Source organism: Anabrus simplex, chromosome 6 (genome assembly GCF_040414725.1).
Source record: "Anabrus simplex isolate iqAnaSimp1 chromosome 6, ASM4041472v1, whole genome shotgun sequence".
Classification (NCBI taxonomy): Eukaryota; Metazoa; Arthropoda; class Insecta; order Orthoptera; family Tettigoniidae; genus Anabrus; species Anabrus simplex.
In genome coordinates, this window is record NC_090270.1 from 322,828,891 (window position 1) to 323,117,248 (window position 288,358).

The following is a 288,358-nucleotide window of genomic DNA, read 5'->3' on the forward strand; positions in this document are numbered from 1 at the left end:
ATTCCGCTACTATAATTCCCTGTCAGTCAGTGGCACCCAGGCCAACTCAGCCGTAGACACTGCCAGACAGCATCGGTAGTTATAATGGTCCAGAGAGTCTCAACGGACTGTTCGTTAGTTTTAAATACACAGTAGCCGAGTGTACCAGTGACTGAGTTCTCATTTCTGGTGATCGCCACTTTTTTATTTCTTGTGGAACTGAGAGTCGAGGCATAGCCTGATTCTGATGTGCAGGTCTGGCGCCTTCTGTGACGAGACCAAAGCCATGTCATATGAGTAGCCAATGCGTGGAGAGGATTATATGAGATGTGCGGTTCTAGAAAGATGTATTACCGAAAAATAGGTCATGACATTCCCAGTTATGGGTCTGTAGCCATGACCATAGTAGCGAACATATCTATCCAGTTTGGAGCCAGCATGGTTGTTGAGATCGCCGCCAAGCAGCAGGTAGCTCTTGCTCGCTTCTCATGCTGTTCGGATAAATATGTTACTTATCAGGGGCACCGTGGCATTAGACCGAAGTAGATTCGGCGATCTCGTATATTACACGAAAATCTGAAGTGTTATGCTAGACGGCTTGTAGTTTTGCATGTCGCTTGAATGTTTTTTCATTGTGTTAGTCAGGAAGAGACATATTGGCAGGTTGTATTCTGTAGACAGTTGTCTATAATGATCAGTTCGTACGTATAGTGAATGCATTCTATGTTGAGGAATTCATCGTGATTGTATCACCCTGTGGAGCACATACATAAAATACATATCTCAAGTTAATTTCTCACATAGATTATCAGAGTACGTTGGTAATATGAAGGAAATTCATAGTATATTAGTTCCTTGGTAGTATGTCTATATAAGTTCCTAGTTGACAGGGTGTTCTACAACGTGGTTCTGCATCTGAAATAAATTATTTCTTGTGCGTAGACTGTTGTGGTAAACGACGCTGGGTGAATTCTTATCCTGATAGTGGCCACATTTTCAGCTCTTTTGCATTAACAAGTAAAAATAGCGACCGTAATTTAAAATACCTTTACGAATTTCCTTACTCCAAAAGAAAGCTGATAATACTATAAAAATCATTTGACACGGGATCATTTGGTTTTACTTTATATGGAAGTTATGTTAATCCAGGCATGAAATAATAAACATCTAATCCAAAGTCTAATGCTGAAACGCCGAAACCACTCAAACAAGAAATTAACTAATGCTAATGAAGATGACGGTGACGAGTTATAAAATAAGAAATATTCGACTAAAATGTACATATCGAAAATATTTAAATTCTGAGACTGTATAGTTAAACTGTGCTAATTTTGAGAAAAGCATGCAACAATTAGAGTTGATTCAAGTCGTCCGGTGAAATGAAATGGCGTATGGCTTTAAGTGCCGGGAGTGTCCGAGGACAAGTTCGGCTCGCCAGATGCAGGTCTTTTCACTTGACACCCTTAGGCGACCTGCGCGTCGTGATGAGGATGAAATGATTATGAAGACGACACATACACCCAGCCCCGTGTCGGTGAAATTAACCAATTATGGTTAAAATTGCCGACCCTGCCGGGAATCGAACCCGGGACCCCTGTAACCAAAGGCCAGCACGCTAACCATTTAGCCATGGAGCCGGACAAGTCGTCCGGTGAACAGTACCATCCAATATTCGTATGCAGAACAATGCTCACTTTTAGTGATGCTATGTTCCACTCTTGATGATGAGTACATTATTGGATTATTTTCTTCTCACGAAGTCTAACCACATTCCTCCTTTATTATCAAACAAGGAAGTGAATGGATCCTTCGTAATCGTGGCTGCAGTCCTCGGCGTTCTGAATACCTCGAAATGTGAAATGATAGTCACTAGTCCAGCCTTCATTTCAGCGTCTGCGAACTTCATCCCTAAAAAAAAAAAAAAAAAAATCAGAACGTTAATTTATCAAATTCTTAAGTATGGTAATATTGCATGCATATTCATATCTTAACCAACCATCAATTATAATGGAAAACTAGTGCTTTTTCGTAGAATAATTGGTCCAACAATTGTCGGTACGGTAAATTGAACATCTTTTTGCTAGCTTGGCACGGGTTCCATTCCTGTTGCAGGAACTGACGATGAAATGAAACGGGATTCTCTCATATTTAGGTAACAAAATTGAGAGGAGGGTAAATTGAAATTCTACCGTTGGCTGTCATGCAAGTTTATTGCTGTGCAAAATTTAAGGACGAAACTAAGTTTCGCATGTTGTGGCACTGTCAAGTAACACATTTCGATGAAAATTGAGCCACACATAAGAAGAACCGATACATTATTGTACGATAGGCAAATGAAAGGAATATGCGATGAGATAAACAGAAATGACACCTTTATACAGAGGCAATAAATTACACGTAAGTCACTGCGACTCATGGTAGTCCTCTGGACATCACATAAGAAGGGACATGGTTGTTGAAAGTGTGTGTGATCACCACGGACAGCGATGCATGGTCTGCAACGTGTTCCCATGCTGGCCACAAGTTTGGTAAGGAGTTCTTGTGGTAGGGCGTTCCATTCCTCTAGCAGCGCGGTTGACAACTGCTGGATGGTCGTTAGTGCATGATGGCGTGCTACAATACGTCTGCCCAATATGTCTCACACGTTATCGATGGGATTTAAGTCGGGGGAACGGGCAGCCAGTCCTTTCGCCGGATATTCTCTCGTTCCAAGAGCTCCTTCAACTGCGCTATTCGATGCGGTTGTGCATTGCCATCCATAAAAATGAAGTCAGGGCCGGATGCACCGCTGAAAAGACGCATATGGGGAAGGAGTACACTGTCAAAATAAAGTTGACCGGTGAGTGTACCCCGTTCAAATATTTTGAGGTCGGTATGCCTATGCAACATTATGCCTCCCTACACAATAACACTTGGGCCACCAAAGTGATCATGTTCGACCATGTTCCTTGGTGAATTACGTTTCCCCACCTCCGTCCAGATGAGGGTACGTCTGGAATCACTACTCAGACTGAATCTGCTCTCATCTGAGAAGAGCACGCGACCCCACTTTTCCTCGGTGCCGCCGATGTGCGGGTGTCAACGGAACACAACGTAATGGTCATCGGGAAAACAAGACCACCCCCATGCAGTTGCTGTGCCACTGTGGAACGTGAGCTTGGGTGCCTTGCAGTCCTGTTAAATGTGGTTGCAATTGCACCCACTGTATGACGTGAGTCTCTTATTGCCAGTTGCACAATGTAGCAGTCATCTGCTGCTGTAGTTGACCGTGGTCGACCCTCTCCTCTCCTCCGGGCAGCAGTGCCTGTGGTTTGGAATGCTCTTCATGCACGTAAAACAATGCTGTGAGCAATACGAAACTCCTGGGCTACACTCGTCACGCTTCATCGTTCTTCCAGTTTCCCGATGATTCTTCCCCGTGTGAAGTCATCCAGATGTTGTCTCCGGGCCATGTTGTAATGAATAACACCACCAGAGTGCACCGTAACAGCTCGCTGATTGACTCACACTCTCTTATCCCGTTCCTTCAACTGTTCGTTTTGTGGGGCCAGACCCATTTGGCACTATAGTCGCGTTGATCTCACGCCAGGTTTATATGCATGCGTGGGAAACCTCAGACAACATGTCACCGCACTTTCATTCATTCTCACCGTGTAGTTGATATGTTCTGTTGCTTTATCTATCTCGTCCTTAAGTTTTGAACAGCAGTGTAGTTTCCGTAGGCTTCCTAATTCAATTACCACCGCTTGTCCAATATTAAACCTACAGTAAATTAGAAAATTACCAATACATGGACTACAACCACAGATATTAAAGGGTAGACTTCAGATGCTATAGGTACTCTTGGATATACATGCATTCCTTTAAGGACGTTTTGTTACACTTATGGATATAACGGTATTCTGAATACTGAATGCAGAAGCAGCATTGGTCTACGTAATTATACGCATTTCTTTGCATACTTTTACATGAAACTTGAGAACCAATATTATCCTATTTCAATTTACACACGAGAGATTATCAGGAAGAAGGGCACACTCAGACAAATTGTCAATTGAAATAGACAAGTCCACCTCAATAACCAGACAAACTTTTAAAAGGTGTGCAAGAGTAAGTACGAAGGTTGTATTTCGAAATGATCGTTAAAATATAATAACTGACATCCTGACTATTGGTCTACTGATGGCAGGACTCTGTGCGATCCAACTAATTATTAACGTCATGTAAATTTGATCTTAACCAGCTATAAACTCATTCCTCCAACTGCTGATCTTTGCAGGTGATTTTAAAATAAAGTGGCAATCCTCCTGAGAATCATAACGATCCCCTTGACTCTCGTGTTATTTACTTTTTCTTTCTCTTTATACTGTGTAAGAAACGTGCTAAGCGGTTTCGCGAGTTTTTGAAGACAGATTGTTGAAATGATTGATGGACGAAATTATTTTGTAGAGTAAAGGTACAGTTCGTGGTTCTTAATCTGCTATCTCTGGTGTCGTATAAAGAACATATTTCACATAAGCTGTTAGGAATACTTTTGAAAATGTGAAATAAAATTATAAATGAATATTATTTTCATGCACGTTACCTTTGCTTCATATGCATCAATGGGGACACTTCTGTCATACCTGCTTCACCAGAGAACTTGGAAGGACGTCATAAATTAAGATTGAAGTGAAAATTAGTTGACTAATTAAGAACGTTTAAGATACCGAGTAGTGCTGGATTTAGAGATGTCCTGATAAAGGAATGAGTGCTGAAGAAAAACATAATAAGTACCACATCTCATACGTACATCACTTCTAGTTCTGCATCTGGATCGAAAACTCTCCAATCAGGAGAAAAAACCTACTAAAAGTAAAGAAACTGACTCATACCTATGAAAATTTTCTAATCTGAAAATCTACGAGGAAGGTATACTTCCACACGCGCTTTCATTAGAAGAGCTTAAAACTTGTGATGCGAATGTCATTGACAATTTCATTTAGTATCCTCCAATTGCAATAATATTTTTCATGCTCAGAACATATTTGTAATGAAAACAACGGAGTGTACCTTTAGTGCTGTTTATATGTGTGCTCATTTACGACTGTTTTCCTTTCAGTCCACTGTGTTCGTTGATGCCTGTTTCAAACAATAAACAAGAAAACACAATTTTCAACTAAATTCAATGACTGGATGAATGGTAATGAATTGATTAAAGAGAAAGATCTGTCAGCTGATCACTGACAAGGAAAGGCAATGCAAGTTTATTCTATGCTAACAAAAAAATACATAGAAGAAGTTAATGCTGGTGAGGTGTTCTATCAAGAATCGTAATCGTGGTCAGGTTTCATTTAGAAGTTAACATTTTTATGTCGATGTGAACAGGTAGGATCTACTTCTAGTTGTCTTTTCGTTGACTGTTTTTAACAAATTAATGAACATGAATTCCTCCTTGCAAAACGCATTACAATGGTTACTAAATACAGCGACCATGAATCTTGCATATCCGATCAAATTCATGATGAGTTTATTCAAATAGTGGGGAACTGTGCTATAAAATGAATTCCAGAAGAGAGCAGACATGCTCGGTATTACTCCTGTATTGTTACTGTTCCCGCAAGAAATAATTGGCTAAAGTGCCTAGTATATCTCTTTAGACTGAAGCAATTCCAAATGAACATGTGTTCCAGATTCTCTCTGGAGTTACACTTTCACATAGCTCTTTAGAAGAGGCTACGATACATTTATTTAACATAAAATTTATACCGGGTTAGAGCTATGAACACGCATTTGATACGTTGGACCATTACTCAGTACTCCAATGTAAAATTAAAAACCACAGTTCACTAGCTGAATATGATCTTTGTACTCCTGTCCCATTGAATCTTGTGGGAACTGCTGCTGTTGGATGTTGTACTTAGGGAGTAGTGCTATTCAGCTTTGTTCGGGAGCTGTATGTTTCTTCTTAGCATCAACCCTTCTTCAAATGCTGACCCATTGTCGGACGTCGGTGGTCCACATGACAGCCGAAAATCTATTAAGCAAAAAATGCCATATGTACCTGTGTCATATATTTACAGTGTGGCGTTACAAAGTAGCCACATCTTTTCTTTTCTTTTTCTAGTTGATTGGACTTGGAAATCAGCGAATTTTTAGTAATTATTCACTATACAAGGGAGTTATTATTTTCATTAAATTATAAAAAGTCAGTTTATAATTTTTTAATATTTTAAAAAAATAAAACGACAACCTCCTTTTCCTAGAACCTGTATGTTATGCTGTCTAAGTAAGCTTATTACCTCACACCCTAGGGATATTCAAGACTCTCATTCTCTTATTGCTGCACTGAATTGTAGCTGGCGCCCATCAAATATTGTGTGTGTAAGCAATCAGGTAAGAAATAAGTGTGAGTACATAGTCCGAAGATTGAGTATTTTATTTCATGAATGTGTTAATATTTTACATTTTAAATCAATTTAATAATTTTTAGTCAGTGAGTGATAGTCGCACAGTATAAAGGAATTAGATAACCCCGAGAACAAAAAAAAACCTGGCATAAGCAGAATTTAAGAAAGTTATGTTTTTTTTGCTATTTGCTTTACGTCGCGAGTAGTAAAATACAGGGATTCTGGCGCCACCACCGCCACCGGCTCCCAGAGGCCACCTCCACCACCACCACAGCCAGAGGCCTCCCAGATGCCTCCTCCACCACCACCACAGCCAGAGGCCTCCCAGAGGTCTCCTCCACCACCCGCGGGATATTTGAATTTGTAAACAAAGCCACGTGCTTTTTGACAGCTGTCATCGACAACAACGCATCGCTAACCTCAGTACTGCCATCTTGACGGGCCTACACCTCAGTAGTGCCAACTTAACCTAACTAGCGCGAGGTAAACAAAGCCACGTGTTTTTTGACAGCCACGTGCTTTTTGACAGCTGTCATCCGCCATCCTTAAACTACTGAGCACTGTGCTGCCCTCTTTATCGTAGTAGATGTAAAATTCGTCACCTGTCATCGGCAGTGCTGCCATCTTGGCGGGCCTAAACCTTAGTGCTACCAACTTAACCTCACTAGCGTGAGATAAACAAATCCACGTGTTTTTTGACAGCCACATGCTTTTTTGACAGCTGTCATCCGCCATCTTTAATCCAGAGAGCACCGTGCTGCCCTCTTTATCATAGTAGATGTAATTTAATCACCTGTCATCAGCAGTGCTGCCATCTTGGCGGGCCTAAACCTTGGTGCTACCAACTTAACCTCACTAGGGCGAGATAAACAAATCCACGTGCAGCTGTCATCCGCCATCTTTAATCTATAGAGCGCAGTGCTGCCCTCTTTAGCTACTTACCTTTGAAATGTGGTGGCGGATAATTTTAAAAAATTCTTTTCTGACAGCTGTCATCCGCCATCTTTAATCCAGAGAGAACAGTGCTGTAATCTTTAGTTGAAATGTGGTGGCGGCAAATTCTACGTGCTGTTGTTTGGAAACAAATTCACGTGCTATTTTCTGACAGCTGTCATCCGCCATCTTGCATCACAAACCTCAGTGCTACACTCTTTAGCTAGATACCTTTGAAATGTGGTGGCGGCAAATTCTACATGCTCTTGTTTGGAAACAAACCTATGCGCTTTTCTTTGACAGCTATCATCCGCCATCTTTAACCCAGAGAGCACCGTGCTGCCCTCTTTAGCTACTTACCTTTGAAATGTGGTGGCGGTAAATTCCACGTGCTTTACAAACCTATATGCTTTTCTGACAGCTGTCATCCGCCATCTTTAATCCATAGAGCACTGTGCTGCCCTCTTTGTGGTGGCGGATAATTTGAAAAATGCTTTTTGACAGCAGCCATCTTTGAGCACCGTGCTGCCCTCTTTAGCTACTTACCTTTGAAATGTGGTGGCGGTAAATTCCACGTGCTTTACAAACCAATATGCTTTTCTGACAGCTGTCATCCGCCATCTTTAATCCAGAGAGAACAGTGCTGCCCTCTATGTGGTGGCGGCAAATTCCACATGCTCTTGTTTGGAAAGAAATCAACATGCTATTTTTTGACAGCTGTCAACCGCCATCTTTAATCACCGCGCTGCCTTCTTTAGCTACTTAACTTTGAAATGTCGTGGCGGTAAATTCCACGTGCTTTACAAACCTATATGCTTTTCTGACAGCTGTCATCCGCCATCTTTAAGCTGTAAATCCCCGATTCTCATGTTAAAAGAGCATCTAGTTGTAAAACAGATTCTTAATCCGAGTTCTTTGACGCCAGGAAGGGCAACCGGTCGAAATAATAGTGTATGATGTAAGAGGCTAGATACTGCCAGTTTTGCGTCAGAAAGGGCAACTAGTCTTAAAACAAATTCTTCTGATTTAAAATCTTAGTTTTGCGTCAGGAAGGGCATCCGGCTGTAAAACAATAGTTCGTGATACAGCGATTTAAAATCTAAGAAGAGCATCTACCCGATTATCATGTTAAAAGATCATCTAGTTGTAAAACAGATTCTTAATCCGAGTTCTTTGACGTCAGGAAGGGCAACCGGTCGAAAACAATAGTGTATGATGTAAGAGGCTAGATACTACCAGTTTTGCGTCAGGAAGGGCAACTTAAACAAATTCTTCTGATTTAAAATCTTAGTTTTGCGTCAGGAAGGGCATCCGGCTGTAAAACAATAGCTCGTGATACAGCGATTTAAAATCTAAGAAGAGCATCTACCCGATTCTCATGTTAAAAGATCATCTAGTTGTAAAACAGATTCTTAATCCGAGTTCTTTGACGTCAGGAAGGGCAACCGGTCGAAAACAATAGTGTATGATGTAAGAGGCTAGATACTACCAGTTTTGCGTCAGGAAGGGCAACTTAAACAAATTCTTCTGATTTAAAATCTTAGTTTTGCGTCAGGAAGGGCATCCGGCTGTAAAACAATAGTTCGTGATACAGCGATTTAAAATCTTAGTTCTTGCACTAAGAAGAGCATCTAGCTGTAAATCCCCGATTCTCGTGTTAAAAAGAGCATCTAGTTGTAAAACAGATTCTTAATCCGAGTTCTTTGACGTCAGGAAGGGCAACCGGTCGAAAACAATAGTGTATGATGTAAGAGGCTAGATACTACTAGTTTTGCGTTAGGAAGGGCAACTAGTCTTAAAACAAATTCTTTAGATTTAAAATCTTAGTTTTGCGTCAGGAAGGGCATCCGGCTGTAAAACAATAGTTCGTGATACAGCGATTTAAAATCTAAGAAGAGCATCTAGCTGTAAATCCCCGATTCTCGTGTTAAAAAGAGCATCTAGTTGTAAAACAGATTCTTAATCCGAGTTCTTTGACGTCAGGAAGGGCAACCGGTCGAAAACAATAGTGTATGATGTAAGAGGCTAGATACTCCCAGTTTTGCATCAGGAAGGGCAATCGATCGTAAATCGGATTCTTGCGATTTAAACTCTGTAAGACATATTTTTAATCCCAAGAGAATCGAACCCGAGACTGCCGGGTGAGAGGCAAGCACACTAAACCAAACTGTAGGAGCCGGTAATTCTCTTTCTATATAATAATTTCGTGTGGCTATTTCTAGCTAAGTGCAGTCTGAAAGAAATAAATCCTAGTCTTGTTACATCAGGAAGGGTAACTAGCTAAACACCGGATTTAGAATAAGCAGACTCTAGAACGAGAAAAAATATCTGGAATATGTTTTGAAGCATGCCTACACACACGCGCGCATGCAAGCTGCATCCAGCTAGCCAGCTCCTACCTGGAATGCGTTTGCCTCAGCAGGTACGAAGTCCGCTACACGCGTACAGTTCGCATTAAAATTATTAGCAGCTTCTCGAGCTGAGCTCAAACCTTCCCGTTTAATCATAGTACAAATACGTCAGCTTGTAGAACTTATATATTTCGATACCTCAGCGTTTCGTGTTGTTGCTAACAGGTAGGGCGTACTGTGGATGTAGACTTAGCTTAGTAAAACTCACGACAATGTCCGACCTCAGTAGGTTGAAACTTAGTTTCTTCCGAACATTGCAACTTTAGTCTATTGATAAATAGTTGTTCTCTTCAATCCTCATGCTATAGAAGAGGTCAATCTTATAATTTCAAACTTACAACTATGACTGATCTCTATATGTTGAAACTTAGTTTTTTTCCCTAAAATTGCGATCGCGCGCTAATTTTCCAAGGCTCGATCCGCTGCAGAACTCTTGAATTCTAACACCTCGGCATCAACAGCAGGTTCGACCCCGGCTTAAATATGTCAGCCTGCGGGACTCAGTGTAAGACCTTCAGGAGAGCTCTTGTTGCATAAACATTTCGTTCCGACTGTACAGCAAACGTCTGCAATTATTGATATCCGCTTGGTGATATAGAGCATATTTACTCGCTACAGTCTGCGTGAAGTGCTCCTCACAGTTCTCAGTATGCGTTTATCACATGCACAACCTCATCTAAGTACTGTCTGCTGCGAATATTATTCTTCAGCCTACAGCTTAAGGTAAGCCCGAACTGTTAGTTACTGTTTGCTAAGCAACTTCTACGCTAGGTAATAAACATCTACATTCATATATGTTTATTCTTTTCTTTTTTAGGTACCGTTCGAGTAACAAGCTTGAAAGTATGCATTTTATTCACCTGAGTAACAGTTTGCTGCGCGTGCATTTTAAGGTATGTTTCGAACTTTTTCTATCGATCTTATATGTTTACGTTCTTTTTAGCATTATAAGATAGGGGGATTAGAAGGTGCAGACAAGGAGGTAGTTAATCTTGTAATTTGAAACTTACTACAATGTCTGACCTTAATAGACTGAAACTTGGTTTCTTCTGCACGTTCCAACTCTAGGCTAGCTGACTTGTCCTTTCGATATCCTATTATCACATTTGCTTTTACGTTAGGCAGTAAAGGTCTTTAAGTTAAGGATAGCTGGGTTACCTGTTAACAAACCAAGTATCTTTTGTAACCTTCATTGTTTTTAGCATTTTACGATTAGAGGATTAGAAGGTGTAGACAAGGAGGTAGTTATTCTTGTAACTTCAAACTCACGACTATGTCTGACCTTAATAGGCTGAAACTCGGTTTCTTCCGAGCATCGCGAATTTAGTCTAATCTCTATTGATGAATAGCTGCTCTCTTTAATCTCACATGTTGGTTAATCGTTAGTAATTAAATTTTCGTTTTTTCTTTGCGACTAGAGGAAAGGATATTGAGTTACTATATTTTTTATCAACAAGAGTGCTTCGACTTTGTTAGGTATAGAACATTTATCTCTTTCTGTTTGCTTTTAAAAACTCACGACTATGTCTGACCCTAATAGGCTGAAACTTGGTTTCTTCTGCACGTTGCAACTCTAGGTTAGCTGACTTATCCTTTCGATATCCTATTATCACATTTGCTTTTACGCTAGGCAGTAAAGGTCTTTAAGTTAAAGATAGCTAGGTTACCTGCTAACAAACCAAGTATATTTTGTAACCTTCATTGTTTTTAGCATTTTACGATTAGAGGATTAGAAGGTGTAGACAAGGAGGTAGTTATTCTTGTAACTTCAAACTCACGACCATGTCTGACCTTAATAGGCTGAAACTTGGTTTCTTCCGAGCATTGCGAATTTAGTCTAATCTCTATTGATGAATAGTTGCTCTCTTTAACCTTACATGCTGGTTAATCGATAGTAATTAAATTTTCGTTTCTTTCTTTGTGACTAGAGGAAAGGATATTGAGTTACTATATTTTTTAACAACAAGAGTGCTTCAAATTTGTTACGTATAGAACATTTATCTCTTTCTGCTTGCTTTTAAAAACTCACGACTATGTCTGTTCTTGTAACTTCAAACTCACGACCATGTCTGACCTTAATAGGCTGAAACTCGGTTTCTTCCGAGCATTGCGAATTTAGTCTAATCTCTATTGATGAATAGTTGCTCTCTTTAACCTTACATGCTGGTTAATCGATAGTAATTAAATTTTCGTTTTTTTTTCTTTGTGACTAGAGGAAAGGATATTGAGTTACTATATTTTTTAACAACAAGAGTGCTTCGACTTTGTTAGGTATAGAACATTTATCTCTTTCTGTTTGCTTTTAAAAACTCACGACTATATCTGTTCTTGTAACTTCAAACTCACGACTATGTCTGACCTTAATAGGCTGAAACTCGGTTTCTACCGAGCATCGCGAATTTAGTCTAATCTCTATTGATGAATAGCTGCTCTCTTTAATCTCACATGTTGGTTAATCGTTAGTAATTAAATTTTCGTTTTTTCTTTGCGACTAGAGGAAAGGATATTGAATTACTATATTTTTTATCAACTAGAGTGCTTCGACTTTGTTAGGTATAGAACATTTATCTCTTTCTGTTTGCTTTTAAAAACTCACGACTCTGTCTAACCTTAATAGGCTGAAACTTGGTTTCTTCTGCACGTTGCAACTCTAGGTTAGCTGACTTATCCTTTCGATATCCTATTATCACATTTGCTTTTACGCTATGCAGTAAAGGTCTTTAAGTTAAGGATAGCTGGGTTACCTGCTAACAAACCAAGTATCTTTTGTAACCTTCATTGTTTTTAGCATTTTACTATTAGAGGATTAGAAGGTGTAGACAGAGGTAGTTATTCTTGTAACTTCAAACTCACGACCATGTCTGACCTTAATAGGCTGAAACTTGGTTTCTTCCCAGCATCGCAAATTTAGTCTAATGTCTATTGATGAATAGTTGCTTTCTTTAATATTACATGCTGGTTAATCGGTAGTAATTAAATTTTCGTTTTTTTCTTTGTGACTAGAGGAAAGGATATTGAGTTACTATATTTTTTAACAACAAGAGTGCTTCGACTTTGTTAGGTATAGAACATTTATCTCTTTCTGTTTGCTTTTAAAAACTCACGACTATGTCTGTTCTTGTAACTTCAAACTCACGACCATGTCTGACCTTAATAGGCTGAAACTCGGTTTCTTCCTAGCATCGCGAATTTAGTCTAATCTCTATTGATGAATAGCTGCTGTCTTTAATCTTACATGTTGGTCAATCGATAGTAATTAATTTTCGTTTTTTTCTTTGTGACTAGAGGAAAGGATATTGAGTTACTATATTTTTTATCAACAAGAGTGCTTCGACTTTGTTAGGTATAGAACATTTATCTCTTTCTGTTTGCTTTTAAAAACGACTATGTCTAACCTTAATAGGCTGAAACTTGGTTTCTTCTGCACGTTGCAACTCTAGGTTAGCTGACTTATCCTTTCGATATCCTATTATCACATTTGCTTTTACGCTAGGCAGTAAAGGTCTTTAAGTTAAAGATAGCTAGGTTACCTGCTAACAAACCAAGTATCTTTTGTAACCTTCATTGTTTTTAGTATTTTACGATTAGAGGATTAGAAGGTGTAGACAAGGAGGTAGTTATTCTTGTAACTTCAAACTCACGACCATGTCTGACCTTAATAGGCTGAAACTTGGTTTCTTCCCAGCATCGCAAATTTAGTCTAATCTCTATTGATGAATAGTTGCTCTCTTTAATCTTACATGCTGGTTAATCGGTAGTAATTAAATTTTCGTTTTTTTCTTTGTGGCTAGAGGAAAGGATATTGAGTTACTATATTTTTTAACAACAAGACTGCTTCGACTTTGTTAGGTATAGACCATTTATCTCTTTCTGTTTGCTTTTAAAAACTCACGACTATGTCTGTTCTTGTAACTTCAAACTCACGACCATGTCTGACCTTAATAGGCTGAAACTCGGTTTTTTCCGAGCATCGCGAATTTAGTCTAATCTCTATTGATGAATAGCTGCTCTCTTTAATCTCACATGTTGGTTAATCGTTAGTAATTAAATTTTCGTTTTTTCCTTGCGTCTAGAGGAAAGGATATTGAGTTACTATATTTTTTATCAACAAGAGTGCTTCGACTTTGTTAGGTATAGAACATTTATCTCTTTCTGTTTGCTTTTAAAAACTCACGACTATGTCTAACCTTAATAGGCTGAAACTTGGTTTCTTCTGCACGTTGCAACTCTAGGTTAGCTGACTTATCCTTTCGATATCCTATTATCACATTTGCTTATACGCTAGGATCAGGGATGGCGAACCTATGCCACGCGTGTCACCAAGTGACACGAGAACACGATTTCGGTGACACGCCACATGAACATAATATATAGGTATCTAATTTATTAAATAATTTGCTTTACGTCGCACCGACACAGATAGGTCTTATGGCGGCGATGGGACAGGAAAGGCTTAGACTGTGAAGGAAACCGCTGTGGCCTTAATTGCGGTTTGGCCTCAGAATTTACCTGATGTGAAAATGGGAAACCACGGGAAACCATCTTCAGGGCTGCCGACAGTGGGGTTGGAACCCACTAACTCACAGCCGCGCACACCTGACAGCGCGGTCAACTCGCCCGGTGATAATATTTAATGACGAAGTGTGTTACAGTGGGAGCTTATTATCTTTTTACAAAATAATAATATTAGGTATTCTCGAAACTTAGTACGTAAATTTTTTTTTTCAGTATTTGCAAGATACGACTACGGAACATGCAATCAAATGCGTTTACAAGATATCTATCTAATAAATGAATTAATCAGTAAATAAATAACATACGACTATTATGAAACATAATGGGAAATTTAGAAGGGAAGTCGGGGGGGGGGTTTCAGGCTGTAGACATTCCTTAATGGAAAATAAGTGGCACAGTCAACAGTTGAGAATAATAAACCAGACTTAAAATGGCACACTTGTTGGAAAAGGTTCGCCTTCCCTGCGCTAGGTAGTAAAGGTCTTTAAGTTAAAGATAGCTATGTTACCTGCTAACAAACCAAGTATATTTTGTAACCTTCATTGTTTTTAGCATTTTACGATTAGAGGATTAGAAGGTGTAGACAAGGAGGTAGTTATTCTTGTAACTTCAAACTCACGACCATGTCTGACCTTAATAGGCTGAAACTTGGTTTCTTCCCAGCATCGCAAATTTAGTCTAATTTCTATTGATGAATAGTTCCTCTCTTTAATCTTACATGCTGGTTAATCGATAGTAATTAAATTTTCGTTTTTTTTCTTTGTGACTAGAGGAAAGGATATTGAGTTACTATATTTTTTAACAACAAGAGTGCTTCGACTTTGTTAGGTATAGACCATTTATCTCTTTCTGTTTGCTTTTAAAAACTCACGACTATGTCTGTTCTTGTAACTTCAAACTCACGACCATGTCTGACCTTAATAGGCTGAAACTCGGTTTCTTCCGAGCATTGCGAATTTAGTCTAATCTCTATTGATGAATAGCTGCTCTCTTTAATCTCACATGTTGGTTAATCGTTAGTAATTAAATTTTCGTTTTTTTCTTTGCGACTAGAGGAAAGGATATTGAGTTACTATATTTTTTATCAACTAGAGTGCTTCGACTTTGTTAGGTATAGAACATTTATCTCTTTCTGTTTGCTTTTAAAAACTCACGACTATGTCTAACCTTAATAGGCTGAAACTTGGTTTCTTCTGCACGTTGCAACTCTAGGTTAGCTGACTTATCCTTTCGATATCCTATTATCACATTTGCTTTTACGCTAGGCAGTAAAGGTCTTTAAGTTAAAGATAGCTAGGTTACCTGTTAGCAAACTAACTTACCTTTCTATATCCTATCATCACAAGTACTTCCACGCTACATCTATATATTTGCGTTCTTTTTTAGGCACATCGACATCTCAAGAAGTATTATACTGTTGCAATGTCCGATATGAAGATCAAGAAGATCTAAGAAGGACTGTAAAATTAGTTGTAGTAAATAATATAAAATAAATGATGTAGAATTAACATATTCTTTTATTTCAGTTTAGGTATTACATTCTCCTCCTCCTACTCCTTCCTCTCGAAGAAGAAATAAGAGTAGGTGTTGATTAAATTCGTAAGTATGTTATTGTCTAGCTTATGTTCAGAAGAGAATGTTTTTTTCTAAACAGTGTTTGATTGCAATGCAGTGTTCTACAACATCGCACTATGAACAGTAGTATGTATTCAAGTCTAAAACTAATTTTTTTCTTAGAACAAAGGTATACCCCAGACATGTTGTAAACACATCCACCGATGTTCTGATCATATGTAGTATCGAGTACAGTGTTTGAATCTAGTTTAGGTATCACATTCTCCTCCTCCTACTCCTTCCTCTCGAAGAAGAAATAAGAGTAGGTGTTGATTAAATTTGAAAGTATGTTATCATCTAGTTCGGTAAGTATGTTGAGAACAGAATTTTTTTTTCCAAAAGTGTTTGATTGCAACGCGGTGTTCTACAACATCGTACTATAAACAGTAGTATGTATTCAAGTCTAAACCTAATTTTTTTCTTAGAGCAAAGGTATACCCCAGACATGTTGTAAACACATCCACCGATGTTCTGATCATATGTAGTATCGAGTACAGTGTTCGAATCTAGTTTAGGTATCACATTCTCCTCCTCCTACTCCTTCCTCTCGAAGAAGAAATAAGAGTAGGTGTTGATTAAATTTGAATGTATGTTATCATCTAGTTCGGTAAGTATGTTGAGAACAGAATTTTTTTTCCTAAAAGTGTTTGATTGCAATGCAGTGTTCTACAACATCGTACTATAAACAGTAGTATGTATTCAAGTCTAAACCTAATTTTTTTCTTAGAACAAAGGTATACCCCAGACATGTTGTAAACACATCTACCGATGTTCTGATCATATGTAGTATCGAGTACAGTGTTCGAATCTAGTTTAGGTATCACATTCTCCTCCTCCTACTCCTTCCTCTCGAAGAAGAAATAAGAGTAGGTGTTGATTAAATTCGTAAGTATGTTATTGTCTAGCTCATGTTCAGAAGAGATTTTTTCTTTTTCTAAACAGTGTTTGATTGCAATGCAGTGTGCAACAACATCGTACTATAAACAGTAGTATGTATTCAAGTCTAAACCTAATTTTTTCTTAGAACAAAGGTATACCCCAGACATGTTGTAAACACATCTACCGATGTTCTGATCATATGTAGTATCGGGTACAGTGTTCGAATCTAGTCTTGATCACTTATCTAGTGTTTGAACACATCAATTAATATATTTTAAATCGCTGTATCACGAACTATTGTTTTACAGCCGGATGCCCTTCCTGATGCAAAACTAAGATTTTAAAACAGAAGAATTTGTTTTAAGACTATTTGCCCTTCCTAACGCAAAACTAGTAGTATCTAGCCTCTTACATCATACACTATTGTTTTCGACCGGTTGCTCTTCCTGACGTCAAAGAACTCGGATTAAGAAACTGTTTTACAACTAGATGCTCTTTTTAACACGAGAATCGGGGATTTACAGCTAGATGCTCTTCTTAGATTTTAAATCGCTGTATCACGAGCTATTGTTTTACAGCCGGATGCCCTTCCTGACGCAAAACTAAGATTTTAAATCAGAAGAATTTGTTTAATTTGCCCTTCCTGACGCAAAACTGGGAGTATCTAGCCTCTTACATCATACACTATTGTTTTCGACCGGTTGCCCTTCCTGACGTCAAAGAACTCGGATTAAGAATCTGTTTTACAACTAGATGCTCTTTTTAACACGAGAATCGGGGATTTACAGCTAGATGCTCTTCTTAGATTTTAAATCGCTGTATCACGAACTATTGTTTTATAGCCGGATGCCCTTCCTGACGCAAAACTAAGATTTTAAATCAGAAGAATTTGTTTTAAGACTAGTTGCCCTTCCTAACGCAAAACTAGTAGTATCTAGCCTCTTACATCATACACTATTGTTTTCGACCGGTTGCCCTTCCTGACGTTAAAGAACTCGGATTAAGAATCTGTTTTACAACTAGATGCTCTTTTTAACACGAGAATCGGGGATTTACAGCTAGATGCTCTTCTTAGTGCAAGAACTAAGATTTTAAATCGCTGTATCACGAACTATTGTTTTACAGCCGGATGCCCTTCCTGACGCAAAACTAAGATTTTAAATCAGAAGAATTTGTTTAAGTTGCCCTTCCTGACGCAAAACTGGTAGTATCTAGCCTCTTACATCATACACTATTGTTTTCGACCGGTTGCCCTTCCTGACGTCAAAGAACTCGGATTAAGAATCTGTTTTACAACTAGATGATCTTTTAACATGAGAATCGGGTAGATGCTCTTCTTAGATTTTAAATCGCTGTATCACGAACTGTTGTTTTACAGCCGGATGCCCTTCCTGACGCAAAACTAAGATTTTAAATCAGAAGAATTTGTTTTAAGACTAGTTGCCCTTCCTGACGCAAAACTGGCAGTATCTAGCCTCTTACATCATACACTATTGTTTCGACCGGTTGCCCTTCCTGACGTCAAAGAACTCGGATTAAGAACCTGTTTTACAACTAGATGCTCTTTTAACATGAGAATCGGGGATTTACAGCTTAAAGATGGCGGATGACAGCTGTCAGAAAAGCATATAGGTTTGTAAAGCACGTGGAATTTACCGCCACGACATTTCAAAGTTAAGTAGCTAAAGAGGGCAGCACGGTGATTAAAGATGGCGGTTGACAGCTGTCAAAAAAGCATGTTGATTTGTTTCCAAACAAGAGCACGTGGAATTTGCCGCCACCACATAGAGGGCAGCACTGTTCTCTCTGGATTAAAGATGGCGGATGACAGCTGTCAGAAAAGCATATAGGTTTGTAAAGCACGTGGAATTTACCGCCACCACATTTCAAAGGTAAGTAGCTAAAGAGGGCAGCACGGTGCTCTCTGGATTAAAGATGGCCGATGATAGCTTTCAAAAAAAGCGCATAGGTTTGTTTCCAAACAAGAGCATGTAGAATTTGCCGCCACCACATTTCAAAGGTATCTAGCTAAAGAGTGTAGCACTGAGGTGTGTGATGCAAGATGGCGGATGACAGCTGTCAGAAAATAGCACGTGAATTTGTTTCCAAACAACAGCACGTAGAATTTGCCGCCACCACATTTCAACTAAAGATTACAGCACTGTTCTCTCTGGATTAAAGATGGCGGATGACAGCTGTCAGAAAAGAATTTTTTAAAATTATCCGCCACCACATTTCAAAGGTAAGTAGCTAAAGAGGGCAGCACTGCGCTCTATAGATTAAAGATGGCGGCTGACAGCTGCACGTGGATTTGTTTATCTCGCCCTAGTGAGGTTAAGTTGGTAGCACTAAGGTTTAGGCCCGCCAAGATGGCAGCACTGCTGATGACAGGTGATGAATTTACATCTACTACGATAAAGAGGGCAGCACGATGCTCTCTGGATTAAAGATGGCGGATGACAGCTGTCAAAAAAGCATGTGGCTGTCAAAAAACACGTGGATTTGTTTATCTCACGCTAGTGAGGTTAAGTTGGTAGCACTAAGGTTTAGGCCCGCCAAGATGGCAGCACTGCCGATGACAGGTGACGAATTTTACATCTACTACGATAAAGAGGGCAGCGCAGTGCTCAGTAGTTTAAGGATGGCGGATGACAGCTGTCAAAAAGCACGTGGCTTTGTTTACCACACGCTAGTTAGGTTAAGTTGGTACTACTGAGGTTTAGGCCCGTCAAGATGGCAGTACTGAGGTTAGCGATGCGTTGTTGTCTGTCAAAAAGCACGTGGCTGTCAAAAAACACGTGGCTTTGTTTACCTCGCGCTAGTTAGGTTAAGTTGGCACTACTGAGGTTTAGGCCCGTCAAGATGGCAGTACTGAGGTTAGCGATGCGTTGTTGTCGATGACAGCTGTCAAAAAGCACGTGGCTTTGTTTACAAATTCAAATTTCCCGCGTGTGGTGGAGGAGACCTCTGGGAGGCCTCTGGCTGTGGTGGTGGTGGAGGAGGCATCTGGGAGGCCTCTGGCTGTGGTGGTGGTGGAGGTGGCCTCTGGGAGCCGGTGGCGGTGGTGGCGCCAGAATCCCTGTATTATACTACTGTCGCACCGACACAGATAGGTCTTATGGCGACGATGGGATAAGAAAGGCCTAGGAAGTGGAAGGAAACCACGGAAAACCATCTTCAGGGCTGCCGACAGTGGGGCTCGAACCTACTATCTCCCGATTACTGGATACTGGCCGCACTTAAGCGACTGCAGCTATCGAGCTCGGTTGTTTTATTTTTAAGAAATGTTAAGAAACTATTCATGTGGCTACCACGGAATTTTGTATTCTTGGCGATATAAAAGTTGATGAACTCGCAAACGAGGCAGCGATGGGTGCCGGATTAGACTATTACGTTGGAGTACCACACACTCATTTATGGGAACATTGTCAAAGGATCATCAAAGAATAGTGAAATGGGGACTGGCGTCGATCACCAGACAAGAAAGCTAAACACCTATTAAATATGTTGTACAAGATCCGTAACAAACCATGGTTTGCATTTGGAAAGTACACACGTTGTCATATTTCTACAATTATACGGATCCGTTTAAACCATGCATGCACGCCGGAACATCTTTCTCGCCTAAATATGATAGAAAGTAATGTACGTGTGGAAAGGAAGTTGGTAGTATAAATCATATCCTCTTCCAACGCACGACATATGAGCAACAGCTTCGTAAGTTCATAACCAAACTACTCGACTTAGTCCACCAGCTTCCGTTAAATGTTTCATGTTTAATGTACCATCCGACAGTTAATACTGCGGAAGTAATAACCAACTTTTTCAGTGAATGTAATATCAGAGTGTAACATTTCCAGTTAAAACGAGTGATGTAAAGTAAAATCCTATTCCTTTTTTTTTGTGATCCGGTCTAATTCGTTAATAGTAAGTCACCGTGACGGATCACACAGGCATGAAGACTTAGAACCTTGTGTCCGTAAAAATTTATCCTTTCGTTTATACCATTCACATCATATATAAGTTGATACTTACAGTAGTGTAATAACTAACCCGAAAACCAGTGACTGGACGTTACGTCTAACAACGACGTCCAAGAACTAACCAAGAAGAAGAAGAAGAAGAAGAAGAAGAAGAAGAAGAAGAAAATGCCAGAGTCACCAGGCTGTCGATCTAGCCCCTTCGTTATCTACTTTCGTCTAAAACAATGTGAGGAAGTAGCGAGGATCTCAGCGGACTAGACTAATAGTTTATTTTGGTGTGCGTGTGCCTATGCCGAGAACATGTGCTGGTGCAGGTCTTTTGATTTGACTCCCGTAGGCGACCTGCGCGTCGTGGTGATGATGATGATGATGATGATACTGATGAAATGATGATGAACACATAACAACACATACACTCAGCCCCCGTGCCAGCGAAATTAACCAACGATGGTTAAAATTTCCGACTGTGCCGGGAATCGAACCGGGGACCCCTGTAACCAAAGCCCAGCATGCTAACCATTTAGCCATGGAGCCGTACTCTCGCCTGTGATATGTAGGTAACTGTTTTTAAACCTTGCATTAGAGCAAGAAATCTGTGTGTTGTGAGCTATGGTTTATTCTACAGCGTTTCAACAGGCAAGACTACTTCAAGATGTATCTAAGGCTCCACGCCGTTTCAAATTTTTATAATGGCCTTGGTAGTAGCCTGTAACCGCTCGCCTCATTCTAGATTATACTTATACTTCTTCTAGTGCATTATCCGGTCCGGATGTTGGTGACCATCAGGCTTATTGCAGTTTTGTTCGTAGATCTTAGGAACAGCTCGGAAGATGACTGTTCAAACCACTGACGGAATATTTTGGGCCAGAAGATCCGACGGTGTCTGAGACATCTTTTCGGGAATATCTTGCCGTACATGATGAATTAGAATATTCCGTTCTCCTCCTCGATGTGCATGGCATGTCAGAAATATTCTAATTTCCGTTCCTTCGCTTTTTTTCATCAGCTCTTTACCTTGGCTGATCCGCTACAGGATTACGAATTTCTTTTGCATTTCTCATTCATCCACTCCTCCTTGGTAGCTCTTACTTTCTTTTCGATTCTTTTATCCGACTCATCGTTGCACTATTTATATTAATTACGTTTGGGAAGTATGTTTAAACCAGTGGGATGCGGTGAACAAGTTCGTTACTCCAACTCAAAAAAAAAGCTGTTTCACTAGGGTAGCTCTCTTTCACGCCGGCAAAGAAATCCAGGTCACGGCAAACTTAAGAACCCTTTGTATCGCTTTCCGTAGCTGTACAAGGCTATCTTTCGTTTCCGCTTCAGAACATGAGACAGTTAAATCAAGGATTATTTGTGAGGCATTCATTTAATATTTTACCCTTCAGACGGCAGGAACTAAATCAAACGTGTTTCATAAACAACTTACAAATTGTTCTAATTCCGAAAGTGTTGAGAATAGGACACATGTCCTTATGAAATGTTTTGCTCAAGAGTCTTCGGCATTCAATTCCGTACGTGGCGGTAACCCCTCATGGATTACCCTGTGTTGTGGGATGTGCGGTAGAGACCTGCTTATAGGGCATAAAGGGGCCGGCGGGACGTAAAATATCGTGAATGATTGTAGATGTCTTAATATTGATAAAGCTGATATTTACTATCACTGTACCGTACAATTAAAATTTTGAGCTTAAGGGGATGAAGATACTGATTTGTCCGGCCCCGCGGTGTTGGGGGCGACGTGTCTGCCTGTCACCCGACGGCCCCGTGTTCAATTCCCGGTCGAGTCAGGGGTTTTAATTGTAAATGATAAATATCCCTGGCTTGGGGACTGGGTGTTTGTGTCGTCCTTCACGTTCCTTTACTCACATCCAACACTTTACACTTCCGCAATTACACTTACACGTAGGTTCCTCTCATATGGCGAAAGTAGTGGCAAAGGATCTTCGGAGGTCGACGCCACGAAAAAATATCATTTATAAATAAAACAAAAATATACTGATTTAAAGTGTTAAAAATGTAATGGACTTCTGCCTGCCTATCGAGTGTTTCTTCTCGCCACCATGTCATGCATTCTCTGTAGAAGTGACACATAAGTGCTGGAGGTTTCTTCTTGATAATCCACGTATTTCAAGGCTACTTCACTGGCTTAGAATCCTTCATTGTGTGTTATTTTGGAACCAACTTCATTAGTTATGTTTTTTAACCGATTTCCCTTTTGGGAACATGTTGGATAAAACGGAATGTAGGATAAGCGAAGGCCATTTAAGAGGGACTCTACCGTAGTGCATTTTTCTCTTACAGGAATAGTCCTGTGCTAACTATTTTTTAAAACAGAAAATCCATCATTTTCCCAATTAATTCGACTTCAGGACCCCTGACCATCATGAAGACATGCCTCGTATGATATTTACTCACCAAAACATTGCCGTGGTCCCACACCATACGGTATGTAACTGAAAGGCTTTATGGTTGCTCTCCGCTCTTCGGAGAAGCGTTCTGGGTCAAACTGCTCCGGATTAGGAAAGTGTTCAGGGTCCATCTGTAATCCTTCCAATGGAATAAGAACAGCTGTCCCTTTCTCTAAAATAAACGATTCTCCGTTGCGAAGTGGCAACTGGCAGGATCTCGTACATACCCTAGTCAGGAACTGAAAGGGCGGATACTTTCTTAGAGTTTCTGTAAATAAAAATGAGGACATTTATTTAGCAGCATAAACAATATAAAAGTTACTGATACTGATACCACTACAGATTGAATTATCAATGAATTAGGGGTTGGGTTGAATGTAAGAGAAAATCCGGGATGATATACGCATATGGGTATAATAAAGTGGATCAGAATCTGTGGATGGACAGGTTAAACTGGAAGGGAGATGTTTGATTAATGTATTATTATAATTCATTAGTTAATTCATTCCTTCATACATACATGTTATGTAAGTCAATTCACAAAATAATGATTATACAATCAAGTTCTCATGAACTTTAAATGATTGTTGTAATAAAAACAAACTGACTCTACGGCACGTGTCTAAATACACTGCTCTCTGCACTCCTGTAATTAGATCCTTCATACTTCGTTCTTCCAGAACTGTCATCAGTACTTTTGGGACTATAAGTGTCGCTGAGAGCATAAGGGGTACCACCCTTGTGCGGTTTAGTCTCCACACTTTTTCATCTCCTCCCTCAGTGCTGTGTGCTTATTCATTTTCTCCCGCTGAGTCGTTTGAATGCTGTGGTTCAGTGAGACAGCAATGCCTATCAAGAAGGGCACTTTAGTACCTTCACTGAGAAGGACAATATCAGAATGATTTGCCAAGATCGTCTATTCATTTAAAATAGATCTGTCCTACTACTAGTGGTGGTGCGTTCTATAGGTTCAGTGGTTCAGTGAACCCCCTAGAAATAGACAAGTCTATGTAAAATGGTGTATTACAACCTATTCCTTTAATAAGCTCTGTATATCCACGCGCGTAGCGGCATTTCTGACATCAACACACTGTTGCTCTTTGGAACCAGCGAAGAGGTTCCATTTCAGGACTTCGGTAGCGGGGCCGTGAGACGTAAGGAGGGTGCACAAGGCGAGGAGCAGGGAAAACATAGCCCAGGAATCGCTGGCGACTGGACCAGCGATAGACACGAGTTACATCGAGCAGTTCCGAAATTAGCCGAAGCACTGTCAGAGCGCGCGGTTGAAGTTGGCCGTATGTGGTTGATTTTTACCTGCTCGTTGTTATCCTCTGTGACGCGTGTGTCTTTGACTGCTATGTGGTAAGTTTTGGAGGGCTTTCAATTTGACGAGTTTGCAATTCTAATAATTAACCGCAATGAGCCAGAATATTTTTGCAACTACGTTTTGTATAGCATCAATAGGCGTGCGTAGCGTAAGTTTATGTACCGGTAATTAATGAAACGTTTCGTTGCTAAGTGGTGATGGTGATCATTGTTTTAAGAGGAAGTACAACTAGGCAACCATCCTCTATATTATAACACTAATCATAGAGAAAAAAATGGAAGGTATCGTACACTTCGAAAATGAAGGTGTCGGCCAAAGAAAGACAAAGGCCACGAAGGGCGTGAAAATAAAACACTCCCTGGGCCTCGAGTGCTCTAATACCGTCGGGGTCGGAAAAGAACAAGACTTGATCAAGGGCGGTCGGATAGGATAAATGAAAGTGAGGAGTGACCTATGTTTAAATGGCATGTTCACGCATGTGATGTTTCTCATATGCAAATGGCTTCTTACGGCCTCTATTCCAATGACTTATGTATTTCTGGTAATGTACTAGAAAGGGCAGTACCCTCAGTTTTAAACCCTGAAGATCGTTCATTTTACGAGAGGAGTTCTATTATATCTTTGAAGCGACTCTTTGCCTTGTTTATGTGAGAGGTAATAACAATGGAGGCCGCGCTGATCGAAGTAGCCATTCTATGTTTTAAATGGGTTTTTAATATATTCAAACTTAGCCCATACATGCATGTTACCTTTTATTTTGACCATTTATATTACAGGTATGTTGATCTTTGTTTTCGTTTTTGGTATTGTGATGATTCATAGCTTTCCATTCATAGCAGATTGACACGCATATTTTCTGCTCCGCAGCATGGAAGTGCCGTGTGTGTGTGGTTGTTACTGTGATCATGAAATATTGGTAACTGGGTCTCAGATTGATTCCATTTGTGTGCACTGCGTTCTATGGTACTTTACCATCAGATGTGTTTGTGCCCTCCGTCTCGACATAAAGTTACATTCTTGTCGTACGAAGCGCGTGACCTGATGGATTTGAGCGCGGGTGACTTGCAATCCCGTTGTAAAATTGTTTGCGTGGTGCACGCTGCTGCTTGGTATATGCGAGACCTGTTGTGTGTGGCCATGTGAGTGACACTATACAAATTTATTTTGACATTAGTAACTGGAACGTTCATATTGCTTCCCGATACCTTCATATGTGTGAATGCTTGGATGTGTGTTGCTGAGCGAGGGGAGAGGAAAGATGCTATGTCGATCGGTCACATTTGCATTTTGTAGTCTGGTGTCTGTACCTTATGTTTGTTCTCGGTACAGTTTTATTTATTCTTGCCATGTCTCTGTCTTGGGCGATTGCTAGCCCGGGAGGCCGCCATGTTTTCTTCTTATATTTAGGCTATGCGCTGCCTGTGATACTCTTTGATTTTATTATTGTTCGCTTGGTGCAGAGATGTTTCTTTCTGTCCCATCCCTATTTCCGCTTTTGATTTTTACCTGCTCATTTTTATCCTCTGTGACGCGTGGGTCTTTGATTGCTATGGGTATTGTTATGTGGATAATGGAGTGAGAAGAGTCGTGCTATGAATGAGACGTATCTCGTAAAATGGGACGACCTAAATTGGGCCGTGTTAATGATAATAAAATTGGCATATGATGTAATGAAGGTATTTATGAGACGGTGAGCTTGTAATTATATCTGTTTGAAACTTGAAATAATAGTAATGCTGCGCTCACGCATTCATCCGGGAAGGTACTTTTATGTAAATATCCACTTGGTATTTCTTTTCCTTTCCATCGTTTAATGTTTTTTAAAATTATATCTTATCAATAAACCCTCATTTAATTTATTCTGCATTTCATTGATAGTAGTATTTGATTCATATCCTTGTTCATCAACAATGAGGGTCATTTCCAGCTCAAGGCTGTGTTCTCTTGGCCTTTCCTAGTCGCGGTTCACGCCTCATTTTCCCTCTGTGTGTGTGTGTGTGTGTGACGTTTGGTGTTATATTTATATACATTATCCGTGAGGGAGTTAGGGTTTGGCTCAGGATCCTTGTGCAAGTTAGTGGAAGCAATGCCAGGACTCAGCTAAGGCCCTGTGGTCGCCAATCCACGCTCCCAAGTTGAGAGCCCCTGAGCTTTTCATTAGTAATACGTGTTTTATGAAAAGTACGCAGCAAAATGCGTCAATACATAAACAACAGTAGTCTGCCTAACACGTTCTTGAAGAAGTTATTTGTACGCAAGCAGCGTCTCCAAAATCAGAGGAAATCGGATCAGCTTTAAGTAATTACACCTGATATTCTCTGTCTTTCATCTTCATTATTTTGGTAACTTCTTCTAGCTGCAGCCGTGTCCCTTCAAAGGAAAGTGGCGTTTCTAATCAAACCATGTCACTATTTTACATCTATGTAAACATCAGGTAACAATAAATCTCAACACGTTATTTTCGCCAGCAGTGAACCCCCAGACACTTTATCCACGTGCCGCCACTGCCTACTACATATTTCAAGTATGCTGGATGCCTGATAGCTGTGGTACGCCACGCTCGATCCTAGGAGTTCACATGCCATTGCAAGTTCTTGATGCGGAATCTTGGCTACATCATTGTGCCTCTGAGTGTATTCAACATCATCCAGTTACGTGACAGCCACCAATTATATCGTCAATGGTTTCTAGTGCCGATGTGCATCTGCGCCGTCGTTCATCTGACACATTCTCTCCCTTTTGCTTCTCCTTATTATTATTATTATTATTATTATTATTATTATTATTATTATTATTATTATTATTATTATTACCTTTGTTGAAAACCAACAATGCCAACATTCTTCTGCACATAAGAAAATGTTAGAGGTAGACATTCCTTGATTTTGACATAGTTACTCTCTACAAATATTCATGTGAAAAATTAATTAATTCACTTAATATATTTACGAAGCTATGCGCTGTACTGAAATAATTTCCTTGCCCCAAATACATAATATTAATGAATATCCATCTACTACAAAGTACATATAATCAACTCCCCTTCTTAAAATTAAGCACTACTGCATACATACTGCTGCCGTCCTACCCATATTGGTCTACGGCGATATATCTACAGGGTCGTAAACTGGGATTTAATCTATTCGGCATATATAACTTAGCGGCATAAATGGCAGAAGAATACGCCTCATCTAACTAAAACGAATAAGAACATTATTTAAAATTGGAAAATAAAAAGTTTTTTATACTCTTGATGATTATGAAACGTGATGTAGGATAAACATGTTGAATACACATGAATAATTACAAATGACGCAGCTAACATGTTGAGAATTGTTTAAATACGTTGAGGTCAAGATTAAGTACAACTGCTATAAAATGTCTTTATCATGATCTCGCATACACGGAATAATAAACAAATAAACTCACTCAAACTATCCCCATGTACACTGGGGTACCATTACACAGATTACAAACAAGTCTGAGTGAATTATAACCTAGATCTAACCCGTTACCCTACGAAATAACACACATCGTCCTAAATAAACAAACATTATCATAAAAAATGCCACGGGTCAAAAATAAACCCATGAGTCTCAACACATAACATAAATTGACCGTTGGGTCAAAACCAACGTCATTCCAGAACACGATCAACATATTGTGACCGTTCACGATACTGTAAACAGCATATCGTGACACCCTCTGACAATGATATGCCATTTTCCGCGTCATTCTATGATGATTAGTCCCATAAATAGTATATTGTAGCACTATACGGAGCACGAACGACTCGCCGCTGTTTCAAGTGACGAAAGCCTCATTGCGCGTAATGACTAAAACAAGGCATGCGCTAGCCAGCAAATATATATTTTCTCTCTCTTGTGGGAGTGAGTAAGACGAGGCAAATACCACGTGCCAGCCAGTGGGCTGTACTTAATTAAGTCGGGTTAACCCAGGGAAACGTAATTCCCTCAGTACTTGTTAGTGTATTCAGTGATGCCAGCCAAAATCCTTCACTTGTTTAGAAAATCACAACGATGAGAAAAATAATATTAATGACGTGGATCCTGACATACGCGACGAATATTTATGAGTAAGAACTCGTCATAATCAGATAATTTTCTAGTTAATTATGGCAGCAAAACATATTCCACTTACTTAACAAATCACCACTTACGCGATATGTATGTGTGCGGTGTATTACGAAAAGACGTCATGAGTCTGGCCACGTGAGCTAAGGCTGGATTTTTCCAAGGCGTAGTGTCAACTACCAGAAAAGTGCTGGGTGACGCTTTGATGATTATGATTAAACCCATGGTCCGACAAGGATGAGATCCGATCAGTGGAATATAGAAGGTCAGAGCTACCTTTTCATATGCTAATCAATTTCGAGAAATGGTTAATGGCGGAACGATGTTTGAGAAGTGGGCGTGTTTATCGCCACCCTCGATTCTAACCCTCTTCAGCATAAAATAAATTGAACTGAGGACTATCCATCCATTATCTACAGTGTTCTTGGACCATTCAGACGTGCAGTTGTTCGTACGGTCAGTGCAGTTGTGCAACATGTTCATTTGTGGTTCAATGTTACGCGTGTACCATATGAGTGGTGAAATACAGTGTAAGTTGTTGGTTTGAGTATATTAATCACTCATATGCCACAGATTGTGAATAGTTTATCTACTGTGATATTCCGTACACTGTTATAATCACCGAAGAGAGTGGAGCAGGAATAATCTGCCTATAGTGAGCCCTGTGCCATCTCGGCAACGTTTACGTATCTATAGTAATATTATAAAGAGGAAAAATTTGTATATTTGTTTGTAAGGGATACACTCAAAAACTACTGAACCAATTTTAAAAATGACTTCCCCTATAGAAATGTACATTGCCAGTGAGTAACATGGGCTGTATTTTATTTTCAAAACAATTCGAAATGGGTGGGGGGGGGGCACGGGTAGAGAGATACAAAAATAATAGTCTAACATAGGCAAAATATCGAATTTGTCGTACAAGGACAAGGCAAATCTCAATTTAATCCGCTTGATGCAAAGAACAAAACTCGGTAAGCCCTACAGGCCCGAAAACCATGTCTTAAAGCCCTAAAACCAACCGTTACAGAGATATGGGCATCACACTACACCTGCTCTAGGAATCGGATAAGGTGATGTACTGCCGTAACCATGGCAACGTCAGCTTCAAGATTCTACAGCAGCGAAATTATCTACAATGTATCACAAAACTTAACATGTTACAGATATGAAAATTGGTATTTGGAATCCCCTTTAAAAATAAAAGAACGGGGGAGGTTTAAATTAAGTGAGGAAGTAGTTGAATTATTTATATGAGGTTACATATATCTCAGAAACTGAAGATGTTACAGACGTTAAATTTGGTACTTGGAATCTTCTTTTAAAATGAACACTTTATTTGGAAAATCCATTTAAGGGGGTGAAAAGAAAAAAATCGGGCGATTTTTTTAAATGAGTATCTTCTCCTACCGTTTCACTTATCTCTGGGTTTGCGGGTGCGAACTGTGTCACACATATGTGGATTTGACCCTGTTTTACGACTGGATGTTCTTCCTGACGGCAACCCTATGTGTAGGGATGTAATTACTGTTGCGTGTTGCGGTTGGTAATGTGGTGTGTTGAGTGAATGTGAAGAGAAGAATGTTGGGACAAACACAAACAACCTGTCCCCGAGCCAGACGAATTAATTTCACGCAATTAAAAACCCAGACATAGCCCGGAATCGAAACCGGAACCCTGTGAACCGAAGACCTCAACGCTGACTACTCAGATAAGGAGTGAGACAGTTTTTATAATGATTATATCTACATTATATCTCTTAAACGTAACGTTTTACAGGCGTGAAAATTGGTATTTGTAGTCTCCTTTAAAAATAAAGAAATACGTACTTTTGTTTTCGGAAAATCAACTTAAGCTGAAGATCGACAATAAGCGAAGAAAGAGTTGGTTGAATTCTCTTTATGAGGATACTTAAGTTATATCTCAAAAACTAAGATGTTTCGGACGTGAAATATGGTATTTGGAATCTCCTTTAGAAATAAAGAAAACTTTCTTTTCGACATAAAAGTGGACTGTTTCTCACATACAGAGTTTCATGTGGCGTGTTCCAGATTTAGGTCTGTCAGTGGCCTGGTCATCTTAGCCCCAAAAGGCAATGCCACAAACGTGGTTTACAAAGAGGTTCTGAGGTAAATGAAATGCAATTTTTCGGTGAGTTTTTATACTTTAGGGATATAGAGATACTGTCTTAGTGCAGTACCGAGGAAGAAGTAATTTTTATCAAATTACAAAATCCTCGCTAGCGAAGCCGTGGGTAACAGCTGGTGTGTAAATAAATGTGTACACGATGTAATTAAAGTACAATTGATCAAATGAATTGAAGTGCAGTGAAAACGTAGTCAACATTACGACTATAGAGTTGAAAGGAGAATTTAATAAGAAAAATAGTGGTTTACCTATAATAATAATAATAATAATAATAATAATAATAATAATAATAATAATAATAATAATAATAATAATAAACGGGTACGTCTGCCGAATATATAAATTTGCCTTAGATGTAGAGGTGTTGGAAACTAGGCAAAATTCAGATCATTAACATCAAATTACGTTGCTAGTGTGTACGCGATACTGCAATGACATTTTGAATGTTAATAACTGTATATGCAAATGAGAGGATCAGGGTAACGAAACTGCAGAACATTATCGTTACCAGGTTGGCATACTCAAGTGCACGAGTAATTCTAACCGTATCCGACTGTAGTACGTATCCCATATTTAACGTAGCTATAATGAAATTGTTTCCTCATTGCGTATGTGAACGAGTGATCGTCGATCCGAATAAAGAGTCTACGAGTTGTCTGCCTATCCTTCGTCCTAGTGCATCAGATGTTTCCAAGACCGTCCAACCCCTGGTCAAAATCTACAACATGGAGGTCATCATAGAGAGGAACCCAAGACTCCACGTCATTGAAGACGTCGTGATGACAGTTTAAGTCCATATGGATGTGCCTATCCCTAAGAAGAATGATCACAATCGATAAGTAGATTTCAAAACTTCTTATGTTTGAAAGTCGTTATTTCCTACCTGCAAATAAATAAATTTTGCATGTTAATTAGGTAAAACGTAAATAATTATCGCAAGCTATTTAAAAGGGATTATAGTTTCTTAGTTTAATATAGTAGGTATTTATTTACTGGTATTGAAACCAGCATTTTGTTTACCTCCTTGGGAAGATTAATACATGATAATTATAAGATCTTACTATTGATGTTTTTGTGTGGAGTGTTGTAATGAATGGGAGTAGTGTTCATTTAAATAATTCCAATTATTATCATGTGATCAGTCGTTATGTATCATCAGAAGGTTCTTAGACTACTTCATACTTCACACGTAAGACAGAGTATTTTAGAAGTTAAAGATACAACACCGGGTGCAAATATGATTTTTTAGTCGCGAATATAAAATGAAAATTTTTAAAATATCTCAACGAATAGATTCTTCTGCAAATATGTGGGTGTTTGGAATGTCGAAATGAGAACGATGGTCAGACAATACGTCACCATTTGATAGTTTGAAGCGAAATGAAGATGTGAATGTTCAGAGACAATTTTTGTATAGTGTGAGGAATTATGCCACACTTCTTCTTCTTTCGGTGCCTATCCGTTTCGGATGTTGGCGATCATGATGGCTATTTTCGTCTTGTTTGTGGCAGAGCGGAACAGTTCAACTGATGACATATTGCACCAGCCTCTAAGATTGTCAAACCAAGATATTCTTCTTCTTCCAGGACCTCCTTTGCTGTTGATTTTCCCCTGGAGTATTTTTTGGAGTAGGTTGTATCTATCTGTGTTGCGCATTATATGTCCCAGATACTGCAGCTTTCGGCATTTCACTATCTTGATCAACTGAGGTGTTGTGTTCATCCTTCTCATTACTTCCACGTTTGTAATTCTCTGGGTCCAAGATATTCTCAGGATCCGCCTATAAAGCCATGTTTCAAAGGCCTCCAGCTTCTTCTCTGTGCTTTTATTTAAGGTCCATGTCTCTACACCATATAAAAGAACAGAAAATACATAACAGTGCAGAAGTCTGATTTTAGTCCCTAAAGTTAGATTGTGGCTTTTAAACACATTACTCATTTTCTGGAACACACTTCTTGCTTTTCCAATGCGTACCTTGACTTCTTGTGAGCAATCCCAGTCTTCATTTATTATGTTTCCAAGGTATGTGTATTGTTTTACCCTTTCTATACTCTTTTGATTTATAACCAAGTTTATTCCGGAAATATTTTCCTTACTTATAACCTTGAGTTTTGTCTTTGCGGTGTTTATTTCAAGCCCGTATTGGCTGCTGACTCTTACAATTCTATCCATTAGTGATTGTAGCACTTGGATAGTATCAGCAAATACAATTGTATCATCAGCATACCGGATGTTGTTTAATCTCACTCCATTTATCAAAATTCCTTCTTCTATATCTTCCAAGGCTTCTCTAAATATGTATTCCGAATACAAATTAAATAGTATAGGTGACAAGATACATCCTTGCCTCACTCCTCTCAGGATTTTTACTGCTTCGGTGTGTTCTCCTTCAACACGCAACACCGCTGTTTGATTCCAGTACAGCGTCTTGATGACTCGCTGATCTCTTCCCTCCATTCCAATATTTCTCAAAATATCCATCAATTTTTCATGTTTTACACAGTCAAAGGCTTTCTGGTAGTCTATTAAACAAGCAAATACATTCTTATTTACATCTCTACATCTCTGAAAGAGGACCTGCACACTGAACAAGGCTTCTCTCGTACCTACTGCTTTAATAAACCCAAATTGATTAGAGGCTATCTGATCTTCACACAGTCTGTATATTCTTCTGTGTATCACTCTCAAGAACACTTTCAAGAGATGACTCATCAAGCTTATTGTGCGGTAATCTCCACATTGGTTTGCGTTTTGCTTTTTTGGCAAGGTGATGAACTCTGATTTGAGCCATTCCGATGGAATATTCCCGGATACATAAATTCGATTGAAAATTTTGGTCAACCATTTTACATGATGTTCATCCATCAGTTTTAAGAACTCTGCTTCTACTTTATCTGGTCCCACTGCCTTTCCGTCCTTCATCTGATTGATGGCTGTTTGAACTTCTTCTTCTAATATATCTGTGCCACTTATTTCATTTGTATTTTGTGTAAAAGCACATCTAGTGTCATAAAATAAATCTTCTATATATTTTTTCCAGATCTTTTTCTTGTCTTCTAAATCCACCATCAAGTTCCCGGCTTCATCTATTAACTTTCCACCAGTGCCATTCCTGTATTTCCCTGTTACTTCTCTTACTTTCCTGTGTACATTGAAGCTGTCATACCTACTTTGATATAACTCAATCTCCTCACATTGCTCCACTTTTTCTTTTTCTTTTGCCTCCCTGATCTTTCTTCTGATGTCTGCATTTATCTTTCTGTATTCTGCAGGTTTTCCTTTATTGACTCTTCTTTTCTCCATTAGGTTCAGTATTTCATCTGTCATCCATGACTTTCTCTTTTTCTCCTCTGGTTTCATGTACTTCTCTTTTATTTGCTGAACGGCGTTTTGTACTTTAGTTAATTCTAATTTGACATTATTGCTGGTGATGTTTTCCTCTGTGATAATCTTCAAGTTAAGTTCTACTTGCATGTTCTCTTTCATTATTGGGTCTTTGATTTTCCTCAAATTGTAGTTTTGCCTGTTCTTCCTCTTCACTAATGGCAATGAAATGAGGCTGAATAAAACCATATGGAAATAAAGTATGTTAAAGTTGTACTATAAGAGGCTGCATTAAGCCGAATTTAATGTCGAGGTTGCTGAGGAAAGAGTTATATCATTCCTTAAGAGAGTTAAAAAGGGGCAGTATGGATTACCGTTATATTTAGAGAAAGTGCCAGCTGAATACGCCTCGAAGATTTACGGTCGTGTGTCTGAGGGGAACGATCGCTCCGCAAGGCTTCACAATTCTTGGGACATTGGCTGAATACAACATAACACTCACGCATGAAGTAATAAATTATCACCGTTGTAACAGAGTCAACATATTATGAGACGGAAATATTCCTGCCCACCTTTCTTTTACTTATTTAATTTGATTTAGGAACTTCAGCATGCACCCAATCGTAAGAAGACTATGGGTTCGACCCCATTCGATGGCAATGAACACCTTCACTATCATTTTGATGATGGAGGAACCACACCTTACATATACACTTAAGAAAATGGAAATTGCAACACCATGAAGGCATTGGCCGTTTATGTTAAGGCATGTAATGATGTCATGTAGGTATGTAAACGATCGAAGTTTCAGACCCAGTGCATTGTTGCTACAGGTGTTCCCACGTGGAATCAACTCCAGTATAAGGACTCTGGTGTAGCGTAGTTGATTTGCAGTCTATGCAGTGAAGTATTCCCCGTCAAACACTCCTCGACGACAGAGAAGAGCACGCTATCAACAACTGTCGCCGTTTGAGAGGGCTCGGATAATTGGGCTGTGTGAGGCTGGATTATCGCTAAGGACTGTCGCTGCACGTATTGGCCGACAGGCATCTACGGTACAACGTGTATGGCAGCAGTGGTCAAATGAAGGTACCCACACACGTAGACCTGTCACAGGCCCAGCGCGACAGACAACTGTGAGAGAGGATCGCCGCATCATTCGGATGACCCGGATGGAACCCCATGCAACAGCAGCGCAAATTCGAGCAGCTGTGGCACCCCACGTTACACAACAAACAGTTGGTAATCGCCTGCGTGCAGCTGGTTTATGAGCCCGTGTCCCTGCAGAAGGTGTTCCATTGACCCCATAACAGCAACGTGTAAGGCTGGCCTGGTGTCGAGAAAGATCGACGTGTGTCGACGAATGGCATAGGGTCGTCTTTAGTGATGAATCGCGCTTCTGTCTTGCCCGCAGTGATCGCCGGAATCGTGTGCGCCGACGTACCGGGGAGAGGGGCCGCCCAGATCTTATTGTCGAGAGGCACACATGGCCAACACCAAGCATTATGGTCTGGGGAGCTATTGGCTTTAATGTGAAATCACAATTAGTGCTTGTTGAGGGCACTATGACTGCTCGACAGTACGTTGATAGGGTACTCAATCCAGTGGTTGTCCCTATGATGGCGAACATTGCTAATGGGATGTTTCAGCAGGGCAATGCCCGCGTTCACACTGCAAGCATCTCCAGAGAAGCTCTCCACGACATCACAACCTTAGAATGGCCCGCCAGATCCCAGGACCTCAGTCCTATTGAGCATGTGTGGGACATGATGGGTCGACAACTGGCGAACCGTCCTCAGCCACCCACAACTCTGGAACAACTGACCCGTGCAGTACAGCAAGCATGGGCCACAATTTCTCAGGAAGCGATCCAAGGCCTTACTGACTCCATGCCTCGAAGAATTCATCAATGTATTGCAGCTCGTGGTGGGCACATCCTGTTTTGATTGTTGTCCAATCTTGCGGTCAGAGGGGCCTGAAAGTGTAATCATCGAATCACAACCGAACACTCGTCCTGCATGTTCGATTGCAGCAAAGTAGTACCACTCGTTATGGGTGTTGCAATTTCCATTTTCTTCAGTGTACCTGTGTATACATCAAAAGTGTTATATGTGTTTATTTTTAAAATAAGTGTCTTATTGTATGTGGAATCATGGTATTGTTGCCAATATGTTGTCCATAGGCAGAGCGTTGTCTTTGTATTGTCTTATTTTATGGTATTATTCATATCCCGGCGAAATATGCTCGTTTGATTGTTTACATCATTGTAAATAATATACCAATAAGGTTAATTAGTAGGAATTATAATATCACTTTCAAATATTAGTGGTTCATGTTTGTGGGTTACTGTAGTCACGTCCTTGTTCGTGAACCATGGGCAACGGCTGAGTGGCCTAGTAAGTGGTCCTGAGAGTCGGGATACCAGTTGCTATGGAATGGGAGTGGGCATCTCGGACATATTCTGAGTCGTGGCCCTCCTTGTGCTCAGGCGGCTAGGACTATACAATTCACCGGTGGTCCATAACCCGTTAGAAGAGAGATCCTCACTTGGACTATGTGCAAGTAGGGCAGCATCCTGCTTCATGAATTTACCGAGCTCAGAACACTTTAAGCAAGCCTCGGACCTATGGGAGTAATGGAGTCCCACTCCCATTTGACAGGCGAGGGACTCCTTGGAAACAACTTGGCGAACGAAATGGAATTCGATGGGGAGCTATCAATATTAATGGGGCTTATGGAAGAAAGAAGGTAGAACTGGCTGAGTCAGCAAAGAGGATGCATCTGGATGTGCTGGGAGTAAGTGATATTCGGGTAAGGGGAGATAAGGAGGAAGAGATAGGAGATTATAAAGTGTACTTGACGGGTGTTAGAAAGGGAAGAGCAGAGTCTGGGGTAGGGCTCTTTATCAGGAATACCATTGCGCGCAACATAGTTTCGGTTAGACACGTAAATGAGCGAATGATGTGGGTAGATTTGTCAGTGGGAGGAATTAGGACAAGAACTGTGTCTGTGTATTCACCATGTGAGGGTGCAGATGAGGATGAAGTTGACAAGTTTTATGAAGCATTGAGTGACATCGTGGTCAGGGTCAACAGCAAGGATTAGAATAGTGCTAATGGGCGATTTCAATGCGAGAGTTGGGAATAGAACTGAAGGATACGAAAGGGTGATTGGTAAATGTGGGGAAGATATGGAAGCTAATGGGAATGGGAAGCGTTTGCTGGACTTCTGTGCTAGTATGGGTTTAGCTGTTACAAATACATTCTTCAAGCATAAAGCTATTCACCGCTACACATGGGAGGCTAGGGGTACCAGATCCATAATAGACTATATCTTAACAGACTTTGAATTCAGGAAATCTTTTAGGAATGTACGAGTTTTTCGGGGATTTTTCGATGATACAGACCACTATCTGATCTGTAGTGAACTAAGTATCTCTAGGCCTAGGGTAGAGAAAGTGAAATCTGTCTGCAAACGAATAAGGGTAGAAAATCTCCAGGACGAGGAAATTAGACAGAAGTACATGGATATGATTAGTGAGAAGTTTCGAACAGTAGACAGTAAGCAGGTTCAGGATGTAGAAAGTAAATGGGTGGCGAATAGGGATGCTGTAGTAGAAACAGCAAGGGAATGCCTAGGAACAACTGTGTGTAAAGATGGGAAAAGGCGAACATCTTGGTGGAATGATGAAGTGAGAGCAGCCTGTAAACGTAAAAAGAAGGCTTATCAGAAATGGCTCCAAACAAGGGCCGAGGCAGACAGGGATTTGTACGTAGATGAAAGAAACAGAGCGAAACAAATAGTTGTTGAATCCAAAAAGAAGTCATGGGAAGATTTTGGTAATAACCTGGAAAGGCTAGGTCAAGCAGCAGGGAAACCTTTCTGGACAGTAATAAAGAATCTTAGGAAGGGAGGGAAAACGGAAATGAACAGTGTTTTGAGTAATTCAGGTGAACTCATAATAGATCCTAGGGAATCACTGGAGAGGTGGAGGGAATATTTTGAACATCTTCTCAATGTAAAAGGAAATCATCATGGTGGTGTTGCAAACAGCCAAGCTCAAGGGGAGGAGGAAAATGATGTTTGTGAAATTATGCTTGAGGAAGTGGAAAGGTTAGTAAATAAACTCCATTGTCATAAGGCAGCAGGAATAGATGAAATTAGACCTGTAATGGTGAAGTATAGTGGGAAGGTAGGGATGAAATGGCTTCATAGAGTAGTAAAATTAGCGTGGAGTGTTGGTAAAGTACCTTCAGAGTGGACAAAATCAGTAATTGCACCTATCTATAAGCAAGGGAACAGGAAGGATTGCAATAACAATCGAGGTATCTCATTGATTAGTATACCAGGCAAAGTATTCACTGGCATCTTGGAAGGGAGGGTGCGGTCAGTCGTTGAGAGGAAGTTGGATGAAAACCAGTGTGGTTTCAGACCACAGAGAGGCTGTCAGGATCAGATTTTCAGTATGCGCCAGGTAATTGAAAAATGCTACGAGAGGAATAGGCAGTTGTGTTTATGTTTCGTAGATCTAGAGAAAGCATATGACAGGGTACCGAGGGAAAAGATGTTCGCTATACTGGGGGACTATGGAATTAAAGGTAGATCAAAGGCATTTATGTTGACAATTGGGCTTCAGTGAGAATTGATGGTAGAATGAGTTCTTGGTTCAGGGTACTTACAAGAGTTAGACAAGGCTGTAATCTTTCACCTTTGCTGTTTGTAGTTTACATGGATCATATGCTGAAAGGTATAAAATGGCAGGGAGGGATTCAGTTAGGTGGAAATGTAGTAAGCAGTTTGGCCTATGCTGACGACTTGGTCTTAATGGCAGACTGTTCCGAAAGCCTGCAGTCTAACATATTGGAGCTTGAAAATAGGTGCAATTAGTATGGTATGAAAATTAGCCCCTCGAAGACTAAATTGGTGTCAGTAGGTAAGAAATTCAACAGAATTGAATGTCAGATTGGTGATACAAAGCTAGAACAGGTCGATAATTTCAAGTATTTAGGTTGTGTGTTTTTCCAGGATGGTAATATAGTAAGTGAGATTGAATCAAGGTGTAGTAAAGCTAATGCAGTGAGCTCGCAGTTGCGATCAGCAGTATTCTGTAAGAAGGAAGTCAGCTCCCAGACGAAACTATCTTTACATCGGTCTGTTTTCAGACCAACTTTGCTTTACGGGAGCGAAAGCTGGGTGGACTCAGGATATCTTATTCATAAGTTAGAAGTAACAGACATGAAAGTAGCAAGAATGATTGCTGGTACAAACAGGTGGGAACAATGGCAGGAGGGTACTCGGAATGAGGAGATAAAGGCTAATTTAGGAATGAATTCGATGGATGAAGCTGTACGCATAAACCGGCTTCGGTGGTGGGGTCATGTGAGGCGAATGGAGGAGGATAGGTTACCTAGGAGAATAATGGACTCTGTTATGGAGGGTAAGAGAAGTAGAGGGAGACCAAGACGACGATGGTTAGACTCGATTTCTAACGATTTAAAGATAAGAGGTATAGAACTAAATGAGGCCACAACACTAGTTGCAAATCGAGGATTGTGGCGACGTTTAGTAAATTCTCAGAGGCTTGCAGACTGAACGCTGAAAGGCATAACAGTCTATAATGATAATGTATGTATGTATGTATGTTTCAAATATTATGGAATGTACTTATCATATTTAAAGCATTGCTTCAACCACGTGATCATATAATTAATTGATACTACGAACTTCAACTTATGACAACGAAGTCATGATAATTACACAACGTGTAATTACAAATGTGCCTTTTATTGTGTGTAATTAATCAATCAATTAATTAATGAGTGCTTTTAACAATGTGTGTGAACTGTTGAAATGATAATAATTGGAATGCCTCTCAAGTATTATGGGATTATTTGGTGCAGAATGCAAATTCTTAAAAGACAGATGAACACTAATTTCCCCGTTTTAAATCCATCATATATTTGATTAATGTTATATTTCATGACACATTCTATATTAGTACTTAATGTGTGCTCTTTTCTCTGTTCAATAAAATTTATAGTTGTAAAAGCTTAGGATATCATTCTTCTAATTTGGTAGTGACGTTGTATTCCTCTTATATTTAGAAACTCCTACTTATAAATGTTTCATAAAATGTCCATTGATAAGGACTTTCCATCGGCCCGTTTGCTCTAAAGTCTTGTCGCGGTTAATAGGAAGTAGGGGTGATGGGACTTCGACTCTAGGGTTGTTCTTCTAAGTTCTCATCATGTACATTCCATTCAGCTTTTGCACCTACGTGTTATTTTTATTATTATTATTATTATTATTATCATTATTATTATTATTATTATTATTATGCACTGAAGCCCTGGACAGGTTCCATTTTTTAACACAGAACACAACCAATAGGCAAAGAAAAAGAATACACTGAATACATCTGGTTACGATGGAAAACAACCCGCTATTTGCGGCTGTCACCGAGATCGGAACTCATTTCGTGCGACAATTGAAGATGGGGCTGAAATCCCTACTACTACTACTACTACTACTACTACTGCGAATGTATTTCTAAAAGGGTTTACTGGCCTCTGTCGGTAATTAACTTGATCTGAGGGAGATGGGTTGTTTATATTCCATAAAGAAACAATTCTAAAACTTCGCCGTGTTACTCAATAAATGAGGCTCTATGTCCTCGCCATGAGGGGCGACACAAAAACAACATTCATCCCTCCTAAAGGAACAAAAATATATACGCGGGTCTCTTTGCAGCCTTCAGGGGCGTCTCCAGATACATAGTTCACTGTTTATTGTGGAGTCTCTCCACTACTTTCTTAACACGTCGTCTCTTTAAATCCCAAATGACACTTTCTAGACTTTCATTCACGTAACTTAAACCGGTCACACATTTCGATGTGGCAATACGTAATTCATCAATCACTTTATCCATTTAATAAGGCCCTGCATATCTCGACCCACCACATGGCTTTCATATTTTCCACCGGAAGTCCCGGTTTCAATAGTTTCTGTCATCATGGACTAACTCATTTCTCAGCTGACTACATGGTTCTTTCTCTTCAGCTCTCACATAACAAGGCGACCAGGTAACCCAAAAATATACGTTAGCAAAATACCATCATGTTGTTTGTTATTTTAAAGTGGCCTAAAATCTAGGTCATCGGCCAGCATGATGCCACTCCTACGTGATAATCCGTCTTTACAACGAATTCTTGACAAATACGGAATCAAATATTACTCGTACTATACAAACAAACACAAATGTGTGGTCACCTCTAACATCCAAAGAAACAGGGGCCTAGCAATTATTCAATGGAGGACGTTGGTTCGGATCTCCGAAGACTCACTACATCACTCCTTTCATACGGGATGACTAATCTACATTAAATATAACTCGCATGCATGATGATACAACTGGTTGAGTACCAATCCTCTTAAATGAACATTTCCATGGAAACTAATGGCACTCACCATTTTACACAAAGTCAAACTAGGAAAAACAGATCTGAGAAAAGTCCCGAGAATAAAATAAAAGAATAAATACGTAAACATCTCTTCCCGTATTTACAAAAATCTAATTCACTCATACTTGATGCTAACTGAATACTGTGCCTTTAAATTAGCACATTCGCATTTTAAACTAAAGAAACCCTATCAGTTATTATTCACAAATTCAATGAACTTTAAATAAATGGAAATCCCTTTACTATACAAGTCATGCTGATAAAATGGACGTACCCAGCCTCACTCCCTGTGACACCTTGGCTCACTTCGGGTCGGTTTACTATTCCATCGTCTCCAGCTAGACCGCTATGATGATCAGGTGCGAACTAGAACTACCAGGATGAAACTCCATAATTCTTGACACTAGAATCTCCATCGGTAACTACGGTACACAACACACACACACAATTAATCCCGTTACGCACGTTTGATTCAAACACGCACTTTACGGCCAGAATTTTGATCCAATGTCCCGGGATCAGAAATAGTAATACAGGGTTATTAATTAAACACCCACTTTTAGTTTAGTAGCGACACGTCTTGGAGTCAACCCCTGTATTTCTGATCACTATATTAATTACTGTGCTGGTTCCAATCGTCCCCTCTTTGTTTCGGGTGACAAAGGTAATGATAATAATAATATCATTTCAAATGCGTGCTCTAAATGAAAGTCAAAATAATCCGAACGCACTCTCTATTATTTCACCAATATTAGTTCTACTCACACATCACTTGAATTAAATCATTTCGACTATTCCCTGCATTAAAAGTTCGTACACAAAGGAAACTGTTGCCCGAGAGTGACACACGTCTGTCCCTTGCTAGATGGTATGGAAGAATACTCCAGGGTAACGCTTCCCGCTTCTTATATCAATAGGAAGATTCCCCTTCTCAAAATTTGCCCACGCCCTATTCACGGGTTATAACAGGCACAATAGTGCGATAATAAGGTGATCAGTGATTTTTTGGATGGTTAAGAATCTCCTGGACGAAATCTGTTCGCATAATCCAGAGTAATAAATAAATAACTGTCCTCATTTTCAACTAAGTCACGGGAATTCCCTGATGTCAAGTGGTTGTCGACAGAATAAACACAGGGCCTCTGTAACTTTCCACTCTTACATAAACACTTATTCCTTTCTTTGTAGGAAATTGCCGTTATAAAATACGTTACAAACTCTAATAAAATTCAGTGATGACGAATAGCTCTTTTGGATCTCTGTACAAAGCAATATTATTAAAATTATTAATTTCCTTGATATTAAAAATGAAGTTGCCATGCTGTTTTTAAAGTGGGTTCGAGATTACGATTGGGAAAACATTTTACTCTCTCTTTCACAGACGACGTGTGGTCAGGATAACCCCACTCATCTTGTCATTCTGGGATTCCCTTGCTCAGCTTGGTGGAGACACCCTACCTTCATGCTTTGCGTTCCACGCTTCGAGTTCCCGCGTACTTGCTTCCAGACAATAAAATGCGTGATTTCTTGATCCCAGTCCTCTCTTCATGTCCCTGTCGAGTAAAATACATACATCCATACATACATACGTATAGGGCCTAAGTTTAACCTCAAAATGTATATAGTCGAAAGCGGGAGGTTGTGGGTTCGGGTCCCACTGGTGTCTGGTTGGCCATTTTTGTTCTGTACTTAACATCTCTTCAACACGTACTGAATGTACGTAACACGACCTAATAGGTTGAAGGTTGGTTTCGAAAACTCTATAATGTTCTACATTAGATTTATTCTACTATAATTTGGTATATATGAAGGGTTCTGGAAACTTATTGTAAGGTTTATTATCCAGATACATGTAGAGACATCTGGAACATAGCAGAGATGTTCATGTGTATTGGTAAACAGTAATGAAAGTTCTAGCTGGATCCATTCGACTACCTGGTCGATCGATGTTTCGAGTGTCTTCCATTAGATTGTTGTAAGATCCCTCCCAGAAATCGATAATTCTAGACGGTTGATCGAACAGTATACACATCGAACCGTCAGTTAGTGAGGCGCTGAGTTCAAGAGAGCGTATGTTATAGTGCGCGAGTCAGTGTTGTTGATATCTGTTCTTGTCAGAATCGACTTCAGGATACTCCGCTATTAAGTGTTGTAGTGTCACTTGCTAGTGTGTATAATTGTGTGTTGTGACTTACAGTGACGATAAAGTAATTTACACAAGGAAGTGAACGTGTTCTAATGTGATATTTATTTCTGTCACATGAAATCGCATTTGACAACGATAAAATTCGTCATATACACGGTGTGATTACAGAAGTGCAGTAGATAATATGCCAAAGTTCAAAGACAAAATATAGGCCTAAAATCAAGCCGGAAAATATGTGCTTCATGACGTGGCAAAACTATGACGTGAAGCGTTTGTAATGTAGCGTACGGAGTATTTGTCTGTATTTCGCTGTGTGTTCTAATGTCAACTACGCACACACTTCGTTAAATATCGCCTGTATCCCTTTCGCATATTGCGAAATGACAGCGTCAGAGCTTGCCAGTTCACTGATGCCGGTTGACTAATTTCTTCCGACGCTGAGGTGGAGTACCGGTATGTTGCTGATATTAGAACACACGACGAAATGCATACAGGTCGTCCCTGCTTCATGAGAACAAACTGACCTTAATACCAACAGAGGAAAACTGAAATTACTTCGAGATGATATACTTACAGATGTCTTATTCAATTAGTTTTAATTAGCCTCCAAATTGAAAATTCCGAATTTTATTACTCTCCATTTTGGAAACGACTTTCGAACAGCTATTTAAGTGAAATTATTTTCTTAACTCACCATTTAGCACCATGTCTAGGTAGCTCATCTCTTGTACAGCTTCGTAGGTCAGTCCTCCACTGTACCTCATTAGGACTACATCAATTTCTGCACGAAGCCGAGTCTGAATTTCAGGATTAGATGCCAGTTCATAGAGAGCGAGGGTGAGAATGAAGGAGGGAAGTTCACAACCAAAGTGCAACAAATTGAGAGCGTGTGATGCGATGTCTTCATCGTTGTAGTCTGAAAATTTGAGGGTCTTTATCAGAAATAGTTATTTACTTATATGGACAGTAGCTAGGAACACCATAATGCACAATGCAGTATTAAAATTAACTTATTTTTACAGTGTCAAAAATTCGAAATACAGGATTATATAGAAACAACTACTAGACACGAAAACCATTAGTTAAGGAATGTAAGTAAAATCACTATAAAATCTGGCTAAGAATTATTTTTGTTTGAGATCTATTTGATGCAACTTTTCCTTCCACAGTATCCAGTCCTGGCCCTTTCTTTTCGACGATATACTAAAAGCTTTCATTCCCCGCCTATTTGGTTACGCTGTCTCCATCGTCAGTGTATTTCTACATAATTGTATCAAACTACATATACTCTAATCTTTTGTTATGTTCACAGCTTGGTCTTCTATTATTTACATATTCCATAATTACCTTTAGAGTTGTACAAACGAAACAAGTTGTGGATGTGTCAAAATGTATACCATCTATGCAGCGTGTCAGTATATTCCTTCTTCAGCACAACGCACACCAAGGGAACGTGAACGAGAACCCAAACGTGAACTACCTGACCAGCGCCCATCTGGCACATGGATTTAAAAGCTGTGGCACGCACTAGCTGGCGGGCAAGCTGATGTGGGCATGTACGCTGCGCGGGCAGGGTACATGATCAAGCGTACAGATCGCGCATGTCGGGTTGATTGTTCAGTTCGCAGGCGTGCAGTGGATATCTCGATTAGTTGTTAACTACGTACGTTGTCGTTTTCACTTCCTTAATTCATTTGCGTCAGTATCATGGATCCAGGAACGATAGGATGTTAAAATTAGGGTTTCCATACGTCCGCTTTTATGCGGACATGTTCGTATTTTCGATGTACGTTTTTACTATTTCTGCCAATGTCCATGTTTTTTTTTTATTTTTGATAAGTAAGATTTTTATTTTTTCATCTCGTACCGCCAACAAGTTATATATAAATTTTTAAATCGATTATTGAATTATTGAATTGTTATTCGATCACAATCGATCTCTTATGCTAGTAAACCGAAAATATCGATTTACATTGCTTACAATTCATGTATCGATCTTTTTAGCTAGCTAAGAGCCAAGCCAGAAGAAATGGCGCAAGTTCATTGAGTCATGTAATAATGAAGAACAATTGAGTGAATTACTTAAAGTCCGACTCGTTGGCTGAATGGTCAGCGTACTGGCCTCCGGTACACAGAGTCCCGAGTTCGATTCCAGGCCGGGTCGGGGATTTTAACCGCTTCTGATTAATTCTTCTGGCTCGGAGACCGGGTGTATGTGTCCGTCCCAACACTCTCCTCATCATATTCATATTACCAACCAGTACAGAAACACGCAATAGTGCTTACATCCTTCCACATAGGGTTGGCGCCAGGAAGGGCATCCTTCCGTAAAATAGAGCCAAATCCACATGTGCGACTCAGTCCGCACCCGCGACCCCACAGCTGTGGGAGAAAGCGGTTGCAAAAAGAGGAAGAATTGAGTGAATTACTTAAAATTACGCAGTTCTTCTTTGCAGTGCCAGTTCATCGTAACGCTTGTGTTGATATAGGAACAGTGGATAAAGGAGAGAACTGTTTCTGTAAAAGCGATTGCAATGATAACATTTAATTTTAGATATGTGAACTGCAAAAACTATCTTAAATATTTGTGTCATCCAAATGAACTGTTAAAAGAAAAGATTCAGTTCTGTGAGAAATACCCATGGGACACGGGTTCTGAAGTGTAGATATGTGCGATGTGTATTTTTTTTGTTTGTTTCTTATGTAAATATAGGTATTTGACAACGTAAAATTGAAGTAATAATGTTACATTCGGGATTCGGCAGTCGTAAGAGTGTGTTTATGGGTCCCGTTGAGAGTGTCCTCATTTTGGGGTTTCAGGATATGGTAACCTAGTTAAAACGAAGGAGATGCTTTATGATGTGGGTATGGATGTCTGCAAGAAGAACATTAAAAATAACCGTTTTCGCTATGTCATACTGTGAATTTTTGCTAATCTACTTATTTCTTTGTCATCGTCCAAGGCTTCTGCGAGGAGAAGGAATCCTTCTTCAAACGGAAGAGCGTTCATCATTCCACCAACGCTGAGCATATGCTTAATAAAACAAATAAAGTCCAGGCCGCGTAAAATACCTGTGCGCTAACAAGTTCACTGACGGTTCGCGTTTGCATTCGTGTTCCTGTTCACGTTCGTTCGCCTTGGTGTGTGTGTGTGGTGCTTTTTTTTAATAAAATTTTGCCAAATTGTTCTCCTCTTTGTTTCTTTTCATCTTACGTCGCACAATAATTTTAGTTCACAGATGGGAATAACACGTTACTAAAGGAAATTTACATAAACAAATACATCCTAGTCCAGCCCTGCTAGATAAGGTACTGTAGAAAGGCTCAAAAAAGGCCAAATAAACAAACCGTTCTTTGGAAACAAGTAGGGATGAGGCTTTGTCACATTAAACGTAATAGGCTTAACAAGAAAGAAACAACAGTACCGACAGTGTCGGTTCGTGACAATATTTTCTGGGAGTTCACAACAACATTTTTGTTCACCACCCTAGAACGCAAATCAGTAAAAAATGACATACTTAAATAATTTCACTAAAAGTTTCTTGCTTTTCTGCTCATAATATGATAGAACCCCAACAAGCAAGGATGCATTTTATTCGAGAATATTCTGTGAGTGTACAACAAAAACTTTTTTTTTTTGCTAGGGGCTTTACGTCGCACCGACACAGATAGGTCTTATGGCGACAATGGGATGGGAAAGGCCTAGGAGTTGGAAGGAAGCGGCCGTGGCCTTAATTAAGGTACAGCCCCAGCATTTGCCTGGTGTGAAAATGGGAAACCACGGAAAACCATCTTCAGGGCTGCCGATAGTAGGATTCGAACCTACTATCTCCCGGATGCAAGCTCACAGCCGCGCGCCTCTACGCGCACGGCCAACTCGCCCGGTTACAACAAAAACAAAACTAAAATTACTACTACTACAATGTTTCCATTCCGTAACTTAATGGAGTACGGCGGGACTCCTAGAGCATTAAAAGTAACGAAGTATAAGAGAACGAAACTGTATGCATGGCGTTTAAATTATCGCGTCGCTATTTTGCCTTGGCACCACCCAGAGCGCTGTAGCAGACATGTTAGCCACATGTTAGTCTTCTTTCTCTCCTCTTATGGGTATATCTGTGCATAAATCACAACGTCATCTGCATGCGCATGCGTATAGTCTTCAGGCTTGTAGCACAAGGGCCAGTGTGCTCCCTGCACTATCAGTCGAAACGAACGGCTGTCAGTGTAACGGAGCTTCGATATAAGTCAAATGCTTTCAATCGATTGAAAAAATCAGGTCGCAACAAAAGGAACAATTTTGAATTATCCATGAATGCGTGAATATGTATTACAACCGAGTGTTCACGTGCTAATGTGCTCTTGAGAGCCCACCGCCAGCGAGTACGGGATCAGAATTCGAACCTGCCTTTTTTCCACCGTATCCTGCTTCTCAGTCATCATGGAGCGTGCTGATTCTAACTGAGCTATTGCAAGAATCGGCATACAAATGGCAATTGACAGCCTATTCGGTATCTGTTCGTAGTCTTCATGTTCACAACGTAGGTCTTATTTAGTACGTTTACATGGTGATTGAGATCGATTTGAGTACACTTACCGTATTGAATACGATCCCCGTTTACATGTAGTATTTGAGTATCGTATTGAATCCGCCAGGCAACATCGACGTATACAGGCGATGCAGAATTGTAGTAAAATCGATATCACCTCTTAGAATTTAAAAACGCCAAATGAAGTAGAAGCCTAGGAAATAACTTTCAGTTTTGAAAGTATGTGTGGTATTCCAAATGTAATTGGTGCAGTAGATAGAACGCACATTCCAATTTTACCCCCCAACAGAAGGTTATCATGATTTTCTTAATCGCCAGGGCTGGCCGTCTTATAACATGATTGCAGTTGCTGATCATTTATACGGGTAAATATATTTACTGGCTTATTATATTTGTTATTTCGACAGAACTTTAATGATGATGATTTTGTCAGAACAAACATGGAGTGTGTGCGAAGTAGTTTTCAATACGATCTCAGTACGATCCGCGTTTACATGGAACTCAATTCGAACTGAGTACGATACGATCCCAGATTTTACCGTATCGACCTTGAGACTCAGTCCGAATTGAGTCCCCGTTTACATGGCCTTTTCAATACGGAAAGTGTACTCAGATCGATCTGAATCCTTATGAGGTCGTTTCGAGTTTGAAGTTTCAAATATTGAATCAAGGACTACTGATGTATGGAAGCAAGGGAAACACTGCTTCCAGCATCTTTCCAGCCAAAAAAGGAAAGAAGTATTAAAGAATATTTCACATCAAACGTAGTGAATTCATATGTTCATTTCATTTTCCCGCGCGAACTGTAATCACTGGATCAAGACGTTAGCCCTTTCGCGCCAGATGTCAGAGCTTTGCAAACGCTCCTACAGTGACTGCATATACATAGTGTGGCTAAAGAGTCCTTAATTCTGATTGGTTCCGCCATGTTTTAGCCAAATGTCACGTCAGCTGATTCAAACGTATGTTTTCCGCACAGGGTAGGATCACTCTTTATGCAATTTCAGCGAAGTACAGGCTACCTGTTTTAACCTTAATCATCATCATCATCTGTTTACCCTCCAGGTTCGGTTTTTCCCTCGGACTCAGCGAGGGATCCCACCTCTACCGCCTCAAGGGCAGTGTCCTGAAGCTTCAGACTCTTGGTCGGGGATTCAACTGGGGAGTATGACCAGTACCTCGCCCAGGCGGCCTCACCTGCTATGGTGAACAGGGGCCTAGTAGGGGGATGGGAAGATTGGAAGGGATAGACAAGGAAGATGGAAGGAAGCGGCCGTGGCCTTAAGTTAGGTACCATCCAGGCATTCGCCTGGAGGAGAAGTGGGAAACCACAGAAAACCACTTCGAGGATGGCTGAGGTGGGAATCGAACCCACCTCTACTCAGTTGACCTCCCGAGGCTGAGTGGACCACGTTCCAGCCCTCGTACCACTTTTCAAATTTCGTGGCAGAGCCGGGAATCGAACCCGAACCTCCGGGGGTGGCAGCTTATCACGCTAACCACTACACCACAGAGGCGGCTTTTAACCTTAATACAACCGAAAATATGTTTTTATTAAGCATGGAAGATTATTTAGTATTATTAGTTTCGAAATGTGTGTGAATTTACGAATTTCTGAGGTCTGCGTTTTGAAGAAAATTACGCTAGGCTGTTGTGCTTATGGATGCAGAAACAGATCCGGAAAGGTTTTTAAAATGAAACTGGACAACTGCTTGTTTTCAGCTCTAAAAGTAGCACGTTATAAGACGCTGCCAGTAACGAGTATAGTTGTCTCATGCATTATAATGGCAACAATAATAACAAAATAGGTTAGTAATTGTATGGAGGCCAAAGGAGTAAATGTCAGATTTCTCCATTAATATTCGCCGTATCGAAAACTTGTACACAAGGAAAATTGTTTAGAGTATAATTTCTGATCTTTTACGTTTCGTGTGATTTTACCGTGTAAGGAAACGTAACAAAGATTTTCACGATTATATTATTTTTCACAAATTTCCAAATATCTCCGAAAATACCTGTCGTATCTAAAACCTGTACATAACAAAAGTTACAGGAAAGGTCACTCCCGATCATTTACTGTAAGTTTCATTCATTTTCGCTGTATGAGATATTATGATTGATATATTCTCGAATTCTAACTTTTGTGGCTATTCATCTCTTAAAGGACGTGGTTATAAGTGCCGCCTAGCATTAAGTTGGGTTTTGGCACACATTATAATGATAATAATAGTCCGAATCCGTTCCTGAATGGTCAGCGTACTGCTCTTCGGTTCAGAGTCCCCCGGAGTCGATTCCCGCCCGGTGGGGTATTTTAATAGCTCGGGTTTGGGGACTGGATGCTGGGGTGTGCCCCAGCACTCTCCTCTTTATATGACAACATACCACACTACAAATCACCACAGAAACTGGCAATAGTGATTACATCCCTCCATATAAGATTGGAGTCAGGAAGGGCATCTGGCCGTTAAACATGGCCGAATCCACATATGTGTGACGCAGTTCTCACCCACAACCCCACAGTGGTGAGAGCGGTAGAAAAAGAAGAAGTACTGATAACAATAATAACAATTTCATTAGCAAAACCGATAGTAGCAAATAGAATGTTTAAAATACAGTGGATATATACCAGTTCTAACCGAACCGGGGCACAGAATAAGTCGCACATCATGGAGATAGAAACGCGGGTGGTCGGTAATTGAGTCCTGAATACAAGTAGGCCTACTCCGGGAATAGGTTAACTGCTTGTTTTCACCGAGTAACAAGTAATATTTTCTCAAACGATAGGCCTATAGTGATACCGGTACTAATATTTAATTTCACATAGCGGGGATCAAACCGTAGCCATAAATAAAGGAGTGCTATACACAACAACCCGGGGGCCATGGCAGTTGCTTTTTTTCACCACTAAGAGTAGAATGCTATAGTGTTAACTTATATTATGGTAACCTAAATATGGAGCTAGGTAATACAATTTTGTCTACCCATCGGTTAACTCATCTTCTGCGTGTGTTGAGATTATGTACGCACCGATACGTCATATATAAAAAAGTAAATTTCTATGTACAGTTCGATGATTCTGTGTTGCATATTCTGATATGTAAAACCATGTAAACTGGAATATAGTAATTAAAAATATAAAAAATTAACTGTAGGCCAACATCACCGTCATCACATACATTAAACCAGACAGTGACTATACTATGTCATGCCACATGTATTATAAAATAGTTGTTATTATAGGCCTAGATACCTACACAGAATTTCTAACCTCTTCAATAATTGTGACTTGTAGACCTATACCACGTATACATCTAAATTTTGAAGTTTTACGTCAGGTAGTCAGACTCTGAATATAACAAACACTGATAGGCCTTTATTCACACAGCATAAGCAAAATAAATAACATCTTAAAAATTGAACTAGTCTATTCTTAATTGAAACAATAATAATATCACTTTCCTTCATCTAACAGCGGATTGAGTACTTGGCTAAAACATGGCGGCTGGAATGGACTTGGCCACACTGTACATATAACGCTCGGCTCAGATGACAGCATATAGCCGAGGCTTGGAGTTAATACGTGTTAGTGCCGGTAGTGTAACGTGTCATGCGATGTTGTATTTTTCACAACTGTGATGGAAATGAAAATCCACAGCCTGTTTCCAAATTTCGTGGCAGAGCCGGGAATCGAACCTGAGCCTCCATGGTGGCAGCTAATCACTGTAACCACTACACCACAGGGGTGGACAAACTGAATGTTTATTTAATTTACTATCCGTTTGTTTATTCCATTTTTGTAAAATTTCCATGAGGGAGTTCTAGCCCCCAGTAACACCCCCAACACCCTCGGCTACTCCCCTGGCTCGCATGCCGGTAATAGGTACCACTTAGTGTTTTGATGTCCGGCTCCATGGCTAAATGGTTAGCGTGCTGGCCTTTGGTCACGGGGGTCCCGGGTTCTATTCCTGGCAGGTTCGGATATTTTAACCTTAATTGGTTAATTTCGCTGCATGGGGTTTTGTCGTCTTCATCACCATTTTATCCCCATCACGACGCGCAGGTCGCCTACGGACGTCAAACCTGGCGAGCTGAACTTGTCCTTGGACACTCCCGGTACTAAAAGCCATACGCCATTTCATTTTTACCTGTTTTGGTCTACAAATAATGGTTCAAACATTCAGCTGCGGCATAAGGAATGACAGAGTAATTTATTAGTGTGTGTCTTCGTGTTTGAGTACTTCTGTATCAACATGGTTGAGTATTTAGTATTATTCTGCTTCATAATTGTTCATAGCAAAATTATGCTATGATAAGCTCCTAGAAACAAATGTCTTTATTTTGTACTTTATTGCTCATGGCAACCTTTAAAGTAATTATTAGGGCAAGGCATTTAATGACCAAAAAATAGCAAGAAAATCCAAAATAAAAATGCATTTATGACCTAAAAATGGTTAAAAATGACACAAAATTTGAAAAAAATGACAAATAAATTAATCGTAAGTCACTTATTTATTAATCCTTTAAGAAACAATTAGCAGATTTGAGAGATAATTTTAATGGATGACAATGCATTAAGTTTAAATTATTTTTGTTTCTAACAAAGTAAATACCACTTTGCACCCCTGGTAAAAAAAAATATTTTAGAACTGGCATATTCTTCAAATACTCTCCTAGCAAATAGGTGTCATTTAATTAACAAGGAATATTTAAGAAAACAAACTTCAGTGGCTGTTTACAATCAATTCCAATTGAAATACACAATAAAAAGTTTGCGTAGGTTCTCAAATGAAAACGATTGCCTATTGTTTGCAAGTAACGATTTGTACATGGAAAAGCTTCTCTCTACCACAACTGAAACAATTAGTGCATACTGAAAACAAGCAATATCTCCCGGATTCAATTCACAGTCGGTAAGAGAAAAATTTTCACTCGACAATGCTTTGGCAATAGAACACAAAGTTTTATACCCACTGTTCTTTTGCAACACCTTATTCAATTTCATGGATACAACTTCACCCACTTTACCACACACATGATTCAGATCATTCACAACTTTATACACAATTTGCAGCTGCTCCACTAGTGGCACTTGGGATTTTTCTAGAGCACTTATTGCATTAGAAAGGGATCCGAAATTTGTTTGTATGTAGGAAAGTTTACCTGCAGTTTCTTTGTCAGCCAAATCCAGCCTCAGTTTTGTCGAAGGAATCGACCACTTTCTTTACAACTTCAAAGTTCTTGCAGTAATAACAACAAGTCTCAATCCACGTTCCCTATCTAGTCAAAACAGGTGAAAAGGGCAAGGGAATTTCAAGAGCTTCTGTTTTGAATGCTAGATGGGGCTTTTAAAAACACTTTCTTTATGCACCCAATTAACTTGTCAACTTCAGGAAAATTATGTCGTACCTCTTCCGCGGTCCGATGTAACGCATGGGCTAGGCATGTGACATGCACCATTTTCGAGAAGAGCGCTTGTAACGAATTTGCAGCCTTTACCATGTAGGGTGCTGCATCTGTTATCAAAAGCAGCACATTGTCATTCCGAATGCCATAGGGCCACAATAGCCTCAAAGACTGGTCAAACAGTTTGCTAATTGTTGACCTGTTAGCTTTGTCCAATTGCTCACAATGTAGTAGAAATGGTTCTCCAGCATTCCCTGCTTCCAGGACGCCTACAATAACGTTGGCTATATATCGTCCCATACTGTCTGTTGTTTCATCTATGCATACCCATATGTTTCCGTCTCCTACCCTTATCCTTATTTCTTGTAACGTTTTGTCATAGCATCTTCCAACGTAGGTTCTTCTTAATGTTCTGGGATCTGGTACAGATTTTCCAGTCTCCTCTTCTAAGAATGTACGCAGCTTTGGATGGTTCGATTTGTTCAGTGGAATATCGGCGCATAAAAATGCTGTACACAGTTTCTCACAAAATGGAGAAAATGTTGAAGATTCACCCAGTAGTGTCTGGTGTAAGCCACGGTTTCTTTTATCTTCAAGTCGCTGCACACCACGTTTATGTTTTCCTCGCGACACATGTTGTTCAACTGTAAACTTCTTTTCTGCTGAAACTCGCACATCATACACTTTGCAAAATAATATTTTCCCATCAGTGGAAAATATATTTTCTCCATATTGTGTAACAAATTGTTTTAATTTAACAATTGTACTTCCTTTAACTTTGGGCATCTTACAGTACTTGTCAACAAAGAATTCACTAGACTCTCAGCACGCGGGCGACTCCGCGACTGACTTCCTTCTTATCTAGCTGAAGATAAGGAGCAATGCCCGGCTTGGGTGAGTTCATTATGCGTCTTACATATAGGGGAAGCAGGTACTGCTTATAGTATGTTTTCTTGGAAGTGCAATCGAGTTGAAAATACTCTTTCCTTGAAAACTAGTGGCAGCAGGGTATGTTGCAAGTCTACGTTCTTTCTTGAGCAAGTTATTTGTCTAAGTTAAACATAATAGACAAGTATTGTAAACATAAATAATATAAATTAAATATCCAAATATAACGAAATATAACACTTCCCAGAAAACAATTAAAAATGCCAAAAATGAGCTTAAATTGCTCCAAAAATGACCTATCTCTTGTAAACTGCAAAAAATGAAAAAATGCCCTAAAAATTGCCTTTATTTAATCAGTCAATTCATGAAACATATCTACATATACTCAAGCTATATTTTGGCCTTCAAAAAAAAAAGATGCAAAATCATCAAATGCCTTGCCCTAGTAATTATTTATTTTCCTGATACACGGTGTTTTCAAAGATGTTGTTCCGCCTATTTTATACAAGCGTGCCGGGTTGAACACATTTAATTATGTATGTCCTTATATGGAGAACTAGCAAGATAACCGTGCTTCGCTACGGCTTAAAACTGAAAGTTATTATTCAAAGTTTTATATTTTGGAGAGTCCACTGCTAGCTGAAACTGTAAAATACGCGCTTACATCAACAGGATTTTGAGGAATTATTATTTTCTGATCTACCACTCATTTGAACCCCATACAGAACATCTAGAATGTTTGATTGTACGTCGAAGAGTATGGAGGAATGGATACTTTTTTAAAGGGTGAACGTTTTAAAATATTTGTTAGCATCTAGGACAGGGCCTCTCAGGTGCATGCACTGTGCACGGTGCGAAAGACGACTTCCCTTGGTTGACCAGAGTGCAGACCCCCACTCCTCGATTTGGAGCAATAGCGCTTACTCTCTCTTTCCTCACGCCTGTCTCGCTCGCTCCCCCTGTCTCCCTCTACCAAACTTGCTCCGTAGCGCTCTAAATCCGAGCTGACTTGGGCCGAGTAGAGCCGAGTTTAGCCGAGTTTGGCCGATTAGCCTAGAGGCGAAGCGTTGGTCCGAGCTGAACCGAGCGGGACCGATACACAGTGCACGGAGCTCTTGCGCCTCGATTTGCACGCGTGAGATTTTGGGCGTTTGAGAGGCCCTGATCTAGGATACAGAAAACCACCCTTCATAAAAAATAATAATTTCGTGCCTGAAACTGTTTCGGATGAATGGATATTGTGTTTTTGAGAGTCAACCACCACCCTTAGGGGAGATATATTTTGAAATACCGTATACATTTTATACATAGTACATAAAAGAAGACTTATCGTAAAATTACAACTTTATACGTCAAACGGTTTCTGAGGGTTGAATAATTTCACTTCCGGAGCTAACCTCATTTAACACTTTAGGGGTGTAACGTTAAAAAAAAAATTCTTGTTCCACGCCTAGGATTTAAAATATATACTGCTATTTGGAATTTGGTCTTCGTACGTTAAGCCGTTTGGGAGGAAGGAATTAATATATTTCTTTTCGGATCATAACCTCCATTTAACTCCCTGAGCGGTTAAATTTGTTTCAAACCTTCTGTTATTTAACACCTAGGATATCATTTGAAATTTCAACTTCACAATTCAAACGGTTTCATTTAAATGCGTATTTTTGTCATCATTACTCACCCCCTAGTCAACACACCTTTTGGAGTGCATTGTTTTAAGTCCACTTCTTATTTTTATCATCGTAAAAGGAATACAACTCCCTTTACAACCTCCTTAAGTTGATTCCACGTCCCACCTCGCCCGCCATATAATGCGTGTGCCTTTATTTTTAAAAGGGTTGAAAATACCAATTTTATCGTCCGTAACATCCTTCGTTTTCGAGATATATTTATCTTTAAACAAAAAATTGAACTCATTTTTCAATTCATTTATCCCTCCTTACTTGGATTTTTCAAAAACAAAAGAATAAGTTACTTGTTTCTTTATTTCTAAAGGAGATTCCAAATACAAATTTTCATGTCTGTAACATCTTCAGTTTTTGAGATATAAGTGTCCTCATAAAAAGAATTGAACCTCTTTTTCAGTCCGTTTTACAACCCCCACCCATTAAGTGTTTTTCCGAAACAAAAAATACGTGATACTTTATTAAAAAAGAAGATATTAAAATACCAATGTTCACACCTGTAATATGATAAGTTTTTGAAATGTACTGTAGATATGTTCACTTCAAAATTCACCCCCTTTAACACTTCCCCTTAAGTGGATATTCGGAAAACAAATTGTGCGTGTTCTTTTACTTTTAGAGGAGATTCCAAATACCAATTTTTACCTCTGTAACATGTTACGTTTTTGAGATATATTGTAAATATACTCATTTTAAAATTCATCCCGTTTGTCACTCCTATTTACCCCCTATTAAGTAGATTTTTTTTAAAAAAAGTGTTTCTTTATTTTAAAATCAGATTCCAAAAACAAATTTTCATGACTCTAACATCGTAAGTTTTTGAGGTATAAGTATCCTTATAAAAGGTATTCAACCCCTTTTTCAACATTTTTTCAACCCTTTCAGAGGTTTTTACGAAAACAAAAAAGAAACGTGTTTCCTTATTTTTAAAGGAGATTCTAAATACCAAGTTTCACGTCTTCTAACCATTACGTTTTGAGAAATAGACACACTCATTTTTAAAAATTCTTCTCTTTTTCACCCCGTCGGCGACGGAATACCAAAAATCCTTCCTTGGTAAGCCCCTACATACATATACCGGTATATAAAATAAGAGTTTTGTCTGTACATTACTTAGAATTTAAAAAGGATGATATTTCTGTATCGGTCGTGTCCACAGTAACAAGGAAATAGACTTTTTAATTTTCCACAATTTCTGAATGTCTGTCTGTCTGTAAATCTGTATGTACGTATGTAGACGCATCACGAGAAAACGGCTGAAGAGAATTTAACGAAAGTCGGTTTGCAAAGTCGGGGAATAAGTCGCTACAATCTAGCCATAAATAATTTTATTCACGCTGAGAAAAATGGTAGTTTAGGGGAAGGTCCAAAATTTAATTTTCAGATATTTAAGTTATTAGTGGTCCTATCTTAATCAAAATAGGTATTGTACCGTACCCAGGGGTAAACCCTCTAGGACGATGCCTCCATTCCTGTATGAACATCCGACTAACTCAGGGTTGGGCAGAGTGTGGGTTGGTTGTCGATTGGGTCAGGAAAAATGTCGAAGTTCTACACTACAATAGCAATCAATGACAGGAAATGGAGGTATAACACGAATGAGAAACAATCATAGGGGGTAAGATGGATTTATTAATAAATATCCCCGATCAAATCACACGAAAATAATTGAATCAGGAAAAAAAATAATAACTTGTAAAAAAATGAACTCAAAGTATAGAAATAATTTGAAATCAGAAACGTTAATTGAATGATTGTACAAATTTGACATTAAAGAAAAACAAGTTCAACAAAGAACATTAATATAAATCAAGATTGAGTTTCTTCTAATAGTCCAATGTTTATGTTGTATGGCAACAAGTGTACGCAAACACTGCCATGTGGTATTTCCGTATGGAGTTTCACACTATCGCATCACAACGATACGGTTTCAAAATTAAATTACTCCCGAGAGTCGTCAAACTATTTCCGTAAAATAAAAGTTACATAATAAGAAAAATTACGACGGAAAGAAAAATAATTAAGACGCACTGGACGCTATGTAAGGTATGCAAAATACTAGGGGCAAATCCTACACTATATTTACAGCAATTCAAATAATCAAACTAAACATATATATACATCGGATATCGAGTAAAGTCTTAAATGCTACACTGCTTCTAATGTGAATCCCGGTTCACTACAAAAGATCTAGACAGAACTAGATAAACCAACAATACTTCAGCACTCGGGCTGTTCCCTTTAAAAACAACGAGACAAGGTATACAATCATAAATAATAATGTAGAAACATCATCCTGTAAGAGGAAAACATATAAATAACCCTTAATATCATGAAGAAAGCAATGGGCAACATTGCCTCCTTCTGCTGCGTCTGAGCGCTCAACAGCGCGGTCATCCGTCATGTACTTCCGGGTAGATTACGAGCTGTAAAGAAATATTGAACTCCACTACGCTAAAGATTGGATTTTGTCTCCCGAGGCCGCCACAAGGAAATACTGTCTCTTTCGCACATGCCGATAACACAGGCCAGGAATCAGCTTGCCATGAGATAACGCCCATCATCAGCTATACGGAAACTCACGTATATTCATTGCTTCTTAGCATGCTTGCGCCATTTAACAACATCAGACTCAATAGTCTGGAATTAACACCGTCCATTCTGATCATAATATACTCAGAAGACACTAGGCAGGCACACACATCTGCATAATACTCTATCTTGTCAGGCTTACCATCAGCCTGCACCAATACATTATAATTCAGCATGCAATTATTATCTCATTATTCCTCATGAATCCCACTGGCCTTTCCACATAATAAGACGCAGTTCGAGTCCTTGGCAGACCATCAGGCAAACAGAATCCAACTTAACTTCAAAGATCTTAATTTAACAACGACGTTCTGCAGCTCCTTCTGGCAGCTTCTGTAAAACCATGCATCATGCAAAATAGCTATACCTGTCTCTCTGAATAACCAAAATAAAATAAATTGATACGTGTTTGACGTAATATAAAATGAACCTGTCGATCTAGCCCTTCTAGCCTACATATAAGGAAAACTCGGAATATCCTACGCTAAATGCTATATTTACAACAATAACTGATCCTATCAATCCCTCATTTTCCCAAACATCTACTCATATAGCAAAATGAAAATAAAATAAACATGCATTAATCTCGTATCCGAATCTACCATAGTAACAAAATTAAACAAATACATGCCGTCAGGCTTACTTTATATGAAAATTAAAATTCTATCTACACTGCCCTAGTACCTTAACATAAATTACATATCATGCCGTAAATAATACATGCGTCTTACTTTACATTCTACATGACTCTCGGGAAACCAGGATAGCAGCTTACATCCCCACTGCTTTTGGGATCTATTCCATGTTAATCACATTCTTAACATGTGTGAATGCACTTCCTTCCTCTGCAGGTGTATCCATCCTCTTGCTGGAAAACAATTCACTGGAACACAGAAGACTACTATTGATAACCTCTTCACTGCTTAATGCTGCGAGCCGAGATACCCTTTCTTTTACCAGATCAGCCAACACACTGATTCACATATATATAACACACTTCACTTAAAGGGTAAAAACACAGTTTTCAAAGCAGCCCACGGTTCGGTACGGAAGTTCCACGCGAATACGCGCCCGTCGCGAAATAGTGAAACAATAGCACGTTTCCACTACACTTGTTACTCTGCGGTCACTAAACACCGTCTTTATCAATTGAAAGTAAACTCTGCCAAAATTATACTATTTCATTTGCTCAAGCACAGTAAATATTGCGACTGCACAATTTGAAGTATCAATGAAACTCAGTTACTGTTACAGGAATGATACCACGTTAATCACGATCACCAACCACAGAGTTAATACATCCGCACTGTACAAATCTTTACCACGGAGATACAAAGTTGGTGCATCCGCACTGCTCAAATTTCAACTACGGAATACAGAGTTAGTACAACCGTACTGCTCAAATCTTTGCTACGGACTGACGCTCTCCAGAGCTAAGGGTTACTGAGGAGGCTTCGGTGACGCCAATAATGTTGGGGTTCCCGGGTGTCTGAACCAACCACCAATCAGAGAGTTCGTCATGTATGATGACATAATACTTATTGTATTATATTTACAAAACACAGCTCAAACACTAGCAAATCTCTTCCACCAATTTTTATAATACATTTCCAAGTATATCTGACTTCAGAAACTGTGGAAAAACCGATCTCTTACAGAAACTGACTTTATCCACAGAGCACGTTGGTCATCCTGGAATTTAGATTTGGCGCGGTGTAGCCTCCAGGTTTGCCAAATTCTTAAGTTCCCATTGGCTGAAATATCTTGCTTGGTCAGCATCTAATACACGTGTCGATCCTTGCCAGCGCTTGGGTACGCTATCCTTTCTCACGGTCATACGGAAATATGAAGCAACATCCAGCGAACCACAGTCTTGCTCAACATCCGGTATCAACTACCTTAGGGTACGATGCTTTCACATATTAGACTGTAACTTTTCTGAATAAATTTCACATATTGGTCAAATAATATTCCAATTATTATTATGGGCCGGTAGGATACGGCTCAGTATGAGAAGTCGCGAAGTCGCTACAGTCTAGGTCATAAACAATTTTAGTCACGCTGAGTGAAATGGTAATTAAGGGGAAGGCCTAATGGTCACTGAGATATTCATGAATGAGGTTTTTTAAGTACAGTCTACGCTATAAATAATTTTATAAGACGCCCTAATATCGCAGAGTCGAAAGAAAACCAAATGTAAAGGCCTACAATAGGCCTATAGAAATCTCATAAAATTGATCAACAATAACATTACATTGAATATTGTTTGTTGCGATGTGCTTTGTGACTTCTGTTGCCACTCATCTCCGATAGATAGGATTACTGCTGCATACCGTTTTTTCTCAAATTTGCTTTACGTCGCACCGACACAGATAGGTCTTATGGCGACGAAGGGATAGGAAAGGGCTAGGAGTTTGAAGGAAACGACCTTTGCCTTAATTAAGGTACAACCCCAGCATTTGCCTGGTGTGAAAATAGGAAACCACGGAATACCATCTTCAGGGCTGCCGACAGTGGAGTTCGAATCCTCTATCTCACGGATGCAAGCTCACAGCTGCCCGACTCTAACCACACGACCAACTCGCCCGGTCGTGCCGAGTGTAACGGCCTGCCTGAATATTGGCGGGAAGTAGGTGGGGAGTTAGATAACTTTCTTCTTTAGCAAGCCATTCCTCTGGTTCATAAATTTTCTGATACTACTGGTACATAAAACACTGGTTCTTCATAGCATTCGAGCTATTAATTCCTTACTCTGAGGCACTGATCGGAATGAGCAGTGTGTGTATTTAAAGGAATAATAGCAGAGGAGTGTTCAAGGCTGTCTGCGGGCTGATCATTCCAGCTCTGGATCTTTGGGCTGTTAGACCGGCATTGTAGTACTCTTCGTTAAAAGTGAGAAATTGTACAGTTTTTCATTTGATGGAGTATTTTATATGATAATATTGCTTTTAATTGCTACATTCCTACTGATGTTTCGGTAATGACCTATGTTGAATTCAGTTAAGAAAACAACAAAGACAGTCTTTCTGAGAATCCCGTAGTGAAGCACGGGTACATCAGATAGTTGTAATTAAAATGTATTTTCAAAATTGCATTCCTGTATGTCCAGTAGTTTTGGCTCGGCGATGATGAATCAGTCAGTCAGTCAGTCAGTCAGTCAGTCAGTCAGTCAGTCAGTCAGTCAGTCAGTCAGTCAGTCAGTCAGTCAGTCAGTCAGTCAGTCAGTCAGTCAGTCAGTCAGTCAGTCAGTCAGTCAGTCAGTCAGCCAGGACATGTTATTTTATATATATACAGATATATTCGGAGTACCGTAGTTGTGAACATGTAATGTACACCCCTCCAGGCTTGCGCTATCTCATAACGTCCTGGGATAGCGCTCGTAACCGCTGTTTCTCGTGCACGCAGAGTTGTCAGTCAGCTCGTGACATTGACATGCCTGGCATAGAGTGTGTAGTATAGAACAGGGCTTCCAAAATTGTGGTAGGCGTACTGGTACGCGAGCTTTCGGATACTGGCATGGACGATAGAAAAATATTTCATAATCTTCTGTATTTACACAGAGTCCGCCTCTGTGGTGTAGTGATTCGTGTGATTAGCTGCCACCCCCAGAGACCCGGGTTTGATTCCAGGCTCTGCCATGAAATTTGAAAAGTGGTACGAGGGCTGGAACGGGGTCCACTCAGCCTCGGGAGGTCAACTGAGTAGACGGGGATTCGATTCCCTCCTCAGCCATCCTGGAAGTGGTTTTCCGTGGTTTCCCACTTCTTCTCCACGCAAATTGCGGGACAGTACCTAACTAAAGGCCACGGCCGCTTCCTTTCCCTCTTCCTTGTTTATCCCTTCCAAACTTCCCATTTCCCCCACAAGGTCCCTGTTCAGCATAGCAGGTGAGGCCGCCTGGGCGAGGTACTGGTCATCCTTCCCAGTTTCATCCCCCAACCCAGAGTCTGAAGCTCCAGGACACTGCCCTTGAGGCGGTAGTGGTGGGATCCCTCGCTGAGTCCGAGGGAAAAACCGACCCTGGAGGGTAAACAGATTACGAACGATTTACACAGAACTATATTTCTGTATTTTCCTTTGTTACTTCAAAATTCACAGCCACATTATTATTGTTAAATTCTTACTTATAACACCAAGTGAGTATGTGGTTAATGTTTCAAACATTGAGGCTGTAATAATATAAGTATCAATTTTAAATAAATTCAGTCCTGGCACACTGAAATCACTGAAATACTACCTCACTATGAAGGCAGAGAGAAAAATTCACTCACCTAAATTAACGCCAGCGATGCGAATAGTGTTTTTTCCTTTTACGATATTTCCCATGCACTTGATGTGCATCAGCATCTGTAGATAGTCATTCCGGAATACCCTTTTGGTTTCTCGATATAGGATGAGCTCTTTGATAAGAAGCTGGAAGAAGCTCTGATCTTCTAACTCCATATATCTGTAACAAAACACCGCACAATGTAGGTACAGAAATTGGATACAGAGAATATAATTAACAACTAGACGCAATGGCGTAGCCTGCATGCCAGCATTTTAGACGGGGGTTGCAATCTGGCTAATACTCTAAAATATCTCGTGGATGTTACCTAAACAGAAAAGGACATTGCTAATTTCCGTAGCCTATAAAGCATAGTCCATGAGACACTGGAAATAATGTACATTTACAATAACTTAGTTTTTGAATCTTTCATTAATGCTGTCCGCCTGCGGAAATTATAGTTAGAACCCTTCAAAGTAATTATATAAAACATATCAATAACACACATTTGCAGCAAATATAAACAAAACTTTTACCCAAACTATACCACTTTAGTACAGTACAGTATGTGCAAAGGACTAACTACTAAAATAATTCATGGATATTATTTAAAAAAAACAGCGGTCGCTTGGTAGGCCAAGGCCCTTCAAGGACTGTAGTGCCATGGGGGATTCAAATGATTTTTTACTGTACTCTCATCAAAGACTAAGGAAATTGGGCATGCAACATGCTTTATGGAACGCAAAGGCATTGATGATTTCACTTACATCACATCCGATAATGACGAGGCTGATTTCAGTGAGTCTGTGTTGTGTCATATCATTTCATAGTAAATTATTTATAAGTTCTAGTTCGAAAATGATCGTTCGATGGAACAAACAGTAACAGGAAGCGTTAGAAACTAGTAAAACGCCGTGCCTAAGTCTGGGATGCTTGCAGCTATGACTGAGTTATCTACTATTAATACAGAGCTTATCTTGGCGATTTAATTTTTCACTGCGTTATGTGAGAAAGCGTACCGCTCGTGATACAAGCGACGATTATGCTAGACTCGACACAACAACAGCAACAACAACAACAACAACAATAATAATAATAATAATAATAATAATAATAATAATAATAATAATAATAATTGCAGCTAGGTGCATTCATCTGATATCTACTTACGAATTGTAAAAATATTGTTTCATCCCGTCCTAAAAAGCATCACTTCCTGTTCAGTATGGCACTCCAGTAAAAATATTTATTTATTTATTTATTTATTTATTTATTTATTTATTTATTTACAGAGCTCGATACCTGCAGTCTCTTAAGTGCGGCTGGTATCCAATATTCAAGAGATATAGTGGGTTTGAACCCCACTGTCGGCAGCCCTGAAGATAGTTTTCCGTGGCTTCCGATTTTCACACCAAGCAAATGCTGGGACTGTACCATAATTAAGGCCATGGCCGCTTCCTTCCCACTCCTAACCCTTTTTTCCCATCGTCACAAAAAGACTTATATGTGTCAGTGTGACGTAAAGCAACTTGCAAAATAAAAATCTCGGTGAAGTCTGAGGGCCCCCTTGAGCCGTAGGTCTTCAAGGCACTAACGTTACGCCACTGATCAATGCATCTACGTTATCCAGTTCACCAGAGCTATAAATATTAGGGGCATAGGGCAGTAGCTTAGATAGTTAAGATCATGCAGATGATATAAATACCATTATTTTAGCAACTCACATTTAGCCCACTTCTTGTAAATTTGCTGGATTGTCCGTTTCTTCTATGCAAAGACATTAACAACATCGTCTTTATATGAAGGGTTGGAGCGTAGATTATGCAGAAGTTTTTCTACAGTGTTCAATCAGGTCTGAGAGTTTTCCTTCATACTGGGCATTGCGAAGATATTTCTTTATTCTTCTCAAGCAGGAGAAAGATCTTTCTACTGCAGCGCTAATTGCCGTTATGACCATTATTAATGTTGTCCCTTGGTAAATCACTGCTCTTTTTAGTCGGTTTATGGGTGAATTGAGAAGAGCGTACACTTCTTCCGTACGCTATGGTATTGGAGTTACTGTAGTCTACTATGGGTTGTGATAGTAATTAAAGTCACTCTTATTAATAATTTGTTTGAAGCTTCAGTATAATATTAAATTACCTCAGAATATCTGGCCATATGCGTTCAAAATAAGGGCGTTCAATGATGTTAAAAATAGGTCTGACTTTTATTTTCATTTTCCAAGAGACGCATACTTTACACAATTAAGCACATGTTTTATTTATTGCTGACTGACTGATACTTTGCTGTATTTACTTATATTTTATCCACTTATTTGTTTCTTCCGCCAGGCCAGCGGTCTAGAGGTACCGTGCCTGCCTCACACCCAGAGGCTCTGGGTTCGATTCCCGATCAGGTCAGGGAATTTTACCTGAACCTCAGGGTTGGTTCGAGATCCACTCAGCCTACGTGATTTCAGTTGAGGAGATATCTGATGGTGAGATGTCTCCTGCCGTTCTTATGAAATGCAGTGCTATGTCGTCGGATTCAGCAGAGACTACTGTACTCACTTGGAGATTAGATACTGTTACACTATGCCAAAATTATTTCGTTTTCAAATAAGTTACTTTCAGTCTGAGGATTCTCTTCGCATGGAATATTTGCTTTCAGGTGAGTATCATTTCTACAGAAGCTAACACTTTCTTCACACCAACCCTTATTCGTGAGTTTGTCTGATTTTCAAAGTTTCACTTTATACACTGACTGACAGAGCAAATGCAACACCAAGAAGGAGTGGTCAGAACTTTATGCCAATTGCAGGGTAGACTGACGTCACTGAGGTATGCTCATGATGTGAAATGCGCCGCTGTGCTGCGCACGTAGCGAACGATAAATGGGACACGGCGTTGGCGAATGGCCCACTTCGTACCGTGATTTCTCAGCCGACAGTCATTGTAGAACGTGTTGTCGTGTGCCACAGGACACGTGTATAGCTAACAATGCCAGGCCGCCGTCAACGGAGGCATTTCCAGCAGACAGACGACTTTACGAGGGCTATGGTGATCGGGCTGAGAAGGGCAGGTTGGTCGCTTCCTCAAATCGCAGCCGATACCCATAGGGATGTGTCCACGGTGCAGCGCCTGTGGCGAAGATGGTTGGCGCAGGGACATGTGGCACGTGCGAGGGGTCCAGGCGCAGCCCGAGTGACGTCAGCACGCGAGGATCGGCGCATCCGCCGCCAAGCGGTGGTAGCCCCGCACGCCACGTCAACCGCCATTCTTCAGCATGTGCAAGACACCCTGGCTGTTCCAATATCGACCAGAACAATTTCCCGTCGATTGGTTGAAGGAGGCCTGCACTCCCGGCGTCCGCTCAGAAGACTACCATTGACTCCACAGCATAGACGTGCACGCCTGGCATGGTGCCGGGCTAGAGCGACTTGGATGAGGGAATGGCGGAACGTCGTGTTCTCCGATGAGTCACGCTTCTGTTCTGTCAGTGATAGTCACCGCAGACGAGTGTGGCGTCGGCGTGGAGAAAGGTCAAATCCGGCAGTAACTGTGGAGCGCCCTACCGCTAGACAACGCGGCATCATGGTTTGGGACGCTATTGCGTATGATTCCACGTCACCTCTAGTGCGTATTCAAGGCACGTTAAATGCCCACCGCTACGTGCAGCATGTGCTGTGGCCGGTGGCACTCCCGTACCTTCAGGGGCTGCCCAATGCTCTGTTTCAGCAGGATAATGCCCGCCCACACACTGCTCGCATCTCCCAACAGGCTCTACGAGGTGTACAGTTGCTTCCGTGGCCAGCGTACTCTCCGGATCTCTCACCAATCGAACACGTGTGGGATCTCATTGGACGCCGTTTGCAAACTCTACCCCAGCCTCGTACGGACGACCAACTGTGGCAAATGGTTGACAGAGAATGGAGAACCATCCCTCAGGACACCATCCGCACTCTTATTGACTCTGTACCTCGACGTGTTTCTGCGTGCATCGCCGCTCGTGGTGGTCCTACATCCTACTGAGTCGATGCCGTGCGCATTGTGTAACCTGCATATCGGTTTGAAATAAACATCAATTATTCTTCCGTGCCGACTCTGTTTTTTCCCCAACTTTCATCCCTTTCGAACCACTCCTCCTTGGTGTTGCATTTGCTCTGTCAGTCAGTGTATTTTGCACAGTGAAACATTTCATCTACATTCACCGCCATCTTGAATAAGACCTGTTGGCCAGAAGATATGTAGGATTCAAAGTATTATCTGTATTTTCAGATAATAATTCTGTTAATATAAGGGGAATAAGATCATTTTTAAATCCCCCAGATGCACGTTTTGAATAATATGATCATCCTACAGATTTTTATGAGGCCTCCATTTTTTTGTAACTGACTCAGTGCACTTTATGAAGTGAGTCTGGGATAAATGGTTAAACAGGAAAGAAAATTCCTATACGATTTATACAGAATTTCAGAACTATTCTTGCACTCCTTATGCTTGTTTTGGTAGGTTTCTAAGTACGTTTCTTGAACATGAAAATTTGACAAAATATTGCTCTGATCTGACTTCGAAAGCATTGCAAATAAATAAATTTGAAAAACAAAATGCAAAATGTAGCTTTTCAGGTTTTCAGCAATGTCATAGTTAATGCCCTTCAAATATTACTCACAAAACACTCATTACCCCACTGTACGAGAACAGAAAATTACATTAATTTGTTTGTAAAATAGTTTTTGCTATTTTGCTTTACGTCGCACCGACACAGGGACGGGAAAGGCCTAGGAATGGAAAGGCCTGTATAAAGTACTGTGAAAGAAATATATATTTCAAAGGAACAGACTAAACGATGAATTAATGTGCCCTTTAAACAATAATAGCCAGGCTGAGTGGCGCTGGCTTTATGAACCCAACTTGGCAGGTTCGATCCTGGCTCAGTTCGGTGGTATTTGAAGGTGCTAAAATACGCCAGCCTCGTGTCGGTAGATTTATTGACACGTGAAAGAACTCATGCGGGATTAAATTCCGGCACCTCTGTGTCTCAGAAAATTGTAAAAGTAGTCAATGGGTCGTAAAGCCAATAACATTAAAATTATTAAAACAATTCTCAGAAGCAGAACAACAGAATAGCTAAACAGCGGAAAACAATGAACATCCGATATCTTAAAGGCTCACTGAGAAAAGAAACTCATTCACCATTAAACGCAAACAACACAGGCTTTTATAAATTGTCTGAATAATGTTGCAGATTTCTTATTTTACCGAACACATTTCAAACCGTAACGTATGCTAGAGAAGTGGAGACACTTATATGGAGGTCATTACAATGTTCGTACCAGACTGGTGTATGATATGGAAAAGAAACAACGCTTTCAGTCTGTAACTAGGCTAAATTTAAAATGGAAGTTACGAAAATTAACCTATTAATAAAGTTCGACCAGTGATCATGTTTAAGGTTTCCAATGTGGCCCTCGAGCCCTTATAAGTTGGAAATGCCTGGTCTACCCTATCAAAAGCCTTGGATAGATCAATTGCGACACTGCACATTTGACCTCATGAATCTAAAATTTTGCTGGAATCCTACAAGTTCAGCTTCACTAGAATAACCTTTCCTACACCCGAACTGCCTTCTATCGAACCACTTAATAAGTGCGCAAACGTATCTAATACAATAAGAAATAATGATTTCCCAGATCTTACAAACAACACATGCCAAACTGACTGGCCTGTAAATATCCGCTTTAGTTTGTCACCCTGCCCTTGTACACTGGGGCTATTATGGCAAATCTCCATTCATGTGGTATCGCTCCTTCATGCAAACAGAAATGAACGGTGTCCATCAGGGTGACCCTTTGAGCCCCCTGCTCTTCATCATAGCCACTGCAGTAGTACCAGAAGAATTAGCAACAGAAAATGTCAAAGTATACACCTACGCGGACGACATGGTACTCGTATCCCAAGAACTTCAAAATGCCCACGAAGCCTTCAACAAACTCATAGCGTGGGCCGAAAAAACGAATTGAACCTAAATGATAAGAAAACAGTGAAAATTACATTTAGAATGAGCAGAAGACTGGCAGGGAACGACTGCATCCTGTATAAAGGAAATCCACTGCGAAACGTCTCAAACTTCAAATACCTAAAGCCGAGGGGCACATACGAACTACACATCAGAGAACGCGTCTCAGCAGCCAGGAGGACAGCAAATAGTATAAAAACTCTGATGAAACTATCCCTACAAAAGGCGATGACCATATTCCGCCTGAAGATCGCACGAATTATGACATACGGATTAGAGGTGTTATAGAACCTAAACAAATCAAGAAGACAGAAAAATACACAGCTCACTTCCTGAAAAGAGTTTTAAATCTATCAAAGTACACACCCTCACGCCTCACCTACGTGCTAACAAAGGAATAGTTCTTCATAGAAGTACTTCACCTAGACCTGCTCCTGCCAGCCACCGAAGCCTACAAATATCTGCCAAGAGAATTCATCAAGAAGAGACAAGAAATATGGCTGAGTTCTTCTCGACGGTCGGTGTGACCTAGAGGGACTGGACTGAAGCCAGATACTACCTACGACACATCATGACGAGAGTAGCAGCCCATAGGTTTCACCATCGACTATGCACAACAGAGAAATACCATAACCCAGATGACAAGTACAAGTGCAAGCTATGTGGTTTAAATTGCGACCGATACCAGGTATTGTGGTGACAAATCAGAGGAACCTCACTCACACGTTTCTGTAAGACATAAAACGAACTAAATATACAAACGCAATTTACTCCATATTACGACTTGTAAAATGCTCTTCCACCTGTATACCCATTGGCTGCAATAAAATCTATTATTAAAATGTATACCAACCTTACTCTGAGAAATTCTGGTAGCTTCGGAATGAGGCTATGCAGCGTAAATCTGATAGCTTTCCACACCCCAACTGTTGGCGCTGCCAGTTTTCTCAGTGTGGCATCTGCTTCGGTAAAGGAGTTGCCATATACTCCAAATCCACATCGCACAACCACATCAGTTGTGAACTTACACGTCAGATCTCTCACTTCTAAGCCGCCTGTAATAAACATGGGTACCAACAGACCAGAAGCAACAACAAACAGAAAATTACTACATCAAAACAGAAAAATGTAAGCACTCAGATAAAGAATTGTAAAATGAATTGGAATAATAAATGCCGTACTATAATCGCAGGCCGTGAGAAAGGGGATCATGATGGTTGAAAAGAGGATAGCATCCAATCATCTAACTCGTAATTTCAATCGAGAGTCAACTAGGGAACGTATCATAATTACAATTAATTCTAATATATTGCCGTAAATATCCCTTGAAATGGCTCAAAAGATTTTTCAATGGCGGTTTTAACCACCTTTCTTAAAAAGACTTCTTCTTTGGTGTCTAGAAGCCCTGCGAAACATCCCAGCAGAGATGTGTACACAAATACAATAGTTCACTCCTTCGGTCGATAAAATTAAAAAAAGAAACGAATCAGAAGACGGAGACTCTCGTCGATAAATTAAAGTTCCAAATCATTGTATTACTCACCCCCCAGTTGACTCCGGACAAAAGTTGTGAGTTATGAGTTTGGCTACTATCATTTTTTTGATTCCTTTAATCACAGACTGTGATAATTGGACAGCACCATTCATACATCATTGGTTATCAAGTCAATTTTAACCTTCGAGAAATGTTAACGGCCCCTAGGGTGACTTCGGTTTATAATGCCGCGACAAATATCGTTAGTACAACTGCCACTGTACCCTGCATATGATACATAGTATTCGCAACAAGTGACCAAGGTATGGTGACTAGTTACTTACATACAGCAATGGGAGTGAATACCAGCAGGTAGTTTGAGAAACTATTTACTTTACTTTTGCAGGCGTTTCCACTTTTCATCAGTTGCCTTTTACTCAGGTGCTACATGTTCCTATCCTCCTAATCTTCTTCATACAGACCTCTCCTTTCCATGGCTTTAGCTACTGTTCCCCTCCAGGTTGCTTTTTGTCTCCCTCGAGCTCTTCTTCCTGGTGGAGACCAGTTGAGCAAACACTGTATCCATTGCTCTTCTTCCGTCCGTCGGTTATGTCCATACCATCCGAGTGCTTGAGCACCAATCCTATCTGTAACCGCTTCTCCCGCGCACATATCTATTCTTACAGATTAAATAACTAGTGTTAAAATTCATTGTGGAAATACATGATGTGACCAGCGATCATATTAGTGTGATTTGCCAGTGAAGTCCCCCGTTTGCCCAAAACACGTCTTCTCAAGCAGATGATAATTATACACTACTGTCAATTGAATGATGGACAATGAATTCTGGGAGGACAGACAAAAGTGATACATGAAGATATAAAGACTAGTATGAAGAAATGCCAAATTATTGACTTCAGCAACTGGGAGGATATTGCGTCTGAAATGCCGATGTGGCGTTATATTGTCCACGGGGTCTCACTACATTTTAAAAACAGCGACGGAGGCACGAGCCCGAAAAATGTGACCGTAGAAATGAAGGAGGACATCACAGAAGAAATGACGGTCAGGTTCCACAACAACAAGGAGATTTGGTAGTTTTGGTGTGGCAGAGTAATTGGTCTCTTAACTCATCTAGGATCTCATAATCAGCAATACTGATGGCCTAGGAAGACAATTGTGTACAGTATATCGATGATATAACGATGGTTTACAGTGGTTTCTGTAAACACAAAACGCTTCTTGAGTGCAGTGCACGAACGAGTCAGAAGGAATGTTCATTCTCTATATTTCCCGCTGCACTATTTGTGGTCTTTTCATAAATATCAACTCTGAGGGCCTTTCTTTATCTGAATCGTAAGTACCTTGAAGTCATGCACTAACACCAGCTTTAACTCTCTTCTTACTGACATATAGTACGAATTACCTACACAAGACTACCAATAATTATTAAAAATCAACATATATGGTATGTCCATTGCTTTTTCAGGTTTAGATCCGTTATTGGATGTTGGCGATCCACGTAACAATCTTGTCTTTGTTAACCGCAGTTCGGAACAATTCAGCGGATGAAGTCTGAAACGAAGTTCTTAAATTTCTAGCTATGAAATCCGTCTTTTCCCAGTTCCACGTATACCGACTATTTACCCGTGAAATACTAGTTTAAGAAGCCCGTACCAGGCGGCTTGCGTGCTCCGTACTTTCTACTTATAAATGTCCGGCATGCAAAAATGTTAAATGGGATGTCTATTAACTAATTTTCATAGGGGCACTACTGCCAGCAGGCAGGTTACGTCAGAATAGGTAGAAATAACAACCGGACGGTCGGTCGCAGCTTGTTTTTCCGCGCTACCTGTCTAATGCAACCCCTTGGATTAATAAACCTTGTTTACGACCGCATAGTACTAAGCTGGTGTATGTACTAGTATACAGCAGAACTACATTTGCTGTCTGCATATCGGCAATGGCTAGTGTGTTCAGCAACGACGAATACACAGCATTTTAATCTGTGGAGAATCTGGTGAATCTGGCTCCAAACACACGTCTGCCTTCTTCTTTTCCTTCTTCTTCTTCTCCATCTTCTACCGCTTTTCCCACACCTGTGTAGTCTTGGGTGCGAACTGTGTCGCACATGTGGATTTAGCACTATTTTACGGCCGGATACCCTTCCTGACACCAACCCTATATGGAGGGATGTTATTAGGCCTACTATTGCGTGTTTCTGTGGTGGTTGGCAGTGTAGTGTATTGTATGAATATGAAGAGGAAAGTGTTGGGACAAACACGATCACCCAGTCCCCGAGCCAGAACAATTAATCAGACGCAATTGAAATCCCCGACCCAGCCGGGAATCGAACCCGGGACTCTGAAGGCCTCAACGCTGACCATTCAGCTAAGGAGTCGGACAGGCGTCTGCCTCCTACACCCGTATTTCGCCGAACAGTATTACTTTCTGTTTCATACAAACAACTCTTTTGCCGAGTGGAATGTCTGCATGTGTATAAATTAATAAATTATTAAATTTTCTTTTCTGCACCTTTGGCGTATTTACAAATGCACCCTGTTAAGGGACGTGACTGCTATTTGTTTCACAACATCCACAATACAGCACGTTGTAGGACGCCTTCGAAAACAAGTGACCAGGCATCCCATGCAACACTAGTGTATGCGGGACAATTGTAAGTAGGAAGTACGGCGCTCGCGAGCCGCGAGGTATATCTCAGGATGTCCCATCACTTGGCCCAAGTATTCGGATTTTCTTACTTCTTTTTGTTTGTTTCCGAATTTGGACATCTATGTACCGCATAGAACTTAAGGCATATTGGCCTTTCTCCTCCTCTCTTCGCAGAATCTGTTCATTATTTCGCTACTCATCTTTCTCTGCTCTTCGGAAATTATCTGACTGGGTCTCTTTTAAATTATTTTAGGCTGTCGACTCTTCTCCGGAATCTCTTCTATTGTGGATTATCTTTGGTGTAAATCCAAATTCTTCCGCATTCCTCTTGACCTCTTGTACCCACCTGGAGGTGGCCTTTAATTCCATGATAGTCCGGCTCCATGGCTAAATCGTTAGCGTGCTGGCCTTTAGTCACAGGGGCCCCGGGTTCGATTCCCGGCTGGGTAGGTAATTTTAACCATAATTGGTTAATTTCGCTGGCACGGGGACTGGGTATATGTGTCGTCTTCATAATCATTTCATCCTCATCACGACACGCAGGTCGCCTACTGGCGTCAAATCGAAAGACCTGCATCTGGTGAGCCGAACTTGTCCTCGTACACTCCCCGCACTAAAAGCCATACGCCATTTCATTTCATTTTTCATCCCATGTTATATCAGAAAATCCTTTTCGACAGATGTATCTTGAACGGCTTAGTCGGCGTAAACTACAAAGGCGCACGAATGGCCGTTTGTTGTTCAACTTGCTTCACTGAAATCGCTATTGCTCGGCTTTCCTTGATCAGATATGAATGTTTCTATATACCAGTAGACTATAAACCTTTCTCGAGAAATGCGTAATGGAATGGTGAAAACGGCATGAAAATCCATCCCGTATTTCTTGAGATTGACCATCACAGACAGACGGCGGTAAAGGCGTGCGCGGTTCATCCGGAAGGACGTAGGTTCGATTCCCCGTCAGGAAGTCGAAAAAGTTAAGAAATGAGATTTCCACTTCCAGAGGTGTACATGGCTCTGCGGTTCTCAGCCTATACCAAAAACAGAGAGGTTAATTCCTGGGGGCAAAGGTGACCGAGCATAGAACTAACCCTCATCAAATTCCGAGTTTATGGATAGTGAAAGCATTTACTTTTCACCGCTTCAAGGGCCTATATAGCCTCTACCGGGATGACTTTGAATGTTGTTCATACTTTCTTTTTTAACATAAAAATGTTACGGAGTCTATCTAGTCATAACATGAATATTGCTTACAATATTTTAAGCGTAAACATTTGAAGTAACACTAAATATATTAACCTGGTCTATGTTTAGGCGCCTCAGTCTCCAAATACTTTATAATTTCTCTGGATTCTAGAGCCATTGTTGGGAAGTGCGTCACGACTCTCCCAAGGGTGAAAGCTGGTGCTTCCAGCGATCTGACACCTCTCCATCTGTAACAAGTTAAACGAGAGTTATGATGATTAATCGCACACTAACAGCGCTTCTAGCAGTCTACATCTACGTCACCTACTGGGTTCCTAAGATTACGTTATTGTCATAGTGTGTACCATGACGTTTAAAGTAGGATCTTCGAAATGTATTGGAAATCGAAATAGGTGTTCACATTTTAATCACGAACGCACAATGGCCTTTAAATTTAGGAACATTCCTTCCACTTTAAGCAGACATGTTGCATCACTGCTATTGGAGAATGAGACACATGAATGCATCTTATTGTGAGATTGCCTTGCTTTGCTAACATTGGCACTTGCTGTTGACAAAGTGTGTATCTCAGATCACTTCACACCCAGACAATTATACTTGTAAATTAAGTTTAGAAGATGTGTTTTAACTGAAAGATATTTTACATCAGATTTAATTTTCATTGTGCGTTCGTGATTAAAATGTGAACACCTATTTCGATTTCCAATACATTTCGAAGATCCTACTTTAAACGTCATGGTACACACTATAAGTTATAACTGAATATCGTTTATAGGGCTGAAGAGAGCAGTGATAACTTATTTCATTTTACACTGTTGCGGTAGTTAAATATCTAGGGTCAACTAACAGAAAACGGATCAATCTATATATAAAAAATAATGGTTTTGTCTGTACATTGCTCAGAATTTAAAAAGAATGGTATTTATTTATCGGTCGTGTCCACAGTAACAAGGAATATTTATCTGTTTATCTGTCTGTCTGTCTATCTGTATGTATACACGCGCATCACGAGAAAACGGCTGAAAGGAATTTAATGAAAATCAGTATGTAAAGTCGAGGAATAAGTCGCTACAATCTAGGCTACAAATAATTTTATTCTCGATGAGTAAAATGGTAGTTTAGGGGAAGGCCTAAAATTTAGTTCTCAATTATTTATGTTATTAGTGTTACGATCGATAAATACTACATAACTAAAGTTATCCAGTATTACATTTCCGACCATTTATGTCTTATACATTTTTACCGTATAATGGAATGAATAAACATTCACATAAACCACACTTCTGTATTTTAGGAAAAGAGAAAACAAATCCATGATATAATAAGTATATCTCTAAACTATATACATAACACATACAATTTTTAGAAATGAATATGAGAGCCAATAACAAATAATATTTTGTGGTCATAAAGGAATACTATTGAATGAATAGCAAATCATATTATATTCCAGTATACTCTCTGATGAGGATACACATGACTGACATTTTGGTGTCATACGAATATTCAGGAATAAACTCATTTGATAATACAGTACCAGCGTAAGTTCTACTTAAGAATATTTAAGAAAAGGTATCTAAACACAATTATGAACCAGATACAGTAATAAGATTGCGATACAGCAAGGTGAGACTATATGTCAATTTTATTTGTGATTAACATGAGTTATTACAATACTGTTTATTTGATATATGAGGTAATATTTGTTGAAACAATACAAAATGATAACATGTCATAACTAATAGGTAATTGATTTTCGTTCGGCAGATATGGTAGTTTTATGAGATAAGTATTGATTCTTTTGTTAAATGCTGAATATTGGTACTCGTATACTAGTTTGGATCTCAGCATTACCATAACTACACTCATGAATGATATAGATTACTTGGTCACTGAGGTGGAACATTTTATATTTTATACAAGATTTGAATGGGTTCGTTTTCTCAAGTTGCATGTCAATTTAATAGAATCAGCAGTTTTTTTTGTTAGTGACTCTATTGCTAATGTTACTGTTCGCCGACGGTATTGTTCGACCTGTGTTAGCAAATGCCATTATTACGATTTCATTTACCCTGCATATCTCCATTGAATGGAATAAATGGGGAAACCTTACTCTCAGTAACTTTAAATAGGACTTGTTGTTTCTTAGTTTGATGTCCTGTCACCCGTTTGTCAATGTTACATGTAGATGTCAGCACTTTTTAGAGCGTTGTATTGGGACGGTTGCGCTCATGATTGTATTATTGTTGTGCCTTAATCGTCATCATCATCATCATCATCAATGTCCCACTCCAGTCGCCTGAGCAGAGGAGGGGTGGCTGCTGCTCTGCCGTGGCTCTACGCCTCTGTATTCGGGAGACGGAGAGGGACTGGTCCCCACTGCCGGCTGTCCTGAGAATGGTTTTCCGTGGTTTTCCATTCTCCTGCACTAAGGCGAATGCCGGGACAGTTCCTAGTATAGGCCACGGCCGACAATCCTCTCAGCTTCTCCGTACATCTCCTTCTCCGATACAAATCTCCCGGCCTGAGAGACGGTGTCATCGTCTAAGAGGCCCACCTCCCCGTTCAGGGGAGGAAAGAAAACATTTAGTAGTAGTTATGATAACCTACGAACTTTTGTATCCTTTGAGTAGACGAGGGCTATGCTAATATATGTATATTTGGGTACGGACGCTTGGGCTCTGTCTCCACTATTATCACATTTGTATCGACTGCCTCTGTGGATCCGTGGTAGAGTGTCGGCTTCCGAATCCCAAGATAGCGGGTTCAAACCCGGCAGAGGTAGTTGGATTTTTAAAGGGCGGAAAAAAGTCCATTCGACACTCCATGTCGTACGATGTCGGCATGTAAAAGATCTCTGGTGATACATTTGGTATTTACCCGACAAAATTAATTAAATCTCAGCCATAGACGCCCAAGAGAGATCCGGTTTACTCTGTCTGCCATCTAGCGGACCTAGAGTAAAACGGAACATCGAAATTGACGAGCAGACAGCCAGATGGCGTCAAATCGAAATGTCTGCACACGGTAGCTGAGGCCATACGATTATTATTTACATTTGTATCTGGTCGAGTATTTACAGATCACGTAACCAGGTGTGCACCCATGACTTCTTATTCTTCTTCTTCTGGTTACATTTGCCATTCATCCACTGGGACATACGGTTAGGTTACAATATCTTGTGAAACCCCTCGGCAAAGGACCAAGTGTTAAACCTAATTCTATGTGATGTGATCAAGTACTCGAAAATCTGTAGGGACTGGGGGTCAGAAACTGGGGGAAGATAACCAATTCAAGGATCAGATCGCGAAGATTGTTGTAAAATTCACACGGTCCAGTCGGCCTGTTTGCTTGATAATAATAAAAACAGGATTATTCACTTGATTCATGACGCAAATCTGAATAATCAGCTATATACGAGGCGTGTTTTTTTTAAAGTAAGGGCCGTTTTGTTGTAGACACTAGTAGTTCCCGCGTGCGTCGTGTGTCGGCATGCTTCAAGAACAACGGTGCGCAGTTGCAGCTCTGTTGCTAATCTGTACGGTTCTATTCTGTGCTTGCTCAAATGTTCAAGATTATCGACTCACCCGCCCCGTGCGATGTTCGTAAGGAACCTGTGTGCTGCAGACATTCACCGACAGATTTGCCAAGTGTATGGTGCTAATGCTATGAGTGAAGGGAAAGTGAGTAAGTGGGTACAAGACTTCAAAGATGGCCGTGAAAACGTCCTTGATGAGGCCCGCTCCGGTCGCCTATCTCTGATCACAGACGATTTGGTGGCTTAAGATGAAGATTCGTGACGACAGACGCTTCATAATAACAGCTCTCTCAAATGCCTATCCTGACGTGTCTAGGCCGGGAACTCTTGGTTATCGGAGCAGGCGGCAATTTTCTGTAAAGAGGTTATTCTAAACTTAGTTGTAAGGTATGATAAGTGTTTCAACAAACTTGGCGGATATGTTGAAAAATAGAGTAAAGTATGTAGAATCTGCAAATAAATGTGGTGTTTGAAAATCGTCTTTCCTTGTGTAGTTATTTTCAAACGGATCTTACTTATAAAACACGCCTCGTAGTTATTCTTCCGGTTAGTCATCGCTATAATTATATTTAGGAATACACAAGGAATCTTTCCTTTATACTTACACATCTCCACTTAGCATCAAAGGGCACCGAGCTACTAAAGGATCCAAGTTCTTATCCACCACATAATATGTCTCTTGAAAGGAATCGAAATTGGTAACGAGCACTTTCTTGATTATTTCTGGATCTCGAACCAAAAGAATTGGAGTTCTGATCTGATAGTAGCCGAGAATAGGCTGTCCTGCTCCAGCCCTGAAAAGATATTCAGTGTAATAAGTTGTCATAAGAGCTGCTAGGTGGAATGAGTGTAAACGTATATATCCGTAACCAGTTGCAAGTAAGAAAAACAATCTATTGACCTTACAGTATAATCAAATTAGATGGATCACTTCTTTAGATTCAATCAATCAATCAATCAATCAATCAATCAATCAATCAATCAATCAATCAATCAATCAATCAATCAATCAATCAATCAATCAATCAATCAATCAATCAATCAATCAATCAATCAATCAATCAATCAATCAATCAATCAATCAATCAATCAATCAATCAATCAATCAATCAATCAATCAATCAATCAATCAATCAATCAATCAATCAATCAATCAATCAATCAATCAATCAATCAATCAATCAATCAATCAATCAATCAATCAATCAATCAATCAATCAATCAATCAATCAATCAATCAATCAATCAATCAATCAATCAATCAATGCTGATCTGCATTTAGGGCAGTCGCTAGGTGGCAGATTCCCCATCCGTTGTATTCCCAGCGTTTTCTTAAATAATTGCAAAGAAATTGGTAATTTATTGAACATCTCCCTTAGCAGGTTATTCAGATTCGTAACTCCCTTTCCTATGAACAAATATTTGTCCCAATTTGTCGTCTTGAATTCCTATTTTATCTTCATATTGTGATCTTTCCTACTTTTAAAGACACCACTCAAACTTATTCGTCTACTAATGTCTTTCCACGCCATCTCTCCAATGACAGCTCGGAACAGACCGCTTAGTCAAGCAGCTCGTCTCCTTTCTCTAAAATCTTCCCAGCCCAAATTTTGCAACATTTTGTAACGCTATTCCCTTGTCGGAAATAAGCCAGAACAAATCAAGCTCATTTGGATTGTTTCCAGTTCCCGAATCAAGTAATCCTTGTGAGGGGTCCATACACTGCAACCATTTCTAGATGGGGCTCTCTTACCAGAGACTTATATGATCTCTCTTTTATATCCTTACTACAACCCATAAATACCATCATAACCATGTGAAGATATCTGTACCCTTTATTTACAATTCAATTTATGTGATTACCCCAATGGGGATCTTTCCTTGTATTAACACCTAGGTACTTACAATCATTCCCATAAGGAATTTCCACCCCATCAACTCAGTAATTAAAACTGTGAGGACTTTTCCTATTTATGAAGCTCACATCCCGACTTTTAATCACGTTTATCATCATGCCATTGTCTACCGTCCATCTTACAACATTATCGAGATCATTTTGCAGTTGCTCACAATCTTGTAATTTATTTATTACTCTATTCAGTCTCCACAGTCTCTGACGATGGCGACTTACTGATGAGATCAACGTAAGGATATAAGTGACGAATTTCAACGGGCGTCACTTGCGACCGCCGGATGAAGAACTATCTGAAATTTAAGATATATCGTAATGTTATCTGTCCGATCGCTCTCTACGCCATTGAATGTTGGCCAGCTACAAACGACGCCGACCAAGCGTCATAAAAACGAAGATTCATAGATGGACAGCTGATACCACTAGACTGGATCACATTTTAAATTATGTTATTAGGAAACGTGTTGGCTTTGCACCGATCCAGAAGAAAATACAGGAAAGACGTCTGCGCTGGTTTGGGCATGTGTTGCGTGCAGAGGACAATACATTGGAAGTCACTGAAAAGAAGCACACGGGATGACCAAGACAGCGATGGATTGATACAGTGCACAACGACCTGAGATGTGTAATACTACATCCAGACATGGCATGTGACCCAAGACAACGAATCCCTGCCACCAAGTGGGACAAATGCTAAAGAAGGAAAATAAGAATATGAAACAGAAGAAGAAGAAGAAGAAGAAGATTACCACGTGTGTGTGAGCCTCGGAGTGCATGTGAAAAATGTAGTTGAACCCCAGTACCTACTCTACACGAGTTAACACTGCAGTCGAATACCCTTCAGAGTGCTTAAATTTTCATATACGACAGTGGGTCTACTGTTGCGTAGAAGGTATAAAATGCTTGCTATCTCCACCTATACCACCTTGATGGAGGGCTTTATACCCCTTAGGAAGATAAATTCCCTTTCTTTTAATTTTCTGGATATATGGCTCCGGAACAGATGCACTTATGTCCTTCAAATTTTATACGCTGATGATTTAATTATTTCTCTCATCCATAGATTAAATAAAATTTTCGAATACGAGAAGTTCTTACTATAACTTGCAAATTCAAAACTCACTGACTTCGTGAAATGGAAGAAAATCTTGGATCATCCGTCATTTGAAGGTACAACATCTCGTTGTACACTCTACGATTTACACGGTATTAAAACGCAAATGTAATACATTATAATTATTAATGAAAGGATAAAGGATTCAACTTAAGTACTTCTTCATTCAAATCAAAGTTATACTTGAAATGATTAACCCATTTATTAAAACGATTGCTCCCATGCACTACACAAATTTATACAGAAGAGCTGATTGTTATTCTCACCTGTATATGTCCAGTATGACATCTGGAAATGCCTTTCTAAATAACACAATATCCAGGACGCTCCCGAAGAGTGGCTGAGGCTTTAAGTACGGTACACCTCTTGACTTCCAGTAATCATAAGTCGAAATGGAGTATAGATAAAATACTACGACGAGAAGAACGGCCAATGGCAACACAATCAAATGCATTGGATCTGTAAGTAAAACAAGACTAGAGAGTTGTTGTTTAGGTCTTCAGTCCATGGGACGATTTATTATTGGTATTATTTATTTATTTACGAGCATTCTGACAACAGAAATATTAGAAGCATAGTGAAAATGGTGAGCCCTACGTGCATGATATATGCTTCCTAGACCAATGCTTAAAATTAAATATTACTTACAATATTCTTATTGTATAATAAACGAATAAGAAAAAATAAGGAATTCATAACATATATATGCATATATAATGTCTCAGTGTTCATTCATTCTGTCAATCAACAACTTCATTAACAATTTAAATCACCCGTTTATTGACTAATTCGTTTACTCACATTCTATCTTTCACTCTACTAGTCTGAGATTCGTTCATCTCTCACATACATATGTATTATATACGGGACATCTCTTTACTTCCAGTAATCGTAAGTCCGGATGGATTATAGAAACATGAAGCATATTTATGTCAAAATATATTCTTTGGCTGATAATTTTAATACGCCATGCTCTATTCTAGGGAGTCCACGTAACATTGCAGCTTCCTGATGCAGGATTTTTGTGCCTTTTAATGTATTCCACACCAGCCAGCACAGGGCAGCCACCAGTTATATGATCAATGGTTTCTAGTGACAAGGTGCATCTACGGAATCGTTCATTTGACATTATTATTATTATTATTATTATTATTATTATTATTATTATTATTATTATTATTATTATTATTATTATTATGCCTGTGCGAGGCTTAAAACTTAAAAGAAACCACTTTTCTCTTTGCGAAAATCAAATGATGATAAATAATATATGCCTTCCTGTCATGGCCATCCATCAACGCCTCCTAATTTTAGATGGCAACCAAACTATAAAACATAGCCTGCTCGCTTGCTAGGTAACATTGTCTGACCGTCCATCCATACCTTACATCACTGTCTGCACGGATGCTATGGTTACACTTCCGTCATACATTTTGTCGCGTCACCGTACACAAATTTTTGGATGAACCCCAACCATAAGACATATTTATGTCAAAATGCGCCGATAATAAGGACCAATGGTAAAAGCAGTTCCTTTAAATTACATTTTTAAAAGTACCATACTATCCTATCATATCATATATTCACGCCTGGGCATCTCATTACCATTCTTACATGCGTACACTTCTCTCAAAAACTTACAAAACATTTTGTGTCTCGAGATGTTTTCTATCAATCAATCACTTTCCCTGGTCAAGTTTTGACAGTTCGAAGCAGTATCTCCTTATCTGTAATCTGATCTACTCATACCATGTTCCACATTCCTTAGCACCACTACATTACCTTCTATTCTCTTGTTTCTGCACCGGTTACAGTCCGTGTTTCACTTTAATTCAATGTTACACGCACATAAAAGCCTTCAGAAACACCTTTGTAATGTGAATATCTGTATTTGATTCTGGTACATTGCTTTTCTTAGAAAATGCGTTTCTTGTTTTGGCTAATCTACTATACGCAAACCTTTTCTTGAGCCCGACTTTTACGGGGTGAGGAGTAAGGAGGGAGCGCTGTCGGTTCCGGTTATACTGCCAACTGGATGGAAATGAAATCAGAATTGAATCGATATGAATTATCTAAATATTTATTATCTTACGTCAACAACTGTGTCACACATACATTATTTAACATTATATAACATTTCTCGATGCGAATCTCGTTACTAGGGTGAATTATATAGTTTGGCTTTGCTGTGTAAACAACAACAGTACTAGTTCGTAAAGTGTACGCTAGATGTCGTACAGCGATAAATAAACGATTCATAGTTTGTGTTTCAAAGGTTGCTCAAGAAAAGGTTCGCGTACAGTACATTGTATGTGCACACTTCTGTCATCGTTAATTACAATATCACGAGATATTTTCGAATTTTTAGAGTGTCGTCGTAGTCCAGAGTTAACATACCGGTTTCCCATCAGATATTCCTGATTAAATTTTAGGTTCTGTTCTTTCTTTTGGAACAAGAACTATAGCTCGGAAATGCACACAAAAAAGGGCAGAATTCCGCTCTAGGCCAGTCTAAAAATCAAATCAAATCAAATCAAATCAAATCAAATCAAATCAAATCAAATCAAATCAAATCAAATCAAATCAAATCAAATCAAATCAAATCAAATCAAATCAAATCAAATCAAATCAAATCAAATCAAATCAAATCAAATCAAATCAAATCAAATCAAATCAAATCAAATCAAATCAAATCAAATCAAATCAAATCAAATCAAATCAAATCAAATCAAATCAAATCAAATCAAATCAAATCAAATCAAATCAAATCAAATCAAATCAAATCAAATCAAATCAAATCAAATCAAATCAAATCAAATCAAATCAAATCAAATCAAATCAAATCAAATCAAATCAAATCAAATCAATGGGATTTATTTAGCGTACGCGATTTTTTTCTTCAACATCATCTAAGAATATCTCATTAAAATATTACTATTTAATGTTACTGGACAAATTATTAGCCATATCAGAACCATATTAGAAATATTACTATACTGTACCATTTTGTGGACCATTCAGTAAGCAAATTGTGACCATTGTTCTGCCGACTGCCATATTTACAGTAAGACATTCGACTGTTAATAAAAATCTCGCTCAACGCATTTATACAAGAATACATCAAAATAGAGAGATTTTTAGATCCAAAATTCACAAACCGGACCAAGTGGACAAACCGAATAAAACGACTGGAATAACGGAGAGAACAGAAGCCCACAGTAAACCAATGAAAACACTGTGGGCACAAATGAAGGCAACTAACTACTGTACTAACAACTTTGCCTAGTCCAGGAAGTTCAGTGACGGTGGACCGATCCAGCGAACCCATAATGAGAGTCCACTACGTTGTCCACTCGGTTGTGCATTATTATTTTGTAGTCTTCCGTACACTAAGTAAATTTTTCTTTCAGAATAAAATTAATTCCGTATTTTTTATAAGCCTAGGATTTTTCCTTAACAATTCCGGCGTGCCGATGACCTAGCTGCTAGGCCCCTTTAAACAACAAACATCATCTAACCATTCCGGCACTACTGAATTCCTAGCGTAGTACTAAAGCGGCTAACTTGCTGTGATGCAATAACTCTGGCTGTGGAACCAGGCTAAAGAAAGTACCGTATAGTCCCTCTCTTTACTAACGAAAAATTGATGTTACAAATGTGTAAGTATTCTATTTTTACTCTTAAATGTGCATAAATGTCCGCCTCTGTGGTGTAGTGGTTAGTGTGATTAGCCGCCATCCCGGGAGGCCCGGGTTAGATTCACGCCTTTGGCACGAAATTTTGAAAGTGTTACGTGGGCTGTAACGGGGTGGACTCAGCTTCGGGAGGTCAAGTGAGTAGAGGTGGGTTCGATTCCCACCTCAGCCATCTTGGAAGTGGTTTTCCGTAGTTTCCTACTTCTCCTCCAGGTAAATGCCGGGATGGTACCTAACTTAAGGCCACGGCCGCTTCCTTCCCTCTTCCTTGTCTATCGCTTCCAGTCTTCTCTTCCTCCGCAAGGCCCCTGTTCAGCATAGCAGGTGAGGCCGCCTGGGCTAGGTACTGGTCATCCTCCCCATTTGTATCCCCGACCCAGAATCTTAAGTCCCAGGACACTGCCCTTCAGGCGGTAGAGGTGGGATATCTCGCTGAGTCCGAGGGAAAAACCGACCGTGGAGGGTGAACAGATAAAGAAGAAGAAGAGGAAGAAAAAATGTACATAAATTAAGAAGCTGTGTCTTCTTATTATTATTACCGATTGATGTTTGGCTTGAGTCAATAGGCGCGGATAGCCATTTCTTCTCTAGTACAGTAGCCATGATGCAATGACAATCTGATAAGTCTGTGGCCATTGAATACAGTTTGTATTCTACTTAAAAGGTAATTCTGTTCAGTTTTTTATAAGTCAAGGATTTTCCGTGCATTATCCAAACGATTAAACAAATAGATATGATATGGGCTTTTGGACTTATCCCGCGTCAATGAAACAAGGTGAAACTCGTTACCGGTACGTTTCGCAGAGAACTTTGCTCCGCGTCTTCAGAAGAGCGTCTCGACTGTCCACGAGAAAGACTTCTACAATAATGAGGGTTTGAATTTAAGAATGCTTTACCGTTGGAGCTGTAATGGTACGCTCCAGGTGGCTCGCTGCATGCTGCACAGCACTCCATGCGGGAGCTGACGACACCATTAAGCTCAAATCACTGTCAACTTGATGCGTCGCTCTAGCAGGAGCGCAGCGAGGGATCCAGACGGCCGTGCTCAAATTAGGATGTCCTACCACAGCGTGTGCACATGAGAAGTAACAGAGAGGACATCGGGTGAAGTGATGGAAGAAAGTAGAAACTAATAAATGCAACGAAATAGACCAGGATAGAATAGAACAGAGCTGAAGAATGGATGAAAGTATGTGGAGAAAACCAGAGGGTGATAATGGCGTGAGACGGTGTGAGAGGGAGGGGGAGGGGCGGCGAAACCGATGTACACACGGTATGAAAGTACGACATTAATACATAACACATAGCTTGGAATGAACCAACTGGTGATGATGATGTTTGGAAAACACCGAAACGAAATAACAATATCGAAAGGACATGGAAGAGAACTACCTAAGTAAATACTTAGTGGCTGGCAACCACGTATTACTTAATTGACAGCCAGTGTCCCTGATGAAATTGTTAGCATTTTTACGTATTTTGACAGATTCCCGTATAATCCTAGAACTATAGTGTTTAGTGTGGATAACAGCTCGAACATATTGGAACACGACATCATGACCCACCGATAGGGCATGCTCAGCTATTGCTGACCTCTCTGGCTGGTTGAGACGGATATTTATTTGGTGTTCCTTGATTCGAGTCCCTATTGACCGTCATGTTTGGCCAATGTATATCTTGCAGCAAGTCCAGGGAAATTTGTGCACCCCAGGATGTAATGGACCTAAACTGTGAGCAATTATAGTGACGGTGCCAAACATGGATTTTATATTGTGCTTGTGGAGGTCTTTAGCAATTCTGTCTGTGATGTTGTGAATTTAAGGCAGGTAGGCAGTTCCCTTCATTTCTTCTTTCTGTGAGCTTTGCTTAGTTGTCCTTCTGGGTCGTCTTGGTCTCCCTCTACTTCTCTTACAATCCAATACAGAGTCCATTATTCTCCTAGGTAACCTATCCTCCTCCATTCGCCTCACGTGATCCGACCACCGAAGCCGGTTTATGCGTACAGCTTCATCCATCGAGTTCAATCCTAAATTAGCCTTTATCTCCTCATTCCAAGTACCCTCCTGCCATTGTTCCCGCCTGCTTGTACCAGCAATCATTCTCGCTACTTTCATGTCTGTTACTTTTAACTTATGAATAAGATATCCTGAGCCCACCCAGCTTTCGCTCCCGTAAAGCAAAGTTGATCTGAAATATACCTCATAAACGTAACTTGTTACAGACGTGTGAAAATTGGTATTTGTAGTCTCCTTTAAAAATAAAGAAACACGTACTTTTTCTTTCTTTCGGAAAATCAACTTAAGCTGGAGATCGAAAATAAGTGAAGAAGGAGTTGAATTCAGTTTATGAGGATACTTATATCTCAAAAACTAAGATGTTACAGACGTGAAATTTTGTATTTGGAAACTCCTTTAGATATAAAGAAAACTTTTTTCGACATAAAAGAGGACTGTTTCTCACACATAGAGTTCCATGTCCCGTGTTCCAGATTTAGGTCTGCCAGTAGCCTGATCATCTTTAGCCCCAAAAGACAATGCCACAAACGTGGTTTACAGAGAGGTTGTGGGGTAAATGAAATGCAATTTTTCTGTGAGATTTTACACTTCAGGGATTTACAGATAATGTCGTAGTGCAGTGCCGAGGAACAAGTAATATTTATCCAATTACGAAATCCTCGCGAGCGAAGCCGTGGCTAGCAGGTAGTTATATTAGATAAGCGATGCATTAAACATGTCGTGGTGGTGGTGATTATTGTTTTAAGAGAAAGTACAACTGGGCAACCATCCTCTATATAACACTAATCAGAGAGGAAAAATGGAAGGGGTCCGACACGTCGAAAATTGAAGATATCGGCCAAAAGAAGACGAGGACCATGAAGGGTGTGAAAATGAAAGACTCCCTAGGCCTCCATACGTAACACCGTCGCGGTCGGAAAGGAACAAGAGTTGACCAAGAGAGGTCGGATGATATAGATGAAAGTGGGGATTCTGGCAAAAGTAAGTGGAAGCAATGTCATGACTCAGTTAAGGGCTCCTTGGTCGCCATTCCACACTCCAAAGTTCAGAGCGCCTGAGCCCCTTTCAGTCACCTCGTACGACAGGCAGGGGATACCATGGGAGTTTTTCTACCGCCCCACCCACAGGGGGATTGAACATGGCGTTTTCGTTCACGAATAACGATATTGATACCATAATCTCTATATTAAAAGAGTTTACTAAAACAGAATTGGGAAGTCCGTCTGTCCGTTCTAGTGGACTGATTTGCTTCATTTTTGTTTTATTCTGTCCGGAATTACCTGCCGGTGAATCACGAGACAATGACAGGTATCTACGTTCCGCCAACTTTGGGTAACCATAAAATCAAATCATTAAATTATCACCCCAATAATTACAGGCGAAGGTTTACTCTAACCCGCAATACATTCTGTACTTAGCAGGTTGCTAGGCGACTAACACTTTCATTAATATTCTGATATATATATTGAACCATTCTGTTCATGGGAGCAATTGTATTAATTTGAGTATTGGATAGTGGAATAATACTAGGCCACCCACGAAGCCGATGTCTTACAGTATATGTCATAAAGGGGGCCAAAAGAAGCGTTCTTATGTGAAGTGAGTGCGAGCGTCATTATGAGAAATCTCCAGAACCCATTAGAAGGAGTTATGTCCAAAGCGAAGCCTCTTGATGAAGCTTGGGGACGCTCTTCCAGTTCCCGGCTAAACTTATTCTAGGAGGGAAGAATGAAATAAATTAATATCTTTGGTTACAGAAGAGTTGCATTGGATTTGAGACAAGAATTGCAACCTGTATTATATCTGCTTTATTTTGATAGGCATTAGGGCTGCATTAATTAATGCATTCGCTAAGTTGCGCTCATGATAATTAATGCGGGAAAATTTTCCCGGGCACGCTAAGATTGCACGCAGCCAAGTGGCGTGATGACGCTACCCGGAATTATAAATTAAGGCCGCCAGGGCATATCAGAGTCATTCTTGGAACGAGAGGCTGCAGGAACGAATCGTCATACGGCGTGTTGGTCCTGAGAACAACGCTTTGTCTTCAAGCTACACCGACTACCTGTACTGCTATTTCTGCAAAGATGTAAGTAATCAACTTGAATATCCAGATGAATTGAAGATTTTATCTGTGAGATTATGCTATGGGGAGATGAGGTACTGCTTATAAGAGACTAATGAACTAGGAGCTTCATATTTCTGGGAGGTCAAAGTATGACGGACGAAAGGCTAGTATTAATATTGGCTCAGGTTAGGAATTCTAAAACTATATGTTGTCCGTGTGATAGGGTGAGAGAACAGTGACGGAGAGTAGTAAAGAAACTCTTGTGTACCAGGTTAAAACTCTGAACGAGACTTGGTCAGTGTAACGTGTGAGACACGCTAGTTGTGAAGACAGGCATCAAGTTTGGACAGTCTGTAATATATGAATTTATTTTCAGTTACCCCAGCATCAAGTCAGTACGAGTGTTTGACAGCATCATTCCAAAGAAGCCACAACCAGGAGCTGAAGCCAACACAACAACGGGCATCGAGCCAGGAACATTGGGAGCACCTGACCAGCACAACATCGAAGAGGACACCTTCCGACTACAGAGGGAGCTGTACGAAGACGCCACACCAGCAAGAATGTCTCCAAATGGTCAACAGTATCTGATGCAAGCCCGGCAGTCTATCAGAATGTGGTAGATCCAGTGGTCCACAGGGATGGCCGCTCCGCTATGTCTTCTATTTTAAGGTCAGAGCTTTCCAATTCTGTTTCAAGCATGTCATTTAAATTTAGATAGGAATATGGGGGCCGTCAGTCAGCATATTTGTGTTAATAGGAGAGTTTCCCTTGTAATATAGAGCTAGGCCTCAAACTCGAACCCCGTACTTTAAGGTAGATGTTATTTGTAGAGTCCTTGTTAGCGAATTTATAGTTCATTTTGATTGCGTTATTTTGAAGTACATGTTTGTGTAAGGGTCTGATCGAACTCAGTTGGGCATAGGAGGTTAGTCTACAGATAGGTACTTTTATTAGATCACATTCAGGCATTTGTTTCTGCAGACGTAGAAGTGTATAATTATGACCAAGTCGTGACCAGTAATTCACCCAGATTCATTGATAGAGCGAGCGAGTCCAGGTATTAAGAGATGTGAGCCCATAAGAGGCAAAAGTAAGATTTGCAGTCGGCCTGAGAGAGCCCAACCATTGAGAGTTTATTGAATATATTTTGGAAATGCCAAGTATGGCAATGTGACGATCGCTTAATGATTAGTGTTTTGTAGCACCAGGATTTAGCCCATGAGAGGCATAAGTAAGATGAGCGAGATTGCTGAAGTATGGAGACAAGGGCAGATAGCCCAGGTATATTTAAATGAGGGCTTTAACAGCTGACTACGTGAAGTGTTCTTTGAAAGGCAAGACTTTAGCCTGTCTTCCCGTTTGAGCTCGTAAATTAGGGGACTGCCGCAAATGGAGGGGTGAGAATGGAGGTCATTGAGCTTGACGTCACAGGCGGATGTGTTGGTCGTCTGCAGTATTTCAAGTATGCCAGAAGGGGAAGAAACGACCTTCATGGTTTGAGAGCAGAGAGAGATTTGTTTTATGTCCTATCTGTTTTACGTAAGATTTTAACACTGGCCCATTTTATACTGACACCCTTGTATGTGTTGATTGTGTCTTTGATATTGTTTGCATAGGTATCTTGGACACCCTACCTGTCATAGGACTAGGGTTCGTGACCGTGTCAGGTCATTGTAAATTTTGTGGTGATTTTGTTTGCACCGGGGTTCGACGGCGCGAGGCATTGTAAATTTTTAAGGGAATCATTGTTTTTGTGTCATTAAGCAGATATCCATCTTTCTAAACTTCGTGACTTACACTATGGTTACATGCTTGTTGCAGATTCACGTGTTTTTGTGAAGGCAGTGAAATGATAGTCATCGGCTCAGCGTCATTTTTCCATCTCATATTGAAATGATCTTTTATTTGTAAATAATTCAATTTTATGTAATAAATCCCTATTTGTTAAACTTGGAATGCAGCGGTGTTTTCTGTTAGATATTTATTTTAATTTTTTATTTAGTCGAATTCTTACCTGAGGAGGCACATGTCCTAGTGTTTTATCTTTATGTTGCCCCATTATACCCATGTTATCCTGAGAAGAGCGCTCTACCGGCTGATTGAAGAGGACAGTGTTCAGGTAAGACTATGTGCACCAGCTCACGTCTGTGAGAGTTCGTTCACTACTGTACTCTGGGTTCGAGACCGGCCTTCGCCTGGACGGAACTTAATAGTGCAGTAGGGCACAATATATATATGTGATTTTTATTCTTAGTAATGCGATTGCAAGCAGCCATGTTTGATTACTACCTGTGAAGCCAGAGAGTATACACTTTCTCCAACGATGGAAGAATACTATTCTTTGCTAAATACTCTTTGATTCTCTGACCTTCGCCAGCTTCTGAATATACTCAACAGATGGCAGAACGTTCTTAATAACTTACAAGCTGCTAAGAGGAAACAGCTGACGTACGTACAGACGGGTAGGTATCATGTCGACTATATGACAATATTAATCAAGCGCAGGGAAAAACTCTTGAAAAGTGGGTAGTCTACTTACCCAAACCAGTATTCAGCACTACCTCGGACAAGATCGGTCATAATCGATCCAGATAGGCCGAATTCGGCCTTGGTCGAATGGTCGAAGCACAGAGAATATTGTATGGAAAGAAGTGTTATAAAGTATATTACCGGTATTAAATATTCATAAAACTACTGAAAAGTGCAGGCAAAACAATATGATTGCGACAGGCATATCAAGACAAGTTATCTGACCTATTTGTAAGGAATGCTATGGAACAGCACGGGTCCACTAGTCTATAATTATATTAAAATAATTCACTAAAAACAGCTTTGGCAAATACGTCCGTCCGTTTTACTGGACTGATTAGCTTCATTTTTTGTTTTATTCTCTCCGAAATTACCTGCCGGTGAATCATGAGGCATTGGTAGGTTTCTAAGTTCAGTCAACTTCGATTAATCATAAAATCAAATCATCACATGATCACTCCAATAATTGCAGACGAAGATTTACCCTAGCCCGTAAGACATTCTTCACTTAGCGGGTTGCACACAGTTAAGGAGCAATATCTTTACGTGAAATGTAATCTATTAAGGAAACAGACTTTATTCTCACAAAACAAGGAAAAGAAAGCTTCACCACCAAAAATCTCAAACTCCCCACACTAAGAGCCCTCCCTAAAATACACAAAATCTCGTGTCCCATTAGACCAATAGTAAATTTTAAAGATGCGACAAGGTACAATTTGAGCAAACATCTCAACCAAATTCTAAAGACGACACTTAAGGAAGACAGATCAATTTAAAACTGTCTAGAACTAATTAAAGAAGAAAATAAACTTAAAATAACTGAGAGCGCACGTATGACATCCTTTGACATCACCGACATGTACACCAAAATACCAATAGCTGAAGCAATTAAAATTATATAAAATCCCTTAAAGAAAACACTTCGCTACAAGCAACCAAAGAAATTATTAGGCTTCTTAGAACAACGTTATTCCAAAATTGTTTCGTATTCAACGGAAAAATATATTGTAAGAAAGAAAGGTTAGCCATGGGCTCACCATTGTCAGGTACAATAATAAACATTTTTCTGAATACATTCGAAAACATCTTCTTAACAGACCAGCATTAAAAAGGAATCTTACATTGGAGCAGATATGTAGATGACGTAATATGCATATATGATAATGACATTACTAATGCACACCAGTTATTAAACAAAACACACTAAATTTTTTACACAAGTCCTTCAGACTCACAATGGAATCAGAAACTAACAAGAAAATAAACTATTTAGACATCACAATCAGCAGTAATAATGACAACCTGTATTATAAAGTATACAGAAATCCCATTCATACGTAGCACACTATTGAGAACGGGTCGAACCACCCGTTTTTGAAAATGCTATTGTTCGGGGCGTCGACCCATGTGGATCTTTTGCTCCTAGTGGCACCATATTGTATGAAGCTGCGTGTAAATTGGAATGGTGGCAGTGTCGAATGTTGTGTGTGAGGAAAGGAATATTAAGGACGTCACAAACACCCAGTCCCCAGGCCAGGGATATTAATAATTACAATTAACAACCCTTGACCCAGCCGGAAATCGAACGCGGGGCCGCCAGGTGCAGGCGGAATACTGAATACAATGGTACAAAGAGCTATTTCCATACCAATGAGCCCAACGGATTTCAATGAAGAGATACAAAACATTAAACAAATCGCGAAAGTAAACAACCACCCTCGGGCCACAGTAGATAAATTATTAAAAAGCATAAGAAAAATCCCCGAGAAAACACCACACATGACGGGGGAAAATACGTGGTTCTCAACTACGTTAACAAGAACACATACAGTACAATGTACCTAATATTTTCATGAAATAAGGATTAAATAGCCTCTAGAATTAACAACATACTGCAGTCTGCGTATTTGAATATGGAAAACGCGCGCCTATCTAACTACGTAACGCAGCAAGGCAAATTATAAGATACATCTCTAAGAAAGGTGTTTGTAATAGAATATTTCAAAGACTGACTTACTGAAGAAAGATGAGCAATATCTCTTCACTGAAGATGAAGAGTTGGGAGCCAGAGCAATTTATCCTCGTGACTGCGATTTGAACGAAGAACATTTCTTTATCTTATCATGGGAGCAAAACGTAAGGGATATGCTTATCTAGATTGTAGAGTTGGTCTCACATTGTTTCTACGATTAACAACGAACGTCGTGCTATAAGTTACATGAGGACACTACCACCGCGGCCTTGTGATTACAGTAAAACTCTGGATTAGCTAAGAGGCCGTGGTTTGGATTAGTGGTAGAGTGCCCAAGATAGCTGGTTCAAACCCGGCATAGGTAGTCGGTTGTTTTTAAGGGAGGGAAAAGTATATTCGACACTCCATGTCGTATAATGTCGGCGTGTAAAATATATCTGGTGATAATTTGGTGCTTCAATCCCTTTACCCTCCAGGGTTGGTTCTTCCCTGGGACTCAGGGAGGGGTCCCACTTCTACCACCTCAAGGGCAGCAGTGTCCTGGAGAGTGAGAATTTAGATCGGGAGGATGAAACTGGGAAGGAGTACTAGTACCTCACCCAGGCGTTAATAAAAACTGATGCCTCTGGGATGCTCGACTATGCTGTAGTTGGAGCTCAGACTTCCTTGTAGTGTGAAGGAGAGGCGCAAATAGTGCTCTTGAAAATTTTGTACCTGCCAAGAGCAATCCATCTCTTTTCTGTGGAAATTAGTATTTGTAATGTCCGACTCGTTGACTGAATGGTCAGCGTACTGGCCTTCGGTTCAAAGGGTCCCGGGTTCGATTCCCGGCCGGGTCGGGGATTTTAACCTTCATTGGTTAATTCCAATGGCCCGGGGCTGGGTATTTGTGCTGTCCCCAACATCTCTGCAACTCACACACCACACACAACACTATCCTCCACCACACTAACATGCAGTTACCTATACATGGCAGATGCTGTCCACCCTCATCGGAGGGTCTGCCTTACAAGGGCTGCACTCGGCTAGAAATAGCCACACGAAATTAATTATTATAGTATTTGTAATTCACTTTGTACCTGATTTTTGGACTTAAAGTCGTTGTTGTTGGAGCTGACGAGTTCATTATAATATTGTTATTGTTGATTCAGATATTCTATTTATCAGATTTTAATCCAAATTTTTAAAAAAATTTCAAAATTTATTGTATTAACTTATGCTGTAGTTAATTCCTTGCCCATCCTTTCACCCCAGCAGCTTCTTACACCTCTGTGAGCCACGAAATCCCCGTAATAATAATAATAATAATAATAATAATAATAATAATAATAATAATAATAATAATAATAATAATAACTATCTTTTCTTAATCTGTTTACCCTCCAGGGTTAGATTTTCCCTCAGACTCAATGAAGGATCCCTCCTCAAGGGCAGTATCCTAGAGCGTGAGACTTTCGGTCGGGGATACAACTGAGAAAGAGTACCAGTACCTCGCCCAGGCGGCCTCACCAGCTATGCTGAAAAGAGGCCTTGTGGAGGTATGGGAAGATTGGAAGGGATTGTTAAGGAAGAAGGAAGGAAGAGGCAGTGGCCTTAAGGTAGGTACCATCCCGGCATTTGCCTGGAGGATAAGTGGGAAACCACAGATAACCACTTCGTAGTTGGTTGAGGAGGGAATCGAAACCCCTCCACTCAGTTGACCTCCCGAAGCTGAGTGGACCATGTACAACTTTTCAAATTTCGTGGCAAAGCTGGGAATCGAACCAAGATTCATACGCAGATTTATTCGCTTGGGAGATGTATTATTTTAATGAAGGGAACGAAGTAAGCAGACAATGAATCATAGTCACTTTATCTACTCTCAAAAAGCAACCATATAGAGTATAACTGCTATGTAAAGAGTAAACAGTTCATACGCAGATTTATTCGCTTAGAAGATGTATTATTTTAATGAAGGGAAAGTAGTAAGCAGACAATGAATCATAGTCACTTTATCTACTCTGAAAAAGCAACCATATAGAGTATAACTGCTATGTAAACAGTAAACAGTTCATACGCAGATTTATTCGCTTAGAAGATGTATTATTTTAATGAAGGGAAAGTAGTAAGCAGACAATGAATCATAGTCACTTTATCTACTCTGAAAAAGCAACCATATAGAGTATAACTGCTATGTAAACAGTAAACAGTTCATACGCAGATTTATTCGCTTAGAAGATGTATTATTTTAACGAAGGGAACGAAGTGAGCAGACAATGAATCATAGTCACTTTATCTACTCTCAAAAAGCAACCATATAGAGTATAACTGCTATGCAAACAGTTTGTGATAAGATAACTGAAGTGTCTCTCCGCTCGGCAGTTTCAGTGCTTTCCCAGTGCGATACTCACCTTTTCTTCTGTGCTCTCATCTTCTCGCGTAAGTGATATACATATGTCATTCTTTCACTGAGATTTACAACACCCAAGCATATTAAAGTCCCCACTTAAATATACCTCTGAAAATATAGAGAATTCTTTACAATCTTATGTATTAATTGTTGGCATTCAGACAATTAAGTCAGCTGTCCTGATAAATGCGTAATAATAATAATAATAATAATAATAATAATAATAATAATAATAATAATAATAATAATAATAATAATAATAATAATAATAATAATACCGGGCGAGTAGGCCATGCGGTTAGGAGCGCGCGACGTAAAGCCACTAGAAACAAAATAACACAATTGGCTTTACGTCGCTCCGACACAGGTAGGTCTTACGGCGACGATGCATTAGTAAAGGCTAGAAGGAAGTGGCCATGTCCTTATTTAAGGAACAGCCCCAGCATTTGTTGGTGTGAAAATGGGAAACTACGGAAAACCATCATCAGGTTTGCCGACAGCAGGGTTCGAATCGACTATCTACCGAGTGCAAGCTCACAGCTGCGCACCCTAACCGCATGACCAAGTCGCTCGTTAATAATAATAATAATAATAATAATAATAATCAGTTGAAGGTTATGGAGAGTTCAACCGTAGTCGATCTCCAAATTACAACTAAGGTTTGAGCCTTAGAGATTGCCTCAAGATGCATTCTAGCTGTTGTTTGGTTTTTGGCAATTCGTTTTACTACCGCAAACTCTTCCTGACGTCAACCCTCCTCCTTTATCCGGGCTTGGAGCCGGCAACAAAAGTTAATGAGCTACTCAATCGACTCATTAACTGCTGCTGGCGGATGGACTGAATAACTTGCAAAGGAACACAGCGGGAGGATTGATATATTGGGAAGAGAAGAAGAAAACTAAAAAGATAATAAGTTCAAACACGCTCCTTAGTTGAGCTTTAACGAATTAATAATAATAATAATAATAATAATAATAATAATAATAATAATAATAATAATAATAATAACTTTGCTTTACGGGAGCAAAAACTGGGTGGACTCAGGATATCTTATTCATAAGTTAGAAGTAACAGACATGAAAGTAGCAAGAATGATTGCTGGTACAAACATGTGGAAACAATGGCAGGAGGGTACTCGGAATGAGCAGATAAAGGCTAATTTAGGAATTAACTCGATGGATGAAGCTGTACGCATAAACCGGCTTCGATGGTATGGTCATGTAACGCGAATGGTGGAGGATAGGTTACTTAGGAGAATAATGGACTCTGCTATGGAGGGTAAGAGAAGTAGAGGTAGACCAAGACGACGATGGTTAGACTCAGTTTCTAACGATTTAAAGAGGTATAGAACAAAATGAGGCCACAACACTAGTTGCAAATCGAGGATTGTGGCGACGTTTAGTAAATTCACAGAGGCTTGCAGACTGAACGCTGAAAGCCATAACATTCTATAATGATAATGTATGTATAATAATAATAATAATAATAATAATAATAATAATAATAATAATAATAATAATAATAATTAATGTCAGATCAGGTATACAAATTTGGAACAGATGGGTCATTTATTCCTCCAGGACAGTTACTAACTGATAATTAATCAAGGATCAGCAAAGCTAGTGCAGTGAACTCTCACGTCAGTTATGATGAATGGCATTCTCTAAGAACAACTCAGCTCCCGGACGAAACTATATTTACATCGGTTTGTTTTCAAACTGGCTTTCTTTGTTCGGAAGAGAAAGCTGGAAAGAGTTGTGATATCTTATTCATAAGTTAGGCTTAACATACATGAAAGTAGCGGGAGTGGTTGCTGGTACAAACAGGTGGGAAAAACGGTAGGACGACACTCGGAATTGTATTCCTCTCACTAGAGGCCGCCAGTTGACAAAGTATGATAATGAATTACATAAATGAATGTACGAGTATACACGCTGCCTGACAAAAATAAAATTCTATATAAATAAAATCGTAACGACCGCGTGTCTGTACATTGACTATTTTGGCGATATTTTCGTACAGTTGTCCGTTTCAAGTGTAATAATGACCATCTGCATTTTTTAAGCTTTAGTTTCGTGAAAATCCTGATTTTAACTCCCCTCCTATCCCAAAGCAAAATTAAGGCACAATCTGTTAGATGAGCTAGAAAATGAAATTAGGCAAAACTATATGTCTTAGCCTGTAATCGACGGAAAGCTTCCAAAAACTTTAAATATTTAACTTTTTACCCCCGAAAAATACCGGAATATTGAGGCAATTTTAATGCCGGTGAAGACCTTTATTTCGAGGTATTTTGCGGATGGCACAACCTCAGTTCAACTTGGAGTGATCTACAACTTTGGTCCTATGACGTTTCGTCGCATCTCTACTACTTATATGTTAGATTTGTTTCTATTTCTCGATTATACCTACATTTTGCTCTTTGCACACGTATAATTCGTATTTCGAATCATTTATACGAAAGGTAGAATCACCTAATTCTACACGAACATCGGCCCAACAAGTATCCGTACGTGAGCCAAATTCTTTGATTTTAGCTGTCATATTAGCACCCAAAGGTAATGCACTGTGAGAAAACCTTACTCAAATTTTACCCTATTCAACGCTTCTAACTCAATTTTACCCATAAATAGATGAGACAGGATAAAATATTTAAAACCCACCATTTAGACTGCTAAATGAGGTGTCTTATGGTACAGTCCGTTTGTCGATATGATGTGTCGTTTAGCAGCAGTTAATCTGTAAATGAAGGTTTTCAATATTGTAAACATGCTTATACTTCGTATGTCGATCTGTATATATTCATTGAAGTCGATTTTTTGCGAGGTAAAACGGTGTGTTTGCCATTATAATTAATATTACATATCGATAGTGACTCTCAGCAGTAGGGTGTCTGCTATTGTAATCATTACTCCCCACATCAATTTTGACTGGCAGTAGGAATGGGATCCTTCCCCAGTTCCTTTGTAACTAGGATTAGTAAGGAGGGACTGCCATTCTAATTAATAATTCCCTTCTCGATTTGACTGGCAGAAGTGAAGGGAGCATGCAATTTTGTTCAAAACTCCCCTAACCGATTGTGTTTGGGAATAGGCAAGTGTGCCCGCCATTATAAACAAATTTACCCATCTAAAATGTGACTGGCATTAGGCATAATGGCCTTGCTATTATATGTAATGGAAACTCACCAACTAGGTATGACTGTCATTAAGAAAACGGGCCTGTCATTATAATGATAACAGTATACACACACACTGACGGGCAGTAGGGAAAGTGCCTGATATGATAATGAATACTCCTCAACTGTTATCTGTCTGGAGGTAGGAAAGGGAGCCTACCGTTGTAACCAAAACTCCCCATATCGTTTGTGGCGGCGCAGTAGGTAATGGGGCCTCCCATTATAATGAAAACTTACTCACTCGATTGTAAAAGGCAATGGGCAAGTGAGCCTGACGTTATCATCACAACTCCGCAATTCACACCTTACATTGGAAACAACGTATGGGAACCTCCCCCTGCTGTTTCTAGATAACGCTAAGAGACAGGTTATTCAAAAAATCTTATCACTGCATGTACAGTAATTTACTTCGATATCCGTATACAGTATAGAATACCGTAGCGGAGCACGGGTGCATTTGCTAGTAAAAATGAAAACAAAATAAATAAATTAAAGCACCCAGAAGGAGTGGATGAATGTCAATGTAACTTCGTACACGTACACACCATCGGTGGGTATGTACATGATTTAGAATTGCAATTCTCTGTGATAGGTAGAACGGCTACCAGAGTGCATTAGTTTCGTTCGTGTTTAGAGATGTTACCAGGTGTGGTAGGGTGTGTAAGGGGTAAGGCATACAAGGAGCGTGAACCGTATCAGATGTTGAGTGATCAGTGTGCAGGACACAGAGACGACGCGTTATCACCACCGGACAGAGTTTGAAAGGAGCCTCATTTTGGGTCTCAAATTGGGCGGCTGGTCGAATCGTCAAAATCCAGATTTGTGGGGCATTCGGATGTGACAGTCACCCAATGTTGGACTGCATGGGAACTTGAGGGCAGGTATACTCTTCGTCAAGGTTTCGGTCGACCACGTCTGACCACCAGAAGGGAGGATCGCCGTATTGTGCACCAAGCAGGTCGTAACCCCTTCACATCTGCGCCCGCCATCCGAGGGCAAGTAACAATAATAGTGTCATTGGCTTTATGTCTCGCTAACTACTTTTCCGGCTTTCGGAGACGCCGAGGTACCGGAATTTAGTCCCGCAGGAGTTCCTTTACTTGGCAGTAAATCTACCGATACGAGGCTGGCGTATTTGAGCACCCTCAAATATCACCAGACGGGGCCAGGATCGAACCTGCAAAGTTGGAGTCAGAAGACTCCCTGAGATATTCTGTGTCACCCCACACCGTTGGTCGGAGACTAGCAACAGCCGGACTAGGGAATTACCGTCCCACGCGCAGGCTACCGTTAACACAACATAAACGGCTGCGTTTGGAGTGGTGCCGTGGCCGGGAGGCGTGGGCTGCTGATGAATGGCATCACATTGTGTTCAGCGATGAGTCGCGGGATGACCATCGTCTGTGAGTTTGGCAGCGACGTGGGGAGAAGTCCCATGCTTCCAATTTTTGGAGAAGCACAGCTGTGTTACTCCTGGCGTCGTGATGTGGGGGAGCCATCGGGTACGAATTCAGGTCACAGCTAGTAGTGACTGAGGGAACTCTGACGACAGAACGGCATGTCACGGACATCCTACGTCCTCATGTCTTACCATTAATGCGGCAGTATCCTGGTGCCATTTTTCAACAAGACAATGCTCGTCCACACACGGTACGTGTCTCTCTGAACTGTCTGCGTGATGTTGAGTAACTCCCGTGGCCAGCAAGGTCCCCCGATCTGTCCCCGATAGAACATGTATGGGACCAGCTCCGACGTTAATTCCGCCCCACTGCAATTTACAACAGTTGCGGGCCAGCTTGCCTCAGGAGAGGATACAGCGGCTTTATGACACTCTTCCCAACGGAATCACAGCATGCATACAGGCCACGGGGGGTGCAAATTCATACTGCCAAGTTCTTTGTACGTTTGACTCGATTTTGTAATCAGCGAAATTATATCACATACCCTCTCCGTACTTTAATTTTAATTTCGTTTCCTCCTCTTCTTCTGGGTGCTTCAAATTTTTGTCAGGCTGTGTAACTGTTACACAACTTTCATAATTTACAGATTTACTGTACAGATAATGTTAATGGAGGAATTTGATGTTACCTATTGTTGTCTCCTTAATATTACTATGCCACTATATGGATAAAGCCAACGGCCGTAGCCGTGTTGAAACACCGGATCCCGTGAGATCTCCGAAGTTAAGCAACACTGGGCGTGGTCAGGAGTTGGATGGGTTGCCACGCGCTGTTGGTGGGGGTAAGGGAATGGAAGAGCGGAAAGGAACTGGCCACCCTACCGCACGTAAACTCCGGCTCAGGAACACCTCTGCGGAGGTTCGCACCTTCGGGCAGAATAACCTTTACCTTACCTACTATATGGATACCCCTCAGCTTAAATGCCAAGTTTCAAAAAATTCTGTCAAGTTGTTTCCTCGTGATGCTCGCACAAACATACAAATATAAACAACGAGAGACAAAAATTGATCTGAAAAAATCATTTCCTACTATTGTGTATTGATCGTAGGAGTCTGAAATTTTGTAAATATGCAAACTAAGCAATGCGCTCGCGGATTATACCACAAACATTACTTGTAACAATTCTTGCCACCAGGCGAAAGTAACTTCTGGCAACGAAAGCAGTCAGAACGTGCAATTTTCCGTAACTCTGACGTCAGAATGTTCCTCCGGTGGAATTGCGTTGTTCCAGTTCCTTTGTTGTTGCCGTAACAACCATTGCATTCAGGTTTTACAGGCTTCTTCTTTCTTTATCCGGTTTTCTTTGAGGAGATGACCCCTTATTGGCCTGTTAGATGTAGAGTGACATCTGCACGTTATAGGGAACTCACTGTGCAACACGTGATCCCTGCTTTGCGAGAACACAACTGTGACCACACCATTATTTTCATGCAACATGGGGAAGTACCACATGTCACTTTCTGCGGGAAACCTTCAGTAACGACCGTACATTCTCTGGGATTTTTCTGGGTGCGTGATCTTCAATATTTTCCGACCTAAATCCATGCTACTTCTAGTTGTGGGCGATATCAGCGACATATCCGGTCTAGCATTACAAGTAATGAACTTTATTTCGGTTCCGTATTGACTTCAAATATCTAAGATGAAATTCTAAAATGACATGTTTCGACCTAGCCTAGAGGTCATCATAAGCTAAAACAACATAAAGAAGAAAGCCATATGACAAAAACAGTTATTTCTCGTGAGGCTATTTCTAGCCGGGTGCAGCCCTTGTAAAGCAGACCCACCGATGAGGGTGGGCGGCATCTGCTATGTGTAGGTAACTGCGTGTTATTGTGGTGGAGGATAGTGTTATGTGTGGTGTGTGGAGTTGCAGGGATGTTGGGGACAGCACAAACACCCAACCCCCGGTCCATTGGAATTAACCAATGAAGGTTAAAATCCCTGACTCGGCCGGGAATCGAACCCGGGACCCTCTGAACCGAAGGCCAGTACGCCAACCATTCAGCCAACGAGTCGTTCAACAAATCATGTCCATGGTTAAAAACATGGACGTATTAAGTTGTAATTGTGGGCCCAACCGTATTTAATACAATATTGACTGGCTGGAGGAAAACATGGAGACAGCTAGGTGTTGCTCTAATTTGTTTCTGGAAACGGAGTGAAGTTTTTAAAAAATCCGTTATATTTATCACGGGGAATACAAGTATAGCCAGCATGTCCAGCCCTATATTTGTATAGATCAGGTTGGGTGAGTGTTGACCTCCACACTCCATAGACCATTCGTTAAATGGCAAAATTAAATGAAATGGCGTATGAATTTTAGTGCCAGGAGTATCTGAGGACAAGTTCGGCTCGCCAAATGCAGGTCTTTTGATTTGCCGCCCGCAAGCGACCGGCGCGTCGTGACAAGGATGAAATGGTGATGAAGACGACACATACATCCAGTCCCCGTGTAGGAGAAATTAACCAATTATGGTTAAAATTCCCGACCTTGCCGGGAATCGAACCCGGGACCCCTGTGACCAAAGGTCATCACGCTAACCATTTAGCCATAGCGCCGGACTGTTAAATGACAGATGTGTATTGAACAGGTGGACTTTATATAATTAAATTCTTTTAGAAATTCATCTTACCTATACAATAGTATGTCACTCTGATTTCATTGGATGTGCTGCGGGCAACTGCCAACCATGCCATGTACGGATGCAGGATGTTGCTGAGTTGGGAGGCCATATCAAACAGTGTTTGCAACCATAAATGCTAATAAACGTACCAGAATCACCGTTATCATATGTTTTCTTTTTCCTGCCTTCTTCTGCTTAGAGCGCTGTATTTTAGCTTGGTGACAAGACATGAAACTAATAATTTTTGTGGCATAATTCGCGAATGCATTTCTCAGTTAGCATATCTACGAAATTTCAGACTCCTACGATCGTTACAGCCCGTGCTGAACACTGCCAGTTTAATTGCAGGACTGCCGGTATTTACATTAAAAGGGTCTGTTCGCTCTTTAACTAAATTCTTATTTATTTTCAGTTCAGATGCTGTTAACATTCTTCCTGGTTGCCATATTGGTTACTCCCACACTGTATCTGTATTGCACATGGACGTTTGATTACTGGAAGAAGAAAGGTGTGCCATTTATAAAGCCTCTGCCGCTGTTTGGAAACGTCTTAGCTGTTATAACACGTCAGAAGACACCTGTGGACTTGTGGGTCGACCTTTATAGGTAAGAGTTATATTCCTTCAGTTTACTTCTACTTAATTGAGTATGAAGAGTTTATGACCCAGACCGTAGCGCATTCAGGAGACTAAACGTTAACGTATGGGTTAGCTGCAGATATAATTCATTAATAATAATAATAATAATAATAATAATAATAATAATAATAATAATAATAATAATAATAATAATAATAATAATATACTTCCTTCAGACTAGCAACCCTTCGGAAGGACATTTGATTGCTTTCAAGTCTTGCAAAAAGTAAAATGCAAGACCGTAACGGGTCACATGGCCCAATACTTGGAAGGAAGAAGATAATGATGATGATCATAATAATAATAATAATAATAATAATAATAATAATAATAATAATAATAATAATAATAATAATATATAGAGCTCATCCCACTTATTTCTGAGCTCGCTGGAACCAACCAAGCTCATTTTGTTTTCAATACGTTAATTAATGATATTTGCTTTACGTCTCACTAACTATTATAACAGTTTTCGGAGACGCCAAATTGCCGGAATTTAGTCCTACAGTTGTTCTTTTACGTGCGAGTCAATCTACGACACGAGAGAGAAGTATTTGGCGACTTTCAAATACCGTCGGATCGAACCTGCCACGTTGGGTCAGAAGGCCAGCGCCTCAACCGTCTGAGCCACTCAGCGCGGCATTTAGTTATTGGCTGGGAGGTTGAGGCCAGATTACTTTCCTGTCACCAAATAATTTTTGAGCTGAAGATTTCAACCCAGGATCGACCCGAATTTGAAACTCAGTATTCTGAGCGGGAAACCAGCAACTAAGCCACTGAGCTATCACGCCCCATAATACTTGTAACCGTGTTTTTGTGGAACAGAGAGGTGAAATAAGGTGCTGGTTTGAATGGATCTACCTACGACAGTCAAAAGATTCATTTAAAACTTTAAAATTTAAGGTTATATCTCTTTTCGGATATGAAATTTTAACAAACAACAAGACTTCAGGTACAGAACTAGTTTGGTACAAAATAGAAAAACAGAAAAACCTAGAAAAGGTTAGTTACAATTTGAGCTTCCTATTTACAGAAGTTCCCTACAGCACTAATTTTGCGTTTAGACTGATAGTCAAGGAGACGAATCTCACAATTTCTTTTACAGGATTTTTTAAAACACAATTTTCAGGAGCACTTTGCTCCAACGGTTATAGGTTACGGCCTTCCAAAGGCACCGCTCAATATTTACACAAATATCTTTCACCTGACAAGAAAAGAGCCTCTATGCTCGATAACTATACCAAGGAGACTATGCTCCAAAAACCCTTACAGCCTACACAAAGGCAACCTTTAAGTTAATAGATTAGAGCGTCGTTGCAGGCCTCTCTAGGCACAACCTACATTTAACAATACCGTATCAGTTTTCTTTTACATGGAAGAAATAATACAGTGGTATCGATTACCCATTCTATGGGCCTTTATGGAAAGCGACAGGTTCAATTACTGGCCCCAAATTCAAAAATGTATGGAGGCGTACACATGCGCTACTTGAAATCAAAGATTAAAAGCCTACTTGGACTTATAGCCCGACGATGTAGAGGCTAATCCCAAACTACTAAGGTGACTAGATGGACAATTTGAAATAGTGAAAACCGTTACAAAATCGTAGTCACATCAAGATTAATTGAAGGGGAATTCGAGAGGGTTACGCACTCTCTATCCCCGGTTTTGAGTTAAGTACTTTTGACTTGCTTGAACTTTGAATGCAAGTATGAAGAATGATCTGATAGATTATAGTGCTTGAACTTTTACATGAGAAGGGAGAAAAGTTTACATTTTAGGAAATTGACTGTTACATTGTTAAAGATTGGAAACCTTCCCCTCGAGTCAGCTTGCGGAGATAACTACTGAGATAGAAATGTGGTGGCCATTACCTTAGCTGATGTTCTGCCTGCCGATGGATGAGGCCTCCGCCTCCTCTCTTAACACACACATTCAACAATACGACGATCAATAAGACAAGTTAACTTGAAAAGGCGTCGGCTTTTATACCTGAGAGGAAGGTTCGAGAACGCTCTGGACTAAAACCAGACACACCCTCTCACTTTATTGGTAGATAAAATAGGTACAAGATGAATACAACTGGCTGAAAAATACACAAAATATCTGATTGGCCAGAATCCTAAGCTGGCGGGATGAGAAATAAGTGTTGAAAACCTAGAAGTATCAAAAACAAAGAAAGTCAATTCATTTCAAAAAAACCTATAAACACACAATTTCTTTAAATTTCTAGTTATCCCACTTTACACCAGAGTGCATGACGTCAGTTTTTTAATGGAGACATCTATGGAGAAAAGTCCGAATTTCTTGAAATAGTTATTGCAAACTTTATGTGTTAGATAGCGTTCTTCAAGGCACTTCATTTAAATGCAGGGGGTTGAGGTGTACCTCCCCTTACAGTAATAATAATAATAATAATAATAATAATAATAATAATAATAATAATATTCTATGTTGAGTATTCAGCTCTGAGGCTGGTTATATCCTCAACAGATCCGCCACAAGCTGTCATACATGGCCTAAGTATCACTAAAGAAGCATACTGAGGAAAGGAAGTGTGAGGCAGTTTCCGGTTGCTTTCCTCACCAAGCGGGAAGTTGCTACTACATGTCAGTCTGCAAGTCCACTTAAATTCACGCACAAGTGACCCTATGAGTGACACTTTCACACCATTCACTGGCTGCATAAGGAATGGATGTTACTAGCATTGCTCATGCCTCAGTCACTTTCATATTGTCAAAGCCAAGAATGAGCCTGAAAAAAGTCAATGAAAATATCATGTGCGGACAGTTTTGTATAACGTTTGAATGAGTGACAATGTTGACTTTCCGGTTTATTCTGCCAGATGGCGAAGGAATGAGAACTCCGTTGGATGAACCAATGTTGAGTTTAATAATTTTTGTCGGGTAATTATTGTGCCAATGTGTTACATTTTTAATGCCAGCATCACACGACATGAATTGCCGAATAGGCTATTTTGCACCTTCAATGATACAGCATAATCCGTATGCGACAAGTTCGATAGCTAGTACATAAATAAATAAATAAATAAATAAATAAATAAATAAATAAATAAATAAATAAATAAATAAATAAATAAATAAATAAATAAATAAATAAATAAATAAATAAATAAACATACAGTGTGGTGGTGGTAATTTTTGTTTTAAGAAGAAGTGCAACCAGGCAACTATTCTGTAAATATGCCTCTGTATAGAATTGAGCAACCACACTTACCAACATTACATCGAAATTAGCATAATTAAGATAGAAATCAATGTACAAGTGTTGGTCTTTAAGTTCTGGCAAGTAATTTATTTATTGATATATACATACATGGTTCTAATTTCCATAGGCCTTTGATATAGTCACCAGAGTTGCGTACAACGTATTGCCAGAGATCCATTGGATCCCGTTGGCACTACCCAGTCTGCCGATGGTGTGAAGGGAGCGGTCTGTGGCCTACAAAACATCCTCTATTGTACGGAAGCCTCTCCCGCGTAGTGGCTCCTTCATTTTAGGGATTAGATCGAAGTTACAGGGACTTACATCCGTAAAGTATGGGAAGGGAGTGTGATAGGGCACCCCCAGCGATTGAACAATTCAGACACAACTCCTGCTGTGCGTGCCGTAGCATTATCATACAGAACGATCGGTGGGTTATGCATGAAGTTTCGCCGTTTTCTTCTCAGAGCCGATCACAGATTGTTATGCAAAAATGAACATTAGTACGCCGCATTAACGGTCTGCGTTAAGATCACATCCGATGCATCTCCACTAATGCGGACACAGTCTGTACACGTTCGTCACTTACTGGTGGGAGACCAGATCGAGACATGTCCAGCACATGTTCGCGTCCTTGGTGCGACCTCTAGTAAACTGGATTTTTAACCAGCTTCTCTCTTCATGATTAGAATACATAGCGACTGCCTTTAGCGGGCGCTTTCTCACTACTGCTCATCTTCACCTGGGCACTGTAAGCAGACTTGGAGAGGAAAGGGTGAGGTTAGGTGCTCTGAGGAAGTGAACGCAGGTCAGCAAACTTTGGTAAGAATAACAGAGACGGGCACTGTTGCACGGTTGTTCTGAAGCATGGTTGCCAAAACTCTGAAACCAACCAATGACTATCGCCATTTTTGTCACCTCCGTGAACTGGACATGTGAACGTTTTAGTGAATAAGTCATACGAAACATAATTATTTACATGTATTTACGCCGGTGTAGTATGGCAGTTAATGCTCTCTGCATAGATGTTTCTTTCTAGATAATTATATAAGCCTCATTGAAGTACCGACAACTTTTTGCTGTATCTATGTTCGTCGCACCTAACTCCAATTTTCTTCCAACGACTATCGTTTTCCACTTTTTCTCGGACCATTCCGACCAACCTATTACGGTTATGCTTTTCAGAATTCAGTCTGCAAGCCTCTGTGAATTCACTAAGCGCCTCGACAATTTTTTAATCTCCAAATAATTAAGAAACACTAACTGAAAAATATTCTCAGCTTATTAAGTAGTGGCAAATGCACACTGTTCGTGTGGAAGAGATGTCAATTACGGGTCAACCTAGCGAGTTGGCCACGCGGTTAGGGTCGCGCAGCTGTGAGCTTGTATTCGCGAAATATTGAGTTCGAATTCCACTGTCGGCAGTTCAGAAAATGATTTTCGGTGGTTTCCCATTATCACACATGGAAAATGCTGGGGATTTACCTTAATTAAGGCTACGGTCACTTCTTTTCCACTGCTGTCCCTTTCATATCCCATCGTTGCCATAAGACCTTTCTATGACGGTGCGACGTAAAGTCAATTGTAAAAACAATATTTACTGGACTGTTATAATTGAAGAAACATTCATTTAGTGGGCGGAACCTTTAGAAGGTTTCAGAAACACAAGAGAAAACGGATTATTACTCTATGGATTGCTTGTATAGGACGGTAGCTAAGGAAATAAATGAATGGGGCAACTTTCTCGACCTCCTTTCGTGACTGAAAGTGTGAAATGTAATTTGATAAGGAAACTTCTCCCGGCCTATCTCAGTAACGCTGCATTTACTCCATCACATCTGTTGTTGATCTGATACCATACTTCACCATATCCTGTCTTTCAATCCGACTAGCTCAGGGTGGTACAGCGCGCAGTAAAGTTCGACAAATGGGCAAAAGAAAATTCTAACTGAACTTATACTAAAGAGTATATCGACAGGATAAATGGAGGCATATCTTGAAATGAGAACATAAAATAAGGGGTAAGGTGGATTTATTATATCCAAAGAAAACATAAAAATTGGTCAATGCTACTTTGAAATATTGTGAATAAAATAAAACAAATCGACCTTAAATAGTCGTAAAATTGTGATGTACGCATAAATGAACACTTTACATTGAAAATAACACAAGTTAAACAAATGCGGGCAACGACCCCTAACCAGTTCAAATTACGATGTCAGCTTACCAGAGAAAACGTTGATCCGTTACGTATTAACGTTTAATTGCGCTAGATAAGTACGGATTTCCATATTTGCTCGTAGGCATCGACGAAGTAAATCGTTCATGTTACTAATACATTGGTACAACACTATATTTACATTCCGGCTATTGTGGATATACATGAATAATCACTTTGGCATAAGGCGGTTCCCTACTCTATCTTAAAATTAGCACTGAATCTGCTATGAGCCAGTGCTCATACAAACATAAACTAGGCAGAACTGGTTATCAGTAAAACTCAGCTAACGGGCTGGTAAACCCAAATTAAACAATACATGACAACAAATCACAAAGAATACAAGAAAATCACACCTGTGGGAAAAATACATATATACAACACATGAATAAATCAGAGATATCAGATATCGAACCCGATATCAGCTGTCTACGCTGGTTATGCGTCTGCAGGCAGACCCTAATGATCTCATATATTCCGTGTCTTCAGTCGGTCAGCTGTAATAGAAGCAAACAAATATTTGCAGGCAAGAGATGTCTTAGTCTGGGAAACTTAACGGGATTGTCCTTACACATTCTCTGGCCACGAGGGAAAAAAAGCAGCTTTCGGCTGTCAGCTGGGGACTTTCACTATCTATGGAGCTCCAGAAAATGGGGCAGGCCAGTGCCTGTAATACACCTCTCCAGGAGGTAACAAATATTCGTTCACCTTCTCCGATCGGCCGAGGCATTCTTTGCAACTCCATGGCCAACTACTTATTTCTTATTCAACCATAGCTCCCAGCAATAACATGGCATATCTCGCCTAATCACATATACTTGGCCCTAAAATCATCCTTCTGGTATTTCAAGCCTTTCAATTTACGTATCTTTGGTTCAATCCCATGCCAGTTTCCCGGACTTGCCTTCTTGCAAAATTAAAAGAGCCTCTTATGTCCCAACGTTGGACACATTGTCACTGCAGCTCTCGTACTAGCTGAAGTAATATATTCCTCATGCTTAGAAAGAAACCTGACAAAATTTTATACTGTAAACTGACGTAAATATAACCAACGCCGATGGCGTCTAGCCTGCTTGAAAATAAGGACTTTTACCCGATTTAAAAAAATTAGTCATGAAATAACAGAAAACACCACACTACCAAATTCAATAACAAGGTGACTCCTATCATCTTCCCTCGATCCCATCTAACTATAATATCTATATACAAATAGCCTGAGCTAAATACTTGCATACCAGCCTCAGCTAAACATTTAACTTTAACTGATCTAAGAAAAATCTCCAGCTAAAGTGGCTAACATTTAATTTTATGAAACATATTGAAAATTCCCTAACGTAATGTATTAGCCTTTCTGGAACATGCCTAGAAATGGATTTTAGTGCTTATCTTTTGCAGTTAGCTGCCATTCGTCAGGGACCCCGCAGCCGCATTTTCAGGGCTGCTTAGCTCATATGACAAAGGTGAGCTTAGGTTGACTGGTCCTGGCGTCGACTCCACGTACAGCTATGATGTCTTCTTTACGTCCCTGGAACTCTGTAGAATTTTTGTGGATTACAATCACTTCTTCACCGCTTTGCGTGTACGAGTACACAATGTTGATTCCAATGCTAGACTGTAATTTGCGCAGCCTACGCACAAGTATTTAGTTCGACTTGGGCGTTATTAGATCAAGGGTCTAGGCCCAATCAACATCAGTCTTTCTCAGCGGTAATAGAATGATCGGAGCGCACACGATGCATATATATAACTCGCGATCACGTACCGATATGAGAAACTGAATGTATATTTATCTCATCCACGGGTCTCGAGCAAACATTACTCTCTGATTAACAAAGTTCTTTTATCTGCGGTACCAAACCGCATTTCGTCTTTTAATGTACTCGAATCAAATTCTTAGTGTATAATAATTATCCTATAACAGTTCGTCTCGAGATAATAATATATTAAATATCAACGCGCACATAGCGTGTAACCGTTTTTAGTCAGTACAAAGAACTTTCACCACTCGCTCACAACGCGCAGTTCACACCAAGTACTGCAGAATAATGGGCCGCTTCCCCCACCACGGGTCTTTAAATAAAGTCACAGCCTCTTTGTGGCGGCAGGTGAATCCCCGCCTAACATTGGAGGCTGTCGGTTACGGACCCTAACTTGGCTCAACGACTTTCCATTCAAATAAAATTACTCTAAGAGTGCACAAGTAGTCGTTGTTTTCGTACATGAGTGAATGATAAATATATATTCAAGTGTTATGCAGTTCAAACCCGTGGAATTCTAGCTTAATGGCGAAATTAGCTATGTAAATGCTGAGATCCCAGTCCAGCAAAATCAAAGTTAGTCAACCTGAAATACTGTTGCGGGGTTCCCTTCATTCAAATATGACCTCCCCCAAGTTCGAATCGCTTGAATTTGAAAGTTGGCGTGCGGTTGGCGTGCGTAGTTAGCAAGGCAACGACTCGCTTTGAATTCGAACAGCTCGCTGCTTACTGGAAAAATACAAGGTGCGCCTGGCCTATATCGGCGTTTAACGGACTCCTTACTTCGTACCCACCTCTATGCATATGATTAAATAGCTATGTCCACAGTGTTGTTATATTACATATCGAGGCATCCAAGGAATGGCTCAATACTTTATGACTATATGGAAACTTTACTTATTTTAAACACTTAATCATTTAGTTTTGACTAAATTTAACGTGTGATAGAGTAAGAGAAATTCTGCTGTGAGCACATAGTATATTTTGTAATTGAATCATGCTGTACTGAATGCAGCTACTTCAAGATAATTTTGTTCATGATAACTTTACCACCGGGCGAGTTGGCCGTGCGCGTAGAGGCGCGCGGCTGCGAGCTTGCATCCGGGAGATAGTAGGTTCGAATCCCACTATCGGCAGCCCTGAAGATGGTTTTCCGTGGTTTCCCATTTTCACACCAGGCAAATGCTGGGGCTGTACCTTAATTAAGGCCACGGCCGCTTCCTTCCCTGTCCCATCGTCGCCATAAGACCTATCTGTGTCGGTGCGACGTAAAGCAATTAGCAAAAAAAAAAAAAAAAAAAAGATAACTTTACCCGACATGTTTCTCCTCAAACATTTTCGCGCAGTTATTAGCGATTATGTTTGCAACGTTTGTTTTGTTACATGAAAAGTTAAGATTATTAATGTGAAGCAGACATTTAGGTGATTCTAATTTTCTTGAAGGGCTTTAGGGACTATTTTACCTGTAATGGTCTTCTGGTAGATGGCTTGCATACATTTCAGGGACATAACCATTTCGTACTCCTATGAGAAGTATGGGCTGAGAACTCATTAAGAAATGTTGAAATGATCGAGCGGGTTGGCCGTGCGGTTAGGGTCAGGGAGCTGTAGGATTGCAATCGGGAGATGTTAGGTTCAGAACTCACCGTCGCGTCTGCAACTCTAAGGGTTGTTTTCCATTTTCACACCAGGTAAATGCAGGGGCTGTACCGTAATTAATTCCATGACCACTACCTTCATAATCCTAGCCCTTTCTCATCATAGCATCACCAAGAATCTTAGATGTGTTGGTGCGACGTCGAAGCACTTGCAATATATAAAATAAAATAATGTAATAGTGCTGAAATGTAACCTGTCATTTCTTAAAAAGCCACTCGCTAGTTTTGCCGTTACCCATACTTTCCATCCATGCGTTTAATTCTTTTTTAGTTTTCCTCAAAATTCTATACAACTTCCATTGCCAGTTAGGAATTTCTATAATCAGTGAAGTATCAAAACAATCTGATTGAAAAATAGTATTGTTTTTATTGATATTGTTACATGTTGGTGGATTAATTAAGTGCTATTTGCTTTACGTCGCATCGACTCAGATAGGTCTTACGGTGACGATGGTACAGAAAAGATCTAGGAATGGGAAAGAGATGGCCGTGGCATTAATTAATGTGCAGCCCCAGCATTTGCCTGGTGTGAAAATGGGAAACCACGGAAAACGATCTTCAGGGCTGCCGACAGTGGGGTTCGAACCTACTATCTCCCGGATGCGAGCTCACAGCTGTGCGCCCCTAACAGCACGGCCAACTCGCCCGGTGATTAATTAAATGAACACAGAAACTGGTAGCATTAAACTTCTAAAATTTACTAATTAACTACTAATAGCTACGTACACAACTGCATACAGACACACCAGATCACATCTTACACTCACAGTACACTAACATTTAGTCTCACTCGGCCCCACTCGTTGCCGTTATCACAGTCCTCAGTTCACAGCCCACACTTGACAGTCCCACAATAGGGAACATGCATAATTTTCAAAAATATTTTTTTTGAAAAGTACACCAATGAAATAGTACGTAAACGTATTGCATTGTGGTAAGTTGCCTTGTTTTCTACCATTAAAAAAATATTTAATAGTGCCTTTCCGCAAGGCGAGTGAAACAGCCTCTGACGTAAGCGGCGCGCTGTGACGTCACGATCCAGTACCGCATGCAGCTCTACCAGCCGTTGTGCATCAGCCGTTGCTAAAAGCCGATTGTTTATTATTCATGATCGCGAATAACTTCGTGTCGGTAGATTTACTGGCACGTAAAAGAACTCCTGCAGGACTAAATTTCTGCACATCGGCGTCTCCGAAAACCGTAGAAATAGTTAGCGGGACGTAAAGCCAATAACATTAATTACATTTGGCTTTTAACAAGCTGAGCATATCTGGCAAGAAAAGTGTTCTGGTGACATTTTAGTCGTTCAATACAGGAATGTCTTTGGGTGCTGTGAATTTTACTTTTTTTTGCTATTTGCTTTACGTCACACCGTTACATATAGGTCTTATGGCGACGATGGGACAGGAAAGGCCTAGGAATGGGAACGAAGCGGCCGTGCCCTTAGGTTCAGCCTCAGCATTTGCCTGGTGTGAAAATGGGAAACCACGGAAAACCATCTTCAGGGCTGCCGGCAGTGGGGTTCGAAACGCACTATCTCCAACATGCGAGCTCACAGCTGTGCGCACCTAACCGCACGGCCAACTCGCCCGGTATTTTTACCCTTCGGTTTGTTGACTTGGCTTGTATAACCTAAAACTTAGGCTAAGTTGGATAATATTTTAAACACCAACATCACTATTTTCACTTGTGTGCAATTATGTTATTTATTTCATTAATATTATGATAATTATTATAACTGAACATTGTTAACTTATAAGACCCCAACAGACAAGCATTGGTTTTGTGTAGAGTTGTACATTTGTTAAATTCACGTTGTTTCCTTTCATGATGTACACGCCTATTTTTTGTTATATTATAGAGTATTTAAATATAGCCTAAATTTCTTTACAAATTACACTCTTCAATAAAGACATAAATAACTGTCGCATGCCAAGGTAAATTGCTAGAATTAGAGCTGTCAAAATGGTTCATAACCCCTTTGATTTATTATCTTGACATGGATCACCCAAAACATAGGTTAGGTTTGGAGAATACTTTAATAATCAGCATTAATTATTGCACTGTTTATTACCTTCATATTCCAAGATGTAATTGAAGCATTTCAATAAAGCATCATACATTAAAATTTAAAGTTTTACCACTAGAACAGCTGACATGGAAAAGTGATTGGAAATTCAAACAAATCCATCTTACGTTAAAATCTTCAAAAACATAAACTGTAGACTTTTCCGATATATCGCCAGCATTTCTCCGGCTCGCCAAAATCCATTTCTCCCTAGTTTTAGCGTCATTGGAACATTTATAAACAATTTGTTTGGGATGGTATGCGATGTGCTATTGCACATCGGAACTCTACACCATTTAAGTTTTCAGCCTCACTGTCTGCGCAGGATTCATTTGAAGTCTAAAATATAACACTCAGATTATTATCCAATGTATAGACCTCGAATGTAACCATACCAGACACTAACATAAAGTAGAAATGCGCGAAGTGTATCCTGCTTCTCACAGCACACTATCTGTTATTTCGTCTGCTAATTCAGTCAACCTGTACGATGACGTCAGACCAATGAGATCACGTACTTGCGTCAGGTGACAGTTTCGTACATTGATTTAGATTTTTATCATGTTTGGAGTTATTATTTGTACATTCTGATCACATTTTTGAATTCTGCATGAAATTTTGAATCAGATTAGCATATTTTTAATTAAAACCCCGGATCATGCATGTTCCCTATTCCGTATGATGTACGCTGTCCGATCACTCCTTACGGTAGAGCATCGTTTACTGTCCCTTGTGATCTCTGCCGCGCTGCAGCGGAGATACGACGTTCACTCACAGCAGCAACCCTCATTTCTCCGGACAGGGCACTCCACAGACTGCTTCACCCACTCAGGCTGTCACGTCGACAGCGACACTCAGTTACACACAGACTTACTACACATCGCTCACCGACAGGGCACAACTGGACTCTGCACTACAACTGAACCAAACTCCCAGACTGACAGTCTCGCGTGTCTTATATAGTCAGAGGGCCATTCGAGAGCCTTCGGACATCAGAAGCCCGTAGAAAGGCCCGTTCACACTTACCGAAAGGGAGACGCGGAGAGATGAAATTCCGAGAAGAATTTCTCCTGTATGCTCTCATACATATCGGAAGCGTGCCTCGTCATTTGGACAGCTGTCTGTCAGCTGTGTGTGAAAGGGAAGAACAAAGACAAAATCGGAGACTTTAATTTATCTAGAAACTGAAGTGGTGAACTTTGCACATTGTTTCAATCGTTGTCGAGCCCTGAAGATAAATTCATAGTGTATTTTCGAATAAGCATTGTGAAATTTCAACTGCTATTTCAACGGTATTGCTATATAACTTACGACATTTGTCATATAGAAAAGTGTACTTTTTAAATAATTGAATAAGTTTTTCGCAATCCATTTGTAACACAGCGTAATTCAAACATCTCTCAGGAATGTAAATATCCGTAGAGGAAACAAACACCATGTATGGTATGGACACAACGCGATTGCGAAACACCCGTATATTTTACCAACGTTACCGACATTAAATTCCAGCGGGAGAAACGGAAGAAATATTCTCGACCAGCAACTCCCTCTTCTTCGGCACGGTGCGTTTCCCCTCCAGTAGGTGTAAGTGTAAGCCACCACATCTATTATACAGCGAAAAAATATTTTCCTGCTTTCGTGCCGCGTCTCCCCTCCGCTAAATACAAGCGGGCGTGAAGCCTCTGGAGACAGAAGATTCTCGCTTCAACAGTTTTCATTCCTTTCCACCGTCCGAGACTTCAAGCGTCGTATTTGCAGTAACGGCAGCAGGGTCTGACCAATGCGCGAGACAGGCGCGCTTAAACGAGATGGCGGTGATGATTATTGCTTTTTTTTAAAGCAAGGCAGTTTGTAGTTTTATATGACTGTTCAAATCGTGATCATATCTACTTTTACGTGAAATGTGATCTAACGGGAAGAGAATTTTCATTTCAAAATTCCCACACTCATTGGCCGAAATTCCAGCAGTGGCCGCCTTCACGAGGCGTGGCTTGTGGTGGTGGTGATTATGGTTTTAAGGGAAAGTGCAACTCAGCAACCATCCTCTAATTAGCACTAATGAGAAGGGAAACAGAAAGACTTCCCGCCTTCGAAGAATGAAGGTTTCGGCTAAAGAAGGGGAAAGGCCACGAAGAGCGTGAAAATGAAAGACTCTCTTTGCTTTGAAAATGTTAAGACTTCGGGGTCGGAAGAGATCAAGAGTTGACCAAGGAAGGTCATAGAGGAAAGATAAAAGCCAGGAGCCTGACATAAGTAAGTGGAAGCAATGCTAGACTCAGCTAGGTGAACGGTGGTCATCAACGCACGCTCCTAATTTTAGAACTACCGGGCGAATTAGGCGTGCGGTTAGGGGTGCACGGCAGTGAGCTTGCATCCGGGAGATAGTGGGTTCGAACCCCACTGTCAACAGCCCTGAAGATGGTTTTCTCTTGTTTCCCATTTTCACACTAGGCAAATGCCGGGGGAGTACCTTTATTAAGGCCACGGCCACTTCGTTCCAACTCTTAGCCCTTTCCTATCCCATCGTCGCCATAAGACCTACCTGTGTCGGTGCGACGTAAAGCAATTAGTAAAAAAAATAATAAAATTTGAGAAACCTCCGCTCCCCTTGCTGTCGTTTCTTAGGACAGGCAGTGGTACCATGTATTCTGCCGCTCCTAACCTTATGGGGACTTGGTGAGAATTCAGCGATGATACCGCTCGGTTATCACGCACCATTATTGTTTTACCAGAAAGTACAGCTAGCTAAACACCCTCTGTTATATATTCCCCTCCTTGTTCAGAGTTCGTGGTCAGAAATCATTTTCAACAGCTCTGACCGCAAGTGGGGAAAACTTTAAAGCGCTGCACAGGTGGTCGTGTCAATAGATGTACTAGAATGTCAAATAAACTCTTCAAAGGGCATTATTCCCGTTTCCAGAACCTCATTTATACATGTACAGACAAGGTGACATTCGATGTTTTAAATGATTGTTCTTCTACTGATATATCTGATTTTTTTTTTTACAGGGCGGGAGATGGCCATCCTTTCCTCGGTTTGTATCACTTCCGGAGTCCATCGCTGCTGGTACGAGATCCAGAGATGATCAAGAACATACTGGTCACAAATTTCAACTGTTTCAACAGAACTGCGATGAAGGTGGATAGAAAGTTGGATCCCCTGCTCGCACGACATCCCTTCGTGTTAAGTGGTGATGTGTAGGTAACGAAATTATATGACTGATGAAATCTGATGGGGTAGTTGAATAAACCCGGTATTATAGTTGTTTTGATCCCATAAATTAAGAAACAGTCTATAATGGAGATATATGTATGTTGTAAATTTCTCCGATACAAGAGAAAGCAAAGAATTATGAATATGTTTCTAAGCTCAAAAGGCGAGAAAGTGAGTTCAGATTCTTTATTTGTTTCCTTCCTAGTAGCCTCTTAGGACATGTACGGGTACACTCCACCCACAGGAGATATAAACATTTCCGATAAATCGAAAAAAATACGTAGTTCCATGTTAAAAGTCCAACAATATCGTAACTGCATCAACAGACAATATTTCCCATGGCACGTCACAAGATCGCCCCACCTGTCCGAATTTGTTTGTTGTTGTTTGAGTCATCAGTCCATAGACTGGTTTGATGCAGCTCTCCATACCACCCTATCCTGTGCTAACCTTTTCATTTCTACGTAACTACTGCATCCTATATCTGCCCTAATCTGCTTGTCATATTCATACATTGGTCTACCCCTGCCGTTCATATCATCTACACTTCCTTCAAAAACCAACCGAACTAGTTCTTGTCTTACTATGTGTCCTATCATTCTCTCTCTTATTCTTGTCAAATTTGGCCAAATCGATCTCCTCTCGCCAATTCGATTCAGTATCTCTTCATTTGTGATTCGATCTATCCATCTCACCTTCAGCATTCTTCTGTAACACCACATTTCAAAAGCTTATATTCTCTTTCTTTCTGAACTAGTTATCGTCCATGTTTCACTTCCATACAATGCCACGCTCCACGTGAAAGACTTCAAAAACATCTTTCTAATTCCTATATCAATGTTCGAAGTGAGCAAATTTCTTTTAAGAAAGCTCTTCCTTGCTTTGCTAATCTGCATTTTATGTCCTCCTTACTTCTGCCATCGTTAGTAATTTTACTACCCAAGTAACAATATTCATCTTCTTCCTTTAAGACTTCATTTCCTAATTTAATATTACCTGCATCACCTGCCTTCGTTGGACTGCACTCCATTACTTTTGTTTTGGACTTATTTATTTGCATCTTGTACTCCTTACCCAAGACTTTGTCCATACCATTCAGCAACCTCTCGAAATCTTCTGCAGTCTCAGATAAAATAACAATATCAACGCCGAACTCAAGGTTTTGATTTCCTCTCCTTGGATTGTGATTCCCTTTCAGAACCAATATATCTAAATTTTCACCTTGATACAACTGTTGGATAAGTTCCTGCCATCATTCTGCTTTCTCTTCTTTCCCTAGAAGTGGCTTTCCATCTGAGCTCTTAATATTCATACACCTAGATTTCCTTTCTCCAAAGGTTTCCTTGATTTTCTGTATGCAGCATCTACCTTTCCTAGGACCATACAACCTTCGACATCCTTGCACTTCTCCTTCAGCCATTCTTCCTTATCTACCTTGCACTTTCTATCCACTTGATTCTTTAATCGCCTGTATTCTTTTCTGCCCTCTTCTTTTCTAGAATTCTTGTATTTTCGTCGTTCATCAATCAGGTCTAGTATCTCCTGAGTTATCCATTGATTCTTAGTTCATCTTTTCTTCCTTCCTAACATTTCTTCGGCAGCTTTGCTGACTTCATTTTTCATGACTATCCACTCTTCCTCTATTATGTTTGCTTCAGCCTTTTCAGTTAGTCCTTTTGCAACATGTTCCTTGAAACAATCCCTCACATTCTTTTCTTTCAACTTGTCTAGATCCCATCTTTTTGCATTCTTTCCTTTCTTCAGTTTCTTCAGCTTCAGATGGCATTTCATGACCAACAAGTTGTGGTCAGAGTCCACGTCTGCTCCTGGGAAAGTTTTGCAATCCAACATCTGGTTTCTGAATCTCTGCCTAATCATAATGAAGTCTATTTGATACCCTCCAGTGTCTCCAGGTCTCGTCTACGCATAAAGCCGCCGTTTGTGGTGTTTGAACCAAGTATTGGCAAGGACTAAATTATGATAAGTGCAGAATTCAACCAGTCGACTTCCTCTTTCATTCCTTTGTCCCAATCCAAATTCTCCTACTGTATTACCTTCTCTTCCTTGAACTACCACTGCATTCCAGTCTCCCATCACAATTAGATTATCGTCACCTTTTACATATTGTATTAAATCTTCTATCTCTTCATATGTTCTTTCGACTTCCTCATCATCCGCTGAGGTAGTAGGCATATAGAGCTGCACTATTGTGGCGGGCATTGGTTTGGTGTCTATCTTGACGACAATAATTGTTTCACCATGCTGGTCGTAGTAGCTTACCCGCTGCCCTATTTTCTTTTTCATTATTAAACCAACTCCTGCATTTCCCCTGTTTGATTTCGTGTTGATAATTCGGTAGTCGCCTGACCAGAAATCCTGTTCTTCCTGCCAACGTACTTCACTTATACCAACTACATCTAACTTTAGCCTATTCATCTCCCTTTTCAGATTCTCTAACCTACCACAACGATTCAAACTTCTAACATTCCACGCTCCGACCCCTCTCGTGTAGTCCCCACCCGGAGATCCGAATGGGGGACTAGTTTACCTCCGGAATATTTTACCCGGGAGGAAGCCATCATCAGTACATCATTCATACAGAGAGAGCTGCATGTCCTCGGGAGTTAGTTACGGCTGTAGTTTCACGTTGCTTTCAGCCGTGTAGCAGTATCAACACAGCTAATCCATGTTTAGTATTGTTACAAGGCCATATCAGTCAATCATCTAGACTGCTGCCCTTGCAACTTCCGAAAGGCTGCTACCCGCCTTTCGATAAACCATTCCTTAGTCTGGTCTCTCAACAGATACCCATCCGATATGGTTGCACCTGCGTCTCGCCTATCTGCTTCATTGGGACACGCAAGTCTTCCCACGGCAGCAAGGTCACATGGTTCGCAGGGGAGGGTCAGAATTTATGTACAACAAAATGTTCGCAGATTTAGCACACAATTTTATGGCCATAAATATTCACAAGATATACATTATGAGAAAAAAGAAACCACTTTTCGAAAATCAAATGATCATAAATATGTTTACCCCTCATGGCCATCCATCAACGGCTGTCTCTGTCAGTGGAGAGATGGCGTGGAATGACATTAGTGGACGAATACGTTTGAAAAGTAGGAAAGATCGCAATATGAAGATTAGAATTCAAGAGGACAAATGAAGGGAAGATAGGGATTCGAATAACTTATCAAGCGAGATGTTCAATAAATTTCAAATTTCTTTGCAATCATTTAATAAAAGGCTAGGAAAACAACAGATAGGGAATCTGCCACCTGGGCGACTAAATGCGGATCAGTAGTGATTGATAGACCAATCATCCTGACGCTCTCATCCGATGACGATTGTTGATATTCTGCTCGTACCCGTCGGTGACGCATATTTAACACGTCAATGCACCTCACAGACTACGCGTCAACTAAATTCTTCTAGACTTCGTATACAACAGTGGTTCGATGTCAACTAGTCAGGTGTGAAGGGTCTTAAGGCCTGAAGCCAGTATTGTTTACGAATCTAGAAGGTACCTTTCCTATCTCCATTATCATCATCATGATCATCATAATAATGTGTTCTGCCTACAGGCAGGTTTTCACACGGCTGTTGCCCATGCTCTCTTGTCTATTGCCATCCTCTTCAGATCCTTGTAAGTTTCTCCTTCCTTTATGTCATCTATCATTTTGTACCTTTTCCTTCCTCTCAGTCTCGTTCCGAAAAATTAATCCTTCCAGTGCTACCGTTAACAAGCACTCTCATCTCAATAAGTTGTCCCACTCAGTTCTTTTCCTTTCTCTTATAACTTGCAGCAATTTTCTCTTCTCGCCAACTATTTCCAATATTTTTCATTTCTCACTCATTCCATCCAGTTATTCTCTCCATTATTTTCCACATCCACATCTCAAACACTCCTAGCATTTTTATTCTCTCTCTCAACGTCCACGTCTCTGTCTCATATAATGCCACATACCAAACAAAGCACTTCCAGAGCATTTTTCTCAAAACTTCATCTAATTTGCAGCTTAATAATCTACGTTTTCTATTGAATACTTTCTTCGCTATAGCAATACGAGTAACCCATCCATTCGTCGTGTTGCTATTTCCAATTTTCTTAGAGTATAAAAACAGTGTTTTATGTAGTTTATATTTGATTAGGTTATGATTACAAGTAACAACTCTCATTACTGTTCCGTACTGAAGATGACGCTAGGCATAGAATCTCTAGGATAATATAATAAAACCACCTATTCAATAATTTCCACGTTTAATGTGGTTTGAATCAGGTCAGGTATATGTTTCACCCATTATTTGGGCATCTTCAGCTTGTAGACAATCTTTAGGTCAAGGTTTGGGACTTTTTAACCATATTGCGCCGTTCCCGCGTCCAGGCAAGGACACAAGAGATCCAGACTAGCTCTAACTTCAATAAATCGGGTGACTGAGTTCTATGGGTGTGAGTTCCGCAACGGAAAAACAACCAGGTCAAACAACGGTATTCCCTAACTAACGCAGAAAGACGTCTCTTACTCGTATTTAGCTAGGTACCATTCTCATTAATTCTTAAGAAAATCGTCGTCGATCGTTACTACTACAATCTTACAACTAAACCTTATGCTAAGAACACAGAGAAAGAGTTTTTAGGTTTCACCATTCAAAATTTATTTAAATATTAAATCAAATATTCAAGCAATTAGTTCAAAATTTTACTAATGAAGTAACCTTAGTATTGACTGACTCATCGTCGACCTAGTAATCCATATCCGTCGATAACGTTGGAAAAATTACGTCTTTTCACTTCACCCTAAGTGATTGAATGTCTTCTCGGCTTACATAGCTTCCTTTCTTAGTACAGTATTCATTCATCTCCGAAATCATCAATTAATATTGTAAACGACATGACACATGTGGGAAGATTCTTAAAAATAGAATGCCCTATCCTTCTCTTTCAATTCACCTAGCGAGTCGGGTGATGATTAAATAAATTAAATTGGATACAGCTACTAGTATTTACAAGTGCCTTCTTGGCAAGAAAATAAAACATGAAAATTATTTACATTAAAAATGTAGGATGCATCCACAGAAAAGAAAAGAAAACTCCTATCAACTATTATTTATAGTCTTTCTAGTTGTATTATTTTGAGAAATAAAGAAACACATGTGGGATTTCTGAGCCATTATTCAGTCAAGAAATGGAATTCTATTTAAGTCAACCGTCCTTGGACATCGCATCAGATTATGTTAACTAACACTCGATATTTATTCTAAAAAAAACTATCACAGTACTTAAAATTCAACTGACTGATTGACTGTCCGTAGCTTTAAGACTATCAATGAGGATAATCTAAACTCTTCTTGCGTTATTCTGATAAGTACACACATATCGTTTTACGTCTTAAATATTGCTCTCTGCCTATTTAGTTGCTTTTTTTAGACACTCATATTTCCTTATGTTACACATCATGAGCTAAGCTACGTCCATTGTAAGTCGTAATCATCCAATAAGTAACATCTTCACAAGATTTAATTCATGAATTTAAGGTAATATGACCTTATCTTATTGACATAAACTACGTGCGTACGAAATGGCAAGAAACGTCATCACTCTGGTTCTACAAGGTTATAGCAACACATGCTACCAATGGAAAATCTACTTAGTCGGATGACAATATCTCCAGCTAAAAGAAATTGATTCTCCTTCGAAACCCTAGGTCACCAGCGATCGGCCTATAGATTGAAATTCATACAGAAGTGTAATTATTCAGTGAGTTCTCGAGATCTTCCTAAGCGGATCAGTGAAGGCTCCAAACTATCCAGAGTAAACATTTGCTTCTCCAAGTAACTTAATATGGATAAAGAAACATTGCACTTGACGTCCTGAGATCATGTCCTGAGCTAGATAAAATGCGTAGGCTTAAAATCATTGCGTGGAATTGGCGAGAAATCAGTGATCTTCTCCATTATAACATTTGAAATCACGAGACCTTATTTCATGCAACTATGACTCTCTCTCGAAGAAACAATAACTACAACCATTATACATCATCAACAACTCTATATCATATTCATAACGCGATAATTATTACTCTTATTTCATATACCCACACTATCACTTTATCACGTAATTCATTACCTTGGCTTGCACATGAACGTGCCGCGACATTACTAAAATGCCTACTTTATTTACTACAGTCACAGTACCAAATTTAACGTAACTTGGAATAGTCTACTGCCATTCCTTCATAACACAAATCCTATGCATGATCTCGTACAATTTGACGTTGCTCAAGTTTATGACACGCAGATATAAATGCCTACTTCATTCTTACACATCACTGGTAATAATAATAATAATAATTTTAGCGATCTCTTCACGCATGTCTCTGGAAAACATTACGAACGAACATCACTTGGTGACCACGCCTACAAATGGAATTGACGTTTCGTACAGATGAATACCTACTTCCAATGAATTTAGCTAGATGTTTGTTTACGCACTGTGTTCGCACCAATAAATATTACAAAGCAAAATAAAGAAAACAATATCTTCTTACTTACGAAAACGACTTGGACATTGGACTTAACTTTGCTCAAGATGGTCTCGGCGTTTCCTCCTCTCCGGTCATCTGAGACTATGAGCTGGTCATCTGGTTCCTCCACAAGTGGTTGGGTACATCGTGGCTTCTCATCATCGCTCACTGGTCATCCGGGATAGCCAACATCGTCTCGCCTCGTCAGGATCCAAGCAGCATCGCCTTGCTTCCTTACAGACCCATGATGAAGACTCGTGCGTATGGAACAGAACAATGATAGAATGTTTGACTCATTGCTGACATTTTTTCAAGTACTATAGCTCTTGCGTTGCTCAGATTGTACAGGTTTTTACTGGAAAACAGTTAGATCAATAAATAGTCCAGAATTGTCTAAGACTTATATTCAGTATATTCTGATTCGAAAATAAATTTCTTTCCGCCGTCTTTTATCCACCTAAATGCATTCAATTACTGTTCGGTAAGTGTCTTTCAATGTTAACCGGTGTCGGGCAAATTTCATCAAGGGCTTGCGTCACTGCGTGACGTAGTTCCACAGTAGTATATCTTATCTCTTATTGTTTCTCGTATTAAATCTCCCGCGGCGTTTAAATCTTGATCTCTGCCAAATAGAGTGTAGTCGGGAACTAATCTTCGTTTCCAAATCTCCAATATATCGCTCCGCTGAATAATTCCTTTAAAATTGAGTTTTTCGTCCTGTTAATACACCGAAGTCAGATTAGATAGTAAAAGATGAGCATCTTTTTTCTTGAATAATGGTTTCAAATAATGTCCATCTGTCATTTTTTTCTGCGCCTTCTAAACGCGGCTATTACTGTAACCGACTGACGAAAAGACTTATAATTTGGCCCGTACTGACGTTAAATGTATTTTATTTGAGATTTTGACCGCAGAGACTCCATCTTTGTTGCTCTAGCTCTTATAAAGAATTGTGAAACGGCACATTAACTTCCCCTACGTTGAAATAAATATATGGCTTGCTATATATTTATTATATTCGTCTTCCTTTTTATAATGGGACTTTTCACTATTCTTTATGAGTTCTCTTCTTGCATTATTACTCCTTTCTTTGGAACAATTTGTTTATTCATGCTGTAAGTGGCTTCAATCTGTACTTCTTTGACTCGTCATCACTTGAGATGGTTTGCCCCTTTCCTATTCTTTGAAATATAACTTGATGTTTGCACTGTTATGTACTCCTTTACTGTTTCCATTTAAGTCGTGAATTTCGTATGCATTATTTCTGAATGAACGGTTAATCTTAAATGGTCCTTCAAATAAATGTAGGAATTTCGCAAAGACTTTGTTCGTTACACTGGAAATTGCGGGTTTCTTTATTAATACCAGGTCGCCTTTCTTCAACTCAGGTTTGAATTTCTTATGCTGTACCCTCCTTAACCTTCTCTGTGCTTGTCTGTACAGCCTCTCGCGAACCAGTTTGTTAATTTCGTCGATATCTAAGTCAGGTTCAGCAGGTAGGTGAACAACTGCGTCCCAAGGTCTTTCAGGTTTAATACTATGATGAATGATTTTAGGTATTTGTCCGCTGGATTCATGTATTGTGTTATTCATGCTGTCTTCTATTATTCCTATTACCTCTAACCACTTCCAGTGTTGGTTTGGACAATAGATTCGACAGAATTTCGCTATTTCTTTCATGCATCTTTCAACAGGATTGGACGCTGGATGTCTCACCGAGCAAAGAATGTGTTTAATTCCTAACTCCTCCATGGTTTCTCTGAATTGAAGCGACGTAAATTGTGTCCCTCTGTCTGACAGTAATTTCTCAGGCTTTCCCATGTTAGGTAAGGTGTTTTTGATTAGACGTTGTAATACCTGCTTTGTGTTGGCGCGTTGAATTGGTTGCAACGACACATATTTAGAGAACACATCCATCACTACGACTATGTACTTGTGTCCCCTTCTGGCAGTTGGGAGTCTACCAAAGATATCTATAGCATATAGTTCTCGAGCTTTATGAGGCAATATAGCTCTGGGTTCGTATCTTACTGTACCACTGCCATGTTTAACCTTTTGGCATATGTCGCATGTTCTCACAGTATTCCTCACCGTTCTTCGAATACCTTTCCAAGTAAATTTTTCGAGTATTACTTGTGTTACCTTTTCCACGCCACCGTGACCTGTAATTCTGTGTATGTGCCAGATTACTTCCTTGTATAACATCGAAGGTAGTACTATTCGTATCCTCTTATGACCTTTACCTGATCTAGCCATTAGTATGCCTTGCTCTAAGCTGTAGATTTTCGTAATTCTCAATTTTGTTTCACTTTCACAGTTTTCATCTTCCAATTTATCTATGATTTGTTTCAACGTTTCGTCTTGACGCTGCAAGTGTACTAGGTTCTGTAGTTTCTCTAATGTTTCTTCATCGTCCGGGACCAATTCAATTCTATGAATTACTTCCTCTTTCTCCACAGGGTTACGACTTAGGGCGTCAGCAAGGATGTTTTCCTTTCCCTTACAATACTCTATTTTTATCTGGAACTGCTGCGTGAACAACATCCACCTGGTTATCCGCTCATTAGTCATTGCAGCTTTCAGTCCAAATGTTAATGCCTTATGGTCTGATCTGACCGTTATGGGGTATCCGTAAATAGTTTTTCTCCATTGCTGTAAGGCGTAAATGATTGCTAATAGCTCCTGTTCTGTCGTAGTATAGTTAACCTCGTGGCTCCTTAATTTTCGGCTAGTGAATGCTAGATATATCCTTTTGGGAGGTGTTCCTTCTTCTTCTTGGTATAAACAAGCTCCGATGCCAACATTAGATGCGTCTGACTGTATTATAAATTCTTTTTCATAGTTAGGATAGCCTAATTTAATGCTTTTTGTTAACAAGGTTTTTAGTTCTTGGAATGCTCTTTCTGCCTTTTCATCCCATTTCCACCTGTTATTGATCTTTAACAAATCCTGCAAAGGCGCGGCGGTCTGGGTATATCCTTGACAATGGTTAGAGAAAAACTGCGCCATACCAAGAAATTGTCTGACGTGCTTTATGCGCTTTGGTCGGGGAAAATCGCATATGGCTTGAATCTTAACTGGGTTAGGCCGTACTCCTGTACCGTCTATCATGTGACCGACGAATAGGACCTCTTCTTGACAGAATTTCGATTTTGAAAGGTTGATCTTAAATCCCGTGGCTCTTAAGTTTCGAAACAACTTCTCGAGCTTGTCACAATGCTCCGTAAATGTTTTAGTTGCCAGAATTAGATCGTCCACATAGTAAGTTAAAAACTCCTTTACTTCCGGCGTTAAATTTCTGTCTAATGCTCTCACCAAAACAGCACAACTATTTCTTAATCCGAATGGGAGACGACAGTAGATATATGTCTGATTATCAAACATAAATCCTGTTAATAATCGGGATTTTTCCTCCAGAACGATGTGATGATATGAAGATGTAAAATCCATGGTTGAAAAATACCTCATGTCACGGAATTTCTGAATAATATCCTTTATTTTTGGAGTTTGATTATACTCTGGAATCAATCGACCGTTCAAAAAACGAGCGTCAAGGCACAAACGGAGTTTCCCGTTGCTTTTTACGACAATTACCAAAGGATTCAAATACGGACTTGATGTCTTCATTATACTGCCATCGTCTTCCATTTCCTTTATGATCTTCTTCACTTCTGGGAAGTGTTTCTCCGGAATTCCATAGAGTTTGCCTTTATAGGGTGTCCAATCGTTCACTATTAATTTATATTTAAAATTTGGAATCTGTCCTGGTTTATTCTTAAATAAATCCGAGTATTCCTGTAAGATTCCATGAAGTTTTGATTTTTCGCTCGTGGAAATTTTAGCATTCGCCACTGCTTCCGCTATGTTCGGCAGGTCTTCTTCCTCCTCCATAGCCATTACCCTTTCTATGCTCGCAACAATGTTTTCGTCCGCTAGAGATATCTCTCCTTCCTCTAAGTGAAAGTTCGGATGCTTTTCGGATGGTACGTCCTCTTCTTCCGATACCTCCTTGTTATCTATGATCCTAATGTTGTCATTGATCTTAATCCGTTCTTGGTTTTCCCTGGTGTGTTCGTCAGATATAGGGAACCTTATTTCTTGTTTCTCCATATCGATCGTCATTCCAGTTACCGTCATGAAGTCTATCCCTAGTATAATATTATATTTAATCTTGTTCATGACTATGAATGGATGCTCAAAGTGCCGGTTTCCAATATTTATTTCCAAATATGTTTGTATATTGCATTCCACTGTTTTATCTGGAATTATCCCTCTTATTTTAATTTTCGAAACTGGGATGGTTAATAATTTCATTCTTCTACTCATATCTTGGAATAATTCCTTCGAAAGCACACTGATGCTAGCCCCAGAATCAACTAAACAACGTACTTTCATCTGTCCAACTCTTGCTACGATAATAGGCAATTCATACTTTCTCTTTATGTGATGTACTGTCAAATCCTTCATCAGTTCTTCCGAATCGATTTCCCACGAATCCACCTGTGTTATGAAATAACTATAAATTTTGGAATCCAATGCGTTCTTTATATTCTCAACCTCACCTTCTAATTCAAAATCGGCGTTTTTTTTTTGCTCGTTATCTTTTCACTTTCTCTTCTACATTCAAATTCTCTCGCGTTCGGATCGAGGATCTGTTCTTCCTGTTTCTTCCTTTTGTACCTTTGCAACTCCAGACTCTCCGCTCCCTCTACATCAGCGTTGACGTCCTGTTCTCTAATTGCTTTTTCCCACTTGATCTTTTCGTTTCGGTCCTCATTTACATCGCGTGTAGGTCTCCGATTATAAGTTTCCCTTCCTTGGTCAGCTCTCGTATTTCTTCTTCCGTAACCATATCTTCCTCTAAAATTATTTCTTCCTCTGTTTTCTCTGTACGGGTTCCTGTACCGCATGTTGGGTCTATATGCTCTATTTTCCCTATATGCTTCTTGGTTGTAGGACCCTTTCCTGCAATAGCATCTTTCTTCATCTCTCCTTCCATTCTCCTGGTTTCCCCATTGTCTCTTCCTGTTCATTTTTACTCTTTCTTCAGGGGTATTTCCATCGACGTTTTCCTGTGTGAGCACATTAACCGTTTCTTCACTGTAAGCGTTCCTAATCATTCTTTGAGGGTGTGGTGCTGTAGTCATATCGATCTGTCTGAGTGTCGTTTCCATTTGCACTGCCGTAGTTGGGTTAGCAGTAGCCAGTAACCTTTGTATATCGGAAGGAAATTGTCGTTGTATCGTCTTGATCGCTTCAAGCTCACTGGGTGGCGAATCAAGGTCTTGAAAACGATGAAACTGGAAAGCGAAATAATCACTAAACCCTGTTTGACCGTTCGTAGCATACTTGCGAGAGTACAACTCTAAGCGTAAATTCTGCTGCAACTCCGGACTCCAAAATTTCTGTAAGAACGCCGTTTTAAAGTCACTATACTCATGGAAAGTATATTTAAATGCTTGGAACCATAAGCTTGGATTAGCATCTAAATGCTTTTCCACTATTTTCAATTTCTTCTCCTCAGCGATGCCATGTTCCTTGAAGTAATCCTCCATTTCCCTAAGGAAACGTTTGGGCGAAATACTGGTGGAATTATTAAAGTGCTTCGGTCTATCATCGAAGGTTTTTATAACATTAATAATCGTAGGATAACCACTGTTTCCGTTATCCACATTTGTCTCTCCCATACTGTGGTTAGAACGTGTGGCTGGTATGGGTGTCGCTTCTCTCTCATTTATTTGAAACTCAACTCCTCTGTTCCGCTCGCTACTAGACATCATAACAGTCTTTCCTGTTCCTTCCTCCCGAATTTCTTGTAACTGAGCTTGCATTTGTCTAAGCCCTTCTTCAGATTTCGTTATTCTTTGGTTTAATTCATCCTTATGTTGTTCTATTTCCTCTCTTATCTCCGTTATTCTACTTCCAATTTGGTTTGCAGCTTGGTCGTATTTCTTTTCCAGACTTGTACTCGTGGTTAGCACGTCCTCACCTAGTTTTCCTATACTTTCCTCACATACTCTCCACTTTTCTTGGGAATCTAGGCTTAACTTTTCCATATTATCTGATAAATCCTTTATGACATTCTCCTTTAAAGATTGGAGATAGTTATTGTTTCCTGCCATTTCTCTCCTAATTTCGTTTATTTCTTCTCGTATCTCTCGGTTCTTCTCTTCCATACTTCCACTAATTTCAGCTTTCCATTCATCTATATTGTTCTTCATCTCCTCCATCTTCTCCTGATATTTATTCATTTCTTCCCTTTGTTCTTGCTGACCTCTCCTTATTTCCTCCATCATTTCTCTATGTTTTGCTTCCTGTATCTCCCCCATTTTTCTCTCCAAATTTTCCATGAATCTCTGATATCGTTCCTCTTGCTCTTGCTTCTCTCTCTTCCTCTCTTCTTCCTGCTTCTTCTCCTTCTCCTCTCGTTCTTGTCTCTCTTTAATCTTCTCTTCCCCTTGCTTCTTAGCCATTTCTTCCATCTGCTTCTTATTCATTTCTTCCATCATCTTCTTCAACGTCTCTTCCTGCTTTCTCATCTCTTCCTGCCTCTCTTTCTTAGCTTCCTCGTCGCGTCTTCTAGCTTCTTCCTCCCGTTTTCTAGCTTCTTCATCGCGCTTCCTGTTCTCTTCCAACCTCTCCTTTCTAGCTTCTTCATCGCGCTTTCTAGCTTCTTCATCACGCCTTCTATTCTCTTCTAATCTCTCTTTTTTAGCTTCTTCATCGCGCTTTCTGTTTTCTTCCATCATTTCTTTTATAGCCTGCAACAATCCCTGGCGCTCTTCTTTCTGTCTTCTTTCTTTCTCTTCCTGCTCTTTTTGATATTTCTCTTGTTTCTCTTCTTGGTCTTTCCGATACTGTTCTTGTTCTTCTCGTTGTTCCCTTTGATACTCCTCAAATTGAGCTTTCAAATGACTTAACGTCGTCATATTGATATTCAATTAGTATTCTAAATTCTAAAAATCCTAATAAACTCTATGGTTTTACCTAAATTCTCCACAACTCAAATTCTCCAACAATGTCTCTCCCACTACTCCAATCAACAATATATATATTCAGCAAATACACAGGCAGGCTTCACTACTTGGATCCGATTCAGCTCACGATGTTGACCCAATCACACTAGGAAATATGAGGTACTTGTTCATGTACTTATGACTCCAATTCTTAACTGAAAATAACTCAAATAACCTCTTACAATCTATCTCTTACATCTAAGTTACATCTAATTAAATTGACATATTAGCAGTAATTTATCCTTCTTTCCTAGTTCTGACTGCTACCAACTATTTTCTGTCATCCTCTTCAGAGCAACCATCCATTTCTTCTTTCTCCTATTCCATTATCTATACTGGGCATCTACTCGTCCTCACAGTCTAATATCTTGCTGTGTCAACTTCGATCCCATAAGATTATAACGCCTAACAGTCCAGTAAAGAAATTACCGTACAACATCTTCATTTCCATGCAATCAATCTGCTGTTACCATCAATAATTCCTCATCCATTAGTTTCTAAAATATCTCCTTCGTCTCACCCACTTCTCTTGAGTAAATTCTCCCATTTTACTCTAATATTGCACCGAAGACCCGTTATTCGACTATCATCTCTGTCATCTTCTTACTAGGTTTCCCGATGTTTTCCTCATTCTTATTGTTACCTATGGGAATCGACCTCTTCACAGTTCTGTGTCGTATTCTTTCTCTTGACTTCCCACGACGACTTTCTCTTGAATTTCCACATACATGAGTATCTCAAAAAGAAATTCTGTTTGGTTTGCAACCAACAGTTTCCATGGTGTTTTCCTCCATTCGCATCACGTTGAGGTGCCCTTTTCTATGGCGACCAACGGTTCTTGACCACGGTGTCTTTCTCGAATTGTCACACGTATGGGCGACATTTTCTACTTGCGCCGTTCCCGCGTCCAGGCAAGGACACAAGAGATCCAGACTAGCTCTAACTTCAATAAATCGGGTGACTGAGTTCTATGGGTGTGAGTTCCGCAACGGAAAAACAACCAGGTCAAACAACGGTATTCCCTAACTAACGCAGAAAGACGTCTCTTACTCGTATTTAGCTAGGTACCATTCTCATTAATTCTTAAGAAAATCGTCGTCGATCGTTACTACTACAATCTTACAACTAAACCTTATGCTAAGAACATAGAGAAAGAGTTTTTAGGTTTCACCATTCAAAATTTATTTAAATATTAAATCAAATATTCAAGCAATTAGTTCAAAATTTTACTAATGAAGTAACCTTAGTATTGACTGACTCATCGTCGACCTAGTAATCCATATCCGTCGATAACGTTGGAAAAATTACGTCTTTTCACTTCACCCTAAGTGATTGAATGTCTTCTCGGCTTACATAGCTTCCTTTCTTAGTACAGTATTCATTCATCTCCGAAATCATCAATTAATATTGTAAACGACATGACACATGTGGGAAGATTCTTAAAAATAGAATGCCCTATCCTTCTCTTTCAATTCACCTAGCGAGTCGGGTGATGATTAAATAAATTAAATTGGATACAGCTACTAGTATTTACAAGTGCCTTCTTGGCAAGAAAATAAAACATGAAAATTATTTACATTAAAAATGTAGGATGCATCCACAGAAAAGAAAAGAAAACTCCTATCAACTATTATTTATAGTCTTTCTAGTTGTATTATTTTGAGAAATAAAGAAACACATGTGGGATTTCTGAGCCATTATTCAGTCAAGAAATGGAATTCTATTTAAGTCAACCGTCCTTGGACATCGCATCAGATTATGTTAACTAACACTCGATATTTATTCTAAAAAAAACTATCACAGTACTTAAAATTCAACTGACTGATTGACTGTCCGTAGCTTTAAGACTATCAATGAGGATAATCTAAACTCTTCTTGCGTTATTCTGATAAGTACACACATATCGTTTTACGTCTTAAATATTGCTCTCTGCCTATTTAGTTGCTTTTTTTAGACACTCATATTTCCTTATGTTACACATCATGAGCTAAGCTACGTCCATTGTAAGTCGTAATCATCCAATAAGTAACATCTTCACAAGATTTAATTCATGAATTTAAGGTAATATGACCTTATCTTATTGACATAAACTACGTGCGTACGAAATGGCAAGAAACGTCATCACTCTGGTTCTACAAGGTTATAGCAACACATGCTACCAATGGAAAATCTACTTAGTCGGATGACAATATCTCCAGCTAAAAGAAATTGATTCTCCTTCGAAACCCTAGGTCACCAGCGATCGGCCTATAGATTGAAATTCATACAGAAGTGTAATTATTCAGTGAGTTCTCGAGATCTTCCTAAGCGGATCAGTGAAGGCTCCAAACTATCCAGAGTAAACATTTGCTTCTCCAAGTAACTTAATATGGATAAAGAAACATTGCACTTGACGTCCTGAGATCATGTCCTGAGCTAGATAAAATGCGTAGGCTTAAAATCATTGCGTGGAATTGGCGAGAAATCAGTGATCTTCTCCATTATAACATTTGAAATCACGAGACCTTATTTCATGCAACTATGACTCTCTCTCGAAGAAACAATAACTACAACCATTATACATCATCAACAACTCTATATCATATTCATAACGCGATAATTATTACTCTTATTTCATATACCCACACTATCACTTTATCACGTAATTCATTACCTTGGCTTGCACATGAACGTGCCGCGACATTACTAAAATGCCTACTTTATTTACTACAGTCACAGTACCAAATTTAACGTAACTTGGAATAGTCTACTGCCATTCCTTCATAACACAAATCCTATGCATGATCTCGTACAATTTGACGTTGCTCAAGTTTATGACACGCAGATATAAATGCCTACTTCATTCTTACACATCACTGGTAATAATAATAATAATAATTTTAGCGATCTCTTCACGCATGTCTCTGGAAAACATTACGAACGAACATCACTTGGTGACCACGCCTACAAATGGAATTGACGTTTCGTACAGATGAATACCTACTTCCAATGAATTTAGCTAGATGTTTGTTTACGCACTGTGTTCGCACCAATAAATATTACAAAGCAAAATAAAGAAAACAATATCTTCTTACTTACGAAAACGACTTGGACATTGGACTTAACTTTGCTCAAGATGGTCTCGGCGTTTCCTCCTCTCCGGTCATCTGAGACTATGAGCTGGTCATCTGGTTCCTCCACAAGTGGTTGGGTACATCGTGGCTTCTCATCATCGCTCACTGGTCATCCGGGATAGCCAACATCGTCTCGCCTCGTCAGGATCCAAGCAGCATCGCCTTGCTTCCTTACAGACCCATGATGAAGACTCGTGCGTATGGAACAGAACAATGATAGAATGTTTGACTCATTGCTGACATTTTTTCAAGTACTATAGCTCTTGCGTTGCTCAGATTGTACAGGTTTTTACTGGAAAACAGTTAGATCAATAAATAGTCCAGAATTGTCTAAGACTTATATTCAGTATATTCTGATTCGAAAATAAATTTCTTTCCGCCGTCTTTTATCCACCTAAATGCATTCAATTACTGTTCGGTAAGTGTCTTTCAATGTTAACCGGTGTCGGGCAAATTTCATCAAGGGCTTGCGTCACTGCGTGACGTAGTTCCACAGTAGTATATCTTATCTCTTATTGTTTCTCGTATTAAATCTCCCGCGGCGTTTAAATCTTGATCTCTGCCAAATAGAGTGTAGTCGGGAACTAATCTTCGTTTCCAAATCTCCAATATATCGCTCCGCTGAATAATTCCTTTAAAATTGAGTTTTTCGTCCTGTTAATACACCGAAGTCAGATTAGATAGTAAAAGATGAGCATCTTTTTTCTTGAATAATGGTTTCAAATAATGTCCATCTGTCATTTTTTTCTGCGCCTTCTAAACGCGGCTATTACTGTAACCGACTGACGAAAAGACTTATAATTTGGCCCGTACTGACGTTAAATGTATTTTATTTGAGATTTTGACCGCAGAGACTCCATCTTTGTTGCTCTAGCTCTTATAAAGAATTGTGAAACGGCACAATATACAGTATAAAAACGTTAATAGTCTCTTAGTTAAGCCAAGAACATGAAACTGATATATATGGGTCATATAAGCCCCAGTATCACTATCCTCTTTTCTCAAGGCTTATGTTAGAGAAGAAGATTCATTTTAGTTTTGAATGTATTTTGAATGTATTTTCAACTGTGTAAAAAACACCGTTAATTTACATTTATATTTTCATTCACAACAATCTTGACCAGCCTACAATTAGCAATCAGTTCTAAATATCCACTTGTGGTTGACAACACATTCTGACATAAGTTACGGTACGTCAAGAACATGGAATGATATAGGTGGGTCAAATGAACCCTGGTATGCAATATTCTCTTTGCCCAAGACTTATGATAGAGAAAGAAGTTTGAATTGTGTTAAAACACCATTAATTTATGTTACCCACAGTTATTGTTTTGTTCACATTTTAAAATTATTATCCTGGCATGTTAGTCTTAAGAGATTATTAACGTTCTTGTATTATACTATATATGGTTAGAAAGGTCCCAAACCTTGACCTAAAAGATGTCTACAGGCTGAAGATTTCCAAATAATGGGTGAAACATATACCTGACCTGATACGTCTACATAAATTCATGTAGATTCAAACCACATTAAACGTGGAAAGTATTGAATAGGTGGTTTTATTATATTATCGTTGAGATTCTATGCCTAGAGTATGATTTTCAAATATTTTTATTTATACTGTTATTGTTTGTTTCCAATTCTGTATAAAAAGTAAAGTAAGAAAACTTGTAGTTTTACGTGATTGTTGATATTATGATCATAGTTACGGGGTCTTCAGTTTTACGTAAAATCCAAATCACAAAGACACGGAAATTTTCACGTGATTCAGAATACAGCCGATTTGGTGGGAATCTAGTGACCAGTGACTATGCCACTCGGCTATCACATACTTTCACTTAATATAATGAAAATGTCAGTATTTTTTTATTCGAATACGAGAAAGAATATAGTATATTTCCTTTTGAACAGAGTGAAATATTTCACATCCTGTGGTAACTGAAGTAAAATCTTCCAAGATATAACTCCATGGTTTAAAGATTCTCTCTAGGACTATTAATTACAACTGTATAAGAGATCTTCAATGAGTTTTTGGACTCCGTAGATCATTTCTTCGTCCCTCCGGGCGGCAACTGATGCAGTTTTACAATTTTCGTAACATCCAATTGAAGATATCTGCCCCATATGCAAACTGAACGTCCACAAGAAGATATTTATTTTCCCCTTGGTCTTAGGTTCCGTCGTGCCATGAGGATTGCAACTGACGTCATTTCACTTACTACAGATTCATCACTGTCATAACTACAAGTTTTAGACCAACGTGATAGCATTTTAATTTAAGGAATTATGCCCCTTGCACCTTGACAACACAAAGAAATCTTCGACCAAGGTACCAGGTGTATGCATAAGTTTTGCCGGTTTATGTGGTAATGAAAACACGTAATTTTCAAGGGAAATTAATTTCTGGTTTATGCAAAATATTAGCCATTGGCTTCTACACACTTCGCCCATCTTTCAGGTAATTTATGAATACCATGCGAGAAAAACTGCTTGTCTTTTGCGGCAAACCACTCATCGAGCTATTTTCCAACCTGGAAATTGCCGAAGTGCTGCTTTGCGAGCGCGTAACCCATTGATGCGAAGAGGCAATGGTCAGATGGCGCTAGGTCGGAGAAGTACGGCGGGTGCAGAAGGATGTCCCATCCGAGTGATTTCAATGTGTCTTTCACTGGTTTTGCTGTGTGAAACGGCGCATTGTCATGTAACGAAATCACTTTGTCATGTCTTCTGACTCATTCCGGTCGTTTTCCAATCAATGCGTGATTTAAATTAATCATTTGTTGGCGATGGCGTTGTGCATTAACGGTTTCGCCGGGATTCAAGAGTTCAGAATACACATTACCACTTTTGTGGTCTATCAGAACGCACACTGCCTTTCACATCGAAATAACCATGTTTAAATTGTCGAAACCATATCTCACATGTTTTAATCGATGGAGCGTGTTCAGCATATCGTCGCTGCCGAGACAAAACCTCGTATGTGAAATAATTTTAGCTTAGAACTTTGGCTCGTAAGGTTCTGTTATCTAAGTTGCAATATCGTGTGCATATTGTCAAGGCCTTCTCGCTCTTCACAATGTATGTGCTGCGGGTCAGTATATCTCCAAAACATATGATCACATAGGAGGTTTTGTCCCGGCAACGACGATATGTTTCTTCCAGCAAACGATGACTTTCTATAGCCCTTTCTTTTGATTAAATAAGAAAAGCAATGCATGCCGCAAATGTTCCTTTTCAGGCACAAACGTCGACATGACCACTGAACGATACAACACAGACGCTAGTGTTTTGCGGACTCAACTTGTGTGGGTTGGTAGGTTAATGTCAAACAAACAAACTGCCGTACGTGTCGAATTCATACTCTGCATACAGTTCACTGGCGTTATCTCTTAGTGAAATCGGAAAATATTTATTCATACACCTGATATGTATGCTCTTGAATATATTTGTCGCAGTTGCAAACGAAAGATTTAAAATAAGAATTTTCTTTCGGCCATGGTTCTACCGTTCGGAAGATTCTACCTCGATTTCTGTTTTGATTCGAATTGAAGAAATCTATTGCATTCTCTTGTCTATATGAATGCACAAGTATTAGTACCAGTTCTTATAAATCCAAGTGTTTGTCATACTGGACTGTTTCAGATGGAGGGCGGTGAGGTCCTTGCTAGTACCAGCTTTCACCCTGTACAAGGTGAAGAACCAGTTTCCTCTCATGGCAATGGAATGCAGAGAAATGATACAGTATCTCGAAAATGAGGCACCAAAACATCGACCAGGTTATTATCACTTAAAATCTTGTCACATTTATGGGCACAATTTATAGCATTTAATTTTAAGGCATCACGCCTCATTTAAAAAAATAATTAAAATATTTAAAATACATACATCTTCATTCGTTACAAGCCTCTTTTGTCCAATAATTTACATTTTCTAAGTGGTGGCCATTAATATGTCGGCATTTACTTAACTTGCACATGTTTTGTCCGTTAAGACCGAAATAATGGGCAAATAAGTAGTTATTCTAGGCCGGTTCCACCTCACTGAGGGTTCTAGGCGAATGCTAGTTCTAACGCACAAGATGGCGGCCTGCCAAGAGGGCGGAGCCGAGCTACCAACCTGACGGTAAAAATTATATCGCTGCCAACCTGACGGTACGAAAATTCTCTCCCATAGGAATAAAATTTCCCTGCTAAGAAGCCGACGGTGCTGGCGCCTAGCGGCACGTTGTGATACTAGTGTACTGCGGGTTCATCGAGATAATATTTTTGCCTTCAGGTTGTAGCACTGAGTTCGCCTCTAGGCTGGCCGCCATCTTGTGCCTTAGAACTAGTACTAGCCTAGAACCGGAACTGGCCCAAGAGCGGCAGTGAAGTAGAACCGGCCTGGAATAACTACTCAAATGGTTAGTCATGTCACTAGGTAAAGTCCAGTGTGTGTCCTTATTTAAGTTTTCTACAAAAAAGTCATATCGATTTTATTTGTAATTATTCTCCAGTAAATTTGACTTATCGGCTGTTATGTGTAAGAGCATGAGTTTCTGATCACTCGTCAGCCAAGCGCTGTTCGGTTGGATATTCAGGCAGTTCTTGGTAGGTCATGCTAATTCAGAGTGGAAATAAGATGTGAGAGATTTGCTGCTTAAAAATTACATTTCAATGAAGAGTGCAAACTGATGTCCGTGAGATCGTCAACTATCGGCCCGTCAATGAAGGGGACGTTTTGCTAGTCATGAATACATATATTTCAGATGCATTCAATTCAATTCAATTCAGTTCAATTCAATTCAATTCAATTCAATTCAATTCAATTCAATTCAATTCAATTCAATTCAATTCAATTAATTCAATTCAATTCAATTCAATTCAATTCTATTCAGCATTTCGTACGATCCCATCCTTTGTTTCATAGCATTTTAGTATATTTTTTTGGTACGACTGCATTCACAGTAGATTCATTTAAAATCATTGCAATTGTTTGAGGTTTTAGATGCAGCTTTTTAATTATACCTCGATTTTTTACGCAGTAGGTTGGAATGCAAATTAATTTGGTTGTTAGGAAGAGTCTTCTAGACCACTCTTCCGTGTGATGTAGTGAGATTAACATAAATCCTAGGGGTTCTGATGGACCGAACCCCCTAATGTTTATGCAAAGCTCGTAGCATTTGTGTATACTTGTTACTCGCGCCAGTAACTTTGCAATCTAACCTTTTACTGCGTAGAAATTCGGGCTCTGTTTATAATAATATAACAGGTTCTTCTTAGTCCATTTAATGTTCCATTTCAGATGGTTTGAATGTTCGACAAATGACGAGGAAGTTTGCTGTTGATGTTGTTGTCCGATGTGGCTTTGGGATAATCGGAAATTCCTTCCACGAATCTGAAGGGGTCCTAAGGAAATTCGGAGAGGATTTCACAGCAATTAATTTATGGAAAGGGATAAGAATTCTGATGTTAACTCTGATTCCAAAATTACCAAAATTTCTCACTGCAAGGTGAGTGTGTAGAAGGCAGTGCTAATAACATGTTTGAAACAGTACCAAGATTATCGATAATAGGAAAGGGAAATTTGTTAGATTCGTGTCTGTTAAAAATGTTTTGCATATTTACCAACAATCTTACAAACCTCAAATTTGCTATTTGGTGTACAAAGGTAACCTCTGCTGTATGTCTGGAGTCATGTGAAGTATCACTGTAATTACAGCTTTCAGCGTGTCAATAGCCGCCCGATTTCACTCCTTTGTCCAAACTAGGCTCACAGAGTGGTCCATCTCTGTGGTGTAGTGATTAGTGTGATTAGCTGCCACCCTCGGGGGCCCGGGTTCAATTTCCGGCTCTGCCACGAATTTTGAAAAGTGGTACAATGGTTGGAATGGGATTCACTGAGCCTCGGAAGGTTCGATTCCCACATCAGCCATCCTCGAAAGTAGTTTTGCATGGTTTCCCACCCCTCCTCTTGGCAAATGCCGGGATGGTAATTAACTTGAGGCCACGGCCACTTTCTTTCCTCTTCCTTTTCTATCCCTTCCAATTTTCCAATCCCCCTACAAGGCCCTGTTCAGCATAACAAGTGAGGCCGCCTGGGTGAGGTACTGGTTCTCCTCCCAATTTGTGTCCTACCGACCCAAAGTCTCACGTTCCAGGATACTGCCCTTGAGGCGATAAATGCGGGATTCCTCGCTGAGTTCGAGGGATAAACCAACGTTGGAGGATAAATGCAATGAATACGAGAGAAGGTAAGAGCGAATATGAGGTCTGCAGCAATACTGTTTTCTGGAATACAAAAGGAGAATTCCATCAGTTTGGTAGCCTTTTTAAGTGATGCGCCCCCTTTTTTAAATACTAAAAATGCAGTCGTTTAAGTGCAACCAGTGTCCAGTATTCGGGGGATAGTAGGTTCGAACCCCACTGTCTGCAGCCCTGAAGAGGGTTTTCCGTGGTTTCCCATTATCACACCATTCAAATGCTGGGGCTGTACCTTAATTAAGGCCAGGGATGCTTCCTTCCAACTCCTTGTCCTTTCCTGTCCTATCGTAGCCACAAGACATATCTGTGTCGGTGCGACGTAAAGCGACTTGCAAAAAATAATGAAGAACATCCTTCCAGCAGTCGATAGGACATAATTTACTTTCCAGAATAAAAAAGGAGAATTCCAAAAGTTTGGTAACGTTTTAAAGAGATACGCCCTCCATTTACAAATACTAAGATGCATCCTGCCAGCAGTCGATGGGATATAATTTGCTTCCCAGAACGCTTTCTTAATGTCCATGTGGCGCATAAAATAACCATTTTCATTAAACAGAACATCTTTTTGTCTGCCGTAAACTTGAGTGAGGATTGTTCATCTTCCCGTGTATATGGCTTCTTTAGAGAAGTTTGTACCAAGCAAGTTAACTCATCAAGTGGATAATTCCCTTCCTTGAGATAGGCACGAATCATGGGTCATAGACTAAAATCTTTTCTTACTAATTCTATCTTCAGCTTCTCACTTAATGAGAAACCTTTTCTCATACTTGTCTTCTGATTGTCTATATTCATGAGTACATCTTTTGTTTTGTACCGAATATATTTTTCTCCTGGGATTTTTTAAATATATGAAGCCATATCTTTTCAATATCTACTCAATTTATAACTGTTAGGCCCTTCAGTCTACAGAAACGAACTTCGGGTAAATAAATATAGAAACTCTCTGAAAGAGGAAACAGTGGTAACAGTACTACACACACAAAATATACGTATGTGTTCAGTCCTCAGCCCTAAGGCTGGTGGGATCCTCAACAGCTGTGCCATCAGCTGTCGTAGATGGCCTAGGCATCACTGAAGAGGCGCACTAGGGAAATGAGGAATAGTGTAGTTCCCGTTGCCTTCCTCACCGAGCCAGAAGTTGCTATAATACATATATCAGTCTGCCAAGCCCACTAAAATGCATGCATCAACCGACCGTATTAGCAACACTTTCACACCATTCATAGCAGGGACTGGCTGCATAAGGAATGGTATTACAGCATTGCTCACACCTCAGTCACTTTGATATTGTCAAAGCCAAGAATAAGACAGAGACAGATCAGTGAAAGTAACAAAATTGCTTTAGCCTATACCAGAAGAGACAGTGCACTGTAAACACTAGGCCCCACTAGCAAAGACACACAAAATAAACAACTTAATTAAAATAGAATGACATGTTTAGTTCTTGAATGAACATCATCATATTCTATCAAATCGCACTCTTAGAGATAAATAAAACCGAAACCCATGGCGCAACAGCCCCGAAAGGCCATGGCCTACCAAGCAACCGCTGCTCAGCCCGAATGTCTACAGATTACAAGGTCTAATGTGGTTAGCATGATGAATCCTCTCGGCCGTTATTCTTAGCTTTCTAGACCGGGGCCGCTATCTTACTGTCAGATAGCTCCTCAACAATGATCACGTAGGCTGAGTGAACCATGAACAAGCCCTCAGATGCAGGTAAATGTCCCTGACCTGGCCTGGAATCGATCTCGGGGCCTCCGGGTAAGAGGCAGTCTTAGAAATAAATATTCATGTATATTTCTGTTTAATATTTAGAAGCTTGAAATCTGCAATTTATCAAAACAAAGGAGGACATCATTAATATAAGTTCCAGATTGGAAGTTCCTAAGTACTGAACAGAAATTAAAAAAAAATATTTATTTCTGAATATTTGAGTGTGATTTGATAGAATTTGGTGATGTTCCTTCAAGAATGAAATATGTCATATTTTGTTAAGTTTTTTCTTTTGTAGGTGTAATACTGTTGCCATACGTTTCCTCTTTCAGGGAGTTTATATATTTATTTACTCAAAGTCAGTTTCGGCACACTGAAGATCATAATACGAGTCGTTATAAATCTTTCTCAGATGTAATCCTGTTCAGTGCGTTTTACTGCAGAGTTATCCGCCTGGTGACAATTATATTTTAGGCATCAAGTCTTAAATGGTCTGGAACCGTAGGTAGCCGGTTCGAGTCCATTTGGTCGAAAAATTTCACCATCATAATGTTCGCTGGCTGGGTGCGACAGGGGGTGGTATAGAATTTATGATCACTAGATCGCGTGTAAAAAGCCTGGATTCAATTACAAATCACTCCACATGAGGGGATACGGCGCTGTTGTTGTTGTTGTTGTTGTTGTTGCTGATGATGGTGGTTTGACCGTCGGATGGGGCCGTTAATCGATGAACAGGCCCCTTGGTGTTATTCGACAGGGGTAGACTATACACAGACGCCGAGTGTCAGTTCCTCTCTGCCATCTCACATGCAGACTTGCAGTTCGCCTACGGGATACAAATAGAGAACCTGCACCTTAACCTACTTCTGCCATCGCTTCCACTTACTTGTGCCAGGCTTCTCACTTTCATCTATCCTATCCGACCTTCCTTGGTCAACACTTGTTCTTTATCTATCCCGACGGTATTAGATTTTACAATTGTATTTATGTTTCACCGACACAGAGGTGTTCGAACCCACTATCTCCCGAATGCAAGCTCACAGCTGGGCGACTCAAATCGCACGACGACTTATGATTTATGAATTTTATACGCATTCATTACTGTATGCCTAGTTTTTAGTCGCGTTTCGTGATACGGGGTCAAAATAAGGTAAGATGAAACGATATGATATGTTTGTGGGGTAGGATGCCCTTTTTTTTTTCCTAGTTGCTTCACGTCGCACCGACACAGATAGGTCTTGTGGCGACGATGGGATAGGGAAGGGCTAGGAGTGGGAAGGAAGCAGCCGTGGCCTTAATTAAGGTACAACCCCAGCATTTTCCTGGTGTGAAAATGGGTAACAACGGAAAACCATTTTCAGAGCTGCCGACAGTGGGGTTCGAACCTACTATCTCCCGAATACTGGATACTGGCCGCACTTAAGCGACTGCAGCTATCGAGCTCGGTCGGATGCCCTTCTTGACGCCAGCCGCAGTTGAGGAATCGCCGTTATTATTTTGGGATAGTACTAAAATAATAGTAATAATCTTGAATAATTATTGCGAATAATAAGATCAACATCAGTTCATTAAGTCATTAAGTTCTTGGACTGGACGACTCGTGTCGCAGTGGTGCAATACAGCGGAGAGTCAGAACCACAGCACGGTGCCGTGACAGTTCTTCGCTAGTCCCAGCAAGAGGCAGTTTCGAGCATACAGTGTAAGCACAACTACGGTCTCTGTTGTGAAGAGTGGTTGTATGTCAGCTGCGGAACTTGAGAATGTCGTAGTTTGAGCAACAGGCAAATTTCAAGTTCTTCCAAAAATTACGCATATCCGTTAGCGAGACATTTGAGATGATGAAGTCGAAATCGCCGGGATCACCACGACGGAAAAAAGATGCGAAAAGGCAAGTAAAGGACTATGTGATCCTTGCCAGTCCCCGAACATATTGACTGTAGTACGTGCACTACATACGCGAACATTGTGTTGCCTACCTCTGAACTCCATTCCAAGAAGTCAATGACTGCAGTACAGAAGTGTACACCACATTTCCCACACTGCCGGCGCCAGTCCACGAACTTACTGACTGCAGTAGTAGTTCTGCCGGAGCTAAGATGAAAGAAATGCACACGTGAGGAAGTACAAGAAAGTATTGTATAACTAAGACCTCATCAAATTAATCTAAAAGGCCACCTAATCGATACTTTATTTCTTTTGCCTTTGGCAAACTTAAAAATACATTAACAAACACAGTGCATGTTTCGACCACTTAGTGGTCATCTTCAGCTGTATATAAAAAATCTTAGATGATAACATTTAAAAGCAAGCACATTGGATCTTAAAACTATATCCCACGGGACTCTAAAAACTATTGTTCTAGATGCTTTAAATGAAATGGAATTTGGGGGGTGGGGATTGTGGGTAAGGAGATTTATGTGAATGATACTTAAATTACAGTATCGTTTACAATTGTGTTTAAAAACTTAAATGATGAAAAACATATTTAAAATATTTAAAAGCGTCTATGGTAAAATTCTTTTTGTTAACCACAGACGCGAATTTTAATTTTAATTAAGTTATTATTTTCTCACAAATGCCTGAAGATTATTACAAACACAAACTTTTTATTCACGCCACCTAATGTTATCAAAAAGAATTTTACCATAGACGCTTTTAAATATTTTAAATATGTTTTTCATCATTTAAGTTTTTAAACACAATTGTAAACGATACTGTAATTTAAGTATCATTCACATAAATCTCCTTACCCACAACCCCCCCCCCATCTTCCATTTCATTTAAAGCATCTAGAACAATAGTTTTTAGATTCCCATGGGATATAGTTTTAAGATCCAATGTGATTGCTTTTAAATGTTATGATCTAAGATTTTTTATATACAGCTGAAGATGACCACTAAGTGGTCGAAACATGTACCGTGTTTGCTAATGTATTTTTAAGTTTGCCAAAGGCAAAAGAAATAAAGTATCGATTAGGTGGCCTTTTAGATTAATTTGTTGATTATACTCATCGATACGGCCATGAAGTGGACAGCTTGCAATAACTAAGACCTCCCAATATACTGAGACATTGAAGATATTGTTACGTGCCAGCTCCGTGGTAGCCCATTTCGGCAATTCCCGGAAGGGGCTAGTGACTCACACGACCTGGGATCTTCCAGCTGGCTTGCAGGATGGGGCCGGCCTTTCTGTGTATTGTTCTCGTCGGCCGGCTTACCTGTGAGTTTCTTCGAGATTCAACGGGAATGTTCTGCCTCTAATGACATCGTAAAATTTCTGGCTCAAATCACACGGGCCATAAAAAGAGAGGCTAGCCGCGGACAGTCAGTCAGTGTTGGACTCAGAGTGCGAGTTGGGCTCCGAGGTAGAGTCAGTGTAAGACTCAGTAAGTTGGGGTTCGGTGGCTGGGCTGAGATCGACAGAGGTGTTTGCTGTCGCTAGTCTCACCGAGGTCTGAACGAGGAGCTGTTGTTGTGGGGTTGGAGATACCAGTGAGTGTGTGGACTGAAGGCTACGGAACGGAAGATTCTACTGTGTGTTCGTGTACTTCTGTGTGAGTCGGCGAGGGAAGCCACTGTTGCGAGTGACCCTGTGTTAATGTTCGCTGTTGTGAGTATCGTCCTGCTGTTGAATACTGTTGAGCTGTTTAGTAGTTCACTACATGTGACTGTGTGAATTACTGGACTGTATTTGGGATTGAACCAATTAACAGCCAACGTGTGTTGTATAGCCAGTGGTACTGTGTTCAAATCCAGCAGTCTACACACAGCTGCTGTACGATTTGACTGGACTTGGGAAAGTGATAGTAAGGATTATAGCCGTACCCAGGTAATTCCAATCGTCCGGGACATCTTGGTGTGTGTACAGAAGGGAGATTTGTAAATAGACGGTAATTAGTAAGTGTGGCCGTTCACAGCTGGTTAGAATTGTGTGTGTTTTTATGTGCGTGAGTGTGTGCACTTATTAGGCCATACTGAAATAAATTAGAGTAATGGAATATATGCAGTTTTATTCGTAACAATATTCATACCGACCGGCTTCGTTCAATGCAACCATCCCTTATAACAGCTGAACATCTCGAAGCTGAGAGTTTTAGTCCCATGAATGATTGTAAGTAACTGTGTAATATTCACTCTTCTCTTCACTTTCAACGCATGCCATGCATAACAGACCACACCTCTGGTTTTGATCTGACAGGAAGGACATGGGTGTTACTGAACATGGTCGTGGACGATGTGAATCTGATGTAGAAATGGGGTAAATTACCCTCTCTTGAGTGCGGTTGTGGTGTGGCACTGCAGACCATGCAACACATCACTGAAGTGTGTCCCTTAAGAGAGTATCTTGGTGACCCTGCGGGAATTTTGTATGGACAATTAACATCTTAAACTTAGAATTTTCCGTGTATCTTAGTCATTGTACAGTTCATGTCAGACTTCCAATTACATTTGTAGAATGTTGTTGTCATGCGATAAAAAATAAATAATTCTTGAATTTCCTTTTTTTTTACAGGTTTATGAATCTGGATGGACAGGAATTCTTTCGGCAGCTTATCAGAGAACTTATTCGGTACCGAGAGAACAATCGAGTATTTCGGAATGACTACCTGCAAATGTTGATGCATATAAAATACATGGGGAAAAATGTGAAAGGAATAAATACAATTCGAGTCGCCGGAGTTAATATAGGTGAGCAATTCTGGAAGTATGAGTTTATCTAACGATTATTGTGAATAAGATGGTGGCAGCAGAGACTATGAACTCCACTCCAAAGGAAAATCATGACAATCTGAATCCACAGTAAACATAGTAAACACGGTAGAATATAAACACCGATTCCAGCGCACTCTAGCGCAATTCTGAAAAAATATATTAAAAACGATATATGCATAGATTTTTATGTTAATTTGCTTCAGAATTTCCCGAGAAAAGGGAAAATGATGCTCATGGACGCGCACGGATAGAAAATGAAAACATGAAAAAAAATAAGTAAGATCAAACAAAAGTATTAAAAAATTAAAATCCTCCATAAAAGGAGCAAAAAAGTCACAAATTTAGTCAATTTAAGAGGATTTTTGACGTCGGAGAACTCTGTCTGCCAGGTGCTATAACTTACTGCAAATCAGTGTGCCGAGCGCCCCGGTTATCTTCCTTATTAGAAAGATAATATTTTCACATGAAAACACTAAGATATTGCATAAAAGTATTATTTTTATTATTTTGTTTGTGTGCATTGATAGTCGGCCCCGTGGTGTTGGGGTAGCGTGCCTGCCTCTTACCCGGAGGCTCCGGGTTAGATTCCGGGCCAGTTCGGGGATTTTTACCTGGACTTGAGGGCTGGTTCGAGGTCCACTCAGCCTACGTGATTAGAATTGAGGAGCTATTTGACGGTGAGATAGCGGCCTCGGTCTAGAAAGCCAAGAATAACGGCCGAGAGGCTTCGTCGTGCTGACCACACGACACCTCGTAATCTGCAGGCCTTTTGGGCTGAGCAGCGGTCGCTTGATAGGCCAAGGGCATTCAAGGGCTGTAGTGTCATGGGGAGGGGGCATTGATAAATATTACAGATCTGTTTTGAAAACCGGAATAGTGAGACCTTCTGTTTATAGGTTTAAAAATAATTTTTGAATGTTCTAGTATACTGGAAAGTTTAGTATTTACAGTTTATAACTAGTTTAAAGAATTTCATATGAGTACCCTATACACGTACAGATAAATTAATGAAAGCTTAACAATCAAGAAATAATATCTGTGATTAGCATTTCTCAGGCAATAAGTTTATATCCTCCAAATCTATACAGTATTGAACCTAACGATCTGTATGGAGAAAATATAAATACAAATAGTAAACAAAAACTTAAACACAAAAACAAAACAATGGCAACATGGCAAACAATGCAATATAAGATTAATTGCATCCCTACTTCCTGGATGAGTGGCCGCATTTGTTACTCTATATCTCCTGACCTTGAATAATACCTGTATGCTAGGATCCCCAGCATGGGAACATATGCTCTCACCATTCCTCTTCCCCTCCCACTGTTAGCCAGTAGCGGGGAAAACCACCATCCTCCCTCACCGAGTCGAGTGAAATTCTACACCTTCCATGCGTCAGGATTACTCACTACCTAGTTCATTGTCTCTCTCCAATTGACAGATTTGAGATTTAGCTTTTAAAGCGGCTGTACATCTTTTCCTAATCCTGATCAAAAACTTACATAAATTTCCCGCACACTTCCATTCTGTCACTAACCACTTTAAAAGTTTATCTCCATTACACGGTTGAACAATCAACTTCAACTGCTGCTCAGTCATAAACATACGTCTCTCACCAATCGTTTCCTTACATACTGTCAATAAATGAAAAACCTTTCTCTTATCATCACATATTGCACACAACGTATTTACTTTAAACTTAGTCCAACCTCTATTCATATACATTTCTATAATTCACCATATATCTCCTCTCCTCTCCGTCCTATTCACAGTTGCCACCCTCAGATTCAACACCTTATCTACTGTCATAAACATCTTTAGGGTAGCTCTCTTCTTACATTTGGCTAACCGCTATTGTTCTGCAATATCTGTTGCCCTCATAATCACACGTTTCCAATAGTTTCCAATAAATATCCCTTCTCCTTTCCCATTCAATATTATATTACTCACCTAAATCCGGTCGATCTAAAGCATTCTTCACCTTATCAAGCCAGTAATCACCATAATTGCACTTCATTTGGTACTGGTAAGCCGACTGCAGAAATAGGCCCCTTCACCTTTTATCAACCTGCACCAGTAACTAAGCACTGTTTTTAAATTGTCAATCTTGATATACTCTTTACACATAACACTTACTCCTGCACTCACCGCACACAATGGCAACCACATAACAATCTTGAAGAACTTACTCCCTATCTGCTCTAATATCGCACACTCTTTCTCCAGCCCGAAACCTCAGAAGCACACAGCATTCTACTCTTCACCATTGCGTTAAACGCCATTCTTTGTATATCATAAATATAGCCCGGATTTTTATGCAGTAACAGGTTAGATTGCAAATTAATTTGGTTAGTAGAAAGTGTCGGCCACCCGCTCTTTCATGTTGTAGCAAGGGTAACATAAATTATAGGGGTTCTGATGGGCAGTACCCCTATGTTTATGCAATCCCCATAGCACTATCGTTGTGTAGGTAGTCTATACTTGCTGCTCGCTTCAGTAACTTTGCATTTCTACCTATTAATGCACAAAAGTCCGGACTCTAATCATAAACTATACCCCGAAATTTATTTTCCAATATCCTAATTACTGAGAGTGCAGCTGGGCCTTTCCATTTGGCTTGCCTAATTTGCTCAACCCAACTACCATTTCTGCCTATCATCACCCCCAGATAATCTTATCCACGACCTCTATTTCTTCCCCATTTATTGTCCACTTCATCCCTGGGTTCTTTTTGTTCCCTTTCCTACAGACCATCACCTTAGTCTGGTTACTGTTGATCTTCAATGACCATCTTCGCAAAACGGCCAACCTCATTCAAGCTCTTTTGCAGGCCCCCAGCTGTCAACGTCAACAATAATACATCATCATAAAATTCAAATCAGGAATTTCTTGTATGCCTAGAACTGGATAGGCCCAATTTTCCTCCCCATGGTCACCTAATAAGTCGTAATAAACAGTAGGAAAATAATTGGCGACAATTTACACCCCTGCTTCAGCCCAAATTTCTATTCGATCAATCCACTAACCACCCCTCCTCTACATTAATGCTACAATGGACTTCTTCATATTATGCTTTTAATCGCTCTTCTCATCTTCTCCCCAAACCTTACCCTCCCGATTCTTTCAAACAAGGCCTCCCTGCTCACTGTATCGAACGCCTTCTGAACGTCCATAGCAGCTATAAAGACTTTGGAGCCTTCATTTCTCACATATATATCTATTATTGTTCTCACAATCATTAAATTATCCGACGTCCTCCCTTTTCTAAAGCCACTCTAGAATATCGATAAAATAGAGTAGTCTTCAACCCACATCCTCAACCTGTTAGAAAAAATACCCGTGTACACCTTGCTCAGGGAGTCCAACAGGGTAATGCCTCTATAGTTAATGGGGTTGGCCCCCTCTCCTTTGATTTTATAGATAGGACATATGATTCTTTTCTGCCATTCTTTCGGGAATTTCACCACTTCAAATACCTTGTTTAGAAATGTAACCAAGCTCTCCGTCATCAGTATATTTTCTGCTATTTGCTTTCAATAAATATTTGTTATCCCATTCTCCCCTCCCGCAGTCTTGTTCTTTAATTTACTTATGACTTCCATGACCTCCTTACCTGTTATTATTTTATCCAATTCCTGACTACCCCTCTCTATTCCCCTTTCAACCTCATAGTCTCCTTCTGACCTCACCTACCCTTCGTTCTCCAGTAATAGTCTTGAAAGTACTTCGCCAATGTTCCGTACTCAATTTTAAGTTTTGTAATTTTACTTTCACCCCCTGTTAATTTTACTAACCCTCGCTCACACCCTTTCTCCTTCCCTGCCTTTTCACGCCCTATTTAACGCTTCCATTTGGGCTTTCTTCCACGCCTTATTCCACTCTATTGGCATATTCTTAAATTCTTTTCTCAGCCCGAAAATCTGTTCCCTTAAACCCCTCCCTTCATTCTTCCTGTACTCAACCAGCGCTCTTATCACTAACTTCCTCTTTTCCTTACACTCTTTATTGTACCATCCCTCACCCTATTCTCTAATCGTCTTACTGCATGCTTTTTGCACCGCCACACTCCTAACAGGGTATTCTAGTAACCCTAAAGCCCTGTCATATTATTGCTCTCAACTGCTACATCGATTCCTACCATAATAATTTGAAGTACTGTATCTTCAAGGTAGTTGTTTAATTTCGGTTTACCCTCCTCTGTCCAAATATATTTGGGAACTCTGCGACCTTTTTCCTTTCCCCCTTTCTAATCCCCTCACTTCCACTACCGCACTCCTATTCACAATTACATATACCTGGGAATGATGGGATTCCTTCCAATCAACCACCTCGATCCTGCTTATTCTATCTAACATATCTTCCGAACTAATTACCAAATCATTAACACTTCCTCCCTCATTCGTAATATATGTCATTTTCCTTCCCTATCACCCTTCCACCACCCATTTAGAATGTACAAATTGCTCACCCCACATAATTCTAGCAACTTCTGCCCGTATCCGTTCCTCCCTTTGTCTTCACTTCTTCTACATCACATCTTTACTCCCGTTCTTCCCTCACCATACTCTGGGCTGAAACTCCCTATTCTCGTGTTCCAATCCCATAAAAATATTAACCCATACTCTTCGAAATTCCCGCTATTCATATTTATTTCCTCCGCCAATCCTTCAAAAAATAATCATTCGCATATATTGAACCCTTTGGTGGATTGTATATAAACCCCAAGCATAACTTCTTCATTTCTCCTCCCGCCAACTTAAACCTAATTCACATTAACTCAATCTCATTCTCAATTTCTACAATTCGATGACTTAACTCTTCTTTAACTAATAACGATATATACCCCTTGGATTTCTTCCCCACTTTCCCTGCTTCTTCGTCGTTTTATTCCTTAGCACGGATCCCTTCCATGGTAAATTTTTCACTTCTTAGAGCCATATCTCTAGGAGGGCCACAATATCGAAACTCTTGATTATCTTGTTATTAAGAATTTCAAATCCCTCATTAACAGTTTCAACAAACTGTACTACATGCTCATTCCCAAGAAAAATACATGATATTACCCTAACCACAGTGCCAGAGAGAAGTTCAGCAGCTCTCCTTACGTTTCATCGTTCACTACCAGTTACTAACAAATGTTGTTCGGTTACTTTTTTAGTGAATGTTAAGTCCCTAATTTTCTGGTACTGTACTAAGTCTAGAAAGATGTCTTTTGTAACTGTTTTTCCAGATGCAAGCATGTATCATTGGTATAACCGATGGTTTCTTATTAACTTAAGGATGTGAGGAATGTCCCAAAACACCCAAATAATACGGTCAACAGTACATGGATTTTTTAAAAAGATTTCTCTGGACTCATTCCCAGATCTAGACTTAACGTTCGGTTGGAACCGACTATATCACTCACAAAAGCCCTTTGGAGAACTACCGTTTCCTCAATAAGTTTTACCGTTTCATAAAATAGATCAGTAGTGACGGTCTGGTTGAACTGATAGTAAACCGGCTGCTTCCATTTACCAGTTAGACGTCTTATTATAATAACCTACATATTTACACGGGGACCTCTAAATACATCTTCGGCACTATCGTAGCATATAACAGATTTAACCTTCATCTCGTCAAAGCTCATCACTAGATCTCTTTTAAAATGATCATTCATAATTTTTGCTTGACATTTAGTAGTTAAAAGTAGTATGCAAACACACAGGTGGAGTTGAAAATTGTGACAAATACCGTGTTATTATTTTTCACTAGGGAGAGGGTATAATAGAGTTTCCCTAACTTGTGAGAAAGCTTTTTGGGATATATAAAGTATTGTATCTGCTTTGGCTACATCTGACCAATTTGTATACTTTCCGTGTAGTAAGCATTGTTTCTGACAATTAGAAAAATCCTCATAGTATTTTTTAAATTTCCTTCAATTTCATTATTTTGTTTTGGGCTATTTTTAGATCTTCAGTAAGTGCAGTGATTTTATTATTTCTTTTAATTCTTCATTTTCGACTATTACACCAGATATTTCACACTTCAAAGGGTAAGTTGTCTTTAATTTAGCGTAACTATTCGTTAATTTGTCCTTTCTGAGAACGGCCAATGAAAATACTGTGTGGCAGCTAATCACACTAACCACTACACCACAGAGGTAACGTCAGTTGCAAAGCATATGAAGGATAGTCCTCTTATACGAACAGCGTGACACATACGGAAATGTTTCATATAAATGCAGGATCGAGTCCCAAGTGTAGTGGTAAACACGACCATCGAATCTAAATTGAAGCGATTCTTTACGAATGAGAGCATCTCTTTCCTTTCGAAGGAATTGAATTTGAAATCTTCACACTGACTCATAGGCATACTGGAGTCGAGTCCACCGTCGTAGTCAGTCAAATCGAATGCTTGTGTCAGAAATTTTCTGATATCCTTTAACGAGGCTCCCGGATGAGTGTAAGTCGATGTTGACACGAATTTGAAATGCAAAGGAAGAGTGACTTCAAACACTTATATATCGCCGATGAGCGAATCTATGCTGATCACTCTCTATATATTATTTATTCATATTCGCATTCCTAAGCTTTTTCTCAAAATCTTACAAAGTAGAGCTAAATAACACATCCATCATGTACATAATTTTACGCGTTGCATCTTAATAATTTTTAGCTCTAAAATATTCAGATTGACTTGTCTTACAGGAAAAAATTAAATAAACTATCTTAACTTTGTTTTGGTTGCACCGTTTCTCAATGACAGCACCCTTTTGCACCTTAACTCTATGCCAGCAATGTTTAGCACTCCTTCGCCCGCCAACTCCCATAGAAATTAAACAAAGGAATCCGAACGTCTGCGTCTTAATCTTCTTTCCTCCCGTTGACTTCTTTCATAAATAGACTGTATATTCTTGTTAAAGTTTACCGACTTCAGGTTGGTATTATAGTGCTTTTGCTTCAGCGCAGTCGAAGGCTTTTGAACAGGAAGCAATCCGATCGATCAGTTGGAGAGGGAACGAATTTATTCCGTTCTAATTTTTTAATTCAGAATACACTTTGGCTAGTGCATGGTGTCCTTGTCATTCTCCTTTGTTGCCAATATTCAGCACACCAAAATAGAAGATTAACGCTGGAGAAATGCATGATTATATCAAACAGTTTATTGCAGATGATATTCAGAGTGGTGGGTCTATTCTGAGGTGCTATGTTTGTGATATTTCAATAACAATTGACGAAAAACACGAATGTAGTCGCATCAAGTGGCATATAGGTGAAGAATAAGGAACTGGAATGTAGTGAAGTTGGACTGCGACTTCGGTTTATTGGTACTGGCCTCTTCAAATTCAAGAAACAAAAGTAAGTTTCTTACTACTGTTTCAAATGTTTGTTAAGCCATTGTGCATATCGTAGTTGCCGGGAAAAAACCTGCTATGTGATTATATTTTTGGAGATATATTGACACTCCTTGACAACATTCACACAATATTGCACCTGAAATGACAGAAACTTATCAGCCAAAGTTCTAAGCTAAAATATTTCACTTACAGTAGGAGGTTTTGTCCCGGCAGCGACGATATATAATATAATTAAAATCTACATAAGAATTACATATTTAATATAGTATCAAAAGATATATAAACGGATCATGTACATCATTCACAATTATTTCATCAGTCTTTAGCAAATGCACTGAGAGATTGTGTTCTGCTGGAACAGGTCGTTAAATGATAGCCAGAACAGGGCATGTCTTAAAGTCGGCAGACACAGTCATCACTTGGGGTCTGAAATCCATTTGTCAGACATATCTTCCCTTGGAACCCATGGATACCAAATCGCGTGTATATGTGGCATCTTTTGTAGTTAGGCCCTCTCCAGAAACTAGTCTTTTCTACTTCCGTGTTGAAGAACTCTGCTGGTATTTGTTATGCTTTTTGTCGTCTCTTCTAGTATCCGGGACTGTAATATCCTCCAAGAAAAATGATTTCATTAGACATTGCATATGTGAATCGGTTTTCTTTTTATTTTGAAACATGAATAATTCTTGCCAGAAATCCGGCTTTTACATTTTCTTACTAATGCTGTAAAGGCATTTATGGCATGTGTTGTTCAACTTTAGAAGTTTAACAGCCATATTATGAAATCTTATTTGCAGAAATATACTGGTAGGTATGTTCCAGATGAGAGCACCGTATGAGAATCATATCTTCAGCCTCTGTACGAAGAAGAATTGAAACAGATCCGGCAAATAGTATCAGATAATCCAGCATGTATTTTTTCAGATGAAACCACTGATAGTGAGAACAGATATGTTTTGAACATTTTAGTATCACCGCTAAAAGGACAGCAAGTGAAACGAATGCTTTAGTCTTACTTTCTAAACAAAACATACGATGCCAGTGCGATGCAAGATATCAGCAATGGATGCGATCTATTATTTTTCGTGATTGTTTTAGGCAGCCTTTTGAATACAGGTGTAATGATATTGGTTTTGGTAAAATTTGTAATGAATATTTATATTTTAAATTTGCACCCTTGAAAACAAATTTTTTCACGTTTTGTGCGTCTTTTGGACCCAAATTTGGCACATAAAAATTCCTAGTTCTAAAATGTATGCATAAAATAGCATAACCATCATATCCGCTGGTGATGTCGAGATGTTGGCACCATGATCCCCCACTGAAAGAATCAGATGAAGAAATTACCGGTCGTAACCATGGCGACGAGTGCTCAAAGTTTCTCGAGTATGAGACTGGTGTTTGAAGTAGGCACGGGCGTGAGTGTAGGGAAGGCCAAGGAGCGATTCTATTTAAACATTTCTCGACTCGTAGCTATCGATAATCAGCGAGATACTTATTGTTTCTTGGTCCACATTTCTACGTTCTTATTAGCATAATGATTGTGAATTGTAGCAAATTATTTTCTCTATTTAGAAGGCCAATTTCTAACTAGCATTAATCTGGCAATGTCCTCGTGATTTTTGGATGCACATGTCCACATTCTTACTAGCATAATTATTTTTAATAGCGCCAAAGTCTTGCTTTCGATATTTACAAGGCCGAGAAATAGTAGGAATGTATGTATGTTTAGTCATCAGCCGGAAGGCTGGTTGGATCCTCAACAGTTCTGCCATGAGCTGTCATAGATGGCCTAGGCATCATTGAAGAGGCGTACTAGGGAAATGAGGAGCGAGGTAGTTTCCCGTTGCTTTCCTCACCGAGCCAGAAGTTGCTATTACATATCAGTCTGCCAAGTTCACTGAAATGCATGCACCAACCGACCCTATGAGCAACAGTTTCAGACCATTCATAGCAGGGACTGGCTGCGTAGGGAATGGCATTACTAGCATCGCTCATACCTCAGTCACTTTCATTTTGTCAAAGCCAAGGATAAGACAGAGACAGATCAATGAAAGTAACAAAATTGCTCTAGCCCATAGCAGAAGACTCAGTGCAGTATAAACACTAGGTCCCGCCAGCAAAGGCATATAGAAGGAATATGCTAAACAAAACTTGGTCATAGCCAACGTCATAGCCCTCTTCATGTAATATTCAATAGCATTAAACGTCGGATACTAGCGCAGTCATTTTTTTCGTTGTTGTACAGATTATATTCGTTGCTAGGAATGTTGTGACACTCTATAGCTGCCCTTCAATGTTACAATTAACTAGCGAGTGTGTTTCCGACTTGAATAGGCGCGCCATTTAGGCACCTGGGCTACAATAGTATATATATATAAAGTTAAAATCTGTAATTCTTTTATTTCTGTTTCCATGTAGATTTCACTTAGTGAGAGATGCAATCATATTTTTCTTCAGGGTTTTTTATTTCCTCTTCTCAACAAAAGAAAAAGCTATATATGGTCTTCAAACTTCGCTTAGAATATTTATGTATACTACTATTTAAGACATTATTACCAAATAAACCTAAAATAGCGCATACGAGTAATTCAGATTGAATTTTAGTTTGGGCTACATATGTAGCCCGCAAGAGTAATATTGTGTCTACTCGAAGGTTAAATAGACTGCTCCTTTTCTCCATACATCTCTCGGTCACAAACTTCAATAGCCTCATTTCAGCCATTTGCAATTCTTACTCTTCAAGCTGTTTTGAATCTCTCCTTCCTGCCGTGTTGTAGATGAATCGCAAGATCCAGACTGTCAACCTGACAACTTTTCTGAACTTCGAAAAATACTGAGGAAACCATTTTTCTTCTGGTTTCGAGGAAACGAAAAGAGTAGAAATTTCTTTCTTTTTCTTTTCGTTGAGCTTTTCTTCATCAAGCGTGATATAGTTACCAGGCCACTAAGAACTAGGGCATCTCAGCCACTTGGGGCCCTCCCACCATTTCGACATCGGGAGTGTGGTAACAGAGCAGCCTGTAGAGGGTACGTCAGCCGGGTCGTTCTCTCTGCGCACATGATTCCAACTATCAGGGCTCGACAATTGTTTAATTTTCTTCACCCGGTTGGCCGCGACTTCCTTCCTCTTGATCCTGCAGTGTGCTGTTGTAGAATCCGTCCAATAATAAGTTGAAAGATCTCCAATTGCCTTTATGGAGGAAGTAAGACGAGCTCCAATTGAACAAGCTAAGAATTCCAACCGAAAAATAGTAGTTTTCCTCTGAGGTGTTACACGGGAGATCGCCTGTATAAGTGTTACATTTGAGTTTCGACCATAGTGTGAACGAATAAATACAACTGCGCCATACATTAAGCCGCTCGCATCACAGAACGTATGAAGTTCCAATATTACCTGTGTTTCACAAGGTGCTGTGTATCTAGGAATTTTGATATCAGACAATACGTTCAATTCTCGAAGCCAGTTTTCAAACTTTTTCATAATTTCATCTTAAATTTCTTCTTCCCACCTCATTTTCTACTCCCAATATTCCTGTAACAGCAACTTGGGTACTAGAGAGACGGGACAGGTGAAACCTATAGAGCTCTGGGTGGCAGCTAATACATTTCTTTTAGTGATCTTCTCACAAATTATCGATATGTCAATTTGTTCATAAGAAAGATCATCCCTCACTTTATTCCATCGAAGACCAAACACCAAAGTCACCTCAGTGTAATCTCTCTCAGAGGAATTTAGACATGTGTACTCCTAGTTAAGAATATCGAACCGCATGCTGCCCAGCAATGCTATAGATTTTCCCCTAAACATACATAATTAATCCTCACTGTCCACAAAAGTCATACTGTCAACATAAAAGGAGTTTCTCAACTTTTCAGCAGTCTCTCGATAGTCTGCTCTGTGTTTCAATATGGATTCCAGCATAGATAGGCTGCAATTCAGTCCAAATACAACTCGGCAATGAAGTAGTGCCTTTAATTCTCTTCTAAATCATTCCACCCAAGAAGAGTAACCAATCACCAATAACCAGTCAGAAATCACCCCTATCCTATTCTGAAACATCAAAAAAAGCGTGGCTACTTGTAGAATTATATTAGGTTCTTTATCGTGGCACTCGTTCAATGAAAGCGTGTCCTTTGACTTGCAGGAACCATTGAAAACGGGTCTCACCTCAGTGGTAGATTTCAGTTTTAATATTCCTCGCTGTGATAAATAATAACAATGATCTTTGTTTTTCTTCCTCTGGAACCTCTGCAAAGATGTCCTCATTAATCCACTTCTGAAACACTTTTCCATATTCCTCAAAATTTTCTTCCTTGGTCAGGCTATTATAAACAGAGATCAATCTCTTTTCCCCCTATCTCACTGCCGTTCCGAAGATACTGACGACTTTCCAGCCAAGGTAAGGCAACTTCATATCGGTTATCCCCATTGACTTTTAATGTATTTTGAAAGTAATGACTTGCCGCTTCCTCCATTTCTTCTCTTGACTTGTTTTCCACCGGATCAGATATGCATATGGTATCCAAGTTCCATAGGTCAGCTACAGAAGCAGATTGAATGAACAGTAAGGTTGTATACAGAGCTAGAGTGTCACTTTCCCATTCCTTCAGTCTGTCAGTCACAGTCCAGCCAAGCGCAGTCCTAACTGCTACCAATCCGGATTCAAGCTTATGCATTTCATCCATCAAAATATTTCTAGCAACATCAGCTCCTAGAAGAACTTCCACGTCACCCGTATCAGTTCCCACATCTTAGGGCCATATCTTTCTCTCTCTCATCTCTTTGATCAAATTTCAACTCTGTAACTTTCCTACAAATTACCTTCTGATCAATCTACTGCAACGTTGTACTATATGAACCATCACAGCTGCTCACCTCTATATTGCACAACTTGTGGAATTCTGCACAGGTCCCAGCGCCTCCAAACAACTTATACATCGTCATCGTTGTTTTAAATGGTCTGTACCCCATTTCCTCAGCTGTATTCCGTAAGATGTAAGATATTTGGGATCCACTGTCTATCAATGCTTGGACCCTCTACTTGATACACATTGTTAGATGAAACACCTCCTTTGTGGCACTCTGAATGTTCATGGAGATCTGGTTTTTGCCGCCTTCCCGAGCTTTAAGTTCAGGTTTCTCTTCCGCCCTTTATATTCAGTTTAGGGCACATAATGACAACATGAGAGTTAGTGCACAAAGGGCATCGAATGTGCGCTTTGCAATTCTTGGCTCTGTGTACTAACTTCAAACGTGAATAACAACAGTTTTCTTTTGCTAGCTTGTTACGCCTTTCTTCCAAGCTCATTTGTTGAGCAGGGTGAAATTTCTTGCGCTCATGTGGTTTGGTGCAAAACACACACTTTCACTTCTTGCCGTCAAATTTTGCAGAGAACAATGAATTCGCAGTTGGTAATGATATGTGTTCAGAAATTTTCCCTCTTCTCTTCTCTTGTTTTTTCCTACCAGCTAAACCGAAACCTGCCGGAGCAAACGTAATCATTTCTTCTCCCTCCTCCTCACGTTTGAGGAAATTAAGAAGTGCCTCCAGTTCATCTTTATGTGGATTCGTAAAATGTTCATTCGCTGATGAATGATTTCTGAGCCACACCCTTTAAAGATCTTCAGGTAAGCACGATTCTACAAGGGCGAACAAAATTGACCCGTATTTAAACCTGGTTTCGCCTATGTATTCTAAAGCTCTTAACTAGTTTTCTGGTGTGTCATAGAAGGTGGCTATCCCTGATATATCTTCTTATGGGACACGTTATGTGTGACTAACCCAATAAGCGCCCTAACGTAATACTCAGTCAAAAGATCTTTCACGTCCAAACAGTTCCTTCATGCTCTGTACAACCTTTGGATTGTCTTCGGCAGTGACAGGAAAACTATTTCTCTGTATCGACTGAATCAGATACCTAAATTTACCTTCAGATTCTATATCACATTCGCCATGGATTCTTTTACACATGCTCCAGAATCCGAGCCAATCCTTCATCCCCAAACCCCAAACTTGGCTAGTTCCAACTTAAGTCTACAGTAATCGGGAGATAGTGGATTCGAGCCCCACTGTCGGCAGCCCTGAAGATGGTTTTCCGTGGTTTCCCATTTTCACACCAGACAAATACTGGGGCTGTACCTTAATTAAGGCCACGGCCGCTTCCTTCCCACTCATAGGCCTTTCCTATCCCATCGTCACCATAAGACCTGTCTGTGTCGGTGCGACATAAAGCAAATAGTAGTTCCAACTTAGGTAGATTTAAATTCTTCTTAGTTGCAGATGAAATATCAGATCAGTGATCTCTAACCATATCTGTATTTTCGTTACATAAATTCTTCATCTTTAACTTAACTTCGTCCAGATTATCTCTATAGATTTCAATTGCTTCGAATTCACGGTTATAAACATCTTCCTCTTGTTCCAATGTTAATTCTAATGTTTTTTCATCTAGTGGGGAAAGGTCAGCACTTAACCTATCCAATTTCATCAGCATCTTCTATGCCGATTCCAGATCAACAATTTCACCGGTTAAACTTCGCATTAATTCATTATACATTATACACCTTTGTAAATGACGCCCGAATTGACTTACGTTGTTTCACTAACCTTTCTATGGCCGTGGGCGAATATCTTTCACTGACAAATAAATCTTACCTATCCTACCGTAACTTTTGTTAATTTACGTGTTATTATCACGTCGGGGTCACCATATGTTTTGTTAAGGGACTAATTTACCGAAGTAGTGTTAACCTCAAAGAAAGGAAATATTATATGTTGCAGAACGACATAAACATACATAAACATGACTTCACTCTTTTGTAGTCATTTTCCCATCATGTATCACCCAGCACAGAGTCGAAGTAACAGACTGATCTCCAGCCAGTGTCCGCTAATTTGACGCCAGGGGCAAATGAACTTAACCAAATTTTCTTTATAGTAGAATTCCGTAGCGGAGCGCGGGTACATCAGCTAGTTACTTCTTCTTAGGACGCTGTGTCCCTAGGAAAGTTGTCTATGCAATTGATTATGATAATTCGCGAAACAGTGGCCCTAAAATTGTCAATGGAATTTCTTCATACCAGGGACGCAGGTCATTAAGCCAGGAATATCTCCGTCTCCCCATAGACCGTTTTCCTTCAGTTTTCCCCTGCATGATATTGTGACCGTTCACGGTACTTTAGATACCATATCGTGACATTCCATATCGATAATAGGCCGTTTTCCGCGTCATTCTACGACGTTTTGCCGCAAAGTTAGCAGGCCACAGCGCTGCACGGTATACGAACGATGCGCTGCTACTTTAGAGGACAAGGGGCTCTGTGCGCGTAATGACGAGGGCGAGTCATACGCTAGCCAGCAATTAGGATGTTTCTTTCTCCTGTGCGAGTGAGTTGGAAGGAGTGGAAGGTCATGTGACAGCCCGCCGTCCATGCTTAATAAGTCGGGTTAACTTGGGGAGAAGTAACTCCCTAAATATTTGTTGGTGATTTTAGTGGTACCAACCAAAACCTTCATTTGTTTCAGAATTTTCGGTATTAATAACAATAATAAGAATCATGTGACTATTGACTTACGCATCTAATATTCATAAATAAGAGCTTGCCGTGATCAAGGAATTATTTAGTTAAAGATGACAACGAAACATCTTCCAGTTATTCAACTTATCATTGATTACGTGATCTGAATCGGTGCAGAGAATTACAGAACGTCGCCACAGGTCTGGCGAGGTGAGCCTATCCTGGAGTTCGGCAAGACGTAAGTCGATCATTGCACAAGTTGTAAATGACGCTTTGACGATTATAATTAAACCGCCGATCCTAAGAGAATAAGATTCGATCAGTAAAATATGGAAGGTCAGAGCTATCTTTTGATATGCAGATCAACGCCGATAAACGGTTTTTTACGGAAGCGGCCCCCGACATGAAGGCGGAGTTAACCCCCACTCTTGATTTTTTCCTCTGTTTTACAAAAGGAATCGGACAGGAGACTACTTACCCATTATCTACTGTGTTTCCGTGTTGTTCGGACGTGTTGCTATTTTGCACGACCTGTGATATTGTGTAATACTTTCATCAAGTGATGAAGTACTGCAATTGTGAGATTTAACTAGCAGAAGTACTGCATAAATCATTATTTAAGTGCAGTGATTATTGACGTGCACTTATTGTGTAAATTTCGTGTATTTATAACATTTTGTATCATGTAATCAATGAGGATAGTGAACGAGGAATAATCTACCTGTTAAGAGCTGCGTAGCATTCAAGCTACTGTAATATATGCTCGATGGATTCGTGTGTGGCTAGATTAATCCACTACTAGTCAAGTACAGTGAAGTGTTGTGAAAGCACAATTGAAATTACAATTAGAACGTTGATAAAGTGAATTTGTTCAGGAAATTGCGACTCACGCATAATAATAATAATAATAATAATAATAATAATAATAATTTGGGCAGCGTCTGCTGAAAGTACAAACGTGGATGTGAGTTGTCTTACATTGTGAGGGGATGTGAAATAAGCAAGTTAGTTACCCTTAACGTTGGATTACAGTGCAAGTGAATACGTGACAGTTCAGCAATATTCGGGATAAATTTAACCATGCCTGAATGTAGTACGTGTTACGAAGTGACCCAATTATAACCATAGTGTTTTCCCCTTTTGCATATTGGAACGAGTGATCGCTGGTCTGGGAAGAGGATACACGAGTCACTCACCTACCCAACATCTCATTGTGTTGGATACATCCAGGATTATTAGGCGTGGTGAAGTCTACAAGATGGAGTTCATCCCGGAAAGGAACCAAGGACCTTACGACATCAAAGGCAGCAAGATGACGGCTTAAGCTGTTATGAGTGTGCTGCCTTGGACGAGAATGATCACCCTAAGATAAGTGCATTTTCAAGTTTACTATGTTTGAAGGTCATTTTCCCTCCTGTAAATAGTTAGGATTAACATGTCAAGTAGATTAAAAATGTGAATGATGATCGCGGGCTGTTCGGAGGGATTAAAAATTTTAGCTTGTGTAGTAGGAAGTTTGTACTGGCAATGATGACCAGCAGTTTATTTAAAACCCCCTTGGAAAGTAATGCATGTTAGTTATAAGATTCCTGTAATGATTTATTTTGTCTTCAAGAAGTGTTATGATGGATGGAAGTGGTATCCATCTAGGTAACCCCAGATCTTATGATAAGATGAGATGCTCTGCCTCTTCAAAAGAATACGAGGATGACTTGTATGTCATGTATAAGACGGAGCATATGAGGAGTTCAAATGATGTTTTTAGATGCAAGTATAATTTTTAGATCGTGAATTTAATATGTAAATTTGTTTATAGAGTGGCATGAATTAATATCCCTTATGTAATTATATGCGAGTGTTCGTGGTATTGAGTTGGGAGTGATGGTCGGTGAATATCTATCAATTGATAATCAAGGCGATATGAATATGTGCCAGAGATAATTTATGCAAAGCGTGAAGAAATGTACCACGCCAGTTATATTGAGATTAGGTTGAATAGAACCATGTGAGCTTCAAGAAGCCGAGTCGGCCCGATTTTATATCGAGGCGGTTTATTAAAGAGAGATACCTTCCCCGGACTGTATGAAAGGGAGGCGTGCGGAGGTACCGTTACGCTAGAGAAAGTGACAGATGAATACAAAGGCTAAGCAAGCTGTGGGCACGTTAAAAGCCTTGACTGTGGAGTGTTCGATGGCCATTTACTTTCTAACAATATCCGATGGACATTTACGCATAGAGTAGCTAATTGTCACCGCGACTGAATTAATATAGTAGAAACAATAGACTTCCTCCCAATTTATTTTGTTCATTCCATCCGATCTAGAAATTTAAAACATGCATCTTGCAGTGAGAAGACTACGAGTTCGACCCCTATCCAGGGCAACGTGTATCATTGTCATTATTTTTGGTAATGGAAGGACCATTCCTTCCATATAATCTTGTATACATGATAAAGGGTCATATTAATATGTTTGGTGGTAGTTGAGTGTATTATTACAAGTAAAATGTCGTGTTATTGTTCACGCGTCATCCATAAGCCCAGTATTATTATATGTTAATTGATCAAATGGTATTTTATTTTAATCCCGGCGAAACATGCCTATGCGATTTGTTATACCTTTGTAAATAATAATGAAGTTAGTTATTAGGGCTGAACATGACTTTCAGATATCTTGGAATGTGGTTGTCATAATTAACATACTGTCTTAATCCTTGATTGCGTAATAATATAATCACAAGAAATTATAATATTTCAAAACTCCAGTTTATGTATAGAAAGCTGGGATGATATCAAAAGGGTGATCATTATAGTGCCGATTATTATGTATAATTAATTAATTGATTAATTAATTAATTAATTAATGACTATCAATGTTGTGAATAATAGAGGTAATAACAAGTGAAAGGCCTCTAAATATCGGGATTATCGGTGTGGAATACTAATTCCACAAGACAATTAAATAATAATTTCATTAATATGAATCCCGCTTTTTTTCTTCTTTTTTAATTTTGTGATCAAATAATATATGGCACATTTCGTTTTAATTATGGATGTTCTTTCTCAGTTGATAATAAATCAGATATTCATAAAACTTTAAAACATCATTCTTCTGATTTGTAGTGACATTGTATTCCTCTTCTATACTGAGATCCCTACTTATAAATAATTTATTAATGCCTTTTAGTCCAAACGTACCATTGACCTGAATGCTCTAATATTATAGCCGTGGTTATTCTGAAGTAGGGATGATGATGAGAATTCGATTCTAGGGCCATTCGCTGAAGATCTCATCACGTATTTTCCATTCGGCCGATGCCCTCACGAATTATTATTATTATTATTATTATTATTATTATTGTGCCCTGAAGCCCCGGATAGGCACAATATGTTGGAGAAGTTAGCATCGTTCACGTCTCATGATGTGCCCGATATACCTGAACTTTCATTCCTTGATGGTTGTTAGAAATTGTCCGCCTCTGTGGTGTAGCGGTTAGCGTGATTAGCTGCCACGCCCAGATGTCCGGGTTCGATTCCCGGCTCTGCCACGAAATTTGAAAAGTGGTACGAGGACTGGAACGGGGTCCACTCAGCCTCGGGAGGTCAACTGAGTAGAGGTGGGTTCGATTCCCACCTCAGCCATCCTGGAAGTGGTTTTCCGTGGTTTCCCACTTCTCCTCCAGCCAAATGCCGGGATGGTACCTAACTGAAGGCCACGGCCGCTTCCTTCCCTCTTCCTTGCCTGTCCCATCCAATCTTCCCATCCCTCCACTAGGCCCCTGTTCAGCATAGCAGGTGAGGCCGCCTGGGCGAGTTAGTGGTCATTCTCCCCAGTTGTATCCCCGACCCAAAGTCTGAATCTCCAGGACACTGCCCTTGAGGCGGTAGAGGTGGGATCCCTCGCTGAGTCCGAGGGAAAAACCGACCCTGGAGCGTAAACAGATTACGAACGAACGATGGTTGTTAGAAGCACTATTTTTTTATTTAACAAGTTGAGGACTTCCTCATTGGTCTTTAATTCTACCCAGGATATTCGAAGCATTCTTCTGTGCAAGAGCAGTTCTAAAGCTTCTATCCACCTCTCTAGGAAAGGGCTGGGCGTACAGCGTTCAAAACAATACAGAAGGGTAGGAAAAACATAGAATCGCAACATCCGAACTCGGAGCTGAAGGTTGAGATCTCTAGTTATTTCTATAAGAACTACTTCACAGTTACGGACAAGGACTTCACAAAATGGTTATGTTTAAGATTTCTAACGTTAGTTTCTTCTTTTCCAGAGTTTACCGATGACGATATTGCAGCACACGCCCTCATGTTCTTCTTTACTGGAACAGAAATTTCGTCTTTTATTCTTGCTCATGTGCTATATGAATTGGCACGGAACACGGAGATACAAACACAGCTACGAGAGGAAATTGACTCAGTTCTTAAAAGACACAGTGGTGGACTAACTTATGAAGCTATTGAAGAGATGTTCTATATGGATATGGTACTGAATGGTGAGTCAGCAAGGGAATATTTTGTGGATAAAATTGTACCCATACGGTGCAGAGTAACACTCTTGCACCTTTGCCTCTGCCCCCACACCACAACGATCTGCAGAGAACTCGCATTGCCATTTGTATGCATGTTTTAATGGCTGTTCCTTCGCTAACGGCCATACGGTGTTGAATACACCGGTTCTCGTCCGAACACTCGGGTTAAACAGCATTGGGTGTGGTCGGTAATTGGATGGGTGGCCGCTTGGGAACACCACGTGCCCTTTTTTACCTAGTTTCCTCGTCTTATTGTGACAACTGACTAGCAAATTTTGCCTTAGGCCAACACAAAAGTCTAAACTCTCGTTTTTGTTACAACTGAAACTAGCTAGACATTTTAGTTTTCCGACCCCGTAGCTATACAGGAATCACGCTTACCGTAGTACTTAATTTCCATTAAGCTGCCCGCCTAACTTAAAAATTTCTTTTTTCGTAGTCATCATGAAAGAAGCTGTGAGTTGATCAACTACAATATCTTCTTCTTGAGTTTTCTAATTTCTTGGGATCGGCACTTTTTGTGGATTTGGCCTAATTTTACATCCAGAGGTCTCCCCTGACGCCAACCCTATGTGGAGGGCTGTCTTCAGCATTGCGTGTTTAGTGGTGGTTAGTAGCGTGAAATGTTGTGTAAATGAAGAGATGTGCGTCAGCAGAAACACAAAAATTGAGTCCAGGGAAATTAACCACCTCGCTGATGAATAGTCCTAAGGCTGACCAAAATCAGTAATTGCATCTATCTGTAAGCGAGAGAACAGGAAGGATTGCAAGAACTATCGAGGTATCTCATTATTCTGTATACCAGGCATAGCGTACACTGGCAACTTTGAAGGGAGGTCGCGATCAGAGGTTGAAAGGAAGTTGAAAGAAAACCAGTGCGATTTCAAACCACAGACGGGTTGTCAGGGTCAGATTTTCAGTATGCGCCAGGTAACTGAAAAATTCTACGAGAGGAATAGACATGTTTATGTTTCGTAGATCTAGAGAAGGGATATCACAAAGTGCCGAGGGAAAAGATGTTCGCCATACTGTCAAAAAGTGGGACTATCCATGAACCTTTCTAAAACCAAAGTAATGCTCAACAAATGGGCCCCAGCAGGGAAGCTGCATGTGGGAAACACCACATTACAACAGGTCAATGAATTTGTCTATCTTGGGCAACTTGTAAACATGAAAGGGGACTTAAGACCGGAAATCTTCCGACGTATCAAACTAGGATGGCAAGCCTACGGAAGAAATTCTTCAATCTTCAAATCCAACATGCCACCCCACCTAAAGAAGATAGTCTTTGACCAGAGTGTTCTCCACGTACTGACTTCCGGTTGTGAAACCTGGACATTGAGCGAGTTTGTTAAGCAAAAACTCAGAACAACCCAAAGAGCTATGGAACGGCTCATGCTAGGCTTAACGAAGAAGGACAGGAAGAGAGCAGATTACATCAGGTCAGTCACAAAGGTCAGTGACATTTTAGAAAGGGTGTTTACCCTAAAATGGCAGTGGGCAGGCCATGTTGCTCGAAGAACTGATGGTAGGTGGACAAAGCTTGTGCTTGAGTGGTGTCCGAAAGATCATCTCAGACCAAGGGGAATACCACCGGACAGATGGGATAAAGACATCCGGAAGATTACTGGGATCAATTGGCAGAACATCGCTCAAGACCGTCCCAGATGGAGAGACCTCATGAAAACCTACCTTGCTTCGGACTTAAAGAGGCCACATCGTAAAAACGACTGAATGTGGCTGATAGTGATAGTGATTAAAAGAAATCAAAGGCATTTATGTTGATAATTGGGCTGCAGTGAGAATTGACAGTAGAATGAGTTCTTGGTTCAAGGTACTTACAGGGGCTAGACAAGGCTGCAATCTTTCACCTTTATTGTTCATAGTTCGCATTGATCATCCGATGAACGTTATGAAGTGGCAGGGAGGGATTCAGATACGGTAGGTGAAAATGTAGTAAGCAGTCTGGCCTATGCTGATGATCTTAATGGCAGGTTGTGCCGAATGCATCTTGGAACTTGAAGAAAGGTGCAATGAGTATGGTATGAAAATGAACCTTTCCACGACTAAATTGTTGTCAGAAGGTAAGAATCCAAGAGAATTGAATGTCAGATTGGGAATACAAAACTAGAACAGGCAGATAATTTCAAGTATTTAGAATGTGTGTTCTCCCAGGATGGTAGGTGAGATTGATTCAAGGTGTAGTAAATCTAATGCAGCGAGCTCGCAATTGCAATCAACAGTATTCTGTAAGAAGGAAGGCAGCTCCCGGACGAAACTCTCCTTACATAGATCTGTTTTCAGACCAACTTTGCTTTATGTGAGTGAAAGCTGGGTGGACTCGGGATATCGTATTCATAAGGTAGAAGTAACAGACATGAAAGTAGCGAGAATGGTGGGTGGTAAAAGCAGGTGGGAACAATGACAGGAGGGTACTTGGAATGAGGAAATAACGGCTAAATTAGGAATGAACTGGATGGATGAAGCCGTACGCATAAATCAGCTTCGGTGGTGGGGTCATGTGAGGCGAATGGAGGAGGATAGGTTATCTAGGAGAATAATGGACTCTTTTATGGGGGGCAAGAGGGGTAGAGGGTGACCAAGACGACGATGGTTAGACTCAGTTTCCAACGATTTAAAGATAAGAGGTATAGAACTAAACGAGGTCACAGAACTAGTTTCAAATAGAGGATTGTGGCGGCGATTAGTAAATTCACAGAGGCTTGCAGACCGAACGCTGAAAGGCATAACAGTCTATAATGAGGATGTGTGTATGTAATCTGTGCAGAGATTCTATTAGAACGCCATTCCTGTTATTACGTCAACTTTGCCGGCCAATGTTCCTTGTTGACTTCAAAAAAAAAAAAAAAAAAAAAAAAAAAAAACCCTTGTTTTTCACAATTATTCTTCCACCAAATGTGTTGCTTTACTTATTAATCATCAGCGGTTGTCCTCAACTTTTGACATAGATAGATTTACATAGCAAGTATGTATTGTCTTCAGCATTCAAGACGTGATTCACAAAGAACACAGACGTATGCTTTTTGAAAAAGTCTGATTTCCATTTTTATATGAATTTACGGAGCGAGTTGTCCCTGCGGTTAGGGTCGCGCGGCTTGCATTCGAGAGATAGTCTGTTCAAACCCGACTGTCGGCAACCCTGAAGATGATTTTACATGTTTTATCATTTTCATACCGGGCATATGCTGGGGCTGTACCTTAATTAAGGCTATGGCCGCTTCCTTCTAACTCCTTGCCCTTTCCTCTCCCGTCGTCTCTCTTTGATTTTGTTATTACAATTTGCTGTACGTCGTACCGACAAAAACAACAACAACAACAACAACAACAATAATAATAATAATAATAATAATAATAATAATAATAATAATAATAATAATAATAGTAATAATATTAATAGACGTAATAATTATTTATATGAATTTATACGATCTTTTTGCTTAACTTTATCGTATCGTAATCTGTTTACCCTCCAGGGTCGGTTTTTCCCTCGGACTCAGCGAGGGATCCCACCTCTACCGCCTCAAGGTCAGTGTCCTGGAGCTTAAGACTCTGGGTCGGGGGATACAACTGGGGAGGATGACCAGTACCTCGCCCAGGCGGCCTCACCTGCTATGCTGAACAGGGGCCTTGTTGGGGATGGGAAGATTGGAAGGGATAGACAAGGAAATGGGAAGGAAGCGGCCGTGGCCTGAAGTTAGATACCATCCCGACATTTGCCTGGTGGAGAATTGGGAAACCACGGAAAACCACTTCCAGGATGGCTGAGGTGGGAATCGAACCCACCTCTACTCAGTTGACCTCCCGAGGTTGAGTGGACCCCGTTGCAGCCCTCGTACCACTTTTCAAATTTCGTGGCAGAGCCGGGAATCGAACCCGGGCCTCCGGGGGTGGCAGCTAATCACACTAACCACTACACCACAGAGGCGGAGGCTACTTTATCAGGGTCTTTAATGTTCGACACTTTTCTTCTTCTCCTCCTTTATCAGTTTACCCTCCAGGGTCGGTTTTTCCCTCGGACTCAGCTAGGAATCCCACCTCTATCGCCTCAAGGGCAGTGTTCTGGAGCTTCAGACTCTGGGTCGGGGGATACAACTGGGGAGGATGACCAGTACATCGCCCAGGCACCCTCACCTGCTATACTGAACAAGGGCCTTGCGGGGGGGGGGGTATGGAAAGATTGGAAGGTACAGCCAAAGGAACAGGGAAGGAAGCGGCCGTTGCCTTAATTTAGGTACCATCCCGGCATTTACCTGGAGGAGAAGTTGAAAACCACGGGAAACTACTTCCAGGATGGCTGAGGTGGAAATCGAACCCACCTCTCCTCAGATGACCTCCAGAGGCTGAGTGCACCCCGTTCTAGACCTCGTACTACTTTTCAAATTTCGTGGCAGAGCCGGGAATCGAACCCGGGCCTCGGGGGTGGCAGCTAATCACACTAACCACTACACCACAGAGGCGGTCCGACACTTTTTCAGTCCAAGAAATTTTAAATATTATTCGATAGCACCACATTTCAAATACTTCCACATGTTTGATCTTTTATCTTGTTTAATGTCCAGGTTTCACAGCCGTGTAATGTCACTGTTCTAATTGCCTCATAGGGTCACGGAAGCTCCGATGGGCGCACCGGATTATTTTCATCATCAGCAGGGTGATCTGTTCCGTATTCATGACGTGGGTAAAGGATTTTTAGCCACTTGTAGGTTAGAGCATACGGCCCGCGTGCCGGACTCGGGCCTGCGAAGTCACTTTATGTGGCCCCCTGGCCAAGTTTTTATAATGCAGTTAAGTATCAGTTCATGTTTTTCGTAGGTACCGAAAAAACCTAGTTAATAAGAACTTTGTTGTAATTGTAATTGCAGGTCGAATTATTTGAACTTCAATGTTGTTCCCAATTAAGAAACAGTTCACGGAGTTAAATGTCATTAAAGTTTGCAGGGCAATTAGTTGCTTTCTAAAATTTCGGGAGAATATACTAATGTGCGTTTACGAATACTTACTTTTGTGAACAAATATTTTCAAAAATGTTTATAAAATTAAAATTACGGTCTCTGTGGTGTAGTGGTCTGCGTGCCATCCCCGGAGGCCCTGCTTCGATTCCCGGCTCTACCACGAAATTTGAAAATGGTACGACTCAGCCTCGGGAGGTCAGTTGAGTAGAGGGGTTCTCAATTCCCACCTCAGCCATCCTCGAAGTGGTTTTCCGGGGTTTCCACTTCTCCTCCAGACAAATTTCGGGATGGTACCTAACTTAACGCCAGTGCCGATTCCTTCCCTCTTCCTTGTCTGTCCCTTACACTCTTCCCATCCGTCCATAAGGCCCCGCCTCAGCATAGCAGGTGAGGCCACCTGGGCGTGGTACTGGTCCTCCTTACCAGTTGTATCCCCGACCCAAAGTCTCGCGATCCAGGACACTACCCTCGAGGTGGTAGAGGTGGGATTCCTCGCTGAGTCCGAAGGAAAATCCGATCCTGGAGTGTAAACAGATTACGAAAGGAAAAAAGAAAATAACGGTCCCGGATCAGTGATGAACAGCTACATTTCATTGTGGGGGTGGCTGTGTAAAATCTCTCTCCAGACATTTCAAAACTGTACTTCAAGCAAAAGCCCAGACCTTTCCTTAATGTACAAGTTTATTCAAAGTTAGAGTATTATTTACTTTTCTCAGTTTGTATTACCGAATAGCTGTGTGAGAGATTGCTTGGTGTGTGTGGATGTATTTATTTGTTAATAGCGAATGTACCCGTGCTTCGCTACGGTATTCTACATTGTATTTGAATATCGAAGTAAATAGTGTACATGCAGTAAATAAGATTGTTTTAAAATTTCATGTCTCTTAGCGTTATCCCAGAAAGAGCATGGGGAGGTCCCCGTACGTTGTTTCCAATGTAAAGTGTTTGTTACGGATTTGTGATATAACGGCAGGCTCACTTGCCTACTGGCATTCACAATCGAGTTGGGAAGTTTACATTATAATTGCAGGCCCCATTGCCTACTACGCTGACAGAATCGATTTGGGGAGTTTCCGTAAAAGTGGCAGTTCCCCTTTCCTACTTCCAGACAGATTACAGTTGAGGAGTTTCTATTATAATGGTAGGCAATTATCCTACCATCAATCGAAATTGAGTTGTGCAATTATCATTATAATGCCAGGCCCATTTTCCTACTGCCAGCGAGCTTACTGCCAGTCACACCAAGTTGGTGAGTTTCCATCAAAATAGCAGGCCACTATGCTTAATGCCAGTCACATTTTAGATTAAGACATTTCTTTATAAGGGCGGGCACCCTTGCCTACTGCCAAACACAATCGGGTAGGGGAGTTTTAAAGAAAACTGCATGCTCACTTGCCTTCTGCAAGTCAAATCGAGAAGGGAACTATTCATTACAATTGTAGGCCTTCCTTACTAATGACAGTTACACAGGAGTTGGAGAAGGAACCCTTTCCTACTGCCAGTCAAAGTCGGTGTGGGGAGTACTGATTACAATATCAGACCCACCGTTTCTCGATCGCTAAAAATCGACATCAGTGAATATATATAGATCGACATACGAAAGTATATGCGTGTTTACAATATTGAAGACCTTCATTTACAGATTAACTGCTACTAAACGTACGACATATCGACAAAGGATTATACCATAGGACACGCCGGATTTAGTGGCCTAAATGGCTGGTCCTATGGTATGTCATCTATTCTTGGGTCAGATTGAGTTAGAAACGTGGAACAGGATAAAGGTTTTGTAAGATTATCTCACATTACATTACTTTTCGGATAATTATGTGACAGCTACATACATATCATTTGGCTCATATATGCCTACTGGGTGGGCCAATTTTCGTGAAGAGTATGATGATTCTGTATTTCATATAAGTAATTGAAAGTATGAATTATGCATATGAAAATTCCAAATTGACTTAACATCGATTAATAGAGAAAAATCAAACGTAAAATGGATACAGATACGGCAAGAAGTAATAAGACCAAGGTTGTAGATCATTCCAAATTGAACGCAGATTATGCAATCCGTTATGTGATAGGAATTTCCGAAGGTCTGCGCCATCATTAAAATTGCCTGTATATTTCGATATTCTTCGGGGATAAAAAGTGTAAAATTTAATGATCAAGGGTGTTTTCCGTTCGTTACAGGATAAAACGTATAATTTTGTCAAATTTCAATTATCTTCTTTTTCTTCTGGCAGATTATGCCGCAATCTGGACTTTGGGCGAGGCGGGTAAAAATGAGGACTTTCAGGAAACTAAACCAAAAATTATGGAGATGATCATTATTACCCCTTAAACGGAAAGCTGTACGAAAATTTCGCCAAAATAGTCAATGTAGAGGCACACAGTCGTTACGATTTGATTTATATTGAGACAGTATTAAGTAGTTTGAGACTCCCCCCATATCCTTTTCGAACTGGCGTGTGTGCGCCGCCATCTGGAAATTATGAGTCAATCGGCGTTTGCCAATGTACTTTTTTGAGGACAGGATGCCGTGCGCTCCTGTTCTGAGTATTGTGTCGGCGCCTACTGCGCGTGCGCGAGTGGTGTGACGCGAGTCTACTGTTGACTGCTAGCGACTACTTCCGAGTGAGTCGGCGTCCTGTAGCCGCCATGGATGGACGTGAATGTGTGTGTTCCGCTATGCGGCGGGTGGTTGTGCTGAAACCCCCGTGAAATCCAACTTAAGAGGGATTATCCCTTATTCCATTAGTTGCTGGCCTCCTACTGTTTCATTGGACTATGTTTTTGCTACGATAATTCTCCAGGATCCTTGGTGAACAACCTTAGTTCACGGCCTCGTGGTTGCCGCTCTTCAATAACAATGGCCAGGTTTGAACTTCTCAATTTTTCTGGACTCAAAGGTATGTAACTGTTTTGGATTAAAGTAATTCTGGGGAAGCAAGAAGATTAATGTGTTTCGGCGTACTTCAAGATAACTGTAATAATAATAATAATGATAATTTGGATTAAGACTTCCTCTTCGAAATTTGTGCTGGATATCGTGTGCGTCTGTGAACCATAGGAAACGGTTCGGCAATTAATCATTTTAGAATGCAGTTCGCACGGTGAAAGAAATTAGCGTGTTTATCTTAAAATTAAGTAAAAGTTTTTTTTTTGCACTTTGATTGTACCTTAAGGTGTGAACCAAGGCGCTGTTTCCAAGGTAGCGGGGTTAGCTTTCCTTCGGGTTCCTTGCCTTCTGGGATTTATTTCTCCTTGCTTTGTTTTATTGCGTCGTTTCTGGGATTTCTGTGAAATTTTATTTTTTAATTTAAAACCGTTGGTTTTCCTTCTTATTTGTAGACTGTGCTTCCCTTGTCCGTTACTATGGCAACGTGTGTTTGGATAATTGTTGTGGGCAGTTTGGTTTTTAATGGGGATTGTTGTTGGTTCGTGTGTTTTTCTTGGATGAAATATTTTGTTGCCTGGTATCGTTGGCTTTTCTTTCATATAAAGTGATTAATTTCGGCCAACCTCTTTGTTGTTTCGCCTCGTACCTTGTCCGGGCGAAATGTGTAGCTTCTACCTTTATTTTCGTGTGACCTTGGAAATTGCCCTTGGTAGAAATTGGAATGAATTGTGGTAAAGTTAAAAGGCAACCGGCCTAAAGGTCAGGGAACTACTGATTGTTTACTAAGTATGGTATTTGTTTTTTCTTTTTAACGCGTGATCGATCACATTTAAATCAATATTTTACTTATCTTGTTTGAGGTATGGAGGTCACTGTTGTTTTTCCTTGTTGATATTTACGGATTAGTTCCTTTATTATTTGTTAAATGAAGTCTACATTTTCTTATTTGAAGCTGCCTTGTTGGCTATTTATTAACTAAACATATTAAGTCTTGCAAGTTAATCTAATTACTGTTAAACGAGTATTTACATTCTTTAACACCTGGTTCAAGTTATTATCTGACTTTGATCTTCTCTTTTAATGATGAACTTGGGTGTCCTCCAGATATTATCTTTTTGAATTGTTACCTCTCATTTTAGTTTCTATTAAAGTTGTCTTTCATATCATTTAAAAGTTGGTTTTCATTTACCACGTTTGGTGCAGCGCTGCAACTGTTTCTTTGTTTGGATGTCCACGGGCCTTAAGCCGCTTTTCCTCCACGTTTTGGGTAAGTGTCTCTATTTTCTTCCTTTTGGGTAATTTTAGTATCATGTTGTTGGCTGGTGTTGGTTTTATCCTTGAATTTTTTGATGTACTGTGACTTGTTGTTTCACTTTGGCCCTTGTTCTCTCTTGTGTTCGCTTAATCTACCCATTTGGGGCGGACACAATAGCAACCTTCACACCAGTCTCTCTCTCTCTCTCTCTCTCTCTCTCCCTCTCTCTCTCTCCCTCTCTCTTTCTCTCTCTTTTTTTACCTCAGCTGGTGGGTAAGGTTATTAACCTCATCACCACTAGGATGTAAACGGAGTCCTAGAGGGTGGTGCCGGTTAGAATATAGATAAGGAATCTGCTCCATAATAATAATAATTTCGTGTGGCTATGTCTAGCCGAGTGCAGCCCTTGTAAGGCAGACCCTCCGATGAGGGTGGGCGGCATCTGCCGTGGATAGGTAACTGCGTGTTATTGTGGTGGAGGTTAGTGTTGTGTGTGGTGTGTGAGTTGCAGGGATGTTGGGGACAGCACAAACACCCAGCCCCCGGGCCATTGGAATTAACCAATGAAGGTTAAAATCCCCGACCCGGCCGGGAATCGAACCAGGGACCCTCTGAACCGAAGGCCAGTACGCTGACCATTCAGCCAACGAGTCGGACATCTGCTCCATGTAAAACACCTTTTGGGCTATGTCCGCTGGACTTAACCCGCAAAAGTGACCATTCATGATATCTCCCTTATTAATCCTCCTGACGAAAAAATGCACATGAAAAAAAGGTTTAGAGGTGGAATTCCATTACGTTTGGTCGATTTCCAATCAGGTTGGTCTTGTTCTGTATATATTGTGGAAGAGTAATATCACCATTTCGGTACCCTATAAACCGCCAGTCCATTCCGGAACATGAAATGTTATTTACGTTTAAAACCTACCTTTGGACAGGTGGATGCTAAATATAAATTTTGGTTCGAATGTCTTCAGTAGTTTTAAAGTTGTAAGGAATACGCTTTACACGCACCCGCTCGTGAGTTAAGTCCGATGGGACTTGTACAGAAAAACGGTCCGTTAATGATATCTCCCTTATTAATCCTCGTATCGAAATGATGCACATGAGAAAAAAGGTTTAGAAATTAATTTCTACCAAGGTAGGTAGATTTCCATTAAGTTTGGTTGTGTATATTTTGTGGAAGTGCAAAATCACTGTTTCTGTTTCATATAAACCCCCAGTCAGTTCAGGGATTTAGAAACAATATTTGCCCTAAAACCTATCAAAGACAGGTGTATTCTAAATATGAGTCTTGGTGGAAATACATCCAGTAGTTTGTAGCACTCGCGTACATACGGCGTAATTAAGGAAGAAAATAATACAGTTAAGAATGTTGAAAGTAATAGAAAATGGATTATAACTGAGGACAGCCGGATAACGACAAATATGTAAATGCCAAGTGAATGTATTGGAAAATCAAATGCCCCTCAATAAATTATGCTAGTGTGAGTTATGGATATAATAAAGCGGTAACAGAGGAGAAATTTAGGTCCAGTGATTCTTAGGTAAACAAATAATAAGAAGATGACTAATGGTGTTATTACTTAATCTATTCGAGGGCGGTTATAACATCCAACGATATTCCGCCAATATCCCGCAGGTAGGCCGATTGACGCCTCTCTTGCCTTCTACCCAAGGAACAACCACGAATTTAAAAGCATGATGAGGAAAATGGCAATACGTTACTTCCCTGCTGGCATGCAGTCAGAGACGTTGCCATGGTAACCTGTAGGTTCGTTGTCGGTCTGTCGGTCACTCAATGGAGAGCATGCTACCAGCGGAAAATTGTAAATTTCTCCGTCATGTGAAGAGTAAGGTAAATTATGAACATAACGAAAGTTGTTTATAATGAAGAGACGTTTCACGTACGGTAAACTAAGTTTACAGAAAATCAATAGTATAAGAGAAAATGGAGGAAAACCAGATGGTTTTCCTATAAACCCCCGTGTATTGAAAGATTTTAAAATGATATGCATATCTAAACCTTCCCCGGGATGTGTGTACTCTAAATATGAAGTTTGGTTGTGATATATCCAGCCGTTTCGACGTGATGGTGGAAAAACCATTCAGGTTTTCCTATAAATCCCCCGTGTATTCAAAGATTTTAAAATGATATATATATCGAAACCTTCCCCGGGATGAGTATACTCGAAATATGAAGTTTGGTTTAGATCTATCCAGCCTTTTCGACGTGATAGTGGAAAAAACATTCTGGTTTTCCTATAAAACCCCCGTCTATTCAAAGATTTTAAAATGATATGCATATCGAAACCTTCCCCGGGATGAGTATACTTTAAATATGAAGTTTGGTTGAGATCTATCCAGCCTTTTCGACGTGATGGTGGAACAGACAAACAGACAGACAAACAGACAAACAGACACGAAACGTAAAAACCACCGATTCGGTCTTGAGTTGACCTAAAACGGATAAATATCTGAAAAATTGGCAAAACAAAAGAAATTACAGACAGCGGACCCCCTACAATTTTATTTATATAGATTGAAGGATGAGGGGGAGGGGAGAATAATGTGACTCGCTGTTCGCTTAAAAATCTGTCATTAGGCCCGCCTGCAAGTTAAGTTGACCAACCCTGGCTCAGAATGTAACCATGTTTAACCAAGGCGCAAGTGTCGACTACCCGCTCAACGGTTCTGCGGTGAGATTTGCATAAATATTAGCGAAACTTAACTATCATAGCCCGTAGAATTTCTGCAGCTCACCTACATACCTGTAGAGCGGCTAGATTATTTTTGCAAGTTGCTTTACCTTGCACCGACGCAGATAGGTCTAATGGCGGCGATCTGACAGGAAGGGGCTAGGAGTGGGAAGGAAGCGGACGTGGCCTTAATTAAGGTACAGTCCCAGCATTTGTCTGGTGTGAAAATGGGAAACCATGGAAAACCATCTTCAGGGCTGCCGACAGTGGGGATCGAACCCACTATCTCCCGAATACTGGACACTGGCCGCACTTAAGCGACTGCAGCTATCGAACTCGGTACGACTAGATTACAATTGCGCCTTTTTCAAAGACGTTTGCTTTCTAACCTATTCGTGTGTAAAATCCCTTTCACTATTCACGAGTTACAAATAATTTTCCACCACCTGGGCAGCACCTTTTGGCGTCCGGAATCGGCGATTTGGACTATTTGATAAGCTGTTCTATCATCTGGAATCCGTTTCGAATAATTATGAAACCATTTGTTGTCCAGATGTCCTGACATTTTGCTAAATAAATATACATTTGGCAATTCTTTATACCGAGAATTTCTCAAATGTTCCCAGAGTATTCACTGAGACAAACTAAACGGCACCTCACACGACGTGCACCAGACCGGAGTCTAGAGTTACAATAATTGTTAGACGCGCGGAACGGTGATTTCCGTACCTCAAAATGGTGGCGCTGTGACGTCACCCGACGACGTCATATCGAAATCAGATTCTTGTTTCTAGGTACATTGGCCCTTGCCCTTTACAATGAGACATTACACTGTCGTTGCACAAAGTGTCTAGAATTGTGTATTTTTTATTCAATCGGTGTACCGTCGAGGGTTGGTGTACTGGAGCACGAGATATTTCATCGGAGATACAAAGGGGAGGAGGACCAGTACATTTCCTAGGTGGCCTCACCTGCTATGCTGAACAGGAGCCTTCTGAGGGTTGAGGAAATTTGAAACGAATAGGCAAAGAAGAGGGAAGGAAGCGGCCGTGGCCTTAAATTTCGTACCATCCCGGCATTTACCCGGAAAAGAAGTGGGAAACAACGGAAAATCGCTTCAAGGATGGATGAGGTTGGGAATAAAATCCCGCTGTACTCATTTATCTCCCGAGGCTGAGTAGACCCCATTCCAGTCCTCATGCCACTTTTCTAATTCCGTGGCAGGGCCGGGTATCTAACCCGGGCCTCCGTGATGGTGGTTATTACACTAACCGCTACACCACAGAAGTGGTCTCTAGAAATTATTAGAATTTTAAAACTTCCATGTCTTGAAATCCTCACTAGGTGGAGTGCGGTTCTAAAACTACACACGCACTCTATGTCAAAATATAGAAGTTCAACAGGGTATAAAATGAAATATTGGATGTGAAGCTTCGACGGACTGTGTAGTTATTTAGTTCTTATTCCGGGCTGAACCGGCTTGTTGCTTCCTGTACACTTTGTACAGTTTAGAATATATTGCAATATTCCTTGTAGTGACGACTTAAATACCCGTACTCGATCCGAGGTAATCAGTCTCTCAGGAAGCTAATCAGCTACGAGGTAGTTAGATTAGCTTAGCGAAAGTTTTCATTCCCCTCCGCGAAGGGGAGGGTGGGCCACCTACAAGGTACCACCCTCTCTCTGGCCAGGAGAATCGGCTTGATGGGAGTTGCGGAAGTGTATGTTGAAGGGGGTGAGATTTGAACGGTGAAGGAGTAGGAGGGAGGGGATTCTTGACCTCTTGCCTAATAAATTTATTTAACTTTTTACAATGTTGCACAATTAGTATTTTTTTATTATGTTGTGGTTACAGAGTTCAAATTTGATATATGTTGTGCTTAGCCTTAAATAGTCTTGTCTCTCTAGCGGACGTAAGGCCCGCGGAGGGTCATGAAAAATCTGGAACGTGTGTGTTACTTGCCAGGTAGCTGGGGATTGCCGCTGCTACTACGTAACGAGGGTTCGTCCTGTATGTTCAGGTTATGATCTGCATATTTTAATCTATGTATAGTGGTTATTCAAGAATTGCTGATTTTATATCCTTTCTCTAAATTCATACTGTTCGGGAGATTCTTAATTTCGATACCCTCTCAGATTTTCCTTTCAAGATTCCAGGGAATAGCTGCTAAAATTTTAGTTCTGTTAAATGGAACTTCAATGTCACAGCAAAAACCAAGACACAGATATTTTAGGTGTAGCCAAGCTTTCCTGCGAAACAAGACACGGCATTTCATTTGGCAGAATTAAAATCCTAGCAGGTAATCTCTGGAATCTCGGAAAGGAGAATCCGAGAAGCTGTCGAAGTTAAAAACAGCCAACAAATATGAATTAAGAGGAAGGATAAAACATGAGCAATTCTTGTATGCCCATTTTATATACAGTCGTAATAATGAAAGATGCGGTCTGACGGTTCTTAAAGGGAGGTTCGTTTATTGCCTGCCTGGGTGGGGAGAATGGAGTAAGGGGTAAGGTTTCCATGGAAACGTGGGCGGACCCACTACGATTGTCATGGAAATGAGCCTGCTGGCAGGCTTGAGTTGCTTGGAGCTCCCAAAACTCTCACGACTGAGTTACGTACAACGAGGGGAAGGAGAAAGTAATGCTGGAATGTGGCAACACCATCCAATGCTCCTCCCTCCAGCCGTAACTGTCAAAACGCTTCTTTTAATATTACGGGCATACATTGCAATATGCAGATCACTACATGAATCTCCCCGTGGGCGGGGCGGTCAAATAACACCCACGGTATCCCCTGCCTGTCGTAAGAGGCGACTAAAAGGGCCCCAGGCCTCTCAACTTGGGAGCGTGTGTTGACAACCACGGGGCCCTTAGCTGAGTCGTGGCATTGCTTCCACTTACTTGTGCTGGGCTCTTCGCTTACACCTATCCTGTCCGGCCTCCCTTGGTCAACTCTTGTTCTTTTTCGACTCCGACGGTATTAGAGCACTCGAGATCTAGGGAGTCTTTCATTTCCACGCCATTCGTAGCCCTTGCCTTTCTTTGGTCTATACCTTCATTTTTCGAAGTGTCGGATTCCTTTTTCTCTCTGATGAGTGTTACATAGAGGATGTTTGTCCAGTTGTACTTCCTCTTAAAACAATAATCACCATCACCATCACTACATGAACATGCAGGACGAACCCTCACTATGTAATAGTACCGGCAATCCCCAACTACCTGGCAAGCAACACACACGTTCCAGACTTTTCATGAGCCTCCGTAGGGCTTAAGTGAGCCTGAGAGAGACAGAGAAGGCTGTTTGAGGCCAAGTACAATAACTACTCTCGTAGTTGTTTAGCGCCTGGAAGACTGGTTACCTTGGATCGAGTACGGATATTTCAGTCACCTTGCAATGTATTCAAAAGTTAGGTAAACTGTACGGAACGTTGGGGAAACAATAACACGTTTCAGTTCGAAAAAAAAAAAAAAAAAAAAAAAAAAAAAAAAAAAAAAAAAAAAAAAAAAAAAACATAAATATAAATATAAAATGAAATATTGTACGTTAAGCAGGCGAAAATATTTTACGTATTCGTTTCGAAATTCAAATCTCAACTCATACGCACAACCTCACTTGTAGCCTTTGCAAACTGTATAAATATTTTAACACGTTCGCGGCCGCTCGGATATCGGCAACCATTACCGTGGTACCGTAATACTTGTTTTGCTTAAAGGACTTCATTTCCGTGTCCTTATGCATTTTAGATTATTATTTTAATTATTTCAATATTATTTATGTGCATACGAGCCGTGACGCACACGCTGCGTTAAACGGCACCGAAGGCGAAAAACTCATCGGTAGTGCCGCTGACGCAGCGTGTGCGTCATAGCTGGTAATGAAGTGAAACGAGGAAAATAATGTTTTGTTCGAACGTAGAACTTCTTTACAGCAGAAAATAAGTTTTTGAACACCTCACACAAAGATATTGTGCAGTAGAATCTTATTATTGCTGTGTGAACAATGTATAGGCCTACTCCATAAGCTGTACAATGTAACTAGTCAAAGCAGCGTAATAGATTTCAGCGACATTTCCTCGCAAAAATAACTCTTCTGCAAATGCGTTACATTCAGTTACACTGTTATTCAGCAAGTTGTAATCTGCAAGCAAGCGAAAATAATCAATGGGTTTCGCGTCACTTGTCAGTGGACCTTCACTCCCGGTCGACCAATAAAGATTATTTGTTTCATTGAGGACGAATCTCAACTCCAAGAAATGATCCCTGAAATATTTCCCATGTTATTCGGCGGGAGATTTGGAGATGAGATATTGCTTACGTCTTCCTTATCTTCTGTAATGTGAGAATTGGGAGTAGACACTCGACACACACATCCATGATAAAGATTCTAACTCAGATGGCTACAGTCACTTTTCACACTGTCATCACTATCGTCACTATCAATGCTGTCACTGTCACTGGCGTTCAGGAGCGCTTCTAGACTATCATCATCGCCTGTTTATCCCGCTAAGACGGGGTTTCTTCCGGAGACAAGGTCCTGAAACTTCACTGTTCTCCCTTGACATCGCAGAAACGTATGCCGACTTGTATTGGCTACAGGGATTGTAACTAACAATTGATCTGATGCCCGGATGGCGCATATGTTTAATAACACCATAACAATGCACAGATAAGAGGTCTGTTTGTTTACATACATATTGGCGGAAATACGAGCTTTAATATTTGGCGCGGAGTGTGACACACGTGTGTCGTCATCGGCACTGAGTGAAAGTGTAGTCATGACGCATATGTGTCGTCATCGGCACGAACGTGTTAATACCACAATGTTGAGAATTACTGATTGAAAACTCTATGTATACGACTTTCAAAATGCTTATAGTCCGCTGCGCCTGATTTTTCTGTTGTTAGGCATGCCAACGAACGTCAGTGTTGTATTGGTCGATTTTCCTTCGCCGCAAACCAAACTTACTGCACTTACTGCGTCGTAATAGCAATACTTTTGCAAAAACATATATGGGTCAGGTATTTACACAATACATCAAACTGTCATACGGTTATGTGAAAATTACGCGCCAATTATACGCTTTCGGTTGGATATAAAATTAACGCTAAAAGCAAAGGCATACTGATAGAAGGCGTGGGCGATTTTGTGAAGCGGGAAGTAGTTTTACACCGTGGACGCTTTCTGATCACCTGGAAACAACAGTCACCGTGATGTAATGGACTAACCACGGATGTGCTGACGCATGTGCCATTGGTAAGTGGGTTCGAATCCGTCTAGCACTAAATAGTTTAATTCACATTTTAAGCTTTGAGGATCAAATGCAAGGCCATTCGTGCCACATTCGATCAATAGCATACAAAATGCATGTTTAATGTGTACTAGCCTGACATTTGGTGTAGCTTAGCAGTGTTGGTCATTCCTTCGCTATGTAAATAAATAAATAAATAAATAAATAAATAAATAAATAAATAAATAAATAAATAAATAAATAAATAAATAAATAAATAAATAAATAAATAACCCACGATATGAGGGTATTCGCATACATTGGCTTTGTGGATAATTCTCGAAATACTATATGTGAATAAAATTATCATGCCCATGTAGGGTTCGAACGCATCTACCAAACGCATTTGATTAGCAGCACCCCACTTAACCTACGACACCACGCCGATTCCAGCCAGCAGTTTCCTAGAAAGTGTACTAGATGAACAACTACTTCCGCTTCACACCTGCACACGTTTCCTATCGGTACCGGTATTGCTATCGCATTTAGCGTTCATTTCATACTCTACTAAGAGCTTATAATTGGCACGTACATTTTACATAACTGCATGACAGTTTGCTGCATTGTGTAAATACCTGTCGAGTACCTGTTTTAGGAACGGTGATTGTTGCTTAGTGTACGGCAAAGGAGATTCAACCATCACACCACCAGTGACGTTCGTTGGGATGCCTAGAAGCAGAAAAGGTCAGACGCAGCGGACTCACCCGCCATAATGATTTTATATCATTACTGATTTTGTTATTCCCTTTTCAGAGACCCTGCGAAAATATCCTCCTTTTGCTGTGTTACTAAGGACATGTACAAGGCCCTGTGAGCTACCACTTCCCAACGGTAAAACTTTTATCATGGATGAAGGAGTAACTGCCGTCATTTCAACATTAGCACTTCATATGGATCCGAATAACTTCCCAGAGCCTGAGAAATTCGATCCGGAACGCTTCTCTGCGGAGCGTAAGGATAGTATTAAACCTTATACATTCCTGCCATTTGGTGAGGGACCACGCCAGTGCTTTGGTGAGTAAATGTAACCAAAAGAAATACACTTCGAGTTCTTCTATGAGTCCTGTGCCTGATGGTAAAACTGTATAAATTGAGTGAGCTCTTATATTAAGACACAGTTTACTGAATTTCTATTTTATTAATTCAAATGATTAAGGAGAGTTGCGATTGAAATTAGGAACTTGTACAATTTACCATTAATCACAACCAAATTAAAAACTTTCTATTTTTCTTAATCTATTTACCCTCCAGGGATGGTTTTTCAATAGACTCAGCGAGGGATACCACCTCTACCGCTTCAAGGGTAATGTCCTGGAGCGAAAGACTTTGGGTCGGGGATACAACTGACGAGGAGGGCCAGTACCTTTCCCAGACGGCCTCGCCTGCTATGCTGAAAAGGGGCCTTATGGAGGGATGGGAATATTGGAAGGAACAGGGAAGGAAGAGGGAAGGAAGCGGCCGTGGCCTTAAATTTAATACCATCCCGGCATTTGCCAGGAGGAGAAGTTGGAAACAAGGGAAAAACTACTTCGAGGATTGCTGATGAGGGAATCGAACGCACCTCTACTCAGTTAACCTCCCGAGGCTGAGTGAACCCCGTTCCAGCCCTCGAACCACATTTCAAATTTCGTGGCAGAGCCGGGAATCGGAAACCCGGGTCTCCGGGGGTGGCAAGTGCCACGCTAACCACTAAACAACAGAGGCTAACCCAAATATAAAACACAAGAACATATTAATAATATATAGCACCACACAGAATTTGGAATTGATTTGTTAATATGTTGTGAAGTTATTAAAAATATTATTTGTATATGTTGAAATGAAAATGCTCGTTGCGGCACAGTTATAATTATTTTGGGCTAGAATTTGCCAGAATTGTCACAAAAGTACTCGTATACTTAGTAAAAATTCTGGGTTTTGCAGTCGGGTATAAAATATAGGAGTTATGAATTTTTCAGTGTTGTTCGTTATTCATACAATACGCAAAACTCGAGTTTGCAAAAATATGCAGGTAATATTCAACTGATAATCAAATTTCAGGTGAATCTGATAAGAACTCTGTCGCAAGGAGCATTTGTTATATGGCAAGGAGCTGAAAATATTTTTAGCTAGAAAAATGTAATTGAAATTTTTAAGAAAAATACTTGAATTTAAACAGCTCTGGACGGTAAGTTACTCTCTCAGACTTCTGTCTCCTCTTATGCACAACTAAGGCCTACTACAAGGTAAACATATTCCAGGGAGATTATTGAAATGGTAGTCCAAATTACCTTGAAGCCAATAATGTCTAACAGCGTGATAAAGGGGCGTATGCTTGCTCAATATACGCTGGACCATTTCCCTCTAAATCCGAAATTTAGAGCATTAAAATGGCGATAGGGCAAAACTGATAAACGGGATTTGAAAGAAGAAGAATTTGGAGGAGGGGGATTCTAAGGTTAAAATTCTATTTTTTGCCAAAAAATCGCAATATTCCAGTCATGACTCCGCTTAAACTAGCAACTCTCAAGAAGAGAATATAGTCTATGCGGAACGGGGCCAATTACATGATGTACTTTCCAGATGTCTAGGAGCGATGTAAATCTTGACAGACAAATGAACCGAACTGGCAATTAACAGAAACGAATGGAGAAAGAAAGTCGGGAACACTGAAATTACAATAAACTGGAGATAATAATAATAATAATAATAATAATAATAATAATAATAATAATAATAATAATAATAATAATAATAATAATAATAATAATAATAACAATAATAATAATTGTACCGGGCGGTACACCTCCGCACCACTAATTCAAACATTGCGCCAGTTGAAACTCCTCTACTGGAGGAAGCCTGAACTTTAACAACCATGTTAATTCTAAAGTTTCTCAGAAGATGTCGCTATTGTAAATTTTGAAGAGTTCTGAACAGTGTCTTTTTCGATTTATATTTGTTTGCTCTGTAGTAGGAAGTGTGAACATTATCTTCTAGATGGCACTGCTTAAGAACTACAATTGTGCACCCTAGTGCGAAGTGAAGTAACCTATTTTGAAGAAATTTTGTAGTCATAAGTTTGTTCTTTGTTAAATTTCTTTCAGTCATTTTTTGGGTTGGCAGTATAACCCTTCTCTTTCCGCTTGTTTTGAATGTAGCCAATCCCGAATTTCTCTAATTAATTTTTGACCAATAACGTATGTCTTCTCCGATATGGATATGTTGCTTGATCCTAGCCAATAAAATTGAGGGGGGTGTGGGTTCTCATTCTTGAAAGGTCTCGAATGTTCCACGAGGGTATTTAAACTGCTGATTTTCTGGTCTCCGGATCACTTCAGTGACATCTATCCTAGTGTGATTATGTAGCAGGGGGCGGGAGGCGCCTCTTTCTTCGGGCAGCAGTTCATCCATCAGGCATCAGGTAATGGCCTTTTAATAACTTCTTTGCTCGCTAGCTCAGCAGTTTAACCCTCGGGGCAGGTTCGAAACTTTTATCATGTAACTTTCCTTTAAAATGTAAAAGACACTTGGTATAAATTCTGTCTCCTTAACTACAAATTGGGATAGAGAGTGCCTAACACACTCGAGCTCCCACTCATATTGTTTTGAGGTGATTACGTTTTCATAACAGTTTCCCTTCTCTTTGTAATGTAATAAAGTTTTCCTATCGTGTCACCTCCGTAGTATGGGATTAGCCCTTGCATAAGCGGCCTAGTGCCAAATAGGTTTTAAAAAGTGTATTAGGAGTGCAAGTTACGCCTCCACTCAAGTTGGTATTTTGGGGGCATGTAATTGTCCTGTTTCTTTACTGAATAGGCCTCAGTAGGTTGGGTATTTTTACCCCTGTTCTTGTGTGCCTGGAGGGCAGCTTGAAGGTTGAGTTTGGTGTGGCCTTTGAATTGGCTTGAACTTTGAAAGCGGGTTGCTCTTTCTTAAATTTGGTTTCTGTGTGCCTCGAGCAGGCTTTACTGGGTAATTGGGAGCTAGTGCTCCTTGGCATGGTTGGGGTTTTCTGCCCCTTTGTTGAACGTTGTTCATATGTAAAGTTGGGCTCATTGCTCAAGGATTGCGTGTCTGGGGGCTCGAAGCCCAAATCCATTAACAAATTGCAATTGTACATTCTTAATTTGTTGATATGCTACTGAGTATCTGTCATACTTGTTATTTCTTGATCTTGAAAAGAAAATATAACCTTTGTTAAATTTTAAATTAACTTTAATTTCGTAAGTTGAGACCTATTCATCCCAGCACCTTCTTTCACCTCTGCTGTTCCACAGATACCTCGGAATAATAATAATAATAATAATAATAATAATAATAATAATAATAATAATAATAATAATAATAATAAACGGCGAGTTGGCCGTGCGGTTAGGAGCACGCAGCTGTGAGCTCGCATCCGGGAGATAGTGGATTCGAACTCCACTGTCGGCAGCCCTGAAGATACTTTTCCGTGGTTTCCCATTTTCACACCAGGCAAATGCTGGGGCTGTAACTTAATTAAGGCCACGGTCGCTTCTTTTCCATTCCTAGGCATTTCCTATCCCTTCGTCGCTATGAGACCTATCTGTGTCGGTGCGACATAAAGCAAATGGCAATAATAATAATAATAATAATAATAATAATAATAATAATAATAATAATAATAATAATAATAATAATAATAATAATAATAATAATAATAATAATAATAATAATAATAATAATAATAATTTCATGTGGCTATTTCTAGCAGGGTGAGGCAGACACTCCGATGAGGGTGGACGGTATCTGCCATGTGTTGGTAACAGCGTTATTGTGGTGGAGGATAGTGTTATGTGTGGTATGTATGTAGCAGGGATGTTGGGGACAGCACAAACATCCAGCCACCGAGCCACTGGAATTAACCAATGAAGGTTAAATTCCCCGACCCGGCCGGGAATCGAACCCGTGACCCTCTGAGCCGAAGGCCAGTACACTGAACATTCAGCCAACGAGTCGGACATAATAATAATAATAATTTATCGCGATTAAATTGCCACCAATCTACGACTGTGCTGTCATTTCTTTAACTGTGAAAGAATTATCTCATGTATGAGACGTTATACCTTTTGGGACGCCATGTCTCCGGCATTGAGTTTCTAACGATATCTTGAGGTGAAAGACTATGGTTGATCATTGAAAATATGAGTGTTTTAAGATTGGGTACCTAGTAGCCCTCAGTTGTTTATTTGATTTTCTTGATGTTGATATTACTGTTCTGTATATTTTCCGCTAATTATAATTTTCCTTCTCAAGCTCTGATTATCCAGTCAAAGGGTAAATGACATCATTATTCTCGGACAAACTGCCAATCCCCCTTTATAAGATGTGTGCCCCGTGAGCGCAGGGTATGACTATGATGGAACGTTAAGAGTGCTGCATCAGAGGAGATCTTCCACGGGAGAGGAGAAACCTGAGGTTCAGCATGAAAAGGCGATAATTAAAAGGTATGGCAGAATTTTTATCTAAATGAAATCTAACTGCTTTTGAAGTTAGCGAAGTTTCCACCATCCCTGTTAGCATGTAAATTTTAGGCCGTCCAGTTTTTCTTTAAAATGTAGAGTAGAGTTCCCTTTCAAATGTAATCTAGGGAGTCTTCGGACTTGGAAATATATTCCCAGATACGAAATTGTAAAATGTAAGCACGCACGAGTCGGTACCCTCGTTCTTTTCGTAAATTTTCTTGCGAGTGACTAAGTTTTCTACCTTTTTCAAAATTTGAACTACGCCCTTGGACTTTTATTTGTACCCCCTTAGACACACTCATTAGTATAGCTTAGCCAATGTGTCATCGGATCTTATACCTTATTAGGTGACTTTGAACTTTACTTTGGAAAAATTCTCACGAGGAGAATTGTCAGTTGTACCTGAAACAGGAGTTGAACAACAATGCTCTCCTCTAGAACATATCAGCCAGGAGATTCAGAAATGAGCTCGCCTGAGTAATTCAAATTAACCTGCCACAGAGACTCTAGAAAGTCATATACGCCAACCACCTGCATATATATCCTATTATATAACAAGTGTTTGGAATTTCAAGAGGGACGAATGAATGTGGTAATATTCGCATGTTAAGATGTCACTGCTCCGGTTGCGCTTTGTTTATTTTATAGGGCATGGTAGGTCAATTGTTTCGCTTTGATGTCTCGTAATGCAAATTTAATCAAGTCCTGTACGTCGGAACCTTGCTTATTAAAGACTATATTGCGTCGAGAAAGGCTTGTATTCATATTATCGTTTGCAGAAATTAAGGAAGAAATTACGTAATGTGCACTTGGGACAATGTAAAATGAAAATGAATTCATTTTCATTTGTTAAAATATCCTATCAGCTCTGTTGCTTGCAATCAAAATACTGAGTATGACAAAAACTCCACATTCTTGATATACGATATTAAGTTGAATTCTATAAGAGCTCACAGTATTTTAAGCAACAGCGACGATGTCATGAGTCCGAAAGGAATATCGTAGGTACGGACGAGGAAATCGGAGGAGAAATAACAATAATAATAATAATAATAATAATAATAATAATAATAATAATTGTTACGGGGTTACCCGTGGACCAGCAGAGGTGAAAGAAGGTGCGGGCTGGAATGGGTCTAACTACAAGTCCGAAAGATGCATTTTAAAATTTAAATAAAGGTTATATTTTCATCTGATAACAAATTTTAACAATTAACATTTTCCACTAGGTGAAACAAAGAAAATCAGGTACAATGCAACTTTACAAAGAAAGTACCAGTTAAGGGGTCTTTACAAATTCTGGGCTACCAGCCCACATTCATCAATCCTTGAGCTTTCAGCTCACAATCACAAAATACCAAAGGGCAGAAAACCCTTAATTACATGGAGCTCTTGCTCCTGCTTAGTAATGTCAAGCCTCCTAGAGGCACCTTTCAAAATACCAGAAAGAGCTGACCCGCTCTCAATAGTTCAAGCCTATCAGAAGGCCATAAACGAACTTTACACTTGACTGCCCCTTAAGGCATACTTATGAATAAACAGGGGTAACTGGTACCGAACCTAGGAGGCCAGAATAGCAAATTAAAGGTTAATTAAATGGTCCAAACACAGAGGTGGATGGAGGCAAGAATTTGCACTCCTACACAAAAGCTCGTTAAAACCTATGTGGCGCTAGGCCGATAATATAGGGGCTAATCCCAATCTAGGGAGGTGACTCGTATGAGAAACTTTAATACATTAAGGAAGAGAAAAAACGGTCACGAAAACGTAGTCACCTCAATTTCAAATGAAGGGGAGCTCGAGAGGGTAAAGCGCTCTCTATCCCCGAATTAAAGTTCAAGAAAACTGAAGTTTATCAGGAAAAGGGTTTACATGTTTAATAGTTTACATATTAAAGGTTTCGAACCTTCCCCGAGAGTTAAGCTGCTGAGCTAGCAAGAAATAAAGATGTTAAAGGGCCATTACCTTGATAAAGAGCTGCTGCTTGAAGAAAGAGGCGCTTCCCGCTCCCTGATACATATTCACACACTGAGATAGATGTTATAGGAGTGGCCCGGAGACAAGAAAATCAGCAGTTTTATACCCTCGTGGAAAATTCGAGACCTTTCAGGAATGAGTAGACCCACCCACTCAATTTTTATTGGTTGACTAAGAGTTACACATGGAAATTCGAAGAAGAAAGCTATGATTGGAGGAAAATTAATTACAGAAATTACTGATTGGCTAAATTCAAAACAGGCGGAAGGAAAGGATTAATATTGCCAACCCACAAACCACAGAACAAAATTTAGTAAAGACAAAACTTATGAATACAACATTTCTCCAAGAAGGTTCATTCCTTTACACCAGAGTTCTTTATCATAGTTTTTGGTAGAGACATCTGTTAGAGAATGTCCACACTTCTTGATCAATGAAAAACAAAAGCAAATCAAAAACACACAGTGACATCTTCTGATAACCAGTAGAGTTGATTCCTTTTTTAAAGTTCAGAGCTTCTCCTGTAGAGGAGTTTCAATTGGCGCAAGATTTGAACTTGCGTCGTAGAGGTGTACCGCCCGGTACAACAACAACAACAACAACAACAATAATAATAATAATAATAATAATAATAATAATTTCGTGTGGCTATTTCTGGCCCTTGTAAGGCAGACCCTCCGATGAGGCTGGGCGGCATCTGTCATGTGTAGGTAACTGCGTGTTATTGGGGTGGAGGATAGTGCTATGTGTGGTGTGTGAGTTGCAGGGATGTTGGGGACAGCACAAACACTCAGCCCCGGGCTACTGGAATTAACCAATGAAGGTTAAAATCCCCGACCAGGTCGAGAATCGAACCCGGGACCCTCTGACCTGAAGACCAGTACGCTGACCATTCAGCCAACGAGTCGGACGGAGGAGAAACGACCACCAAGAGTAGTACGGGTAACAGTGATTGACGGACAAGGCTCGCTATTTGAATTTTGCTGAATGAGCAATTTTGATTGGTGCAGATGTCAGAAAGGTCATGACTTCTGACGTCATTGTGACGTCACAATGGTCATGAAGTCAGACCTAACTTAAAATAACAGTCATAACCTAACCTCACAGGCTCATGGAGGAGCCCATCGGTCAGGTTAGTGAGCGATTTTGGAGGAGAGGGCCTCGATCTGGACCTGCCCGCGATCCACCAAAAAACTGGGTGAGAGGGAACGTCCTTCGGACCACCAAATTATCGGTCTCTTTAACAGTACCCGTCATGATTTATGGACGAGGGCAGTGAACCGCTGGAGATACCACCTGTCGGAATTCCATCCGTAACTGGAATGGGAAGATTTCGTGTTTTACTTTCTGTGGAAGGGGGGCGAATGCCGTTCCCCCGCTTCGCGAACAGTAAAATCTACATCGCCTTCTAAGAAGATAAAGAACCAGCAGGGAGGATTGGGAATAAGTGATACTGTAAAAAGTGTCTGTCTGTCTCCATGCTCAGCATTCTACCAGGCCAGATAAGGTGTAGAGGTATGATAGTGGTGTAAGCGGGTAGTAAGTGTCAGAGAAAGCACGTAGGCAGAAATAAAAGGCTACATTTAAAACTGGACGAATTATAGATATCACATGCCAGGATGTGGGCTGGGAAAATTGAGAGAATATATTGTTAGTTAGGAACAGGTGTCATGAACATGTCGACAGCCGATTCCAAGCCGGTGCAGTTATTTGGAGGATCAGCCCTTCCAGGCAGTGGCTGGCGTGGATCTTGCCAGTTGCCAAGCCATGCCGTTACAAATCCTAGGACCTGCTGCACAACCTCGTTTCCTTTGGGCCTCTTGTACCTAGACTCCAATCTCGGAGAATGCGGCCACGCCCGTCGAGTCGGGGGCCTGCAGAAGGTGGCAGGCACACGGTCACGGGCCACCTGCCTCTCTGCCCGAGCTTATGGTTCTATAAACCAGACAATTGAGATGAGGGGCCGAATGGCCCACCGCGTATTTGGCGCAGATTGGTGCCTCCTTAGGTGCCGTGAAGGGAGTGTGGTGGTTTTCAGTAGAACAGTGACTGCAGCGTACCTGGAGGCCACAGCTGCTCTGTCGGTGGCCCTACCTCATAAAGCGGAAATCCTGCAGGAGCTGTTGAGAGGGACGTATAGGTCTCACTGAATACCGCATCTTGTTGTTGAGGTCCTCTTCTGGTCGGCTTTTCTTTCGACTGCCTCCCTAGGTGCAGTCGTGGGTTGTGGCTGGGTGTCCCTCTCTTGGTGGACCGGCGTCTTCTTCCTCGTTGTGTTAGGTCAGCGTCGTTTCCTTTATGACTGTGGCTTATCGGCAGGGGAGGGGGCCTAGTCCTGGTAGCACCCCTTCTTCCGGGCTGGGGACCGCGAGGGCGTGGGCAGAATCGCTGTTGCCGTCTTCTCCTTCCCAGAAGGTGTCCGCAACGTGTGCAGGCGTCATGGTGTGGTCGCTATGCTATAGGGCACATATAGACGTCTACATAGCGAAAGAGGGGCTGGCAGGCGGGTAAGCCTGAGTAGCAGCCTTGGTACGCCAGAGGGCGTCCTTATCCGTCCTTGGTCCGGGGCACCGTCCTGGTTACGCCCCGTTGGTGGGCCCTTTTTCTGAATGGTCCGTGCAGGTGGCGATCGCTTCTGGCTCGGTGCCTTAGGCATCTGCGTCCACTTCGGAAAGCAGGGCAATATGACCTGTGTCGAGCCGTCACGTCGCTCGGGAGCGTCGCAGTTCCATGCGATCCCGCAGCTCTAATCTCCTTGACAGCAAAGGGGAATGAGTCCGGTTCGCCTGCTTATGCCTCTGCCCCTTAGCGGTCTGCATGGTGACGGTGGTCGTCGTCCTTTCATCCTGCACCATCCGGGTGGCTGCCTCCTTACCGCCGATGTCCTCTGACACGGTTCTCAAACCAGTCTAATGTAGCTGTCATCGCATTTAGATGACGATCAGAGCGAGCTCTTGGGGTGAGCATGCTGCCTAAGTCAAGCAAATTCGTTAACTCCAAGCTAACCTTCATGACCGAATCACTTCTTTGCTGACTAGAATACTCATTTTCCGATCTTAACACTTGAGCATATAGATTTGAAACGTAGAGACTTCTAGTGAACTGAGTTAGTTTTTATTTCACTCGAAGATCGACTCTGGTATTAAGAACACGTTGGAAACTAGGACCGTCCACGTTGCTAAATGTGCGAGCGTTAATGCGCAGGGGATAATGAGCAGCTAGTGATTGAGGCATGTCTGGGTCGCTCAAGGAAGAGCTGTGAGGAGAGGCATTCCGACCAGATGAAGATGAATACTGGCAGCGCGCACAACCAAAAAATTTTTTTCTAGATGAATCCGTGCTCTTCGTAGGTGCCTAAGAACTTGCACTGAACGTATCGGAGTCTAGATAATTACATCTACAGTTGGTGTAAATGAAATACCACTTGAACTACTCAAAGTACTGCAAGGGTAAGGAAAGGATATGTTTTTAAAACTTTGTCAAGAAATATACTTAAAAGGGAAATAGCTAAAAGATTTTCTGGAAAATATAATAATACCTACAGAAGAAAGGAAACATAGTAAGAAATGTGAAGAACACAGGACAAAAAGTTTAATTTCTCATGCAGATAAAATACTATTAAGAGCAATAAACAGAAGAATTTACATACGAAGTACAATATGAATTTAGGCATGGAGTAGGCACAAGGGATGCCGTTAGTTTACTGAAAGTCATTGGAGAAAGGTACATGGAGAATAGGAAAGTATACATAGTTTTAGTAGACTTACAGAAGGCATTTGACAAAGTGAAGTGGGATAATCTCTTGAAGATACGTAAAAGCATGGAGTGGATTGCAGAGAAAGAAGAATGATCAAGGAATTATATTACAACCGAACAGCAAAAGTGAGAATAAGAGGAGAATTAACAGAAAAAATCAGAATGGGGAGAGGTGTTAGGTAGGGTTGATGCTTATCACCACCTTCTTTTAATATTTACTTGGAGGAAATTATTTTTGAATGTTTGGATGGTAAAAGAGGTGTCAGCATTGGAAGTAAGAGAATCGAACGTATAAGATTTGCTGATAATATGACAGTAATATCTGAAAATGTGATGGACCTGCGCAAAATGCTGAGGGAATTAAATAAAAAGTGTGAAGAGTATAGAATGAGCATAAACAAAAAGAAAAATACTAGGTGAAGGTGAAAGTTTGACAATCAAGTTAGGGGGAGAAATTATTGAACATGTGAATAAGTTTAAAAAGCAAAGCAAAGTCACCTCCGTACAGGCCATGAAGGCCCTTGGAGTAGTGGAAGGTAAAGGCTTCCACCATTGTTAACCTCAGCACGTGATGGGGTAGAGTGGTTAGCTCTACGCCCGGCCGCCTTTGCCCCGGTAATTAACCTGGTACTCATTTTTGGTGTAGACTGAGTGAACGTCACGGCCATATGCACCTCCGGAAGTAGAAATTTCGTTTCTTAAATGTTACGACTTCCTGACGGGGATTCGAACCCACGTCCTTTCGGGCGAACGGAGCACGCCTTTACCGCCTCGGCCAGGCAGCCCCTGAATAAGTTTAAGTATCTTGGAAGTATTTTGACTGAAGGCCTTCACTCTATAACAGGCATAAGGTTTCTAGGCCTAATTGCCTTTTTTTTTAAAAAAAAATTTTTCCAACCTGTTTTGTGGCCCGCTAGAGAAAGATCTGAGGAAGAGACTTGCAAGGTGTTACGACTGGAGTATAAACATGGACATTAAGGAAGGAGTAACAGAGAAGAATAGAGTCATTTCAGATGTGAATTTGGAGAAGAATTGAAGGAGTAAGCTGGGGAGAAGGAATATCAGATGAAGAAGTTCTGAAGAGAGTGGGAGAAGTGGGGGAGCATGCTGACAGTAATCCGAAAAAGGAAGCAAAATTGGATAGGGCATAATCTAAGGCATAATACTTTACTACGGGTAGCAATTGAAGTGACGATAAAAAGAAAACGAGGAAGGGGAAGGAGAAGATAGCAGTTATTAGACAGCATTAGAAAGAGAAAAGAAGATTATGCAGAAGTGAAGAAAAGGGCACAAGATCGAGAGATATGGAGGTCACAGCCATGATTGTACCGTCCGGATGGCAGAACAACCTATGATGATGATGATGATGATGATGATGATGGCAATGTTCACTCAATAAAATAAATTGAATAACATGCTTGAATTTCACTCTCCTTCAAATTACAAACATTTATTAAACATCATATCAAACTATTTTTACATGGGCAATAACGATATGCAGTATTGATATTGATCAATATATATGTAGTAAATAAGATTGCATAAACGTAAGGTGAAGGGTTACTGATATTCAATTCTTTATTTCAGCATACAAGTTCGCCCAAGCAGAAATAAAGGCTGGAATTGTAGCTGTTGTGTCACATTTCGAGATTCGAACGACTCCAAGAACTCCTGTCATACTCATAAGAGAACCATTTGGTTTCCCGATGGATGTAAAAGGAGGTTTGTGGTTAGACTTTGTGAGGAGAAAATGATGTCCTACCTGTGGAGAAGGACTGATAATAATGTGGTATGGAGAGTGTGGGTGAGTTTTGACTGTTATAATGTTGTCGGAGGAGTAGAGCTACGAGTACCTGTACCTTATGTGTAATAAATAAAGCAATATATTTTCAGTTAGAGGTTTTCTATCTGACAAAGTGTAACGTACTGAGCCGCGAGTTAAGCCCCACCGTCTGTTGAAACTGCCGCCTTATTCCAACTGTTCTCAACTCACTGAATTATCACATATTGCAGAAGTTTTAGCTTTTGGGACCAGATGTCCCTAGCATCAATTTTCTAGTCCTACCGGGTGTTCAGTAACTCTCACTACAATCGAGAATGTTTAGGTAACTTAATCAACAGTCAATATTTTATTTATTATTGTGGAGTTATCATCACTGTCAATAAAATTATCCGTCATTGATATGGCTTGATATCAAAATCATATTAGCCTATCAATATCGACATTACATTACATTATCTAGAACTACATGCCAGCTCCCTATAAAAGGTGTGAGACTTTTGAAACAGGTGTCTTGCAGCAGTGTATTATTGAGTGTTCTACGTGAGCGAGATCACTTTCGGGGATTGATGGAGCGGAGGCTGGCATGGGCGACAATAAACAAGGTATGGCGGAACTGTAATTATGTGAACCTTGCTGCGTGTGAAGGTACGGGAGATTCAAGCGTTCCCCTTCAGCAGGTCGTCTGGCTTTTCTGTAATTTTAATGTAGCCTTTTCTTGTAAGGGTGTTTTAAAATTGAAATTGAGTCATGTCCACCTGTCAACAGAGTTATTTCTCTATTTAGCCCTGTGTTGAAAAGTCAATCTGATTGGCTTATTTCCCTTCTTCTTCTATTACTAACTGGAGACTTGGTAGTTGTGGGGGTAGCCATCGTGGAGTTTTAACAAGGATCTCGTGCTGTGCACATGCTTGGGATGTAGCTCACTATATTACCTGGGTTCTTCCAAGTTTCCCGTCCCTACTGGGAAAGTAATTTTGTGAGAGCCTTTATTTACATTTTTCCTTTCTCTTGTGGCATTTTTTCTGCTAGTAAATTGTCCCTGTGCACGCGTGTGTGTAAAGATTAAATTATTCTGTTCTGAGAATGGCTTGATCACTTCCATTCTATCCCATGTATTATCGTAATCTTTGCTACTTATAGGGAGTGATTATTAATGGTTACTTTTTTTTGTTATTTGCTTTACGTCGCACCGACACAGATAGGTATTACGGCGACAATGGGGTAGGAAAGGCCTAGGAATTGGAAGGAAGCGGCCGTGGCCTTAATGAAGGTACAGCCCCGGCATTTGCCTGGTGTGAAAATAGGAAACCACGGAAAACCATCTTCAGGGCTGCCGACAGTGGGGCTCGAACCCACGATCTCCCGATTACTGGATGCTGACCGCACTTAAGCGACTGCAGCTATCGAGCTCGGTTTAATCGTTACTGACTTTTATTATAAAACCTATTATGTTAACTTGTTTCAATTTAATTAATTTCCTGTGGTCAGTAATCTTCTTACAGTCTTTCTGTTATGACTCACCTTGTATTCTACACTAGTTAGTTCTGATTGAGTTTGTATTAATCAACGACGAAGTTATTCTATTGAAGGATTCTATTATGTTCTTAATTCTTACTATCTGGTATGTCAGATATTATGTAATCTTCCGTCTGAGAACGGAATACTGATTCGATGCATATTATTGGCCGTTTTCCTAAAACCTACTATATTACCTTCTTCAATTTAATTACTGGTGGCCAATAAACTTAAATAATGCCTCTTTGTTATGAAGGGTAACATTTTGTATGTAGCCACACTTACTGTAGATCTGCATCATTCCACTTATTGTGGGATACCATGATATCCAAGTTATTACTTAACTACGAATTATCGTTTTGTTGTAAGCATAGGGTTCTGTAAATTAAGAATTTGGTAAAAATAAAACTCATATTTTATTTTCTCGTCTTCTGTTACTTTTGTTGAGTCAGAATTATTTTGTTTTGATGAAGACTTCGAATTGAAAATTTTTCTTGAGATTTGAACCGTAACGGACGCATTTAAGGAGTTAGCTCTCATTAAAAGGTCTTTATGAAAAGTCTTAAGTGGTTGGCTTTTGATACCTACTGCAACTTGTGTCGTGGAATTATTTATTAATTCATTGAATTGATATTGATGATATTTTGAAAATGACTTTAATTAATTCATTCTTTCGTGATGTGTCCTGGTGAAAGGGCTTGTCGAAAGTGATCTTGATTTGTTTGTATTCTGGTATCCACAGTGCCATATTTCTACGGAATATTAATTAATTAATTAATCTTGTGGATTCTTAAAATATTGAAAAACTCTTCTTGGTCATGTATAATTGAGAATGGACTCTATTTGATTACCCTTGACCAGTTGATTCTCATGTGAACTGGTATTTATTGAAAAGTGTTTTCATCTGTAATGCTTGTCCGAGGACGGCAGTCGTGTTGCAGATTTTCCACACGTTTTCGCCCTTCATTGAACTTTTTATGCGAGGCAAACACACGTGTCCTTGACAATGTTTGATCACCGAACTGTGCAGTAAAACTCTGGCAAATTTCCGCTAGTGTACCTCCTTCACGAGGAAGACATTTTATAATTATGCGTTGGGCAGTGGAGAGGTGCACCTGTTGCTCCGACATCGTGAGCGTTATTGACGAAATGGCGGGAAATATCTAACAGCACGCTCTCCCTACTCCCAACGGTCCCGCCTAAGCATAGCAGAAGCGCGGGGCCAGTCCTACCAACTGTTGATGTTCAGAAACAAAAATCTGCTTTATATTTGATTGACCTTCGTATATTTTCTTTTTCTACGTGTGAGGAAAGTGTCCTGGATGTTTGGACTAAATTATTGTTACAAACTGTATAATGGACACTTGGTCAGCGTGACTACCTTTTCAGCCGCGCTTCTTGACTTTCATGACCAGATCCGTTCCCTCTCATACCAGATAGCTCCTTAGTCGCACAAGACTATGTAAAACATGTTTGAGTCTTAATTCCAGGATTGAAATCTGTAGACTGACCGTAAATTACGGTCGGGGATTCCAGGTAACAGACAGGCACGCTAGCCTAACATAATGGGGCTGGCTATACTTGCAAGTACTGGATTTACAATATTTATGGGTGAAAATCAGGCCTGTGTTAAATTTTTAGTTCAGTCGATGATTTTGAAATTGTGATTACCCTCAAACTATTTTAAAATAATCTTCTGCTTTTCCAAAGAAAAGTTTTGAGGGAGAGTTTCGGAGTGACTGAAGAAGTGGCTGATACGGTGTAATAGTCAGCTAGATCTAATGATTAAAGTTAAAAAACAATATAACCGGGCGAGTTGGCCGTACGCGTAGAGGCGCGCGGCTGTGAGCTTGCATCCGGGAGATAGTAGGTTCGAATCCCACTATCGGCATCCCTGAAGATGGTTTTCCGTGGTTTCCCATTTTCACACCAGGCAAATGCTGGGGCTGTACCTTAATTAAGGCCACGGCCGCTTCCTTCCAACTCCTAGGCCTTTCCCATCCCATCGTCGCCATAAGACCTATCTGTGTCGGTGCGACGTAAAGCCCCTAGCAAAAAAACAAAAAAAAAACAATATAAGCAGCATGAGAAATCTGGAAAGGCATATCACATATTAATGGCTATATAAAGATGGCTTGTGAAGAGGGTATAGGTGAGTCCACAGACCGGGAAAAGCTGGAGTGATGGACTATGTGATGAAGACGTCAGACGGCTCGGTATTCGGAACGCATGGCGGAGGAACCGGGTAGTAGGCCTACACAGTATAGTAGATATCTTGTAGCTGCGCGCAGTCAGCTAAAGCAGTTCGGAATATGGCAATAACGTTTGGATAAACTATGTTCGGCAGTTTTATTGCTATAAGAAGAAATATATGTGTAGAAGCGATCACGTGTTTTCCTTTCTTGGTAAGCCATGATGTTATTGTTTATTTTAGTCACTACAGGACTGGTATTCTAATAGGATGTGGGTAGCTCCATGGAGAGATATTCGCTAAAGAGGCTGTTGCTGGTTCCCACATCGAGTTCGATACCTGCATCGGAGACTTCTGCTGATAACCTTGTCCTCTACCACGATCTTCTGTTTGGTACCCGTACTTCTGGTGGTATGTTTACATACACTGACATCCCAGTTCTCCATGTAGGTGGGTTCTTCTTCTTCTCTTTCATGCATGCGGGAGTAATGAGGATATTTTTCCTCTCCGCAATTCTGCTGTTCTGATAACAGTTGTAGAGGCTAAATTTCGTTCTTCCCCTATACAGGTGAAGCCCATCATAGGACTCTCAAGCAAGTTTTCTGAAGTCTGAATTTCCCCACTGTCGCATCTCATATCCGAAACATAACCACACTTTACCACGCTGATTATGTACTTTGAAATCCTAGTTCTTGGGCAGTTCAGTGTCCTACAGACGGTAAATAAAAGTTGGTGACCATCCACAGGCATTTGTTTGAAGTGAGAGCCTACAAATTGATTCCCAATTTGTTACAATGGATTCATATCATTACTAGACCGTATTGAAGTTCAACATATTAATTTTTTTACGATTAATTTATTTAAAACCACCTATTCAATACTTTACTCTAAAATATTGAATAGGTGGTTTTAAATAAATTAATTGTAAAACGCGGTTTGTTTCCAAAGAGCTGCGTGACGTAATTCGGTTGTGTTTTAACTGGTGCTGGTCTCTGACGGAAGCTCTCCTTAGACTTCACTCGAGGTTTAATTATCTTATGATTATGTAAAGGATGTCTGGCGTCAGATATATCGTCGTTGCCGGGACAAAACCTCCTATGTGATAATATTTTTGGAGATATACTGACCCGCAGCACATACATTATGAAGAGCGAGAATGCCATGACAATGTCCACACAATATTGCACCTTAGATGATAGAACTTTACCGGCCAATGTTCTAAGCTAAAATAATTCACATAGGAGATCCTGTCCCGGCAGCGACGGTATGTTTCTTCCTTTCGATCTCTGCATCAACTTGGCGTCTGATGTTGGGAGGTGCTACGCCAACAACTGTACATCACTAGACTCGGGTTTTGGCAGTGACGCGTCAGAATTCAAACTTGCGGAAGCGCGTAACAAGTACACGCTAGCCTGCGCAAGTGTTACGCAATGAGGTCTGCATAAACATTAGATGTACTAGTTATCAGAACCCCTCGAGTTTATGTTACTCTTGTAACATTATGGAAGAATGGGTTGCACGACTCTTCCTGCTAACAAAATAAGCTTTCATTGTAACATGTTAATACCTACAAATCTGGATTCTATACATTTCACTATTTCGCCATCTGACGATTCCGGCTTCATGGCTAAATGGTTAGCATCCTGGCTTTAGGTACAGGGAGTCCCGGGTTCGATTCCCGCCAGGGTAGGTGATTTTAACTTTCATTAGTTAATTCCTAAGGCTCGGGGTCTCTGTGTGTGTGTGTGTTGCCTTCAGCATTGGAAATCATCAAAGGTAAGTCGGGCGTAGAGCATACCACTCTTCTCTACTTAGTGCCGAGGTTACGGATAGAGGGGATGCCTGTACAGAGATGAACTTTGACTTTGCTTTTAAATTGAAATGTACGAGACTTCAGCGGAGGATGATCACTAACTGACATATTTTTCACCTTGTAGGCGAGAAATGTAGCGAACGTGTACGTACTCTTGCTAGTTAAACAGTTATTTGAGTTGAGGTTGGTCCGGCTAAGTGACGTATACTCTATCAAGAGGATGTGAATGATCCTCTTTACGACCCCTCGAGCTTCATAGAACGGCACTTAGAGTGGCGTCGGCTGGCAAGAGTCTAGATAAAACAGTCGATGAGCGGGGTTCCTGTCTAGTCTCATCAGCGTTTTCCTCTCAAAGAAATAGTCTCCTTCTGCGATGCAATCAAAATGCTACCCTTATTACATAAAGAAATGGTGAATACAGATTCCTAATCCAGAAACTGACGAAATAATTTTAATTTTACGTCCTTGATAATAGTAATATATTAACACATTAAGAATGAAAATAATACCCCAGTCAGTAAACTCTGAGAGGGAATCCAGAGCATCAGAGTGAAGGGTAAAAGTAACGCATGAGATTTGAGGTCAATACACTAGTGAAAATATCACGGACCAGGAAGAGTTCCTCAACCCGAAGAATAAGGAACAAATAGAGCTATTATATAGGGTGATTCAAAAACACTTTTACAAACTTTGGAGGTGTGGTCCTTACACCAAAACAAGGAAAAATATTCACATGTCCCGGAATACTTCGCTTTCGATTTAGTGAAGTTCAAAATGTCATCATGAAAGAACATTTTAAAGTGACACACTAATCTTTTTTTGACATTGGAATTACCATTGTCAGCCTATTAGAAACATAAACTTATACAGAATTCTCGAATTGTCCTCCTCTTGCGTCTAGACGCGCATGCACTCTTCGAATCGTGGACTGTCGCACCCTTTCAAATACTCCCTGACGGTGTCGAATGGTTTCGCAACCTTTCATGACACGCCGAAGAAGAGTTTCTTCATCCGGGTTGTCTGCTGCATAAATCAATTGTTTAAGGTGCCCCCAAAGATAAAAATCCAAAATATTAAGGTCGGGGAGTCTTGTAGGCCATGGAACTGGTCCTCATCTGCCTATCCATATGTCAAGGTAGATACCAGCCAGTGAATCTCGAACAACGAGATTGAAATGTGCTGGAGCACCACCATGCATAAACCACATGTTTCTTCTTATTTGCAGGGCCAGATCTTCTAGTAAATCTGGGAGAGTGTTCTGAGTAGAGTCCCTGTATACAGCACCTGTAAGTCGTGCTGGGAGAAGGTATGGACGTGCCAGACTGTCACCTACAATTCCAGCCCACACATTAATCCTAAACTGATACTGATGTCTGGCAAGAGGATTAAGAACTTCCCATGTGTGTTGGTTGTGGAAGTTTGTTATTCCATCTCCTCGAAATGCTGCATCATCTGGAAACTAAACTGAAGAGACAAACAACGGATTATCAGTTTGTGTAATAAACTATCGTCAAAAGGTCTTCCGTGGTGGGTGATCGGCGGGCGAAAGGCCCTGGGCACCTTGAAAATGATACGGATACAGGAGCTGCTTGTGAACTATCTCCCGTGTTGTACTTTGAGATGTACCACATGCCGTGGCCACTTGCCTTGTGCTAATACCTGGATTTGCTTCGACAGACTGGAGAATGTGTTCTCCCTGGTCAGGTGTACGAGCAACTCTTAGTCTCCCTTGATCAACTGTCTGTGGTTCTACGGGTCCGATAAACACCAGCAAAGGTTGGATGGCTCGGCTGTCTTCGGTCTTCGGTCTAGAAGCGACCTCTGATACAGCCGCGCAGCCTCGCAGCCTCGCATCCATTACCACTTGCGCGACCGTACATACAATCATGTCTGCCTGCTCACGAAGTGAATACACTGCCGTGGTTGAATGAAACACGTTCACTGTAACATGTACACAGTTGAAACGTTAAAGACAAACTAATAGCTACACTTTCAGTGATTCACCACATGTTCACAAATGACAAATGAAAAATAAGGAAAGGAAACAAGTCTCCATCGCAACACATCGCCATCTACGCAGGATGTAATGAGTCAAAGCCTTCTATGAATAAGAGCACAGATAAATGCAGTTGTTTGGTTGGCCTAGAAAGTAAGTTCTTGAACGTAATATAAATTTTCGTTCATAAATTAATAACGCGAAAACGAATGATTTGGGGACATACAATTATATAAACATTTTTTCTTCTTTTGGCTTAAGGAACCCAACCGCAAAATTAGTAAAAATATTTTAGAATCCCCCTGTGTAGGGACTCTCAATGTCCGGACACTCAGTAGAGTTGACAAACAGATTGAGCTAACAAACGCTCTGGACAAACACTCTATCAACATTATTGCAAATTCAAGAGACACACATCCCAAATGAAGATACCTCAACGATACTATATATCGATATTGGGCGTTCAAATCCAAGGGTAATATCACATCTAATTATTAGCTATTCTAGGCATATCTTTCCTCTTTCATACACGAATAGTGGATGATTTTGTGGTATCTAAAGCCTTTCCCGCCGACCGATAACACTCAGTATGAAGTGAGCTAACAAGGCTTACACCCTAATCAGTTATCTTGCTCCTTCAATTAAGACAGCTCTAGGAAGCCTGAGAAAGTTAAGACCTTCTGGACCAAGATTAATAATGTTCTGTCTGGAATTGACTCTAATCACTCTTTTAGGTAATTTAAATGCCCAGTTGGGTAAGGAGCGAAATATTAGGTACACCATAGGTGAACATCCAGTTCACGCCTAGAAGGAACCGCAATGGAGAACACTTCATCGACCCCTGCAAACATAGACCTTAAAATTATGATCACCGACTTCAAAAGGAGTCATCGTATGACATGGAACTCACCAAGTGGCTGAATAGTGAACGTTAGATAGACCACTCCCACCACAATTATCGTGTTACGGAATGTAATAGTGCTTACAGGCGCTAGTATTGATCCTGACATTTATCTGACAAAGATTAGAGTACCAAAGTCCATTCGTAGATCCCAAACGCAGAACATACATAGATTTTGGACAACGAACACACGACAAATCAAAACGTCATTCACGATTACTAGAAAGATTTTGAGTCTCTGGAATCACACAAGTGGCAAGACATTTCGGAGATCAATTTAGCAGGGAAAGGGAAATACCGATCCTGGACATAACAGCTATCAAGAAAAATTCTCATGCCTGGAATTCATGGAATGAAACAGAAAAAATGGAGTGATTTTCCCATCCAGAGTAAACTTTTTTTTTTTTGCTAGTTGCTTTACGTCGCACCGACACAGATAGGTCTTATGGCGACGATAGGACAGGGAAGGGCTAGGAGTTGGAAGGAAGCGGCCGTGGCCTTAATTAAGGTACAGCCCCAGCATTTGCCTGGTGTGAAAATGGGAAACCACGGAAAACCATTTTCAGGGCTGCCGACAGTGGGGTTCGAACCTACTATCTCCCGAATACTGGATACTGCCCGCACTTAAGCGACTGCAGCTATCGAGCTCGGTCCAGAGTAAACTGACTGCCTAGGTGAACTGTAAAAAAAAATGTGCTTATGAAAAATTTCAGCCTGAAACCAATGAAAAATCATTCATGATTTTTACCACACTTTAAAATCTGAACTTACTGGCTTCCAAGCCATTTCACTATGTTTCGAAAACTCATTCTGAATTATCATGACAATTGCTCAATATTGTGAGTCCTTACTCAGCTCCTTTCCTCCAGCATCAAAGATTACAATTTCTGGACCATCCTTCATTTCAGCTCATTATCTTCCTTCCCTGTCTTACACTTACTTAACCACTTCGTGTGTATAAATAAGTACTAATTATAATATTACAATGTAAGAATTTCAACAATTCACATTTTAATATATACTACCAGTATAAAAACTGAAATGACCTAATTTAAACATATAAATCTTTACAATATAACGTAAAAACTAAACTAACTAAAATATCACTAAACTAAAGTATCACTAACTAAACTAACTAAAGTATAACCGTTACAACAAAACAACCACATTCACTCTCATTCATGCATCCCATTCACACTCAAGAACGTCTGGAAAGACTGGAAGTGCTCATAATTTGATGCTGGCAGGGGATTTTAAACTTTATCTTAGAATTAGCTTCCCTGATGTCATTGTGGAGTTCATTCCACCTGCTCGCGTGGCGGTGATCGTGAACGATCTGTTGTATGTTGCGGTTCGATGTACAGGAATTTCTAGCATACAGCCTGACCTGGTATTGAACAGGTATAGTGAACTAAGGTAGCGAATTCTGGTGGATAGGTGGGGGGAGTGTTTTCAGCAAGCACTTGAATATTGCAATCAGAAACTATTCTTAAGGAGTGGGAATAAGGTCTTATACATACTCACTACATACAAAAGGCAATACAGCAGATCTGAGTAACTACATAGGCGTATTTCTTCGTTCAGTCTCCCATACAACCCAGTTAAAACCAATTCAAAGTCGCATTGAACCCAATCAATCAATCAATCAATCAATCAATCAATCAATCAATCAATCAATCAATCAATCAATCAATCAATCAATCAATCAATCAATCAATCAATCAATCAATCAATCAATCAATCAATCAATCAATCAATCAATCAATCAATCAATCAATCAATCAATCAATCAATCAATCAATCAATCAATCAATCAATCAATCAATCAATCAATCAATCAATCAATCAATCAATCAATCAATCAATCAATCAATCAATCAATCAATCAATCAATCAATCAATCAATCAATCAATCAATCAATCAATCAATCAATCAATCAATCAATCAATCAATCAATCAATCAATCAATCAATCAATCAATCAATCTTACTGCGACAGCTCGGAAAAGATGGGAAGTAATATGATTTAGACAATGAAGTATGAAGGAGGTCACTTCAGCCCATGAGAAAGGCGCCATCCTGGGAACGCTTTAAAGTCTGGTGGTTGTATTCAGATCTGCCCTTCTCATCAGTTCAGACCTTTATGAATTTGTGTTCGAACCACCTATTTAATCAAATAAATGTTCAAAATTCTGCTCAAATATTTTTTAGGGGTATTGTAATAGTAGTAGCAGTAATTATTCACTCATTACGTTGTTTACATACTTATTGGACACTGTTTCATATACATAACTTTTCTAATAACATCTATACACATAAAATGAGAGATTTGTCTGTTCACTGCTCAGAATTTCTTAGTATTTCTGAAACGGTCGTGTCCACAGCAAGAAGGAAATGAAGTTTTTAATTTTCCATCATGTCTGTCTATCTGTCTACCTGCCTGCCTGTCTGTATGCCAGTCTGTATGTATGTACGCGCATCATGAGAAAATGGCCCAAGAGAATTTAATGAAAATCGGTGTGTAGAGTCGGGGGATAAGAAACTACAGTCTAATCTGTAAATAATTTCATTCACCCTAGATAAAATGGTAGTTTAGGGGAAGGCACCTAAAATTTAACTTTTAAATACCTGTGTTAATGTTCCTATCGAAAATTACTACATAACAAAAGTACACGATCATGCCCTTGCTTAGCTGGCTAACTACTCACTGCTTGACCCTTACCATACTGGTTTCAAGAAAGGAAACAGTACAACGACTGCCTTACTGAAAGTAACTGATGGTATCCGACATGCAATGGACACTCGACAAGTAACTGTACTGGTTCTACTCCATTTCTCCAGTGCTTTTATTAGCGTTGTTCCTCAACTGCTAATTTCGAAACTGGATTCATTAAATTTCAGCAAGACGGAAATAAACTTTTTCAGTTCGTGCCTTAAAAATTGCCGTCAATGTGTCACAGTACATAATAAGAGATAAGAGTGGCTTAACAAACCCCTCGGCGTTCCCCGAAGGTCTGTACTTGGACCACTGCTATTTACAATATACATACACGATATTACCAAATCAGTTATATACTGAAAGTATCGTCTTTATATTGATGATATGAAGATCTAACACTGCTCAAGAACCGATAAAAAATAGAGTGATGTACGACAAGTTAACGCCGATTTAAGTCTTACAATTAATTCTGCATTGAGTATCAATCTCAAAATTACTCCTCTTAAAACTCAATCAACAGTCATCAGCACATCGAAAAACTTACACGTCTTAAAACAATACTATATTCCTCCTTTAGCACTAAACAATACCATTATTACATATTGTGAAACAGTTATGAATCTTAGTGTGGCTATAAGCGAAACATTAAATTAGTCGCAACATGTGACGAATGTGTGAAACAAACTATATCAATGCCTGCATCCTCCTTTGTCCCTGAAAATAAATCTCATACAGTCGCTTTTCTTTCCAATTCTCGAATACTATGTTACGTTTTTATTGATATCAATAATGGACAAGGCACTAGACTGTTACGTGCCAAAAATGCATGCGTCAGGTCCAAATGCACACGTATCCCCATACCATAAACAGTTACGACTGGATGACAGACGTAGAAACCTTGCAACTACTTTGGTGTATCAAGTGCTTGCTGAAAACACTCCCCCCACCTATCCACCAGAATTCGCTACCTTAGTTCACTATACCTGTTCAATACCAGGTCAGGCTGTATGCTAGAAATTCCTGTACATCGAACCGCAACATACAACAGATCGTTCACGATCACCGCCACGCGAGCAGGTGGAATGAACTCCACAATGACATCAGGGAAGCTAATTCTAAGACAAAGTTTAAAATCCCCTGCCAGCATCAAATTATGAGCACTTCCAGTCTTTCCAGACGTTCTTGAGTGTGAATGGGATGCATGAATGAGAGTGAATGTGGTTGTTTTGTTGGAACGGTTATACTTTAGTTAGTTTAGTTAGTGATACTTTAGTTTAGTGATATTTTAGTCAGTTTAGTTTTTACGTTATATTGTAAAGATTTATATGTTTAAATTAGGTCATTTCAGTTTTTATACTGTTAGTATATATTAAAATGTGAATTGTTGAAATTCTTACATTGTAATATTATAATTAGTACTTATTTATACACACGAAGTGGTTAAGTAAGTGTAAGAAAGGGAAGAAGACCTAACTTCACCACAATACAGTCGCTTTAATAATAATAATAATAATAATAATAATAATAATAATAATAATAATAATAATAATAATAATAATAATAATAATAATAGATGTGAACAATTACCGCGGAATTTCTCTTCTGTCAGTAGCCTACAAGATCCTGTCACTATCCATCCTTGAAAGACTAGAACAGCAAGTTGAACACAAACTCGGGGAATACCAAGCAGGTTTCCGGAAAGGCCGATCAAGTGCAGAACAAATACTTAACCTAAAAACCATAATAAGATACCATATGCTGAGAGGTCGAACCTATGTATCTACATTTTTAGACTTCAGGAAAGCACACGACTCCATCGACCGTCATGTGTTGCTTAACATCTTTGCAGAAATGAGAGTCGATGAGAAACTGCTGGCGATAATAAGGGCAACACTAACTAATACCAAATCCAAAGTAAAATTCCAAGGATGTCTGTCTGAACCCTTTGAGATCAAGACAGGCGTTCGACGGGGAGATAGGCTGTCACCTCTTTTGTTCAACTGCGTACTTGAGAAGGTAATACAGGAGTGGCGAAAGACGTTAAAAGTAAGAAACCTTTACAAACCCGTAAGGACTGGGACAAAGAAAAACGGAGTGGAAATAGATTGCTTAGCGTTCGCTAATGATGTAGCCCTTATGACAGAAAATTTCGAAAGTGAAACAGAACAGATCAATGTGTTGAAGGAAGTAGCAGAACAAACAGGTTTACAAATTTCCTTTCAAAAGACAGAAGTACTGTCATGAGCCGTATCCTGCCGGCCCATAATAATAATTAGAGTATTATTTGACCCAATATGTAAAATTTATTCATAAAAGTTACAGTCTAATATGTTAAAGCATCGTATCCCAAGATAGTTGATACCGGATGTTGAGCAAGACAGTGAGTCGCTGGACATTGCTTCATATTTCCGTATGACCGTGAGAAAGGATGGTGTAACCAAGCGAGGGCCTGGAACGACACGTGCATTAGATGCTGACCAAGCAATATATTTCAGCCAATGGAAATTAAGGACTTGGGAAACATGGAGGCTACACCGCGCCAAATCTTAATTCCAGAATGACCAACGTGCTCAGCTGCTAAAGTCAGTTTCTGTAGGTAATCGGTTTTCCACAGTTTCAGAAATCAGACATATTTGCAAATGTAATATAAAAATTGGTGGAAGAGATTTGTTAGTGTTTGAGCTGTGTTTTGTAAATATATCACAATAAGTAGTGTGTCATCATATACGACGAATTCTCTGATTGGTGGTTGGTTCAGGCACCCGAGAACCCCAGTATTAATGGCGTCACCGAAGCCTCCTCAGTAACCCAAGCTCTGGAGAGCGTCACTCTGTGTTAAAGACTTGGATAGTGCGGAAGCACCAACTCTGTGACTCTGTGTTAAGTGCTTGGATAGTGCGGAAGCACAAACTCTGATTGGTGATCGTGGTTAACGTGGTGTTATTCCAGTAACAGTAACTGGTTCTCAATGATACTTTAAATTGTGCAGTTGGAAAATTTTAATGTACTTGAATAAATGGAATAGTATAATTTTAGCAAAGTATACTTTCAATCGATAAAGACGGTGTTTAGTGACCGCTGTGTAACAAGTGTAGTGGAAACGTGCTATTGTTTCACTACTTCGCGACGGGCGCGTTTTCGCGTGGAACTTCCGTAACGAACCGTGTGCTGCTTTTCAAACTGTATTTTTACCCTTTAAGTGAAGTGTGTAATATATATGTGAATCAGTGTGTTTAGCTGATCTTTTAAAAAGAAAGGGTATTTCGGCTCGTAGCATTAAGCAGTGAAGATATTGTCAACTAAAGCCCTCTGTGTTTCCAGTGAATTATTTTCCAGCAAGATGATGGCCACAACCGTAGAAGAAGGAAGTGCATTCCCACATGTTAATGCTGTGATTAACATGGAATAAATCCCTCAATTAGCGGGGATGTAAGCTGCTATCCTGGTATCTCGAGGGTCGTCGATTCAGTTAAGGCGCATGTGTTATTTATGGCATGATATGTAAATTATGTTAAGGTACTAGGGCAGTGTAGATAGGATTTATAACTTCATGTAAAGTAAGCCTGACGGCATGTGTTTGTTTAATTTTGTTATTATGATAGTTTCGGATACGAGAATAATGCATGTTTATTTTATTTTCATTTTGCTTTATGATTAGATGTTTCGGAAAATGAGGGGTTGATAGGATTAGTTGTTGTTTATTTACATATGTTACTTAGCGTAGGAGATTCCGAGTTTTCCTTAAATGTATGCTAGAAGGGCTAGATTGACAGGTTCATCTTTATACAACGTTAAACACGTAGTAGTTCATTTTATTTCGGTTATTCAGAGAGACAGGTATAGCTATTCTGCATGATGCATGGTTTTACAGAAGCTGATTGAAAGAGCTGCAAAACGTCGTTGTTAAAATAAGATCTTTGAAGTTAAGTTGGATTCTGTTTGCCTGATGGTCTGCAAAGGACACGAACTGCGTCTCATAATGTGGAAGGCCAATGGGATTCATGAGAAATAATGAGACAAAGATTGCATGCCGAATTATAATGTATTGGTGCAGGCTGATTGTATGCCTGACAAGATAAAAAGTATTGTGCAGATGTGTGTGCCTGCCTAGTGTCTTCTGAGTGTATATTGTGATCAGAATGGACAGTGTTAATTCCAGACTATTGAGTCTGATGTTGTTAAATGGCCCAAGCATGCTAAGAAGGAATGAATATACGTGAGTTTCCGTGTAGCCGATGAAAGGCGTTATCTCATGGCAAGCTGATTTCTGGCCTGTGTTTATCTGTAGGTGTGAAGGAGACAGTATTTCCTTGTGGCAGCCTCGGGAGACAAAATCCAATCTTTAGCATAGTGGAGTTCAACATTTCTTTTCAGCTCGTAATCTACCCGGAAGTACATGACGGATGACCGCGCTGTTGAGCGCTCAAACGCAGCAGAAGGAGGCAATGTTGCCCATTGCTTTCTTCATGATATCAAGGGTTATTTATATGTTTTTCCCTTGCAGGATGATGTTTTACATTGTTATTTGTGATTGTATACCTTGTCTCGTTGTTTTAAAAGGGAACAGCCCGAGTGCTGAAATATTGTTGGTTTATCTAGTTCTGTCTAGATCTTTTGCAGTGAACCGGTATTCACATTAGAATCAGTGTAGCATTTAAGACTTTACTCGATATCCGATGTATATAGATGTGTTTAGTTTGATTATTTGTATTGTTGTAAATACAGTATAGGATATGCCCCTAGTATTTTGCATAACTTACATAGCGTCCATTGCGTCTTAATTATTTTCTTTTCGTCGTAACTTTTCTTTATAGTGTAACTTTTATTTAATTGTAATTTCGGCGATTCTCGGGATTAACTTAACTTTGAAACCGTATCGTTGGGATGCGATAGTGTGAAGCTCCATACGGAAATACCACATGTCAGTGTTTGCGTACACTTGTTGCCATAAATTATAAACATTGGACTATTAGAAGAAGCTCAGTCTTTATGTATATTAGTGTTCTTTATTGAACTTGATTTTGATGTCAAATTTGGTATTATCATTCAAGTAACGTTCTAATTTCGACTTATTTCTAATATTTTGAGTTCATTTTTTACAAATTATTTTTCTTGATTTAATTGTTTTCTTGGGATATGATCGGGGATATTTATTAATAAATCCATCTTACCCCCTATGATTGTTTCTCATTCGTGTTATACCTCCATGTCCTGTCATTGATTGATATTTTAGAGTAGAACTTCGACTTTTTATCCTGACCCAACCGACAACCAACCCACTCTCTGCCCAACCCTGAGTTAGTCGGATGTTCATACAGGAATGGAGGCATCGACCTAGAGGGTATTTACCCCTGGGTACGGTACAGTCAAATATCAAAGATGATAATGCACAACTAAACACCAAATATGGAACGATAAACCGTGTCAGTAAATTTAAATACCTAGGGGAAAGGATTCAGCAAAATGGACTTGACAAAGACGCCATAGCAGCAAGAATCAAGAAAATGGAACTCACTTTCCAAACCACCCGCAACATATACAACAAAAAGTGCTTTTCCCTGAACACAAAAGTTCGTCACTACAACACTGTCATCAAACCAGTATCGCTGTATGCATCTGAATGCCTTATCCTGTCCGAGAAATGTTTGCTTGCGGATTTAGAGAGGAAAGAAAGAAAGAAAGAAAGAAAGAAAGAAAGAAAGAAAGAAATATTCTACACACCATACTTGACCCAGAGAGAGTAGCATGACTAAAATGGCAATGGGTAGGACACGTGGCTCGACAAGACTACAACAGGTGGACCTCTAGGATTGTTCACTGGAGACCATGGGGACACAGGAGAGGCACTGGAAGATCCCAGAAGAGAGGCTCGACGACATAAAGCTGTTGGCTGGAACACGTTGGTTCCAAGTGGCTCAAGACCGAAGACGATGGAAGCACATGGAAGAGGCCTATATCCAGCAGTGGATTGAAACAGGCTAGAAAAGAAGAAGAAGATACTTGGCCCAAACTACAAAAATGGCATCTACATTAGAAAATCCAGGCAAGAAGTATATTCTAATATAGAGAAGATCACGGACACAATGCGTAATGGCAGAGTTCGCTTCTATGGTCATATACAACGGATGATCGACTCTCGATGGGCGAAACGTATCTTCAGTATGTTTGACTCAAAACCAAAAACGGCAATAGCATGGTACGTTAATGTCAAGAAAGATCTTAAGGAACTAGGCCTACAAGTAGAAGACGCACAAGACCGAAATCTTTTCACAGAGCAGCCATCAAGACTTTTGGGACTTTTCGGGACGAAAAACGGGCAACTGGTACTAAATGAACATAAGAACGTCGTTCTAAACACAGCGAGCTAACGAAGACGATGTGGATTAAGCGAAAAATGAACAAATGCCAGATTGTAATGTGAGGCTTATCGTGGTCCCTAGTTGGCCGATTAGAGAAGTTATTTTTATTATTATTATGGTTCGAACCCCACTGTCGGCTGCTCTGAAGCTGGTGTTTCGTGGTTTCCCATTTTCACACCAGGCAAATGCTGGGGCTGTACCTTAATTAAGGCCACGGCCGCTTCCTTCCCACTCCTAGCCCTTTTCTATCCCATCGTCGCCATAAGACCTGTCTGTCTCGGTGCGACGTAAAACAAGTTGTAAAATTTCTTTAATGCATAACAGAACCAGACCAATCTCAACAGAGTCGAGTCAAGATATCAGTAATACCACGTAAGGTGAAAACTTGTGTGTGGTAATTTAGGATGTTGACAATAAAGAAAAATGTGTATTTATTAATGATACCTGAAGTACGAATATGGGCATGATCTACAGCACATGGTGGGGCATCGAACGGAAACCGAATATGATGACATGATATTTTCATTTAGTTATTTCCTCAGTAACAGATTATTTTTTCATCCATGACAGAGTATTTAAGACGCTTCAGACTTATTTTATGACTTAATGAAGTAGTTTGTAAAAAAATTGTAAGGAAATTAAAGGATTTTGGAATGCAGTACAAGAAAATGCATTTAAAAAAAACTAAATTTGGGTTTGTACTACATAAAACGGTGACACATCTTACTGGGTGTTGAATGTTCATGGTTAATGTTCTCAATTATATTTTTGTTTACATACATACAGTACATCTTCATTATAGACTGTTATGCCTTTCAGCGTTCAGTCTGCAAGTCTCTGCGAATTTACTACTTCTCTATTTGTAACTAGTTCTGTCGCCTCGTTTAGTTCTATACCTCTTATCTTTAAATCGTTAGAAACCAACTCTAAACATCTTCGTTTCGGCCTCCTTATACTCCTCTTACCTCCCTTAACAGAGTCCATTATTCTCCTAGGTAACCTATCCTCCTCCATTTACCTCACAATGATCCCATCACCGAAGTCGATTTATGCGTACAACTTCATCCACCGAGTTCACACCTAACAGCCTTTATCTCCTCATTCCTGGAACACTCCTGCCATTGTTCCCACCAGTTTGTACCAGGAATCATTCTACGTATTTTCAAGTCTGTTACTTCTAGTTTGTGAATACAATATTCTGAGTACATCCAGCTTTATTCCCGTACAGAATTTTGTAAATATATTTGTATATTTCAAGTGCATGCCAGCTGCTTTGTATTGGATACATTTGCTTCAACATAGTTCTGAGCACTTGGAAATATTATATTTCTTTCTGGTACATTACCTGTTATACAAGGTTTTGAACAACTTGTATTTATTTTGATTAGATTTTGTAAGCTCCTCCCCATGCCTAATTCTGTAGGCAATAAATACTTAGTAAACAATGAAACAATGAAATTAACATATTTTTGCTATTTGCTTTACGTCGCACTGACACAGGTCTTATGGCGACAATGGAACAGAAAAGGTCTAGGAATAGGAAGGAAGCGGCCGTGGCCTTAGGTAAGGTACAGCCCCGGCATTTGCCTGGCGTGAAAATGGGAAACCACGGAAATCCATCGTCAGGGCTGCCGACAGTGGGGCTCGAACCCACTATCTCCCGATTACTGGATACTGGCCGCACTTAAGCGGCTGCAGCTATCGAGCTCGGTAAATTAACATTTTGTGCTCAGATATGCGGTGTTTCCGGTGCTACATAATCGACAGTTTGAGATTATCGGAGTAGGCTACTTCCCGCATTATTATTATATTCGTTTATAATTATATGGAGTAAGTTTCTATTTGCCAAATGCACTGATGAAAGAGAGAGACTTTTGGAACAGAATGAGTGACAGCTGTATGTTGGTCTGACGAGCGAGTGTCGACGCCTGGCCTGTCTGGAGCTGACAGCTTCTGTCTATGTGATGTACGAAGACAGATCACATAGCTGTTAAGGGGATCTTTTTTTCATTTATTTGTCCTTTGTCGACATATTAAAAGATCCATATATTATGCTCGGCGATTGCGAATAATGCCAGCCCTGGTGTGTAGGGTCAGTCTTCCTTACGTTGAAACTCCAGGTTCTATTTCTGGCTCGCCCAAGTACGGTATGGTTCTAGGACATTTCGTACCACGGACATTTCGTACCACCGGACATTTCGTACCACTTGACCGGCTGATTACCTGCGAAGTGTCAGCTAATGACTTAAAAATATTTAGGAGAGGACATTCCGTACCACTTGAAAGAGTGGGAAATATTTCGAAGTAAAAACGATATCCTACTGCATGTATTCATGTGTCTATCCATTGTCCACTAATGGTGCAGAAACCTCTGCACGGTGTGACCACTAAGCCTACTGATGTTAACATTCCGTCGGGCGCAACTTATCTTATTGGCATACGTGTTAATTCTTATATCGTATTCGTCATTCGCGGGGACCTAAGTTAGCTACTTCCACCTTTCAGTAGTTTCCTGTTTCCGCGTGATCTTCAAGCACATATCGCCCAGTTCATCAGAATCTTTTATTTTACTTACTTGATAATGAAATGATGTGGTAGTTTATGAATATTCACAATAATAGTAATATTATCCATTCTTGTGATCGTCAGGCACATTGCGCCCGAACACGATGTGTATTTCTATTGTATTGTTTTGTTTCAGGATGTATACTTCAAAAAACCGACTCTCCTATGATAATAATTACGTAAACATAAGTGGTAAGTATAGTTTAAAGGGCAATTAGTAAAATAATATACAGTAGAAGTTCACTTCAACAAATGATGTAATTTTTTTGTTTGTGATTTCTAAAATTTGTCCGTCAGGCTCAAAACACCCGCTGGAATGGAAATTAAATTCCAATTTGACACCAAGTGGTACGGATTGTCCTGGTGTAAATATTTGAGGATTACTGGAAAACCGTTTGCAGATAGATAACGACCTAGGTGGTACGAAATGTCCTAAAAAATCAAGTGATACGGAATGTCCGTGGTACGAAATGTCCGGACACCGTACGGTATTTTACAGTAATATATGACAGTAATTTCCTCCAGCTCTTTGGCTGAATATTCAGCGTACTAATCTTTTGTTAAGAGAGCCCTGGTTTTGATTCCACGCCGGGTTGATAATTTTTAGCTACGTATGGTTAAATCCTTTGTTTAGGGGAATGGGCGTTTGTGCTCCTCGTAATACATTTCTCTTCTTATATGCACAACACATCACACCAGTAACCATCCTAGAAACACGCATTATTGAATAAGGTATATCCCTCCACTCCATATATGGTTGCGTCAAGATGGGCATCCGGCCATAAAACTGGGACAAATCAATACCAAGTACCGAGGCCAATAAAGTGGGGAGAAAGGTCAGGAAGGAGATGTGGAATGGGATTCATTCAAGCTCATGAGGTCAACTGAGGAGCTATCTGATACGAGAGACAACGGGGTAAACAACACGATTGAGGACATTGTTACGCTGACCAAGCGTCACTGTAATGTCTGCAGGTATTCTGGCTGGGTGGTACTCTTCATGGTAGACGAAGGTTGAATGTGCCATGGGTTATGACGTGCTCCAGTCTTATGCTAGAAATCATTTAAATCATTTTAAACTGAGTCTAACAACCGTTCCTCTACTTCTCTTACCCTCCATGACCCAGTCTTCAATTTTCCCACGTAACCTATCCGCCTCCGTTCGCCTCACATGAGCTCACCACAGAAGCCCGTTTGTGCATACTGCTTCATTAATCGAGTTCATTCTAACTTAGCCTTTATATCGCCATTTCCATTGTTCTCACCTGTTTGTACCCGCGATCATTCTCGCAGCTTCCATGTCTGTTACTTCTAACTTAAGATATCCTGAGTCCACCCAGCCTTCACCCCCCGTAAAACAAAGTTGGTCTGAGAAAAGAGTGCTGGAAAGAGGAGGAGCTAACTTCTTTCTCACAGAATACTGCTGATGCATTTGCAAGCTCAGTGCACTATCCTTGCTGCTGCTATGTTCTGAGCTGTCAGTGTCGGGATCCATGGCTAAATGGTTAGCGTGCTGACCTTTGGTGGCAGGGGTCCCGGGTTATATTCCTGGCAGGGCCGGGAATTGTAACCATCATTGGTTAATTTCGCTGGCACGGTGGCTGGGTGTATGTGCCGTCTTAATCATCATTTCATCCTCTTCACGACGCGCAGGTCGCCTACGGGTGTTAAATCAAAAGACCTGCACCTGGAGAGCCGAACCTGTCCTCGGACACTCCCGGCACTAAAAGCCATACGCCATTACATTTAGTGGTCCTCCGTGGCATGGAATCACGTTAGTAGACGAATAAGTTTAAGTGCTGTCTTTTCTTGGAAATCATTTAGGAAAAGGCTAGGAAAACAACATGTAGGCAATGGGCCACCTGGCCGACTGCCCTAAATGCAGGTCAGTGGTGTCTGATTGATTGATTCACGACCCTGAGCGAATACACATCCGAAATACTTGAAACGATATACCTGTTCCAGTTTTGTATTCCCAGTCTGACATTCAGTTTTCTTAGGTTTATTCCCTATAGACATCACTTTTGTATGGAAAGGTAATTTTCATACCATACTCACTGCGCCTATTTCCATGTTCCAAGATATTGGAATACAGTCTTTCAGAAAAATCTGCCATTAGGACTGAGTCATCGACGTAGGCGAAACTGCTTACTACATCACCTTTATCTTTCTTGAACCAAGAACTTATTTTACTATCAACTCTCACTGTAGCACGGTTCTCATCATAAATGCCTTTGATTGCTATTAATAATCTCTTCTTATTCCCATAGTTCCCCAGTACGGCTAAAATCTTATTCCACTGTACTTTATAATATGCCTTCTTGAAATCTGTCCTTTCACCCTCCTTAACAACAAGACTGAGGAACAGAAGCTTGTCATGCATCAAGCAAAGGTTTATTCCCTCAGAGAGCAAAGAAACTTCTAAACAATACATTTTAGTGAAGACATTTTCCGCCATCTTGACCCACGACAACTTGGCTGCGGACGGGGACATTTCTACAGATGTCGATTTGAAGAGTTGTCATTGACATGTATCAGGTTCGGCTTTTCCCCCGGACTCAGTAAGGGATTCCACCTCTACCGCCTCAAGGGCAGTGTCCCAGAGCTTCAGACTCTTGGTCGGGGATACAACAGGGGAGAATGACCAGTACCTCGCCTAGGCGGCCTCACCTGCTATGCTGAACATGGGCCTTGTGGAGGGATGGGAAGATTGGAAGGGATAGGCAAGGAAGAGGGAAGGAAACGGCCGCGGCCTTAAGTTAGGTACCATCCCGGCATTCGCCTGGAGGAGAAGTGGAGGAGAAGCGGGAAGCCACGGAAAACCACTTCCAGGATGGCTGAGGTGGGAATCGAACCCACCTCTACTCAGTTGACCTCCCGAGGCTGAGTGGACCCCGTTCCAGCCCTCGTACCACTTTTCAAATTTCGTGGCAGAGCCGGGAATCGAACTCGGACCTCCGGGGGTGGCAGCTAATCACGCTAACCACTACACCACAGAGGCGGACTCGTTATATTCGAAGTTTACGTCATTACTTCGTCTGTAGGCGGTGCAAGTAGGAGTCGCTCAATGAAACTGTATTTTGTGATTTGTGATCAATCAATCAATCAATCAATCAATCAATCAATCAATCAATCAATCAATCAATCAATCAATCAATCAATCAATCAATCAATCAATCAATCAATCAATCAATCAATCAATCAATCAATCAATCAATCAATCCTGACCGATAAACGCTCCGGGTTTAAGTGAGGGCAAATTACCGACGTTGTAAACTGCCAAGAAATCTTCTAATACGAGTCGCCCACTTTTTAAGCACTTTGAGATGCCATTCGAGCACTTTCGTTCCTGTTACCTTGAGTACAGAAGTACCGCGGTCTACTATAGCCTGGTGGCCGTGATCTTTCAGGCGTTGAAGTTCGCGTGCTCTGACACCATACTGAGCCGGTTCAAGTCCCGTTGGTCGAAAACATTTTGACCATCAGAATATTAGCCGGTAGGGTTGGGGAGATGGTGATACACAATTTCTAACCACAAGATTAAGTGCCAAAAGCCTGGTATAAATTCCAGACCCTTCCGCAGTGCTCATATGAAATGAGGGCATATGACGCTCTTGATGGCGATTCGTCCGTCAGGTGGAGACATAAAGCTTTGAGCAGACCCCTTTAGTGTTATTCGATAGGAGTAGGCTAAGTGCCAACACTGGGTTTCAACCCCTCCCTTCCTACTATCATTATCACGATCATCATCCCACATCCAGACTCGAAGGTCGCTCACGGGCGTCAAATGTAATAACCTGCACTAGGCGAGCCGTCACTCCCGGCACTAAAAGCCGGGCTGAGTGGCTCAGACGGTTGAGGCGCTGGCCTTCTGACCCCAATTGGGCAGGCTCGATCCTGGCTCAGCCCGATGGTATTTGAAGGTGCTCGAATACATCTACCTCAAGTCGGTAGATTTCATGGCATGTAAAAGAACTCCTGCGGGACGAAATTCCTGCACCATGTCTTCTCCAAAAATATTTAGAGGTAGTTAGTGGGACGTAAAAAGAAATAACATTATTATTTATAAATAAATAAGTCAACTACTGAGATTTCACTTCAGTAGTAGATTTGAATTCCGCCTCTGTGGTGTAGTGGTTAGTGTGATTAGCTGCTACCCCTGGAGGCCCGGGTTCGATTCCCGGCTCTACTACGAAATTTGAAATGTGGTATGAGGGCTGGAACGGGGTCCACTCAGCCTCGTGAGGTCACCTGACTTGAGGTGGGTTCGATTCCCACCTCAGCCATCCTGGAAGTGGTTTTCCGTGGTTTCCCACTTCTCCTCCACTTCTCCTCCAGGCGAATGCCGGGATGGTACCCAACTTAAGGCCACGGCCACCTCCTTCCTTCTCCCTTGTCTACCTCTTCCAATTTTACCATCCCCCCGCAAGGCACCTGTTCAGCATAACATGTGAGGCCGCCTTGGCGAGGTACTGGTTATCCTCCCCAGTTGTATACCCGACCCAGAATCTGAAGCTCCAGGAGACTGTCCTTGAGGCGGTAGAGGTGGGATCCCTCCGAGGAAGAAACCAGCCCTGGAGCGTAAGCAGATTAAGAAGAATAAGTAGATTTGAATTACCAAACTTCAGATGAAGGAAACTAGGTTTTAGTAGCAAATTGTTTGTGCATAGAGCTGTTTACCATAACGTGAAATAGGCTGTGCTCCAGGAATGATTGTAAGAATATGTGAACTCCGTTTCTATCTCCAGCTGGACTTCACATTTTCAATTTCTCAGCGGTTAAGCAGCCTACAGCACACTATACAGAGATTCAATGCTGGTTCGATCTGCGGAATCGTAACTGATAACATTGGTGTCCCCTAGACAGCGTCGGACGTTGCGTCTTATCGTATAACAACAAAGGTTGGTAGCAGAAAGTTTCTGTTTGACGCCCTGGTTGATTGTGGATTAGACACAGCTCTTCGGTTGCGAGCCTGAAACTCAAGGTTAAGTAAATCAGGCGTGCGGTCATTATTAAATACAGAGTGTTCCAGTAAAATATACTCACCTGTTGAATACCAGTAAATGCTATGTTTATTAAGAAAGGAACCAATCAAGTTGGCCGTGTGGTTAGGGGCAGGCAGCTGTGAGCTTGCATTCGGGAGATAGTGGGCTCGAACTCCACTGTCAGTAGTCCTGAAGATGGTTTCCATTTGACACCAGGCAAATACCGGGGCTATACCTTAATTAAGGTCACGGCCACATCCTTCCTACTCGTAGCGCTTTCCTATCTCATGGTCGCCATAAAACCTATCTGTGTCGCAACTTAAAAAATTAACAAAGGTAAATGTGTAGTGGTGGAAGTGAACGTAAGTCTACGTGTATGCACATGTTCGAACTGACGAGCGTCATAGTCAAGACACAGCTGACAATGCAGACCATGTCACATGGATTGGCAAGACATTGACTTTAAATTGCCTCTTTCAACTTCTTGACCATTGCTGGTTTGGTAAAATACACTTTATCTTTGAAGTCCAGAGTAACATGCCGATTCTGAGGAGACCATTAGAAAAAATTGTGGCTATTGACCGAGCAATTTAATTTCAATGTGGCATCGTCACTCCAGATAATTTTGTTCGGAGATGCTAAGATTCCACCCATTTGTCCAGATGCCATTAATCATCATCATCTGTTTACCCTCCAGATTCGGTTTTTCCCTCGGACTTAGCGAGGGATCTCACCTCTACCGCCTCAAGCGCAGTGTCCTGGAGCTTCAGACTCTTGGTCGGGGGATACAACTGGGGAGTATGACCAGTACCTTGCCCAAGCGGCCTCACCTGCTATGCTGAACAGGAGCCTTGTGGAGGGATGGGAAGATTGGAAGGGATAGGCAAGGAAGAGGGAAGGAAGCGGCCGTGGCCTTAAGTTAGGTACCATCCCGGCATTCGCCTGGAGGAGAAGTGGGAAACCACGGAAAACCACTTCCAGGATGGCTGAGGTGGGAATCGATCCCACCTGTACTCAGTTGACCTCCCGAGGCTGAGTGGACCCCGTTCTAGCCCTCGTACTATTTTCAAATTTCGTGGCAGAGCCGGGAATAGAACCCGGGCCTCCGGGGGTGGCAGCTAATCACGCTAACCACTACACCACAGAGATGCCATTAATAACAATGGATACTCCATCCAGGATCGTTGTTTGACGTTGGAGTGAAAGTCATCCAATGGGCTCTCTTAAACGTGCGATATATACTCCATTTTTTGAGTCCTGTCTCACGAGCAACGTGTCGCTCAGTGTTCAGTGGGATCGGACGAGGGTGTGGTTCTCGACCCAGACTGGATGATGTTCGTGTTCTAACGGACCATGCCCGATGGACATTGCAAACTGTTCATCTGCCTCAATTTTGTCTCTCTGATGCGAGCAATGTTGCATCTCGTTGGTGGTTCTCTGCGAAATTCCCTTCGAAAGTGCTTTCATACTTCCACTAACACGTGAGAACAAAGGTTCTTCTAACCTTAATAATCGGATCATTATTTCACGTTGGCTGACCTGTAAAGAAAAATATATTCCCTGATTTGTGTACGTTCATTTGCTTCTAATATAGTTCATTTCTACCACTACACATGTAACTTAATTACTGGAGGACAAAACGAAATGAAACTTGACCTATTGAGATTGTGTGTGATGTTATTCCAGTGATTAAAAAATCATTGGGCAGTAAGAGCCCATTTATCAGTATGGCATTGCATCATAAAGCCGTTGTATCCTCTACTGAGGCAAGCTGGATCACACCTGTTGTAACTGGTCCTAGATATCCCGGATACTGGCACTAGGATGGAATTGACGGCTGAGCTGGTCCAACATATGTTCTATCGGGGAAAGATCTGGTGATCTTGCTGGCCACAGGAGACTGTTCATAGAGTCACGTGCCATGTGTGGATGGTAATTCCTCGGTCTGGCTGGTGCTAATTTCCGACAAAGGGCGGGGAATGACATAGAAAATTGCAGGAATTGAATTACTTGTTCTCGGATAGCAGGTGCAGATATGAAGGGATTGCAATGTGCTTGGTGCAGAATACGGGGATCTTCCGATGAGGTTGTCAGACGTGGTTGACCGCAAACTTGACGGCGAGTATGCCTGCCCTCACGTTCCCATAAAGTCTAACATAGGGTCACTGTGACATCCAAATGTCTCACAAATCTAGATATTGCACGATTCGACCAGATTCCCAATTGGAGACCCACAATGAGGCCCTTTTCAAAATGACAGGTGCTGATAACGCTGTCGCACACGAGTACGCGGCATTTCCGTGTCCTTCACAGTGATCAATCAACATCTGACTCTGTTAATGCGCCTTATATGCCCTACCAGTCCAGCTCCATGGTTAAATGGTTAGCGTGCTGGCCTTTGGTAAGAGGGGTCCCGGGTTCGGTTCCCGGCACGGTCGGGAAATTTAACCATCATTGGTTAATTCGCTGACACGGGAGCTGGGTGTATGTGTCGTCTTCACCATCATCTCATCCTCATTGCGACGCGCAGGTCGCCTACGGGAGTTAAAAGACCTGCACCTGGCGAGCCGAACATGTCCTCGGACACTCCCGGCACTAAAAGCAATACGCCATTTCATTTCATTTCATTTCATACGCCCTATCGGGCCTGGTAACATCTCTGAACCCGAACAAGACTAACGCACTCTGGTGGTGGTTCTACCTGGCACAGAGAATTGCAATTCCTATCATTTACATACCCACCGATGGTGTGTATGTGTACGAAGTTACATTAACATCTAACCATATCTTCTAAGTGCTTCAAATTATTTTTTCAGGCAATGTAACTCCACTGAATTACAGCCACTCAGTGGTCCAGTACATTATTTTGGTGCAACCTGCATAATGCGAGATGTGTTCAGTTCAAATATAAGGGCAATTTTGAGTATTTAACTCGAGCTTAGACAAATGTCTGGTATAACATAGAGTTGTGATCAAGTAGGTAAGGCATATGAGAAAGAGGATCAGGTAGACATCTAGAATTTAGACGTAAATTTTCGGTCGACCGTTCTGAATATGTATGTGTATACAACTATCAGTAATGAGATACTATGGTATAATTAAAATAAGTCGAATATTCTTCTTCTGCGACAGCTTTTCCCGAACTGTGGGATCAGGAATGCGAGCTGTGTCACACATATGGACTTGGTTTTGTTTCACGGTCGGATACTCTCCCTGACGCCAACGCTATGTACGTCTTTTTATGGTGGTTTGTGGTATGGTGTGTTGTGTGAGTATAATAGGGGAGTCTTGGGACAAACACATTAATTTAATCTCCGAACGAGAAGAATTAACTGACTCGATTAAAATCTCCGACCCGGCCGGGACCCTCTGAACCGAAGGCCTCGACACTTGTCATTCGGATCAATGAGTCGGACTATAATCAGACAAATCTAGGATTGGGGACAGAGCACCCAAAAAACCATCATGCGTCAGCTGGAGCTCGATAATGAAGGTAATGGCTATTACTCATCGGACTTGTCACGGAGTGGCAGATGGGGTGTGAGGGTAAACGTGTCACGGTCGATGATTGATCAAGAAGAGTGAAGCACACCTACTCCTGCGCCGCCTCCTGCGATAAACATACGTGAAGCAACGAGTACCTAGTTCTGACTATACGTAAAGAGAATTTCAGAGATGAACACAGGTGAAAATAGCATCGTCCGATCCGAACGAGTTTCGCAGCATGGGACGTGCATATGCGACCTAAGCGTGTGTGTTTGCGTGGGGAAGGGGCACTCTGAGTATAGTTTCAAGGTCACAGCACACCGGCAACACTCCCTAGCCATGTGAATGATGTCCTTATTGGCTAATAAAAGGAAGATTGTTGTTGCTTGTGAGATTGTGATCAGATGAGGGTAAAAATGAAATGTCGTATGGCTTTCAGTGCCGGGATATCCCAGAACGAGTTCGGCTCGCCAGGTGCAGGTCTTTCTATTTGACACCCTTAGGCAACCTGTGCGTCGTGATGAGGATGAAATGATGATGAAGACATCGCACATACCCAGCCCCCGTGCCATTGGAATTAACCAATTGAGGTTAAAATCCCCGACTCGGCCGGAAATCGAACCCGGGACCGTCCGAACCGAAGGCCAGTACGCTGACCGTTCAGCCAACGAGTCGGACAGATGTTACTCGCAAATAATGTCAGTCCATTAATAGAGGTACGACTTTTTTGAAGCTTTTTATTCAATTTCGCGAGAATGAAACTTGAACGAAGCTTGAATTTAGCTTTAATCATTTTCTAAAATTAGTCCTTAAACGTCTCATTCATTTAATTTGTAAACTATGTATGTGAAAGATAGATATATCATCATCATCATCATCTGTTTACCCTCCAGGTTCGGTTTTTCCCTCGGACTCAGCGAGGGATCCCACCTCTACCGCCTCAAGAGCAGTGTCCTGGAGCTTCAGACTCTTGGTCGGGGGATACAACTGGGGAGAATGACCAGTACCTCGCCCAGGCGGCCTCACCTGCTATGCTGAACAGGGGCCTTGCGGGGGATGGGGAAGATTGGAAGGGATAGACAAGGAAGAGGGAAGGAAGCGGCCGTGGCCTTAAGTTAGGTACCATCCCGGCATTTGCCTGGAGGAGAAGTGGGAAACCACGGAAAACCACTTCCAGGATGGCTGAGGGGGGAATCGAACCCACCTCTACTCACTTGACCTCCCGAGGCTGAGTGGACCCCGTTCCAGCCCTCGTACCACTTTTCAAATTTCGCGGCAGAGCCGGGAATCGAGCCCGGACTTCTGGGGGTGGCAGATAATCACGCTAACCACTACACTACAGAGGCGGACGAAAGATAGATATATACATAGAGAAAACACTGATATTTGTGCATTATTCCTTTAATATAGTTCTAATGAAGAGCACATAAATAATTACCCTTTAAAGCCAAATAGCCACTCCATTTCCTAGATTATTAAAGCTAACAGGTATTTCTATCGAAATGAGAAATTCTTATTCTATCTTCCATTTCTCTTCACACACGTAATATTGAAATACTATTTCAAGCTCCCTATTTTCCATTAATTTCGCACTGATCCCTAAAAAAGTAAATTTCGATTTAAACTGGCTTTATCACTGCAATTCTCAAAAATAAAATCATTCACTTCTTAACCAGAATGATATTTATAATTCCTTAAATATCTCAAAATCGCTTCAAGATATTTTTTGCCGCCTTTATCGTTAACGCGAAAAATCATGCCTCTTCTTGTTTGTTACGGCCTCTGTGGGCCCACGGGCAGCTTTGTCATGGTTTGGGTTTCCTCCTCCCCCCCCCCCACCTACCCCAGGACCTCTTCATCCTCTCTCTCATTCTCTTCAGTTCTTCAGCTGATATTTTCAGTATCCTCTTCGCATGCGTCCTGTTCCTGTTCATTTATTTCTCCTGTTCTCCGTCACTTCCACCTTGATCCCATTCTCAGCGCAGTCCTTCCGGAGTTCGACAACGCACTTAATTCCCGTCTTTCCTCTCGTCCTCCCCGTTGTCTCCCATACTCCTTTATTAATTCCCACCATGTCCATCGTATCACATGTCCAGAAAATCTTGCTCTTTTGAGTCTTATTTCTCCGGAGTACAGTTCGTCCCTTGGTCTTCGTTCCAATATTTCACCACCTTTTTTGGGTCCCAGTACCTTTCTCAGAATTCTTCTTTCTTCAGTTGCTCTGCCCATGCTTTCCTAGTATCATCGCCTCAAATCATGCCTCTACCCATTGACTTTGAATACATGGCAAGTCGTACGGTTCCTCGTTAAAGGAGCAACCCTCCTCTTTCATCTGGACTTGGGCGCGACTATGGTTGTCCATAGGCTGCAACTACTTGCTTTAAGGTCAACTTGGTTCAGAGTATAAGAGGGGGGAAAATGAAAGGTAGGAAATTATATTTCATTTATTCATACTAATGAAGGAAACGAATGGTTGTTCACCGGGAAAATAGAAATAATTATAAAACTGTTAGTCGAAATTCAAAGAAATTGACTAAGGCGAAAATCAGTTCGGCCGGAAGGACATGATTTCAATACCCGTCAGAAATTTGAGAAATTCAAAAATGTGTTTCTGAGGATTCACGCAGCCATGGAGTACATTCCGTCATCTCCAAACTAAGTACGATGTTAATTTTGGCTGGTCATAGAGCTAGCTACTCTACTGCACCAATTATCCAGGTTATGAGTGCGTTAGTGGGAGACTTTACGTTCCATTCCTTCAGGGATGTCATTGTCTGTACGGAGATGGAAACTAAGTTGATAAGTGAAAGGCTGCCTGTATTTTAACAGGAATTCTCTGCTATCAGGAGACTGTAACACTCCTGTTTTAGCCTCTGACCGACATTTAGGAGAGCTGTTACAATCCTATGGACTGCGAATCTCTTATTTTAAAATATCCACATGCATTGATGGAGAATAGAACCAGGGCCATCTTTGTGACAAGCCAACGTCAATGCTACTCAGTTTCTACACCCTCCGATTTAAAAGGTAACTTCCTGGCGAATTCATGTATTCAATAAATTTTCCATTCATTTAATATTTTTCGTTGATGGTATACGTCACGTTACAATCAAATCAAGACATTTCGATTTAAATAAACACCAGTAAACTTAGTTACTTTTCCCAATTCTTATTAGCACGGTTTGAGATGAAAGTGAAGTACGACCTATAATATTGAAATAATTGGTACTCTAATTTTAGGATTCCGTGTTGACTATTACGGTGTTTCAGTGGTACACAGGGGAATAAGAGGCGCTTGGGTTGAATGGCTGGACAAGGAGTTAACTAGAACAGAACTTAACACAACAAATTTGGAAATTTTATTTCTTTCCCGTTGTTAAAAATGCGTTTTAGAAATTAAATGGAAAAGAAGCAAATTTAACAGATTGTTAATGAGATCGACAGCTCTAACAATAACAGGGACTTAGAAGTCCGACAATCAAGTACATAACTAGAGATAATTATCAACTCGTTGATTTACATGGAAAAGAACATTGCTGCTCTTGAAAGGTACAAATCTATATCTATATAAATAAAATTGTAGGGGATCCGCTGTCTGTAATTTCTTTTGTTTTGCCAATTTTTCAGATATTTATCCGTTTTAGGTCAACTCAAGACCGAATCGGTGGCTTTTACGTTTCGTGTCTGTTTGTCTGTTTGTCTGTCTGTTTGTCTGTTCCACCATCACGTCGAAACGGCTGGATAGATCTCAACCAAACTTCATATTTAGAGTATACTCATCTCGGGGAAGGTTTCGATATGCATATCGTTTTAAAATCTTTGAATAGTCGGGGGGGTTTATAGGAAAAACAGAATGGTTTTTCCACCATCACGTCGAAACGGCTGGATAGATCACAACCAAACTTCATATTTAGAGTATACTCATCCCGAGAAAGGTTTTGATATGCATATCATTTTAAAATCTTTCAATAGACGGGGGTTTTATAGGAAAACCTGAATGGTTTTTGCACCATCACGTCGAAACAGCTGGATAGATCTCAACCAAACTTCATATTTAGAGTATACTCATCTCGGGGAAGGTTTCGGTATGCATATCGTTTTAAAATCTTTGAATACTCGGGGGGTTTATAGGAAAACCAGAATGGTTTTTCCACCATCACGTCGAAACGGCTGGATAGATCACAACCAAACTTCATATTTAGAGTATGCTCATCCCGAGAAAGGTTTCGATATGCATATCATTTTAAAATCTTTGAATAGACGGGTGGTTTATAGGAAAACCTGAATGGTTTTTGCACCATCACGTCGAAACAGCTGGATAGATCTCAACCAAACTTCATATTTAGAGTATACTCATCCCGGGGAAGGTCCCAATATGCATATTGTTTTAAAATCTTTGAATAGACCGGGGGTTTATAGGAAAACTAGAATGGTTTTTCCACCATCACGTCGAAACGGCTGGATAGATCACAACCAAACTTCATATTCAGAGTATACTCATCCCGGGAAAGGTTTCGATATGCATATCATTTTAAAATCTTTGAATAGACGGGGGGTTTATAGGAAAACCTGAATGATTTTTCCACCATCACTTCGAAATGGCTGGATAGATCACAACCAAACTTCATATTTAGAGTATACTTATCCCGGAGAAGGTTTCGATATGCATATAATTTTAAAATCTTTGAATAGACGGGGGTTTATAGGAAAACCGGAATGGTTTTCCTCCATTTTCTCTTATACTATTGATTTTCTGTAAACTTCGTTTACCGTACGTGAAACGTCTATTCATTATAAACAACTTTCGTTATGTTCATAATTTACCTTACTCTTCACATGACGGAGAAATTTAAATTTTCCGCTGGTATCATGCTCTGCATTGAGTGACCGACAGACCGACAACGAACCTACAGGTTACCATGGCAACGTCTCTGACTGCATGCCAGCAGGGAAGTAACGTATTGCTATTTTCCTCATCATGCTTTTAAATTCGTGGTTGTTCCTTGGGTAGAAGGCAAGAGAGGCGTCAATCGGCCTATCTGCGGAATATTGGCGGAATATCGTTGGATGTTATAACCGCCCTCGAATAGATTAAGTAATAACACCATTAGTCATCTTATTATTTGTTTACCTAAGACTCACTGGACGTAAATTTCTCTTCTGTTACCGATTTATTATATCAATAACTCACACTAGCATAATTTATTGAGGGGCATTTGATTTTCCAATACATTCACTTGGCATTTACATATTTGTCGTTATCCGGCTGTCCTCAGTTATAATCCATTTTCTATTACTTTCAACTTTCTTAACTGTATTATTTTCTTCCTTAATTACGCCGTATGTACGCGAGTGCTACAAACTACTGGATGTATTTCCACCAATACTCATATTTAGAATACACCTGTCCTTGATAGGTTTTAGGGCAAATATTGTTTCTAAATCCCTGAACTGACTGGGGGTTTATACGAAACCGAAACAGTGATTTTGCACTTCCACAAATATACACAACCAAACTTAATGGAAATCTACCTACCTTGGTAGAAATTAATTTCTAAACCTTTTTTCTCATGTGCATCATTTCGATACGAGGATTAATAAGGGAGATATCATTAACGGACCGTTTTTCTGTACAAGTCCCATCGGACTTGACTCACGAGCGGGTGCGTGTAAAGCGTATTCCTTACAACTTGAAAACTACTGAAGACATTCGAACCAAAATTTATATTTAGCATCCACCTGTCCAAAGGTAGGTTTTAAGTGTAAATAACATTTCATGTTCCGGAATGGACTTGCGGTTTATAGGGAACACAAATGGTGATTTTACTCTTCCACAATATATACAGAACAAGACCAACCTGACTGGAAATCGACCAAACGTGATGAAATTCCACCTCTAAACTTTTTTTTTTCATGTGCATTTTTTCGTCAGGAGGATTAATAAGGGAGATATCATGAATGGTCACTTTTGCAGGTTACTTTTGCAGCCCAAAAGGTGTTTTACATGGAGCAGATTCCTTATCTATATAAATCAAATCGTAACGACTGTGTGCCTCTACATTGACTATTTTGGCGAAATTTTCGTACAGCTTTCCGTTTAAGGGGTAATAATGACCACCTCCATAATTTTTGGTTTAGTTTTCTGAAAGTCCTAATTTTTACCCGCCTCGCCCAAAATCCAGATTGCGGCATAATCTGCCAGAAGAAAAAGAAGATAATTGAAATTTGACAAAATTATACGTTTTAGCCTGTAATGAACGGAAAACATCCTAGATCATTAAATTTTTATCCCCGAAGAATATCGAAATATGCAGGCAATTTTAATGATGGTGCAGACCTTCGGAAATCCTATCACATAACGGATTGCACAATCTCCGTTCAATTTGGAATGATCTACAACCTTGGTCTTATGACTTTTTGCCGTATCTGTATGCCTTTTACGTTTGATTTTTCTCTATTAATCGATGTTAAGTCAATTTGGAATTTTCACATGCATAATTCATACTTTCAATTACTTATATGAAATACAGAATCATCATACTCTTCACGAAAATTGGCCCACCCAGTTGGCATATGTGAGCCAAATGCTATGTATGTAGCTGCACATAATTATCCGAAAAGTAATGTAATGTGAGATAAACTTACAAAACCTTTACCCTGTTCCACGTTTCTAACTCAATCTGACCCATGAATAGATGACATATCATAGGACTAGCCATTTAGGCCACTAAATCCGGCGTGTCTTATGGTATAATCCTTTGTCGATATGACGTACGTTTAGTAGCAGTTAATCTGTAAATGAAGGTCTTCAATATTGTAAACACGAATATACTTTCGTATGTCGATCTATATATATTCACTGATGTCGATTTTTAGCGATCGAGAAAGGGTGAGTCTGATATTGTAATCAGTACTCCCCACACCGACTTTGACTGGCAGTAGGAAAGGGTTCCTTCTCCAACTCCTGTGTAACTGTCATTAGTAAGGAAGGCCTACAATTGTAATGAATAGTTCCCTTCTCGATTTGACTTGCAGAAGGCAAGTGAGCATGCAGTTTTCTTTAAAACTCCCCTACCCGATTGTGTTTGGCAGTAGGCAAGGGTGCCCGCTATTATAAAGAAATGTCCTCATCTAAAATGTGACTGGCATTAGGCATAGTGGCCTGCTATTTTGATGGAAACTCACCATCTAGGTGTGACTGGCAGTAAGCTGGCTGGCAGTAGGAATATGGGCCTGGCATTATAATGATAACTGCACAACTCAATTTCGAGTGATAGTAGGGTAATTGCCTACCATTATAATAGAAACTCCTCAACTGTAATCTGTCTGGAAGTAGGAAAGGGGGCTGCCATTTTAACGAAAACTCCCCAAATCGATTCTGTCCGCTTAGTAGGCAATGGGGCCTGCAATTATAATGTAAACTTCCCAACTCGATTGTGAATGCCAGTAGGCAAGTGAGCCTGCCGTTATATCACAAATCCGTAACAAACACTTTACATTGGAAACAACGTACGGGGACCTCCCCATGCTGGGATAACGCAAAGAGACATGCAATTTTAAAACAATCTTATTTACTGCATGTACACTATTTACTTCGATATTCGAATACAATGTAGAATACCGTAGCGAAGCACGGGTACATTCGCTAGTATTTTATAAGAACAGGATTTGCTCCAATGAGATACATTAATCGGGAGTCTGAACTCTGAAAAACCATAGTCTAGCCTCGCCGAGGCAGTCAGTTTCCAATGATACACAGAAATTACACTAGGAAAACCGTCGGGTGACCTCACTTTAGAGTGCTTTTCAATTACTCCGCAATTACAATAACATTAAACACTGTTCATAAAAGGAACCGAGACGCAAAATCATTTCACGAATAAACAGTGGTATCGTTGCCCATACTACATGGCCTTAATGAAAAAAAGAATGGTTGCACATAACCGGCCATAAACAAAATGCAAGGAGGCGAAACACCTTCACTCCTTCTAGAAATTGTTGAAACCCTTGCTAGACTTACAGCCCGAAGATACAGAGGCTAATCCTATACTATACCGGGGGACTAAAAAGGAGAAACAGTAACGCCAAGACAAGATTTAAGAAATGTTGAGGTTGAAAACTTTAATCACCCCATGCAAGGTTGAATGGGAAACGATAGGGGATCATCATCCTTTGTTCCCATACACTACATATTTCCCAGTAGGAAATAGAACCAGAGTCCTCAGACTTGTCGAAAATTCTACATTTAAAACCACCTGTTTAGAAAATTACATTAAATGAAAGGAGTTTCAAACCTTCCCCTCATACTATCTGAAAGAGCTATCAAGTGTCTGGGTAAATTCTGCCACTACCTTGTGCCGCTAGATCTTCCTCCGGCAGATCTCACCCCTGCCTCCTGGCTCACGTCAAGTCGCACTCCTCAGCACTGGAACAATTCAGACGAGGCGACCCTAATGTGCCCTGCTTTTGTAGTACCCTAAGGGGAAGCTTCTTCTTAAGACGTTTTGATTCATCCCCTGAAGGGGGAGGCGACCCTCCTAGACGGTGACGCCGTCTCGCAGGTCAGAAGATTTGTTAAGGTGAAGGAGATGTGCGGAGAAGGTGAAGGGGTTGGCGGCCTTGGCCTATACTAGGAACTGTCCTGACATTTGCCTTAGTGCAGGAGAATGGAAAACTACGGAAAACCATTCTGAGGACAGCCGACGGTGGGGACCAGGCCCTCTCCGTCTCCCGAATGCAGAGGCGTAGAGCCACGGCAGAGCCGCGTCCACCCCTCCTCTGCTCGGTTGGTCGGTGGGAGTGCAGAGCTGTCGGACCAGCCGAAGCCCACTCTGCAACAGCCAACCTTCGTTCTCTAAATTACAGAGAGCACTGTTCAAACATGTAGGCAAAGGTCTCCTCTCGGAACTCCCTGCTCCGTAAAGTGACACGTTCAAAGTGGGGCGCCCACCCCCATACGGTAAGGACAACAGCCTTAGCACTTTGTTACTCAACAGGGAAGTATGCTAGTCCCGTTCGGTATAAATCTACACATGCCAGAAAGGTCTATGTCGCCCTGAATGAAACATGCAGAAATATTACAGGATGTCTGAAACCAACACCAACAGACAAACTGTACTCCCTTGCAGGAATAGCCCCTCCTGAGATCAGACGCGAAATAGCTGCAAATGTGGAGAGGTCAAGGGCTTCTACCAGCTCGGCCCACCCCCTACATGGACACAAACTACTACCAACTCGATTGAAGTCCAGGAACAGTTTTATGCACTCCTCATCCCCCGTTAGTGCAGATGCAAGGAAGACCCGTCTTCTACACTGGAATAAGATATCTCTTTTCATCCAGAACGCCTAAAATTGGAGGAATAGCTTCTCCTGGTCATGAAGAAACCTGGACTACATGGAAGGCACGGAACAGGCAAAGAGCAGGCGTTGGAAGATCAAAGGACAATATGAAGAAATGGGGCCTCCTGAAGGGGGATCAGGCCCTGTGTAAATGCGGCGTGGTACAAACGACAAGGCACCTTATTAATTGCTCTCTATGCCCTGTTAAATGCACAGAACGTGATCTGGCACAGGCCAGTACCAGTGCTATTAACGTGGCCAAATTCTGGGCCGATATTTCGCAAAATAACTATTTAATTTCACGTAAATATTGTAATTTCATATATTTTATTTAATTTGCATCTGTAATCTATATTGTGCTACTGACACGAGTAAATAAATAACCGCCAACCTGGGGGCGGGGGATTTCCGGATCTCTTTACTGATAGGCTGGATTCCTGTACACACTCCGGTTTTAATTGGCTAGAGGAAATATTTCCAAGTGTCTAATAGGTTGATTACAATCGAGGAGGAACTAGCTTAAGTGTTGACAACTTCGGTGCATTAAAAATAAAAACAATCCTCAGAACCAGGTTTACAAACTTCAAAATAAACATTACCCTATCAAGTAATTACAAACCGATGGTCTAGCCATCTAACTGTAGACGACAAAATCTTTGGAAGTTTACAAGTAGATTGCCTTAGAGAAGACATGCAGTATATCTACCCCTGGTACAATGACAATGTACATGTTCATTCCCTAAAATATTATTTACTTTATTAAGGTTTACATTACTATGTTGATTTAGGTTTTACTGTAAAAATAATTTAAAAATATAATCCATGTTTTCGCTTACGAACTAAAACCTCATTATTTCTTAATAAAACGAGAGGTAACCCTCATTTTGAAAGGAGCTTTGAATATGAAAGCAGGAACTTAACAAACGAATGTCGTATTACGGAAAGTATGAGATGAGCTGGTGAACGAAGAGAATAGCTGCAATAGCGGCAAAATATTGTGCTAAAGACGCAGAACGCATTCAGTAATTAATGAACTATTGTGCCGCTGGGACACGGTGCGTTGACAAGCAGCTGTTGACTGGATCCTTGGTGGCATTACGCCTCGCAACGCTCCATTCTTCTGTTTTCGATTGTTCTGTTCTGTGTTTACCATCGTAATCAGCGAGGTATTTGCGGTTAACTTGTAGGTGAAGGATCAGTTGGGGATTACTTCCGTTCTTTTGATCTCCTTCATTATGGACAATCTTTGTAACAACTACACAGACACCAGTCCTTTGTTAGTCAAACACTCCCAATAAAATAAGGCAGTACGGAATAACTTGCCATATAGTTCTTCATATCTGGAATGTTTTCTGAAATATTTGAAAATAAATACTCTCTCATTTGAGTCGTAGCATTTCCAAGAAACCTAAGAAGATTTATTGTCAGGTTGGGAATAACAAACTGGAACACGTCGATCATTTTAGTTACTTAGGATGTGTAATCTAGTACAAGATGTAGCAAAGCTAATAAGAGTGAGTTTTTAGTTAGTGATGAACGTGTGAGAAAGAAGCGAGCTCCCAGGTGTAATTTTTCCTACATTGTTCTGTTTTTAGGCAGACATTTTTGTTCGTAATTGCGTACGTAATTTGACTCAGGAAACATTTCTCATATATGGACGTAATAGACCAATAAAATAGCGAGAATGATTGCTAGTATAGAAGGTGGGAGGAATGTCGAGAGGATACTCGTAATGAGGAGAAGAATGCAAATTAATAATGAACTATTATTAACTTGCTTCGATGTTGGATTCTTGTGATACGAATGCAGGAGCATAGTCTCCAAAGATAGCAACTGGTTCGGCCATGGATGATAAGACATGTAGAGGAAGACCAAAGTGATGGCGGTTAGGTTCAATTTTTAATGATTTCTGGGTAGGATCCGTAGGATATAATGAGACTAATTGCAGATGGAGGATAGTAGAAATGCTTAATTCTTTTACAGGGACTTATGGAAGGAAGACTGAATATATTGATGATGTATGTATGTATGTATATATGTACTGTACCAGGAACACGGGTAAATCAATTATTTCTTGAGTATTATGCTTAAACTCGCAACCAGCTGATGCATAAGATGGATAGGCCGCCTACTCAAGCGGGCCTCAGCCAGCCTACTTACGGCAGTGTCCTGTCAAGGACAGATGACGTCACAAATTCGAAAAAATCCAAGCTAAAAAATTAGAACTTTTACCATAATTTGCCTTATTCATAAGTTAGAAGTAACTGACATGAAAGTATAAAGAATTATTGCTGGTACAAACAGGTGGAAACTATGGCAGGAGGGTACTCGGAATGAGGAGATAAAGGCTAATTTAGGAATGAAATCGATGAATGAAGCTGTGCTCATGAACCGGCTTCGGTGGTGGGGTCATGTGAGGCGAATGGTGGAGGATAGGTTACCTAGAAGAATAATGGACTCTGTTATGCAGGGTAAGAGAAGTAGAGGTAGACCAAGACGACGATGTTTAGACTAAGTATATTACTATAGAACTATATGAAACCACAACGCTTGTTGCAAATCGAGGATTGTGGCGACGTATAGTAAATTCACAGAGGCTTGCAGACTGAACGCTGAAAGGCATAAGAGTCTATAATGATAATGTATGTACGTATGTAATTGATGAACAACGTTTCCACTTTAATAACCCCCAGCACATTTAATGCTCAATCAATCAAAGACAAATGATAACAACAACAACAACGCTCACAATACTAGTGGCAGTAAAAATTCTTTGCTATCGGACGTGTCCCCTTAAATCCTTACGTTAACAATTGAACTTCCCAGCAAAATAAACTAAGATTTCCAGAATACATTTCAAGCAAGTCACTTGGTTTTAAGTTAATTCTCAAATACGATTTTCACTGAAATTAATAAAAACCAAACCCAACCAAACCACATGGCACTTCAGCCCTTGAAGGGCCTTGGTCTACGAAGCGGCCACTGCTCAGCCCGAAGGCCTGCAGATTACGAGTTGTCGTGTGGTCAGCACGACGAATCCTCTCGGCCGTTATTCTTGGCTTTCTGAACCGGGGCCGCTATCTCACCGTCAGATAGCTCCTCAATTCTAATCACGTAGGCTGAGTGGATCTCGAATTAGCCCTCAGGTCCAGGTAAAAATCCCTGTCCTGGCCGGGAATCGAACCCGGGGCCTCCGGGTAAGAGGCAGGCACGCTACCCCTACACCACGGGGCCGGCACTGAAATTAATAATTAAAGAAATTGAAATGATTTTTATAATCCTGATTAACAACAAATTCTATCCACCCGGACAAATAGTTTCTTTAAAAGTCCCTAATTATTTCACAGACATTATTTAATTTATATTTGTTGATCGTTCACTTGATTCGTTGAGGCTGGATCCAGTATTATTTATTTATTTATTAATTTATTTATTTCATGACGTCACACAATATGTTTGCGTTAACACTAACAATTACTAATACTTGCTTGGATAATCCTAACATTAAATACTGCAATCTGCACAGACAAAACTCAACGCAAAATAAACCAACTTCATGTCACATCACATCGTGACATTTAAAATAAGACTTTGTGCATCCCTCAAGCAATGTCAAACAAATTACTACCAAATCTCTAATTTTTACGTCCCCGGAAAAGTTTAAATCCGAATATAATTGTCTCATTTCCGTCGAATCATAATAAATTCAAATCTCGATTAAACAAATCTATTCTAATGAATGCAATCTGATTACCAAACTTCTTAACACACGCCAAAATTCCAGTTAGTTTCTTTCAGAGTAGCGAGCTCCATTCTAACAGCTGGTGGAGATGACGGAACAATTTTCTCCTCTGCTATCGTTTGAAATGAAACACATGTGTGCTAATCGCATTTTAACTGCCATTTACAGAAACGATACCTTTGGTCTCGCTGATAAATCAGAAAATACAAAATTCCTGACCCATATACACTGACTGACAGAGCAAATGCAACACCAAGAAGGAGTGGTTCGAAAGGGATGAAAGTTGGGGAAAAAACAGAGACGGCACGGACGAATAATTGATGTTTACTTCAAACCGATATGCAGGTTACACAATGCGCACGGCATCGACTCAGTAGGATGTAGGACCACCGCGAGCGGCGATGCACGCAGAAACACGTCGAGGTACAGAGTCAATAAGAGTGCGGATGGTGTCCTGAGGGATGGTTCTCCATTCTCTGTCAACCATTTGCCACAGCTGGTCGTCCGTACGAGGCTGGGGCAGAGTTTGCAAACGGCGTCCAATGAGATCCCACACGTGTTCGATTGGTGAGAGATCCGGAGAGTACGCTGGCCACGGAAGCATCTGTACACCTCGTAGAGCCTGTTGGCAGATGCGAGCAGTGTGTGGGCGGGCATTATCCTGCTGAAACAGGGCATTGGGCAGCCCCTGAAGGTACGGGAGTGCCACCGGCCGCAGCACATGCTGCACGTAGCGGTGGGCATTTAACGTGCCTTGAATACGCACTAGAGGTGACGTGGAATCATACGCAATAGCGCCCCAAACCATGATGCCGCGTTGTCTAGCGGTAGGGCGCTCCACAGTTACTGCCGGATTTGACCTTTCTCCACACCGACGCCACACTCGTCTGCGGTGACTATCACTGACAGAACAGAAGCGTGACTCATTGGAGAACACGACGTTCCGCCATTCCCTCATCCAAGTCGCTCTAGCCCGGCACCATGCCAGGCGTGCACGTCTATGCTGTGGAGTCAATGGTAGTCTTCTGAGCGGACGCCGGGAGTGCAGGCCTCCTTCAACCAATCGACGGGAAATTGTTCTGGTCGATATTGGAACAGCCAGGGTGTCTTGCATATGCTGAAGAATGGCGGTTGACGTGGCGTGGGGGGCTGCCACCGCTTGGCGGCGGATGCGCCGATCCTCGCGTGCTGACGTCACTCGGGCTGCGCCTGGACCCCTCGCACGTGCCACATGTCCCTGCGCCAACCATCTTCGCCACAGGCGCTGCACCGTGGACACATCCCTATGGGTATCGGCTGCGATTTGACGAAGCGACCAACCTGCCCTTCTCAGCCCGATCACCATACCCCTCGTAAAGTCGTCTGTCTGCTGGAAATGCCTCCGTTGACGGCGGCCTGGCATTCTTAGCTATACACGTGTCCTGTGGCACACGACAACACGTTCTACAATGACTGTCGGCTGAGAAATCACGGTACGAAGTGGGCCATTCGCCAACGCCGTGTCCCATTTATCGTTCGCTACGTGCGCAGCACAGCGGCGCATTTCACATCATGAGCATACCTCAGTGACGTCAGTCTACCCTGCAATTTGCATAAATTTCTGACCACTCCTTCTTGGTGTTGCATTTGCTCTGTCAGTCAGTGTACATTACGCTAAGAGATTTACTTTAAGACGTCACTCAACATTCATTATACATCATGGTCCTACAATTTTGCGTGGAATTCGCACTTTGGTCCGACCCTATTCCCATCTCAAAAAATACACAAATAACTGCTCGGGTTTTCAACTGAATATCCCGGCATTAACACTACATGCTTTCACAACCTGAATCACAAATCCTACATTAACTCACATTTCGCAATACTTGACCACATCCTCAAGCACAAAAAATCTCGAGATATTAAAAATGGAACTATCTCTCAGGACCCACAACGTTATTACATAAACACTCTGACAATTAACCATCTCCTCGCATATCGTGACCTAATTATTTCCATACCGGACTTCGCAACTTGACTTACAAAATTTTACTGTTATTTCTTCCATCATTTATACGCAGTTTAAAACGGACATTAAAATAGCAATCCCCTGTAACAAAATTTCATCGATCTCGTCTCGTAATTTTCCTTTAAAATGTTTACATTGCTTAATACGACGGCGTGCCTTCTCGTCAGCTTAAATGAGTAACGACAGATCTCTCTTACTTAAAATTTCGTCACTACGTCGAACCAAATGTTACTATAAATTGATATCTTAAATTGACACACCACAAATATAGAAATAAACGGACAGAAATGACACTGTAATTTTAAACATTATATCGTTTCTCAACCATTATATCTACTATTCTATAACACTTGACACGACTTTCCTTGATTTATACAAGAACTAAAACAAATGACCTTTGGTCATATTTCTCTGACATCTCATGAAAAATAAAATAGCTGAACAAAATGTGTCACAAATACACACACAATAAAAATGGTGACATAATGAAACAAATAAAAGCCTGTCATAATGATGAAAATTCACCTACCTTAAATGTACGTCTTCAGCCATCGTGATCAGATTCACCAGTGCTTCTAAAGCATTTTAGTTAGCAATCTCAACAGACTGTGGCTTTATACACATGTCTCCTTTATTTTATTAATTCACCTGAAAATAATGACAAAAAAAAAGAAATACCATTCACACGATAGTTCCGCGGATCGAACACGTCTGTCGAATACCGACCGCACACGCAATAATTTTCAGCACGGTAACATTTATTTTATTTCAATTGAAGACATGGATGGAAGAAGGGCATAACTAAAAAAACACTTTGAGGTAAATGAATTTAAAGAATTAAACATCAAACACTTTTCTCAGAAATAAAGAATTTCGGAATATTATACATAACTACATTCTTGATTGTTTCATAATATGTACATCAAAAATATTTATAAATTTTGTAGTTTTTGTCAATTTTTATTTTGGAATTACGCCCTTATTCCATTTTCGAAAAACATTTTCATTGAAAATTAACGTTATTTACATTTTTGGAAGCATGTAGACAAGTTTAACAGGTTGGAACATTTGACAGGTCACAACGTGTCATTATGGGAGTCACTACATCGAGAATTTCGTACTCCCACAGACTCAGCTTCCCGGAAAATATTTTCAAAACATGCACTTGCATCTGTGCATACGAAGCTTACTAAATCTTTAACATCTTTTAATTTCCCGGGTTTAATACCTACATGAGGGACTGGGATACGACCCAAAGTATCTACAGACCTTATATCCTTCAATAACTGAATCTTGTTATGAAACGTAATATTATAAGTCTGGCTTCCTGATACAGTTCCTTCAGGAGAGTAACATAATATGACATACTTTTGAATTAAAACTTAAGTCCTTTTGTTTGTGGTGTTGCAAATGACATTGGGCTGAGAACGGCAGACCATACGGATAGTAAGGATTTGGTATCCGAATCATCTGAGGTTTCACTTGGTATATATTCACAGCCATCTTCTGAAACATCAGATGTTTCTCCTCCCGAGACTACTCCTGCGTCGGCAGTTTCGTTTCTGATGAATGATGAGTGCTGGCTCTCCGTAAGTCAGCAATGGAGTGTATTATAAGTCAGGCACGGGCAATATTTGGAAGAACGGCGCAACTCAATATAGCACATCACACGCCATCTATTGATACTACCGAGAAGCCATTTAGGTAGTATCTAGAACAGCCTACAAGGAACGTATATATGAAATTTACTGAATAACGACACAACCTGACTTAAGCCCTTCTTCCAGCCATGTCTTCAATTACAGGTTCCCGCCATCAGAATGACCGTCTATTTACCTGTTCATGAAATGATGTGGTACTTAAAAAACTATCTCCACTTGGAGATGATCCAACGGCCCCCACAGTCAAAACCTACCATTTTGTTGGACTTAGTCTAACAATCGCTGATTTACGGAGTTACAAAGAAGTGCGTGGTTCCTCCTTGAACTCAATTGACACAATGGGTAATTTCAAGATGGCGCACCCTTACTTTATAGTTTTCTCCCCCACTCTCATGCAGTTTTTCTTTGCCGCCAAGAAATTTACATACATTTTCTTACCCCACTAAAAGATATTGAAAGCAGGTTTCACGGTAACACAGTACTTGCTAATTTAGAAGTAATATTATTTGTGAGCATTTAAGATTTTTTCTTAAGTAATTGACTTGTTAAATTACCTAATACGATAGGCGCTATATTTTTGTTTACGTAACGGAGCTTGGACGAATAGGCGCGCCCTTTACCAATTTCCTTCTGAAACTGTTTAGCGCTCTAAAGTCTGTATCATAAGGACCGAATTGTTTCATATACAATTTCCTGACATTTAGGCTATTATGTTAGTTTCGTTGCCTATTCCCTTTAAAATGTATTTTTATTAAACCAATAATCCCACTGTATCCTTGCTCCCTTTCCACGTGTGGGTGATGTAATTTCTCTTAGCGTGGGAATGTGAACTACTACCCGTTCTGCCACGTGCCGTCTCTGGGGGAGATAAAAATGTAGTTAAAGCTTCTCAGTCGTAATTGATATGGGGCCTCATGTAATGACTCTAGGACTCTGATTCCTTATGACACGAAGGTCATGGGTTCAGTATGTATAGCGTGCTTCAGTTAAAAATAGTTCAGTGTATTGGTTTCCTAAAATATCAAGTAATTCGGGGAAGTATATTTTCAGTCTAAACTCCCAACGCGTCGGAACCTGTTTGCTTTACCTGTGCAGCGGAACGGTGTACACTTACTAAAGGTGAATGCGCAACAATGATCATAGATTATAAATTATTCGTAACACTAAATTAGATATGAGACAATTATATAGGTAACCGCTTAATGCTAATGTTGTTCTGCAGGATGAATTATTAACAAAAGGGGTCAAAGACAACTTTTATTTCAGGAACGTCTCTTTAAAGTAAAAAGATCATTTTCATTATTTATTCGAGAATTTATATATAATGTATGGCAGTAACTTCTGATAACTGTAAATGGATGTGGTCAAATTGCAAGTTTTGAAAGAAATAGGTATTCCAAGTTGAATATTATATTCGTTCATTTGTTGTTGTATTTGTGCCTGTAGAATAACATTATTACGAATTCACAATCAACTGATCAACTATCTGATGTAGGTTCTACAGGTTTGGTCATATTCTACTGTGCTCTGTTTCCAGCTAAAAACTATGGAAGTACGATCACTAAGACCGCTGTAAAACGTAACTGACTGTTATCACGGAAAAACTGATCTAGTGGCAGCAGACGAACATGACGAAGTAAACCCTGAGTGGAATGAGTGAGGAAAATAACTGTTTTATATTTCTGCCGCGGTCACACAGTTCGCATGTCGATGGTTTAGGGTTAAGAGCATACACATCTTTCTACAACTCACCAGATGGGGGTTGAACAGTATGCAAAGGGGAAAGGTTATTTGTTGACGTAACGACTTCACTCACAGTAGAGCAGGGAGCAGGGAACAGGGGCATTTTTGGAACGACGGGTTGACGGCTATGCATATATTTTTGGGAAAAGCCGAATAAATTGATTTATTTTCATGGGAATTACACGAATGGCATAATTTACGAAACATTACCTCATAGCATGGACGATCTTGTGGGAACATGAGGGCAGCTGTTGAGTGGGGTGTAAGAAAGCGTTCTGAAGCGATTAGTGCTTTTTATGTAGCAAGACGGTGGGTGTTTTAAATGTAATTTGGAAATTATACTGTATAGTAACGAAATTAAAATATTTGCGTTTTCCTCGTTTCATTACTCGAATCTTTCTCCTTTAGAGCAGATTGTCCAGCTCTACTGATAAAGCAGAGAGGTTGCCCGCACACCCGGTGCTAGTGCTGAAATCTACACATGTGAAGCGCCTGTTACTCTATGCAACTCAACTTACTCAGCTGTATGTATGCATGCATGGATGTTGGGGATGTGATAGCTCAGTAACATCGGTGATTGGAGGGCCAAATAAACTTCCCTGTTGCAATGAATTGATCCGTTCGGTCCAGGTGTAATTTCGAACATTTTACATCCTTATATATCGGGTTTGATATAACCAAGGCAGTGAATTCTAAGGTGACATAGTCTTCGTTTACGACTGACACCTCAAACTATGGTCGGTGCTTTTAAAAGCAGTATGTATTTTATTCCAATAGAATAAGAACCATAATTTTGCGAATTTTCTGTTCAATAAAATTTTGGATCTGATGCAGCCAAGAACAACTCCTGTATCGTCGGAATATAATAGAATTTTAATGTATCTGCTCCCATCTTTCACTCATTGTTAGAAACACCAACGTTCCTATTGTTTCTCTACACCCTTCACCTGAAATTTAGCAGCATGTCTATATAATGTTTTCGTACTTGTACCTCTTGTTTTACCGCCAATCATCGAATCAGTTATTCTTTTAAACAACATAACCTCTTCAATTCATCTCACATGAACTCCAGAGGCTCATCGAACCTTTTACTTCTAAATGCATCTGTATTAATTAGACTACTTTTCTACCTGATTGTAAAAAGAATCACTTCGTTTTCTTACTTATACGTTACCTCAGATTTTTAATACTTTATTCCGGAATTAACCAGCTTCGAATGATGTACCGAAAATTAACCTTGAAACCAGGCTAACGTAAGCATAGCTTCATGCATCAACTCTTGAAACTGCGAGATAGCTGTAGAATCTTTGATACATCTCTGCCATGCACCTCCTCCACAATACTCCTCATCCTAAGTATTTAACGCACCTCCTCCAACCTCTTCACACTTCTCTCTTTATTTCATTTTATGATTTGAAGTTCGAAATTATTAAAAAGCATTTATTTTCAAAATACACAATGACTTTCACTCTAACCGATTTTGATATGTAACTGGTAACTTTACAAAATGTTAAGGAAGAACTGGAATGTTTTATGCAATAAACATGAGTTCAAACTATTTGTTCTGATTATTTCTTTATTAATATAACCATTTAACTTGAACATTTATTTTCGTTTTATAATCTTAACGTTTTGAAGGCATTTCGTTTGGAATAGTACCACTAGCACTCAGTGAAAACTGTACTGCAGTCAAAGTTTTAACGTTGTAAGATTTTAGAAAGAATGGAATAATCGATTTATACACTTTGTGATTGTCCTTGTTCACTTTTCCTAGCTATTCGCAGGAGACAAAACACGGGTGCTATGGTCTGTAACTTATACTTCTTGTTTCATTCACCGGTGGCTGTAATATTAAACAATTTGTTACTGCTTCCCTACGCTACAAGTAAAACTCGTCATATAAGTTAAGACTACTACTGCGGAGAATGTTGGCTACTAACGATGTTACGACATCGTGGCGCTTTATCTTTAAAAGTGTACCATGAAGATAGCTTCTCAAAACTTGCCACTATGTTTCCAACTCATTGCATTGTCCAAACTGTAGCGTTTTGTTTACCCGTTTACAGTTCTGACTGGGAATACCATACCCATTATCTTGAACATATCTCTATACCTTTCCACTCAGAACAAGAGATACTGCCTTTCTACATAAGGTCTTGGCAAGTGGAATTTTAGCAGTATTCACTTAAATTTTAGAAATCTATTCGGATCCTTGAATTAATAGTCAGCTTTGAGACCTTTGGTGTGGCGGGTATCGCTTCAATTCTCATTCGGGTCAGAGATTTTAGTCGTATGTGATTAATTAATATCGCTCGGTGACTGTGTGTTCTTGTTCGTTTTAGTATACTTCTCTTCTTTACCCAGAACACACCACACCACCAACCACCACAATATTGTACAACAGTGAATGCATCTTTCAGCACGGGTAAAGGGCAAGATGGAAAGTAAAAATAAGAATATCGTTTTAGAAATATGGAATTAATGCTTGTATTTTCCTCGTCTTGACTTTTTCTGTAGGCGCAACACACTTCGTAACGTAATGTGCATAACTTTAAGGGAATATTCGCTGTTGACTTCTCTATCGATTTAACCCAAATATGAGGCGTCTAGTATCAAAACCGGCCAAGTCACTCAAGGCATATTTTTCAATATGGACGAAAAACCTGTAGAGACAAAGCAATGATGTTCAGAAAAGAATTTTTTTCACAGTTATATACTTAATGCTTTAATATTTAAGTTCCGCTGTTTTGAGAAATCTAACTCATAATTAACCCATCTTTTTTTGTTAATTTAAATTTTGACTTGGCCGTTTTTGTTGCAATTTTGTACAATTTCTCAAGGTATGAAAGTAAATCTTTCAGTTCTCCACTTGGAACAATATCCACGTTACAGCACACAATAATGACAAAATACGGGCACACCGGAAATAGGACTGCTTTGGCGCCAATGACGGTAAGAAGCCCGCCAATACGTAAATCAGTGTTGCAAACGAACAAAAAACAAAATATTATGACTTCAGAGAATATACATTACAAGGAACGATTTTGCCTACTGATATTATCACCTTGTTGCTTAATGTAACAACACAAGATTCCACACAATAATGCTACATTATAAAGATTGTCGCTCGTTCCTTGACTTGGCCGGTTTTGAATTCACTGGCTGCATGACTTGGCCGATTCTGTTGCAAGACCGAGAATTCAGTGCTCTATAACATGAAGACATGGACGATTTTAAAACATATTCTTGTTTTACCTGATAGTGCTATACTTCTACTTCAAATTTATAACCTTAACTCATTTTCGTAAATTTTGTGACTTGGCCGGTTTTGATACTAGACGCCTCATATCCTTGGTGCAACGTCTAATAGTTTACGAAAGAGACAAGCCTAAAGCTGGTAGTTGTGCGGGATGATTTCTGTAATAGGAAATATTAAAAAGAAAAACACACGACACATGGGTGTTATCCGTATTTTATTACGTGATAAAATTAGAAACTTGAAAAGGTAATCATGGAAACAAGCGATCGAGTCTTTATAAATTGAAAATAGTTTGCTACACCAACAGCAAACAGCAAGAAAGGAGATGAAGACAACAAAACCTAATCTAGTGAAAAGTGCAATCTTTCAGCGGTTAGTGCAGTTATGGTTCGCAATGTACACCTTGAGCTTCCGTGTACTGTATATTCCAGTACACAGTAGGGAATGTCAGGCAGCAGAAACAATGACTAAAGAATGCCATATATGTTCTACAGCAGCGGCAATTCTCCCAAATGAATGCATCTCAGTCTCGACATCAGTATGACTTCAGAAGTAATAATCCGAAGATGAGAGATCTGGAAACGTCCGGAATAAGTGTTAAGGTACACTATGAAGAATCCAAAGAACTGGACAACATAGTACAGGAATAATTGCGTCGTATAATAATTATTACCCTATTCAAACGTATTCTATCACAGGAATCGTCAGGTATAACAGCGAAGTAGCCTACAGACTGAACAAGAGAAGGAGACTGTACCGAGCATTGTTGTAATCCATTATCAGAAAACTTCAAGAGCAGGATAACGGGATTATATATCCCTCACCAACAACACACGCATTCGACAGAGAGAGGGCGATATTTTCTATGTGGCCCGCCTTACCCTCGACAGGTAAGGAGTGAAACCAGTTCGTGACAATGGCACGAATAACGAAGGCTGGATAGCAAAGGCGAAAAAGACATAAAAGTTATTCCGCGAAAAATCATTTTGATTACCGCTGTAGTTTCTGTTTCATTACCACAAAAAGTACGTTTTCAATAGCGCAGAATTAAATTCCTAATTACATACTACGTAAGTTTTGAATCTCCCCGCTTATACTATCCCATCCTCCATACATAAATATTGCTGCTTGTAGATGGCTCTAGATCGAAGATTGTGTGTTGACTATATGGCCAGAGGGGAAAGTTTCTGCTTTACGTAAGTAGTGGGGACGAAGTCTCGACAGTGATATCGAAGTGCATTGATCTTTTTCCTCGCCGGAATGAGTGGCTCAGACAGTTGAGCCGCTGGCCTTCTGATCCCAACTTGGCAGGTTCGATCCTGGCTCAGTCCGATGGTATTTGAAGGTGTTAAAATACGTCAGCCCCGTGTCGGTAGATTTACTGGCACGTTACAGAACTCCTGCGGGACTCTTTCCGGCACCTCGGCGTCTCCGAAGACCATAAAAGTGGTCAGCGGGACGTTAAGCCAATAACATTATTATTACTATTTTTTTCTTGTCACTTTAAGCGTTTAAAGAATGGACTTCGTAAAATCTATTTTCATCCTTGAAGTGGATTGTATTATTAAGGGTAATTTTAAATAAAGAAAGCAACGTAAAATGGGGACCTGTGACATTTCGTGGATGTGCACGGAGAAGAATTGTGTCACAATTTTACAGGCTAATGCGAAAATGAGTGAAAAAGTTTATTTAAGAGACACCCAGGATCATGAAAACAAAAGCTCTAGGGTTATTGAATCACATATTATGCGGAATAAATGCAAAAGAAAAGCGTGTGAAGGACTAGTTGCACAACCTAGTCTAATAATTATAATAATACGAGAAGGATTATCTAGGTCAGCTAGCTATGAAATGCAGAAAAAGGAGACGACTAATTCTCCTTTATCATTGTACAGAGTCCGAACGAAACAGTTTCGATATTTTAATAAATGAAAGTGAAAGGCTCTGCTTCGTAGACCTGGAAAATATTATAGTATTTTTCACTTGTGAACCAAACCTACAATTTCTTTGTAGTAATATGTGTACTGTATTAGCGGATGGGCATTTTACGTTTGAGCAAAACAGCTTCATCAGCATTAAGCGTTACCTTCGTAAGCTAACTTGGAATATGTCGAAGGAGCTTTTGGTTTAGTGTTATCGAAAACTGTATCAGCATATGAATGCATGTGGAACGGTGTTCGTAGTTTGTGCACTAACAATTTTAATCATTAATCTTAGATTTTGAATTTGTGGTTCATGTGGAGACCCAGAAAGTGTTTCCAAGCGTCAACATTAAAGGGTGCACTTTTCACTTAGGTCAGCCATGGTATCAAAAGGCAGTCGATCTTGGACTCCGTTCTGAGCATACCAATCCTCAATCAGAATTCGGAATGTTTCTAAAATATATGTGAGGTTTACGATTTCTACCTCCAGGCACAGTCGGGGTTGCCTTCGTAGAGTTGCATAGTATTTCTTCCAATCACAATCAGTTAAATTTATTTCTAGACTATGTACTTGAACACTGCGTAAGTGAAGATGCTAAATATCCCCCTAATTTATGGGCCAGTATCCCAACAGGTGAAACCAGAACTAAAAATGCTGTGGAATCGTTTCACAGACATTTAAAGCAACAAGTTTGCGTGCACCATCATGCTATCCACGAGTTTATGGAAGTTTTAAAGCAATTGCAAATTGAAACTTATCTCTGCTTTAACACGGCATATTATAAAAGAAAAATAAATGGACGTGACCGTGAAAAATCATCGTGTTGCTACTGAACTGTGGTCAAATAACAACGTGGTTAATTACCGTTACTGGAGTACGTAAACAGAATTCCACATCGGTTCCCACTCTATGACACGTGTTTACCCGGGGCAAGCAGTCTGCTGCGTTGCCAGGTAAGCTGTTGTACATTTTACTGTATCTTTAGATATTTATAATATTTTGTGGTAAAGAATTTGCATTTTTAAGCAATGAAATAGGACATAGGAAATAGGAAGTTTTACGGTAAAGCTAGGCTGTTTTGCGGAAAGGGAGTGAGTGTGAATATGGAAGCAAATGTCAACACATTAATGACTAGAGGACGATACTCTCTCACAGGGCCCTGCACCATTTCACGTTACAGATACTCTAAATGGCAGTTAACATATAGCCTTTGTTTCTGTCTATAGAGGATGAACAAGAAATGCCGCAGGTGGAGGTTGGCATGTGGTTCCTCGTCGAAATTCACGACAAAAGTTTATCTTGCAGAACCTAGTCCCTCCAATAGGTTTAATAGAAATGCGAGTTAAGAAACGAGGATCTGGCAACGTTGTAACGGCGTGCAGCGTGGCCAAGCACAGGTCGCATAAACTCGGTGCTGGGACGGAGCTGTCTCATTAGCTCAGTGAGACGAGGTAATGCCATAAATACCGGTTGTGCGGACGCGCCGATATTCGAGTTGCGTTCGCGCCAATTTCTTTTTCATTTAATGTATCAAATAGTATCCAATGTACACCTCCACTATGCAATACACTATGTTCTGTCTTACCGTTACAGTTACCTTTATTTAAAGATTCAAACATAACATGAACCTCTTACAGACGTAAACGAACACTTCGTTTCGTCCATGCCACAAATAAGCCAATACGTAGAATACAGTAACATCGTCTCTATCCAATACGGTACAAGGAAACACAATACAGTACAGTAGGTAGGCTACACTGGATTGCCCATTATGCTACGCACAATAATTCCGTAGTGTACGTGTGACGTCCAATCTTATCTTCACAGAGCCGGTACGTACACTTTCGAGCAACGTTCACTTCACAGCGGATGTTCAAAGCGACCACCTTGCATTTGAAAACACTTCGCCACTCGCTGGAGCATTCTTTGTCGGACCCTACGCAACATACCTGCATCCACCATTGCCGATGCAGCATGCACGCGAGATATTAGGTCTTGTACATCCATGGGCGGAGTACTATAAACATGTTCCTTTAAGTGTCCCCACAAATAATAATATAGTGGATTAAGGTCCGGGAACGTGGAGGCCAGAACATTGGACCTCTACGACGTGCAGCGTAACGGAAACCCTTCATTTAACCAGTTACGCACAGTCATTCCAAAGAGTGGTGGTGCACCATCATGATGAAACCATAACTGTCGCCGAACACCAAATGGAACGCTTTCTATAGCGTCAGGCAAAGTATTGCCCAGAAACGTACGATATCGGGACGCACTCAACTTGTCCAGCAATAGGTAAGGGCCGAAAAGCACTCCTCCCACGATTCCAGCCCACAGTTTTTATGCAAAAGCGTGCCTGAAAGCCACGTTCACGGGTGACATTTGGGTTGTAGTGAGACCAATAATGGCTGTTGTGATATTTTAAAATACCTTCCCGAGTGAAGCTACATTCGTCACTCCATATCACATTCTTTATAAAATGTTCGTTATGTTCAACTTGTTGAAAAGGCCAAACACAGAACTGTAGTCGTTGAATGCGGTCTTCTGGCCGCTGGTGTTGAGTTAACGTGTAATGATATGGATGCAATTTTTCGTCGTGCAACACGTCAAAAACCAGTGTTTGAGACACCTGGAACTGCCTTGCAATATCACGAGTACTTCGCCGAGGTGATTGGTGAACGGCTTCAAGAATGTCTTCCTCTGTTTGTGATACGTTCTGTCCACTACCTTTGGACGAAGGTTACCGGTTTCCCGCAGGCGTTGCTCAAGGCAACGAAAAACATTCTTGGGATGGCGCCTTTAAGGGTACTGAGCTGCATACGCACGAGCAGCAGCAGAAGCTTGGTTATCGGATGCACCCAACACTAAAAGCATATCGACGTATTCGCCGTTTGTGTACTTCATCAGGAAGTCGCCCTACATACACTTGATAGAACTGCGTGGTTAGTCGACTCATGCATTCAGTTGAATGGATCACACTGTCATGTGTTCGAGTATTGTCATGTGACAAGAGGATATCTTGCTTACAAACGCAGTTACACGACGAGAACTACGGACCTCACGTCACACACACAAAAGAAAAAAAGAACCTGACGTAGCTCCATGATGCATGTGGGTTTGATAACCCAGCCGTCTACTCAGTGAGCTGCGATGGCGGGTACGGTATAGCGGGATGAGGCACATTTCTCTATTACATTCCGATGCCCTGCAGGATGTGACAGTGTTGCCAGCTTCTCTTTTTCGACATGTTTTCTAACAGTACCAGACCGATTTGGCTATAGAAATTTTGTTTTGAAATGGGATGAGGAATCACATGCCGACCTCCAAGTGCGGCAATTTTTGTTCACATGTATATCCTTTGTTCGGCAGGAGACAGTTTAAATATGCTAATGATTTTGAGCGTGATATATCTACAACCAGTCAAACAATGAAACCGAAATTGGATGCGATCATTGGATATGGGTTGTGATAGTCAAGTGGCATGGTCTCAAGCTTGTCATAAAGAAAGTGTGAATACTCCAGTTAAGGCATGTGGGAGGCTCGGGTTCGAATACCGGCTCTTCCAAGAAATTTGAAATGTGATACGAGAGGTGTGTTAGGTAAGGGGGAGGGTATATTCGCACCTCAGCCATCCTGAAAGTGGTTTACCGTAGTTTTTCGCTTCTTCTCCAGCAAGTAGCGGGTTGGTGCCACACTTAAGGCCACGGCCGCTTCCTTCCCTCTTCCTATCCCACACAAGGCCCCTGTTCAGCATACCAGGTGAGACCACCTGGGTGAATTACTGGTCCTCCACTCCGGCTGTATCCCCCGACCGAAAGTCTCACTCTCCAGGACACTGCCCTTGAGGCGGTAGACGTGGAATGCCTCGCTGAGTCCGAGGGGAAAACCAACACTGGAGGATTAAGAAAGAAAGAAGGAAAGAAAGGAAGAAAGAAAGAGAGAAAGAAGTGAAAATCTTATTCCTCAAAAATCGAAGTTTAGGGTTGCCGATAATGAGGTTCGAACCCAATACCTTCCCAGTTCAGTCTTACTACTAGGCCCTAGCCAACTATTTCAGTTCATCCACATGTTTTGCACAGCAGATGTCTACATAATATTACAATCCAACCTATTAGTGAATATAATTCGGGCGCAAGCCACGAGGCATGCTTTGCTTATTAATTTCTGAGAGCTATATATAGCAGAGTCCAACTCGTCTGTTTGTGTACGCATCTCTCTCTTATCAGCGCAACGTCCAAGTGACTCTGCTGCTGCTCAGATAATTTGTGTTGAATAGAGCAGACTCCTGCCTCGCCAATAAAAGGGTCCAAATCCTGTGCAGTGAATACGAAATCACTCCCAGCAATAAAACGAGTCAAATATTAGGAACCAGCATTTCTCGAGAGGTTTCATCAGCTCAATGCACGGCTTCGTTGTGTTATTGATTCGCATTTCCAGTCACGAGTTCCACAGACTTTTATGGGTAGTCTTGTAGGTTATTGTGTACATACATACATCATCATTATAGACCCAATGCCTTTCAGCGTTCAGTCTGCAAGCCTCTGTGAATTTACTAAATGTCGCCACAATCCTCTGTTTGCAACTCATGTTTTGGCCTCATTTAGTTCTATACCTCTTATTTTTAAATCGTCAGGAACTGAGTCTAACCATCGTCGTTTTGGTCTCCCTCCACTTGTCTTACCCTCCATAACGGAAGTCCATTATTCTCCTAGGTAACCTATCCTACTCCACTGTGATTTGTAGAATTCTGAGAACTTGTAATTACACAGATTTGTCAATCGAGTGATAACTTCAGTAAAAATGTCAGTAATTACTAGAGCTAGGAATTTTAGGTGGAAAATTCGGGTCAAAGTGGTGCAAAAAAGAGGTGCAATAATTTTGTATCGAAAGGTGAAAATTTAAAATGAATATTACACCCGACCCCTACCTTATAGGCTCCAGCGAATCTTTCTACAGGGTCGCTAACGTGTTGAATCAAATGGGCGTATAACATAAAATAACTTAGCGGCAAACAGGGTAGGAAAAATGAAATGGCGTATGGCGTTTAGTGCCGGGAGTGTCCGAGGACAAGTTCGGCTCGCCAGATGCAAGTCTTCTGATTTGACTCCCGTAGGCAACCTGCGCATCGTGATGTGGACGAAATGATGATGAATGCGATACATACACCCAGCCCCCGTGTCAGCGAAATTAACCGATTATGCTTAAAATTCCAGATCCTGCCGGGAATCGAAACCGGGACCCCTGTGGTAACAATTTAGCCTTGGATCTGGACTACAGGATAGGAGAAGACGGGGCATAACTTAACTAGAAGCAAAGCACATTCCTTTAAAGTTTAAAATAAATCAAATTGGTTTATTCAATCCTGATGATGGAAATGACACATACAAATGAGGTACATAATCGATTCTATATTTGTTGTGAATTTTTTAAAAGGATCTGGTGTTGTGGGATAAGACCGATTACTACCTATCGCGATGCAGTATGCCATGACTCAACGTGTACGGAGAACATTTACCATAAACACTGAAGCTATCCCATATTACTGGGCAAATAAATTCTACACTCAATGCGACAAGTCTGAGTGACGCCTACTCTAGAACAAAAATTATTACCCAACGGAATCACTGAAGAGAATACTATACAATCTGTACAAGGATCAAACATCGGGGGTTTGAACCGAACCCTCACTTGAATACACAATTCGCCGCACCGATGGCACAGAACCATCGTCGACGCTAAACATAATCACTACGTGGTACACAAAATATCACACGATATTCACAAATTTTATATACATGAATCGGTTGAGATACAAATCCTTCACCCCACCACTGTGGAAAAACTGTGCACATGCCCAGGACTGATTTGCTGACTCCAATGTCGCAGGTGACGCTGAAAATCGTAGCTAATTTAAATTCAAATAAATAATAATAATAAAACGAAATATAAAGTGTCTGCTACCGAGTCGCTGGGCTAAAAAGATCCATCCGCATACTTCGTGCTAGCAAACATTCAGTCAGGCAAAGCCTCTTTTTGTCCGAAGTCCCCACATTCAAAACCTTCACACAAAACATTTATCTGGTTCAAGGCCGACCGTTCCCCTCGCAGCGGCTGGTCAGTGGCCTCCCCTAGTTATTAATGACGAAACAAACCGTCCCTTTAAACTATACATCGCATTTCGCAGCGCACACTATATTAATGAGGCCAATTCCTCATTCGCAATTCTCTACATGTGCAATTACAACATCTCACACCGCGAGTTCAAACTTTGAATCATCCTGAGTTCCAAAATGAAAAGAAACCTTATTTCCGCACGTATTTCGTACACAGCTGATCCACTGGCAGCTAATGCCACGCCTTCCTCTAAACATCAAGACACCCGCTTCTAATATTAATATTCATATTCATATTCATATTCATATTCATATTCATATTCATATTCATATTCATATTATTATTATTATTATTATTATTATTATTATTATTATTATTATTATCATCAATGATCTCAGTTGTAATTATTATTATTATTATTATTATTATTATTATTATTATTATTATTATTATTATTATTATTATTATTATTAATGATCTCAGTTGTCACTATTACTCTTATTATTATCATAGGGTCTACATGGCCTCTGACTTGCTTACGTGACCTACCTCTCATACACGCAATAATTATGCCACAAACACACGATAATTATATCATATTAAATCAACACTCGGTATTTAACTCATAATTAAATCACAATTAAATCATCACACGGTAATTAACTCATAATTAAATCATCACACACCATTTTAAAGCAACACACGCTCTGATTAAAGCGACACAAATTAAATTGAAACAGTCCCTAGCTAAATATTTCAGTGGAGAGATTGGGGTTTCGGTCCTGTGGGCGTCTCTTGTAGCTCCGTCACTCCTCACGTAACTTAATCTACGGTAATATCACTACACATGCAGAGCTACGCCGGATCAATTCTAGCTTATCCTAAATTATTAACCCATGTATCTATTAATTACTGGTCTTAAAAAGCAACAGTAAACTGTGAACTTCCACAAATTACATAGAGAAATAAATTTCTTCTCCCACAGATAAATTTTCCATTATTCAAATTCCCCATATCTACAAATAAAGCCACTCAGACTTGTTACAAAAGATAAACTACGTGCTCATCTTTGGCACATCTACATTTAAATAAGGTTTATATTCCTAACATTATAGGTACAGTTTTACCAAAAATAATTCCCGTCCCCTAAAGCCATGCATTATAATTTGATAGTACTCAGCCTACATCCTTTGTTACACCTTCGTCAGCTTGGGTGGTCCATGTCGGAGTTTAATGCCGCCTCCATCAGCACTGAGGCGATCGCTAATAGCACCAGTTCACAGCTGAGATGACACTCCATGGTCCTTGGTGATGATGAACTTCCAGTTACCTGGGCACAGACTGTCACAAGTTTAATTTCAAAGAATGCTGATACTGGGTATATGATACGGGCGCACACTGGAGTCCGCGATTCAACACTGAGTTACGAGGACGGGTTGAAAAGTTCTCGGAATCACCGCTAGATGTCAGTGCTAAAGCAACGAGGTTCCCGCGCAATAATCACACATCCTGTGTGAGTGAACACGTGGCGCGTCAGTGCTCTAGCTGCAGCAGTGTGGTAGTGACGACTCTTTGTTGTTGTACTTGTACCTTACAGCTACTGTTTACTTATCAGTAGGCGTAATAATAATAATTTTATAACTTAAACCAAGTGTTGCACAAATCGACACAGTTTATACATTTAATTATTAACGTCGTGTGCATTAATTCAATGCACTATTCGCTCAAACTACACAATTTCTTTTGAGATATTAGATCACAATTCACTTAACCACTAGGAGCACGACGGACATAGCAGAATGATCCAACTGAGCGGGCGCAGTTTCAGCAGTCCTTTTAACAACAAGGAGGCTTTTCCCCATTCAAAACATGCGTATGACCTGTCCAGGTCCCAAGAGAGGTAAAATAGTGCGACAATTAGGTGACCAGTATCCACCTGATGTTAATGAGACACATCCGTGCGATCATCGTTCATAGGATCCCTTTTAATTAATAAATGTTTCTCCCCGCTCTCTCTCCTCTTTGGGGTGAGTCCCCGCGTCAATGGGGTGTGGACACAAACCAGATGGCTGCCAGTAGTTTTCCATGGTTATACAACCAAGTATTCCCTCCCTATCCGGAAGTTATTAACAAAAAGGACACCACACACTCTAAATAAATGCCCCATTTCTGGATCGAAAAGCAACGCCGGAATATGGATTTTATTAATTCTCACGGAGCAGAAATTCAAGTTGGCAATGCTGATTTAAAGATCGCTCCCATATTTCGATTCGAAAAAGTTTGCCGCTTTTCTTGATCGTGAGGAAGGGGTAACTTCTCCTAAGCTGCGTCCTGGTGGATCACCGGCTCGGCCCCATCCATGACGTCACAAGCTTCAATCTTCCACTCGCTCAACGCTAGACAAAGAAACGTTTGCGCAACATATCGAAAATACGGAAATTTTCAGGATAAAATTTAAAGAATTGTTTCATCTCTAGCAATGATATTGATATTTATTGATTTCAAAATTTCTCTCTTCAAAATAGCGTTACGTCTGCAATTTAGATCACCAGTCTTGACCAGATGTCTTTGGATCATGCCCCTGTCGGGTGCAGTATATCCATTACAAACTGTACCAAAACCCATAACATTATATATTACGGCACACATTCATGGATGTGTTAAAAAAGGCTGCTAAAAGCAGTCCCAATACACATTTTTGTCTTGAAAGTTTACAGTTTGCTTTACGTAGCACGGACGCAAATGATGAGATAGGATTGGGACGGAAGCGATCATGGCCTTAATTAAGGAACAGCCCCTGGATTGAAAATTGGAAATCTTGGTAAAACATCTTAAGGACTGCCCACAGTGGGGGCTCAAATCCACTATTTCCCGAATGCAAGCTGACTGTTACGTGACCCAAACTGCGCAGCCGCTCGCTCGGTAACAATGTTACTAAAGTCGCTCGTCCAGAAAATTAATTATTTTCTTTTCAGTGAATCTGCACATCCACTCACTAAATAAGTACTTTAAATCGAAATGGAAAGTCAGCAGACGTACATGCTACATATTTTGTTTGTAGTCAGTAATGCAGATCCTTATCTGTCGCAAAATCTATCTTCAATGTCAGGGTTTACAGATAAGTTCTTCTCCAGTTTCCGCTTTCCAGTACCCTTCAGTACTTCCTTCCTACCTATCAGATCAGCCAATTTTGCACCTTTCTGCGGACACAGATACTCGACGGTTGTAACGGTAGTTGTCAGGAAACAGTGACCATACACAGTAAAAAGTTTGTCTTCCAAATCCTGTTTTGGTGCTTGTTCCTCATTCTTTGCCGGTCCCATGGTGTAGGGTAGATTGCTTGCCTCTTACCAGAGGCCCCGGGTTCGATTCCCGGCCTGGATCTGAGGGCTGGTTCGAGGTCCACTCAGCCTACGTGATTAGAATTGAGGAGCTATCTGACGGTGAGATAGCGGCCCCGGTCTAGCAAGCCAGGAATAACGGCCGATAAGATTCCTCGTGTTTAGCACACGACAGCTCGTAATCTGAATTCGTTTGGGCTGAGCAGCGGTCGCTTGGTAGGCCAAGACCCTTCAGGTCAGTAGTGCCATGGTGTTAGTTAGGTTAGTTACTTTTCCTCATCCTTTGTCACAGCTTTGGAATCATTCGGTAAAATATGTAAGAAATCATACTTAGCATAAGTCAAAGGAACACAAGCATAAGGTGGGGGAGAGCGTCAAAGAAGGTGCATCTGAAACACAGTTAAAATTGTTTATTTCATGTTTTCCTTGCAGGACAAGGTAATTTGAAAATCTCATTAGTAAACGATTATTAAGTTGCGGCACCTAGCTCTTCTATTGACTAAATTAATCGATTAGCCGTAAATATTAGTGGAAAATCCACGATCCAAAGATAAATTGTTTACTTGCGAGCATCTATTCACCATGAAATGAAGTCATCAGTTTGTGCGAAAACCAGTCGAAATGCATAAAGCAATAAAGTCACACCTGAATGCGATAAGAATGTTAAAAGCGGAGTATGGCGGCCAATTCCCTGATTTGAATTCAGAATCCGTTAGTGAATATGAAAGAAAATCTTAAAATAGCCTGTGATGGAGAGCTCAGTTCATTAGGATCGATTTTTTCATCGAAGAAAGTAGTGAGGTGAAACAACGCTCTTTATACATTAGAAATATATTTATAAGCTTCAACACTCCTATGCTATCTTCTGGACCTCTGAAGAAAATGTCCTGGTTTAAGTTGGCAAAATTTCACAAGTTATGTGATGATACGTTTGAATACAAGTTAATAAGACGAATAATTTGTATTAAATGTAACAAATACTTTTCAGTCTGTCAAACACACAGCAATTTCAATATAATTTATAACACTATAAACATATCTGTAAAAATACACACTATTATACGGGGAATAGTATGTTTCGTTCTAAAAGAGCATCCTCAGGTTCTATAAAATCACTTAAAACACGCGTATATGTGTACAGTATTGTTTACGTTGCGTAAACCGAGCTCGATAGCTGCAGTCGCTTAAGTGGGGCCATTATCCAGTAATCGGGAGATAGTTTGTTCGGACCCCACTGTCAGCTGCCCTGAACATGGTTTTCCGTGGTTTAATTTTCACATCAGGCAAATGCTGGGGCTGTACCTTAATTAAGGCCATGGCCACTTCCTTCCTACCCCTAGTCCCTTCCTCTCCCATCGTTGTGTCAGTGTGACGTAAAGCAACTTTTAAAACAATATTGCCTAAACTTGTCAATAATAGAGAGTTCAGTTATAATATGTACCAATAATGACAAAATTAGTGTTTGGTGACAAGGAAATTAGCATTGGCAGTCTAGAAAAGTACAGAAGATTTCATTATATGTGGTACAGTCATTAAGTTCTGAGACTGACCGCATGATGGCGCTGTGGTGCACTATAGCGCATAGGTGGTGCCGTAGAATTGTACCATGTCAGTTAGTCTCTCGTCTCTGAAAGAGACAGTTGAGTGCAAGCACTGGAAGCAGATGTACGGTCGTTGTTGCGACGGTGATTTGAATGCGCCAGTCCGTCTTTGACAGGTCACAGTTTGAGCAACGGGAAAACATCAAGTTCTGCCTGAAATTAAGCAAAACCACTGCCGAAACGTTTGAAATGATGCAGCAGGTTTACGATAAGGAGGCATTGAGTCACAGTGTTGTGTTTAGGTGGCAACGACGTTTTGTGCAAGTATGGGGCAGTTGGAAGATGATGTGCGTACTGGTCGGCCACAAACAGTTCGAACGGAACGCAAGATCCAAGAAGTGCTAACCGCTCCCAATCAGTATACGATCTCGCAGCAGCAATAGAGGTCAGCCATGGTACTTGCGACAAAATTCTGACGGATGACCTCAACATGTCTCGTGTTACCCAGCACAGTGTGCCATGAATTCTGCCGTAAGACCAACGTGATGATCGCATGACGTTTTGTGGTGACTTCATCAGTAATGCTAACGATGATCCGACGTTTCCCAACCGGATAATAACGGGAGACGAGACATGGTGTTTCCTTTCAGCGATGCTTCCAGCAGCTATACCAACGTTAGAAAACGTGCATAACGGCCAACGGCAAATATTTTGAGGGTGAACGTGGTACTGTGTAGGTGTACGCCGTGTAATGCGGCATCGTGTGCAACATACAGAGTCGTGCGGGTGCCTATCCTCCAGGCATGAAGTCTCAGAACATGACTGCACTGCGTATTAATACTTGGAAATTTATTTTGGAAAATACTGGTTCATATTATCACTAAACTCTCTATCATTGACATGTTCACGCAACGTAAACAAAACTGTACATATAAACGCATGTTTTAAGTGATTTGATAAAATCTGAGGATGTTCTTGAAGAACGAATCATGCCATTCTTTGCATAATATTGTGTATTTTTTGCAGGTATATTTAGAGTGTTATGATTTATATTGAAACTGCTGTGTGTTTGACAGACTGAAAAGTTTTCATTAGACCTACATTTAACTAAGTCGACACTGATAATTATGGCTTCATTCTTAACTAATAATTTATGTTAATTCAAATACTTTTCTTCAAGGTAATTTTATTCGATTCGTACATTTTCTGTTGTATTACGTTTCATAGTTCTTATTTTTCATGTTGACATGACAACTTGAACTTTTTGTTCCACTTACAGGGTGGTCACAAAACACGTGAACCGGATATATGGGGTTTAGAGGGTTGGTCATACTGATAAGCAATTTGAAAAAATAATTTGTTATCCCGCACCATTGTCATTTTATCAGTTGCTAAGTTAGCCAATCAGATCGCTTCGCGAGAGAATTCATTCAACTCAAACGGGTCATGCGAGCCGGTTTTGGTAAATCTGCATGTGGTCTAAGAGCGGCTTGAAAACACGAATTGAAGGAAAGAATTCGACAGGGAATAGGTTTAAACACGGTCCTCCGAGCTGGCAGGATCGCGCCATAGCAAGTGCGCTACGGTGACACCATAATGTGTTTGTGTTTGACGCAGATTCCTCTGTATGACTGTCAAGCCACGTGCAACGCCGTCTCACAAAGCCCATTTGAATTCGCCCGCAAAGTGATTTGATGAAATGAATGACGTGATATATTGTATCATGAAGGGATAGGGTGAAACCCGGTGCCGTCATACAGCCTACTCCTGTCGAATAGCACCAAGGGGTCTGCTCAAGGCTTAACGTCTCCATCCGGCAGAAGAATCACACTCAGTAACTTCATGCCCTCACTCCATATTGTTACGAAGAAACACACCAGGTGTACTTCCAGCTCCGTAATTTCTACCTGTACGTGTTCCGCATACACTAATGAGAAATGGAATGCCTAATCGCTGGTTTACAAAGGAGCTCTACTACCTGCTGTATTTCGGATGTGAAACAAATAACAGTCATTTTAGAACACACGTTCTGCAATAGAGTGTATTTGAAAACACCGTAATGATACAGAAAATACTATTTAATAACTCATTCATTTATACATGTACGGACATTCAACTCTACTAAAATGTTGCTTATATATTGTATGCGCCTTGAAGGGTTCATAAGCTATTCTTTGCAACTCTGTTCGGAAAAGTACGTGTACATAAGGCAGGCGGCTATTTGTAAACGCCTGTGCATACCATCTGCGAGCTTCGGCTGCATTCCGACCAGATTCTCCATAGATTAAAATTATGTCTGTGCATTCGTTGTTGCTGAATGCACCAGGTGTTTTCGATATGTTGACAGCAACTGTAGTATTGCTGTACCAAATACCAGCCTACTACTGAAACGAATGGGCACATTTGGAGGGTAGTACTGGGGAACATACAGCAACCTGTCGTCCGGTTGTTATCTCTTCATATTCTGACGTAACTAAAATACAGGTAGTGATACCCTTGTGAAAATCAGTGCTTAGAGATCCCATTCATGACTGATGTATGCGGGACATTTATAAGTAGAAAGTACGGCGCTGGCGAGTCACTTGGTATATACACATAATTGTATTCAGCCATGATTGGTCGCACTCCGCTAAATGCTTTCTACTTACAAAGTCCCTGTGCTCTTCGCAGCAGGCAGCTCGGCTTTCCGGTTACCTGGAAAATGGTAATCCTGACTGACAGCCCACCTTTCACCTTCTCTCTTGCACGCCCTGTCACTTTACATGAAACAGCTGCTCACAAACAGACTCGTACACAGGGCTACTGGCAAATGCAACACATGGAGGCTCTTTCTTGGCTCGACTCCAGACTCTGGTGGGACACTGGTAGCGGCCATAACTACTGCTGCTCCAGTTCAAATACTTAACAACAACAACAACAACAACAACAACAAAACAACAAGAACAACTCTGAATTCGGTGGGACACTGACCACTCCCGTCCTAGTCTAACTAATCCCTTTACTGGTTTCAACTCTCCTTCCTTTGTGGCGATCATGTATGTATATCCCGGGTGACTAAGTACTGGAACCTTCGCGATGCGACTAAAGAGGAAAGTTTCTCTCTTCCCGTTCTAGAAGGCTCATGGTGAAGCTAGATGAAAGAAAAATTTAAGGAGAGAATGGTCATGTCCTCCATGCCGGCTGGGAGCTCCCCGTTCTGATTGACTAATGCCTTGCAGTTAGTACCGAAAGCGTTATGACGGGGCTCACACGTAACACTATGAACACTACGGGGATGTTTGGAATTGAATACAGGCTTTTAGCACGCAATCTGGTGATTAGAAATTGATACTACTACCTCTTCTAACCTGCCGCCCAAAATTGTGGCAGTGAAATTCTTTTCTCCCAACGTTAATCGAACTGGCTATCTACGGTGCTAGACGATACAGACTTGAAGCATTTACGATACTGACCACCAGTGGGCTAATATTTCACAACTTCAATATCTCAAATATTTCAACCTTTAAAAATTAACTTTCTTTCGTGATACCTTACGTCATCGGTTAATGTGGAAAGATGAAGTTTCGTTTTTCTGTCAGAATGTACATTCAAATATGTCATTTCTGCTTCTGGAGAAGTATAATGCGCAAGAGTTCACTCAGCCTTCACTTAAAATAAGTGTCAGTTAATTACTGATACAAGGGTAAGCGGACATAGAGCTAACCACTCTATCCTACATTCTATCGATTTTAGATGTATAGGAATATTCTACCTCTGTTATCCCAGAAGACTTAATGGATTTGAAGAGAAGGCTGTATAAGAGAAGGAAGAAGGTGGGAGAGTTTTCAACATTTTAATTCTAATTTGGGATAGGGATAGTCAATATAATCGATAAGAATCGGTTCCTATTGTGCCCTATAATGACTTAGTCCACGTCAAGCCAGTGCTGAAATCGGACCAAGTGCATTAAAGTGAACAATACATTCACCACAAGTGAATCAATATGGCACATAGCTTACCTTGCATGACTATCCTCTTTATCAGCTCCGGCGTAACAGCATACATCAGGGGTGTCGGGTAAGGTAACGGTTATCGTAATGAGTAAAATAAATGAAGAGGAATTAAAAAATGTGCAAGGTGTTAACTAACAATAGCTAAAAATAACGGTTGAGCTGCCTGTCCGATTTTAACAAATTGGTATTACAATAATCTAAAAATTCTGATAATTAACAGTGATCAAATATATAACTGACAGGATAGTACATAAACAAATTAATCAGTTCTTTACAAAACGGGTATCTGGCGTCACATGCCAACATTGTTGAAGAGATGTCGGCCTCATGTAAAGGTTAAGCGCTGCAACAACACCATAATAGTTACGTTAATTAAAATTAATTTAAATAAAAATCTGCTCGTAGGCAACTTCTATCTGCTAAGAATCTACCCTATTTCCAACATGAATCTATGCCTCAGTGCTCCTAATTATCCTACAAGTTCTAAACAAGCATCCAATATACACACAACTATCTGGGAATCGATCGCGAGACTCTCCCAAGTACCACCATTTGACAACACACACATGGGAAGAACATATATTTTACCACATGCAGATACATCTACGAGTTAGGTGCTTCTATGAATGACATCAGCTAGCTGTATAAATTTAATCTTCCAGACCAATATAAAAAGGTCACTGCTCTCACGAATACTTGAGAGACAAACCTACAAACGTTAGAAACGACCCGTATTATTCTCTCACCACCCCGGTTTTTTTACCAACTGAGCCGCCATTTCTTTCGGCCATAAATATCTCCCCCGGCTGACAACACGTAAACAGAGACAATGCAAATCTCCTCCTTCCCGGCCCATGAGTCTCACGTACATTTTGCCCTCATTATAATATAATCGCTACAGGCCATTATTTCTTACATCACAAATTCCACACTCTATCGCAGATAAATCAAATACAACAGGCCCAATCATTATTTAGCATTAGTGCTCTCAGTGGCACATTCCTAATTACTATATATCTTGGCCTTCATATGGGCACATACATTCACAAATTATCACTAGATTATTATTTCTTACTCTCTTTAGGGCCTCGACTCAATACTCTGGGCACAATAACATTATTTCTCAATTTTGATAGGCTTCTTATGATATGAATTGCTCAGCAAGATACGCCAACCCGAGTGTGTTAAAGAGATATAGAAGATATTAGGCTTTCTTCACATGACAACTAACATTATAGTCTACTCTGCACCTACATCTGGTTAGTACCTAAACTGCTTGTCTTGGTTATACTCAGATAAGACCGTACAGGTCCCGGTGAAATGAAATACATGAACTCAATTTCCCTACCTTGAATAGAATATCTGCCATAATGACACTAACGAAATGCCTAAGACTAAACATGCAAAATGTTAATAAACTAACCAAACTTGCGTCCTGAGGCATAACTTCTATTTACACGGGCATTAATAGCCTAACCTATTTACATATTGGTAGAGAGCCAACTCTATCTATAATTTTAACTATTGTCGCGGTGCTGCATGCTTAAACACTGGAATTATCTGACCTGTGTCTGATGATATAACTGAACAGCTCTCCTAGTGGACATAGCAAATTTACGCCATCATGTCAGCGTTAGAAGCTGGTGACAGCACTCATGGTTCGACGACGGGTGACATCCTGGTCGGCCGTGATGTTCTCTACAGCTCGTTCAGGTGACTTGGTGATCGCCTGCTCGATGTCGTAGTGATTGGACGTCACCACCGTTCCTGGTTCGCACCTCGATGCCGTGAAGAATCCTCGACAGCTTCAATCCCAATAACAGCTTCACCGTGATGTGTGAGCATTGTCCCGTCCAATCGTGATATAGGAGAAACTGTAAGGAAAATCACATTAAAATGTGTCCTCCGTTCGATGCCTATCCCTCCCCTCTAACCTTTCTTTTAGTCTCATAATATCATGTCACAATCTGAGCGTTAGCCTAGTAGTACAGGTACACAATACTCAACTGCACTGCACTTTACTCTTGACTGCTCTCTCTACTGACCGAATTACATTAATTTCCATCTTCTGAGCCTACACTAGCATGTGTCATTCGTTTAGGACAATATGAACCTCAGATTATGCGATGTGACTCTGCACGAACAGCATTACTAACAGCAGAATATTCTCATAAGGAAACAGGTCAACACTTGCTGTATAAAGTTCTGATCTCTATTATCAATGTTGTTACTTATATCTCCCAAGTATGAGGTGAACTCTGACTGCGTTGCTTGTAGATAAAGACGGTCTTCTCTGCGCTGAGCAGCGGCGTGACAGACAGCGATGCACACAGTGAAATGATTCGACCGCACTTGTCAGTCGTATATATTAGCAGTCTAACATCCACGCTACCAAGCTCTGCGTGGGTCAGCTTCCAAGGTGCGCCCGCGGTATGGAAAATTTCTCCCGCGAGATGCATAAGTACTCATACTTTTATTATGATTATAACTATAGGCATGCCGCATATCAAAATGTTCAGAAAAATGTCCTGAGTGCGGTTCAGGTATTCGATCCTCTGTAGTCCTCTTGTAATCGAAGATATTAAATAAATTCCTTTCCCTGCAATGTAAAAATTCCCGCGATATATCTCGGAGCTGCGTGCTTCCCAAGCTTCAGTGAAGAGGTTCGCTGGGGTAATAAATTTTAATGAGCATCTATAAACTTCAGCTCGCGTCTGATGCTACATTCTCACGAAAAGCGCGCAATCTTAGATACTCTGACACAAAATGCCACCCAAGGTGCTTTCTTTGTGGTCTCATATAATTCCCATAATTATTATAACATCAGCATTCTTTGACTATGAACAGAGTGGTTCACTATAGAAGGAAAAGCAAGTGTTTGAAGCTTCTGACTCAGCTCCCAATGTTTTAACTATGGCGTGTTTGTACTATGAAAATTTAAACACCGTCCGTAGAGCGAGCTCGTGGATATTTCATTCCAGGGTTACTGGATGAGCAAATAGGCCTTAGACAAGGCACGAATGCGATTAAGAATCTACCAGGTGACATTACGGGTGCTGTGGGGAACACATCAACATCTCCGTGGACATCAAACCGTTTGACATGTTTGATAGAGGAAAACTGCTGGGAAATCAGAAGGTACATTTTCTTTTGCTAGAGGTTTAACGTTGCAAGATCGAAGGTTTTCGGTGACCCAGAAATGGAAAGGAAAGGGGCATGACTGTAAATAATGTACAGTCCTAAAATTTACGATGTGTGAAAGTTGGAAACTATGGACAAATATCTCTAGGGTTGACGACGGTGGGATTTGAACTCATCATTTCCCGAAGTTCATTTCACACTTATGAGACTTGAACGGTGTATCTAAATCACTTGATTGGAATTTATAACAGGATGCATTAACCCGTTCATCGTGTATTTTCAGGTTACGTAACGACACCGGCAACTTCCAGCTGACTACGTTTCAGCTGTTTCAGGCGGAGAGAAAGGATGTTTGAAGGCGAAGCACAGCGATAACTTTCTTCATTGATTTTACCTTCCCAGGGAGACTGATTACCGCGGATCCGGTAATCGCCTTCACGAAGTATACTGCAATGTATTCGAAAAGTCGGCAAACTGTAGGTAAGGTGCATAAAGCAACACTGTTCAACCCGAAATAACTACCAAATACATTTCCTATAAAGTATTCCTGTAAGTTTTCCTTTCAGTGCCAACGACATTCCAGAGTAATTAGACTTTTACCCTTTTCGGGGGTGCAGACTAGAGGGTTAGCACGTCGATCGCGGTACTTTTGTGTGGGGCAAGTCCAACAATGGATATACTCTGTGAGAAGTTTGTTAAGGCAAAAGTTGGGGGCAATGGAAGAAAATATAGAGCAAGCTAAAGGACATTTACGTTAGAGACCCTTAAAAGAGAGTACAGTGCTTAATCTGGTACAAATGCGGTTTATGGAGCAAGTAATATTTCCTACCTTCCGTCTTGGACACTCTTACCGATGTGGAGGCCGAGGAGAGAGATGAAATTTTGACAGAGAGGGTGATCAGAGTTTATTATTAGACTGTGCATTACACTCTTTTGGCTCACACGAGGGCACCGCCTTAAGGAACTACTTCTTTAAAGGGTCATCATTACATGGCAATTGAAGAACTTGGTGAAAAAACCTGTCCAGTCAGTCCAAAGGTAAAATTTTACAGAAGATAATAAAATAATTCCAGAACTTACAAATGTGAATGAATATCAAATCAAATTGTTCACACAAGATGTAGGCTAATTATCGGGACTGTTGTGTAGTTACCAACGCGTTTGTACTTCTTGCTTTTTACGCCGACACTTTATGGGATGACCCACTTTATTTGTTTTGACCCGAAAATATCCAGTTTCATGTTAGTCATGTTAAATGATATTTATTTTTTAATTACTTGAAAACAAACCTTGAAACCCATTTTCTTATCTTCTCTATAGAAGACAACTGGCTCGAATACTATTGAAAGCGTGTAAGTTGTGTACACATACTTCATTTCTATTTCCATATTAAGGTAATACAGACGAATGGCTAATTTAAACGACACAAAAGTGACAAATGAATGGGTGAAATCCATAACGGTATAAGTAGCATTTTGGTCATTCAGAGAAAAGGGCATTTAAACATATCCAACACTCATATAAAGCATGTTATTTGTAGTTATGCCACCCATCACTAGAGCGCAGAATATTACCGCTAACACTTGTATCTCGTTGCTGGTGAGAGGGTACATTCTCCCGAGTTACATCCTGCACTTAACTCATTTTTTTTAAATGTCACTTATACCGTTATGGTTTTCATCCATTCAAATGTAACATGGTTGGGATTTTACATCTTGCAGTTTTTATGGCCTTTAGTCTGATTCAATTCAATAATTATTTTCTTGTTCTGTAGTGCTGCGCAATTTAGGCTTAATGTTTAGACTATACCCTGTTAACACTTTGGCAAATACTGTTGTGAAAGCTTTTGTACTTCTTTACATTTATTTATCTTGATTGACATTGGACTACAGTAGCAATTCACATGTCAATACACAACACGGAGGCTGCAATTTCACACGTCCAACAGGGAGTTGTATTCGTACTGTTCTTCATCACCGCTGACACAGAAGTAATGTTACTGCTATCTAGCAAGAGGGTTTCAGAACAACATTCAATCAAGTCCGGACATGGCCGGTTTTTAAAATGCAAATTCGTGAAGTTGTCAAGTCCCTCTCTACCGTAGGAACGTTACTAAAAGGTGAACGTGTCTGATTTTTAAAAAATATGTGGCAGATATTTCTCTACCCAGTTCACATAAAATATCAGTTTAAAAAAGTTGGACTTGACCGGTTTTTTGCATCAATGTCTTCAATTGACTCCCATCGCATTTTATACAATATGTAAATACATAAGAAATACCAGTTGTGAATAAAGATTATTCTCCTAATCGTAGAAAATTAAGTACATCTTAGGAGACCCACAGAACACTTTGAATAACCCGGTGATATTAATGCCAGTCTCCCGCTGAAACTGGTCCTTTTCCATTTATAAACTCCAGCTCCCTCTTGCTCTATAATGCAGTGAAGAACAGTGCCACAGTATTGATTCGTCTCGAATGTGGAGGGTAGGAGAATTTGTTTACAGTTTCACACCTGGAGGGCTCCTCCCCGTGACGGTAAATAGAGCACAACACAACTTCACCACAGAGAGAGTGTGCCAGTTAGCGCGGCTCTCTCCTAGGCAAGGGATTATGCAACCAACTAAACACCTACGTGCGGCGGCTCTGCCGCACACATTTGACGGCGTTCCCAGATCACAAGTTTGTACTTTGCATTGATGACAGTGGTAGGGATATATAGCACACGTTGGTTTAATTGTATGTGTTCAAGCTAAGGCTGCGACTGGCTATATTTCAGTGTCATTAATAAAATTCATGAGCGGAGCTTTCCATGATTTGTCGTGAAAATGTACACACCTCAATGAAAGTTCGGAGTAGCGTAGTTTTGTCTTTATTTTATTATATTTTACTCGTTTATATTTGTGTGGTAGTATTAAAGAAAATCATCTCACAAACAATTTCAAGTTCTTGACTAATAATAAAACAAATACTCTGCCTCACCTATGTTAAAGCAAGAAAGAAAACTTGCACTTTTACTTGAATGCTATTGGCTTTACGTCGCACCGACACAGATAGGTTTTATGGCTTACTTGAGTGATGATATCGTGAGATTTTTTACTCTATCAGGCCGCCACGCTCTTCTCGTGGGGAAATATCGTACCCTCTTACGTCAACGTCCTTGAGTACTAGAAGAGTTCCAGGTGAGTTCACACGTTGTTAAATAAAAATTTTTTTTGCATGCTTCATTGATGTACGGTTGCGTCATGTCTGGTGACTGTGCAGGCCATTCCATTCTATTGATGTTACGTCCTTGAATAAACAGTAAACATTTTACTGTGAAACTACAAACGCTATCTTACATATTAGGAGCTACTTTCATGTTTTATTCTAAAATATCGTTGAGATTTTTATTTGAAACATCTTTACTTATACAGGCCAAGCGTAAGTTGTTTGTCCTCAAGTAACTCAGGGTACATACTCGAAGATTTGACTCTGCTAGACATCCTTCACGACCTAAATCAGTTAATGGAAAATGATATGTAAGATAGCTCTGCAGTAATCGTGGTATTCGAATATCATGATGATGAGTTGGCCATGCCACTCGTATGCCTTACACATGCCTTCCAAAGGAAGTGACGTATTTTCATCTGAAGGAAAAACGCCACTGAGGACAGAAAATTCAATAAGGGGACTTAATATAGCCCATTTACTACGGTACTTGATTCAGAGAATTGACGGACCACATAATATTTACTATTGGCATGGTTTGTGTTCGTAACCCACTCCATTTAACTCCTGCCAGGTCGAAACTAATTTAGGCTCTGTAGGGTTAAGCAATATTAAGGATCCTTTCCTGTGCGTTTGCTGTACACTTTGAGACATATGTTTATAGACATTTCTTCGTTCCATGTCCACCAGAAATGCATTTACAGCATGTTCATAATTTAGGATCATCCTGTATACAGTCAGATTGCTCAGGATATTGCATATTTATACAAAATGAGATTGGTGAGACTCTGGGAATTCGTTGACAAATTAACTTCCATCAGAATGGAAAAAGAGGTGGATATCGCCATTCCAACTACAGTTGGCCACCATTCCAGTTCTGGTATTCAAACGAAAATCAATTCGTAGAGGGCGAGTGAGGAGTTGACAAGAGGTTTGGGTTGCTTGGTAACGCTAAAATGAGGAAATTGAATCGCGACAGGCTGGTACGGCTTATTTCCATTAGGGGCAATATCCGACCAATCCCTCTTGTTGTTAACGTGTCATTACGATGGCCCAATAGTTACACAAGAAAAGCAGTTCATAGGAACTTAAGGAGCATTACATAAAGGGATAAAACCGATTATTGGGCTGTCGATATATTTGATGACACAGATTCTTAAAACCTCAGTGAATTAAACTCCCACGGACTTTTGCATTTTTGTCTTTCATGCTACCCTTATAAGCTAGAAATATTAATAACACGGATGGTGGCAGCTAGGAAGAAGTTCGGTGAAGACAAGTCAAGGAATGAGACAGTGTAGCTTTGAGAATCAGTAACCAGATTTCCCTCCTTCACTGAATGCTTGTAAAACCTACAGGTCACTCGAAATATTTTGCGACTTACACGAGGCAATCAGGACTGGCTTTCCTCAATAATCATTTCTTTCCTTTATTCCTATTACAAATAAACCAGTATGGAACAGAAACTGGCTGGACGAGGTAATTACTAAGGAGCGGGTATTTATGTGCCGGTCCCATGGTGTAGAGATAGTGTGCCTACCACTTACGCGGAGACCCGGGGTAGATTCCCGGCGAGGTCAGGGATTTTTACCTGGATCTGAGAGCTGGTTCGAGGTCTACTCAGCCTACATGATTAGAATTCAGGAGCTATCTGACAGTGAGATAGCGGCCGCGGTCTAGGAAGCCAAGAATAACGGCCGAGAGGACTCGTCGTGCTGACTACACCACACCGCATAATCTGCAGCCCTTCGGGCTGAGCAGCGGTCGCTTGGTAGGCCAAGGTCCTTCAGGTAATTAGTGCCAATGGGGGAATAATTATGTACTAAGAAGTGAAACGTATATTTTAAGTGTTAAAAAACCTAAAAATATTTGATAAAATGTTTAAAACAATATATAAAACAATATATAATATTAAAATATTGTACTACGAAACGTGCTTTTAAGGCAAATGGATATCTGTAAAAGTACAGTATGGTTCGCTAATTTTGTATGTGCCCGAGGAGATATTATGGTATTTACGAAAACTCGATCAGGATGACTATTACGAGTGAGGTGAAGTGCTAGCTAACTCAATCAAGGAGGGATGCAACTTGGGCAGCAAATTAAATCGTTTAAAGGTAACGATGTAGGCAGTGGCCAGTAAGTCTTCCAACTTCTGAAGAAAACTCCATAAATAGCCACAACATTCAGAAATATGACAGATACACCGTTAAAAACAATATAGTAATCGTAAAATGAGAATATGAGCATTATTTCATAACTCAGAACATTATCAATTCTTCTTCTTCTTCTTCTTCTTCTTCTTCTAACACCACTTTTCCCACATCTATGTGGTCGAGAGTGCGATATGTGTCGCTCATGTGGATTTACTCCTGTTTTACGGTCGGATGCCCTTCCTGACGCCAACCATATTTGGAAGGATGTTATCACTATTGTGTGTTTCTGTTGGGGATGGTAGTGTAGTTTGTTGTCTGAATATGAAGGGGAAAGTGTTGGGATAAACAAAAACTCCCATTCCCCGAGCCAGGAGTATTAATCCGATTAAAACCCCGGACCCAGCCGGGAATCGAACCCGGGACTCTCTGAAGCGAAGGCCTCAACGGTGAACATTCAGCCAATGAGTCGGACAAGGATTATCAATTTTATTGAGTAGCAAATATTGTCGATTTATGTGCTAATTCTAGATTTCTTTAATTACTTATTTACGTGCAGATTTTGTGGAAATATGTGTTATTATGTGAAATAACATTAGGTTTTGCAAAAAAATGTAATTACAGAAATAACCGCTCTCTAGTGATTACAGTTTTAGAATGAAGTACAAACATCCTCTCGTAACAGTGGTCAGAACTAAGAAGAACTAAGCTTTCGGCAGAGCAAGGAAAATACTATGAATGGTGTGAACATTATTCTCTAGACGCCCCAAACATATTTCTATCGAGGTCGGAAGACACCATGAGTTGACCAAGGGAGGTTGGAAAGGAACGTTTGAAGTGACACGTCTGTCACAAGTAAATGGAGGCAATGCCAGACTCACCCATAAGCCCCTTGGTTGCCATCACTCGCTCCCACGTTGAGAGCTCCTGGGTTTCCTCTTTTAGTTGCCTCTTACGACAGACAGGATGTACCTTGGATGTATTTTACCACATGGGATAGAGAACAGCCGTACAGGAAAACATACAAGTTAGAATGATGCGTCTGTTTGTTTCGTCCTGTAGTTTAGCTTAAACTCTCTTTTATATTTATACTTAGGTTTTCCTGGTTGATTAACTATGATATGATTTTGCCAATAATAATTTAATTTGACACGAAAATATGTTTACGCAAGTGATTTACATGCTTTTGCAATAATGTTTTGAGCCATAGGTTCTTAGCGAGTTTTCAAATGATGTGAAATGCTCTCTCATACCACACGGTTTATTCCGCGATATTTACACCGCGCTGGTATGTTTTTCCTCAACACAGCACTTCACACACTGTTATCCATACTTCATTACTGACACGTAAGTACTGCGGCTACACAAATTACAATGGGATCCTGCATCTAGGTCCGGGTTTTATTTATAGTGTCTGGGCTGAGTGGTCTGAGAGGTGGTAAACCGCGCCCCTAATCGAGATTTGGCTCCGGTAAACGGAACCTTTCAGCGACTGGAAAGTAATCAAATTATAGCTCCTGACGCCTGTTTTATACTGATCCAGTTTTAAGTCCATCCGATTAGCGGATCGTTCACAATCTCAAAAGCGTCCTTTTATAATTTCACGCGCCATGGTTCATCTCGTAAGTGCTCCCACTTTTCTCTTCACGTTTCCAAATCTTAGAACTCGTCTTCAGTCTGCGCACCACCATATGACATGCGTCATTACCGATCCACTATTAAAGTATTGCGTTTATATGCATCAACAATTTGCATTAAATACGTCGGTTCGAATGAGACCTGACTTATAAATTTCCATAGGTTTTCTGAGACAAAGATGTTCATCTTTACCTTCCTTTTAGTTAAGTATAGTGAATTGGAACCAATGAATGCAGTGTTGAATCAGTAAGGATTTTTATTTCTTGGGAGTTAACACACGTTAATTCACCCCACTCTCTGACAAACTACATTTTCACGCGTAGCGTCATCTCTCCTCCTCTCCCGCACCGAGTGAGAGCGCAATTCCAAGGTTCCGCGGTAATACACTATTCTTCTCTCGATTCAGCACAGAAAACTGCTCCTTTCGGGCCTGCGTATCGCAACTCTTGTCCCGGTTCGGAACGTAAACTGCTAACTACAACATTAGATGTCGCAGTATGTTGCGGTAAACGGCATTAATGATTGCCTAAACCTCCTGACATGTCTATGGCACGGTGATGAACGGTTACAGTATTATTATTTCAATAATTTTACATAATATTAATTATATATTATATTTGTTGTTCGTTATTTAGCTTACGGTACAAGTCAAGCCGCGCACAAACATTATTAAAAACAAATAATTTACAGAACAGAATAAATATAAGAAGTCAAGATAAAACATAAAGTAGAAATCGATAAGATATGTGCAATACAGAAAGCAAAAAGAAAAATACAAAAATACAAAAACACATACATTTTGTAAAATATAAATAAATTCATAAATTAACAAATGAAAAAAATGGAATCTACACTAGGATGTCCAGTTGTTGCAGCCGATTGTTGGTAGTTTAGTGTATATTTAAGCTTTAATCAAATTTTCTCTTTTACTTCGTTTTTAAAGATTTGTTGCTAGCCATGTGTTTTACAGGTGGCGTGCCTGTCTCTTACCCGGAGGTCCTGGGTTCGATTCCCTGCCAGGCCAGGGATTTTTACCTGGACCTGAGGGCTGGTTCGAGGTGCACTCAGTCTACGTGATTAGAATTCAGGAGCTAATTAACGGTGAGATAGCGGCCGCGATCTAGCAAGACAAGAATAACGGCCAAGAGGATCCATCGTGCTGACTACACGACACCTCGTAATATGCAAGCCTTCGGGCTGAGCAGCGGTCGCTTGGTAGGTCAAGGCCCTTCAAGAGATGTAATGCCATGGTTTTTTAAAGATTTGTAGTAGGAGAAAGTTGCCTAAATTGTACAAATTTTTGAAGACATGATAATCTTTTTGGGGTTTTGCTGCGTTGTAATCATGATTTATGTTTCATTACTTTCCTTTGCATCAACTCTGTTCTGTTCCAGTGTTCTCATCTCTCTTTCGTTGAACTAGAATTTATTTTAATACTATATTATTCCTCCCATCCCGCCATCTCTGATTATTCTGATGATTTTGTTGTCTATTTCACAACTCACGGAAGTACGAACATGAAACGTCGTACTTAAGGGTAAGATGGTGACATCGATTCCTACGCGGAAAACAGTAGTGCATACTGAGCCTTCTGGTGAGAGTATCATTTACCAACGGTACAGTAATTTCGAAGTTCCACCCATCAGTGTTAAAACAAACGTAGTCTTAGGCGGACGTAATTCTCTTCTGACGACATGTAGCAAAGTCGTCGCGAAAGGTAAAGCATCCCACGGTATTTCTTTGACACGAAAATAAAACCTATCTATAAAAAAAAAACTTTGAAATTTTCAATCTGAATATGCACCATTTTTCATTATTGATTTTTAAAGATGTTGATGATTAACGGATTTCTTAAAAATGCAAAGTAACATAATATCTCTCATGTTTAGAATAATATCCAATAAATAAAATGTTTAAGTTAAGCACTAGGGGATCTTCATGATCAGTTTTCTGGAAGTCTGGAATCAGTAGAAATTAGGAAACTGGTTTCCTGAATTGTATCAGTGGGTTCCTAAATTGAAGCACAAACACTGCTTCTCAGACAAAGTACTTCCACTTACTGTTAGTTGTATGCCATCAAACAACAAAAATGCTAATGTTTCTTCTTTAGGGCGGATACTGGAAATTAATTTTTGAAATGTTCTACAGAAGATCTTTCGGGATCTCTTGTGCCGAGTTTGAAGGCCGCTGGCGGCGCTGTTATCAACTTGAGCACGTCAAAACGGGGAGTGATGATTCATGTCAGTACTGAGAACGTGTGTGTACAGTTTCGTGACATTAGCTGCAACGATGCCGAAATGGATTGACACTTGGGAGGGCTACAGAACGGGCCTTACCGGTACTAAATAGAGCTATTCTACAATCCAAGTAACGTGCAAGAAGCGTGATTTCTTGATAAGAAGAACGGGATCAGTGCTCTATTGGATAAAAGGGACAAAGGCCGACTGGGCTTAATTCCAAAGGGAAAAAGCAGGAAAATCCACGAGAAGCCACCAGCCATAGACTAGAAGTGGTGAGGAAAGTTAAGGTCCTTGTCTCAGGTGTAACACTATCCCCCAAAAGACTTTCGTATGTATGTTGGGGATGTCTGTGTCAACAGTTAACACCATAATCAACACGGACCTGCAATTAGAAAAGCGGCATGAGCGCCGAGTTCACAAGCTGTTGCCACGTTGCATTTCGGAACGCAGCACTAACGCAAGAATTCTGTATAAGGGCTACCTGGCAGGGAACGGATGGAAAAATATAGTGACAATAGACGAAACATATGTGTACCTTACTTATTGTAACAAACCCCGCTCGATTTAGTACCACCCTAGTTACATAAATATCGAACATTTTATATAGAATGCCAGGAAAAGTTTCTAGTTTTCCAAGGGGTTTCATGATCATCGCTGGATACTGCTACAATTGCAAGTTAACCATTCGCTGTGTCGCTAATAATGTGAAGGTGAACTCTACATACTATCAGCAAAAGGTTTTAACATCCATTTACAACACAGATATCCCAGCACTGTATACGAGGGCGAAGACTCAGGTATGGGTACATAAAGATAAAACATCCAGCCACACCTTTCGTTTGACTCGTCTATTCTTAGAGAGAACGGAGTTGGAAACTGGAATATGCGCAATTCCTTTTACTGCCATTCCGGTGAAGGTATCCGATAGGTCACCCATGGACTTCTGTGCATTTGGACTCCTAAAAAGGACCTTGGGAAATAGACATACGTGCACTATCACTAAAGGCTCTCAGGATAAGACAGACTTGCTAGCACTGCAAAAAGTCTCCTGGAATGGATATTACTCTGTTGGGCTATAGCTAGAAATGTTGATTTTCAAACTGCTCTTGATCATTGGTGGAGATATGAATTTTCAAAAGCTAATTACCCTTCTACATCGTCACCAGAGATCCCTAGCGACCTTCTGTATAGTTGAAAAAATTACAAGTCCTTCATGGCGAACTTAGAATTTCCATTGTTTCAGATATTCTCACTATGTTGCTTGGGTGGAGCATTGATACATTCCATTAATAACTGAAAACGATCATTGGTCGAAGGCATTGGCCAGAGGGATTGACAGAACATGCTCTAGTCGTGTGCACTTCACTCTACCGCAGGTGATCCCACAAACTTTAGAGGGTACAATTTTTAGCCAACCAGACCCTTGGTCGTGATTGAAATTACGTGGCAATGTCAAACGAAATACTGTTATAACTTAGAAAACAGATGTCGGCACGAGTATGAAAATAGGAATCGGTATGATTTTGAAAACGTAAGGTGGTACGATTTAGGAAACTTCACCATTTTACCCTTGACAGCACGCGTGTTATTATTGTGGAGGCGAGTTGGTTCGAAACCCCAGGGTCGGCTGTCCTGAGAATTGTTCTTTCGTGGTTTCTCATTTTCACTTCCAGGAAAATGACAGGACAATTCCTATTCGTAGGCCACCGCCGATTCTTTCCTTCTCCTTAACCAATTTGATTCACAATCATTAATCTTCATTAGGTCCTCAACTGAGGTTGGCGTCAGGAAAGGGAAACCGGCCGTAAAATAATGACATACAAATATCATTCCGTCTGATACCCAGCTCCGTAACAGGAAACGGGATTACGTATAATTATTATGTTTGTCAAATCCTTGAAGCCAAAGCGGTACTTAAATACGTCAGTGGCTGCGTGAGAATCAGGACATATTCACCCAGCAATAAGTTACATATGAACACGATTTGTTTCAACTTACCTGCCAGACCAGTAGTGGCGTCTGGGAAATAGAATTGCGGGTGGGGGGGAAAGGGAAAAATCTACAGACAACAAAAAATACCTGGGTTTGTCGGATATTGCAGGCGGAGCGGGGAAGGGAGGAGGGGGGCGGGTTTACATATATCGAATGTGAAAAAGAAAGGCTACGCAATGGTAAGTTTTTGATGCTCTCTGAGCGAATTTCCACAGAGAGGTAAAGATTGACAGCTTATCAACTACTGTAAAGTGCGGTAATAATAGTTTTTGAGAATTTGATTCAATATTAAGTTAAAAGAAGGTATATAATGGTTCCACCGTTCAATACTATTAAAATAAGAAATGTAAGTTTACATTCCTATTTAATTAAAATTGGTACCGGTTTTGACGAGTATTCATGGTCATCATCAGCCGATCACAAATAAGTGTAAAACAATGCCTAGAAAAATAAAATGAGAAGTTAAAATAATTGTGTTTGGTTTCTGCCAGTGAAGCACAAAATTATTTAAGGAGCAGTGTGCGCTGATACTCCAAAGTTATGTAGAAGTCTAAAGTCAAATACGTATTTTTAGTTGTAGTTGTTACGGAGTTATCCGTGGAAGGCATAGGTGAAAGAAGGTGCGAGCTGGAATGGGTCTAACTACAAGTCCGAAAGATGAATTAAAATTTCAATAAAGGTTATATTTTCAACAGATAACAACGGTTGACAATTCTCGCTAGGTGAAATAACAAAGAACAATCAGGTACAATGCGACTTTACAAATTCTGGGCTACGAGCCCCAAAGTCTGAGCTCTCAGCTCACAACCACAAATTACCAAAGGGCAGAAAACCCCTTCATTACATGGAGCTCTTGCTCCCGCTTAGTAATGTCAAGCCTCCTAGAGGCACCTTCCAAAATACCAGAAAGAGCTGACCTGCTCTCAATTTTACAAGCCTATCAAAGGCCACAACAAACTTTACTTCTAACTGCCCTCAAGGCACACTTGCAAAGAAACAGGGGTATCACGTACCCAACCTACAGGGCCTTCGCATGAAGAAAAGAAGAACATCAGGTTAAGTTACTGGCCCAAAGTACAGAAAGGATTGGAGGCGTGAACTCGCACTCCTAAATATACATTTTAAAACCTAAGTGGCTCTAGGCCGATACACAGGGGCTAATCCCAAGCTAGGGAGGTGACCCGTATGAGAAAACTTTAATACATTAAGGAAGAGAAGAAACGGTTATGAAAACGTAGTCACCTCAATTTCAAATGAAGGGGAGCTCGAGAGGGTAAAGCACTCTCTATCCCCGAATTTCGGTTCAAGTTATGTGAAGTTTTTTTTACAAGGATTGAAAAGGCTTACTTTTTAAAGATATAAGTTACATAATAAAGGTATCGAACCTTCCCCGGGAGTTAAACTGCTGAGCTAGCAAGAAATAAAGATGTTAAGAGGCCATTACCTGGATGAAGAGCTGCTGCCTGAAGAACGAGGCGCTTCCCGCCCCCTGCTACATATTCACACACTGAGCAAGATGTTATAAGAGTGGCCCGGAGACAAGAAAATCAGCAGTTTTTATACCCTTGTGGAAAATTTGAGACCTTTCAGGAATGAGTAGCCACACCCACTCAATTTTTATTGGTTGACAGCAAAAACTTATCCCTTAATAATTTGATTCAATACTATACAATAACATTTTCACCAAAGACACAATATTTCACATGTATTACAATTAAATAGAAGTATGATGTGATTATATACTAAAATCATTTAGTATTTGACTGCACACTGAGAAACTAGCAGATACTAAAAGTTGCTAGCAGCTTTAAGTCGCACCGACACAGATATGAAAAGCCTGGGAGTTGGAAGGTAGGAAACCCCAGCATTTGCCTGACGTGAAAATGGGAAAGCACCGAAAACCATCTTCAGGGCTACCGACAGTGGGATTCGAGCCCACTATCTCCCGGGTGCAAATTCACAGCCGCGGCCCTAACCACACGGCCAACTCGCCCGTTGGACACCAAAAGAGACTTGCCAGACTGACGGGGCGCGCGGCAAGCGGGTGAATCATACCTCAGTATCCATTACCTTCGCCAAGAAATATACCCCCGGTAACTTTCTCACAGCACATGCAAAGTCTCCACTACTTGCTGTGACGCTGTACAAATTTGTTAGCCGCGATGAAAGACACTTTGTTTGTATTTCCGCTAGTAATTTTGTTAATAGTTAAAGAAAATACAGGAAATAGTTAGCTGATAATACAACAGGACTTGTACAAAAATACTTTTTTAATAATTCCTATAATTTGTAGTTTCATCTGGATAAAATGGAATAAAAATATATGTTTTTCTCCACAAAGTGGGCGACTGGCCCCCCTATTGTGCCATACGGTGTTGTCCTTGCTATGTGATGAGAAAGTTATACTAAGAAAACATCCCTTTGTAAGTACAGTACTCGGCGGAATCTACCATGGTATTGACCACATGTGAAATGCCTTCCGACGAAGTATACTTTACGGTATCTATGCCAGAATGCAGAATATACTAGTCATGTAACTTCTGCGAAATTGATACGATACAGGCACCGGTACAAACGAAAGAACTCAGGTATATATTGTATTCAATGTAGAGCAGACGCTGCACAAATAGGCTCATTCATAGTGGCAAACTGCAACTATCAAATTTTGAAAACAATTTCTTGTGTCTTATTCAGGATTACTTCTTTAAAACCTGCGATAAATCTACTTACGAACGTATGTAGAGAATATTATAACTTTTCGTTCTCATGGATAGCGCGGTCTGTCCGCATGTTACATACGCCGGCGGCAACTCTAGAGGCTGCTGAAAAATAGCTTCGAGTACGGCCGAATTAGTGTGTGCATCAAGGGTAATACAAGCATGGAAAGTCTTTGATCTTCCTCTGTAAGATGGGAACACAATGATGCTGCACACTCTGACAGTCCTCCTAATGGGAATCTCTTCTTGTTACACAGCAATTATAATTTTTAATATTTCCTTCCCTTTAAAACGCAATGGAAAGGAAGAGGATAGGGATATTATTAACATTTTAAAAGAAGAATGTTAATTACCTTTCTCTTAATTTTAGAACAGATTCATTCCGCTGTATAAAACCGAAACAGGTAGCAACATTTTCTTTAACATACATATGCGTGTCGGTCAAGGATGCAATTTCTCGTTATTGCTTTCCATATTCATATCAAGGAACAAAATGCAGAATCCAACATGGGTATCCTCTGCAATGAGCGATCTCGTCTCATGGACCTAAATTTTTCAGTCGACCTTATTCTTCTCACAGACATAACGACAATGACTACCGAGATAGACCGGATAGCCAGTTTTTGAAGGCTATGATTAAATGCTGATAAGTCGAGTACTATGTATACAGAGAATTAAAACGTATTCACCGAATTATAATACAACAGCATGTCTTGCAGGACGCCGACCGATTTCCATACCGCAGTAGCCTCATCTGCAATAAAAGGGACGTAGATTAATTAATTAATTAATTAATTATTTTGTGTGCTTTAGACAGGTACAAACCCATTGATGTGAAACACATATACTATAATTTAAAATAATATTAACTGGAAAATTCTGGCCCCGCGATGTAGAGGTATCGTGCCCCCTCTTATCCAGAGGCCCCGAGTTCAATTTCCGGCCAGGTTAGAGATTTTTACCTAGATTTGAGGGCTGGTTCGAGGTCCACTCAGCCTACGTGATTACAATTGACGGTGGGACGGCCACTCCGGTCTAGAAAGCCAAGAATAACGGCCGTGAGGATTCATCATGCTCACTACATGACACCTCGTAATCTGCAGGCCTTCAGGCTGAGCAGGGGTCGCTTTGCAGGCCACGGCCCTTCGGGGCTGTTGCGTCATGGGGTTTGGTTTATAAACTCCAATGGAATTTTTTAACAAATTAAAATATGTCAAAATAAAGTCATATTATACTAATAACACATTTGTCTTCAGTAACATAATATCGATAATATCGACAATCGAACACAAAATTACAAATAATCAGGTACATCTACTGTATATATATAAAATAAGAGTTTTGTCTGTACATTGCTCAAAATTTGAAAAGAATGGTATTTCTGTATCGGTCATGTCCATAGTAACAAGAAAATGTACTTTTTACTTTTCCGTAATTTCTGTCTGTCTGTCTGTCTGTCTGTCTGTCTGTCTGTCTGTCTGTCTGTACACGCATCACGAGAAAACGGCTAAAGATAATTTAATGAAAATCGGTATGTAAAGTAGATGAGCCGCTACAATCTAGGCTATAAATAATTTTATTCACGCCGAGTGAAATGGTGGTTTAGGGGAAGGCCTTAAAGTTAATTCTCGAATATTTATATTATTAGCGGTCCTATCGATAAATACTATATAACTAAAGTTATATAGAATTAAATTTCCAATCAATTATGTCTTATACATTTATACCGTACCGGCTCTGATAACACAGATATTAATGAATTTGTAGTTTTGTTGCTAAGTCCATATCAACGCCTAGCCACGAGAAAATGGTTTAACAGAATTTAATGAAAACCGCTATATAGAGTCGGGGAATAAGAAACTGCAGTCTAGGCTGTAAATAATTTTATTCGCCCGAGATGAAATGGTAGTTTAGGGGAAGGCGCCTAAAATTTAATTTTTAAATACCGGTACCTATGTTATTGGTGCTATCGAAAAGTACTACATAACAAATTTATAGACAATACAATTTCCGATCACTTATGTTTCATTCAGTTTCACTGTACCGACCATGATAAGAGTGGTATTTGAGAAGGCCTACAATATCGAAAGCGCATAACACTGATCAACAATAACTTTACATTGACCATTGTTTGTTACTGATCAACAATAACTTTACATTGACCATTGTTTGTTACTGATCAACAATAACTTTACATTGACCATTGTTTGTTACTGATCAACAATAACTTTACATTGACCATTGTTTGTTGTGATGTTCTTTGTTTCTTATGGCCCCGCTCAACTCCGATAGATGGGATTACTACTGCGTACCGAGTATAACAGCCCGACTGAACATTGGCGGGAAATAGCTGGGGAGTTGGAAAACTGTCTTCTTTAGCATGCCATTCCTCTGGTTCATGTAGCCTCCGTGGCTCAGACGGCAGCGAGTCGGCCTCTCACCGCTGGTAACCGTGGTTCAAATCCCGGTCACTCCATGTGAGATTTGTGCTGGACAAAGCGGAGGCGGGACATGTTTTATCTGTCATCTTTCATTCCAGCAACACTCTCCATTCTCATATCCTAGCATCTACCAGTCATTAATGTATCACTGGGAGTGGCGACCCCATCGTACTAACAGCCTATATATATGCTTCATTTATTACATCCTTGACCCGGCCAATGACTGGAAAACAGTTGTAGGTTTTCATTTTCATTTTCCTCTGGTTCATACATTTTCTGATACTGCAGGTACGTAACACACTGGTTCATCATAGTATTCCAGTTATTCGATCCCTACTCTGACGCGCTGTTTTGAATGAGCTGTATGCACACTTACGGCAGAGACTCACTTAGTAGTAGTAGTAGTAGTAGTAGTAGTAGTAGTAGTAGTAGTAGTATGACCTGGTCTAGAATTACTATTTAAGCCTATTTCAAATTACAGCAGTAGTATGACCTGGTCTACAATTACTATTTAAGCCTATTTCAAATTATAGCACCATAATTCACTAAATAACTCAAAAGTCAACCCTGAAAAGAGCCGTTTCTTAAGAAAAGCTTCTTCCTCTTCACTTTTATTAAATTCTACATTCATTTAATTCCAAATTATCAGTGAAGAGGGACCTTCTCCTTTGGCTTGGAGGAAAAAATTGCCTCCAAATCAGATAGGTTTTTCCGTTGCCATTGTTGTGAATTGAGATTTTCCGACTCATCGGGTACTCCTCGGAAACAGATGAGTAAAAAGGCATAGTTTTTGCTCTGGGACTCTCCACTATTCGCCTTCCCCACACTCTCCCCCCCCCCGAACCGCAGAAAATAGACGAAGAGTGTTCACGGATCAGAACTGTCTGCGACATGGTCATTCCAGCTCTGGAATTCCAGCATAGTACTGTTCGTTAAAAGTGAGAAAGTGTGTGGTCTTTCATTTGATGGAGAATTTCATATGAAAATTGCTTTTAATCGCGGCATTCCTACTGACGTCATTGCAATGACCTATGTTCATTTCAGTTGGAAAAACCACTAGGACAGTCTTTCTGAGGATGTAAAATGGCTGGTGGAGATTGAGTGTCTGCCATTATAATGAAAACTCCCCAACCTGGTGGTGACTGATGGTAGGCAAGCGGGCCTACTATTACAATGAAAATTCTCTAACACAGTATTCATATGAGAAAAGACGTTTGGTGACTTCCCCGTCGCGTTTCTAGGGTATCGTTAAGAGCTATGCAATTTAATACAATCTTACTCACAACGTGTACACTACCTAGCCTATAATTCTGTATACAATGTAGAATTCCGTAGCGAAGCACGGGTACATCAGCTAGTATTCATATAATCTAACGAGGTACTTAATACAGTAACAAATGTAAACCTGTACTGTTATTCTCATTGTTGTTATCAAGAAGATAATCATGGGTTAAATGCTATAAATATGAACAAGGAAGTGAACTAATACTATGAGCTTAACAATAACAGTCAACAGAGTGGGATTTTAATTTAGAATCAGCTGCAAATATATTTATTTAGGCATATTGCCATATGGCAAGGAACACACTTTTCAATAAACATAAATTATAACATAATGTATATGATAAACTGCTTGATAAATCTACATCTACTCCTAGCTATTAATATTTAATAATAATAGAAATGATCCCGCAGAATTTATTTTGAACTTTTCAGTGCGAGAACGACCACTTCTTGGCTTAGTTGCTTTGAAATAGAAAACAATTTGCAGAAATTTAGGAATGACCTTGGAAAAGTTACTCGGCTGTCGATTATTAAGCTAAGGATACAGACTTTCTCCAATGTGTATTTCGTTTTGAAATATGCTGCTGTCAGCTCATACATCTTTTTCTTCTTACGGTCAACTTCTTGAGGCTGATTCAGAGTATGTTTCAAATCGTATGGTAGGCTCGATGAGGAAACCCAACTTTTGTTGTCGATTGAAATAATGTCGACTCTTCTTGTACTCTACTTGTCAGCAATGCTGGGGACTTCCTCAAAATCTTCATCACTCCTTTCGGAAAGAGAATCTGCTATTTTGCTCCTAATTCGATGGTGGCGAGCATTACGGAAGACAAGAGCCTAGGACTGTGGTCTTTGCTATATTTATTAAATATTTTTACGGACTTTAACACTGTCGAATTACTATGTTGCTCTATCCTCCACCACAATAACACGCAGTTACCTACACATGGCAGATGTTGCCCACCCTCATCGGAGGGTCTGCCTTGCAAGGGCTGCACTCAGCTAGAAATAGCCACACGAAATTAAATTAATTACTATGTTGCTGGGTTCTTGATCATGAGCAGTGAAAGGTAATATATTTCGGACGTGTAGATGGATTTGGGACAGACACGTTGAACAGAGAGAGCAAGCTAGGACTACCAATGTATCCAACTCATGTCGGGTGTGAAGTGAGCTTCGTTGTGAGTTTTCTACCGGACGACCTTCCTGACTTCAATCTCATCAGAGGATTAATGAGCTGTAGTGAATGACGCGATATATAATATTTGGCAGGAAGAAGGTAAAACTCGGCTCCGGCACATAGCCTACTCCTGTCGAAGAGCACCAAGGGGTCTGCTCAAGGCTTAAAGTCACCATCCGACGGACGAATCACAATCAACAGTATTATTTATGCTTTCACTTCATATGAGCACTGCGGAGAGGTTTTAATCCAGGCTTTCGGCTCGAAATCTAGTGATTAGTAATTGTAAGCACCGCCCTTTCTACCCTGCCGGCCAGAATTCTGAGGTGAAATTTTTTCGATCACAGCGTTAGATCATATAGACTTCACGTTTTAACAATCATGGGCTCCAGGTGGGCTAATCTACGGTATGCAATAGGATTATAAATTAATTTATAGATACATACAAGAACTACGACCATAAGGTCCAGCCCTGTCCCGTCTCACGAATGCAGAGGCGTAGAGCCATGCCCACCCTGCATCTACCGACAGAAAAGTGTATATTTTTTACGATATAACTAAACTTGGCGAATGAAAGTTCTTATGAGTGAATTGAGGAACGGGCACACTTTCCTTCCACCGGACCTTTCTTCCTTAGGATGTCACAAGAAATGTCACGTGCTCGATGAACTTAGATACCTTACGTACAAAATAAATTACCCTAAATTTGATTTTTATGGTGATTTAATGAAACAGCTCAGATTGTACTACCACTGGAATGTTTTCATTCTGAAGTGGGGAGGCTGGCCTCTTAGACGGTGATGCCGTCTCTCAGGCCGGGAGATTTGTTACGGTGAAGGAGGTGCTCGAAGTAGGTGACGGGTTGACGGCCATGGCTTATACTAGCAACTGCGCTAAGGTGAATGCCGGGACAGCTTATTACCTTCTCAATTACACTGGTAATCAATTTGGTGACACCATTTTATAGAGTTCATAAAACAGTTTGCCCCATGGTAGGCTTATCATTTAAAAAAATCACAAACAGTTGGAGTACTGTTCCACAAGGAACCAAAATATAGACAGTTACCCGCAAAACCATAATGCATTTACAGGGGAATATTACCCATCCTACTAGGCCTTACGGAGAAAGAGAAGAAGGTTACCAAAATACAGGCCGTCAAGAAAAGGCAAGGAGGCGAAACACCAGCACTTCTTAGAAGAATATTCTGGAGACGACAAGAACTTAAGTGAACCTTAGACCCAATGTCACAGAGGCCAATCCCATGATAACACAGGTGACTGAAAGAGGAAAATTTAAAGGCCGAGACTAATTTCAAAATTCAAAATTCAAAATTCAAAGTCACCCAGCTCAAAAGTAGAAGGGGATAGTTGCGAGGGTAACCACTCGTGCTCTCTTACATTAAATTATTTTTCCAGTAGGGAATATAAATAGAGTACGAAGACGGCGCAGAAAGTCCTACATTACAACGCAAAATGAAAATCTTACATATTCTATTTTACAGAAAACCCTGGAAATCTTCCCCTCAGAACGCGCCGACACAATCACACTTAAGTTTATTCTGCCATTACCTATTAGCTCGGACTCTTCATCAAGTCGGCCGCCCCATGCCTCCTTCCCACTCTAACCTCACTCAATTCGCACACACAATCACCGGAGCAAATCAGACTGAGTTTCCCTGCCATGGTAATGTTGTATACCATGTTGCCAGAGACTCAACACCGAGTGCCAGAGGTAGTAAGTAACTCGACTCCCTGAGGGGGCGAGAGAGCTTCCGGCGGATAAGCGCCTTTTGGTGGTGCTTATGCCTTTTGAGTAGAGGAAATGGCACTGGAATCCATCAAGCTTTCTGGCCCAATGGCAAACCGGATGGAGTATCAGGAATCACTATTCAGTTCCCCATGGTCATGGAAGAGGAGGTTGTCATGCCAAAAATTACTAACTGTGAAGTCTTATATAAATTATATTCTGTGGAAGTCCGTTGCAAACCCAATGTTCAACTTTTATGTCTCATATTGTGTTTGCTGCAGGATTTGACTTGAGATGGTAGAGTGTGAGTCACTCCCCAGCGTAGGGCTCAATGCTTAAATGGTTAGCATGCTGGCCTTTTGGTTGAGGGCGTCCCGGGTCCAATTCCCGGCAGCGACGAAGACCTTAACTTCTATTTGTTAACTTCTGTGGATCGGGGGATGGTTGTTTGTGTCGTCTTTAGGATCAGAATTCATTCTAGGTAATGCCCTATGGTCACACACAAGCAGATCGCATATACAGTGTCAACTCCAAAGACCTGTATCAGGCCTCTCACTTTGTTGACCTGGTTTTGAGCACTCAGTAATGGTATGTCTGAAGAGGATCTCCATCAGAAAACATCTCTAACTTCTTCCCTATCATGTATTTATTGAGGCAAGCCTGTGTCCTTCCCCCCAGGGCTTTTTTGCTCTGAAAGTGGCTGTTCTGTTTAAGGGCAGGTCGTATACCAGCACCTCTGGCATTGATACAAGTCTCTTCGGCTTGACAAGACTTCGTTCAGATCGTTAATATGTGACAAGGATAACTGCATGCCACTGCATCAATTGTTCTTTAACCTGAGGATTCGCAACAGTCAGTCGACAGTTTCAAGTTAAAAATGGTCCTTTTGATTTCACCATTAATATTGAGACTATCACTATTCCAGCCTGTCTGGCCACCTGGCATTCTGTGGACTAACATACCGGGTCT

The 288,358-nt window shown here is 40.4% G+C and overlaps 2 protein-coding genes across 2 annotated transcripts; one reads left to right on the forward strand and one right to left on the reverse strand.

The window, feature by feature from the left end:
• Window positions 1–807: 807 nt before the first annotated feature.
• Window positions 808–93,337, reverse strand: LOC136876006 (cytochrome P450 6k1-like). Its single transcript, XM_067150564.2, has 8 exons — window positions 93,246–93,337; window positions 78,498–78,686; window positions 74,448–74,581; window positions 69,855–70,056; window positions 63,006–63,181; window positions 44,311–44,532; window positions 23,125–23,385; window positions 808–1,887 (listed from the first exon to the last, which is right to left on the reverse strand). Exons 1-8 carry the CDS (start codon window positions 93,335–93,337, stop codon window positions 1,721–1,723), a joined length of 1,443 nt encoding a protein of 480 aa, XP_067006665.2. The 3' UTR covers window positions 808–1,720.
• A 2,175-nt stretch (window positions 93,338–95,512) lies between these two features.
• LOC136876007 (cytochrome P450 6k1) lies at window positions 95,513–196,498 on the forward strand. Its single transcript, XM_068228302.1, has 9 exons — window positions 95,513–95,618; window positions 103,267–103,459; window positions 117,427–117,615; window positions 137,927–138,060; window positions 139,568–139,775; window positions 146,755–146,930; window positions 166,094–166,315; window positions 184,225–184,485; window positions 196,260–196,498. Exons 1-9 carry the CDS (start codon window positions 95,513–95,515, stop codon window positions 196,424–196,426), a joined length of 1,656 nt encoding a protein of 551 aa, XP_068084403.1. The 3' UTR covers window positions 196,427–196,498.
• The last annotated feature ends 91,860 nt before the right edge of the window (window positions 196,499–288,358 follow it).

Bases quoted from the DNA above. Each gene is read 5' to 3' on its own strand.
- LOC136876006 (XM_067150564.2), bottom strand. From the start codon at position 93,337: ATGTTCTTCGTTCAAATCGCAGTCACGAGGATAAATTGCTCTGGCTCC. The intron at 78,687-93,245 runs GTAAGTCAGTCT...ATATCTTTTCAG, and splicing joins ATATTGCTCATCTTTCTTCA to GGCTGGAGCAGGACAGCCTA. The intron at 74,582-78,497 runs GTAAGTATAAAG...AACTTGTTACAG, and splicing joins TTGATGCTAAGTGGAGATGT to ATGGAGAGGTGTCAGATCGC.
- LOC136876007 (XM_068228302.1), top strand. From the start codon at position 95,513: ATGCAAACAGTTTGTGATAAGATAACTGAAGTGTCTCTCCGCTCGGCA. The intron at 117,616-137,926 runs GTAGGTAACGAA...GGACTGTTTCAG, and splicing joins TTCGTGTTAAGTGGTGATGT to ATGGAGGGCGGTGAGGTCCT. The intron at 138,061-139,567 runs GTTATTATCACT...GTTCCATTTCAG, and splicing joins GGCACCAAAACATCGACCAG to ATGGTTTGAATGTTCGACAA.